The 288,358-nt window shown below is 43.9% G+C and overlaps 3 protein-coding genes, 1 long non-coding RNA gene and 2 other non-coding genes across 8 annotated transcripts; 3 read left to right on the forward strand and 3 right to left on the reverse strand.

Moving 5' to 3' along the window:
* Window positions 1-25,437: 25,437 nt before the first annotated feature.
* MPV17L (MPV17 mitochondrial inner membrane protein like) lies at window positions 25,438-45,450 on the forward strand. Of its 2 annotated transcripts, XM_040256784.1 has the most exons (5): window positions 25,476-25,832; window positions 29,457-29,527; window positions 31,137-31,166; window positions 31,248-31,470; window positions 45,415-45,450. In XM_040256784.1, the coding sequence occupies exons 1-4, from the start codon at window positions 25,523-25,525 to the stop codon at window positions 31,425-31,427; spliced, it is 591 nt and encodes a 196-aa protein (XP_040112718.1). In that variant the 5' UTR covers window positions 25,476-25,522; the 3' UTR covers window positions 31,428-31,470; window positions 45,415-45,450. The 2 variants fall into 2 exon arrangements, with proteins under 2 accessions (XP_040112713.1, XP_040112718.1); XM_040256779.1 differs by lacking the exon at window positions 45,415-45,450 and having other exon boundaries at window positions 25,438-25,832; window positions 31,248-32,125.
* Window positions 45,451-76,667: 31,217 nt separating this feature from the next.
* Window positions 76,668-80,097, reverse strand: LOC120875116. Its single transcript, XR_005723820.1, has 2 exons — window positions 79,955-80,097; window positions 76,668-77,712 (listed from the first exon to the last, which is right to left on the reverse strand). It is a non-coding gene; the product is annotated as an uncharacterized LOC120875116 (long non-coding RNA).
* Window positions 80,098-80,148: 51 nt separating this feature from the next.
* On the forward strand, window positions 80,149-227,504 carry BMERB1 (bMERB domain containing 1). The gene is made up of 6 exons (XM_040256804.1): window positions 80,149-80,408; window positions 165,925-166,048; window positions 213,942-214,015; window positions 221,821-221,935; window positions 223,251-223,333; window positions 225,887-227,504. Exons 1-6 carry the CDS (start codon window positions 80,303-80,305, stop codon window positions 225,997-225,999), a joined length of 615 nt encoding a protein of 204 aa, XP_040112738.1. The 5' UTR covers window positions 80,149-80,302; the 3' UTR covers window positions 226,000-227,504.
* Window positions 94,246-94,318, forward strand: TRNAG-UCC. The gene has a single exon. It is a non-coding gene; the product is annotated as a tRNA-Gly (tRNA).
* TRNAG-CCC lies at window positions 127,471-127,543 on the reverse strand. The gene has a single exon. It is a non-coding gene; the product is annotated as a tRNA-Gly (tRNA).
* Window positions 227,505-247,317: 19,813 nt separating the features above from the next.
* MARF1 (meiosis regulator and mRNA stability factor 1) lies at window positions 247,318-286,089 on the reverse strand. 2 transcript variants are annotated; one of them, XM_040256816.1, is made up of 27 exons: window positions 285,959-286,068; window positions 280,849-281,050; window positions 278,014-278,697; window positions 277,073-277,247; window positions 275,965-276,191; window positions 275,056-275,173; window positions 274,314-274,486; window positions 271,982-272,407; window positions 271,613-271,770; window positions 271,366-271,524; window positions 269,887-270,049; window positions 269,004-269,182; window positions 267,510-267,590; window positions 265,091-265,327; window positions 264,841-264,960; window positions 263,967-264,145; window positions 262,340-262,560; window positions 261,481-261,623; window positions 261,177-261,310; window positions 259,892-260,094; window positions 259,174-259,401; window positions 255,661-255,891; window positions 253,532-253,744; window positions 252,514-252,574; window positions 252,304-252,429; window positions 250,811-250,981; window positions 247,318-249,906 (listed from the first exon to the last, which is right to left on the reverse strand). In XM_040256816.1, exons 2-27 carry the CDS (start codon window positions 280,990-280,992, stop codon window positions 249,662-249,664), a joined length of 5,199 nt encoding a protein of 1,732 aa, XP_040112750.1. In that variant the 5' UTR covers window positions 280,993-281,050; window positions 285,959-286,068; the 3' UTR covers window positions 247,318-249,661. The 2 variants fall into 2 exon arrangements, with proteins under 2 accessions (XP_040112750.1, XP_040112757.1); XM_040256823.1 differs by having other exon boundaries at window positions 247,326-249,906; window positions 278,548-278,697; window positions 285,959-286,089.
* Between the last annotated feature and the right edge of the window lie 2,269 nt (window positions 286,090-288,358).

Here is a 288,358-nt window from a genome sequence, read left to right on the forward strand (position 1 = left end):
GCTTGGAAGGGCGGGGGCTGCGTGGGGGCGGGGCCCTCCAGGCTTCCGTTCCTGGCCGTCTCGCCGGCTAGTCCAAATGGTCCCCCGTGAAGAGACTGTGGCGCCGTTCCAAACGCTCCTCAAAAAGCCTGTCGCGGGCGTCAGGGTAGAAGTGTGATAATTACAAGATATCAGTCATGTAGTAAAATGCTGGAGATGCTAGTAAACTCACCGGCACTTCCGGGCTTAGTCTCCCAAGCTCCCCCACTATCAACATCCCTCAGGAATGGAACAGGCCATTCCACCACGGAATGGCGCAGCATCGGTGGTTTCCTAGGTGCTAAGGGCTTCCGCGGGTTTCAAGTATCTGACTCCATCGAGAGTACCGGCTGCTCTGAAAAGGCCCTGGTCAGAGCTGTGGTGGGCTGCCGTCTATGGGGTCGCACAGAGTCGGACATGACTGAAGTGACTTAGCAGCAGAGCTGTGGAATTTGTCTCAGATCTTCCCGCAGAATTTTAGACGTTCTGAGACAACCGGCACAGTCTCTTTCTTCATGTCGGGGCACAATTATGACTTGTTAGATAATAATGATAATAATAGATCAGCGGCTGCTCTTCCATTTTATGCTACAGCAGCCCTGTGATGTAGAGATCATCGTTATCCTGGTTTCACAGTGCCAATCTAGGTAGGATCCCAGCGCCTGTATGCTACACGTACTGCCTCTATAACCACTCCCACCCCTGCTGTATAATCATAAGGTATTTCCAGGGAATGAGGGAGGACATAAATGTCCTTATTTTTCCCTGTAAACGAGAGAAACTGAAATGAACTAGTCTATCGCTGTTGCAGTCCGTAAAACAATTCACCACTAGAACACCGATGATATTACAACCACAGAAACATTCATTTTCTCTCGTTTTGTGCACCTCTTCTGAAACGTGTAAATGACTGGGTCGCATTTCAGTGTAGTAATTACATTGTTTGAGCTCTCTAACTTGCATCAGATAAATTGGCCAGTTATGTTAATAAAATTATATTCTACCAAAAGAAGCCTTGTGTGTAGATTTAGAGTGTACAGTGGGAACCATTAAGGTTCTCTAGACAGCTCTGCAAACAAAAAATGATAGATTTCTGCAAGAGTTAAAAGTGGAATGTACCTCTGCTTGAGCTAAACAACTCTCCTTTTCAAACGTGTTATCAAACAGAAAAGTTGTTATACCATGAACACCTATATGCCTATTCTGCAGTGAACATTTACCTATTTTGCTTTAATATTGTATTTACATCAGTATCCATCTATCTGGGACTTCTCCAGTGCCTCAGTGGTAAAGAATCTGCCTGCAGTGTTGGAGACACAGGAGATGGAAGTGATCCCTGGGTTGGGAAGTTCCCCTGGAGGAGAGCATGGCAACCCACTCCAGTATTCTTGCCTGGAGAATCCCATGGACAGATGAGCCTGGCTGGATTGCTTACTCGGTCTCAAGCAGTCTTGAAGTAAGCAAACAGACTGAGTAAGCAATCCATCTTTCTATCCATCAGTATACCTTATGTTTTGATACATTCCAAAGTTGCAGACCTCAATACATTTCACCCTTTAACACCTCATCCTTTGGATATCATTAAAAACTCCTAATTTTTAAAGCCACCTCCAAGTATCTGGATTATATTAAAAAGTAGAGTCTACAAAACAAAATAATAGAAATGTGAAATTTATTGATACATTATCTATTTTAAAACTAGACTTTAAAACTCAACATGAAATAGTGGGAATAATTGGTTCATTCAATATTTACCCAAATACTTATTGACTACCATCTTGGACAGTCAGGGGCTAGACATACAAGAATAAGGCAAGATTCTGCTGTTAAGAAAATACTAAAGCAGAGATTTTTACTTTGGGACCTAGGAGGAGGTCTGAAACTCCTGAAACTATGCCCCAAATTTTGCACGAGTGCATTTTTCTGAAGAGAATAAGCATAGCTTTCATTTTATACTCAAGTCACACACACATACATACACCTGGAAAAACAAAACCATTTAGCCTATAGATAGACAGCTAAATTATCATACAGCATTCTATGGGCTAGTATGAAGAGAGGGTCCAATGAGAAAAATATTGTAGGAAGTCAGAACATGAAACCACTCACTGTGTGGAAAACTGAGCTTATACGTTCTGATATAGACTTTTCCTGATTAACAGACAAAAAGCAAACCAAATAAAGGAAGTTTGTGGTTATTTTTCCCTTTGGGTCCATTCACATGGTTTTTGTTACACCCTGAATATTTACATACCCACAACATGGGCTTCCCTGGTGGCTCAGATGGTAAAGCATCTGCCTGCAACACAGGAGACCTGGGTTCAGTCCCTGGGTTGGGAAGATCCCCTGGAGAAGGGGATGGCAACCCACTCCAGTATTATTACCTGGAGAATTCCATGGACAGAAGAGCCTGACAGGTCCATGACGACGTCAATAAAGTCCATGACTATTTACAAAGGGTTGCAAATAGAAACGACTGAGCAACTAACACATACACATTATACTGTAGTTTTTAAGTCTTTAAGTTTTAAAATCAACCAAGTTTCATATATGGAATATATATTTATTATTCATCATTGTTGTTCAGTTGCTCAGTCATGTCTGACTCTTTGTGACCCCATGGACTGCAGCACTCCAAACTTCCCTGTCCTTCACCATCTCCTGGAGTTTGCTCAAACTCATGTCCATTGAGTCATTGATGCCATCCAACCATATCATCCTCTGTTACCCTCTTCTTCTTCTGCCCTCAGTCTTGCCCAGCATCAGGGTCTTTTCCAGTGAGTCGGCTTTTTGCATCAGGTGTCCAAAGTATTGGAGCTTCAGCTTCAGCATCAGTCCTTCCAATAAACATTCAGAGTTGATTTTGTTTAGGATTGACTGGTTTGGTCTCCTTGCAATCCAAAGATTGCAATCCAAGGGACTCTCAAGAGTCTTTTCCAGTACCACATTTCGAAAGCATCAATTCTTCAGAGCTTAGCCTTCTTTATGGTCCAACTCTCACATCCATATATGACTACTGGAAAAACCATAGCTTTGACTCTGTCAAAAGTCATAGACCTTTGTCTACAGACTTTGTCTTTGGACCTTTGTTGGAAAAATGACATCTCTGCTTTTTAACATGCTGTCTAGGTTGGTCATAGCTTTTCTTCCAAGGAGCAAGCGTCTTTTAATTTCATGGCTGCAGTCACCATATGCAGTGATTTTGGAGCCCCAAAAAATAAAGTCTGACACTGTTTCCACTGTTTCCCCATCCATTTGCCATGAAATGACGGGACTGGATGCCATGATCTTAGTTTTCTGAATGTTGAGTTTTAAGCCAACTTTTTCACTCTCCTCTTTCACCTTCATCAAGAGGCTCTTTAGTTTCTCTTTGCTTTCTGCCATTAGGGTGGTGTCATCTGCATATCTGAGGTTATTGATATTTCTCCTAGCAATTCCAGCTGTGCTTCATCCAGCCTGGCATTTTGCATGATGTACTCTGCATATAAGTTAAATAATCAGGGTGACAATATACAGCCTTGACGGACTCCTTTCCCAATTTGGAACCAGTCTGTTGTTCCATATCCAGTTCCAACTGTTGCTTCTTGACTTGCATACAGGTTTCTCAGGAGATGGGTAAGATGGTCTGGTGTTCCCATCTCTTGAAGAATTTTCCACAGCTTATTGTGATCCACACAGTCAAAGGCTTCAGTCTAGGCAGTGAAGCAGATGTAGATGTTTTTCTAGATTTCCCTTGCTTTTTCTGTGATCCAGCGGATGTTGGCAATTTGATCTCTGGTTCTTCTGCCTTTTCTAAAACCAGCTTGTACATCTGGAAGTTCTCGGTTGACGTATGGTTGAAGCCTAGCTTAAAGGATCTTGAGCATTACCTTTCTAGCATATGAAATGAGTGCAATTTTATAGTAATTTGAACATTCTTTGGCATTGTCCTTCTTTGGGATTGAAATGAAAACTGATCTTTTCCTTTGGCCACTGCTAAGTTTTCCAAATTTGCCGACATATTGAGTGCAGCACTTTAACAGCATCATCTTTTAGGATTTGAAAGCTCAGCTGGAATTCCATCACCTCCACTAGCTTTGTTCATAGTGATACTTCCTAAGGCCCACTTGACTTCATACTCTAGGGTGTCTGGCTCTATGTGAGTGATCACACCATCATGGTTATTCAGGTCATTAAGACCTTTTTTGTATAGTTCTTCTGTGTATTCTTGTTACCTCTTAATATCTTCTACTTCTGTTAGGTCCATACGGTTTCTATCCTTTATTGTGCCCATCTTTGCATGAAATATTCCCTTGGTATCTCTAATTTTCTCGAAGAGATCTCTAGTCTTTTCTATGCTATTGTCTTCCTCTACTTCTTTGCACTGTTCACTTATGAAGACTTTCTTATCTCTCGTTATTCTTTGGAACTCTGCATTCGGATGAGTATATCTTTCCTTTTCTCCTTTTCCTTTAGCTTCTCTTTTCTCAGCTATTGGTGAGGCCTCCTCAGACAACCATTTTGCCTTGTTGCATTTTTTTTTCTTGGGGATGGTTTTGGTCACTGCCTCCTATACATATTACAAACCTCCATCCATAGTTCTTTAGACATTCTGTCTTTCAGATCTAATCCCTTGAATCTACTTGTCACTTCCAATGTATAATCATAAGGGATTTGACTTAGGTCATACCTGAATGGCCTAGGAATTGAAGGCAGGAGGAGAAGGGGATGACAAAGGGTGAGAGATGGTTGGATGGCACCAGCGACTTGATGGACATGAGTTTGAGTAGGCTCCAGGAGTTGGTGATGGACAGGGAAGCCCAGCATGCAGCAATCCATGGGGTCGCAGAGTCAGAGACGACTGAGTGACTGAACTGAACTGAACTGAAATTGCCTCTAAAAGAATAGATTTGAATCATTTTTACTACTTTAAAAATTTGAGAGAGAAGTCTGCAGTCCCTAAAGGCGACTTGAGGTGGCGACCCTGAGACTATTTGATTCCTAACTTACTTCATTGGTTACATCAAGTTCACTAAGAAAGTTTTTCTTTAAAAAATCTTATTGTTCAAATATAGAAAACAACTTAAAATAAATGAATTGTCATTGACTAATACCCTGTAAGCTTCACCCCCAATGAAAGGAGCCTTCTCAGACACCCTATAAACAATCACACCTTCTCAAACAATCCTAGTTCCCTCCCAAGAAAAAATAGCCATTTCTCATATTTATAGTAATCATTCATTTACATTTTCTTTGCAGTTTTATCACCCAAAGATGCACCCCTAACCATTACAGTTTAGCTTCATCTTTAAAAACAAAAACACCTATTCATATCTGTATCTTTTAATCTCTTTTAATCTACAGGTTTTCCTATATATTTTTCTTCCTTTGCAATTTAATTGTTGAAGACACCAGATTATTGTTCCAGATTTTCCTTAGTCTGGATTTTCCTCTGTTCAGTATATTTCCTGCAGCTTGGCTGTTGAATCTACGTTTAATCAGATTCAGATTTGAGGTCTGCAGAAAAGAATTCAAAGATGGTGTTGTTCTCTTCACCAAGAGGCACTCAGTATCTGGTTTTCTGTCTTTTTGTGTTGTTAGAAGGCAGTAAGTAGTCTAGTCTCTCAGTCATGTCCAACTCTTTGCGACCCAATAGACTGTAGCCTTCGAGGCTCCTCCATCCATGGAATTTTCCAGGCAAGAGTATTGGAATGGGTTGCCATTTCCTTCTCCAGGGGATCGTCCTGACCCAGAGATCAAACCTGAATCTCCTGCATTGCAGGCAGATGCTTTTACCGGCTGACCCACGACTCTTTAACTTACATTAATTCTAAACTCAATGGAAGAGCTGTGAATTTTTAAAATACCATATACATCTGAGGAAGGTTTTTCAAGAGTATAAATCCAAGCTATGATTTCATGTCACCATACTTTCCATTTTTAAGATTCTTGTGTTTTTGTTTTATTTCTAAATTTTATTTAAGTTTTTGGCTGCACTGGGTCTTCATTGCTGCATGTGGGCTTTCTGTAGTTGCGGCAAACTGGGACTACTCTAGTTGTCGGGTGAGGACTTGCTTGCTAGAGGACTTCTCCAGCTCTAGAGTGCAGGCTCAGGACTTGTGATGCCTGAGTTTAGTTGCCCTGAGAAATGTGGGATCTTCCCGGACCAGGGATCGAACCTGTGTCCCCTGCATTGGCAGGTGAATTCTTAACCTCTGGACCACCAGGAAAGTCTGTCATGTTTGTTTTAACATAACTTCAGACTTATGTACAAGAAAAGTACAAAGAATTTTTGAAAACTCTCCACCCAAATTCCTCAAATGTTAACATTTTACCATACTTGCTTCATTGTTCTCTCTTTCTTAAGTAAACCCACACATTTTTTTTCCTGAATCATTTCATAGTTGCAGATGCTACCCTTGGTTTCTCAACAATTTAACGTATATTTGTGAAGGACATCCTCCTTTACAACCACAATACAAGCACCAAAATTATGAAATTAACATTGATACTACAATATTTTCTAATCAATAAACTCTATTCAGATCTTGACAATTGTCCCAGTAAAGTCCAGGAAGGCAGAAGTCTAGAATAATGGATTCTGGAATAGTTCCTCCGACTTTGTGTTTCACAACAGCGAACAGGCCAGATACTTTGCAGAATGTCCATCAATGTGAGGTTTCCATCTACTTTTAGAAGATCCTTATGTTGATATTTCAAATGCGTAGTGACTTTCTTCATACAAATGTCCAGAGCCTCACCTGATATAAAAATAGATTAATGTCTTATTATTCACAAATCTCAGGTAGTGAATAATCATGTTTTCTTCCCCCAGAAGCTTGCAAAAGATTACAAACTATTCTTTCAGTGGTAGACTTTTAAATCAAAGGTATAAATATTGACTTATGCCCAGACCAGCTTTTCCTTGATTAGTTCTGTAACATATTTTCACAGCTCAGATTCTAGACCCAAGTCAATCTGGGGTCTTAAAGCTGTGCAAGTGAAAGCTCCTTGGACAAGTTGCTTAAGCTCATGATGTTTGGTTTACTGATCTGTAAAATCCAGGTTATAATTAACCTTTCAGTGTGCTTTAGCATACGTTTGTATGCTTTTTTTTTTTTCTCATCCAAGAAGCACATCAACAAGAACTTCTCCTTGGACCCCCATCCCTTCCAGTTACTCTCATGGTCTGAGTTTTCGTGACACAAGCACCACCAACTCATTTCATTTTTTGTTTGTTTGTTTATTTATGTTTGGCTGCGTGGGATCTTATGTTGCTGCGTGAGGGCCTTAGTCGCAGTGCGGTGGCTTCTCTTGTTGTGGCTTGTGGGCTCTAGAGCATGGACTCGATAGTTGTGGCCCGCGGGCTTACTTGCCCTGCAGCATGTGGAATCTTCCTGCACCAGGAATGGAACCCATGTCACCTGCATTGGCAGGTGGATTCTTAAACACTGGACTACCAGGGAGGTCCAACCAACTCATTTCAATCTAGTTGCAGCTGCCTTCACCGAAGCGAATCTCATCCACCCATAGAATCTTCTCAATCCATTTTACCTCATGTCTCAGCTACATCGGATCCAGATAATCACCCTCCTTTTGCAACTGAGACTTTTCTTGCTTCCTAAAGTATCAAACTCTCTTGGTTGTCCTCTCCTCTCTGCCCTTTCTCAGTCCTTCTTCCTCTACCTAACATATAATCATTGGATTTCCTGAGCACTCATCCCTAAAGTCCTTTTCTTACTCTATACGTTCTCATCCTCCATTATTCACTCAACATCTCAACATCTTGTTTTTCAAACTGAGAGTCACCTCATTAATGGGTTGTGAAATCAGTTTACTGGGTCATATCTAGCAATTTTTAAAAAAATCAAATGGAATAAAAAACATCAGAACACATGGTATATGGAATAAGAATAGTAAGGAGAAACACCAAATGTCCATCAACAGAAATAAATTGTGGTTTGGCCATACAATGGAATGGAATATTATACAACAGTATAAAGGAATAAAGCACTGATATATGGAATAGCACAAAGTAGGGATTAGCAAACTTTTCTGTCAAGCGCCAGACAGAAAGTTTTTAGGCTTTGTAGACCATTTGTCTCTGTTGCAGCTACTCAACTCTGTGTAGCATGAATGTAGCCATAGATAATACATAAAGAAATGAGTCATGATAGTATCCCAATAAAACTTTATTTATAGGCACTGAATTTTGAATTTAATTATTCTGATTTGTTAAAGTTGTTTGAAAATATAAAGCCATTCTTAGCTCTTGGGTCTTTAAATAAACAGGCAGTAGGCAAGATTTGGCCCATAGGCTACAGTTTGCTGATCACTGCCATAGATGAATCTCAAAAACATGAAGCTGAGTGAAAGAAGCCAACCCCAAATTAATACAGATACTAAATATGTCCTTTGTGATTTCATTTATATGAAATTCTAGACAATGCAAACTCATCTATAATGACAGAAAGCCTGGGGCCAGGGGTCAAAGGGTTTCCCCAGCGGCTCAGGGGTAAAAGAATCTGCCTGCCAGTGCAGGAGACTCAGATTTGATCCTTGGATCAGGAATATCCTCTGGAGAAGGAAATGGCAACCCACTCCAGTATTCTTGCCTGGGAAAGCCCATGGACAGAGGAACCTGGGGGGTTAAGTCCATGGGGTCACAAAAGAGTCAGACATGACTGAGCAACTAAATACAACAAGGGGTCAAAGGGAATTGAATGTATGGGGGCATTAGGGGACTTTTGAGGGTGATAGAAATGTTCTGTATTTTAAAAATATTTATTTATTTGGCTATGCTAGGTCTTAGTTGCAGCACTCCAAATATTTTCACTTGCCTCATGCTGAATATTTTTACTTGCAGCTTGCAGGATCGTTAGTGTGGCATTCAGGATCTAGTTCTCTGACCAGAGATCAAACCCTGGGCCCCTGAATTGGTAGTGAGGCGTCTTAGCCTATGGGCCACCAGAGAAGTCCTCAGTTTGCCTTTAAAAAGGCTTTACTGAGGGATTTTCCTGTTGGTCTAGTGGTTAGGACTCCACACTTTCACTGCTGAGGGCCAGGGTTCAATCCTTGATCTGGAAACTAAGATCCTGCAAGCTGAATGGTGTTGGATGGGGTGGGGTGGGGTGGATGGGGTAGGTGAGGGGGGTGAGGGGAATAGGGGTGGGGGCTTCCCTGAACCCTTTGGGGAACTCAGGTTTTGAGGGAGGACATGAGCCCCTGTCTCCAAGCTTGGCCCTGCAATAGACTTTTCTCTGATCTAAACTCTGAAGTTGATGTTTGTTTGGCCTCACCGTGCAGCAGGTATTCAAACTTGCCATCAATAACAAGTTCTCTGTTAACAATTCTGTTCTCTGTTAAACAGAGAAACTGGATCCTCTGCTTATAAGCCTTCCTTGCTGCTAGAATAAAGCGTATGTCCTTCACATGGCCCAAAGGTGTGGTATTACCCTTTTCAGCCTCTTTGGTCTCAGCTGTCATTCTTTGAGCAATGTCGTCAGTACTTATAGGCACCTATGTGTCTCCTTCAATGTACTTAGCATAACTGTAATTAATTAGTTATTTAATGCCTCTCTCCCCTGATAGACTACGAATGCAATTTCTGTAAAGATGGAGTCTGTCTTAATCTTATTTTGTCCTTAAGGACTAGCGGGTAAGCTCTAAAAAAAGTTGTGTAATAATGGATGAATGAATGAATGATGAATCTATATGGCATGATGTGTGGATTTTATTTCTAGACATTTCCATTATTTTCAATCTGGTTTTAATGGGTTTATTTATTGCTCAGTTTCTAAGTTGTGTCCAACTCTTTGCACCCCATGTACTGCAGCTTGCCAGGCTTCCCTGTCTTTCACTGTCCCCTGGAGCTTAAATACACTTCATCTTCCAAGTGGCGATTTTTACCTCCCAAGTCTGGGCAGGCCAATGTCTAGGACGGAGTGGGTGTTCAATGAGTAGTTACTGAATGCTTTGATTCAACAAATATTTTCTGAGAGTCCACTATATGCCAGGCAGTATTCCAGGAATCAGGAATACAATGATTGAAGGAGATTTTTAAAAATATATTTATTTATTTTTGGTTACACTCGGTCTTCATTGCTGTGAGTGGGCTTTCTCTAGTTGCAGCAAGAGGGGCCTCTCTTGTGGAGCACAGGCTGCAGGCACGGGGGCTTCAGTAGTTGCACCTCTTGGGCTTTGTGGTTGTGGAGCATGGGTGGTGTTTTTCTGGGGCATGTGGAATCTTCCTGGACCAGGGATCAAACCTCTGTCCCCTGCACTGGTGGGTAGATTCTTATCCACTGTACCACCAGGAAGTCCTTAAAGGAGATTCAGTTCAGTTCAGTTCAGTTCAGTCACTCAGTCGTGTCCGACTCTTTGCGACCCCATGAATTGCAGCAGGCCAGGCCTCCTTGTCCATCACCAACTCCCAGAGTTCACTCAAACTCATGTCCATCGAATCGGTGACATCCAGCCATCTCATCCTGTCATCTCCTTCTCCTCCTGCCCCCAATCCCTCCCAGCATCAGAGTCTTTTCCAATGAATCAACTCTTCACATGAGGTGGCCAAAGTCCTGGAGTTTCAGCTTTAGCATCATTCCTTCCAAAGAAATCCCAGGGCTGATCTCCTTCAGAATGGACTGGTTGGATCTCTTTGCAGTCCAAGAGATTAAGCCTCTGCGTTTGTGGATCTTAACATTCTTTAGGAATGGGATAATAACAAATGGCTCTATAATATATTTGTTTTAGGTATCATAAAAGAAAGTAAATTATGAATGAATTCATGCCTCAGGCTGTAAATTTGAAATCTTTGTTCTAAAACATTGGAAATATCTATTCAGTGATAACTAGCTGGAAATAGAAGAAAACTAAGCAAAACCAACTTGTTACTACCAACAGTTTACTGATAGTTAAGACCATGAGGAAGACATTTCCAAGCGTTTCTGTTACTTAAAGGACTTTTCTTTGATGTTTGATCATCTCTGGAAATTCACATTTGACCATCAGCTAATTATCACTGGAGAAGCATTGGGCATGAAGTCTTAGAAAATTTGAAGCAGATATTTTAACATTGATGCAGCCATATGAAAAAAAAATTACTAACATTGTATTTAATCTTTTTTAAAAAATATTTATTTATTTATTTTGACTATGCTGGGTCTTGATTGCAGCACTTGGGATCTTCAATTGCAGCATACAAACTCTTTAACTGCAGCATATGGGGGTCTAGTTCCCTGATCAGGGATCCAACGTGGGTCCCCTGCATTGGGAGCATGGAATTTTAGCCACTGGACCACCAGGGAAGTCCCTTTACTAAGATTTTAAACTACGTTAAAAGAACATTTAAGATGTTCTTTTCGTTTTGTTTAAGATGTTCTAAGCAGGATTTTAGAGTATATTGAAGTTTTAGGTGATATTGTAAAAAGGTGAAATAGTATAAAATGGTGATTTTACCTTTCATGTGTCTCAGATTTATATTTTATGAAAGAATCCAGTCTTCTCTAACATTTGTTACTGTTGTTCAGTCACTAAGTCATGTCCGACTCTTTCGTTGTATACCCAAAAGAATAATGAACAATGACATTAACAGACTATAAAAAAAGAAAAACGTGTGTAGATGATGATACACATGAAAAAGAGTCAACATTACTAGTGATTACAAAGTGCAAAAATCAAGTGAGATTTTTGCCTGTCAAATTAACTGGTTTTTTTTTTTTTGCTAATACTGTTAATCTGCTGTTACTTAGAGTAGAAGAAATACTCTCATGCATTGCTGCTTGAATTTCAAATTGTTATGACACCTTTTATAGATTTCAGTTACATTCAAAACTGAGTGCAGTTTGCAATTCAGTAATAAGAACAGAATAACCTAAAATATACATATCTTCTGTCCCGCAAATTCTGCTCCCAGAAATTTAAACTAAAAAATCATTAAGTTAAAGGTTTAGCTATAAGAATGTCATATCCGCTTTGTTTATAATGATGAAATATTTTAAACAATCTATATATTCGATAATATAATGAAAAATTGGTCATTATGGTAAACTTGGTCGAAACACACCTTTCCAAACAATGATGTAGATAACCTACTTATTGACGTGGAGAGATGATATGTTGCCTCAAAAAGATATCTAAGAAAATATCATGTATATTATAAACCTATTTTTTTAAGGAAAAGTATATGAATACATGGGATTCCCTGGTGGCTCAGTGGTAGAAAACCCACTTGCCAATGCAGGAGACATAAGAGATGTGGGTTTGATCCCTGGGTTGTGCAGATCCCCTGGAGAAGGAAATGGCAACCCACTCCAGGATTCTTGCCTGGGAAATCCCATGGACCAAGGAGCCTGGTGGTCTACAGTCCATGGGGTTGAAAAAGACTTGGACACGACTTAGCAACTAAACAACAGCAGCAATGTATGAATACATGGAAAAGGTTATTAAAATTAAAATCGGAAACTGCTTAGCTGTAGAATGTTAATTTTCTTAATTTGATTTGTTTTCCACACATGTAGAGTCACTTAAAAGGAGAACATTAAATAGTACTTGTGGTGGTGGTGGTGGTTTAGTCGCCAAGTTGTGTCCGACCCTTTCGTTCTCATGGACTGTAGCCCGCCAGGCTCCTCTGTCCGTGGAATTCTTCAGGCAAGACTACAGGATTGGGTTGCCATTTCCTTCTCCAGAGGATCTTCCTGACCCAGGAATCAAACCCTGGTCTCCTGCATTGAAGGCAGATTCCTTACCCACTGAGCTATGAGGGAAGCCCAGATATTTGTGCTATTTGTTAATTTATAATCTTGCTCCAAATCCATTCATTTTGCCTGGTTTGCAAAGATGGATCTGGGCCCTTTACAAATATGTCTCCTTTGACAGCTTGGCACAATGTTATGTTACATTTTGTCAGTAGAGGGCGCTGGAAAGACATTACAGGAGGAAAGAGTTTTGCTTCTAGGTTCTTACTGGTGGCCTCTCTAGTGCTGGGAGCAGGTTTCCTTAGATATAGGGAAAAACTCACTCCTATGTCTCCTCTACTCTCGACACTTTACTGTTGATACAACACGACTCCACTTCTACCAGATGTAAGGGTTTGCCACTCACCTAGCGGTTCTGTGACATGAGCTGGGTGTGATGTCCAATAATTTAATTCTGACACTACCTGTCGAGTATCAGATCCCGTAGCTTAAGGCCTCAGCCCCACAAGACTTCCTCCCACTTCAGACGCCAACCACGAACGCAGATTGTTTCCCTATGTTCCTGACCAACCGGATATAAATCGGAGTTTCTCACAACCTCCTCCTTGGATCTGATTAATTTGCTAGAGTGACTTATAGAACTCAGAGAAACATTTTACTTACTAGGTTACCAGTTTATTATAAAAGGATATAATTCAGGAATCAGTTCAGTTCAGTCGCTCAGTCGCATCCAACTCTTTGCAACCCCATGGACTGCAACATGTCAGGCTTCCCTGTCCATCACCAATTCCTGGAGCCTACTCAAATTCATGTCCACCGAGTCGGTGATGTCATCCAACCATCTTATCCTCTGTCGTCCCCTTCTCCACCTGCCTTCAGTTTTGCCCAGCGTCAGGGTCTTTTCCAATGAGTCAGTTCTTCGCGGCAGGTGGACAAAGGATTGGAGCTTCAGTTTCAGCATCAGTCCTTCCAATGAATATTCAGGGTGGATTTCCTTTAGGATTGACTGGTTGGATCTCCTTACTGTCCAAGGGACTCTCAAGAGTCTTCTCCAACACCACAGTTCAAAAGCATCAATTCTTCAGTGCTCAGCTTTCTTTATGGTCCAACTCTCACATCCATACATGACTACTGGAAAAACCATAGGTTTGAGTAGATGGACCTTGGTCAGCAAAGTAATGTCTCTGCTTTTTAATATGCCATCTAGGTTTGTCATAGCTCAGGAATAGCCAGATGGAAAAGGTTCATAGGGCAGGGTTTGTGGGACAGAGCTTGAAGCTTCCATGCCCTGGGAGGGGAGGCATCTCTTCCCTAGATCGCCACATGTCCACCAGCCCAAAAGCTCTCTGAATCTCATCCTCTCGGGGTTTTATGGAAGCATCATTACAAAGGCACAGTTGATTAAATCACTGGTGATTGCTTCAATCTCCAGTCCTCAGCCCCCCTCCCTGGAGGTGGGAGCAGGACTAGAAGTCCCAACCCTTTAATGTTGCAATTGATTTCCCCTGGCAACAAGTCTGGCCTTAAAGGCAGCCCAAAAGTTGCCTCATTAACATAAACTCAGTTGTAGTTGAAAGGGGCTTGTTGCAAGGAAGTGGCAACCCACTCCAGTATCCTTGCCTGGAAAATCTCATGGACAGAGGAGCCTGGTGGGCTGCAGTCCATGGGGTGGCAGAGTCAGGCACGACTGAGCGACTAACACTTAAACTTGTTGCAAATAACTAGACACTCCTCCTTTCAGTTTGAGGACTCGGAAGCTATTTCAGGCAGAATACAAAACTGTAGACCAAATATTATAACAAAGTGATGCTCCCATTGCTCTTATCGCTCAGAAAATCCAAGCATTTTAGGAGCTCTGTGCCAGAAATGGGACACAGAGCAAATAAATATTTCTTATAAATCACTATATCATTGGGACTTCCCTGGAGGTCTGTGATTAAGACGCCACTCATCCAATGAAGGGGGTGGGGTTCAATCTCTGGTTGGGGAACTAAGATCCCATATGCTGCACAGCCAAATTACATAAATAACTTTTTTTAATGCTCAGCCCACTCCAGAGTTCTTACCTGGAGAATCCCAGGGACGGAGGAGCCTGATAGGCTGCCGTCTATGGGGTCGCACACAGTCGGACATGACTGAAGTGACTTAGCAGTAGCAAGAAAATCACTTTATCACACCCTTGTACTCACTCTGGTGGTTTTCCTGGTGGCTCAGTAGTAAAGAATCTGCCTGCAGTGCAGGAGACATGGGTTCCATCCCTGGGTCAGGAAGATCCTCTGGAGAAGGGAAATGGCAACCCACTCCAATATTCTCGCCTGGAAAATTTTGTGGACAGAGGAGCCTGGCAGTCTACAGTCCATGGGGTTGCAAAGATTCAGACACGACTGAGCAGCTAAACAGCAAACCTCCAATGAGGTCCCACAACAGTTTACCCTAGAAGGCAGATCTCCAGCAAATTCCACTGGCTGGCAGGTCCTTAGAGCAGTTGACTTCTCTGCCATGTGCCCTCCCAATAAGATCAGGATTTCAGCCCTAAAGGGTAGAGAGGGTTCTTCTTGAGTGTTTTATCTCAGTCCTAGGAGTAGTGTCTGGCCTTATATCTGCTATTTCTATATCTTTAGGGTTCTTTTGTATTCAATCCCTCATCATTTGAATTTACCATGAACAGTTCTTTATACAGTCGATAGTCATTATTTGGTGATTCTATATTTGCAAATTCACCTACTTGCTAAAATTTGTTTGGAAGCCCCACAACCAATACTCTTGATGCTTTTGCTATCATTTGAAGACATGCACGTGCTCAGAGAAGCAAAAACTTTGAATCTTCTAACTTGCATGTTCCCAGCTACAGTCAAACAAGGCGATGCTTGACCTTTTTGTTGTCTCTCCTACTGCAAATGTCCTTTTCACAGTGATTCCTACATTTTTATGCTTTTTTTAGGACTTTCACTGTTTTAAATGGCTGAGCTTAGTTCTACAGTGCTGTCTAGTATTCCTAAATGCAAAAAGGCCGTGATGTGCCCTCTGTAGAGAAAACCTAGTTTTGTTCAGGCAGGAGTTATAAAGCTGTTGGGTTGAGAGTTCAGGGTTAACACATCCACAATGCATATTCAATAAAGTGTCCTTTGTGTTTCAACAGAAACACAAAGCAAGGCTTTGTATTGATCAATTGATGAAATGTGACCAGAGGCTGAAAGGAACCTAACCCTGTAATTCCTCTAGGAAGAAGGGTTAGCATTTGCTAGTTTAGTGCTTATAGCAACTTTATAGACTGTAACTAATTCGAGTAATAAAAATCGACTGTATCAAACTTTCCCTGTTCTAATTACAGTGTGATTTCTCTCTCCTGATTGGATCATTCAGAACACTAACATCATGTTTAAACCATTATTCCACTAATTAATTATTTCTTTCACATATTAGTAGAGTCATACCTTTTTTTGAAAGTAATTGAAGTTTCAGAGGTTCAAAAAAAGCATAATTGGAGAAGAGAACTCTCTGAAATGAATTCCACCTTTTATATGGAAATTCTTAATTGCATATTTGAATATGCACTATCATTAAAGCTGCCTCTAGTGTTGGATTTTTCATAATTTCAGATTTTAAAAAATCTCTTCTTGACATATTTTAGGAGAACTAAAAAGGTATTTCTTTCCCCAAAGCTTAAAAATGAAAAATTAATGATATAAATTTAATTGGCTGCCCTATTATTCCACACCAATGTGGGCAGAATAGTCACTAAAAACAAAGCTGGTGAAAACAGTTCCTGTGCCAGAGAAACCCTCTATTTCAAATATTTCTTTCAAATAGCACAAAGTACCAAGTCTCAGGTGAACTCTCTGATGTCCACCATCCCTATTAAGAAATCCATGGCCCCATTTTCGTATTCTCTTGAGGGCAGGATGGAGAGTGGAAAGTGTTCCAAACTTCTCAACAAGAGCAAGGGATGGATACATCTCTCACCTTAGCACTTTGTTTTACTTCCAGCCCAAACTAAGCCACCAGCTTCCCTGGTGGCTCAGTGGTAAAGAATCCCCCTGCCAATGCAGGAGACATGGGTTCGATTCCTGGGTCAGGATGATTCCCTGGAGAAGGAAATGGCAACCCACTCTAGTATTCTTGTGTGGAGAATTCTATGGACAGAGGAGCCTGGCAGGCTACCGTCCATGGGGACGCAAAAGAGTTAGACACGACTGAGCACCTGAATAACAGCAACGTTCAGTTCAGTCGCTCAGTCACGTCCGACTCTTTGCAATCCCACGGGCTGCAGCACACCAGGCCTCCCTGTCCATCACCCTGTTCACTCGGACTCATGTCCATTGAGTCGATGATGCCATCCAACCATCTCATCCTCTGTCCTTCTCTTGCCTTCAGTCTTTCCCAGCATCAGGGTCTTTTCAAATGAGGCAGTTCTTTGCATCAGGTGGCCAAAGTATTGGAGCTTCAGCTTCAGCATCCATCCTTCCAGTGAATGTTCAGGATTGATTTCCTTTAGGATGGACTGGCTGGATCGCCTTGCAATCCAAGGGACTCTCAAGACTCTTCTCCAACACCACAGTTCAAAAGCATCAATTCTCAGGCACTCAGTTTTCTTTTTAGTCCAACTCTCATATCCATCCATACAACAACGTTAAGAGGGTCTGAAAACGATCGTATGGAACCCAGCACTTTCAAATAACTGGTGCCAATGTTAAGGGAGTAAGAGTTGCCTAGGTCGTAGAGATGGAATTCTTTTTATGCATATATGAATTTATTTATTTTTGGCCGTTTTGGGTCTTCGTTGCTGCATATGGGGTTTCTCTAGTTGCGGCAAGCAGGGGCAACTCTCCTTTGCAGTACATGGGCTTCTCATTGCAGTGGCCTCTCTTGTTGTGGGGCATAGACTTTAGAATGCATGGGTTTCAGTAGTTGCAGTGCATGGGCTCAGTAGTTGTGGAGCACTGGGCTTAGTTGCCCCGAGGCATGTGGACTTTTCCCAGACCAGGTATTGAACCCACATCCCCTGCATTGGTAGGCGGATTCTTAACCCCTGGACCACTAGGGAAGTCCGAAACAGATTTCTTAGGTGTGGTTTTTCCACATTAGAGCTGACATGCAACGATTTTATGATGGGATTGCTTCATATCATTTCTGCTAAGAGGAGAAATTAAGGCTCTGGTTGGAACTAGGCTTGCATCTTCTTCCTTCTAACCTCCTCTCTGGAACTTTTTCAGCTAGAGTACCCATTCTTTCTCTCCTATGGACATTCCTGTAGTGAAACAGAGCAGGACTCTATGATCCTTGCCCCCCACCATGTCTTCTGTCTGCCTTTTGCCTGTAGAAAACTTGAATCAAAGAACAAGTTTAATTCGAGAAGTGAGAAATGCTGAAACAAAAACAGTCAAAGGAGACTAAGTAATAATAATGTTGTCATTAAGTATAGTCAAGGACCTTCAGTTCTTTCTCAAGGGCTATAGATAATATTCTGAGCCATATCCTGTGAGCTGTCTTATAGATACGAGAACACCAGGTGGAGAAGGTAACTATGTGGTAACCAGACTGTACCCAGGACTTGAGCTGCACAATTCTGAGAGCTGGCCGAAAAGAAATGGGAACAAGTGCACCCTGAAACTGACGATTAACTGTACCTAAAGCAACCAAGATGATGCTAGTCAGGCCACTGATGACCAGTTGAACATGACTGCTAGAGATGACTGTGCTGTTTCTGCATATAATCTCCGCCCCACCCATCAAATCTGTCTATGAAAGCTCTTACCCTCTGCTTGTGGGGGTTGCAGGGGGAATCAGCCTTTGGACATGTGTCTGCCACCCTCCCCCTCCTCCTCTTCCACCCCAATTGCCAGCATCTGAAATAAAACAAAAATTTCCTTTCCATCAACCTGGCCTGTTTACTGGCTTTTGAGTGGTCAGCAACCAGACCCCCATGCATACCTTTCGGTAATAGTAGGGTGTCAGCAGTGGTGGTACCTCCTACCCCCACCTCCATCATTTCAACCCCACCCACTGGAACCCATCCAAAGAAAAGTAATTTTTAGAAAAGAAAATGATATTAACATTTACATGAAGCATAGCTCTTTTTATTCATCTGTAACCACACTAAACAAAAACCTTGTGTTTACTGAGCATACCCAGCTTCAAATCAAAGCACCCCCTTCCATTCAGATCAAGGCTGGAGAAATTCCATTAAGAAAGAAGGCCTCTGGGGGTACTTCCCTGGTGGTCCAGTGGCTAAGACTCTGTGCTCCCAATGCAGGGGGCCTGGGTTCAATGCCTGGTCGGGGAACTAGACCCTACATGCCTCAGCTAAAAGATCCCATGTGACACAAGGAAGATTGATGATCCCGTGTGCTGCAACTAAGACTTGTTGCAGTTAAATAAATAAAGAAAGAAAAATAAAAAAAAAAAGAATGGACTTCTCTGGTGGTTCAGTAGTTAAGAACTTACCTGCCAATGTAGGGGACATGGGCTCCATCCCTGATCTGGGGAGATGCCACGTGCCTCCAGCAACTAACCCCTTGAGCCACAACTACTGAAGCCCACCCACCCTAGACCCCTTGCACCGCAGCAGAAGTCACCGTAAGGAGAAGAGCATGGCAACTGGAGCGTATCCCCTGCTTGCCACGACTGGAGAAAGCCTGAAGCAATGAAGACCCAGTGCAGCCAAAAATAGATAAATAATAATTTTTAAGAATGAAGGGGTCTGGGCTGAAGGGGTGAGTGGGTGAGAAAATGTTGCGAGAAAGAGGATTATATTGGAGCTTTTGTTGCCAACCTCATTTCGGGTGACAAGGAGTCGGTCTCTGGCTTAGTACCCACACCCTCAGAAACAAAAGACGTCTCAGAGGTGATATTGAAGGGACAAGAGGAGCTTCCATGACCTTTTCTGAAGGTCATGGGTTGTTTTTTTTTTGAAGCTGATTGCTTCCTTGTTCGTTGGAAAACAGACCTGTTGGTCTTGGAGCCTATTCAGCACAGTAAACTTTTGTCAGTAGAAATTTCCAGATTAGCGAAAGAAGACAGAAGATTTTAGACATTGCAGCCCACTTGATGGTTCTTATTAAGTCCCCATTCATTTAAATAAAATGAAATAATAATGGTTACAATGAGCTTCCCTGTAATCATCTTAATGTGTGTTTAATGTGATCCTTAGTTGTAAACTGAAGCTCAGTTCCCACATTAGTACTTTACTCCCTGCTGAAAGAACTCCTAACAAAACTCTTTTCCATTTTAACTCAGCACTACATTCCCTGGTTATCCTCCATTGTTCAGGGATATTAATGTCCTGTAAAACTGTTAATTCATTATTGCCAGAGGGCTCGGAATCACAGCTTGCACAAATGATGAAGCGTCAATGGAATGAATTAATTTATCTCACAGCATCTCTTCTCCTTTGAAGGCCAGGCAGGTTCTTTAGCATTTTTACTGAATTAGATTGTCTTTAACTGCTGCATTTTTTTTTTAATTGCTTTTAAGAAGAGACAAGTATATACCACTCTACCTAAAACCATCTCAACTTTCAAGATATTAATTGCTCTTCCTTTCAACTCCCATTAAGTAAATATGTTGAGCTCTTTCATAAACATCACCATAGATTTTGGAGGATATTTGCCTCTGTATAGGTTGTTACCAATCCTCAGCCTCACTGCCTTTCTGTGAGGAGAAAAAGAATTCCTGTATTAAAGTGGTTAGAAGAAAATTGCCACATGCAGCGAGCTCTCCAAGAATGTCAATCCCAATAGTTGTATTATAAAAATACAGGATACCTGGACTTCCCTGCTGATCCGATGGCTAAGACGCTGCACTCCCAGTGCAGGGGCCCCACATTCAATCCCTTGTCAGGGAACTGGATCCCACATACCACGACTAAGCACAGTCAAATAAATAAATATTTAAAAAAACAAAGCAGGATGCCCTTGGGAGTTCCCAGTGGCTAGGTCTCAGTGGGAGGTCCAGTGGTTAGGACTCAGCACTTTCACTTTCCAGGCCTGGGTTCAATCCCTGGGCAGGGAACTAAGATCCCATAAGCGACAGGGTGTGGGCAAAAAAAAAAAAAAAATTAAAAATAAAGGTACAGGCTGCTCAATTCACTTCAAATTTCAGATGAACAGTTAAAATTTTTTAGTGTAAGCATGCCTAAATACTGCACCAGGGTATACGTACACTAAAAATTATTCATTGTTCATATGAAATTCAAAATTAAATGGGCATCCTTCACAGAAGAACTGTACAAAAAAAGATCTTCACGACCAAGATAATTACGATGGTGTGATCACTCACCTAGAGCCAGATATCCTAGAATATGAAGTCAAGTGGGCCTTAGAAAGCATCACTATGAACAAAGCTAGTGGAGATGATGGAATTCCAGTTGAGCTATTTCAAATCCTGAAAGATGATGCTGTGAAAGTGCTGCACTCAACATGGCAGCAAATTTGGAAAACTCAGCAGTGGCCACAGGACTGGAAAAGGTTGGTTTTCATTTCAATCCCAAAGAAAGGCAATGCCAAAGAATGCTCAAACTACCGCACAGTTGCACTCATCTCACATGCTAGTAAAGTAATGCTCAAAATTCTCCAAGCCAGGCTTAAGCAATACATGAACCGTGAACTTCCTGATGTTCAAGCTGGTTTTAGAAAAGGCAGAAGAACCAGAGATCAAATTGCCAACATCTGCTGGATCATCGAAAAAGCAAGAAAGTTCCAGAAAAACATCTATTTCTGCTTTATTGACTATGCCAAAGCCTTTGACTGTGTGGATCACAATAAACTGTGGAAAATTCTGAAAGAGATGAGAATACCAGACCACCTGACCTGCCTCTTGAGAAACCTATATGCAGATCAGGAAGCAACAGTTAGAACTGGACATGGAACAACATACTGGTTCCAGATAGGAAAAGGAGTACATCAAGGCTGTATATTGTCACCCTGCTTATTTAACTTCTATGCAGAGTACATCATGAGAAATGCTGGGCTGGAAGAAGCACAAGCTGGAATCAAGATTGCCAGGAGAAATATCAATAACCTCAGATATGCAGATGACACCACCCTTATTGCAGAAAGTGAAGAGGAACTCAAAAGCCTCTTGAAAGTGAAAGAGGAGAGTGAAAAAGTTGGCTTAAAACTCAACATTCAGAAAACGAAGATCATGGCATCTAGTCCCATCACTTCATGGGAAATAGATGGGAAACAGTGGAAACAGTGTCAGACTTTATTTTGGGGGGCTCCAAAATCACTGCAGATGGTGATTGCAGCCATGAAATTAAAAGACGCTTACTCCTTGGAAGGAAAGTTGTGACCAACCTAGATAGCATATTCAAAAGCAGAGACATTACTTTGCCAACAAAGGTCCATCTAGTCAAGGCTATGGTTTTTCCTGTGGTCATGTATGGACGTGAGAGTTGGACTGTGAAGAAAGCTGAGTGCTGAAGAATTGATGCTTTTGAACTGTGGTGTTGGAGAAGACTCTTGAGAGTCCCTTGGACTGCAAGGAGATCCAACCAGTCCATTCTAAAGGAGATCAGTCCTGGGTGTTCTTTGGAAGGACTGATGCTAAAGCTGAAACTCCAGTACTTTGGCCACTTCATGCAAAGAGTTGACTGACTCATTGGAAAAGACCCTGAGGGATTAGGAGCTGGGAGGGATTAGGGGCAGGAGAAGGAGACGACAGAGGATGAGATGGCTGTATAGCATCACCAACTCGATGGACAAGAGTTTGTGTGAACTCTGGGAGTTGGTGATGGACCGGGAGGCCTGGTGTGCTGCAGTTCATGGGGTTGCAAAGAGTCACGACTGAGCAACTGAACTGAACTGAACATTTTACCCGGAAACCCTAATCCCTACTCTACCCTACTTTTCAGAAAATTTCCCCAATTTTACTCTATTTTTCTCTCTAACAAATTTGGTTAAGGGAATTGTGTAGGAGGCATTAGGATGATTTCCTTTTTTTTCTTAATGAAGACCACAATTTCCTCTAATTTAGACAGGAATTAGATTGGTGTGTGGTTTTTTTTTTTTTTTTTTAGAAAAACATCATTTTGAACGCAAATCCATGCCACAAGCCCACAGTTTAGTGCCTGGCCCATAACTGTGCCCAGTAAATACTGATCAACTGAATGAATGACTGAAAGATTGCCTGGGTTAACAGCTGGCCCTTTCGCAGTTTGTTGAGATATGGGTCCTTTTATTTCAGCTGATGTGATCAATTGCAGTTAGCCCATGAAAGGATTACAGAGAAGTAAGACAGACAAAGTGCACTGAGTCGTGTCTGACTCTTGCAACCCCATGGACTGCAGCCCCCCAGGCTCCTCAGTCCATGGCATTCTCCAGGCAAGAATACTGGAGTGGGTTGCCATTTCCTTCTCCAGGGAATCTTTCCAACCCAGGAATCGAACCCAGGTCGTCAGCATTGCAGGCAGATTCTTTACCGACTGAGCTACACAGGAAGCCCCATAGCCCTGCAAAGACGTCCCAGGTGTTGCAGTGATAAAGCATCTGCCTGCCAATTCAGGACAAAAGAGACAAGGGTTTGATCCCTGGATCAGTAAGATCCCCTGGAGTAGGAAATGGCAGTTTATTATTCTTGCCTGGGAAATCCCATGGACAGAGGAGCCTGGCAGGCTACTGTCCCTAAGGTTGCAAAGAGTCAAACAGGTAAGATCTCAAGACGTGGAGGTTAAACTGCGTTATCCAGGTAGGATGAATGTGATCACAAGGGTCCTTCTAAGAGGAAGAATAGATGGGTTGGAGTCAGAAAAGACTATGTGATGATAGAATGACAGAGAGAGACTGGAAGATGCTATGAAACCGACTTTGAAGACAGCTGAAGGAGCCATCCAGGGATGGAGAGGGCCTCTAGAAGCTGGAAAGGGAAAGGAGGTGGATCCTCTTCTAGGGCCTTTGAAGGGAAGGCAGTCCGTGGGTCCATTTTAGACTTCTGACCTCCAAACCTCTAAGACAACAGATTTGTGGTAACTTGTCAGAACAATAGGAAAAGAATAATACAAGGGAAATTTAAGTAATAAACAAACAAAAGTGTGTGCCAGGAACCTGCCTAGTGGAGACAAGTCTGACAGAAGATTTACTTGGAACCAGTAACAAGGACAAGGAGCACGAAGGGATGAAGATCAGTACATGAGCAGATAGCAAAGGTCAAAGGACATGGAAATTGGCAGAATCCCCAAAACTGAAGAGAATGGGTGGATTAGTCGGCTAGGGCTGCCAGAAGAAAATACCACAGGCTAGGTGGGTTAAACAATTTATTTTCTCACAGTTCAGGAGGCTGGAAGTCCAAGGTCATCAGCTGTCTTATTTTTTTCTGAAGCCTGTCTCCTTTGCTTGTAGGTGGCCCCCTTCTCACCCCGTCCTTGCATGACCTTTCCTCTGTGCATTCACTGCTCATGCCTCTTCCTGTGTCCACATTTCCTCCTCTTATTAGGACACCAGTCGGATTGGATTGGGGCCTAGCCTAAGGGCCTCATTTGAACTTAACCACCTCTTTTAAAGCCCTTTCTCCAAAGACAGCCACATTCTGAGGTACTAGGGGTTAGAGCCTCAACCTATGAATTTTGTGGGGACACAGTTCAGCCCATAAAGCAGGGCTGACAAATTGAGGAACAAACTGTAAAATAACTGGTTAATGCTCCTACTTGGCGACTAAGGTGCTCTGTAACAATTCAATGCAATGCAAAGTGACCCAGGATTGAATGCTAGTCCTTGTAAAAGGACTTTGGTGGGACAATTGGCAGTAATTTGAATATGGTCTCTAGGCAGGTTGTTACATCAGTGCCTGTTTCCTTGTTCTGAGGATTGTACTATGGTTATGTAAGATGTCAATATCTGGGAAAGCTTGGGTGAAGAGTATAGGGGAACTCTGTACTACTTTTGCAACATTTCAAAAAGTCTGGCATTATTTCAAAATGAAAAGTTAAAAATCAATAATTAATAATTAACCAAATAGGGTAAACAGAAGAGGGAAAGAGAGAAAATGAGAATGGAATTGGATGTGACCACGGAGGAAGGAAAAATGGAGAAAAAGAAGCAAAGAGAAAGTGACTTCCATGAGGTCAGAGGTTACACCTGCTGTTTGGGTTTCCAATGACCCCTGCTTCTGGAAACTCAGCATATTGTTTTGGGAGGTAATATTCATTGAGGCATAGCCTCTGAAGAGGATTGAATCCCACCTCACATTCAGAAAAGACCTCAGAGGTTAATTTCTGACATTGTCTCCAAAGACTGGTACATAGTGCACTGTATGTGTTGAAACTGTGAATCTCTTGCATGTAAAAACATTTAAAATACACCGCCACCTTGGTAATAGAGTTTTGGTATGCCCACTTTTCCCCAAGTTTTTCCTTTTTTAACTTTTTTTTGGGGGTTGTTTTTGAGGTATAATTTACATACCACACAGTTCACGATTCATTCAATGGTTTTCGTTACCATGCAATCGCTACCATTACCTAATTACTAGATATTTCATCACGCCACAAAAGAACCCCACACCCGGTAGGCAGTCACTTCGCACCCCCACCCGCCCCCACGCCATCGCCCAGCCCCTGACTAGTCTACTGTCCGAATGGATTTGCCTGTTCTGGGTATTTCTTGCAAGGGGATCAAGCATTTGTGGACCCACCGCACATCAAAAGCTCTGCCCCAGGATCGCCAGGGGCCACGGGATTGGCCGGCGGGGGTGTGCGCGGGGCGCCCAATCGCCTTCGAGCATCGGAAGGAGGTAGGTGCAAGTGGCTGGAGGCGGCGCGCCGGCTGCCGGGGCGGAGGGCGAAGGGGGAAGGCCCGGGAGCCAGCGGCCTGCGTTCGTGGGGCGCCTTGGGAACCGGCATGGTGAGCTGGTGGCAGGCTCTCACGCGCGCCGCCGGGCGTTACCCTTGGCCAGCGAACGTACTGCTTTACGCCGGGTTCTTCTCGGGCGGCGACGCGCTGCAGCAGCTGCTGCGGGGCGGCCCGGCCGACTGGCAACATACGCGGCACGTGGCTACCGTGGCCGTGGCCTTCCACGCGAACTTAAACTATGTGTGGCTGAGCCTGCTGGAGCGCGCGCTGCCTGGGCGCGCGCCGCGCACCATCCTGGCCAAGGTGCTGTGCGACCAGGCTCTGGGCGGGCCGGTGTACGTCTCTACCTTCTACGCCGGTGAGGAGCCGGGAGGGGGACCTAGAGGCGGAGCTGGGGAACGGGGTCGGATCAGGAATTGGGGGACTGGAGGCAGGGGCTTCCTGGGGCTGGGGCGGAGCAGAAGCCTGGGGCTCTGTGGGAACGGGGCCCAGGCTGGAAACCCTCCCGTGGGGGCCAAGGGTTAGGAGACTGGGAGGGTCGGGGCGAGAGCGGGAGATCGAGGTGTGAGGACCGGAAAGTCTGGGGACCGTGGGTTAAGGGGGTTGAGGGGAAAGCAATTGAGGCGTGGTTGCCGGAGAGGCCTGGGATTAGGGCGCGAGGGGCACGTTTGGGACGCTGGGGTTGCAAACAGCCTGGGGCTGGAAGTTTCAGGGGGCCCTGGGGTGTACGCAGGCCGGAACTGGGGGAGACAGGAAAGGAGATACATTTTTCCCCTGAAAAAAAAGATCCACGGGAATATCAAGGAGACCCCCAGCTCGCTACCATAGCCGCTGCGACCCTTGTGACTAGGTTGTGGGACGGTCCGGGGTGGGGTGGGGGGAGGCGGTCCCGCTCCTGGGAAAATTCACACCTGGGCCTGGGGGCCTCGTTTCCACTGGAGGGATAAGCCTTTCCAACACGAAAACAAAATGTGAGGGGATTCAGGATGGTCGGGGCAGAGACAGGGGAATCTGAGGTCCCGCCTAAGTGTTCAAGAGTTAGTCGCTCAGTCGTGTCCTGACTCTTTGTGACCCCATGGACTGTAGCCTCCCCAGACTCCTCTGTCCATGGGATTCTCCAGGCAAGAATACTGGGGTGGGTTGCCAATTCCTTCTCCAGGGGATCTGCCCGAACGCCGGGGTCGAACCCAGGTCTCCTGCATTGCAGGCAGATTCTATACCATCTGAGCCTCCGGGTCCCACCTGTTTCCCCCCAGAATGTGTGCTTAGGGCCATTTTCCTGCTTTTGTAAAGGTTTACCTGAAGGGAGTCCCATCCCCACATCAAAACCCACAGAAAAATGTGAGAAGACCTTGGACCCCTGTTATGAGAGGACTCTGTACCCGTGAGGGTGCAGGGAGCCGCGCTCTTCAGAAAGTGCACCGGGAAGCCTGAGGGCCTACATTTGGGAACCTTCCTTAGCACCCTAAAATTCTAAAACAGTGGAGAGGGCTCTGTGGCCTTCATCTTCATGGCGTTTTCTATCACCTGGAAAGGAGTGACCAGGGGAGGGGCACCCATCCATTAAGAAAATTCAAGGATTCTGGGCCAGGCCTTGGCATTGGGGATCACAGATTCCCCCCAGGGGGTCATGTCAGTGCCTGTTGGTGCTTTCTTCTAAATGGGTCGAACTGATCAAGTTACCACTTTGAAGGAACCTACACTGCCCCATGGATCTCATTTTGAGAACAAGCTGCTACTGCTAAGTCACTTCAGTCGTGTCCACCTCTGTGGAATCCCATAGATGGCAGCCCACCAGGCTCCCCTGTCCCTGGGATTCTCCAGGCAAGAACACTGGAGTGGGTTGCCATTGCCTTCTCCAATGCATGAAAGTGAAAAGTGAAAGTGAAGGTGTGCAGTCGTGCCCGACTCTTAGTGACCCCATGGACTGCAGCCTCCAGGCTCCTCTGTCCACGAGATTTTCCAGGCAAGAGTACTGGAGTGGGATGCCATCGCCTTCTCCTGGAGGACCAGAGTTGCTCACAAATTGCACAGGAATCATGCCTGATACAGTGCTAGCCACAAAGTTGACAGGGTCCATGAGGTCAGGGCCTAGAGGACCTGAGAGCAGGAGCTGCCTGGTTTATCAGAAATCTGTGCCTTATCCCCGGGAGTGACGTCCAGGCCAGGTTTGTGAAGCTTCCTCGTGCCTGCTGCAGCAGTGGCCTTGTACTATGGTGATGGGGTGGAGGGTGGTGGTGTTGGCTTTTGGGAATCAGATTCCTGTTTAATTCTCAAAATTAAACAGCAAGGCAGGTACCATTATTCCCATGTTACATATGAAGAAGGGGCTTCCCTGGTGGCTCAGACAGTATAGAACCTGCCTGCAATGCAGGAGTCCTGGGTTTGATCCCTGGGTTGGGAAGATCCCTGGAGGAGGGAATGGCAACCCACTCCAGTATTTTTGCCTGGAGAATTCTATGGACAGAAGAGCCTGGCGAGCTACAGTCTATGTGGTCACAAAGTCAGATACCAATGAGTGACTCACACACACACACACACACACACACACACAAGGAAACTGAGGTTCATAGGAGAAAAAATGATTTGCCCGAAACAAACACAATTCATGGCATGGTTTTCATCTCCCTGGGGAATGTCAGTATACCTGAAACCAGAAAGATGCTACAGTCACAGGGCTGCTGGGGCTTGTGAGTCAAGCCCAACGACCCTGAAACAGATTCCTGCCCACAGGGCTTGTTTTCCTTTTCACATTTCTGGACCCTGCTCCCCTCTCCCCCTGTAAAAATGAAGTTGGGGAGGTAGGAGGTGGGTAGGTTGGATGTCTGTTCAAGGCTCTTTAGACTTGGAAACTGCCTGTCTTAGATGATCCTTTGTGCTGGGCATCCCTTGGAAGCTAGAATAGCTGTGATTATGAGACCTGGTTCAGAATCCACACCTGGGTTGCTCTTGGATCACTATCAGCCTCCCTGAGCGCTTTTCTTCCTTTGTAACCTGACCATCCTTAGCCCAGGGTTATGAAAGAAAGCACAGAAAATGCTTAGCCCTTAGTTACTGCTGTGTAAGTTGATACAGTATTACCAATATTGGGCTCAGTTTTCTTTTAAGTCCTGTTCTAAGAATCCCCTGCAATTGACTTGAAATATTTTATTTCCCCTTCCTCCTAATCAGAGTTGGGGGAAAAATTTTAAAGCACTCTTATGGTAGGCTGTGGTCTTTTAGGGTCGCTGAGGGTCGGACACAACTGAGCAACTTCACTTTCACTTTTCACTTTCATGCATTGGAGAAGGAAATGGCAACCCACTCCAGTGTTCTTGCCTGGAGAATCCCAGGGATGGGGGCACCTGGTGGGCTGCTGTCTATGGGGTTGCACAGAGTCGGACACAACTGAAGTGACTTAGCAGCATGTTTACACACCTTTCCTAAAATAAGAGGGTTTTATTCTTTTCCCCTAACTTCCTTTTCAGGGTTGTTGAACATCAAAGTTTTCCACATGTTTTTAGGAGCATTGAATTGATGTTCCGCTTTCAAATTCCAATTTGAAAAGCCTCTTTAGATGGGAAATCTGAAGTTGCTAGAACATCCAGGGTCTGGCAGCCTTTCTGTAAAAGGAGGAAATTAATTTTTAAAAATTTAAGAATTTCAAAAAATCTTTTGAAAGGAGAGGAAAAATGTCACCAATAGTCCCACTGTGATTATATTGAGGTTTTTGTGAATTTTCTTACAGTTTTTTTTTAAATAATTCTGCTATAACCTCATACCCTGCTATTGTCACTTCATATTAATCATCACTTTAAAATGTACCCAGTTTTAGAATGCAGATTGTCTTGTTTTCACTGTTGGGTCAGATGGAACATACTGAGTGAGTGATAGTGGTGGTCACCTTGCATATTGGAATAGAAAACTTGAACGTGAACTGTTACACAGTATTCTTCCTATTGAATCTTATTAAAATTCTTTTGGTATGTGTTTTTGCAAATAGGTATGAGTATTCTCCAGGGAAAGGATGACATATTTTTGGACATGAGACAGAAATTCTGGAATACATATAAGGTAAGACAGACTTGAAAAATACAACCATGATCTTTCTGTATCTTTTTTTATTTTTTTTTATTTATTTTTTTTTTTTTTATAATTTTATTATTTATTTGGCTGCTCTGGGTCTTAATTGTAGCATGTGGGATCTAGCTCCCTGACCAGGGATCGAACCTGGGCCCCCTGCACTGGGAGCTCAGAGTCTCAGCCACTGGACCACCAGGGAAGTCCCCTCTGTATCTTTTTTTAAAAAAATATTTATTTATTTGGCTGTGTCGGGTCTTAGTTTCTGCACGAGATCTTTCATTGTGGTGTGCAGGCTTAGTTGCCTCAAGGCATGTGAGATTTTAGTTCCCCATTAGGGATTGAAACTTTGTCCCTGAACTGGAAGGCAGATTCTTAACTACTGGACCACCAGGGAAGTCCTTTTTTGTACCTTTTTAACATAAAATACATTTAAATAAAAATATTCTTAAATTAGGGCTCCAGATGGTTGACACAAGGGTACAATGTTTTGACAGATCTTAAATTTGTTTTAATGGTTAAAGGAGAAGATTTAAGAATGTCTATATGTGTCTCTGAATTTTATTCAACGTTCACAATGATTTCTGACATTCTTGTATTTATTCTTGTAAGTGATTACAGTGATTTTTGGAGTCAAAGAGGTTATTGCAAAATAGGAATTGTAGAATGTGAGTGGCTTAATGGAATCATTGCCACGTTTAGAGCTGATGTTTCCAGGTATGCATTCTGCTGAGTCCCCGTGAAATGAACCTTCTTAACATCAGGGTTATTCCAGGGCTTGAAACAAGTCACCTCTTGTACTGTATACTCAGTTGTTGTTTAATCGCTAAGTCATGTCTGACTCTTTTGCCACTCCGTGGACTGTAGCCTGCTGGCTTCCTCTGTCCATTGGATTTCCAGGCAAGAATACTGGAGTGGGTTGCCTTTTCCTTCTCCAGGGAATCTTCCCAACTCAGGGATCGAACCTGTCTCTCCTGCGTTGGAAGGTGAATTCTTTACCACTATTACCTGGGAAACCCAAAGCAACAGGTTAAAGCCTGTTAAAATAAATCCATCTTAAAAGCTAAACTTATTCTCTAGTATGAAGTAGCTAGAATACATTATTAGAAAATCACCATAAAGTGGGTTTGGTCTATAGTTTCAAAAATTCATTGACAATCCTGTGTTTTATTGGTATTTCTCTGAATCATTTGCATGAGCAAACAGGGAAACTGCAATATATAAATATATGTTGTTAACAATGATTTGAAAGTAGTTGTCTTCCAGAATTGGTCCTCATTCAGGTAGACTTTTCTATTGTCTAGATCTATGACTACAACTAATAAAAATCTTTATTCCTGTGCCTAACAGCTTTCTATACAACTTCCCACCCTCTTCCACTTGAGAGACCATAAGTAGTCTAATTTAATCTGCTTAGTCTGAAATATACTCCCACCTCCACATTCTTCCTGTCTGGTATTTCTTTTTTAAACCATTGTTTCATCTTTGTTTTTATTTATTTATTTTGTTGTCTTTTTTTTTTTTTTTAACGCTTTATAGAACAAACTGTCTGATTACTTTTTGCTATTTAAAAGCATCCTAATAAAGTTTTCCTTTATTCCAGAGTGGTCTGATGTACTGGCCTTTTGTACAGGTGAGTTTCAAACTACTGAGAATGCTAATTCGTGGGTTTGGTTTATACGGAGCCCTCACAGATGTGTTCTCTCTGTTACAGCTGACCAACTTTAGCCTCATTCCCATTCGCTGGCGAACAGCTTACACTGGACTCTGTGGTTTTCTGTGGGCCACCTTCCTCTGTTTTTCTCAACAGGAAGGTGATGGCACCTTCAAATCAGCTTTTACTTTCCGTCGTGTCGAGGGGACAAATGAAGTTGAAAAGCCCCCAGAGAAATGACAAGTCAAGAACTCCCTGAAAGGGACTCATTTCTTCCCCTTAAGTAAGCACAGTGAATTGCCTGCAGATAAAATACTCTGCTTACCAGTTATGTGCTCCGTTTTGAAGATTTACTTTCCTATAGACCTGACTGCTTTTTAATTAGCAATGATAACTTTCAATTTTATCCAAATATCCTTCTCCCACCCCCCCTGCCTTCTAATCTGGAGCTATTAATTCTCTAATGTTTTCACCTCTCTAATGCTGGTGCTCAGCTGTGTCCGGCTCTTTGCGACCCCATGGACAGTAGCCTGCCAGGCTCCTCTCTTTGCGGAAGTTTCCAGGCAAGAATACTGGAGTGGGTTGCCATTTCCTACCCTACTGTGACTGCTCTACTACCTTGGTTAATATCAATGATAGTGCCAAAGTGGCATTTTATAATCATTACTATTTCTGGTCTAATATTTTATTGCCAGTTGATGTAGAAAACCCCCATTTTGATGGTATACATCTCTTCTAAACTCTCAAGTTGTCTCCTAAACACTTCAGATTATTTTTTATACCAAAAATAGTCCTTACAGTAAATGTTTGTTTACACCACTCAATCAGAAAGTTTGAATAAACAGATTACCCCCCAAATATTGTATAATAATTTATTGTTATGCTAACATGAAAGCTCTGCAAGTACATTTTATATATTAAAAAACAGTGTATCATCAGTGGTCCTGAATAGAGTATATTTTACTGATGTTTTCTATTTTTACAGTTTTTAAGGTTTCGGTTTTTTTTTTTTTTGGTTACTGTTTTTTAGTTTTTAGTATATTTACTTGGTTAAATATCCCATTTCCTAGATATATGAAAGGTACAAAATATTTGGTTTTAAAAAGAAATATATTGAATGAAGTTCCTAAAAAAAAAAAACAAAACTTTTCTTCTGGAAGAAAGAACTCAATTCCATAAAGTTCAGGGAAAATATTTATCCTGAAATTCACACTGATGATATATTTTTTTTAATTACTGCTTTAATGTAAGTCTTTATACGTAATTTTTAAGGTTGACATGAGAAACTCAATCCAATTTTTCATTTCTATCTTCAAAGTCAGTGGATTTTAAAAAAGTGATTATTTTAAGAAGTTTTAGCAATTTTCACCCAAGAATTGCATCACTATTCAGTTGTTTCCAATGGAGTGTTTCATAAATTTAAAGATGTTAAACATTGCGATGTTAATATATTTATCTTGAGACTTTATATTTAAGATTCATTTAAGCTTGTTTGCCTAAATATTTAAGCATATATTTTATGTAACTTGTAATTTAAATTTATATGTCTTAAGTTATTTGAATCTAATAGATATTAATATATTTTACGTTATTGGGGCAAGAGTAAGGTAGAGTTTAATTCTAAAGTAATTGGTTTTTTGTATAGTTTTAAAAGTAGTTCATATAACAGAAGAGCTAATTCACAACATGTAAGACATGTTTTATCATTTAAAAAATATATCCAGGACTGCCCTGGTGGTCTAGTAGTTAAGAATCCACCTGCCAATGCAGGGGACATAGGTTCAGTCCCCGGTCTGGGAAGATGCCACATGCTGAGGGGCAACTAAGGCCTACCTTGTGCTGCAATTACTGAGCCCATGCTCTGGAGCCCATACGCCACAACTAGAGATCAATCAATCAATTTATCTATCAAAAAGAAAAGCATATCCCGAGTAACTATAGTAAGGACTGCTTGACACTGTTCTAGCTCAGTTTCAGCACTACTTATGGTGGAAGAGTAGTGTTTGAGAAAACAAACCTTGGGGGAAGGGTGAAAAGTTTATTATTCATAAAAGTTTGATAATCTTGACTCAATAATGTGTTACTCTGTACTCCAGAGACATGTAGCATGTATTCTCGGAAATTTTGCAAATGATACCATTTTAATTTTTCTCAAGAGTCTTTTTGTGCTTTAGTGTGAGAAATGGAACTCATTTGAAATAATGCAATGTTTGTTTTAAAATGCTGCCATCCTTGGTAAAACACGCTCTTGACCTTCCAGGGTTTAGAACAGACCAGATGGATGCTATTCTTCTTCCAAATTTCTCCATTCCATAAGGCTTCTTCTTGTCTGTCTTTTTTTTCAATCATTATTTTTGGCTGTGCCTCACCGCGTGCAGACTCTTAGTTCTCCAGCCAGGGTCCTCTGCTCTGGAAGTGTGGAGTCCCAACCACTGGACCGTCAGGGAAGTCCTCCATAAGGTTTGTGCTTGTGTGTTGCCCCCGGCCCTCTTTTCTGGCCCCCTGTCGCTCAGGCAAAGGCAACGTTTCATTCGTTTCCCATGACAGAGCTGAAGAAGACTGGATTTTCAAAACAACTTCACCTAATACATGTAGAAAACAAAATGGAAATTTGGAGGATGTCAAAACATTTGTTTTCAAAGCTTACAGACTACTGCTTCCTGATCCTGGGTCCATTTGCCCTGTAGCTGTGATGGCACTTAGCCAGTTTTCCTCCTTTTCTGGCTCTTTAATAGATCACCTTGTAATGATGCCATTGGCCACCACCCCCAGGGAGCTGTCTTCCTGGCCCTGCTACCATTAAAATCAAGGGTGCCCAGTCTTGACTTTCCTGGTTTCCGTTTCCAGTTTCAGATATAGGCCTTTTACTCAAATAACTAAAAAATGAATTCTCAATTCAGGAGAGATCTTTTCCTTCTACACGAGTGAATGGAACCCATCTTATAGTCCACTGGGATAACTGTAGTAGATAAAATTTCATAACCCTCATGTAAATAGTAAAGGTTATTAAATGGCCACTGTAGGGATGTGAAGAGGATAAATGGCATGTGACGACTGTTAAAAGAAGTCCATGGTCTTGGGGACTTCCCTGGTGGTCCAGTGGTTAAGAATTTGCCTACCAATTTAGGAGACTTGGGTTCAGTCCCTGGCTGGGGAACTAAAGATCCCACAAGCCACAGAGCAACTAAGCCAGAGCACTGCAACTACTGAGTCTGCGTGCCACAACTAGAGAGTCCGTGCACCACAACAAAAAATCCCTCATGATGCTACAAAGATCCCACATGCCAAAGCTAAGACGAATGCAGCCAAGTAAATAAATATTTTTTAAAAATTAAAAAAGAAGTCCTTGATCTAGTTGCAACTATAAGTATTAAAAAAATGACAATCAGGTTCTCAGGAGATCTAATCCAGTTCACCATTCAGTACCTGAACAGCATCCATGACAAGTGGTCAATAGAAAGCTTGACTGTTAATGTAATAATGCCACCCAGACATAGGCTGGTGACATAAGCATTGAAAAATGAAAATGAAGTTGCTCAGTCATGTCCGACTCTTTGCAACCCCTCGGACTGTAGCCCGCCAGGCTCCTCTGTCCACAGGATTCTCCAGGCAAGAATACCGCAGTAGATTGCCATTTCCTTCTCCAGGGGGTCTTTCTGACCCAGGGATCGAACCCAGGTCTCCGGCATTGCAGGCAGACTCTACTGTTTGAACTACCAGGGAAGCACATAAGCTTTTAAAATCATGGTGCCTGAGCAATCTGGGGAGGCTCCATGGAGGAGATGCCACAGCTGGATGTTGAAAGATGGATTCAAAAGACTGAGGGTCTGTGAACTGGAGTGGTGATGGTAGGATCAGATGAGATCTTTTTTTTTTTTTTTTTTTAATATTTTTTATTTGACTGCACTTGTCTTAGTTGTAGCACTTGGGTTGTTTAGTTGAGGCATATGGAATCCTTAGTTTCAGCATGCAAACTCTTAGTTGCAGCATGTGGGATCTGGTTCCCTGCCCAGGGATTGAACTTGGGCCCCCTGCATTGGGTGCATGGAGTCCTAGTCCCTGGACCACCAGGGAAGTCCCAGGATGAGATGCGATCTTGAAGGAGAGAGCAAAGGAAAAAAAAAAAAAAAAAGGCATGTAGCTTCTAACATAGAGAGAAATATCCATAACCATTCCTCAACTTTGAATAATGTAGATACTTCTGTCTAGCTTACTTGTAATTGAAAATCATACATAATTTGCAACCTATCACTCTTTCATTTGTAGGAAAATTAATGACAGTTACTCCATTTTATCTATATCATAGTTGGTTTGGTGAGAAAGAATTAGGCAATGTGAGAGTTTGCACATTTTTAAAATTTTCTGCTGACAAAAGTCCATCTAGTCAAAGCTATGGTTTTTCCAGTAGTCATGTATAGATGTGAGAGTTGGACCATAAAGAAAGCTGAACGCCAAAGAATTGATGCTTTTGAACTGTGGTGTTGGAGAAGACTCTTGAGAGTCCCTTGGATAGCAAGGAGATCCAACCAGTCAATCCTAAAGGAAATCGGTCCTGAATATTCATTGGAAGGACCGACGCTGAAGCTGAAGCTCCAATCCTTTGTCCACCTGCTTCGAGGAACTGACTCATTGGAAAAGACCCTGATGCTGGGCAAGATTGAAGGCAGGAGGAGAAGGGGACGATGGAAGATGAGATGGTTGGATGGCGTCACTGACTGAATTAACATGAGTTTGAGCAAGCTCCAGGAGATGGTGATGGACAGGGAAGCCTGGCGTGCTGCAGTCTTGGGGTCACAAAGAGTCAGACATGACTGAGCAACTGAACTGAATGTGTTGTGATTTAAATGGTTAAATACCACTCAATGTCATTGAGTGGTCATGCTTTTGAACTGTGGTGTTGGAGAAGACTCTTGAGAGTCCCTTGGACTGCAAGGAGATCCAACCAGTCCATTCTAAAGGAGATCAGCCCTGGGATTTCTTTGGAAGGAATGATGCTGAGGCTGAAACTCCAGTACTTTGGCCATCTCATGTGAAGAGTTGACTCATTGGAAAAGATTCTGATGCTGGGAGGGATTGGGGGCAGGAGGAGAAGGGGATGACAGAGGATGAAATGGCTGGATGGCATCACTGACTCGATGGACGTGAGTCTGAGTGAACTCCAGGAGTTGGTGATGGACAGGGAGACCTGGCGTGCTGCGATTCATGGGATCGCAGAGTAAGACACGACTGAGCGACTGAACTGAACTGAAGCTTTTCTCTCTTCCTCCAAGGTTTGTTTTCTCAAATATTTTCCCAAACACTATTTTTTCACCGTAAGTAATATTGAAGCTCATCTAGAAGACCGCTGAGTAGCCCTTACTATTGTTACTCTGGTAGCCCTTACTATAGTTACTCTAAAACTATAGTTTTAAATGACAAAACTTGTGTTACATGTTGTGAAATAGCTCTTCTGTTGTATGAACTACTTTAAAACTATGCAAACCAATTATTTTAGAGTTAAACTGTCTAGAAATTTCCTTACTCTTGCCCCAGTAATGTAAGATACATTAATATCTATTAAATTCAAGTAAATCATATACTTAAAAGTCATATACTTAAGACATGATTGAGTGCACTGAGTTGAAAATTTTCTGAAGCCATGTGTGAGAGTGGCATGAGAAAATGTTTTCCTCAAAATCTATGACTAAGGAGATTCAATAGACAAAGTAATCGATTTGCCCAGTATACAGTGAGTGAAATTTGGCACTTAGCGGTTCATAAAAATGAAGAGTGCTTTAGGAAAACTTTATTTTATTGGCACTGATTTTTTTTGTGATCCAGAATAAGAAAACTGTCCAGTGGAGGAAAGGAATTAGAGCTACTAAGTGAAGTGAAGTCGCTTAGTCATGTCCGACTCTTTGCGACCCCATGGACAGTAGCCTACCAGGCTCCACCGTCCATGGGATTTTCCAGGCAAGAGTACTGGAGTGGGTTGCCATTTCCTTCTCCAGGGGATCTTCCCAAACCACGGATCAAACCTGTGTCTCCTGCATTACAGACAGACACTTTACTGTCTGAGCCACCAGGGAAACCCAGAGCTACTAAAAGATAACTCAAAGTAGAAAACATTTTTTCACATTCTAATACTTCATTAATAATTGAAATTTGGATTTATTAATACTTTTAAGAAAATTTTGTTGTTTCTTTCACTATAAAACATGTAGATGTAGAAATTTAACTTTGCTATTTCAGGTTGTATCTAAGTGCAGGAGACGCAGGTTCAATCCCTGGATTGGGAAGATACCCTGGAGAAGGAAATGGCAACCCACTCCAGTATTCTTGCCTGGAGAATCTTGTGGACAGAGGAGCCTGATGGGCTATAGTCCATGGGCTCACAAAAGAGTTGGACATGACTTAGCAACTAAATAACAGCCCAGAACTACAATTTCTAACTCATCCATGTTTTATTTCTCCTCCAAGGATTGTCATCCTTTAGAATTCTTTTGAAGCTATTGAAAATTTATTTTTTTCTAGGTGGGCACTTTACTGTTAGTTCAGTAGAGTTTCATATGAATTTCTACACTGTTTGCCAAAACAAATTATACCCAGAACATACTTAACCATATATTCTGGAGGCAGCTTTCATCTGAAATTGGGTTAATCTTCTGAAAGTATTAGAACATTAATGGATTTTTTGTGCCTGAAGATCTTGACCTTGCATTGGCTATACTTAATCTAGTTTTGCCTACAATGCTTAGAATCTGAAGAAACCAAGTCATAGAAAATGCAATTTTAAACCTATTGAAAAATTTTCTTTTAATATTGTCCATGGGAATAAGTGAAATGGGAAATCTGGTTTAACAACAAATGATGTACTTGGGATTTCAAGCTATTATAAACTGTAGTCAACCAAGTGTATAGTTAATAACTGATTAACATTATGGGCATATATCAGAAGCTTATCTTTTTTTAGTTTGCTTCCCTGTTGTAAGTCTGTCTTTCTTTAAATCTTTATTTATCCATACCTTCCTTTCTCTGTTAAATGGCCATAACAAGCCCTCTTCTGTCCTTCATTCCTCCACAAACCTGACCACTCAGACACTCCTAGGGGACGGAAACTGTGATGAAGTTAGAGCCCACACAGTTCAGTGACAAGACAGCCATGATTCAGAGATGGAAGCAGAGCTTGCTCTGTGGGTCTCTTTTTCCTTCTGGAGAAAGAAAAAGGAGGAACTTCAGCCCTTGGGAGAATTTTGAAGTGAGTAAATAGTCCATTCTAAAGGAGATCAGTCCTGGGATTTCTTTGGAAGGACTGATGCTAAAGCTGAAACTCCAGTACTCTGGCCACCTCATGCGAAGAGTTGACTCATTGGAAAAGACTCTGATGCTGGGAGGGATTGGGGGCAAGAGGAGAAGGGGATGACAGAGGATGAGATGGCTGGATGGCATCACCAACTCGATGGACATGAGTTTGGGTGAACTCCGGGAGATGGTGATGGACAGGGAGGCCTGGCGTGCTGCAGTTCATGGGGTCACAAAGAGTCAGACACGACTGAGCGACTGAACTAAACTGAAACATTTTGGAGGCAGGTTCCATCCGAAATTAGATTCATCTTCTGAAAGTATTAGAAACTTAATAGGTTCTTGTGCCCAAAGACTTCGACCTTGCAGCATCCCCTTTCTTTTCCGAAATCCTGTTCTATCTCTGGATGCCTGTTCTCTGCATTCTCTCTGTGCATGTGTGCTGTTGATTCAGTCATGCCCAGCTCTTTGTGACGCTATAGACTGTAGCCCTCTAGCATCCTCTGTTCATGGGATTCTCCAGGCAAGAATACTGGAGTGGGTTGCCATGCCGTTCTCCAGGGGATCTTCCTGATCCAAGGATTGATTCCACATCTCCTGTGGTTCCCGCATTGCAGGAGGATTCTTTATCGCTGAGCCACCGGGGAAGCCCACATTCTCTCTGGCTTATTGCTGTATCTTCCAAATCAGTTCTCATTTCTTTTTCTCATTTCTCAAATCTCCCATTCTCTTCATGTGACTGATTTCAGCTACATTTAGAAGAGTAGGTTTATTAAACTAATTTACTAAGATGTGGATGACAGCCTTTCTAGTTGAGTTTTGCTTTGCTTTTTAAATTACTAATGCAAGCGAGTCTCTGGATGGAGTATTAGGGAACTATTGCTGGGTGGGTGGGGGTGGAGAGAAGGTATGTTTTGGGAGAAGATTTCTGATATACTTTACATTACATGGTCTACTTCCCATTTAATTAAAACCAGCTGGGCAGAGATCATTGCAATTTATTATGAACTTTCCACAATGTATGATCATTATCTGTTTGCATATTTATAATCCCTACTGAAATGAACTTCTGAAAGGGAGAATATAGTTCTTATTTATACTTGTTTCTGAAATGTCTAGCACAGTGTCTGGCATGGAGCAGGAGCTCTGTAACACTATTAAATGAATGAATGTAATATGTGGATTTCTCCTGCTTTTTTGCCTCTAGACTGCTGCTGAGTGGTCTGGATGGATGACCCTTTCATTTTCATCCCTGTGTGCAGGTAGCTGTCCTGTCTTAAGCTGGATACAGCTCAGACCTTCACTTACTTTGGTCCCAGGCCCAGAAAATTGTGTTTTCTTAGAGATGGTGAGGACTTGAAGGCTTTGATGCCCCTGGTCCAACTTGCACACACCCTCTGAAAATCATCTCTTTATACCTCTCTCTAACTCTCTAAAGATTGGATTGTTTGTCTTTAAGAAACGCGTAGGACTTCCCTGGTGGTCCAGCAGTTAAGAATCCACCTGCCAGGGCGGGAGATATGGATTCAGTTCCTGATCTGGGAAGATTCCGCATGCCCTGGAGTAACTAAGCCCATGTGCCCCAACTCCTGAGCCCATGCCCTAGTGCCCATGCTCCACAAGAGAAGCCACCACAATGAGAAACCCGTGCACAGCAACTAGAGAGTAGCCTTCACTTACTGCAACTAGAGAAAGCCTGCACAGCAACAAAGCCCCAACACAGCCAGAAAGAAAGAAAGAAAGAAAAAGAAAAAGAACTGGGTAGAATCAAGGTAGTTGGGCCTCCTTCAAACCAGTAAACTACCATTGAAAGAAAGTGAAAGTCACTCAGTTGTGTCCAGCTCTTTGCAACTCCATGGTTATACGTTCCATGGAATTCTCTAGGCCAGAATACTGGAGTGGATAGCCCTTCGTTTCTCCAAGGGATCTTCCCAACCCAAGGACTGAACCCAGGTCTCTCGCATTGCAGGCAGATTCTTCACCAGCAGAGCCACAAGGGAAGCCCAAGAATACTAGAATGGGTCGCCTATCCCTTCTCCAGTCGATCTTCTCAATCCAGGAATTGAATCAGGGTCTCCTGCATTGCAGGTGGATTCTTTACCAGCTGAGCTATGAGGGAAACCCTTTTGTGATGATTAATTTTATGTGTCAACTTGACTGGGCCATGAGGTGCCCAGATATTTGGTCAAATATTATTCTAGGTGTTTCTCTGAAGGTGTTTTTGGATGAGAGTGACATGTATATTATAGACTAAGTCAAGTAGATTGCCCTCCCTAATCTGGGTGGGCCTCGTCCACTCAGTTGAAGGCCTGAATAGGACAAAAAGCCTGGCTTCATCCTAAGTAACAGCATTCTTACTGCCTGACTGCCTTCAGACTGGGACATTGACCTTTTTGCTACCTTTGGACTCAAAACATTGGCTCTTCCTGTGTCTGGTGCCTGTCAGCCTTCAGATGAGAGCTTCTCATCGGCTTGCCTTGTTTTCAGGCCTTCAGACTCAGGCTGGAACTAAAGTGTGGCCTCTCCTGGGTTTCCAGCTTGCTCACTCACCCTGCAGTCTGAGACCTGTCTCCATCATCATGTGAGCCGATTCCTTTCCATAAATCTCCTTTTCTTGCTCTATACACAATCCTATTGGTTCTGTCTCTCTGGAGGACCCTGCATAACGCCTCCTGTTTATGGATATGAATATTTATGTGAATATTTCATAGTTCGTGGCTCATGCAGTGTGCTTGTCTGGGCTGACACCCGGCTCACAACTGTTACGGGTTTACTCTGGACATTAATTTCTGGGGCCCCTGAAATCATAATATCTAGGTGGTTATATAGGGCCTTCGGAGAAGGCAATGGCACCCCACTCCAGTACTCTTACCTGGAAAATCCCATGGACGGAGGAGCCTGGTAGGCTGCAGTCCATGGGGTTGCTAAGAGTCGGACATGACTGAGCGACTTCACTTTCATGCATTGGAGAAGGAAATGGCACCCCACTCCAGTGTTCTTGCCTGGAGAATCCCGGGGACTGGGGAGCCTGGTGGGCTTCCGTCTATGGGGTCGCACAGAGTCGGACACGACTGAAGTGACTTAGCAGCAGCAGCAGCATATAGGGGCTTCCCTGGTAGCTCAGCTGGTAAAGAATCCGCCTGCAATGTGGGAGACCCCGGTCAACCTCTGAGTTGGGAAGATCCCCTGGAGAAGGGACAGGCTACCCACTCCAGTATTCTTGGACTTCCCTAATGGCTCCGTTGGTAAAGAATCTGCCTGCAATGTGGGAGACCTAGGTTTGATCCCTGGGTTGGGAAGATCCCCTGGAGGAGGGCATGGCAACCCACTCCAGTATTCTTACCTGGAGAATCCCATGGACAGAGGAGCCTGGCGGGCTGCAGTCCATGGGGTTGCAGAGAGTCCGACATGACTGAGTGACTAAGCATAGACAGGTGGTTATACACGCCTATTCCCCAGCCTCCGTATATGACCTGGAAATGGAAATTCAGTCAGGTCACCAAATAATTGCCAAAGAGCAGAACTGACTACATTTTCAGTTAGGTTGGCAGTGGATGGAGTAGGTATGTTGTGAATTCTGTGAATTTGGGGGACTGAGAATTGATTGCTGTTGGATTAAAAGCCATTTCAGAGTTGAGTATCACAGTGTCTGATGATGCTTCCTAGTGAAGGACTCGGTCAGTATGATGGATAACCTACCTCAGTACTGAGGTCAGACAGTGGGGCAGACACCTGCTGCGTCTGAATATTGCCTTTTTACTATTCATAAGGAAGAACTATTTGTTCATCTTCTCACACCTGTCAGTGTCTTACCCCTCTGAACCATGGAGCCAGAGTACTCTTCATTTTTTGTGTGGAACGGGTTGCAAAAACAACACCGGTTGCTTCATTTCTAAATTTAAATTTTATGTATATTAAATTTTTAGGGTAATGTGATTTAATGTATATGAAAAATAAATGAATTTTAGTTAAATACAGAAAATTACTGTTTTGTGTTATTGTTATATGAATATTCTGGGAAATATGTATAGGAAATGAGATTTATGTCCTGTAAACTTTCCTAATCGTCTTTTTTGCAAATATAAGATTTATGTCTTTACTCTGGATTGAGATACAGGTTGTCCTTATCTAACGTGTGCTCTTTGTCACTTACTGAATTCTTCCAAATGTTTGGTCTACATCCTATTAATGTATGTACTCTGATAGAGCTGAAAATTTAGAATTGGTGTCGTTCCCAACTGACTTCTCAAGAGCTATTCTTTTTGAGTATTAAATAGGGGGAAATGCGTTATTAAGATTCCTTTTATTAATACTACGGCGGCCAACTTGAGCTTCAGCTGGAAAATTACTGAAACTGCTTTTTCCACCATCCCATGTTCTTGTGGCTCCTTTGGCCTGGAGTCCACTCATTCCTTTTTTTCTTTTTTCCCCACTCATTTCTTTTTTCCTGATTTAAACCCTTTCCTATTGTGTTGACTGAAATAGATTTCCCTGAACACAGTCCATGAAGGAACTGCAAGTATGTATCTGAAAAATATGTTGCTTTGTTCTGGAGTTGACTTCAGCAAATGTACACATTTATGCTATTTGTGAATGTGTGTATGCCTTGGGGTCACATTAGATTTTTCCATGGCTCCCTTTCTGTATCACTGCATCTTCCTTTCAGGTCCCTTTCTTTACCTTACTGTTTTATTTTTAAACTTTATTCTTTATCGAAACTTTTTTTATTGAAGTATAGTTGATTTACAATGCTGTATTAGTTTCTGGTGTACAGAAAAATGATTCAGTTTATATACATATACACACATTTTTTTTCATATTCTTTCCATTATGGTTTATTACGGAATATTGAACATAGTTCCCTGTGCTATGTTGTAGGTCCTTATTTTCCAATTTCCCCATCTCTCATTTTTTTCTTTCTCAAGATTTTATCATACATAAATAGCACATATAAGAGAATATATATTTCAGAAAATTTATGAATTTTTGCCTAGCTAAAACATTTATGACATTTTGGTTCCACTTGTTTGAGTAAATATGGATAGAATGCTAGATTTCTAGTTTATATTCACTCAAAACTTTGATATAGTTCCATTTATTCTGGTATCTAGTATTATTGCTACAAGTCTAGAAAGATTATTATCTTAAAGATTTTTAAAGATTTTGAATGAGGCATGAAACTTCTGATCCAATTCTGAGAATATAAAGAAATGGCTATGTTGTTAAAAAAAAACAAACAAACCAGGAAATTAACATGGTATAGTATTATAACTAAAGTACAGATTTTGTTCAAATTTCACAGAATTTTATGCTAGTATCCATTATTTGTTTTCATACCTCATTCAAGATTCCACATTGTATTTAGCAGCATTGAGCAGCTTCAGCCATATACAACAAATTCTGATAAATGCTCTTTTCATATTTATTCTGTTACAAATATTTTTTAATTTTCCTTGTTATGGCTTCTTAGATACAACCACCATTTAAAAGTGGACATTTAATTTCCAAATATGTGGGGTTTTTAAAGTGTCTTTGCTATTAATTTCTCATTTAAATGCTTTCTTCTCTGCAATCACCCTCTGTATTTCCAGTCTTAACTTTACTGAGGCTTTCCATGGCTAAGCTACAGAGTTTCCTGGTAGCTCAGATGGTAAAGAATCTTCCTGCAGTGCAGGAGACCTGGGTTTGATGTCTGTATCAGGAAGATCCACTGGAGAAGGGAATGACAACCCACTGCAGTATTCTCGCCTGGAGAACCCCGTGGACAGAGGATCCTGGCGGGTTACAGTCTGTGGGGTTGCAAAGAGCTGAACATGACTAAGTGACTAACAGTTCTACTAAGGCTAAGTCAAAGATCTCTCTTGGTAAATGTCACATTGCACTTGAAAATAGGTAGGTTATTTTACCTTATCTTTTGATATTGATTTCTAACATAATTCCACATGGATAAAAGAACATATTCTATATGATTTCAATACCTTTAGGCCAAGAAATTTTTGCACCTTGTTTTATGTCCCTGGATATGTTTCAGTGTCTCTTGGTTTATAATCTATGGGAATGTGAACAGAATTTGTATCCTGCTTTTGTTTTAAAACATATATTTTTTTCATTGAAGTACAGTTGATTTACAACGCTGTGTTAGTTTCTCATGTACAGCAAAGTGATTGCATTTATATACATATATATACACACATATATGTATGTTCTTTTTCATATTCTTTCCATTATGATTTATTACAGAATATTGAATATAGTTTCCTGTGCTATGTGGTCAGTGTGATGTGGTAGCTCCTTGTTGGTTATCTATTTTATATATAGTAGCGTGTATCTCTGCAATGTGGGAGACCTGGGTTCGACCCCTGGGTTGGGAAGATCTCCTGGAGGAGAGCATGGCAACCCACTGCAGTATTCTTGCCTGGAGAATCCCCATGGACAGAGGAACCTGGTGGGCTGCAGTCCAGTGGGTCAAAAAGCACTGGATGTGACTGAGCGACTAAGCACACTCTGTGTGCATCTTAGTATGCATCTGCTAATGTCAAACTCCTAATTTATCCCTCCCACCCCTTCCCCTTTGGTAACCATAAGTTTGTTTTCTATGTCTGTGAGCCTATTTCTGTTTTGTAAATACATTCATTTGTGTTATATTTTAGATTCCACATATAAGTGATATGATGTGATGTTTTTCTCTATCTGACTTATTTCACTTAGTAGGACAATATCTAGGTCCATCCATGTTGCTGAAAATGGTATTATTTAATTCTTTTTTTATGCCTGAGTGGTATCCCATACACAATGGAATGGACGTGAATTTAAATGGCAATCCACTCCAGTACTATTGCCTGGAAAATCCCATGGACAGAGGAGCCTGGTAGGCTATAGTCTATGGGGCTGCAAAGAGTCGGACACGACTGAGCGACTTCACTTTCTTTCTTCTCTGGTGGCTTAGATGGTAAAGAATCTGTCTGCAATGGAAGAGACCTCAGTTCGATCCCGGTGTCAAGAAGATCCCCTGGAGAAGGGAACGGCTACTCACTCCAGTATTCAGTCCATGGAGGCCACAAAGAGTCAGACACGACTTAGCAACTGAGCAACAAAAACAAAAATATATATATACCACATCTTCTTTATCCTTTCCTCTGTGGATGGGCACTTGGTTTGCTTCCATGTCTTGGCTGTTGGAAACAGTCCTGCTGTGAACACTGGGGTGCATGTATCATTTCAAATTGAATTTTCTCCAGATATATGTCCAGGAGTGGGATTGCTAGATCATATAGTAACTCTATTTTTAGTTTTTTTTTTTTAAGGAACTTCGTACTGTTGTCCACAGTGACTGTACTGATTTACATTCCCATCAAATCCCTTTAGGTTTTTCAAAATTATAATCAAACTGTTGTGAATATAATGGGAATTATATTATATATAATATTATAAATTAATTTTATATAAAAATTAATATAAATATATTTGATTATATTATATATTTTAGATTCCTAAAATATAGGAAGGTAACTTGGAGGGTAGGAGATGGAATTCCCTTCCTTGCACCCAGCACTTAGCTTTTAGTTCTAGAATTTGAATAGCTATAGAACATGTAAAGTTCAGGTTTGTTAAATTTTCACAGGTCATTCTTTCTGAATGTCTTCTGTGTAAGGGTTATATTAATAAATTGGAAAGTTGAAACGGAAACTACTGAACCAAAGTAAAAATATTCCCTGTTCACTTGACTTCTTCAGTCACAGGTCTCTAAATGGAAGATTAGAAGAATGTTCTTAGGAGGGGGAATGGTGTGTCATTAAAGGTTCTTGCACATTTTGGCCAATTTTACTTTAATTTTTGCTACTAAAGGGAAGTGGGGAAAAGTCAGTTTATACATGGGTTGAATGCCAGAAAAAATGCTTTATAATATTTAGAGGACTTAATAAAGGGACAAGAAGTATTAATATACTGAACAATAAGATATAAACCCACTAGGCAAAAATGGTAACATACCAAGTTTTTGCAGACTGTTTTTGCTCTATAATGATAAGTATTACTAAAGTGAACTGCGATTTCCAGGCTTTTGGCCAATAATGAATCTGTGAGAAGACTATTAGAGAATCTCCTGCAGGTGATGTGTGAAATCTCTGAAAAGAGTTAATGAACAAAAGTAATTTATTTTACCCTCTGGAAGAAATTTTAAGGAGCAATATATACATCTAGAGTAATTTCTCAACAGTTTGGAGCAATTATGCTTTTCTCTGAAGAAATGAAAATGATTTCACTCTGTAAAAAATAAAAAGAAGGAAAAAGGTGTATAAAATAGTTCACTGTAAAGCAAAAGCTAGAGGAAGCAAATTTTATTTATATTTATTTATTTGGCTGCACTGAGTCTTAGCTGCAGCATGCAGGATCTTTAGTTGTAGCATGTGAAGAGATCTAGTTCCCCAACCAGGGATTGAACCTGGGCCCCCTGCATTGTAGGCCTTTCGTCTTGGCCAGTGGACTACCAGAGAAGTCCCAAATGCAAATGTGTAGAAAGAATGATGAGCAATACAGACAAATGGTAAAAGCGAAAAGCAATTTATCTGTTACTCCCCACTGTGCTTTTCCTGCTACAGACTGGTTTTTATGTTGTCCCGTTTGCTTGTGTGTCATATCACAGGATGCTGTGTCCTTGCCTTCTTTTTATCCAAATTCTACTTGTTAATCAAAGTTGAAAAAAAGTATTTTTTCCTATTTCCTAGGTTCATATTTATCCCCATCCTGGCTTCAATCAGAATGGCAAGGCTTTCCCTTCCGTTCTCTACCCAGGATTAAGGAAAACAGGCTTATGCACACAGAACAATTCATTTACTTATTTTGGCCATGCTGGTGTGTTGTGGGATCCTAGGTCCCCAGCCAGGGGTCGAACCCCTGACCTCTACAGTGAAGCGTGGAGTCCTAACCACTGGATTGCCAAGGAATTCCTACACACAGGATAATTTAAAGGGCTGGATTCCATCTGAGCCAAGATGAGTCTGTCTGGCTGGAAAATGGACATGCAGGCATTGGGGAGGGTTACCACAGAGCTCCTGGGTATGGACCCAGGCTGGACTTGGCTTAGGGAGTAACTTGGGCGATTTGTGAGCCTTGACCTGGGGCCTCTTTGCCGATGAGGTCCAGTGCCTACCCCAGAGAGGCTGGAGGCCTTTCCATGCTGACTCAACCCTCCAAGCCCTCTCTCCAACCTGAGGGACTCCTCTCCTAGGGCCCCCTGTTAAGGAATCTATCTCCCAGGGCAAGGTCATATGACTCTTCATTTGTTCTTCACAAATCTATCAATCATTGCAGAAACTATGCTGTGAGCCCTTAGGGACTTGACTTTTGATACTCAGAAGTTAGTTTTTGGACTGTAAGAGCTTTTGAAAATCCTTCTATGATTGGTTTCCAAAGACTGTTTTGAAATCCAAAAGCTAATAATTGACTGACTTCTGGATTATCAGCAGTTTTTAAAAAACTGTATTTTACTTCCTCAGAGCTGCTGGCACAGGGTAGAGCCATGGATACAATAAATGGCGGTAGGGGACTAAAAATTCACGATAGTACTTACTGCTCATTCATTCATTTATCCATTTATTCAACAATTGTTGAACTGAGCACCTACTCTATTTTAAAGCTGGTTTTCAAAGCCCCACCCCAGACACCTTGCCATAAAGCCATCTCTTCCAGTTCTGGCTTTTATTATGCTTTTTTTTCTCCCTGACTCTCAGAAGATTTATAGTCAGTATCATACACCTTAGGGCTTCTCAGATGGCTCAGTGGTAAAGAATCTGCCTACTAATGCAGGAGATGTAGATTCGATCCCTGGGTTGGAAAGATTCCCTGGAGGAAGGCATGGCGACCCCCTCTAATATAAGGAGAAAATCCCATGGACAAAGGAGCCTGGCAGGCTGTAGTCCAGAGGGTTGCAAAGAGTTGGACACGACTGAAGTATGACTTAGCATGCACGCACGCGCACACACACACACACACACACACACACACACACACACACACAGCAGTTAGGGTCTTTGACCTTTAAGGGTCTATAAAGATCTTTGAAACGTGTGTGTGTATGTATACATATAAACATGCATGTATATATACATATATGTCTATAAATACATAGATAAGGCTTCAAAATACAAAAAAGATTCTTAGTAAATCAAAATGAATAAGTTTAAATGTCTTTAGAAAGGAATATAATGTTGGTCAGTCATTTGCAACTCAGTTTTCCTAAGTAGATCATTTATATTAAATGTGGGATGTGGGTGCATTCCAATATGTTTGATACACTGTAGGGTAATCCTCTAAAAGAAAGAGTGTCTGGGTTTTACAAAGGTTTAAAAATAGCTCTGCTGATGTCAGGCAGGATCCAAAATATTGTTTCTGGATGCGTGCCTGAAGGGAGAAGGATGCGGTTTCCAGACATGGAGGATGCTAGAATGTAAGACCGACTTGAAAAATCCAAGGAAGACCTGAGTGAAAACACAGCACTGACAGGATAATCAAGGTCGGAAATTGGAGGCAAGGGAGAAAAAAAGAAGAGTTTTCCTGAATTATCATGAATATGAAATAATTTATTATACAGTGCTAAAAAAAAGAATCGTACCTTCTTTTTCAGTGGTCAAACCAGTTAGTCATCTCATGTCACTCCTCTGAGAATGACCCTGTCAGTGGCTTTCCATCCCACTCTGGGGAACAATCAGGATTCTTACAGAAGCCTGGAGATCCTACCAGACCTTGACCTTGACTTTGACCTTCTGTGCTCAGTTCCCGCCCCTTCCCTCTGCCTCACATTCTCCAGGCAGAGTCTTGCTTTAGGGTCTACATTACTCAGTTGCTGCTGTGTAACATATTACCCCAAAGTGTAATTAAAACAAAAACCATACATTATCTCACAGAGTTTCCATGGCTCAGGAACCTGCGGGTGACTTAGCTGAGTAGTGGGGGCTCCATATCTCTCACGAGATTACAGTCGAGATGGCAGCTGGGGCTGCCATCAGCAAAGAAAGCTTGATGGGCTGGAGGACCTGCTTCCAAACTCACTCAGCTGGCTGTTGGCTGGGGGCCTCGGTTCATCACCACATAAACCCCTCCGTTGGGAAGCTCCCAACATGGCTTTCCCTCAAGTGAGATCCATCGCAGAGAAAGAACACTCGAGAAAACCCCAACACAGGCCTTTTGTAACTTAGTTTTCAAGTAGCACACTTTTACTTCCGCCACACTCTCTTCTCCTCTCTTCTAAATCCAGCCCTCAAGGGCATGAACCCCAGGAGGCAGGCATCACCCTAATGGAGGCTGGAGACTGCAGGACGCTTGCACTGGCTCGTCTCTATGATACTCTCATGGCCAACTCCCTTAACTCCTTCAATTCTTTGCTTAAATGCATCTTCTCAATAAGGTTTACCCCTACCACTCTGGTTAAAAAATCCCAGGGCTGATCTCCTTCAGAATGGACTGGTTGGATCTCCTTGCAGTCCAAGGGACTCTCAACAGTCTTCTCCAACACCACAGTTCAAAAGCATCAGTTCTTCGGCACTCAGCCTTCTTCACAGTCCAACTCTCACATCCATACATGACCACAGGAAAAACCATAGCCTTGACTAGACGGACCTTAGTCGGCAAAGTAATGTCTCTGCTTTTGAATATGCTGTCTAGGTTGGTCATAACTTTTCTTCCAAGGAGTAAGTGTCTTTTAATTTCATGGCTGCAATCACCATCTGCAGTGATTTTGGAGCCCCCAAAAATAACAGTGAGGAGCCCCCTCACTGTTTCCACTCTTTCCCCATCTATTTCCCATGAAGTGATGGGACCGGATGCCATGATCTTCGTTTTCTGAATGTTGAGTTTTAAGCCAACTTTTTCACTCTCCACTTTTACTTTCATCAAGAGGCTTTTTAGTTCCTCTTCACTTTCTGCCATGGGTACTAAATAGATACTGTGATTGAGTAATAAATGAAGACCATAAACAGAAATACTTTATTTTAAAATTGCATTATTTACAATAGGCAAGATATGGAAGTAACCTAAGTGCCCATCAACAGATGGATGAAGACGGTGTGGTATGCAATGCAAAACTACTCAGCCAGAAAAAAGAATGAAATTTTGACATTTGCAGCAACATGGATGGACTTGGAAGGCATTGTGCCTGCACAGTCGCTTCAGTCATGTTCCAAATCTTTGTGACCTCGTGGACTGTAGCCCACCAGGTTCCTCTGTCCCTGGGATTCTCCAGGCAGGAATACTGGAATGGGTTGCCATGCCCTCCTCCAGGGGATCTTCCTGACTCAGGCATTGAACCTGTGTCTCTTATGTCTCCTGCATTGGCAGGTGGGGGTTCTTTACCACTAGGGCCACCTGGGAAGCCCTTGGAAGGCATTATGCTAAGGGAAATCAGTCAGATAGAGAAAGGCAAATACTGTATGCTGTCACTCATATGTGGAGTCTAAACACTACAACAAACTAGTGAATATAACAAAAAAGAAGCAGACTCAGAGATACAGAGAACAAACTAGTGGTTACCGGGGTGGGGAGTGTGCAACATAGGACCTGGGTACTGGGAGGTACAAAGTATTGGATGTAAGGAAGAGTAAAAGGATACCTTATACAAAATGGGGACTATGGTCAATATTTTGTAATAACTGTAAATTAAGTGTAACCTTTAATATTGTATAAAAATAATATAAAATGAATTGATTTAATTTCTCAATGTCTCAGTTCAGTTGCTTGGTCGTATCCAACTCTTGGCAACCCCATGGACTGCAGCATGCCAGATTTCCCTGTCCATCACCAAATCCCAGAGCTTACTCAAACTCATGTTTGGTGATGCCATCTAACCGTCTCATCCTCTATCAACCCCTTCTCCTCCGGCCCTCAATCTTTCCCAGCATCAGGGTCTTTTACAATGAGTCAACTCTTTGCATCAGGTAGACAAAGTATTGCAGTTTCAGCTTCAGTATCAGTCCTTCTAATGAACACCAAGGACTGATCTCCTTTAGGATGGACTGGTTGGATCTCCTTGCAGTCCAAGGGACTCTCAAGAGTCTTCTCCAACACCACACTTCAAATGCATCAGTTCTTCAGCGCTCAGCTTTCTTCACAGTCCAACTCTCACATCCATACACGACCACTAGAAAAACCATAGCCTTGACTAGACAGACCTTTGTTGGCAAAGTAATGTCTCTGCTTTTCAATATGCTATCTAGGTTGGTCATAACTTTTCTTCCAAGGAGTAAGCGTCTTTTAATTTCATGGCTGCAGTCACCATCTGCAGTGATTTTGGAGCCCCCCCCAAAATAAAGTCTGACACTGTTTCCACTGTTTCCCCATCTATTTCCCATGAAGTGATGGGATCAGATGCCATGATCTTCGTTTTCTGAATGCTGAGTTTTAAGCCAACTTTTTCATTCTCCTCTTTCACTTTCATCAAGAGGATTTTTAGTTCCTCTTTCCTTTCTGCCACAAGGGTGCTGTCATCTGCATATCTGAGGTTATTGATATTTCTCCCGGCAATCCTGGTTCCAGCTTGTGCTTCCTCCAGCCCAGCATTTCTCATGATGTACTCTGCATAGAAGTTAAATAAGCAGGGTGACAATATACAGCCTTGATGTACTTCTTTTCCTATTTGGAACCAGTCTGTTGTTCCATGTCCAGTGCTAACTGTTGCTTCCTGATCTGCATATAGGTTTCTCAAGAGGCAGGTCAGGTGGTCTGGTATTCCCATCTCTTTCAGAATTTTCCACAGTTCATTGTGATCCACACAGTCAAAGGCTTTGGCATAGTCAATAAAGCAGAAATAAAAGGTTTTCTGGAACTCTCTTGCTTTTTCCATGATCCTCTTATCTCAAAAAGAAAACTGGGGACTTTCCTGGGGGTCCAGTGGTTAAGAATCCATCTACCAGCACAGGGGACATGGGTTTGATCCCTCTTGCAGGAAGATCCCGTGTGCTGCAGGGCAACTAAACCCGGGAGTCACAACTACTGAAGCCCGTGATTTACACCAAGAAGCCACTGCAATGAGATGCCCACCTGCAGCAACAAAGACCCAGTGGAGGCAACAAATAATAAGTAAATACATAACAACTGGGACCCAAGCAAGTTCAGCTTTCCACAAGATAGAAGAAATGAGAGGTGAACTAGAAGTCTTTTAACAGAGGCATGCAGCAGAGAATGGACAGATCTGGTCCACAAGAGTGCTTTTTACGGCAATCACAGGGTTTGGAGACTTTGGAACTTTCACGTTAAAAATCTGGGTCTCTGGCATCTCCTGGAAGATGTGGTCCTCTGATTGCTATAGTCCTCTATTGAGCACTGTATACAGTATCTGCTTCCATTAGATAGTTCACTATAGACTTCATTCTCTACTCTCTTACAACCTGCCCAATACAGGCCCTTGTAGGCCCTGAGTTTGCAATCCTTTTTTTAGATGGTACACCACACTGGTGATGTTGACCAATGTGCTGTGTGTGCTAAGTCGCTTCAGTCGTGTCTGACTCTTTGTGACCTCATGGACTGTAGCCCACCAGACTCCTCTGTCCATGGGATTCTCCAGGCAAGAATACTGGAGTGGGTTGTTGCCATGCCCTCCTCCAGGGGATCTTCCTGACCTAGGGATCGAACCAGACTGAATTACAGTCTGGGATTAAAATTGGAATATATTCCAGTACGTATTTTGTGTAGAAATGCTCAATTGCTCAGCATGTTATGTCTCCTGCATTGGCAGGCAGACAGGACATAACTAGCACCACCTGGAAAGCCCTGTTGACCAGATAACCACACACTAATAATTAGCTTAGTTGATAGAGAACATAATACAACATAGGGACATAGGACCGTGACGTTTCTTGGATCTGTCTCCTGGTAGAAGGATGAACCTGTTGGTCAGAGATGGTCTGATTCCGTCTTGCTCACTGCTCAGCACATGTTATATTAATAGTGGTAACATTTTCTGTGGTACACTGTGATTCAGCTTTTCCACTTCTCATGGCAACAACAAATGTGTCCCTTCTGAGTCAGCATTACCTAGATGCTACCACTGACCAAAATTAGACTGTGTATTTGCATCACATAAATATGAACAATTAAAACTGCTTTTAATATTGATTGCGTTTGTGGGTCATGGAATTAGCCTATGCTCAGGGGTCCTGTGATCTACGTATGGCTGGGACAGAGCCACAGGCAGAAATACAACAGCATTCTCTGTTATGCAAACATCATTGCATTCTAATGAATAGGTAATATTAAACTGGGCTGATGAGTCACATTGCTGTAATCCAGTATTTCCTTTGTAAAGTCCCTGAGGTCTATACAAGGAAATCTTTTCTGGTAATGAGTAGAGTGATTTTTGAGGCATGTGCCTCTCAGCACCTGGGTCTTTTTTACTAGTTATGTGATCCTGGGTTAGGAGATTACCTTTCACCGCCTCAATTTACTCAGGATTAAATGAGATCACATTTGTGAAAGGTTGAAGGATAGCTCCTGGCACATAACGGGATTAATCAATGTTAGTATCTGTTTAATTGACATTGATTCTGAAGATCTTCAAAATAATAAAATAGATCAGCCATCCTCTTGAAACTTGTTTTCGTGTAAGCAGATAATGACCCTTTACTTAGCATTTCTTTTCTGAATTGACTAAAAATTATAGCAGGCCCCTAAAATATGTACCAGTTCTCCAGGTGGCTCAGTGGTAAAAGGGAAATGGCAACCCACCCAGTATTCTTGCCTGGGAAGTCCCATGGACAGAGAAGCTTGGCGGGCTACAGTCCATAGGGTCACAAAAGATTTGGACATGGCTGAGTGATTGAGCATGCATACACAAAATATGTACTGGAAATATTCCAGTTTTAACTCTAGTCTGTAATTCAACTATATCCAGCTTGGTTATCTTATTAATGCTGTGGAACAACAAGAGTGTGTGTTTTCATATTTCCTGAAGTCATGCAATCCTTTTTCCCTTGTTGAAATCATTTCTATAATTTCTATAATCTCTATAATTTATCACTTTGTATTTTCCCATTCCAACCATTAACGTTAATTTAACAAATATTTATGCTATGTCCCAGGTGCTGTGCTAGGTATGAGGGATGCTTGAGGTGAGAGAAGGTCATTTGCAGCTTGCTTATGGCCCAATAGACAGACTTATAAGCGAATTACAGCTATCACTTACTGTGTGCCCACAAACTGCAGACATGGGTCTGTGCCATGTCCTTTATATAATGTACTAATGGGCGTGGTGTAGTGAATAGTTTGGCGGCCTCTCCAGCATCCATTCTCCACCCTCCTTCCCCATAGCTCCCAACTTCCGAGTGGAGAGCCTCAGGGAAAGTGGTTCCACTCTCAGCCCAAAGGGTGGAGCACCTGATCAAGGGGAAGCCAATCAGCACATTTCCTGCCTCTGATTACAGTGATTGGTTCAGGGGTGGTCATGTGACCTGCAGTGGCCCAATTCGGTGTTAGGAGAGTGATACTGCTCACTTAGCTGGAAAAGGCAAACAAAGGCATTGTCTCATTTTCCAATTGGGATATTAATACAGATGTGAACCCTAGAACTGCTCTAACCGTTTTTACTAGCTTGAAGGGTGCAGGAAGAGGCGTGTATCATTGAAAGAATCTCAGGAAAACCTGGATGATTTCTTAATCTTTACACCAGCCTGTTTCAAAGCCTGCTTTACCTCTGGTCTTTTCTGTTTCAATAAGTGATAGATTCTCTTTATTATTCAAACCATGGTGAGTTAGATCTATTATTCGAAAGAAAGCATCTTAAAGGATACAACGTGACCTCACAGTAGATAGCGCCTCTATTTTTTACAAAAACTATTTATTTGGCCACATGGGATCTTTAATTGCGTTATACAGGGTCTTTTAGTTGCAGAATGTGGGATCTAGTTCCCTGACCAGGGATCAAACCCCAGGCCCCCTGCTTTGGGAGCACGGAATCTCAGCGACTGCACCACCATGGAAATCCCCGGGACTCCCATTTTTATAGCTGAGGAAACGAAGGGACTTGTCTTCATCATCAACCCAATACATGGCAGAGCTATAATTTGAATTGTGAAGTGAAAATTGCTCAGTTGTGTCCGACTCTTTGTGACTCATGGACTGTACAGTCCAGGGGATTCTGCAGGGCGGAATACTGGGGTAGGTAGTCTTTTTCTTCTCCAGGGGATCTTCCCAACCCAGGGATCGAACCCTGGTCTCCAGCATTGCGGACGGACTCTTTACCAGCTGAGCCACCAAGGAAGCCCAATTTGAACTGTAGTTTGATTCATTTCAAAACCCACACTTTTTCTAGGATTGTATGAATAGAATTGCCCTCAGCAGTGTGATAAGAAGTATATTAAAGATAAGACGGTGACACAAAGGAAGAAATGGTCAGTGCACGTGATGTGGGCATGGAGATATTTCAGGAGAGGGAATAACACGCAGAGGCATGCAGGGACTGGCTCATAGTATATGCTGAGGAAATGCTTTGTATTTCGCTTTACTTTGTGCTTCAGAAAAATTTGTATTGCCAGAGAATCTTAACTGGGGGGTTCCGATATCTCCATGGATCTTCTTAAAGATAAGGGTTAGTTATCTGGGAGTTATTTTCAAAAAGCTATCATTCTAAAGCAAAGTTGCACCGATTAATTCAAACATTCCTTCTGCACCATTCTCAGGAGCTATGTCAACTCAGCGTGGCTGCCTCATGCTCAAGTTGCTTCGGTAGCTCAGTCAACAAGTCCTGTCTCTTTAATATCTCTCTTTAATGTCTTCCTATTGATTCTGCTGCTATTGTTTCAAGCCCTCATTATCTCTCATGTAAAGTCTTGCTCCTCAAAGTGTGGTCCCAGGACCTTGACATCACTTGGGAACATCTAAGACTCTCAGACCCTCACCCTGGACCGTCTGGATTTTACACACATTAAAATTTGGGAAGTATTTATGTATTTTACAATTAGACTTTCCCAACTGATATCTCTACCTCTAATTTTATGCCACCTCCACTCCTCTCTGGTGGCTCACACAGTAAAGAATCTCCCTGCAGTGCAGGAGACCCAGTTTGATCCCTTGGTTGGGAAGATCCCTTGGTTGAGAAGGGAATGGCTACCCACTCCAGTATTCTTTCCCGGAGAATTCCATGGACAGAGGAGCCTGGCAGGCTATGGTCCATAGGGTTGCAAAGAGTTGGACACAACTGAGTGACTAACACTTTCACTTTCCACTCCTCTGTTCCATTCTCCCCAGGACCATCAAATGGCCTTTTAGGAGTAATACTGTTTCTCAACCTGCTAAAAATCAGTGTGAAAATAATTGTCCAAGGGTAGCAATCATTTGAGTCCAAATTAGTTCAATGGGAGTAGAAGTAGAGAGGAAGGGATAGTCTAGGTTAATAAATTTAGATATTCCTAGGTAATATCAGCGAGATCTATAGGACACAATACACATTTTCTGGTTTGGCTGACTGGCTGGAACAAAACTGTAACCACCCGTGGAAGGGATTTAAATTGAGGTGCTTTGGAGACATTTATTCTAGTGGAGCTATATAACAGAGGAATGCATCCCACGCTGCCTGTGTGTCCAGTGGCTTCAGTCGTGTCCGACTCTTTGTGACCCTGTAGATTGTAGCCTTCCAGGCTTCTCTGTCCAGGGGATTCTCCAGCCAAGAATACTGGAGTGGGTTGCCATTCCCTTCTCCAGAGGATCTTCCTGAACCAGGGATCAAACCCATGTTTCTGGTGTCTCCTGCATTGGCAGTCTGGTTCTTTACCATTAGCACCACCTGGGAAGCCCCATCCCTCACTATCCCTGGGCTATTGGTTCTAGGACGCCCTGGATACCAACATCTGCAGATGCTCAAGTCCTCTATAAAAAATGGTGCAGGATTTCCTTATAACCTATGCACATCCTCCTGTATACTTTAAATAATCTCTAGATTACTTTTAATACCTAACACAATATAAATAATATGGAAATAGCTGTAAATACAGTGTAAATAGTTGCCACTGAGCAGCAAGTATACATTTTGCTCTTTGGGAACCTGGGGAACTTTTCCCGCCAAGTATATTTATTCTGCGGTTGGTTGAATCTGCAGAACCCACAAGTACAGAGGTTTGAGTGTACCCATCTGGAAATACAAATTTGTGAAATTTTGTTTGTTGTTTAGTTGCTAAGTCGGGTCTGACTCCTTTATAACCCTATGGGCTATAGCCTGCCAGGCTCCACTGTCCATGGGATTTCCCAGGCAAGAATGCTGGAGTGGGTTGCCATTCCCTTCTCCACAGAATCTTCCGACCCAGGGATCAAACCCGAGTCTCCTGCATTGGCAGGTGGATTCTTTACCACTGAGCCACCAAGGATGCCCCTGTGAACTTTTAGCATCCTTTTAACTCATTTTACCATTTAGGGTAACTCCTTTCCAGATAGCATCTAACCTGCATAGGTGATGATGGAAAATTGAAGAAATAAAGATCGAGTCTGGATATATGCAGTGTATATGAATAGGATGGAAGGATTTGTTCCTTGGATGAAGTACAATTGTGGAGCATCCCATAAATATCAGTCCCATGTGCACAGGGATGCTACTGGATCAACCCTACATGAAACAGGTTTAGATAGTATCTAGCAGTTGTGATATATTTAGTTTAAACTAGACATACATTGGGGAGCATTTAATGGACTTTTCTGTTTATTCAGTTCATTCATTCATTCAGCAAACATTTGCTGAGTACCATGTGCCATTCAGTATTCCAGCTCTGATGATCTGAAAATGAACAGAACACATTTCTACTCTGTGAAAACATGTGAATTCTAGTAAGTTGTATACACACTTCTGGTGAGTATAACTTAAGTATGACATTTCTGGAGCGCAGCTTAATGACAGGCATCAAATGCCTTTGACAATGTGCATATCCTCTGATTTGGCAGTTTCACTTTAAGGAATTCGTCCTAAGGGAATAAATGACATCTACAGAGGATGGGATGGTTGGATGGCATCACCGACTCAGTGGACATGAGTTTGTGCAAACTCCAGGAGATGGTGAAGGACAGGGAAGCCTGATATGCTACAGTCCATGGGGTAGCAAAGAGTCGGACACATCTGAGCGACTGATCAACAACACAGAACTGTAACTCCAAGTATCTCCTCACAGTTTTCTTCATAATCTCAGGAAGTTGGGAATGCCCTGATTGTCCTCAAAACCAAGGAGATTGCTATGTAAATTACTCTGCAGGAAGCAGAAATCCAGTAGAGGTTTTTAAGCATAAGAGTGGTATTGTGTGTGTGCGTGTTTTAAAGATAATTTTAGAAGCAATATGGATAATGATCTCCAGTGGGGAAAAACCCAGAAAAGATGGTTTTTTTGCAATAGTCTAGGAAAAAGGCAATGCAGCCTAGAGCTAGAGCAAGGCAGTGAGGATGAAGGGGAAATTGGATTTAGTTTGGGAGGGATTTCCAGGGTAGAATCTTCAGGATTTGTTGATTGACTATGTGTGAAAGAGTGTGGAGTACTCAAGAGTAAGGTGTATGTGTTAGTCGCTCAGTCATTTCTGAGTCTTTTCGATCCATAGTGGACTATAGCCCGCCAGGCTCCTCTGTCCATGGGATTTCCCAGGCAAGAATACAGGAGTGGGTTGCCATTCCCTTCTGCAGCGGATTTTCCTGACGCAGGGATTGAATCCAGGTCTCTTGCACTGCTGACAGATTCTTTACTGTCTAAGCCACCAGGAAAACCCTCAAGAGTAAGGTATGGAGGCTAAATCTGAGATTTATAATTGAGGTGGGGGTTTGGGGGGAAATACAGCGAGTCTGGTTTTGAACCTCTTTGGTTGGAGGTTATAAATCCCCTCTCCCAGCTATTGCTATGGTGATTCCTGGAGAAGAAAGGAAGGCTTTGAGAGGGGATGTGGAATTGTGGTTAAGTGCTTGGACTCTGACTGGCCGACTGAGATTGAATGCAGGATCCACCACTTACTAGCAAGCTACAACCTCTCTGTAGCTGCAAGCTCTGATCTCACAGGACACTGTTCAGAGTATAAAGTTAAGAAGGGTGAGTCTTTTAAAGTACTTGGTACATCAGTTCAGTTCAGTTCAGTCGCTCAGTCGTGTCTGACTCTTTGCAACACCATGGACTGCAGCATGCCAGGCTTCCCTGTCCATCAACAACTCCCGGAGCTTACTCAAACTCATGTCCATTGAGTCAGTGATGTCATCCAACCATCTCATCCTCTGTTGTCCCCTTCTCCTCCTGCCTTAATCTTTCCCAGCATCAGGGTCTTGTCCAATGAGTCAGTTCTTCGCATCAGGTGACCAAAGGATTGGAGTTTCAGCTTGAGCATCAGTCCTTCCAATGAATATTCAGGACTGATTTCCTTTGGGATTGATTGGTTTGATTTCCTTGCAGTCCAAGAGATTGTCAAGAGTCTTCTCTAACATCACAGTTCAAAAGCATCAATTCTTTGGTGCTCAGCTTTCTTTATAGTCCAACTCTCACATCCATACATGACTACAGGAAAAACCACAGCTTTGACTAGACGGACTTTTGTCAGCAAAGTAATATGTCTGCTTTTTAGTATGCTCTCTAGGTTGGTCATAGCTTTTCTTCCAAGGAGCAAGTGTCTTTTAATTTCATACATAATACCACTCAATAAATGTCTGCTCTCAAAACAGAAGTGGAGAGGGACTTCCAACACACTTCAGTGAATTTTTTTTCAGACTCCTCCTTTCCCCAGTACAGCTTTGCTAGTGGCTCAGTAGTAAAGAATCCACCTGCCAACGCAGGAGATGTGGGTTTGACCCCTGGGATGGGAAGATCCCTTGGAGAAGGAACTGGCAACCCACTCTAGTATTCTTTCCTGGGAAATCCCATGGACAGAAGAGCCCAGTGGGCTACAGTCCATGGGGTTGCAAAGGATTCGGACAGGACTTATCAACTAAACAACAACAGCAAACCTCCTTTAAAAGGAATACACAGCATACTTTCTGGAACTCTCTTGAACTCTATTTTCTCTTCCAAATCCATTTCACTCTTTCATCTATTTTCCCAAGACCACTTGGTATTTCCAAGAGGAGGGTAGAAATATAAGGGAGAAGTTCGGGGGCTGGAGATGGAGACTGAACAAAAGACAGTTTTAACTGGGAAGAGGTGAAGAGTGAGATTCAAAGGAATAAATATTGGGAACCGTAACTAAGGGAGCTCGGGATGGGGAAACAGCCTGTAAAGGAGACCAGAAGTAGGGGCTGGAACAGCAGGAATGGGAACCAGAGAGACCCTCAGGGAGCAGGTCCTGGAAGCTGGGTGGGGAGAGAGTTTGAGTAGGGTCTGCTCCACAACGTTATATATTTTTGGAGAGATTAAACAGGGTGACAACTAGAAAGAAGTTATTGGATATGACCGAAAAAAGGCTGTCGGGAATCTTAGAGCATTTCCAGCAGAATAAAGAGGGAATAAGTGGCTCTAGTGGTAAAGAACCTGCCTGTCGATGCAGGAGACGCAAGAGACGTGGATTCAGTCCCTGGGCTGGGAAGATCCCCTGATGGTGGGCATGGCAACCCACTCCAGTATTCTTGCCTGGAGAATCCCATGGACAGAGGAGCCTGGCAGGCTACAGTCCATGGGGTCCAAAGAGTTGCATACCACTGAAGTGACTTAGCAGCACTTGCCCTAGGTCATGTAGCTACTAAGTGGTGGAGCTAGGATGACAGCACTCAAGTTTCTTATTACTCTGTTGCTGTTCAGTTACCCCATCATGTCTAACTCTTTGTGACCCCATGGACTGTACGCCAGGCCACCGTGTCCCACACTGTCTCCCAGGGTTTGCGCAAGTTCATGTTCATTGCATTGGTGTTGCCATTCAGCCATTTCATCCTCTGATGCCCTCTTCTCCTTCTGCCTTCAATCTTTCCCAGCATCAGGGACTTTTCCAAGAAGTCGTCTGTTTGCATAAAATGACCAAAATCCTGGAGCTTCAGCTTCAGCATCAGTCCTTCCAGTGAAAATTCAGGGTTGATCTCCCTTAAAATTGACTGGGGTTTGATCTCCTAGCTGTCCAAGGGACTTTCAGGAGTCTTCGCCAGCACCACAGTTTGAAGACATCAGTTCTTTGGTGCTCTGCCTTCTTTATGGTCTGGCTCTCGCAACCATATGTGACCCCTGGGAAGACCATAGCCTTGACCATATGGACTTTTGTTGGCAGAATAATGTCTCTGCTTTTCAACACCCTGTCTAGGTTTGTCATTGCTTTTCTGCCAAGAAGCAATCCTCTTCTGATTTCATGGCTGCAGTCACTGTCCACAGTGATTTTGGAGCTCAAGAAGAGGAAATCTGTCACTACTTACATCTTTTTCCTTTTATTTGCCATGAAGTATTGGGGCCAGATGCCATGATCTTAGTTTTTTAATATTTAGTCTTAAGCCGGCTCTTTCACTTTGCTCCTTCACCCTCATCAAGAGGCTTTTTACTTCCTCTTCACTTTCTGCCATTAGAGTGGTATCATCTGAATATCTGAGGTTGTTGATGTTTCTCATCACTCTACCCTACAGGTAATATTCTTTACATGCCCACTGACATGTCCCAAGTGTGTCTTGTGTTTTTGTGTATTAGAAATTCATGACATAATTTTGTTATAGAAATGAAACACTAAAATCCCAGATTTGCTTTATGAAAGTGACATCCTCTATTTAAAAAACATAACTAGTTAATTTATTTAGCTGCATTGGCTCTTAGTTGCAACATGTGGGGTCTTTGACCTTTGTTGTGGCATGTAGGATCTTCAGTCGCATCATGTGGGGTCCAGGTCCCCAACCAGGGATTAAACCTGGGCCCCCAGCTTGGGAGCACAGAGTCTCAGACCACCAGGGAAGTCCCAATGATGCCATCTTAAGATACTGATCACAGACGTTACAAATGGAACAAATCAAAAAGAAAAGAAATATACAAATGGAACAAGCCAATAAAATACCCCAGTTTTGATGAGAGAAGGAGCGGTGCTAATCCCAGCTCTGCTTGATGAGGTGTCTGATTCTGCCTGGGAATCTGCCTTGCTTGTGTAAGTGACAGCTGCTTTGCCAAACAGCTGGCATGGGGTAGCTCCTGCACTGTGCAGGAGTTGTGCAATGTGGTCTAACTGTTGCATTTTCCAGCTCTTCTTTGTGAATTTCTTTTAGTGCTTTCTGAGACTCCTCATCTGTGGAACTCCAAGATATTTGCTGACCATCAATTTGTGTGTATGTGTGTTTGTGTGGGTGTGTGCTCAGTTGCTTAGTCATGTCTAACTCTTAGTCGTGTGACCCTATGGATGGACTATAGCCCACCAGGCTCCTCTGTCCATGGGATTTTCCCAGTAAGAATACTGGAGTAGGTTGCCATTTTCTTCTCCAGGAGATCTTCTCGAGCCAGAGATCAAACCCACGTCTCTTGCATTGGCTGGCGGATTCTTTACCTCTGAGTGCTGGGGAAGCCCCAGCCATCAGCGTAGGAAAGTGTTAATACTGATTAACACTGATATCCCTGGAAGGAGTCTGTAAACTTAGGAATATTATTATGACAAATGTAATGACTACCTAGAGCTGCATATTCTATTTATGTAAGGATGATCTTGATATTTTAATGAAAACAGCACCACATGGAAGCCAACTTTTAACTTCGAGTAATGACAACAATAACGTTAATAGTAATAAATGACATTTATTGAATATTTATTCCATGCCATGTGCTGTGCTAAGCATGTTTCATAATTAACCCTATTTTATAGGAAAGCAAACAGTCTCTTGGAGAGCTTCTGTAGTTGGTTTAATGTAAATAGCTACCAAACCTGGAGTCAGGATCTTCACTCAGGCAGCCTGACTTCCAGCTATGGCCTTAACTTCTAGAACTTTCTTTTCTTTTCTTAAAAAAGAATAATTAATTTTCGTCTGTGCTGGGTCTTTGTTACAGTGCACGGGCTTTTCACTGCGGTGGCTTCTCTCGTTGCGGTGCGTGGGCTCTAGACACTCGGCTTCAGTGGTTGCAGAGTGTGGGCTTCAGTAGTTGGGGTTCATAGGCTGAGTTGCCCTGTGGCATGTGGAATCTTTCTGGATCAAGGATCAAACCTGTATCCCTTGCATTGGCAGGTAGATTCTTAGCCACTAGACCACCAGGAAAGCCCTCTAGAACTTTCTTTTCTGAATCTTATTTCTTCTCATGCAAATCACAGTTTCTAGAATTCTCACATTCTAGAAGCAACTCTTTTATTTCTTTGAGACCCTGGGAGATTTTCTTTTCCCTCTGCATTGGGCTTTTCTCTGGAACACAGATCAATTCCTCTCTGGCTCTTCCGCTGATTCTATAATCACAGTGTGTGACCAACAGGATATGATTCAGCCAGAATACAAGGCATAGCACCATACCGGTTATGGTAAATGGCTAGTAATTTCTTTCCTTGAAGTATTTCTGATTTTCTGAATGTTTTCCAGGAATCCAAGAGAGACAAGGCTGATAAATGATATGCTTTAATAAAGGCTGATCCATTAGGAGAAATTGGGGCGATTGGGGGGGAAACCATTTTTGTGAATAAAAAGAGCTTAAACAATATGAAAGCATCTCCATGTCCATGTCTTCCCACTTTCTCCATGATTTAAAATGGAATGAAAGACATATCATGGGAACAGGAAATGATCCTCCTGCTGTTCTTTCATATATTCATTTGTACAATTGAATCTTTTATTCTCTCTGCCAGATGCAGAAGTATAGCTGTTGTCCTCCTGACATATAACTTATATGCTAGTAGCAAAACGGCTAATTCACTAAAACTCCAGAATAATGCTGGCCAAAGTAGAGAGTAAGTGGGACACAGAAGTGTTGAAGGGGTGGGATGCTGAGGGTGGGAAGGTGTTCACCCAGCCTTTCTGAATCAGGCGCATGTAATTAAGCCACTAACTGGGGGAATCACTGTCTTGGAATCACTGTCATTGTTTTGGAAATTCCAGTTGCCAAAGGATCTCAAGTGATGCCCATCAGGACTCAAGCTGATAGGGAATGGATGGAGTGGGAGCTGGCATCTGGGAGCAGCAGATGCAAACTATTAAACATGATGGATAAACAACAAGGTCATGCTGTACAGCACAGAACTATAATCACGATCCTGTAACATCATGGAAAAGAATATGAAGAAAACCCAGACAGGCTGGAAAGGGCAAACACTGTCAGGTAAGGCCAAATCCCAGGTAGGACCAGGGCAGATCTGGATCGTGTGGCCAAATCCCCGGAATTCTCCACCAGTTGGCTACACAGGCTGGCCTTAGTCATTTCATTAACCTCATGACAATGTGTGTGTTCATGGCGAATAGATGCAGAAACAAGGAAAACAGTGACAGGCTTTATTTTCTTGGGCTCCAAAATACTGCAGCCATGAAATTAAAAGACGCTTTCTCCTTGGAAGAAAAGCTGTGACCAGCCTAGAGAGCATGTCAAAAAGCAGAGACATTACTTTGCCAACAAAGTTCCGTCTAGTCAAACCTGTGGTTTTTCCAGTTGTCATGTATGGATGTTAGAGTTGGACTATAAAGAAAGCTGAGCGCCAAAGGATTGATGCTTTTGAACTGTGATGTTGGAGAAGACTCTTGAGAGTCTCTTGGACTGTAAGGAAATCAAACCAATCAATCCCAAAGGAAATCAGTCCTGAATATTCATTGGAAGGACTGATGCTCAAGCTGAAACTCCAATCCTTTGGCCACCTGATGCAAAGAACTGACTCACTGGAAAAGACCCTGATGCTGGGCAAGATTGAAGGCAGGAGGAGAAGGGAACGACAGAGGATGAGATAGTTGGATGGCATCACCAACTCAATGGACATGAGTTTGAGCAAGCTCTGGGAGTTGTTGATGGACAGGGAAGCCTGGCATGCTGCAGTCCATGGGGTTGCAAAGAGTCAGACACAACTGAGTGACGGAACTGAACTGAATGTGTTGTGATTTAAATGGTTAAATCCCGCTCAATGTCATTTCTTTGGATAATAGCTTACACTATTCAATGGTTTTTAGTATATTCTTAGAGTTATGCAACCATTGTAACAATTTTATTATTATTGTTATTGTTTGGTTTGCATAAAAATTAAAAGGGTATTATTTGCAAATATTCAGAGAATACATGCTGTATATTCTCTACAGTACAGATTAACACATTATTAAGTAAAGATTATCAAACTTTTATGAATAATGAGCTTTTCTCTCTTCCTTCAAGGTTTGTTTTCTCAAATATTTTCTCAAACACTATTATTCCACCATAAGTGTTATGAAACTCATCTAGAAGACTGCCGAGTAGCCCTTACTGTAGTTACTCTGGATACATTTTAAAATGACAAAACATGTCTTACATGTGAAATAGCTCTTCAGTTGTAGAACTACTTTAAAACTGTGCAAAAAAACAATTATTGTAGAATTAAACTGTCTGGAAATTTCCTTACCCTTGCCCCAGTTCAATTCAGCTCAGTTCAGCTGCTCAGTCATGTCTGACTCTTTGCGACCCCATGAACTGCAGCACACCATGCCTCCCTGTCCATCACCAACTCCTGGAGTTCACACAAACTCACACCCATCGAGTTGGTGATGCCATTCAGCCATCTCATCCTCTTTCATCCCCTTTTCCTCCTGCCCCAATCCCTCCCAGCATCAGAGGTATTTTCCAATGAGTCACCTCTTCGCATGAGGTGGCCAAAGTAGTGGAGTTTCAGCTTTAGCATCATTCCTTCCAAAGAACACCCAGGACCGATCTCCTTTAGAATGGACTGGTTGGATCTCCTTGCAGTCCAAGGGACTCTCAAGAGTCTTCTCCAACACCACAGTTCAAAAGCATCAATTCTTCAGCACTCAGCTTTCTTCACAGTCCAACTCTCACATCCATACATGACCACAGGAAAAACCATAGCCTTGACTAGATGGACCTTTGTTGGCAAAGTGATGTCTCTGCTTTTGAATATGCTGTCTAGGTTGGTCATAACTTTTCTTCCAAAGAGTAAGCGTCTTTTAATTTCATGGCTGCAATCACCATATGCAGTGATTCTGGAGCCCCCCAAAATAAGTCTGACACTGTTTCCACTGTTTTCCCATCTATTTCCAATGAAGTGATGGGACTGGATGCCATGATCTTCGTTTTCTGAATGTTGAGTTTTAAGCCAACTTTTTCACTCTCCTCTTTCACTTTCATCAGGAGGCTCTTTAGTTCCTCTTCACTTTCTGCAATAAGGGTGGTGTAATCTGCATATCTGAGGTTATTGATATTTCTCCCGGCAATCTTGATTCCAGCTTGTGTTTCTTCCAGTCCAGCATTTCTCATGATGTACTCTGCATATAAGTTAAATAAGCAGGGTGACAATATACAGCCTTGACGTACTCCTTTTCCTATTTGGAACCAGTCTGTTGTTCTATGTCTAGTTCTAACTGTTGCTTCCTGATCTGCATATAGGTTTCTCAAGAGGCAGGTCAGGTGGTCTGGTATTCTCATCTCTTTCAGAATTTTCCACAGTTTATTGTGATCTACACAGTCAAAGGCTTTGGCATAGTCAATAAAGCAGAAATAGATGTTTTTCTGGAACTCTCTTGCTTTTTCGATGATCCCGCAGATATTGGCAATTTGATCTCTGGTTCCTCTGCCTTTTCTAAAACCAGCTTGAACATCTGAAAGTTTACGGTTCACATACTGCTGAAGCCTGGTTTGGAGAATTTTGAGCATTGCTTTACTAGCATGTGAGATGAGTGCAAGTGTGTGGTAGTTTGAGCATTCTTTGGCATTGCCTTTCTTTGGGATTGGAATGAAAACTGACCTTTTCCAGTCCTGTGGCCACTGCTGAGTTTTCCAAATTTGCTGCCATATTGAGTGCAGCACTTTCACAGCATCATCTTTCAGGATTTGAAATAGCTCAACTGGGATTCCATCACCTCCACTAGCTTTGTTCGTAGCGATGCTTTCTAAGGCCCACTTGACTTCACATTCCAGGGTGTCTGGCTCTAGGTGAGTGATCACACCATTGTGACTATCTTTGTCATGAAGATCTTTTTTGTACAGTTCTTCCATGTATTCTTGCCACTTCTTAATATCTTCTGCTTCTGTTAGGTCCACACCATTTCTGTCCTTTTATCGAACTCATCTTTGCATGAAATGTTCCCTTGGTATCTCTAATTTTCTTGAAGAGATCTCTAGTCTTTCCCACTCTGTTGTTTTCCTCTATTTCTTTGCATTGATCGCTGAGGAAGGCTTTCTTATCTCTTCTTGCTATTCCTTGGAACTCTGCATTCAAATGCTTATATCTTTCCTTTTCTCCTTTGCTTTTCACTTCTCTTCTTTTCACAGCTATTTGTAAGGCCTCCCTAGACAGCCATGTTGCTTTTTTGCGTTTCTTTTCCATGGGGATGGTCTTGATCCCTGTCTCCTGTACAATGTCACGAATCTCATTCCATAGTTCATCAGGCACTCTATCTATCAGATCTAGTCCCTTAAATCTATTTCTCACTTCCACTGTATAATCATAAGGGATTTGATTTAGGTCATACCTGAATAGTCTAGTGGTTTTCCCTACTTTCTTCAATTTAAGTCTGAATTTGGCAATAAGGAGTTCATGATCTGAGCCACAGTCAGCTCCTGGTCTTGTTTTTGCTGACTGTATAGAGCTTCTCTATCTTTGGCTGCAAAGAATATAATCAGTCTGATTTCGGTGTTGACCATCTGGTGATGTCCATGTGTAGAGTCTTCTCTTGTGTTGTTGGAAGAGGGTGTTTGCTATGACCAGTGCATTCTCTTGGCAAAACTCTATTAGCCTGTGCCCTGCTTCATTCCATATTCCAAGGCCAAATTTGCCTGTTATTCCAGGTGTTTCTTGATGTCTTACTTTTGCATTCCAATCCCCTATAATAAAAGGACATCTTTTTTGGGTGTTAGTTCTAAAAGGTCTTGTAGGTCTTCATAGAACCATTCAACTTCAGCTTCTTCAGCGTTACTGGTTGGGGCATTGACTTGGATACTGTGATATTGAATGGTTTGCCTTGGAAATGAACACAGATCATTCTATCGTTTTTGAGATTGCATTCAAGTACTGCATTTTGGACTCTTTTGTTGAGCATGATGGCTACTCCATTTCTTCTAAGGGATTCCTGCCTGGAGTAATAGTGGTCATCTGAGTTAAATTCACCCATTCCAGTCCATTTTAGTTCACTAACTCCTAGAATGTCAATCTTCACTCTTGTCATCTCCAGTTTGACCACTTCCAATTTGCCTTGATTCATGGACCTGACATTCCAGGTTCCTATGCAATATTGCTCTTTACAGCATCAGACCTTGCTTCTATCATCAGTCACATCCACAGCTGGTTATTCTTCTTGCTTTGGCTCCATCCCTCCATTCTTTCTGGAGTTATTTCTCCACTGATCTCCAGTAGCAGATTGGGCACCTACCGACCTGGGGAGTTCCTCTTTCAGTATCCTATCATTTTGCCTTTTCATACTGTTCATGGGATTCTCAAGGCAAGAATCCTGAAGTGGTTTGCCATTCCCTTCTCCAGTGGACCACATTCTGTCAGACCTCTCCACCATGACCCGCCCGTCTTGAGTGGTCCCACACGGCATGGCTTAGTTTCATTGAGTTAGACAAAGCTGTGGTCCGTGTGATTAGATTGACTAGTTTTCTGTGAGTATGGTTTCTGCCCTCTGATGCCCTCTCACAACACCTACCATCTTACTTGGGTTTCTCTTACCTTGGACGTGGGGTATCTCTTCATGGCTGCTCCAGCAAAGTGCAGCTGCTGCTCCTTACCTTGGATGAGGGGTATCTCCTCACTGCTGCCCCTCTTGACCTTGAACGTGGAGTAACTCCTCTTGGCCCTCCTGCACCCACATAGCTTTAAATTCAAATAAATCATATACTCACAAGTTATATACTTATGACATGTAAATTTGTATTATAAATTATATGAAATATGTAGCATGTATTCTCTGAATTCTTGCAAATAATACCCTTCTAATTTTTATGCAAATGTACTTTTGTGTTTTAGTGTGAGAAATGGAGGGCTTCCCAGGTGGGGCTAGTGGTAAAGACCCCTGCCTCCCAATGCAGGAGACTAAGATGTGTGGGTTCGATCCCTGAGTGGGGAAGACCCCCTGGAGGAGGGCATGGCAACCCACTGGTGTTCTGGCCTGGAGAATCCCTATGGACAGAGATGCTTGGTGGGCTACAGTCCATAGGCCTGCAAAGAGTTGGACACAACTGAAGCAACTTAGCACACTAGAACACAGTGAAAGATGGAACTTCTTTGAAATAATGCAATGTTTGTTTTAAAATGCTGCCATCCTTGGTAAAACACGCTCTTGACCTTCCAGGGCTTAGAAAAGACCAGATGGCTCCTATTCTTCTTCCAGATTTCCCCATCCCATAAGGTTTATTAAAAAAAATGTTTTTAAATTATTTTTGGCAACATGTGGAATCATGGTTTCCTGACCCTTAAGAGTTGAACTCTTGCCCCCTGCATTGGAAGCTTGGAATCTTAACCACTGGACTGCTAGGAAAGTCCTGTCAACATCACAGTTTTAGAATATTTTCACCTACAAAGGAACCCTGTACTCTTCAGCAGTCATTATCTTTACCTATTCTCCCTCACCCCCAGCCTTAAGCAACCACAAACCTACTTTATTTCCCTATAGATTTGCTACGGATAGTCTGTAGATATAGATTCTAGACAACTTATATAGATGGCATTATATAATTTATGGTGTATTATGGCTGCTTTCTTTCACTTAGCATAATGTTTTCAAGATTTATCCATGTTGCAGCACGTTTCAGTGCTTCATCCCTTTTTATTGCCAAATATCATTCCACCTGCAGGAATACACCACATTTTATTTATCATTCATCAGTTGATGGACATTTGGGTTGTTTTCACTGTTTTGGGCTATTGTAAATAATGCTGCCGTGAACATTTGTTCAAACAAGTTTTTTTTTTTTTAATTTTATTCACTCATTCACTTTTGGCTGTGCTGGGTCTTCATTGCTGCGCAGGCTTTTTCTAGTTGCGGCAAGTGGGGGTTACTCTCCAGTTGCGGTGCATGGGCTTCTCGTAGCGGGGGCTTCTCTCGTTGAGAAGCTCGGGCTCTAGGTGCATCAGCTTCAGTAGTTGTGACACATGGGCTGAGTTGTGGCTCCTGGGCTCTACAGCTCAGGCTCAATTGTTGCAGCTCATGGGCTTAGCTTTTGGGAGATCTTCCCTAATCAGGGATCGAACCTGTGTCTCCTACATTGACAGATGAATTCTTTACCACTGGACCACCAGGAAAGCCCTCAAACAAGTTTGTGTGGATGTCTCTTTCCCTTATCATGGGTCTATACCCAGGAGTGAAATTGCTGGGTCATGTGATAACTGTGTTCATCCTTTTGAGAAACTGCCAGACTGTCTTCCAAAGTGGCTGCACCATTGTACATATCCACCAACAACGTATGAGGGTTCCAGTTTCTCAACTCAAGTGTCGTTTTGATAAGTTTCTACTTTGGGCTTGGACACTTCATTTGGTAAATACCCAAGATAACAGGGCTCAAAACATCAGCCAGCACAATGCAATAATAATAACAATAATAACAACGTTGTACTGTCATCACAACAACATCATGGGTTTGATAATGTCATTAGAATTTTAAAGATGAAGAAAGTGAAGCTTAGAGAGATTGTGGCATGTCACACAGGGTCGGACAGCTGGCAGGTGGCTAAGCTAGGGCTTGAACTGAGATCCTCCAGATTTCAAAGCCTGTATTTTTGAAAACCATAAGCTCAGTGTCTTGAACATTTGAAACTGTCAACATGCTGGATAAAGTATCAAATTATCGAGATGATATTGCATTATTTTCTCTTTCAATCAACCTAAATGACAGTTGTAAAAGTATGCTGCATTGGCCCCTGCTGCCCTGGCTCTTTGTAATCATCTAGCATCCCTCTGAGTCTTTGGCATTCCCAGCAGAGCAAGGCACAGAGCCAGGATGAGAAGCCAGGGCTGGAATAGCCACTTAATTCCATGCAGATGGTTACTTCAGCCAGTTATTGAACTTGAAGCATTATCACCCTGAACTAATGCAAACAGACAGGCTTCTAGGCACCATTGTGGCACGGATGGTTTTTGTCCTCTAAGATTACAGAATTGCATTACTCACACAGTCTTAGGAAAGAAATTTATTCCTTTTTGAATGATAAAATGCACAATATGAGTTTTCTGAGTTTTCCAACCCCCTATACACTAACTAAGTGTATGGTGGTTGGAAAATTCAGAAAATTAAGAAGAAAGACATCTCCCACAAATCTCAAATCTTCGAAACAACCCTTGTTAACATTTTCATGCATTTATTCCTTGTCTTTTTATTTTTCATGAATTAGAAACATATTGATTTCCCCCCCTGATTATAAAAGTAATACATATATCTTGTAGGGGTATTGGAGAATTCAAAGAAAACATTATTTATTACCTGGATGTTCATAGGTAGTATCAATAATTTGGTATATGTCATTTCAGTGTTTTATTAGATATGTGTATATATGTGTATATATGAACACATTAAAAAATTGGGATCAAATTATTTGTTTCATTTTATTTATACCACTTTTATGAAATACTAGTATGATCAAGACCACAGTATACACTTAGCCTTAACCAAAGATCAAGAATAACAGTACATCCTTTCTATTACAATTTGTATTCTAATTTTCCTCTGATGCTCTGATTAACATTGTGTTATAATGGCTTTTTGCCATGACATTTCAAACTCTCTGTGAATATCATTTTTTTAAAGTATACCATATTCCATTGCATGCATTCCATAATTTATTTAGCCATGTCTTTTTGTAGGATATTAGACTTGTCCTAGTTTTCCCACATTTTACATAAATTGTCAGAAATATCTTACTGGTAAGTATTTTTTGTTGCTGTCGTTGTTCAGTCACTCAGTCATTTCATACTCTTTGTGACCCCATGGACTGCAGCATGCCAGGCTTCCCTGTCCTTCATCACCTCCCAGAGCTTGCTCAAACTCATGTCCATTGAGTTGGTGATGCCATCCAACCATCTCATTCTCTGTCATCTCCTTCTCCTCCTGCCTTCAATCTTTCCCAGCATCAGGGTCTTTTCCAAAGAGCTGGCTCTTTGCATCAGTTGGCCAAAGTATTGGAGCTTCAACTTCAGCATCAGTCCTTCCAATGAGGATTCAGGGTTGATTTCCTTTAGGATTGACTGGTTTGATCTCCTTTCAGTCCAAGAGACTCTCAAGAGTCTTCTCCAACACCACAGTTCAAAAGCATCCATCCTTCAGTACTCAGCCTTCTTTATGGTCCAACTCTCATGACCATACATGACTACTGGAAAAATCATATATTTCTTAGGTTAAATTCTCAGGGGTTGAATTATTGAGTCCAATAGGTCTGGCTAGCTTTTCTTTTCTTCTTGTTGTTTTATAAAAAATCATGAACTATTTCAACCTACAGAAGAGTAAAGAGCATAACACGACAAAGTTCCCCAAAACTTTTATTTAGTTTTTTGTATTGTTATAATTTTCACACAGTAAAGGACATATATCTTAAATGTCATTTCTTCCTCCCCCTCCCCCAAGCCTATGTATTCGTACACACATCACAGAACATCATCGACCAGATGATACATTTCTAACATTTCAATAAGCTCCCCTTCATTTAGTTTCCCATTCAGTACCACCCCAAAAGTAAGCACTATTGTGACATTTATCACTGAAGATAAGTTTCACCTGTTTCTGAACTTTATATGAATGGAATCATTTCGTATGAATTCTTCTGCATCTGACTTCTTTTGTTTAATGTTAAGCCTGTAAGATTCATCCATTTTGTTGGTAGCATTTTGACTTTCCCACTGTTGTGGCTATAATCTCAAAAACAAAATATAAAAGTGTTAGTGAGAATGTGGAGATGTAGGATCCCTCATACATTGCTGGTGGGAATGTAAAATAGTTCAACCACCATGGCAAACTGTTTGGAGGGTACTTAACAAGTTAAACATACAATTTATTGCATGGCACAGTAATTCCACTCTTCAGTATATACCCCAAAGAATTGAAAACAGATATCCAAACAGATACTTGTATACAAGTGTTCATATGGATACTGTTCACAGTAGCCAAAAGGTAGAGAAACCCAAACATCCATCAATGGCTGAATGGATAAACAAATTAAGATATATTCATACAATGATATATTATTCTGCCATGAAAAAGAGTGAAGCACTGATACTGGCTACAACTTGGATGAACCTCAAAAGTAGCAGGCTAAGTAAAAGAAGCCAGATACAAAAGGTCACACGTATGATGCTATGTGAAATACCCAGAAAAAGTAAGTTCATGCAAAAAGAAAGGACTGGTACTTTCCAGAGACTGAAGGGAGTGGGAAAAGTGGGGTAACTGCTTAAAGGACATGGCGGTTTTCTTAAAGGTCATGTGCTGTTTTATAACTAGATAGAGGTGGTGGTTATACCACATTGTGAAGGTAAAATACCTTGACTTGGTTGCTTTAAAATGATTAATTTTATGTTTTGTGAATTTCACCTCAAAAACTTTTAACATAGTCAAATTATTATTTTTCTTTAAGGTTTGTGTTTTTTTGGGGGGGAGTCTTAATATATTCTTCCATTGCAAAATAATCAATGTATTCTACGTTATAAATTTAAAAAATTTTGCTTTTCTCATTTAGGTCCTTAATCAACCTGGAATTTCTGTGTGTGTATGTGTGATGGGAAATATAAAAGTGAAAGTGTTAATTGCTCAGACGTGTTTGACTCTTTGTGACCCCATGGACAGTATCCCATCAGGCTCCTCTGTCCATGGGACTCCCCATGCCAGAATACTGGAGTGGGCTGCCATTTCCTTCTCCAGGGGATCTTCCCCACCCAGGGATCCTCCCCACATCTCCTGCATTGCAGGCAGGTTCTTTACAATCTGAGCCACCTGGGAAGAAATGTGATAGGAAACATAAAGGTGTGATATTTCTTTTAGTTTTCCATTTGCGTAGGCAAATATCTTAGCACCATTTATTCATCGTTTTTGTACTGATTTGTAATGCCTCCTCTGTCATATATCAACTTTCCAAATATGTGCAGGTCAAAATGGGGGCTCTCAATTTTCTTCTTAGGCCTTAAGACAATAATTTAAATTTAACTGGGACTTCCCTGATGGTCCACTGGTTAAGAATCTGCCTGCCAATGCAGGGAACATGGGTTCAATCACTGGTCTGGGAAGATCCCACATGACATGGGGCAGCTAAGCCTGTGCACCACAACTACCTAGCCCATGTTCCACAACAAGAGCAGCCCACACACTGCTATTAGAGAGTAGCCCCCGCTCACTGCAACTAGAGCAAGCCCGAGTGCAGCAAAGGAGGCCCAGCATAGCCAAATAAGTAAATGATTTTTTTATAAAAAGGTTTAACTACCTGGGAATTAAATGCTCCCTGTCCTACGTTCTTTGTCATTGCCTTGCCTATTCTTTGCCCTTCATTTTTTTCACATAATTTTAGGGTCAGCTTGTCAAAGTTTATGTTTTATTTTATTTTTTACATTGTGATATTTATTAACAAAGATGGCCAGAAAAGGATGGGGCCAAAATTACGAAGTGATAAGGATTAAAATAAAAGTTGCTTTCTATTATATTGTTCCTAAGGCCCTGTAGCCAATCTAGAAGTTGAAGTTTATTTTAAAATCCTATTTCCTATTGAGATTTCAATCGAATGGCACGGAAGAGAATTGTCATCTCTTTGATACCTAATCTTTTGTAACCTTGAACGTGGCATACCTATCTCTATTTATTTTCAGTTCATTTTTATTTTGCCTAACAGTACCAGATAAAAAAACTTAATTGTCTCTGGTTACATGAAATAGTAATTTTCTTCTCAATGATGTTTTTGGTATTATGATTATATTTTAAGTTTGATTAATAATTACAGAAAACGACTATGCTTTCCTTTTTGTCTTGTGTCCCCTAAACCGGCTGTTATTCATTTTAATAGCTTCTTTGTGGATTTGCTTGCATTTTTATATAGATAATTATACTGTCTGAAAAAGCAGCTTTGTTTCATGTTTCAGTTCTTATACCTCATTTATTTTCTTATTTTGTGCCAAGCTAGGACCTCTCAGAAGTGGGGATTATGAGCATCCTTCTTTTGTCCCTGACCTTAATAAGGATGCTATTAGAGGTTCAACAGTAATTGTGATGGTTGCTGTTGATTTATGATAGTTACTTTTTAGAAAGTTAAGGAAATGGTCTTCTATTCTTCATTTGCTAAGCACAAGAACAAGCATGTGACTGCTAATTTTTCAGATGCTTTTTCTATATTCATTCAGATGATCAAACAGCTTTCTTCTTTGATCTGTTAATATGATATATCATATCCATAGATTTTTTCTATCAGGTCATTACTCCATTTTGGGAATAAACTCTATTTGTTCACGATGTATTTTTATTTAGAATTCTTATAGCTAGGTGAGGTCACTTTGGGATTTTTTAGCATAGCACTTTAATCTGGCTTTAATATCAAGGTCATACTGTCCTCATAAGATGAGCTCTGAAACAATTTTTATAAAATAAGGATGATCTGTTATTTAGTAAAACTCACCAGTAGATGATATGACCCTGTTGCCTTTGTGGGACTGAGGAGAAAAATTAGTTTCTACATTAACAATTCAGGTTTTACAGTGGTTATTGGTTTGTGTTTACATTTCTTAACTGCACTTTGATGGTTTACTTTTTGAGAGAGACTTTATTGGACTGTGTTGGGCCTTTGTTGTCTCATGTGGATTTTTCGTTGCCATGCATGGACTCTCTAGCTGTGGCGCCCAGGCTTCAGTGGCACATGGGCTGAGTTGCCCCATGGAATGTGGGGTCTTAGTTCCCTGAACAGGGGTTGAAGCCCAGCCCTCAGCAGTGAATCCATGGAGTCCTAACCACTGGACTGCTGGGGAATACCTGAGAATCACCCATTTCCACTAAGGTTTCAAAATCTCCCTGTATTCGTATTACACCTCTCTTTTCTTATTACTCATGAATGCTTTGTTTGATGAGTCTCAGATGGTTTACCTTCTTTAATAGTTCTTTCCCCCAAAGGAATCAGCTTTTCAGTTATACATCCTCTCTACCACTCCTTGATTTTCTACTAGGTTGGTATAAAACTAACTGTGGTTTTGGATGGTGAATTTTAAATTATTATAACTAGGCTCAAACACATCTTTATTAATCAAAATGAATACCATTACAATCAACACATATTTGCCAATGAGAAATAAATGTGTCTATTCCTGTAGCATAGAAATCTGTGCTTTGGGATTCAAAGAGCTCTTGGAAGACATTTTCTTCCTCTGGTTGGTTGTGGAAGCATTTTCCTTGCTAAAAGTTGTTGAGATGGTTGAGGAAGTTGCAGTTGGTTTGCAAGAGCTCAGGTGAATACGACGGATGAGGCAACACTTTATAGTCCAATTCGTTCAATTTTTGAGGTGTTGGTAGTGCGATGTGTGGTCAGGCATTGTCATGGAGAAGATCTGGGCCCTTTCTGTTGACCGATGCCAGCTGCAGATGTTGCAGTTTGGGGTGCATCTCATCGATTTGCTGAGCATACTCCTCACATGTAATCGTTTCACTGGGATTCAGAAAGCTGTAGTGGATCAGATGGGCAGCAGACCACCAAACAGTGACCACGACCTTTTTTTTTGGAGTGTTTGGGTTTGAGAAGTGCTTTGGCGCTTCTTCTTGGTCCAACCACTGAGCTGGTCATTGCTGGTTGTTGTATAAAATCCACTTTTTGCTGCACATCCAATCTGATCAAGAAATGGTTTATTGTTGTTATGTAGAATAAGACAAGACAACACTTCAAAATGACTTTTTTAAAATTTGAGGTCAGCTCATGAGGCACCCACTCGAGTTTTTTCACCTTTCCAATTTGCTCCAAATGCCAAAAGACCATAGAATGGTCCATGTTGAGTTCTTCAGCAATTTTTCTTGTAGTTGTAAAAGAATGAGCTTTGATGATCCTCTCAATCGGTCACTGCAACTTCCAAGGGCTTCTTCAAGCCTTCAACTTCTTCAAGGCTCTTGTCTCTTTTGCAAAACTTGAACCACCATAGCACTGTACGTTAGCCATTCCTGGGCCAAATGTGTTACTGATGTTGCGACTTGTCTCCATTGCTTTACATATGACCAATTTTGATCTTGAATAAGAAAATTGCTCCAGTTTGCTTTGTGTCTAACATCATTTCCCTAGTCTAAAGTAAATAAAAAATAGACAGGTAATAAGTCATTAGCAAAAAAAATAAAGCTAGAAATGCACATTAGAAGAATGTATAATATAACCACATTTATTTAAGAATCTTTTCCAATATCAAACACTGAAATTCAACAATGCAAAACTACAATTACTTTCACACCAAAGTAATATTTCCTTAATTTATGGTTTTATCATTATTATTTTTTCTACTCCACTTAGGTTTTATCTGTTCTTTTTTCTTACAGTCTTTTCAGTTTAACATTTAAACACTTAAAAATTTTATTTTTTTATTGAAAGATAATTGCTTTACAGAATTTTGTTTTCTGTCAAACCTCATCATGAATCAGCCATAGGTATACATATATCCCCTCCCTTTTGAACCTCTCTCCCACCTCCCTCCCCATCCCACCCCTCTAGGTTGATTCAGAGCCCCTGTTTGAGTTTCCTGAGCCATACAGCAAATTCCTGTTGGCTATCTATTTTACATACGGTAATACAAGTTTCCATGTTACTGTTTCCATACATCTCACCCTCTCGTCCCTTCTCCCCATATCCATGTCTATTCCCTATGTCTGTTTCTCCATTGCTGCCCTGTAAATAAATTCTTCAGTACCATTTTTCTGGATTCCATATATATGCTTTAGAATATGATATTTATCTTTCTCTTTCTGACTCACTTCACTCTGTATTAGGTTTTAGGTTCATCCACATCATTAGAACTGATTCAAATGCATTCCTTTTTATGGCTGAGTAATATTCCATTGTGTATATGTACCACAACTTCTTTATCCATTCATCTGTCGATGGACATCTAACATTTAACCATTTTTTAAAACCAGTTCAACCAGTTTTAAACATATAAACTCAGTGGTATTAACAACTATTTTCACATTGTTGTGCATCACCCCCATTCTTTTTTATTTAATTCAGAACTCTTTTCATCTGTAATACTGCAAACCTATACCCAATAAATAAAACTCCCCATTCTTTCCTCCTCCCAGCCTCTGGCAACTTCTATTCTACTTTCTGTTCCAGTGATTTAGACTACCCTAGGCACGTCACATAAATGGAATTATACATTGCTTTTCTTTCTTTGACTGGCTTATTTCATTTAGCATTATATCCTCAAGTTTCATCCATGTTGTAGCCTATTACAGAATTCTTTTCCTTTTTAAAGGCTGACTAGTATTCCAGTGTATGGAAAGGCCATGTTTTGCTTACCTATTCATCCTAACCCACTTAGTTTTAGTTTTACATTTTTAAATGCATGCATTTAAGACTATACATTTACTTACATCAAAACTTGCAAGTTTTGATATGTGATACTCTCATGCTTATTCAGGTCTAAATATTTTATGATTTTTATTATTTCCTTTTTCTCTCATGAGATATTTAGAAGTTTTTTCATTGATTATAAATTTTTAATGACTCTTGTTACCAGTTGATAAATCATTTTCTTAAAAGGCTGGGCCTTTTCATTCCTCCATGAGCCATGTGGATCCCCAAAATCACCCCCGATTATATCTTAAAAATAAGAACAAACAACAGATAATCAACTTGTGTCCTATAGGTCCTCCCCCTTCCCATACAAAGCTAGATACCTGTGCAGTTAAGAAGGTCAAGACAATAAAGGGGCTAAGTCTAGATTCGAGTGCTGACCAGACCACTTGGTAAGTGTGGGAATTTGGGCAAATAAATTAATCTTTCTGCATCTCAGTTTCATCCTCTATAAAACGAAGCTAACAAAACAGTATCTGTTTCACAGAGTTATTGGGGAGTGTTTAGCACCTAGCCATCATTCAATAAATATTACTATTTTAAAAATCCATCTAGCTGTGGATTTTACTTTGTACTTTTAATGCTGCCATGCTAATATCAACCCCTGGGTTTCTGGGCAGTAAAGACTCATGTTCTAAATAGTTTTGTTATACCGATGTCCAAAATATTTTTATGCTTCTCAAGTTCATGCAAACACCTACAGGGTGGACACAGGCACTGGGAGAGAAGACTGTCCCATTTTACATTCAAATTCAAAATACACATAAATGCAAACTACAGAGGTTCTCACAGGCACAGCACACACAGATCTAGATCCACACTCACGCTTCCGCGCACTCGCCACAAAGATGGATCCATCGCCCACAGATAGAAATGCTCTCACAAATCCCACTCAAAGCCTAGCAGCACGCTGACATATCACAAGTCACTCGCAGCGCCAGCCCCATGCAAAGCATCGCCACCTGCTCCAGTAGGGGGCTGCTGCCTTGTTTTTACTTCCTTTAGGTTGGTTCTATTTTAGTTGTTGTTTTTGTTGTTCTTCGAGTTATTATCTGCCCCCTTTTCTGTCTACCCAGCCCCCAAGCTCCCCTCCCAAGCCCCCACTGCGCATGCGCCCTCATCCTTTCCACGCCCCCTCCCCGCCCCGGGTACCAGTCTGCGCTCCCCGGCTCTGGCGGCGGAAGAGGTGGAACCACGTCACGAGCGCCCGGCCCCTTAAAACGCTGCTGGCTGGAGCCGCCTCCCTCCCTGCAGCCCGCGGCAGGGATGGAGTAGAGGGAGACCGGTCGACCTGCCCGCGGGGATCAGCGATGGAGTTGAAGCAATCTTTGTCCATCCATCTGGAAGCGGAGAAGCCTCTGAGGCGCTATGGGGCGGTGGAGGAGACGGCGTGGAAAACGGAGGGACTGGGGAGAAGTGAGTACTCGGGCGGGGTGGGTGGGACACTTGGGGATCGGTGCGCCGGAGCCGGTGGTCGCGGGAGCGCCGGGTTGGTAGGGAGCGGACCGAGGGGAGCGCCCCCGCAGCGGGGCTTTAATCGCTGGAGGGGGAATGCGCAGCGCTGCGACGCGCTCTCCCGCGAACAAAAGGGGGACCCTCCGGACTGGGTTTCTCCGGGAGGCTCGGAAACCTCCAGGCAGCTGAGCCGGGAGCGTGGGGTGGACCTGGAGTCACCGGATCCAAGCTCGCAGCTGGTTTTGGAAAGTAGGGTCTTTCCTACCAGCCGAGCGAGGAAGGTCTTTTCTCCGCCCGGGATGCGCTAGGGCGGGCTGGAGCCTTGGACCATCCTGGAAAGCGCCCACGGACCCGGAGAGGGGGGAGTGTCCGCTGGGTTTCTGCTTTTGCTTCTCCGTCGGCGCGAGGTTCAGGGCACACCTGAAATTCCCGGCGTTTCTTTCCTCCGCTTTCTCCAGGGTCGCGAGTGGGAGGGAAAGGGTTAGGGGAGGTTTAACCCTGTGCACGCCCTTCCCCTTTATCTCTGGACTCAGAATCTTTCTGCTTTGGGTACAATCCTAGAAGGCAGTTCGGAAACGGACCGATTGTAAATATTTGCTGCTTTTCTCTACGGTATTTTAGGGTCAACAGCATTAACAGATAAACTAAGGATTTTTGTGTTTAGTGAATGGGATGCTGTAGTTGAAACTCTTGCCCTTAAAGTATAGAGGCAGCTGCAGGGGCCCTAGGGGCACTAGCCCTCCCTGCAAATCCGGGGCGCTTCATGGTGTCCCTGCCCTTGTACTTCATCCTTTGGGCTGGGAAAGGCCCTCTCGCCCTTCTCAAGGACCCTCGGCTTGCTGCCGTGGCGCTGAGCAGTGTTGGATCAAAATATTGTGAATATGCTCTTTTCCTGTCTTCACCTGGTAGAAGACTCTGTGTGTGTGTTTGTGTGTGTGCTTTCTCCATAGCTGTAATTACAGATTTAGAAGATCTTTTTAGAATGGCCCAACTGTACTCTGGTTTTCACGGGTTCAAATAGAAATCACAACCAATGTCATAGTTCTCCACCTGAAACTGGGAGAGTGTCCAGCCTCTCTCCTTTTCTCTCTCCTTTTAAAAAATCTGGGTTCTTCCTCTGGTTTCATCCTTTCAAAACGCTGTGGCTTTGGTACTTTAGCATAACAGCAGAGTGCAGGGTCTCTGGTCTCCCTGCAAGCTCCACATAATACCCACAATGGCTGCCTTTTGTTGATGGATTGCCATGTATTAGGTCTTGCCTATGCTAAGAACTTTAAATCCATACTCTCATTCAATCCCTATAACAGCCTCCTTAAGAGGAATATTATGACTTATAACTCCCCTTGCACAGAGGGAAAAACTGGGGCTTGCTTAGGTAATGGGATTTAAGTGGCAGAGTCAGGATTTGAACTCAGGTTTGTTGGGCCCCTGAGCCCCTCTCTGCTTTTTACATGAAGGTATTTTGCTATCAGGTTTCCTGGAAGCTTTGTAAATCTTTTGAGAGTCTCAGAACACATTCGGTGATTTTTTTTTTTTTTTTTTTTTTTTTGCTCTCCACCCCCACCCTAGCCTGGCCCAGTGGCATGCAGATTCTTAGTTCCCAGACCTGGGATCAAACCTATGTCCCCTGCATTGGGAGCTTAGAGTCTTAACCACTGGACCACCAGGGAAGTCCTACATTTGGTGCTTTTATAAGTATGTGGCAGCCTGTTGGTTATGGTGGCCTTGAAAGAAAGCTGGATCTGTGCAGAAAAGAAGCTCTGGGTTTGCATCCTGGCTCTGCCCCTTTGCTGGCTATATGACTGAATTTGTGAATAGTCACATCTTTTAAGCCTTTCTCTGCCTCCCTTTTCTGAAATGGAGATGCGAAATAGAACCTACCTTGTAGCTTAATGGTGAACATTCAGTAAGATGATGTACATAAGAGTTCAAGGTAAGTGTGAAATATATTAGCTGCTTCCATTATTTTATTACTACATCTGTGGAAAGAACCTGCTTCTATCCTTTGCAAAGAATTATATAAAGCAACACTGTGGAATAAAATTGCAATGTTGGCCAGGTCCCTGATAATTCTCTTATGGTTTTTTACTTTCTCACCATTTTATTAGGAAAAGTTTCAAGCATACAGGAAAATTACAATGGAAACTCAGTTGGTAGCATTTTCAGTCCTGAAATTTTTGTACTTCTCAGTCTTAGACTGCAAACTGTTAAAGGCTTGGCCAAAAGGCTTTCTCATCCTTTCTCTTCCAAATCATTGAAGATTCTGACTCTTTTCTCATTCAAATACAGGACCACAATTTCTGATCTGCTTTTGGTATTGATCCCCAAATCATTTTTTTCCATTCTTACTTAGTCACATCCAAAAGCTTCTTAAAGCACTGATCCAGATTTTCACTTTTGAATCTTAAATTTGGGATTGTTTGCAGATTTTGATCTCTAGACTCTCATCTGTGGCCTGATTTTTTTTTATTATTATTATTAAAGTGGCTTTCTAATTTTTTTTGATGCTATCTCAACTCCTAGGGAATCTATGCATCCATCTCATAACATCTGAGGCCTCCATTAATTTATTAATGAAGTGTGAAAATTAGTAAAATTGATTCTGTGGCATAACAATTGCCAAGTCAACATTTTTATGCACAAAATACTGGAGAAAAAAGAGAGGCCCATTAAAAAGACATATATTACACATATTTAAATACTTTATGTTAAAAACAGAGTGCGTGCGTTCCAAGTTGCTTCAGTCCTGTCCGACTCTTTGCGACCCTGTGGACTCTAGCCCTCTAGCATCCTCTGTCCATGCGATTCTCTAGGCAAGAATACTGGAGTGGATTGCCATGCATGCCCTACTCCAGGGGATCTTCCTGACCCAGGGATCGAACCTGTGTCTTTTACGTCTCCTGCACTGGTATAGGTGTTACTTAAAAAAACTTGAAAAAGGGTGGAAAAAATTGCAAGACTGGTCATTTTCAGTTAGGGCTGTATTAATTGCTGTCTTTACTGTTGGTGGTGGTTGTTGTTTAGTCGCTAAGTCATGTCCAACTCTTTGCGACCCCATGGACTGTAGCCCTCCAGGCCCCTCTGTCCATGTGATTTCCCAGGCAAGAATATTGAAGTAGGTTGCCATGCCCTCCTCCAGGAGATCTTCCTGATTCAAGGATCCAACCCCACGTCCCCTGCGTTGGCAGGTGGGTTCTTTACCGCTGAGCCATAGAGGAAGCCCATTGTTACTGTTAGCTATAGTTTTTTGGTAGAAGATATGTATAGTACAGTAAGCAAGAGTCAAGTGACATGGATCCAAACCAGCTCTGACACTTTGTCCCTTTGTCACCCAGGGACAATTGCTGAACCATTCTGTGAGTCATCTGTCTCAACTATAAAATGGAAATGTGTTGGTTTGAACCCTTGGGAACTTCCTGGGTGAAATCTGAAACTGGCCCTTTACACAAGAGGGCAAGTGGAGGCCAAAGAAAGAGGCGGTCATTCCAGATTGGTAGGGGGCAGGTTTAATAACAAGGGAACTTATACATGAGATTTGTCTTGGTTGCTGCAAAACAGTAGATCATTGTACCCACCTTCTGGATTCTTAAGAGTTTATATAGAAGCCTTAATGGGGTTCAGTCGTGTGTCCAGATGGTGCCAACAACACCCTACTGTCTCCTTGAATGAGAACTGGCTCCTCGAATGAGAAGAGTGGGCAGAGTGTACATTTTTAGGCTAGAAGAGGACTGAGTAATATTCCATTGTACATATGTACTGCGTCTTTATACATTCATCTGTCGATAGACAGTTAGGTTGCTTCCATGTCCTGGCTATTGTAAATAGTACTGCATAAGATAAGATATAGTACATATCTACAATGGAATATTACTCAGCCATAACAAAGGAATGAAATTGTGTCATTTGTAGTGATGTGGACAGACCTAGAGTCTGTCGTACAGAGCAAAACCAGCTAGAAAGACAAAAATATATTCACGTATGTATGAAATCTAGTAAAAGGGTACAGATGAACCTATTTGCAGGGCAGGTTGACACGGAGGAGACATGTAGACATGGGGGAGAAGGGGGATGGGATGAATTGGGAGATTGGAATTGACATTTACACTCATGCTCAGTTGCTTCAGTCATGTCTGACTCTTTGCAACCCCGTGGACTGCAGTCCACCAAGCTCCTGTGTCTGTGGAATTTTCCAGGCAGGCACACTATAGTGGATTGCCATTTCCTTCTCCAGGGGATCTTCCCAACCCAGGGATTGAATGTATGTCTCTTGCATTGGCAGGTGGATTCTTTGCTACTGGGCCATCACCAAAGTCATATATTTACACTTGTTCAGTTGTTAAGTCATGTCCAACTCTTTTCGACCCCAAGAACTGCAATACCTCAGGCTTCCCTGTCCTTCACTATCTCTTGGAGTTTGCTTAAACTCATGTCCATTGAGTCAGTGATGCCATCCAACCTTCTCATCCTCTGTTGTCCCTTCTCATGCCCTCAATCTTTCCCAGCATCGGGGTCTTTTCCAGTAAGTCAGCTCTTCACATCAGGTGGCCAAAGTTTTGGATCTTCAACTTCAGCATCAGTCCCTCCAATGAATATTCAGGATTGATTTCCTTTAGGATTGACTGGTTTGATCTTGCTGTCCAAGGGACTGTCAAGAGTCTTCTGCAGCACCACAGTTGGAAAGTATCCATTCTTTGGTGCTTAGCCTTCTTTATGGTCTAAGTCTCACATCCATGCATTACTACTGGAAAAACCACAGCTTTGACTAGACGGACTTTTGTCAGCAAAGTGATGTCTCTGCTTTTTAATATGCTGTCTACATGTCTATGTTGGTCATAGCTTTTCTTCCAAAGAGCAAGTTTCTTTTAATTTTGTGGCTGCAGTCAGAGTCTGCAGTGGTTTTGGAGCCCAAGAAAATAAAGTCTGTCACTGTTTTCATTTTTTTCCATTTGCCACGAAGTGATGGGACCAGATGCCTTTTGAATGTTGAGTGTTAAGCCAGCTTTTTCACTCTTCTCTTCCACCTTCATCAAGAGACTCTAGTTCCTCTTTGCTTTCTGCCATAAGGATGGTGTCATCTACATATATGAGGTTGTTGTTGTTTTTTTAAGGACAGGAGATGGATGAGGATTCTCCGGTTACTCTCTCTAGCTAGAGTCACCTCCTGATAGTCACATACTCTGAATGACTTCATCCAACAGGATAATAGGGCCCACTTCAAGCTGTTGGGAGGATTAAATGAGATACTGTGTGTAATGCAGTTAACACAGTGCTTGGCACACAGTCAGCAGCCAGTCTGTCATAATGGGATTTCAGTGATTGGCACCCAGCAGCACTGGTGGAGATGATTCTGGCCTGCTGGTCCGTTTTTCCTTGGGTCCTTTTCTTTGTAAATTCTAGGTGATGGTTGTGTAGACACCACTGTCTTCCTCACTGGAAGATGTAGGAAATGGCTTTCCCCCCCTTGGAAATCACCTAGTATTTTCTCCTTTGAGAAAGACTCTAAATTGCTCCTATCCACCTTTGACAGCATTTTCCCACTAGAAGTGAGTAGTTTTTTTTTTTTTTTTACTCAGTTGGAAAATGCATAGTGACATGTCAGTGTGGTTAGATACAGAAAAATATTGCTTTCAACCAACTGTAATTAATTGAGGGAGACACAAGGACAAGATGCCTTTTGACAAAGCCTAGTGCTTTTTAAAAGCACGGTTGTGGCCAATTCTTGAAAGATTTGAGTGTGCCTTAAAGGACGATCAAGATTTTGAACAGGGGAATTGGGGGGGAGGGTGGCACCACGGGTAGGAGATGCCAGGAGAGATAACAGAATTGGCAGAGGCATAGAGGTGGAAATAAATGTGCTGTGAGGAGGAGATTGGACTGAAGTGGAAAGCTCAAATGGTAATCTTTCTATAAACCCAGGAGAGATGACAGTTATTTAAAAATCCAAGGGTGTGTGCTGACTGGCAAACAGATCATTAAACTGGCCAATGTTTTAGGTTTAATAAACTGCGAGGAGACCGAATGCTATGAATTGCTGGCAATCTATGTCATATATTCTTGGGGAAGAGTCCGTGTTTCATCTGTTTGAGTAAATATGCTAATTGCAGTCTTTCAACTTTATTTTGCTTTAGCCTTATTTCTGTTTTCTTGTTACAGAAGTAGTACATGCACTTTATAAAAATTCAAATTCATCTGAAATATAAAAATAAAAGGTGAAAAATAACCATAACCTTCTCTCCCATCTTCATTTATTTATTCGATAGATAAGTGTTAACTGCTTTATAAGTCCCAGGTAGTGTTCTGGGGGCTGCGAGTATGGTATGGAGCAAGACAGGCAAGGTTCCTGCCTGCATGGAGCTTCTATTCTAGGGGCAACCTGGAAATGGGCTGGTGGTGAAGATGTCAGATCCAGGTGATGTTATGTTACATGAGAATTAATAGGGGAGGGGCTTCCCTGGTGGTCTAGTGGTTAAGAATCTGCCTTGCAATGCCGGGGGATGTGAGTTCGATTCCTGGTCAGGGAACTAGGATCCCACATGCCATGGGGCAACTAAGCCCCCACTTGCAACTACTGAACCTGCAAGCACAGAGAACCTGCACACCACAATGAAGATCCCGCCTGCAACCAAATAAATAAATATTGAGAAAAAGAGGATTAGTAGAGGAGGGATATTTCCCATCCAGTGGTCAGGAAATGCTTTTCTAAGGAGGTGACATTTTGCCATGTAAATGTCAGGGATCCAGGAAGCAAATGGAAAGGCCCTTGATATATTAGCGGAAGAGTCAGAAGGCCAGGGTGGCTGGAACCCAGAGAGTCCGGGAAGAGAGTAGAGATAAATCAGAGACGAGCCAGATTGGGTAGAAGCTTGTAGGTTGTGGTTAAAAAAAAAAAAAATTACAGGTTTTATGCCCATTGCAGGAGAAGCTGCTGCTGATTATTAAGCTTGAGGTTAACATGAACTGGCTCATTTTTTTCATAATATTTTTTTTTTATGTGGACCATTTTTTTAAAGTCTTTATTGAAGTTGTTACAATATTGCTTCTGTTTTATGTTTTAGTTTCTTGGCTACAAAGCGTGGGGGATTTTAGCCCTGCCACCAGGGATCAAACCTGCACCCACGCCCTGGAAAGCAAAGTCTTAACCCTTGGACCACCAGGGAAGTCCCTGGTTTTTGTTTGTAAAAGGTCACGTAGGCTACTGGCTGGAGTATAAGACCATAGGGGGCAAGTGGTGATTGATGTAATTATCCTTTGTGGTAGTCCCAGGTTCCTTCTTGATCAATCCCATTTTGGATAAGTTGTGGGAATTTCCTTAGTGTGGAAGGTGTGACCAGGGTACAGGGAGCATGGACTGCCTTTTGGGAGACTGAGCACTAGGTTCTTCCCCCGTGGAGCTAGTGGTCAAGAACCCATCCACCAGTGCAGGAGACATAAGAGATGAGGGCTTGATCCCTGGGTCAGAAAGATCCCCTGGAGGAAGAAACGGCAACCCACTCCAGTATTCTTGCCTGGAAAATTCCACGGACAGAGTAGTCCATGGGGTTGCAAAGAGTCAGGCACGACTGAAGCGACTTGGCACGCATGTACTGGCTTAAGTTCTCAGAGGTGTGCCAGCTTCTGCTTTCTGACTGTGTAACTTATTGCTGCTGCTGCTGCTAAGTCGCTTCATTCGTGTCCGACTCTGTGCGACCCCATAGACGGCAGCCCACCCCCTGGATTCTCCAGGCAAGAACACTGGAGTGGGTTGCCATTTCCTTCTCCAGTGCATGAAAGTGAAGACTGTCCGACTCTTCGTGACCCCATGGATTGCAGCCTACCAGGCTCTTCCGTCCATGGGATTTTCCAGGCAAGAGTACTGGAATGAGGTGCCATTGCCTTCTCCGTAACTTATTGCAGGAAACATGAATAGCAGGATATGAAGATTATGAATATGATACTAGCTAATATGTACTCTGAACAAAGTCACTTATTTACATTGCTCTGTTTATTCTCTTAAGTTTCATTTTTACATTTCCTTCTTATGTGTCCATTGGAGGAAAGATCCATTATGTCTATTCTTGGTCTTGATTAATTATTAAATACTTATTAATAATAATAGTAGTTAATGAGCCTTAGCTATGAACTCGAGCTTCTTAGATTCTATTAGGTCAGTTGATTGTAACTTCCCTTTTATAGGTGGGGAAACTGAGGCTTAAGGAAGTTAAGGAAACTAAAGGTCACAAAGCCAGTGAGTGGCAGAGCTGGAGCCTGATTCTAGCTCTGTCTGACTCTAAACGTTCCTAGCCAGTGTCTGTTATTCGTGGCCCCGTGCTCAAAATTGCAGAGATCAGAGAAGAAATACAGCTCCCAGTCATAAAAAGCTTACAGATTTGGGGGTGTCACAGATGTGAAGAACACCACGATTTATGTGTATCAGGTCAGTCACTGCGACTCTTTGCGACCCCATGGATGCAGCACGCAGGCCTCCCTGTCCATCACCAACTCCTGGAGCTTGCTCAAACTCATGTCCGAGTCAGTGATGCCATCCAACCATCTCATCCTCTGTCGTCCCCTTCTCCTCCTGCCTTCAATCTTTCCCAGCGTCAGGGTCTTTTTCAGAAGTCAGTTCTTCGAGCCAGGTGGCCAAAGTATTGGAGCTTCAGCTACACAATAATACACGTGTTATTTCTGTGTATAAACAGTATGAAACAGATGCTAAATGAAGGTACAGGTAGAAAGCAAACAGAAGAAGAGCTTGGCTCTTCCTGGGGCTCCAGTATGACAGCAAGGAGGAGTGTCTGCACTGGGCCTGAAGGCTGAGCAGGGTTTCAGTGGGTGAAGAGAGAGAAGGGCATTTCGGGTGAACTGCCAGCCAGGGAGGTGGAGATCCCAAAGGCCAGAGTCCATGTATGGATGCCAGCTTTTTTTTTTCCTATTTCTTTCCCCGTGGAAAGAAATCTCAGGATCTGTCTGGTTCACTTGAATGAATCACCTGCTGCCTGAGTGGGCCTGGGAGCTGGAGATCAGCACAGGTGGAGGCTGCCTTTTAGTGTAGTCCTTCAGAATGTCACTCACCAAGCTCCCCCAAAGATGCTTACCATACAGTCCCTTCATTCCTTCACTGTTCACTCACCCAGTGGGCTTGAGCCCCTACTATGTGTCAGTTAACGAAGACCACCCAGACCTCACCATTAAGGAGTTCGTAGGTTGGCTATATTCCAACACTGTAATCTTGGGCAAGTTGCCTAACATCCGTGGACCTCAGTCTCTTCATCCATAAAATGGGAATGTACTTAATACCACTGAACACTTAGAAATGATTAAGATGGGAATTCCCTGGTGGTCCAGTGGTTAGAACTCAGCGTTCTCACTGTCAGGTGCTGGGTTCGATCCCTGGTCAGGAAACTAAGATCCCCCAAAGTGTGTGGCATGGCCAAAAAACCAATTTTAAAAAATGGGAAAAAAAGAATTCCGATTATACAGAGTGAAGTAAGCCAGAAAGAAAAACACCAATACAGTATATGAACACATATATAGGGAATTTAGAAAGATGGTAATGATGACCCTGTATGCAAAACAGCAAGAGACACAGATGTGTAGAGCGGACTTTTGGACTCTGAGGGAGAGCGAGAGGGTGGGATGATTTGGGAGAATGGCATTGAAACATGTATACTATCATGTAAGAAACGAATCGCCAGTCTATGTTTGATGCAGGATGCAGGATGCTTGGGGCTGGTGCACGGGGATGATCCAGAGAGATGATATGGGTGGGAGGTGGGAGGGGGGTTCATGTTTGGGAACTCATGTACACCCGTGGTGGATTCATGTCAATGTATGGCAAAACCAACACAGTATTGTAAAGTAAAATAAAGTAAAAATAAAAATTTAAAAAATAAATAAATACAGGTATAGGTTAAGGCAATGGCACCCCACTCCAGTACTCTTGCCTGGAAAATCCCATGGACGGAGGAGCCTGGAAGGCTGCAGTCCACGGGGTCGCTGAGGGTTGGACACGACTGAGCGACTTCACTTCACTTTTCACTTTTATGCATTGGAGAAGGAAATGGCAACCCACTCCAGCGTTCTTGCCTGGAGTATCCCAGGGACGGGGGAGCCTGGTGGGCTGCCAGCTATGGGGTCGCACAGAGTCGGACACGAATGAAGCGACTTAGCAGCAGCAGCATAGGTTATATAGTATAGCAACAAATATATGATAGGTCCAAGTGGTCAAACCAAGAGATGGTTCTGGGGTCTGGAAAAGAAAAGGATATTTGAAGTAGGCTGAAAGGTGAAGAGTATTTAATCACTGACTGGAGGGGACAGCATTCCAGGCAGAGTGAATAGCCCATGTGTAGACAGACATGAAACAGCGCATTGACCCAGGAATTGCAGATGGATCCGTCATGCTTGAGAGAGACAAGACAGGTGGAGGACTTTTCCGGTGGTCCAGTGGCTAAGACTCTGAACCCCCAATGTAGGGAGCCCAGTTCCATCCCTGGTCAAGGAACTAGATCCCACATGCTGCACTGAAAGATTCTACCTACCACAGTGATGTTGAAAGATCCAGCGTGCCGTAAATTTCAGAGGCCTGAGTAAGGAAATCAACTCTGATATTCATTAGAAGAACTGATGCTGAAACTGAAGCTGCAATACTTTGGCCATTGGATTCGAAGAGCCAGCTCATTGGAAAAGACCCTGATGCTGGGAAAGATTGAAGGCAGGAGGAGAAGGGGACAAAGGATGAAATGGTTGGATGGCATCATCAACTCAATGGACATGAGTTTGAGCAAACTCTAGGAGATAGTGAAGGACAGGGAGCCTGGCATGCTGCCGTCCATGGGGTCGCACAGAGTCGGACACGACTGAAGTGACTTGGCGGCAGCAGCAGGTTTGAGCAGATTAAAACTGCCAGGCTCTATGGAGCCACTGCAGCACAGGGGGCAGAGGTAAAGAAAGTGGCAACTTAGGAAGACTTATCTGGCAGTTGTGGACTGGATGAAAGAACAGGAACCCTGGGGCGGCAGGAGACCAACCGGGTGTGTTTTGGACTCATCTGATGAAACGGCAACCCGCTCCAGTATTCTTGCCTGGGAAACCCTGTGGACGGAGGAACCTGGCAGGCTGCAGTCCATGGATTGCAAAGAACTGGACATGACTAAGCCGCTGAGCACGCACGCATGCACGGTCATGACGTCACAGGGACTGGGCAATGGGTTGGGAGGAAGGGGCTAACCAGACATCTGGAAGGGAAAAAACATTGGTGATTGATTGCAGAGAGGAAAGAAAAAGGCTCTTCTAAGCATAGACAGTGACAGGTGGGAAATAACTGCTGTTAGCCTGAGGTCTTAGGAATTTACATAAGCATCAGTGCTGGTTACTCTCGCTCTCAATAGGGTTTAAAAAGGTGTGGACTATGGGTTTTGGGAAAAGTAACAGTAATGGCCTCTTACCTTTACAGCACTTTGCAATTTATACTTTCCCCGTGTTTTCTAACTTATTCTTTACAAAAAGGACAAAGAGCAGGAGGTGTCGTGACCCTTTGAAAGTGGGAAACAAGTTAAGGACTCACCCCAGGGAAGGAAAGCAGCCCGTACAGGCTGAGCGAGAACATCACAGCCCAGGTCGTTTGCACCGGACCAGGGTGTCCGGGGGCATATTTGTTTGGAAGACACACGAACAACAGCTGCATCACAAGATGTTGACAGGTATGACTGGATTTCATAAAATCCAAAGTGGAAAATAACTAAACGCATGACACCAATCTCTCAGTTCATTTAAAAATCTCCAAACCCGGGACTTCCCTGATGGTCCCGTGTTTAAGAATCCACCTTCCGGTGCAAGGGATGCAGGTTTGATCCCTGGTCAGGGAACTAAGATCCTACATATCACAGGGCAATTAAGCCCATGAGCCACAACTAAGACCCAAGGCAGCAAATAAGTAAATAACATATTTTTTAAAATTCCCAAACAGGTAATGGTCCGTTCATGTATTTTTCATTCATCTATTCATTTCCTCATTCTTTGAATATGTATTTAATGGTAACCTCATATGCCAGATGATTGTGCTAAGCCCTTGAAAGTATAGTAGCACTTGGAGTAAGGCATATATTGTCTTTGCCTTCAGATAACTTAAGGTCTTCTGGTAAAATAGAACTACCCTATGATCCAGCCATCTCACTTCTGGATATACCTGAAGGAGATGAAAACAGTATATCAAAGGGTCCTCTGCACCTCCATGCTTGTAACAGCTTTATTCACAGTAGCCAAGACATGCAAACAACCTAAGTGTCTATCAGTGGATGAATGGATAAAGATGGAAAATTCTGCAAGAGATGGGAATACCAGACCACCTTATCCGTCTCCTGAGAAACCTGTTTGCAGGTCAAGAAGCTACAGTTAGAACTGGACATGGAACAACAGACTGGTTCCAAATTGGGAAAGGAGTATGACAAGGCTGTACATTGTCACCCTGATTATTTAACTTATATGCAGAGTACATCATGTGAAATGCCAGGCTGGATAAATCACAAGCTGAAATCAAGATTGCCAGGAGAAATATCAACAGCCTCAGATATGCAGATGATACCACTCTGATGGCAGAAAGTAAAGAGGAACTAAAGAGCCTGTTGATGAGGCTGAAAGATGAGAGTGAAAAAGCTGGCTTGAAACTCAACATTAAAAAAACTTAAGATCATGACATCCAGTCTCATCACTTCATGGCAAAGAGAAAGGGATAAGTGGAAGCAGTGAGAGATTTTATTTTCTTGGGCTCCAAAATCACTGTAGATGGTGTCTGCAGTCATGAAATTAAAAGCCAGTTGCTCCTGGGAAGGAAAGATGTTTGCTGCTGACAAACCTAGACAGCATATTAAAAAGCAGAAAACATTACTTTGCTGACAACAGTCCGTCTAGTCAAAGCTATGGTTTTTCCAGTGGTCATGTATGGATTCAAGAGTTGAACCATAAAGAAGGCTGAGCACCAAAGAATTAATGCTTTCCAATTGTGGTGTTGGAGAAGACTCTTGAGAGTCCCTTGGACAGCAAGGAGTATCAAACCAGTCAATCCTAAAGGAAACCAGCCCTGAATATTCACTGGAAGAACTGATGCTGAAGTTGAAGCTCCAATACTTTGGCCACCTGATTCAAAGAGCTGACTCATTGGAAAAGGCCCTGATGCTGGGAAAGACTGAAGTCAGGAGGAGAAGGGGCGACAGAGGATGAGATGGATGGATGGCATCACTGACTCAATGGACATGAATTTGAGCAAACTCTGGCAGATAGTGAAGGACAGGGAAGCCCAGCATGCTACAGTCCGTGGGGTTGTAGAGTCGGACATGACTCAGCAACTGAGCAATAACAACAAAAATTATTCAGCCATGAGAAAGAAGGGTATCCTGACATTTGTGACAGCAAGGATGGAACTTGAGGGCATTTTGCTAATTGATGAGTTAGATATCACTTATATGTGGAATCTTTAAAAAACAATCAAACTCGTAGAAATGGAAAGTGGTAAAGTGGTTGTCAGGGGCTAAGGGAGGAGGGAAATGGGAAGAGGTTGGTAAAAGGGTGCTAGCTTTCAAGTATGAAATGAATCAAGTCTGAGGATCCAATATGAAACATGATGACTGGAGTTGATTATTCTGAATTATGTATTTGAAATTTGCTGAGAGATTAGGACTTAAATGTCCTCACCAAAAAATTAACAAATAAATACTTGAGGTGACAGATGTGTTAACTTACTAGATAGTGAGACTCTTTTCACAGTGTTTACCTGTTTTGAATCACTACAATATATACGTTGAATATCTTAAATTTGATGACTTCCCTGGTGGTCCAGTGGTTAAGACTCTGTACTTCCAATGCAGGGAGCACAGGTTTGATCCCTGGTCAGGGAACTAAGATCCCATATGCTGAGTGTTGTGACCAAATTGAAAAAAAAAACCATATTTTTGTCAAGTATAGCTCAATAAAGTTGAAAAAAGTCTTCAGGAACAGTTTCTATTTCCAAAGATGCAGAACCAAAGGACCAAACCTTGCAAAACCAAGGCTCCTAGTCCTTCAGAAACAGAATTCTTCAGCTTGCTGACTGGATGCCCTTGTAGCTAAATGTTGTCAAGAGATTAATTTCATTGTTTTGCCACAGGCGAGTTTTGCAGGCCCTTCAGAAGTTGAGTCCTAATAGGGTCAAACCAAGTTTTATGGGCTAACCCGAGTGCAATTACTTGATTCTGTCTTCCGGCAAGTGCCATGACCACAGACACTCTGTGTGTCAGATTCTCTGCTGAATGCTCCCTCAGTGTCTACCACATTGCCCAGCACTTGGAAGCCTCACATTAAAAGAAATCAACAGTTGCTGAATCGGGCAGCTGTTAATCCACAAAGACTGAGAAGCAAATGATTTAATCCTGTTTTGTAAACATTCAAAATCATCAAACTAAAAAATAAAGTTAGCTGGAGCCTTGGTCTGTCACCTGCCTATCTCTTGGTTCCTGGGGCTGCTGGTGGTTGAGCCTTCTTGCTTTCCTGCATTGAAGGAAAGATGCAAGATTTTCAGATCAGATACAGAACAGTAGGAACAGGTACCATTATAGTGAACTGGCAGTGCGCAGTGAATGCTACGATAAGTGTAGGCTGGGTGAGGTGATTGACATATATACCATATCTCCTTGATCTTGTGTGCATGCTAAGTCGACTCAGTCATTTCCGACTCTTTGCAACCCCATGGACTGTAGACCACCAGGCTCTTCTGTTTACGGAATTCTCTAGACAGGAATACTAGAGTGGGTTGCTATGCTCTCCTCCAGGGGATCTTCCCAACCCAGGGGTTGAAATTAAGTCTCCTGCATTGCAGGCAGATTCTTTCACCCTCTGAGCCACCTGGGAAGCCCCTCCTTGATTCTTAGATGTCAGCAAAGGTGGGATGCACCATTCATAGTCAGTCCCATCTTTCAGGAAAAACGGAAACAAAACCCAGCATGGCAGCATTAAATTCACTGGTCCATTAAACGTTCTTTTAATTTCATACAGAGAGCAGAGTCATCTTGGACACTGTTGGTAAAACTGTTGAGTGTTCCAGCCTTTGGGGAAAGCAGTCGGATGTGTTTGCGTGTTAATGTGCTCAGTCGTGTCCTACTCTCTGCGACCCCATGGACTGTAGCCCACCAGGCTCCTCTGTCCATGGAATTTTCCAGGCAAGAACACTGGAGTGAGTTGCCATTTCCTGCTCCAGGACATCTTCCGTACCCAGGGATCGAACCTGCATCTTTTGTGTCTCCTGTATTGGCAGGTAGATTCTTTACCACTGCACCACCTGGGAAGCAAGCAATTGGATAACATCTATTAAAGTTTAAAATGCTCATATGCTTTGACTCAGCAGTCTGACTGCTGGGACGCTACCCAGTAGAAACAGAAGCACCAGTATATAAGGGCATATACACAAAAAAACAGAAACCAAAACACTGAACACAGTGAAGGCCCAAGAGTAGAAGAATGGTTGAATAAATGATTGTTCATCCACTGTGAAATGTAGGGAGCTATTTAAAAGGAATAAATTAGAGCAATAATACTTGTCTTAGAGGCATTATTAAGGGAGAAAAATGACTTCAAAAAAAATGAATGTAAGAGGATCTCATTTTTGTAAAACAAAATCTGTCTCTCTATATAGCACACATATAATGTATGCATCCGTGTGTGTGTGTGTGTGTGTATGTGTGATTTTTTTCTTATTTTGGCCACACTAGGTGGCTTGTAAGATTACTGGACTAGGATTGAACCCGCGGCCTCGGTACCGAAAGCCAGGAATCCTAGTCATTAGGCCACCAGGGAACTCCCGTGTGTGTGGTTTTATTTGTATGGAGAACACATGGGAAGATGCAGAACATGTTGTTACTGGGGGCTACCTTCAGAAAGGGGGCTGCTGTGAGGGGCAGAGAGAGGAGGGGCCAATAGAGAGTCAAACACGAAGGAAAATGAGAAAAAACAAAAAAATTCACTTGCAATATTATCAAATGTATACATTGATGTTAAATTATGTGTTTGTGGAATGAGAAAGGGGCATCTTAACCTCAGAAATGCTAAAATAGGGCCTTCCCTGGTGGTCCAGTGGCTGAGACTCTCAGCTTCTGCAGGGGGCCCAGGTTTGATCCCTGGGTCAGAGAACTAGATCCCACATGCCGCACCCAAGAGTTCGCATGTCGCAACTAAAGATCCTGCATGCCACAACCAAGACCCGGTGTGCCAAATAAATAAGTATTTTTAAAAAGAATTGAGAGTCTAGAAATAACCCTCACTTTAAAGAAAATAAAGATCCCAGCATGCTGGTATGAAGATCCTGTATGCTGCAACTAAGACCCAGCACAGCCAAATAAATATTTTTAAAAATGCTAAAATGTGGGAGCAGAAAGTGGGCCACAGAATTGAAGAGATACAGTTTTATCTGACTTAATCCTCACTACAAGATAAAGCATTGTGTGTGTCTGTATATACGCCTGGGTTTTTCAGGTGGTGCCAGGGGTAAAGAACCCGCCCGCCAGTGCAGGAGACATAAGAGACTCAGCCTCGATCCTTGGGTCAGGAAGAAACCCTGGAAGAGGGCATGGAAATCCACCCTAGTATTCTTGCTGGAGGATATCCTGGACAGAGGAGCCTGGTGGGCAACAGTCCACAGGGTCACAAAGAGTGACACAACTGAGCGACTGAACAAAAGGGAAAGTAACGGACATTTTATGGTCCTAGATTCAAATCCCTTCTCCATTCATTAATGGGCCAAGATTTTTATTTCTCTCTGTGTGTGTATATATATATATATATACACACACACAGAAATATACATGTATATCTGTGCATATGTGCTAAGTCACTTCAGTCGTGTCCGACTCTTTGTGCCCCCATGGACTGCAGCATGCCAGGCTTCCCTGTCCTTCACCATCTCCTGGAGTTTGGTCAAACCCATGTCCATTGAGTCAGTGATCCCATCCGACCATCTCATACTCTGTTGTCCCCTTTTCCTCCTGCTCTCAGTCTTTCCCAGCATCATGGTCTTTTCCAATGAGTTTCCCTTTAGTTACTTATAAATGTTTAACCATATTAAATTACTCTGGCTTTCTGTATTTTTAAAGGGAAAGGCACCCGAAATAGTGCATGGAAACCTATTTTAAAGATCTGGGTGGTCACTGTGCTGGCCATTCCCCCTTAGTCCTTCTCCCATTGCAGTTCCCATGTGCCATCTTTCTCCAGGCTGAAAAAAAGAAATAACCCTCTCCATAATCCTGGTCCCAGAGAGGAATTTGGGAAACAGGCCACGATAAGCAGAGGAAGGGATGAAGCAGTCATTGCTTCCTTCATGCCTTTCTTCCTGTGTTTATGCCCCTCTGTCTTGGTCCATTCCTGCTGCTGTGACAGAAGACCAGAGATTGGGAACTTACAAACACCAGCAGTTTCTCTCTCACATCCTGGAGGCTAGGAAGTGCAAGATCAAGGCCCTTGCAGATAGTGCCTGGGAGGGGCTTCCTGGTTCAGAGATGACTGTCCTTACACAGAGAAAGGGGGTGAATGGGCTCCTCGGGGTCTCTGATATAAGATCACTAATCCCATTCATGAGGGCTCCACCCGCATGACACAGTCACCTCCTAAAGGCCCCATCTCCTAACACCATCACATTGGGGATTAGATTTTCATATGTGGATTGGAGCAAGACAAACATTCAGTCTTCAGCACTCTCCTCAGTCCAGGAATTAAGGCAGTTCAGAGCTAGAAATTTGTCCAGGCCCTGCTCCAGGGATAAATGATTTTAGCAGGTGGCTCTTAAAAGTGGCTATCATTGTGTCAAGGAGCAGACGTGCTTCAATTATTTTCGTTTAGGTTCCATTTGGTTCTTCCACACCCAGCACTCCCGATGAGACCATTTCACCCACTCTGAGTGTGTGGTGCACTGTGAATGCTGGAGACCCACCGTCCACTGCTACACAATCCGTCCATCCTCAACCTGTTTGATAGATGCAGGGAAGGTGTCCCCCGAGCACATTGAAAACCAGTGCGAGTGACACTGAAAGAGCACCCTAGCAGGGGCACAGGCGGCCGGGCTGGGATCCAGGCGCTTGGAGGTCTGCTCTTGTAAGGATCAGCTCTGCCTTGCGGCAGGGCTTACTTTTCTCAGATGCTTATCCAAAGCCAGGACTAAGTTGGCTTTGTGTGTTTCTTCTCTACTGAGATGGATATTTCATTTACTAAGGTCAATTTCACATACCATAAAATTAACCCTTAACCATCTTCAAGCGTACAGTTCAGTGGCACTTAGGATATTCCTGGGCTTCCCTGGTGGCCCAATGGTAAAAGAATCTGCCTGCAACGCAGGAGACGTGCGCTCGATCCCTGGGTCGGGAAGATCCCCTGGGGGAGGAAATGGCAACCCACTCTAGTATTTTTGTCTGGGAAATCCATGGACAGAGGAGCCTGGTGGGCTACAGTCCATGGGGTCTCAAAGAGTCAGACACGACTGAGCCTGAGTACAAGCGTGAGCAGTACATTCACAGTAGCGGGCAGCCTTCACTCTGTCTAATTCCGAAACATTTCTTCGCCCTCAAAGGAGACTCCATACCCATGAAACAGTCCCTCCCCCCATACCCTTTCTCCTACTGTTTTCTGTGTCATTGGATTTACCTATTCTGGATGTTCAGCATACATGGACCCATGCGATGTGCTAATTCTTTCACTTAGCATCATATTTTCAGGTTTCATCCACGTTGTAGCAGGTGTCAGCATGTCACTCCTTTTTATAAATATTTCACTTATGAATACACTACACTTTTCATTCATTCATTAGTTGATGGGTATTTGGGTCACTTCCACCTTTTGGACATGTGAATAATGCTGTTATAGACATTTGTGAATGAGTATTTGTTTGATTACCTGTTTTAAATTCTTTGGCACAGGGACTTCCCTGGCAGGCAATGTGGGTTTGATCCCTGGTTGGGGATCTAAGATCCCACATGCCACGGGGCAGCTAACTAGAGAGAAGCCTTCATGCTTCAATGAAAGATCCTGCATGCTGCAACTAAGACCTGATACAGACAAATAGATAAAGATTTAAAAAGTTCCTTGGGGTATATACCCAGGAGTGGAGTTGCTGGGCCATTGGTAATGCTATGTTTGACTTTTTGAAGAAGATACAGAGATTTTTTTTGATTCCCACATTTTCTGGCAGTTTCACCCTCTCCTGACTCTTTTCTGGATCCTGCCTTCCTTTGAACTTTATAATTTCAAGTAAATAAGACAGTCAATTTAGGAAATCAGTATTTTGTGATCATTAAGTACATGAATTCTTATCCAGGGGTCAGGGTACATAGCTCCTCTCTCCCATTTACTAACTGGTTGACCTGAGGCTAGTTACAAAGCCTCTGAGCCTTCGTTCACTCATCCGCAGTTATTGTTGTTCAGTTGCTCAGTCGTGTCCAACTCTGCGACCCCATGGACTGCAGCACGCCAGGCTCCCCTGTCCTTCACTATCTTCCAGAGTTTGCTCAAATTCATGTCCATTGAGTCTGTGATGCCATCCAACCATCTCATCCTCTGTCATCCCCTTTTCCTTTTTGCCCTCAATCTTTCCCAGTATCAGGGTCTTTTCCAGTGAGTCAGCTTTTTGCATCAGGTGGCCAAAGTATGGGAGCTTCAGCTTCAGTATCAGTCCTTTCAATGAATATTCAGGGTTGATTTCCTTTAGGATTGACTGGTTTGATTTCCTTGCAGTTCAAGGGACTCTCAAGAGTCTTATCCAGTACCACAGTTTGAAATCATCAATTCTTTGGCACTCAGCCTTCTTCATGGCCCAACTCTCACATCTGTACATAACTACTGGGGAAACCATAGCTTTGACTACATGGACCCTAGTTGGCAAAATGATGTCTCTGATTTTTAATACACTGTCTAGGTAGTTCTATTTTTAACTTCTTAAGGAGCTTCTATTCTGTTTTCCGTAATGGCTGCACCAGTTTACATTCCCACCAACAGTGCATGAGCATTCCCTTTTCTCTGTACTCTCACCAACACTTGTTATTTCTTGTCTGTTCAACGATAGCTGTTCTGAGAGGTGTGAGAGAACTTCACTAGTGATACTGACATTTGGGGCTGGGTAGCTCCTTGTTGAGGGAGCTGTTCTGCTTATTTTTGGATGCTTAGCAGCATTCTGGTTTCTACCCACTCGATGCCAAAGGCACCTCCCCCACCGTCTCCAACTGTGACAGCGAAAATGTCTCCAGACATTGCCAGATGTCCCCAAGAGGGGCAGAACTTCCCCAGCTGAGAACCACTTATCAGGTCTAATTCTTTTCTGATGCTGATGCTCTAGTTTTATAATGTCGAGTTGAAGAGTCCAAAGAATTTTCCTAGCTCATCTCTTCATCTTGACTCCTAGATTTCTTTCCTCTTTCCCTCCAGATGTCTCTTGGTTCATGCACACAAAGCGCTGACAATAAAAACTGTGTTGTGTGTGCTCAGGGGTAAGCTAGGAGAAACATGCTTATGAGCTTCCTGAAGCATCCCTCTCCCTGTGTAGGATGGATTTGATTTTCCTCAGGCATTCTTTCCCGGGAAGATTTCCACTTCCTACAAATTGGAGTGAAGGAGAAATTGTCACTTTCACTTACAAAAGAAAATGCTTCAGGTAGATGACTAGAAATACCCTTCAAATAATAGCCCTTAACTCTGCTACTAGAAAGAGAGGGATTTCTGCCAGCCCGGAGAACAGTGACACTCTGTTTCTCTGGACCATTATCTGTGTGCAGGGACTGACCATTTCTTGTTTATTACCACCCCAAAGAGTGCCCAGTCAATTATGAAAGGGACCAGGAAAGTAGAACACGCCAGGTGACAGATGACATCTCAGTTTTTGCAAACTGAAATGAGCACTTCTCTGGGTTGGGTGCGGGAGGAAAAAGAATGCCTGATTCTCCTATGAATGTTTTTAGATGCAGGTTTTTTTTTTTTCTTAATTTTAAAAATTTATTTTATTGAAGCTTAATTGATTTACAATGTGTTAATTTCTGCTATACACCAAAGTGATGGTTATACTTATATATACACACACATTCTTTTCCATTATGGTATCACAGGATATTGAATGTAGTTCCCTCTGCTATACAGTAGGACCTTGTTGTTTATCCATTCTGTTTAGTACTTTGCATCTGCTAATCCCCAAACTCCCAGTCCATCCTACCACCCTCCCCTCCCCTTCTTGGCAACCACAAGTGTGCTCTCTATGTCTGAGTCTGTTTCTGTTTCATAGATAAGTTCATTTATGTCATATATTAGATCCCGCATAGATGTGATACTTGGATGAAGTTCTTAGCGTAGAGGTGTACTCAGAAATAAGATGTCCCTGGTGACTCAAGTGTCTCTTCCTCCTCTTAAGAAGGCCAGTGTGGGGACTTCCCCAGTGGTCCAGTGGCTAAAAATCTCCTTGCCAGTGCAGGGGACGCGGGTTTGATCCCTGGTTGGGGACTGAGATCCCATATGCAACGGGGCAGCTAAGGCCTCACACCACAACTAGAGAAGCCATTGCAGCTCAATGAAGACTCAGCATGCCAAAATAAATAAATATTAAAATATAGTTTAGAAAGGACAGTGTATGTTTATGTCTCTATTCATACCCCGTTGCTTCCATGGTGTCTTAAAGGGCACAGAATGAGAATTGTTATTACTGGGGAGAGGCTAGTTCCCATGTGATCCCCAACTCTGGCTGTAGATTAGAAACCACCCCCCAAACCCCGAAAGTAGCTTTTAGTATGATTAGCCCACCCCGCCTCCTTTGTGCGTGGATTGGAAACCCCTCACCCAAAAGGAAGATCATTTTCCCAAGTACTCAAGCTAGGCAGTAGCAGAAGTAGAACTTGAACCCACTTATTCTGTGTAATCAAAACCAGCTCATAAGCAAGAGTTCCCTCCCTTTCTCTCCTAGACCATGATGGCCGACACCTGAAAGCTCGCAGTAAAATAAATGATTCACTCCTAAATTGTGACTCCGTCATTGCTCTTGGGAAAACAGTTTATCCCCTCTGTCCTGTTGTCCTGGATCAGTCATCCATTTCCAAACACAAAAGATGTTCTTGCTATTATTATTAGCAACTGTTACTCAAAAATTCGTCAGAGATGGAGAGAGACATAACCTGTGTGTGGTGGACCCATTGCTCTATTAATTTAGCTCCTTTTCTGAAGAAGGAAACACAATACCCTGCATTTAGAAAAGATAATTATCCATTAGCTAATGCATTTCCCAAAGACGCAGCCTGCTACCCTATGGTAACGTGTCAGCTGCAGCAGAAATTCGCTTGTAGTTCTGCTGGGGCAGGGGAATGCAGAAAAACAGTGTTACTATTCAAGGATAATTTTCAGAACAAGGTAAAATCATGATTATCCCAAAGATATAAAAATGAACATGTGTTAAAGATTTTATTCTGGCCGCTCTCGCCTTCTGCGATGGCCCACACTCTTGTCTATGGAATGTGTTTCTCTCCCAGTAAATCCATGTCTTACCTATTTTTTAAAAAAGATTGCATTCTACTCAATCAGTGAAGGAAACCTTGTAGATGTTATAGCCGATTCCAAAGAATCTAAAAGATGGACCTACTTATGGGTCAGAAATATTGAAATGAAGGTGCAAAGTTTTTCGTGAAGGAGAGGGAAGTCATTTGGATGTGCATGAGAATTATTTTTGAGTTTTTACCAGTTACCTGCTACTCATGGTGTTGTAAAATAGCTCAGAGACAAGGAAAGACTAGAATCAGAGAGCCTGGCCAAGGTGACCTGTAGACCGCTTGGAGTGTTTCACTGGAACACTTCTGGGCTTCAATCTTATCTACACGCTTTCTGCAGAGAGGTGATGTGAATTCAGATTCTTCATTAATCAGCATTTACAAACACAAAGAAAGCTACTAGTTTTCAAGAGTTACAGTAAAGTATCTTTTATTGCAGAAAATGATTTCAAATGAAATCTGATCCAGTGAAAGCCTGGACTTGAAAACATGGAGTCAGGAGGGACACTGAAAAATGCCTTAAAATTCAGTCTATTAATTACCTAGATGTTCATTTCTTGATGCCAAATGGTGGGTGTTTTATTGACTTTTTAAAATATTATCAGACGTACAGCTTGATTGAAGCTCTGAGTAGGTAAATCCAGCCCTTGCTTTTTAACCATTTAGCTTCTCTGCCAACTAATATTATCCACTACCTACCTACATATATGTATGTGTGTGTGTATAAGGGGCTTACCTGGTGGCTCAGGAGTAAAGAATCCATCTGGCAAGCAGGAGACGTGGGTTTGATCCCTGGTTCAGAAGATCCCTGGGAGAAGAAGATGGCAACCCACACCAGTATTCTTGCCTGGAAAAGCCCATGCACAGAGGAACCTGGTGGGCTGTAGTCCTTGGGGTCACAAAGAGTCAGACACTACTGAAGTGACTGAGCACACACACACACACATATGTATACATAATAAATGTGTATATTATACATATATTATACATGTTATACATGTACATGTATGTGTACATTATATTATACATTATACATATATAATTATGTATATAATATGTATATATGTATGAATATATATGTATACATTATACATAATGTATATGTATAATACATAAAATATGTATCCAGTGAATTTATGTAAAACACACACATACATATATATATATATTTTAAATTCAGGATCATTACTATATCATCCCTTGATTGATAACTGCCAACCTGCCTTTCAAAGAAAAGGCTGTTAACACAGAGGGCACACACTGGGAATTCCACACATCAAGGTATTTGATTCCTTAGCAACTGAGAAAAGATACTTCGCTTCCTAGGGAAGTAGGGATCTTAGGCGAGCAGCTAATCAGCTTCTAAAAATAGCCTTGAAAGAGAAATTACTTTGTCTTCTGTGGGACCAGGATCAGATATCTAGTTTTTCAATATTTACTCAGCTGCCATTTCTATTGTCTAAAAATAAAGTAGTTTGAACCTGGCCAGTGAGTCTAAACCCCTTGGTGTGTGATGGCTTACCAGCTGGGCACAGGCTGCTGCTCGGTGTATAAAGCTCTGGCCTCTTCACTAAGGAACTTAGCAGCAGCCCGATTTAAAGAAAGAAATCATGTCACCCTTTCGTCTTTTTGCCACACTTATAAAGTCAGACATCTGGATGCCCACTGCCTAATACAGTGGTTTCTTATATGACTGTAGGTCTTTGCTTGAAGGCAGCATTTTCTGAGCTGTGTTCTGAATAGCAGCTGTTGATAGGTTTTCTAAGAAAAAGGAAGTTGGCTCAGCTGGTAAAGCATCTGCCTGCCATGCAGAAGACCCGAGTTCGATCTCTGGCTTGGGAAGATCCCCTGGAGAAGGAAATGGCAACCCACTCCAGTATTCTTGCCTGGAGAACCCCATGGACAGAGAAGCCTGGTGGCGTACAGTCCATAGTGTCGCAAAGAATCAGACACGACTGAGCAACTAAACACGGGACGTGGTCAGTAAGTTTGGAAACTGCTGGGTGAAAGGTTGTGCTGTAGATTTTTTGACTGTCGGAGTCCTTACTAGCCTGATGCCTGGAGCAGATCTCCATGGATACAGGAAGTCTCCTGCCTTAGCTCTGGCCTCTGGTCTCAGATCTGCCTGCTCTGATGTTGACCAGTGTGTTCATCGCTTCTTCAGCCCATCTCTCCCTTTCACAAAAACTTCCCATTGCCTCCAATGCCAATAAGATGCTCCTCTGCTGTATTTTGTCGGTTCTTTGTTTTCACTTTTTAATTGGTTTTAAGACATTCTCCCTGGTTTTCTGAAGCCTCCATAATCTCCACCTACCCTCTGACTGCAGCCATGAAATTAAAAGATGCTTGCTGCTTGGAAGAAAAGCTATGACAAACCTAGACAGCGTATTAAAAAGGAGAAACATTATTTTGCCAACAAAAGTCCATGTAGTCAAAGCTATGATTTTTGCAGTAGTCATGTAGGATGTGAGAGTTGGACCATAAAGATGGCTGAGTGCCACAGAATTGATGCTTTCAAACTGTGGTGCTAAAGAAGACTCTTGAGAGACCCTTGGACTGCAAGGAGATCAAACCAGTCAATCCTAAAGGAAATCAACCCTGAATATTCATTGGAAGGACGATGCTGAAGCTGAAACTTCAATACTTTGGCCACCTGATGCAAAGAGCTGATTCATTGGAAAAGACCCTGATTCTGGGAAAGATTGAGGACAGAGGAGAAGGGAATGACAGAGGATGAGATGGTTGGATGGCATCACCAACTCAGTGGACATGAATTTGAGCACACTCTGGGAGACAGTGAAGTTACAGGGAAGCCAGACATGCTGTAGTCCACGGCGTTGCAAGTCAGGCATGACTTAGTGACTGAACACCACCACCACCACCTTCCCTCCCAAATGAGCCTTATTCCTTCCCAAGACTCTAAAACGCCCTCCTGCTCTGGTTAGATTGGTTTCCTTCACATCTCATCTGTGAAATTGGGTGATCTGTCTCCCGCTCACACACTTAGGGTGAGCATGCAGTGAGTGAACACCTTCAGGCTTTGAACGCAGTGCCCAGCACAGGATAAAGCCTGGATTGTCATTATGGTGGCTCTTCCATTCTTGGGCCACTCCACCTTCCTTCTCCTTTCTGCTTAGACTTGATTTTTTTTAAAAATTTATCTGGCTGCACCGATTCTTAGTTGGTGGCTTGCGAACTCTTCAGTTGCGGCATGTGGGATCTAGTTCCCCCCCCGGGAATCGAACCCGGGCCCCCTGCACTGGGAGTCTTAGCCACTGGAACACCAGGGAATGCCCCCTGAGACTTCATCTTACCTTTCCTCATGGCAGGTCCTTTTGCCTCCCTGCTTCACTCACACCCTTCACTTGATTTACACAATAGACACTTCCCTCCTGTAGGAATGTGTGTGCTCCGTCACTTCAGTAGTGTCTGATTCTTTGTGACCCCACAAACTGTAGCCCGCCAGCCTCCTCTGTCCACGGGATTCTCTAGGCAAGAATACTGGGGTAGATTGCCATTTCCTCCTCCAGGGGATCTTCCCAACCCAGAGATCAAACCCACATCTCCTGTGTCTCCAGCATTGGCAGGCGGATTCTTTACCACCAGCGCCACCTCCAAGCCCTTCTGGTGTAGAAATTCAGAAATCATCCAAAGTTCCAGCCTCACCTTCTCTGGAAGCCCCTACGCCTTCCACATTGCCTCTTCGTTTGAAGAATTCCTTCCATTTGACCTCCTGGTGTGCTTTCTCCATTCATGGTGTGCAATATGATGTTTGGTGCCGCTGCTACCAAGTCGCTTAAGTTGTGTCCAACTCTGTGCGACCCCATGGACTGCAGCCCACCAGGCTCCCCCGTCCCTGGGATTCTCCAGGCAAGAACACTGGAGTGGGTTGCCATTGCCTTCTCCAATATGATGTTTAGTTGTCCTTGATTTGCCGCAAAGGTTCTCATCTTTAGAGCAGGAACCATGCCTTAACTTCATTCTCAATCTCCCTGTAGTGCTTAGATCAAGTGTCTGCAAATTTTTTCTGTACGGGAGTAGATAGATAGTAAATGTTTTAGACTTTGTGGGTCATATATAGTTTCTGTTTACTGTTCTGGCCCCAAAGCTGCCATAGATGAATGAATGAATGACTGTAACGCTTGTTTACAGTCACTGAAATGTGAATTTCACATAATTTTTATGTGTCATGGAATACTATTCTTTTGCTTCCCCCCTACCCCGCCCCAATCATTTAAAAATGTGGAGGCCTTTCCTTAACTCAGGTCCAGGTGTGGCCTACAGGGTTGTGGCTCCCTGGTCTAGACAATCAACAGGCATGTAAAAGGAGGTAGGGTCACACCTGACTTCTTGATTGCTGCTGGAGGAGAAAGTTCTGGCTGTGCTTAATTCTGTTCTTCAAAACCAGCACTTGCTGGCTTTTTGTTTCCAGAGCTGGTCCTGTAGCTAGAGAGAGTTCACTGCCTGAGAGAAAAATTTCTATGGATCAGCGTTCCTTTTAATTTGCTCATTTTTTTGTTTGTTTGTTTGTTTCACACACAAGAGATGGGATTATTTGCAAATGAGAAATTGACTGGGAAATTCTGAGGCTTTCCAAGTGTGGGAGCAACCCATTAGTCAGTTCAAGAGGTGTCAACTAGAATTTCAGAAATGCAATAGAGGAGACCAGAAAATATAAGAATGCCTCTAAAGTACTAAAGGTAAATATTATTTTGTGCCATTTTTATCTCATTTACGCATATGTGTGATTGTAGATTCCGGGTTACTCTATATGCCTTTACTGTGGATTAAATAAATTTGAAAAGCACAAGAACTCAAGGAGGAAGGGAGAACTTACTCAACGCATGTCAAAATCCTTCCAGAATCAAAAGAGCTAAATAGCCAGGCCTTCCTTAAAAGAAGAGGAACTCTGATGACTATTAAGTTTCAAGTGGCAGATAATTCAGGGCACTGTCATCAGGCTGAATCAGATCCAGTGTTTTGCATCCCTGGGACATTGTGCTTGAAACTCAAATACCCAGGAGAGGACAAAGAGAAAACCTCTGAGTTAACCAGTCAGTTCTGCTGCTTGAAAATAGTCCTACTGCCTGTGTGTGAAAACCCTCCCGGTGAGAACCTATAAAGACACGCTAACCTATAATCTTTTCCCGCATCCTAGTGGCTTCTGCAAATATAGACGCTAGCAACTACTGCTCTCAGGGCAGTGCATCCATCCTATCCCAAGACAAGCTCTGGGACCAGTGTGTGGCTGAATGTCAGTTGGAAGAGCCAGGTTCGATCCCGGGTCAGGGAACTAGATCCTACGTGCTTCCACTAAGGAGTTCATGTGCTGCAACTAAAGAACTCATGTCCCACAACTAAGACCTGGCACAGAGAAATAAATAAAAATTAAAAAAAAATCAAAGCCCAATGCAGCCAGAACATGGCATGTGTATGTCGGCCTAGCTAGATCAAGACCCAGCCCTTGGTTGAGAAGGGCGCCATCTTGATTGCCAATCCCACTGGACAGCATTCCATGGGTGAGGCATGTTCTCCCGTGGAAATGCGATGGAGGCCCTATGAGCAGAGAAAGACAATGCAGCTTGCAGAGCAAAATCCCCCTGGAAATAAATCCCTCTCCAACAAAAATAACTAGTTTCTTTTTATTCTGATAATTAGAGGGATACTGCTCACAAGTCTCTTTTGTTTTTGAATTTTTATTTATTTTTGGCTGTGCTGGGTCTTCGTTGCTGCAAAGGCTTTCTCTAGTTGCAGAGAGCGGGGGCTGCTCTCTAGTTGCAGTGTGCGGGCTTCTCATTGTGGTGGCTTCTCTTGTTGCAGAGCACAGGCTCTAGGGCCTGCGGGCTCAGTAGTTGCAGCTCCTGGGCTCTTGAGCACAAGCTCAGTAGTTGAGATGGCTGGACTTAGTTGCTCCTTGACATGTCGGATCTTCCTGGATCAGAGATCAAGCCGTGTCTCCTGCATTGGTAGGCAGATTCTTTACCACTGAGCCACTGGGGAAGGCCTGCTCATAAGTTTTGAAGTTAAAAAACACTTAAGATTATAAGAGAGAGACAATGTCATTTAAAATAATCCTGCTGGGACTTCCCTCATGGTCCAGTGACCAAGATTCCACACTTCAAATGTAGGGGCCTGGGTTCAACCCCTGCTCGGGGAAGTAGATTCCACGTGCCACAACCAAAGATTCTGCCCACTGCAACTAAAAATGCCACCAGATAAGACATGGCTGAGCCAAATAAAAAAAATAATCCTGCCAACCTCAGAGAGCCACTGAGAGCATCTTTCAGAGGCCCCTTTGCTCTTCCTCTCTTTTCTCCTTCCCCTTTCTCTTTCCCTCTTCCTCTGAATCATGCTTCTCAATAAACAAATCACGTTTTAGAATCTGGTTCCTCTCCCCACACATCTCTATTGTCTTGGGGGTACACCCCCTCCCTGTGGAGGAAGAGAGTTCTTTTCTATGTAATGTTTGAAAGTTCAGAGCAAGTGAGAAGTGAAAGTTTTAGAGAAAATAGTGCTTGACAAAGGACAGGAGGAGAAGAGGGTGACAGAGGATGAGATGACTGGATGGCATCACTGACTCAGTGGACTCGAGTGTGAACAAACTCCAGGGAGCCTGGTGTGTTGCAGTCCACGGGGTCTCAAAAAAGGTGGACACAATTTAACCACTGAACAACACACAGTTTGGAGCAAAAGTAAAGAGAATAGACTGGAACGGGGAGTCTAATCTGGTTCAACAAACACACATTTTGATCCTTTGTGTGCAATGGCTCTGCTTGGCGCTGAGAATGGGGAAGGAAACAGAGAGGAGCAAGGCAGAGATGCTTCTTTCAAGGAGCTCCCTGCTAGAGAGATGATGGCCCCAACCAGCTTGTGGTAAAACATGAACCTCGTGCTGTAGGGACACAGAGGAAAAAGCAGTAAGCACGCAGTTGTCAGTTGCAGCCTTCGTTTTGTAAATAACAGGGCGTCTCCTCTGTCTTCCGTCCCAGCCTCACCTGAGTCTTCTTGTGTGTGTTTTTCTGTCATGTGTGTTTACCTTCAGATGGGGAAGCTATTGTTCCCCTGGATTCTCTGCTTTCTCTTCTGGTGAACTTTTCTTTCTCACGCTTTTAGATCTCAAATATCAATGCTTCAAGCAGGCTTTCCCTGACCTTACCCCCAGCTCATCATCCTTCTCTCTTGGCACAGTTTGCTTTCCCATCACATCATTACTGTCTATTTTCCCTCAATTCTGTTAGCAGAGGGATCATACCTGCTTTATTTGCCCAGCACTTGGCAAGGGCTCCATTAATATCTGTTGAATGAACAAAGAATAGATAAACGTGTTCAGTGCGAGAATACACTCATTAAAATTCAACTGAGTAAATTTTAAAGGTCTTATTGGTTTTATTCAACCATTCATGAATCGGGCAACATCCAATCTAGCAAATAGAAAGGAGCACCAAAGGACTGTCCAAGGCAAGAGATTTTGTCTGCAAAAGGGAGCAGGAACAAGACAGTGCCCTGGGCCAAAGAGCATATTGGTTATTATTGCAAAGTTGCTTGTCTTATGAGGGTAGCAGGGGTCTAACAGGCAGATTACAAATAAATGCCAATCAGGGGATTCCTGATCGACTGGTTTAAGATTCCATTTCTAGGAGAGCCAAATTTGTAATGAAGTCAGGTCTTGGAAACGTGGAGCTTAACGAAAGCAACTCCATTTGGACCCTGTTGTCTTATTTTTAACACACTCCAATGAAGAAATGGAGCTGAGGCTGGTTGTCCTCATGACAATAAGGTAGGCTCTGGCTACTTAACAAAGAATGATGCTAAAAGCAATGTGGAGGATTTCCCTGGTGGTCCAATGGCTAAGACTCCACTCTCCCAATGCAGGGGGCCCAGGTTCGACCCTTGGTCAGGGACCTAGATCCCATAAGTAAGAATTCAGATGCTGCAACTAAGAATTTGCATGCTGCAACAAAAAAGATGTGGCATGCCGCAGTGAAGATTGAAGATCCCAAGTGCCGCAACTAAGACCCAGCACAGCCAAGGAAAGAAAGAAATAGTTTAAAAAAAAAAAAGACAGTGTGGTAATCGAAAAAGACAGGTACCCCAGTGTTCATAGCAGCATTGTTTTCAATAGCCAGGACGTGGAAGCAACCTAGGTGTCCGTCAACAGATGAATAGATAAAGGAGAGGTGGTACTTACATACAATGGAATATTATGCAGCCATAAAAGAGTGAATTTGAGTCAGTTCTAGTGAGGTGGATGAACCTAGAGCTTGTTATACAGAGTGAAGTAAGTTAGAGAAAAACAAATATAGTATTTTAAGGCATATATGTGGAATCTAGAAAAATGATATTGATGAACCTATTTGAAGGGAAGGAGTGGAGACGCCGATGCAGGGAATGGACTTGTGGACATCGGGGGGAGGAGTGAGACACATGGAGAAAGTAGCATCAGCATATATACACTATCAGGTGTAAGATGGATAGTTGGTGAGAAGTTGCTGTGTAGCGTAGGGAGCCCAGTCTGGAGTTCTGTGATGACCTGGAAGGATGGGATGAGTGGAGGGGACAGAGGCTAAAGACGGAGGGGATGTATGTATAATTATGGCTGATTTGTCTTGTTATATGGCAGAAACCAATACAACATTTAAAAAACATTTTTTTTAAATATATTTTTTTAAAAGGCAGTGTGGGATACTGGATTGGATCCTGGAACAGAAAAAAAAAAAGATATTAGTAGAAAAACTATGTGGACTCTAAAAAAATAAAGCAAACTGGTAAGTATAACAAAAAGGAAACAGACACACAGATACAGGGAACAAACTAGTGGTTACCACTGGGGAGAGAGAATCAAAGAGGGGCAAGACACGGATAGAGGATTAAGAGGTACAAACTCTTATGCATAAAACAAAGACGCTGCAAGGATATATTGTACAGCACAGGGAATCGAGTCAGTATTTTGTAATGACTGTAAATGGAGTTTACAGTTCTACTCCATAGAAAGAGTAGAAAAGTTCTGCTTTTAATTTTTAAAAGTTCTTTAAAAATTATGAATCACCATGTGGTACACCTTTAACATATAATATTGCACATTGGATATACCTAATTTAAAAACAGGCTAGTGAATTCAGATCAAGTCTGTGGTTTAGTGAATAGTAATGTACCCATGGACTGATGCTAAAGCTGAAGCTCCAATGCTTTGGCCACCTGATACAAAGAGCCGACTCCGAAAAGGCCTGAGGCTGGGAAAGATTGAGGATAGGAAGAGAAGTAGGCGAAAGAGGATGAGATGGTTGGATGGCATCATCAACTCAATGAACATGAGTTTGAGCAAGCTCTGGGAGATAGTGAAGGACAGGAAAGCCTGGTGTGCTGCAGTCCATGGGGTCACAGAGAGTCAGACACAACTTAGTGATGGAGTAACAACAGCAATGTTCCCATGTTAAATTCTTAATTTTGACAAACATACCATCGTTTGGCAAGATGTTAACAGTGAGGGAAAGTGAGTTAAAGGTACTTGGAAACTCTGCATTATTGCAACTTTTCTGTAAATCTAAGATTATTCCAAAATGAAAACTTCATTTAAACAAGGGAGCGAAAAGAGGCAAAGAACTCGGCCAGTGAACCTGGTCAATGTGTGACTGTTAACATTTTCTCCCAATAGTTTAGAGTTCCTTATAGAATGCCGTTATAAGTTGTGGCTTTTTTTTTTTTTTAAGCTCTGTGATATCTAATCCAGAAAGGTTTTTCTGTCGATAGTTTATATGTAAAATTAAAATATATATATATATATATGTATATATAGGCTGTGCTGGGTTACTGCAGGGGCTTTTGTCTAGTTGCGGTGGACGGGGCTACTGTCTAGTCTCCATTCATGGGCTTCTCCTTGTGGTGGCTTCTTTTGCTGTGGAGCCCAGGCTCTAAGGTGCCTGGGCGTCAGTAGTTCAAGTGCAGCCGCTCAGGAGTTTCGGTGCCTGAGCTCTAGAGCAAAGGCTCAGTGTTACAGTGCATAAGCTTAGTTGCTCTGCAGCATGTGGGATCTTCCCAACCCAGGGATCAAACCCGTGTCGTCTGCATTGGCAGGCAGATTCCTTACCACTGAGCCACCAGGGAAGCCCCTCATTCTTGTTTTGTGGGAATGAGTAAAAGCCAGAGATATAGCACTAAGCTTTCTCTTCCTTCCCAGGGGTCAAATATGAACTGTCACTCACTTTCAAGACTGGAATGTATGAAAAAGTTAACTGCCTTGAAAAATGAGGGGAAAAATACTAAAAGAGTTTTCCTTCCCATGTGCTAAGTTCTATGACTTGATTAAATTCAAGTGTATTTTTCATTTTTAAGAGAAATAGTAGGTCCCTCCACTTTAAAATATGTATTTTATTTATTTATTTGGCTGTACCAGTCTTAGTTGTGGCATGTGGGATCTAGTTCCTGGACCAGGGATTGAATCTGGGTCCCTTGGATTGGAAGCTGAAGAGTCTTAGCCACTGGACCACCAAGGAAATCCCAGGTCCCTCCATTTTTAAAACAGAAATATGAAATTTCCTAACTCCTAAAGCCTGACTTGGTATTAATTGAATAATAATAACAACAGTCTCAGAGCACTTCAACTCAGTCTAGAATATTTATTAAGGACATAACTAATTGTGTGGTACCATTCACACAGCAGCAGAGGAAACCTACAATATGTAAAATCTTTACATGGCATCTTGGATCAAAAAATTTTCAGTCTCATAGAAGAGAGTGATTGCAAGGTGTTTTTAAAGTCTCAAAAGAAAATGAGCTTGCAAAGTGAATTTCCATTCCTTTATGTGAAAATAATAAATGCATGTAGTATATAATACCCTGGGAGATAGTGAAGAACAGGGAAGCCTGCGTGCTGCGGCCCCTGGGGTCACAAAGAGTCGAACGTGACTGAACAACTGAACAACAGCATAATACATTTAAACATATTATGCAAAGTCAAGCTTTACTAAAATCAGGCCCCTGCTTCAAAATTTAGCATCATTCTGCTAATACTTAACTGACTTTTTTTCCTTCTAACTTGTAATCATGATAAGCCTAGCCATGACATATGTATGATTAACTCCTTTGGTGCAGAGCACTGAAGCCTGAGAGTTTTAACAAGTTCATCTCAAACTGTAAGGACCAAGAACAGTCAAGTTTCCAACCCTACCTGTCTTCCATTGGGTCAGTTTTTCTTCCCCTACCACATAATAAAATCACCTGTGCCTGGACACCACCCCCATCCAGTTAAAGATTCTACTCTGGAGATATGCATGGGGCTAATGACTATAAATGACTTTGCGTTAAGCTATAAGGTCGAGATCACTATTCTGTTTTCCTGTGAACTTGCTGAAGGACTAAGCAGGGAAAATGGAGAGCAGCACTCAGGAAATCCCATTTGAAAGGCCATCTTTGAACATAGCAATGATTCATTTGATGGAATTTGGCTATAAAGAGTATTTTGTGGGAAATCACTCACATGGGCCCTGTAGCATCCACAATGTCTTATAATGAAGAAGTCTTGAGTAGAAAAATGCTGTCTGAAAAAATACCCAACAATGGGCACTACTAGGGTATTCCCCTGCCAGGGTATTCAACACCCTGGTTTGCCTGGGAGTGTCCCAATTTTAGTGCTGCAAAGTCCTGCATACTGGGAAACCATTGCTCCCAAGTAAGTCAGAGTGGTTTGTCACTCTTCTACTACTGCTGGTTTTATGGAGATTCCAAGGGTTGAGAAGGCAATTGCTTCCCACTGGTGAACAATAGAACTGGTCATCCCCTCCTTATCCATAGCATTAAAAGTCAGTGATCCATGGCAGATTCATGTTGATGTATGGCAAAACCAATATAATATTGTAAAGTAATTAGCCTCCAATTAAAATGAATAAATTTATATTTAAAAAAAGTCAGGTGCTGTGGGGGACTTCTCTGATGGTCCCAGTAGCTAAAAGTCTGAGCTCCCAATATGGGGGGGGCACCCAGGTTCGATCCCCAGTTGGGGAACTAGATCCCATTGGCTGCAACTAAAAGAACCTGTATACCACAACAGAGACGGAAGATCCTGTGTACCTGGAAGATCCTGTGTACCTCAACTGAGAGCCGGCACAGTCAAATAAAAATAAATTCAAAAAACCAGGTACTGTGATACTGAGAGTGACTGTTGCAGGAACATGGCCCCAGAAAAGAAAACTATAGGACTTCCCTGATGGTCCAGTAGTTAAGAATCCACCTGTCACAGGGTGCATGGATTTGATCTCTGCTCAGGGAAGATCCCACACGTCATGGGCAACTAAGCTCATGTACCACAACTATTGAGCCCATGCTCTACAGTCCGTGCTCCGCAGCAAGAGAAACCACTGCAATGAGACACCCATGCTCTGCAACTAAAGAGTAGCCCCTACTTGCCACAATTAGAGAAAGCCTGCATGAAGCAACGAAGACCCAGTTTGGTCAAAAATAAAAATACATAGAATTTTTAAAAAAAGAAAAATATTGAATGAAGTAGGCATATTGAATGCAAATCAACAAAGCAGTGCTAGTGTTAACTAGATATTAAGATAGCAAACAGCTTTGTTTTAAGACGTTTACTTTGGAATGGTATTCACCAACAAAATATTTAGCCTGTGAAGCCAGAAAGCCGAAGCCTCTGGCCAAACTTTGCCACAGTGTTCTCGAAAAGGGCCGTAGTTGAACATCTGACTATTTTTTTAAAAAAAACAACTTTAAATTTTGTATTGGGGTATGTTGTGATAGTTTCAGGTATACAGGGAAGGGACTCAGCCATATATATACATGTAGCCATTCTCTCCCAAACTCCCCTCCCATCCAGGCTGCCACATAACATTGAGCAGTCCTTGTTGGCTATCCATTTTAAATACAGCAGTGTGTACATGTCCATTCCAAACTCCCTATCGCTTCCCCTCATCCCTCCCACCTCTGGCAACCAGAAGTTCGTTCTCTAAGTCTGTGAGTTGTGTTTCTGTTTTGTATGTTCATTTGTATTATTTTTTTTAGATTCCACATAGAAGTGATGTGATATGATATTTCTCTTTCTCTGTCTGACTTACTTCACTGACTGTTCTTTATTGCAATTTCTGGCTAATCAAGTTTGACATTTTTCTTTCTCTTCGGCTGGCTGAGATGTAAGAAACTGAAGGAAGTGAGTGGCCATTTATAGCAGGGTTTGCATAGATACTGTCAATAAGCTTTTAAAAAGTCTTTTTAAAGGCATATCTGCTCATTACGAAAACTCAGGCAGACGTGTAAAAAGTAGAAAGCAAAAGCCATATCCCACCCTCAAACTACCATCAGATTTGGCATCTGTCTTTTCAGTCTGTTATTTGACACATATATTAACATATGTATTTTATAATGAAGGAAATCATATTGTAGGTACTAAACATACCCTAGTTCTTTCTCAGTGTATCATAGCCATCTTCCTATGTCAATAATACAGAATTATCTCATCCTTTCTGATGATTGGATATCTTACCAATGTCTAGGTAAATCCAACCATTCCCAATTAATGGACATTTAAGCTACTTTATACTTTTACTGTTATAAACAATCAATATCTTTCATTTTTACATATGAATAAAAATATTTCAAGTGGCATTGCTGAGTTAAAGGCATTCAGTTTTGGGGGGATGTCAAAAACATTCATGAGATTATATGAGACTGAAAGACCCTCTTATATGAGACTGAAAATTCTTTGATCCGAGATGCTGGATTTTATGTATTTTAGTTTGCCTCTACTGCTGTTTGAATGATCCCATATGCTCAGTATGTCCTGAATAAATATTGTAGATTGAATTGAAGTGCTCTGAGAAATTGTGCTCTGAGTGTTGGAGAAATAGTCATTATTCAATTAATATCAAGTCAGTCTTTAGGAGTTAGGAAATTTCATATTTCTGTTTTTAAATTGTTATTAAAAATGGAGGGGCCTGATATTTCTCTTGAAAATAAAAAATATACTTGAGTTTAATCAAGTCATGGGAAGAAAAACTCTTTTAGCATTTTTCCTCTCATTTTTGAATGTGGTTAACTTATGTGAGAGATACGAAAGTCTGAATTCATTTTATGGAGTTTATTTTGGGACTAAATTAAAATTTCTTAACTTGAGGCAGAAAGGAAACATCATTATTTGAAGGCAACATGATGTAGTGGAAAAAGCAGATTACCTTGGGAATCAGATTACCTTGGTTCTTGTTTCTTTTCACCCTTAAAGGAAAATCATCCCTGAATATTCATTGGAAGGACTGATGCTCAAGCTGAAACTCTAATACTTTAGCCACCTGATATGAAGAACTGACTCATTTGAAAAGACCCTGATGCAGGGAAAGATTGAAGGCAGGAGGAGAAGGGGATGACAGAGGATGAGATGGTTGGATGGCATCACTGACTCAATGGGTATAAGTTCGAGTAAACTCTGGGAGTTGGTAATGGACAGGAAGGTCTGGCATGCTGCAGTCCATGGGGTCACAGAGTTGAGGATGCAACTGAGCAACTGAACTGAACTGAAACTATTTCCTCAGCAGTCCCCGTTACCTTCCTGATTCTTGCCTCTGGTTGTATCTTGTTTCATGGGTCTTCCAAATAATCGACAGTCATTTTCCAGAATGCAAGAATGATCCATTGCTTAAATCCATCTGGAATTCACCACTGCCTTTAGGATGAAGCTAAATTCCTTTTTTGACAGTGTAGCTGTCTGTCTTTCTAGCTTTTCTCCCTCTGCAGGCCCAGCTAGGATCTTATCTAGCTGCCCTCACCTCCCTGCATTACTTTCAAGGCTCACAGTCTGTCATGCCTCCAGGCTTTGGTTCAGGTTATTCCTTCCTTCTGGAAGCCCTGGTTCTCACTTCTCTGACCAGATAACTCCTACTCATTCTTCAATAAATAGCTCAGGCTTCTTGCTTTCTTGGAAGCATTTTCTGACTCCTACAGATTGAATGGACTTGCCTCCTTTTGGTGCTTGTGGACATAACCTATTACCCCATGCATTCTCTGTAGTGTTGCTCTAATCACACTGCATCATAACAGCTGGCTTTTCTTGTCTCATCTCTTTCGAGGACAGAAGCCATGACCTGTTCATCTCTGAGTCCCCTGTGTCTGCCACAGGGTCTGACATATGTAGATGTTTGATAAACCTTCATGAAATAAAACAGTGTGTGTTTATGTGTGTCATTCGCTCAGTGCTCCATCGTGTCCGACTCTTTGTGACCCCATGGACTGTAACCCACCAGGCTCCTCTGTCCATGGAACTCTCCAGGCAAGAATACTGGAGAGGATTGCCATTCCCTTCTCCAGGGGATCTTCCCAATCCAGGGATCAAACCCAGGTCTCCTGCGTTGCAGGTGGATACTTTACCATCTGAGCCACCAGGGAAGCCCCCAAAATCCTGTAGCTGTCCTCTGAGTCCCTTACGTCTATAACAGGGTCTGACACATGTAGATGTTTGATAAACCATGGAATAAAACAACTGATGTCTCAAATAGGTGATAAGAGTCACTGATACAAAATTCTAGGATTTTTATGAGAATTAAAAGTTGAAAGGAACTCCAGAGCAACCACTAAAGATATAACTCAAAATAATGTAGTAGAAAGAAAAAGGAGACAAAATAATTAAATTGTTAACTATAAAATATCTATTTAACATAGAGGTCAATAAAAGAGGAACAGAGAAACAAGAAAGACATAGGGCATATAGAAAACAAATAAAATGACAGGAGTAAATACAACCATATCAACAATTACATTAAGTGTAAATGGATTAAACACTCCATTCAAAAAGCAGAGATTATCAGACTGGATTTTAGAAGAATAGGATCCAACTATGTGCTGCCTAAAAGAGACACCTTTTAGACTCAAAGGCACAAATAGGTTGAAAATAAAAAGATATAAAAAGATATACCATGTGAGCATAGAGATCAGGAATGTTTATACTAATGATGAACAAAATAGATTTTAAGACAAAAAATGTTACTGGAGACAAAGAGGGACATTTATAATGATGAAAGGGTCAATACAGCAGGAAGCTACAAAAATTATACATATATGCCTCTAACACCAGAAGTAGAAGGGAATAATAGAATGAGAATGTGTGTTTTCAGAAGTATTCCTTGGAAGTGCTCCAGGTTCTTTACCTGATGGCCTCCTATCTACTCTATTAGGGTGTCATCAGGCTCAATTGCCCCATACAGAAAAGAAATCCCAAGAGCCCTGGCAGGAAATATCCTAAGAGAGGAGGCACCGTCATTTTTAGGTAAAGGAGAGATGTTTAAGAGCCTGTTCTAAACATCAGAACTTCTGGACTTCAGAATCTCATCAGTTTCCTCTCAGGTCCCCTTTCCTGCTACTGGTTTCCCTCTCGTCACATCTCATTTCTTAGTAGTTCTGTTCTTGACTCTGGAAAGCTTACATTCTCTGCATTGAATCAGTGTGATTTTCTACTTTAACCCCAGTCCTATTCTGTGATTGAACGTGCCATCTTCTGGTGTGACAGGAAGCCATAATTAAATTACTGATTTAAAATTCCCCTGTCCTTCTCTAGCTTCTAAGGAAGTTGGTTCCCAAGAATAATTCTCTCAGTGGGTTGAGGATTCTCTGAGTGGGATGCAAATTGAAAAAGTCCAGAGAGGACTAAACAGCCGTACTTAAGCGAAAGAACCCACAAACTACAGGTAATGGGGTGGGGTAGGTATGTGGGGACCCTGGAGCCAGTATTGGCCACACAAAGGGAGAAGAAATAAAAGATTCAGGGAGGAGTAAAGGGTATATAAGGAGAAAAGATGCAAATAAAGAGAACATTTAGAAATCTGGGATGAGCAAAATAGCTAGCTCTCAATAAAACCTTCAGTTAAAAATAAAAGGACATTACTTACTATTAGGGATGGGTTTGCTGGTTTTGTTTCTCATTCTCTTTTTGTTAATTTGTTTTTGATGTGAAGATGTGCCAGGACCAGCCTGAAGGTGGCCAAGGGTAGAAGCAGGGGTTGTTACTCGTGGCTACATTAAGACTAGGCAGTCAGCTTGATATCTCAACATGTCAGTGAACACTGGTTGGATATTTATCAGCTTTGCCTAGTTACATGGTTTCCAAGATGAATGAGACATCATGCCTGTCCTCAAGGAATTTATGGGCTGGTGAGAGAGACAGATATATTAGCAGATAATTATATAACGTGGTAAATGCTTCATCAGAGGGAAGATCAGGATTTATTGGGAGTGCAGAGGTTCTGACCCAGTCCAGGGACCCCAGACCCTGGGTTCATTAACCAGATGAGGAAGGGAGCAGGCAAAGTTTCAGAAGTATAAAGAAGTATGGTGCTTCCCAAGACCTAACAGCAGTTCATTAACAACAGAACATACTCTGCATGGGTTCCATTCCTACCTAGCTATTCTTTTCTCTCTTCTTCCCTCCTTCTTTTGCATGCTTATCTATTCACCTATCAGAGTTCATCCCAGGCTCTCTATGCTCAAAGCTTGGTGCTCAGAGCCGAAATAAAACAGGGGAGAAATAAATAAATAATATTTTAATTTTAATAAATTATATACATAATAATTTACATATTTAATAATAAATAAATAACAAATAAAACAAACCTGTTCATTGCCTTCATGGAGCTAATCACACAAAGAAAAATATAATTTCCACCTGTGGTAAGTGCTTCACAGGAGAAGTCCATGTAGGATTACTAGATAAAATGCTGGTTAACTTTGAATTTCAGATAAACAATAAATGATTTTTTTAAGTATAAGTTTGTCCTGTGCAATATTGAGGATTGCTTATACTAAAATTTTTGCTTATTTGTTTGAAATCAGCATTACCTGAGCACCCTGTATTTTTGTTTGCTAAACCTGGCAACCCCAAGTCCGAGATGCCATGAGGTTACATGGCTGGATGGCCTGGGAGAGGAACTGGGGAAAGGGAGTCTGTTTCCAGAGGAAGAAACAGCATGGATAGAAGTAGAAGCAGCCTAGGGACTTCCCTAATGGTCCAGTGGTTAAGACTCCAGCTTGCAGCGCAGGGGCTGCAGGTTCGATCCCTGGTCAAGGGATCCCATTTGATCCCACATGCAGCGCAACCAAAATAAATAAGTAGATTCTCACTGTAGCCACATATGTATATATGCAGCCTGGATAGAGCATTTGAGAGAAGGTCGCTGGGGCTTGAGCATAGATGTTTAATTCACTGGGAGATGGAAAGAGAAGAAGCAACTGGAAAATGGATAAATAAATCACGTTTTTAAGGAGGGTACTGTACAAGTAAATGTCAGGTACTAAGTGACTCAGTATATTGATTCTAAAAGATTAGTCAGGAGTGATGTGCTCTGGACTTGCTCAGCCCTTCTGTTGCCAGATGTCAGATAACTCAGACGCGGAGGCCGGTCCCCAGGCAGCACAAGATTCTTAAACCATGTAGCGTCATCCCCAAATGAGTCTGGCTTTGCCTGTAAACATGCAACCGCAGAGAGTTTCAAAAACTGGAAATGGTTCTGGAAGGCCAGCGTATTTCCTTTTAAATATAAGGTGCAGCATAACGGATCTGTGAGAGAGAAACTACTGGGGAACCTTTCAGTAAATGAGGCAGGTTTTGTCTGCCGTGGTGAAGAAGATGTCTGAGCGTCCTGCACACGACCAAGCTCACTAACCTGCGTCCTAGTGACTGTGCATCGGACCAGTCTTGGGAGCAATGGTTCTCAACCAGGGGTGATTTGGTGCCCCAGGGGACATCTGGCAACATCTGGAGACATTCATTTTTAAAAAATATTTATCAGTTTAATTAATTTATTTGGCTGCCCCAGATCTTAGTTGCAGCCTGTGGGATCTAGTTCTCTGACCAGGAACTGAACCCAGGTCCCCTGTATTGGGAGCACAGAGTCTTAGCTAGTTGGTGTGTGCGTGCTCAGTCGCTGCAGACTCTGTGTGACCCCACAGTCTTGGCCCACCAGGCTCCTCTGTCCATGGGATTCTCCAGGCAAGAATACTGGAGTGGGTTGCCGTGCCCTCCTCCAGGGAAACTTCCCAACCCAGGGATCGAACCTGCGGCATCTCCTGTGTCTTCTGCATCGCAGGCAGTTCTTCACTGCTGAGCCACCCGGGAAGCTCCTTAGCTACTGATATGTATGTATGTATATTTAGTCACTCAGTCATATGTATGTATGTGTTAGTCTCTCAGTCATATGTATGTATGTGTTAGTCTCTCAGTCATATGTATGTATGTGTTAGTCACTCAGTTGTGTCCGACTCTTTGAGACCCCATGGGCTGTAGCTCACCAGGTTTCTCTGTCTATGGGATTCCTTAGGCAAGAATACTAGAGTGGGTTGCCATTTCCTTCTCCAGGGAATCTTCCTGACCCAGGAAGCGAACCCAGGTCTCCTGCATTGCAGGCAGATTCTTTTCCATCTGAGCCTCCGGGGAAGCTACTGGATCACCAAGGAAATCCAACAGAGACATTCTTCACTGTCATAACTGGGATGGTGAGGGTGTGTTTGGCATCTAGTAGAAGAGAACAGGGATGCTGCTGAATCTCCTTCAGTGCACAGGACAGCTCCTTTCTCCCCAGTGAAGATCGATTTGGTCCCAAATGTCACCAGTGCTCAGGACGAGAAATCCTGAAGACAAGACACTGATGTGGGGAAGAGGGACAATGTTATCCTGATTCCAGTGATAGGAATGATGTCCTGTGCTTCCAAGAGTGCAACGGCCCCTTAGCATCCCTGGGGATTTGTTCCAGGGCCCCTACAGTTACCCACATCTGAGTGTGCTCAAGTCCTTATGCCAGCCTTCTAGATCTGCAGATGCCGAACCCGAGGACAGTGAGGACAGCTGTGTTATGAAAGTCAGCACCTCTGAAATAGCCTAAAAGGTATCCATTTAGCAGCTGTTACAGCAGAAATGTGGTGGTCGTGGTTTACTCGCCAAGTCATGTCTGACTCTTGCGGCCCTGTGGACTGTAGCCCGCCAGGCTCCTCTGTCCGTGGGATTTCCAGGCAAGAATACTGGAGTGGGTTGCCGTTTCCTTCTCCAGGGGATCTTCCTGACCCAGGGATCGATCCCGCGTCTCCTGTGTCTCTTGCATCACAGGCAGGTTCTTTACCACTGCGCCACCAGAGAAGCCCCCACAGCAGAAGTGTAGCCAGATCCTAACATGAAGGGTGAACAGCCTGGAAACCAGCAGGAGGATGAAGAGGTATTCTCTTTAACCACCTACTCCTGTCTCATCACTGAAGCACAGACAGCCTGAGCTATGCTTTCTCACAGCCTCCTTGAATATATGTCATCGCAGCCTTAACAGCGTTTATAGTAACATCACCTGAAATTTTCTTAAAGAGGTGCTACTTAAGGGGACTATAAACAGGGAAAGCCACTCCTCCTCCTTCTCCTCTGAGCCCCTACCCCACTCCTGCTGCTGCTTCTCATGATGCAACTGCCTTAGCAGTGAGACTGATTCATCCTGGAGCCGGGTCTTCCGAGTATGGGTGTGCCCCAACATCACGGAGCATGCTTGGGTTCTTTCTGTGTGTGCTTGAATTTCGGGCATAAAGCTAACACAGAAAAAAGGCTAACACTTTTGTATCCACCTTCCAGGATTGACCAGTGCTAAGATCTTTACTTAAGTCCATTTTAAAGCAAGCAAACGAAAGAACAACACGTAAAGATTCAGCTGAAAATCCTTCTTTAGTTCTCTTCCTTTCCAGGAGTGACCTCATTGTGAAATAATTTGAGTCCCTCTTATCCACGTATTTGAGTTTTTACTTTCTCATATGTGTATACACACACAGGATGTGGTATTACCCTGTACATGTGCATTTATTACTTGTTTTTACCACTAAGCATTATGTTTTCAGGACTTATGCATGCTGATACGTGTAGACCAATTCTTTTATTTTTTGAACTGTTCAAAGTATTTGTAATATAGGAACATACCACAGATTCTTCAACCAGTGTCCTATTGATAACATATAGGATGTTTTCTATTTGTCGCTATTACCAAACACTGCTATTGTGGCCACTCTGGTATAAATAGCTTTCTGAGCTCAGGAGCAAGAGTTTATACTGGGTAGTTATCTAGAAGTAGAAGCATGAAGCAAACAGTATGCATGCTTTCGATTTTAATAAACATTGTCAAATTGTTGTCCAACTGTGATCGTATAAATTTACACCCTTCCTAGCAGGGTATGAGTTGCCATTTCCTTGCATCCATACCAAACACCCATAAACTATCAAGACTGTTAGAGGTTTGCCAATCTGGTGAGTGTGAAATGAGCTTTGTTATTTTATTTTTGCCTTTTCCTGATTATCAATGAAGTTAAACATCTTTTCATCTGTCTATTGGATATATGAGTTTCCTTTTCTGTGAATTCTTAATTCATATCCTTTTGCATTTTTTTCTTTTTTTTACTATTGTGTTGTCATTTTCATGGGCATTCTTTACATTTGGTTCCTGATCTTTTGTATATGATAAACATCACATCTTAAGTCTATGGTCTGTCTTCTTTTTTAACACTGTATATTGAGATAATTGTAGATTGCATACAGTTACAAGAAATATTAGAGGGATATCTGTCTACTTCTCACCTGTTTTCCCTCAGCAGTAACATTTTGCGTAGTTCAGTATCACAAGCAGAAAATTGGCATTGATGCAACCCATTGACATTACTCAGATTTCCCCAGGTTTGTGTGCATTGTGTGTGTGCGTATTTAGTTCTGTATCGTTTTATCACATGCATAGATTTGTGCAGCTACACCATAGTTGAGATACAGAATAGCTCCATCATAGGGACCCCTTGCTCCATTACTTTAATGACAACAGTTACTTCCCCCCACTCAATCCCTGACACCTGCTGCTGCTGCTGCTGCTGCTAAGTCACTTCAGTCGTGTCCGACTCTGTGCGACCCCAGAGACAGCAGCCCACCAGGCTCCCCTGTCCCTGGGATTCTCCAGGCAAGAACACTGGAGTGGGTTGCCATTTCCTTCTCCAGACACCTGCTAATCATTTTCTATTTCCATTTTATCATTTCAAGAATGTTATATAAGTGGAATCATATAGTATATAAGTATCCGAGTTTATCTTTTTTTCAGTCACCATATTTCTCCTGAGATCTATCCAAGTTGTTGCATGTATCAGCCATTCATTCTTTTTGCTGGCTGAGTAGTATTTCATAGATGGATGTACCACAGTTTGGTTCATCTATTGAAGGATAATCTGCATGGTTTCCAGTTTGGGGCTATTATGAATAAAGCTGCTATGAACACTTGTATAATTTTTTAGTGTGAATATTAGTTTTCATTTCTCTGAGATAAATTCTCAAGGGTACAATTTTCAAGTCACATGGAAATGCATATTTAGCTTTGTAAGATGTTGTTGTTCAGTTGTTAAATAATATCTGACTCTTTGCAACTCCATGGACTGCAGCACACCAGGCTTCCCTGTCATTCACTGTCTCCTGATATAGATATCAGTTTGCTTAAACTCATATCCGTTGAATCAGTGATGCCAACCAACCATCTCATCCTCTGTCGTCCCCTTCTTTTCCTGCCCTCAATCTTTTCCAGCATCAGGGTCTTTGTCAATGAGTCAGCTCTTTGCATCAGGCGGCCAAAGTATTGGAGTGCTGAACTATTTTATGCTTCTTCTAAGTGGTCAAAGTTCTAAATACGAAGTTGTTTGTAGTATTCCCTTATTATCTCTTTAATGGCTACAGAGTGTGTAGAGCTATCCCATTTCATTTGAAATTGGTGATTTGTGTTTTCTCTCATGTTTGTCAGTCTCCTAAAAGTTTATCATTTTTGTTGATCTTAGGGGATAAGAATTAGAGTTTTGCTTCATTGTTGTTCTCTATTATTTTTGCTAGTTTTGGTTTCACTGATTTCTTTATTATTTCCTTCCTTCTGCATTCCCTGTGTTTATTTTACTATTATTTTAGTTTCTTGACATGGGAACTTCGGTTATTGATTTGAGATCTTTCTTCTTTTCTAATGTGAGTATTTACAATTATAAATTTCCCTCTCAGTAGTACTTTAGCTTCATTTCATTTATTTTAGTAAGTCATATTTTCATTTTCATTTGATTCTTTAAAAAAATTTTCCTTTGAGATTTCTTTGACTGAAAGACTTTATATGTATGTTGTTTAGTCTCCAAGTTTTGGGAGATTTTTGTTATATTCTGTCACTGATTCCTGGTTTGATTCCATTATGGTCAGAGAACATAATTTGTGTGATTTTAGTTCTTTTAAATTTAATATTTGTTTAGGGGACCAGGATATGTTCTGTCTTACCATTCCTTCAGTTCAGTTCAGTCGCTCAGTTGTGTCCAACTCTGCGACCCCCGTGGACTGCAGCACGCCAGGCTTCCCTGTCCAACACCAACTCCCAGAGCCTGCTCAAAGGATTCCTTGGGCATGTGGAAAGAAATGTGTGTTCTCCAGTTGTTCGGTGACGTGTTCCTTAGATATCAGTTGAATCAGTTAGTAGTGCTAGTCAATTATTTTATATCCTTGCTGATTTTCCGTCTAGTAGTTCTATCAGTTTCTGGCAGTGGAGTGTTGAAGTAATCAATTATAATTGTGAATTTTTAAAAATTGTGTATTTGTCTATTTATTCCTTCAGTTCTATCAGTCTGCTTCTGATTGGTGCATAAACGTGATAGCAGTGTGTTCTTGGTGGAGCAATCCTTTTATATTTATATAATGTCCCTCTTACAATGTTCTTTGTTCTGAAATCTACTTTATCTGGTATTAGTATAGCCACTCCTTCTTTTGTTAATGTTTGTATATCTTTTTCTGTGTACTTTCAGTCTACCAATATTATTATATTTGAAGTGAGTTTCTTATAGATAGGACTTCCCTGGTGGTTCAGGCGGTAAAGAATCCACCTGCCATGCAGGAGACAATCCCTGGTTTGGGAAGATCCCCTGGAGAAGGGAATGGCTACCCAGTCTAGTATTCTTGCCTGGAAAATTCCGTGGACAGAGGAGCCTGGTGGGCTACAGTCCATGGGGTCGCAAAGAGTCAGACACAATTAAGCGACTATCACTTTCACTTTTTCTTTTAGATCTCGTACCATTGGATCGTTATTTTCTATCCACTCTGCCAAGCTTTGTCCTTTAGTTGATATATTTAGACTGTTTACATTTAAGTTAATTATGGATGTGTTAGGGCTTAAATCTGCACCCAGTTCTACTGGTAATCATTATATACTTCACTATCATGCACTGGTAAGTTAAAAACAGGCACCAGTTATACTTAAGAATGTTTGATGAAGCAATAAGAATTATTAATTTTATCTGCTCTTGACTCTTGTGTACGTCTTTTACTTTTATTTTTTCATTTTTAGTTTCTTTATTAGTTATTTAAAATATTCATGTGTTTGCAAAGTCAAAACCTCAATCAAAGTACAGCAGAAAAGTTTAGCTTTCATTCCTGTCTCTTCTCCTCCATTTCCTCTCCCATCAGTACATTTTTAGAAAATATTATTTCCTTGTTTATTTGGCTGTGCTGGGTCTTAGTTGTGGCATATGAGATCTAGTTCCCTGACCGGGGAATGAACCCGGGCCCCCTGCATTGGGAATGCAAAGTCTTAGCCACTGGACCACCAGAGAAGTCCCAGTAAATACTTAAAACTGGATTTTGACTTCTTCTTTTTTTTCTTTTTAAAAAGCAAATATATATATTCTAGTATTTCCCATTTAAAAAATATTCTGGATTACAGAATGGGAAGTACACAGAAGCCTTTTTTTCTCATAGAACATAATTTTTACTTGAAAGAATAAATGTGTTTTCTACTGTCATTTTTTCAGGCTTGAGTGTTTGTCAGATTCTCAAAAATGAGTGAAGAGAGCCTGTCACTTCAAAGAAAACAACTGACAGTATCTGTTGCCAGTGATACAACTTGAGCTTTCAGTAGATGATTAGGATTTTGGAAAACTTGCATCTGTTACCATGAATTTGACAACTTCCCAATATAACACTTTTCTGGTGACATTGGTAGTAATGTAAATTAATGTAATTTTTGTGATAAAACATGCCAGCATTTGGAAGATTAGCCTAACTCAATGAACCCGTATTTTCTAAATGACCAATATATGATATTACAAAATCATGTTTGGTTAAAAGATCTTTTCAAATGTTAGCCCAATGGATTTTTAATGAAACAGTATAAAAAGTTCACTGATAAAGTTTTAGGCTCCATATTGCAACATTATGGCTTACCTTGAAAAATCTACTCCATCTTGAGTTTGGGTATAGTTAAAAATAAGAAATTCACAATAATAATCTGAAAAGGCTATTCAAATCCTCCTCTTTTTGCTAACCATGTATCTGTGTGAGGCTGGATCTTCTTTCTATACTCCAACCAAAAGAATATATCATAATAGACTGAATGTAGACCCAGATATAAAAATCCAGCCAGATATTAGATTTGCAAAAATATAAAACAATGGCACTGACTGATGGTATTTTTTTGGAAAAGAGTTTTTTCATTGAAAATATGTTATTTATGTTATGTATAGCAATTATAGAATTGCTATAAATTATAGAATTTATAGCAATTATTTTTAAATGAAATAGTAAATATTTCTGAAATTTCTCAGGTTTAATTTATTATACAGTAAATATTGATAGGTACAGTATAAACAGAAGCTATATGGATTCCCAATAATTTTCAGAAAATTCGCAAGAACTGTTGATATATAGGGGCTTTTCAGGTGGCCCTAGTGGTAAAGAACCTGCTTGTCAATTCAGGAGACACAAGAGACCCAGGTTTGATCCCTGGGTTGGGAAGATCTCCTAGAGGAGGGCATGGCAATCCACTCCAGTGTTCTTTCCTGGAGAATCCCATGGACAGAGGAGTCTGGTGGGCTGCTTACAGTCCATGGGTCACAAGCAATGGGACATGACCGAAGTGACTTAATGTGCACACACATTGATACATAGCATGAAATAGCTATCTAATTTTACTTTTTCCACATGACAAGTTTCCCCAGTACTAGGGAATAGTCTCCCCTGTCTCCGCAGATTTGTAATGTAACCTCCTGCCTGTAGCGCATTTCCATATACATACAGATCTGTTCCTAGACTTCCTTTTTCTGTTACAGCTTTCTATTTGTCCATCCTTATGTCAATTCCACTCTGTCTTAATTACTACTGCACAATATTATTTTGCTATCCGGGGAGAATTGACATTTATGATACAAGTCTTCCCATCCATAGTCATGGTATGTATTCCCATTTATTTGGATCTTCTCTTTATGTCCTTCAATAAAGTTTTATTATTTTCTCTGCAAAAACTTCATATGTTTGTTAAAGTCATTCCTATATTTTGTTTTATTGGCTATTATAATTTTCAATTAATTTTATTGTAGTATAGAAATCTTACTGATTTTGAATGTTAATCTTGTAGCCAGAAGCTTTAACTTAAGTAGTTTATAGATACTCTTGAATTTTCTGTGTGGACAATCACAGAATCTGCAAATTAATACTGTTTGATTCTATTTCTTATTTTTCCTTGTCTTATTGCAGTGGCTCACTCCGTAGGTATACTGGTAACAGTGGTGATGTTGCATTTTGTTAAATGCCATGACCTACTGAATTAGGATTTCTGGTGATGGAGAAGAGTGCTTGTTATAGGTTAAGGTTATCTAATATGGTGGATAAGTAGTCTGTATGTGGCTAAGAGCATGGCTTTTAGAGTCGAATGATCTGAGTTCATGTTGTTGTTCTTTTTCTAACTGGGACCTTGGCAGTCACTTAACTTCTTACAGTCTTAATTACTTCATCTGTAAAATCAAAATAAAAATAGGGACTTATCATATTACTCTACAGATTATATGAAACAAACATTAGTTTGTGCTTTGAAATCATATATGATTGGACCACAACCTGCTTCTTACTTGGGCGGTGGTAGAGTTTTGTCAAGGCTATGCAGTGCTTTTCACTGCGCTTTCCTTCAGGTCAACCACACAGGTATCTCTTCTGTCTTACGTTGAAGTTCAAGATAGAGAGCATGCCCATTCTATAAATATTAATCTCTTTGTAGAGGCCCCTTGAAAGGAAGAAAAGTATCAGGATTAAAGCAAACTTAAAATACCTTTCCCCAATCACCTACTACAATTATTTGTTAAATCTTAAAAAGTCAGCCCCAACATGAAAGGCCGAACTTGGAAATTCATTTGACCTTTTGAAAAGGCACGTTGGCAATATTTAGCAATAGCTTAAATACCCAGTCCTTTGATCTGGGTATTTCACTTTTAGAAATCTGTGTTATGCAAATATTTGCACAAATGCATGAAGTTCTCTGTAACAGAATTTCATTACAGCATTGTGTCTAGTAATGAAAATTTATATCTATTCCCAGTGGTTGGTTACCTCTGGAGAGAGAGGTGGGGCTGAAGGAGAGGTGTTGGAGAAACTTTTTGCTTTTTTTTTAACATAGTTCTAGATTATTTGAATTTTCTACAGTGAGTATTAATTCGCATATTGCTTGTGTAATTATGCAATATCATCAAGACCCTGAAACAGATCTTCTGTGAAAGTCAGAAACATTTCTTTGCAGGATACAATGCAGCACCATTAGTTTGGCAAGATGCCTGCAATTCCCCAGTCTGCACCAAGGGCAGAGTGATCTTGAGTAAGAACCAGTCTTAAGAGAAGGAGAAAAGGAACTCAGGTCCCAATCATAGGGACCATCCAGAGGTGTGGGATGGTGCTAAGGCAGCATCTTCTGTCTCTAAGGGAAAAAGTCTCTACCTAGCATATAGGTTAACTTGGGAGCCTTGATATGAATGCCTGAAATAGGACCCCAAGAGGTGAGCAGAGATGCTGTTCCTGCTGCCAGGGCTGGGAGTAGAGAGAAAGAAAACATTTTTGAATCTCATCAACCTCTATTGATTGGTTGGTAGCCTCTGGAAGAGGAGCCGGGTGGGGAAGGCTGAACCTGGTGTGTTAAGAAGCTGCTTACATAATTTGAAAGGATGCATGCTTTGTTGTGTTCGTTGCAGCACTGTTTACAATAGCCAAGACAGGAAAGCAACCTAAATGCCCATCGACAGATAAATGAATAAAGAAGATGTGGTACATATGCACAATGGAATATTACTCAGCCATAAAAAGAATGAAATAATGCCATTTGCAGCAACATGGATGGCCCTAGACATTATCAAGTTAAGTGAAGTAAATCAAGGACAAATATATGATATTACTTATATGTGGAATCTAAAAAAAATAATACAAATGAACTTGTTTATAAAGTAGAAACTGATTCATAGACTTCAAAAGCAAATTTATAGTTACCAAAGGAGAAAGGTTGGGTAGAGGGATAAATTGGGAGATTGGGATTGACATATGCACACTGCTCTATGTAAAACAGATAACTGACAAAGATCTACTGTATAGCACACGGAACTCTACTCAATATTCTACAATAACCGATATGGGAAAATAATGGATATGTGTTTACGTATAGATGAATCACTCTGCTGTACACCTGAAACTAACACAGTGTTAAGAAAGAGAGAGAAAGAAGCTGGTTACTTTCCACGAAGAGCAGCATGGATCGGAGGCCAGCTCATATTTCAAGGGCAGCAGAGGAAACAGCCCATGACTCACCACTCCCTCCAGTTTCACACCTGGAGGAGGATACCGCTGACAGGGAGCGAAGGGAGACAACTCCCAGGGGCTGTGATGTAGGAGTCCCCTATGTTTTGAAAAAACTAAAAAAAAAAACCCAAACAAAAAACAGGTTCTGCAGGCTTTAAAAATAGCCTGCATTTCTAGTTACAAAATTAATACATGTACATCATAATAATAATAATTTTACTGAGCATTTGTCCCATACCAGATAACATGCTTTAAGATTTATATGCAATATCTCACTTGGTATTTATAACAAATTGAGAAGAGAGGTCCTCAAATTATTTTTTTCATTTTATAGACATGGAAAAATTATCATCACTGGCTCAGTGGGCATGAGTTTGAGCAAGCTCTTGGAGATGGTGAAGGACAGGGAGGCCTATTGTACTGCAGTCCATGGGGTCACAAAGAGTCTGACACGACTGAGCAACTTAACAAACAAACAAATACACACACATATATGTGTATATATGCATACATATATGGGCTTCCTTAGTGGCTCAGATGGTAAAGAATCTGCCTGCCATGCAGGACACCTGGGTTTGATCCCTGGGTGAGGAAGATCCCCTGGAGAAGGGAATGGCTACCTACTCCAGTATTGTTGCCTGGAGAATTCCACAGACAGAGGAGCCTGGCTGGCTACAGTCCATGGGGTCCCACAGAGTTGGACATGGCTGAGCCACTAACACTTTGACTTCACTTTCACATACATATATAGGTAGGAAAAACTCATACACGTTACTACCTTTCAAAGAAAATCAACAGTGTGATGCATGTTTTTCTAGTAAGTTTTCCATATATTTTTTCCAATGCAACTGATACCTATTTATTTTTTCATTTCTTTCCTTTTTAGCATTATACTGTGTTTGCATCCTCGACTTATCAAATGTTCTTCAATAACTTAATTTTAACCAGCCCCTACAGAGCTGAACATCTGACATTGCCAATATTTCACTGTTATAAGAATGTTGTCATGAGTATATATCCTAGTGGGCTAACATCTGACTATTCTTTTGTGAAGACCATAGAAGGTCTTTATTTAAAAACTGTGATACACCTGAAATATATGAGTTTCAGGTGTTCAACACAGTGGGTTGATATTTGTATATATTGATTGCTAAATGATCACTACCAGAAATCTAGTTAACTTCTATCACCACACTGTTATACATTTTTTCCTTACAAGTGAGAACTTGTAAGATATATGCTCTTCAGTTCAGTTCAGTTCAGTCGCTCAGTCGTGTCCGACTCTTTGTGACCCATGAATCACAGCACGCCAGGCCTCTCTGTCCATCACCAACTCCCAGAGTTCACTCAAACTCATGTCCATCGAGTCGGTGATGCCATCCAGCCATCTCATCCTCCGTCATCCCCTTCTCTTCCTGCCCCCCATCCCTCCCAGCATCAGAGTCTTTTCCAATGAGTCAACCCTTCGCAAGAGGTGGCCAAAGTATTGGAGTTTCAGCTTCAGCATCAGTCCTTCCAAAGAACACCCAGGACTGATCTCCTTCAGAATGGACTGGTTGGATCTCCTTGCAGTCTAAGGGACTCTCAAGAGTCTTCTCCAACACCACAGTTCAAAAGCATCAATTCTTCGGTGCTCAGCTTTCTTCACAGTCCACCTCTCATATCCATACATGACCACTGGAAAAACCATAGCCTTGACTAAATGGACCTTAGTTGGCAAAGTAATGTCTCTGCTTTTGAATATGCTGTCTAGGTTGGTCCTAGACACTTCCAAGGAGTAAGTGTCTTTTAATTTCATGGCTGCGATCACCATCTGCAGTGATTTATGCTCTTGGCAACTTTCAAGTATGCAATCCAGCACTATTAGCAATGTTCACTATGTGGTACATTGCATCCCCAGGACTTATTTATTTTCTAAGTGGAAGTTTGTACTTTTGACCACTTTCACTCATTTTATCCTCCTCCCACCCAAATTTTTCTAATTTATTTGAGAGTCTATGCTCTTCCCTCTTCTAGAGACACTTTAGCAGGGTTAAGAGCAGACTAATACAAGTTTGATTCCCAGCTCTCTGCTACTTACCACCTTTGCCTCCTTGAACAAGTCACTTCCTCTTTCTGAGCCTGGCTTTCCCGTCTGTGAGCAGGGCTGATGTAACATTTGCTGACAATTTAATGATCCAGTAGCCTTTTACTAGACCTCGAAAATCTCCTTCACCTTCTTCTGCCTCCCAGTCTCCACAGGACAAGACCCACCCCATCCTTCATGGTCTAGTTCCAAAGCCACCCCTGCTGTGAAGTCTTTGGTATCTTTTGGGCTAGAATTATGTTCTTGATTTTTTAAATTGACATAAAATTCACATAAAATTAGCCATTTAAAAAACTGAAGTATGGTTGATTTACAGTGTTGATTTCTGCTATACAGCAAAGTAGTTCAGAAAATTAACCATCTTATTTATTTAAGATGTGTTTTTATTTTTTAGTTTATTTATTTTTATGTTTTAGTTTATTAAATTAATATTAAATATAAAATTACTTAATTTATATATTTATATTTATTTAATTTATATATTTAGTGTATTTATTAAATGTGTAAAATAAGTTAAGATTTATTTAAGATGTGGCACACTTTTGACTGTGCCACTCAGCCTGTGAAATCTTAGTTCCCCAACCAGGGATGAGCCAGCAACCCCTGCATTGGCAGCACAGAGTCTTAACCACTGGACCACTGGAGAAGTCCCAGAAAATTAACCATTTAAAAATGTTTATCCCACTGCTGGGCATACACACCAAGGAAACCAGAAATGAAAAAGACACTTGTACCCCAATGTTCATCGAAGCACTGTTTACAATAGCCAGGACATGGAAGCAACCTAGATGTCCATCGGCAGACAATTGGATAAGAAATCTGTAGTACATATACACAATAGAATACTACTCAGCTATTAAAAAGAATGCATTTGAATCAGTTCTAATGAGGTAGATTAAACTGGAGCCTGCTATACAGAGTGAAGTAAGTCAGAAACAAAAACACCAATACAGTATATTAGTGCATGGCTTAAAGCTCAACATTCAGAAAATGAAAATCATAGCATCTGGTCCCATTACTTCATGGGAAATAGATGGGGAAACAGTGGAAACTGTCAGACTTTATCTTTTTGGGGCTCCAAAATCACTGCAGATGGTGACTGCAGCCATGAAATTAAAAGACGCTTACTCCTTGGAAGAAAAGTTATGACCAGCCTAGATAGCATATTCAAAAGCAGAGACATTACTTTGCCAACTAAGGTCCATTTAGTCAAGGCTATGGTTTTTCCAGGGGTCATGTATGGATGCAAGAGTTAGACTATGAAGAAAGCTGAGCACTGAAGAATTGATGCTTTTGAACTGTGGTGTTGGAGAAGACTCTTGAGAGTCCTTTGAACTGCAAGGAGATCCAACCAGTCCATTCTAAAGGAGATCAGCCCTGGGTGTTCATTGGAAGGACTGATGCTGAAGCTGAAACTCCAGTACTTTGGCCACCTCATGTGAAGGGTTGACTCATTGGAAAAGACTGTGATGCTGGGAGGGATTGGGGGCAGGAGGAGAAGGTGACAACAGAGGATGAGATGGCTGGATGGCATCACCGACTCGATGGACGTGAGTTTGAGTGAATTCCAGGAGATGGTGATGGACAGGGAGGCCTGGCGTGCTGCAATTCATGGGGTCGCAAAGAGTCGGACATGACTGAGTGACTGAACTGAACTGAACTGATGGAATTTAGAAAGATGGTGACCCTATATGCGAGACAGCAAAAGAGACACAGATGTAAAGAACAGACTTTTGGACTCTGTGGGAGAAGGTGAGGGTGGGATGATTTGAGAGAATAGCATTGAAATTGTATATTATCATATGTGAAATACATTGCCAGTCCAGGTTCATTTGATGCATGAGACAGGATGCTCAGGGCCGATGCACTGGGATGATCCTGAGGGATGGGATGGGGAGGGAGGGAGGAGGGGGGCCCAGGATGGTAAACACATGTACACCCATGGCTGATTCATGTGAATCATGAATGTATGGCAATGTATGGCAAAAACCACTACAATATTGTAAAGTAGCCTCCAATTAAAATAAATTATTAAAAAAATAAAATGTATTATTCAGTGGTATTTAGTATATTCATAATGTCTGCAACCGTTGCCTCTAATTAGTTCCAAAACATTTTTGTCACCTGAAACCCACACCCATTCAGCAGTCACCCACCCCTCCCCCAACCCCTAGAATAATCTTTCTGTCTCTGTGGATTTACGTGTTCTCTATATTTCATATGAATGGAGCCATACGCTATGTGGCCTCTGTGTCTAGCTTCTTTCACCATGTTTACTTTTAGACGACTAAAATATTTTTTCTACATGCGTTCTCTCTCTTGTCTCATAAATTTCTCCCTCTCCCATGGGCTTCAAAGCCCCTCTACTCCAGGACACTCTCTTGTTTATTCTGCAGTCCTCCCACATCCAGCAGTGGCCTTGCCCAAAGGAAGCCCTGAACACACTTTGGCTGAACTGAATGGAAACTGTAGCCCTGAGTGTGTTCCCCTGGCCCACCTGCTGAAGAATCCAAGAACCGAGACTTCCCTGGCAATCTAATGGTTAAGACTCCATGCTTCCACTGCAGGGGGCACATCCATCCCTGGTCTGGAAACTGAGATCCCTCCTGCCACGAGGCCAACAATTAAATCAAGGAAAAGAATTGAAGGAATGCCGGGGTCCAGCCCCGGTGGATCTAGGGAATTCAAAGGGGAGACGGAGTTGGCAACGAAAAACTTATTTGTTTAGAAATATAAAGAAAGATTAGGAAAGAATAATGTAGTAGGAAAATTAGTGAAGAAAAGATGCTGAATAACTTGGTTTACGTGGAAAACTAATAAAGTTCCAAGACAAGGAACTTGTACCGTCTACGTTAGGCCGCTGGCGCCTGCTTGAATAGTGGAGGGTGCCCCGCCTTGGGCTCCCTCTCGCGTGGGTCTTAGAAGCCAGGGCAAGTAAGTAGACATGGTGAGCCTCCACACTCCAGATGGGCATTCAGCCAGAAAAGAAGAGAAGGAGAAAAGACCACACAAGGGAAACCAGTCTTTCCAGTGACTGGTCCATCCTTTATTGTTTGGGAAAGCTTTTTATACTTTTGGTTGTACATAGAGATCAATGGATAATACAAAGTTATGCAGCGTCAGCAGCCCTGTTATTGAAACCAGGCTTTCTCTCTGCATACCTAGCTGTATACACAAGTATTAGGTGATTTACATCATCTTCTGGCCAGGAGGCCTATTAGCATTTTACAGCCCTTTTCTGATAAGGGTCTGTCAACCAGAAAAACTTATTTGCCTTAAAAGTGTGTTCTTTCTAAAGTCTGGTAACACTCTCAGAAAGCACTAATTAAGGTTACATTCTTACATAGCAAGGACGCAACAATTTATAACAAGGAAAGAGGAGTACAGTGATTTATAACAAAGAGAAAGTTCACTAACTCAAAAGTCTAGTGTTGCTAACATCAACACTACTATATTCCTTTTTCTATATCCCAATTACATTGATTAATATCCTCCAGGTGCCTAAAAGATAAAGAATATGGAGGCCTGGCAGCAGTCATTGACTCAACAGTGAAACCCATCACCAATATAATTTTTAGCTCTTTAGAAAAGGCTTTGCATCTTTAAGATGCTTTAAGCTTCATGCCTCTCACGGTTGAGGGGCTGTAAACAATCACAAGTTGTAAAAGTCTCCAACTGTCAGGCAAGTTAGAGAGCCATCAGAGGGGTTTGAGCTGAAACACTCCTTTTATATGCAGGAGACTGTCAATTGGACCTCTAAGTTAACTTTTTCCAGAGAAAGATGGTGAGGAATAGCCCCCTGTTAATGTCAGAGGAGTTGGTAAGAGCATAATGCAGTAAGGCAGGCAGACTCTGGTTTTGGAGGTAGATGTTCGAGAAAAATTCAGCGAGGTTCCCTCAAGGCCCGACTCGCCTTTGCCTGTCGGACCCATTAACCTCATGATCTTTGCCACGGGCGGGACTTCTCATGCTGGCTCCCAGCATCAGACACAGGCAAAGGACAAATCGTCATTCCCTGAAGTTAATCCTGAGTGACCTGGGCGGCTTTGCCAACCCCTGCACAATCCCGCTGGAGTACTCTTAGAACAAACACCCAGAAAATAACTTCAGTATCCCAGCTGAGACATAGTTAAAGATGATCTGTGGGCAAGGTAGAGATCCTTGTCCTAACAGGCTTCCCCTTTCTGGCTCGTGTTCTTTCTATGGCTCCCAATTGCCTTCACCTTGGTTACTGCATGAAGAGTGGATTGTTGGGGGTTACGAGTGAAACCATGGTGGCTCTAGAAATTGTTCAGATGATGGGCTGCAGCTGAGTCATGAGATGGCAGGCAGTGGATGGTTTTGGAATATGATTTAGAAGTACAGGCACACCTTGGAGATACTGCAGTTTGGGCTCCAGACCAATAAAGTGAGTTTTTTGTTTCCCAGTGCATATCAAGATTATGTTGACATTATACTCTAGCCTGTGAGGGCTTCTTCAGTGGCCCAGATGGTAAAGAGCCCGCCTGCAATGTCAGCGACCTGGGTTCAATCCCTGGGTTAGGAAGATCCCCTGGAGGAGAACATGGCAACCCACTCCAGTATTCTTGCCTGGAGAATCCCCACGGACAGAGGAGCCTGGGCTACAGTCGATAGGGTTGCAAAGAGTCAGACATGACTGAGCGACTGAGCACACAACGGCAGGCATAGTCTGTGCACTGTGCAGTAGCATTACGTCTAAGAAGCAATACCCGTGTCATTGTTCAGAAGCCCAGTTGTGTCCAACTCTTTGCAACCTCATGGACTGCAGCAGGCTAGGCCTCCCTCACCATCCCCTGAAGTTTGCCCAAGTTCATGTCCATTGCATTAGTGATGCCATCCAGCCATCTTATCCTCTGATGCCCTCGTCTCCTGCCTTCAGTCTTTCTCGATATCAGGGACTTTTCCAATGAGTTGGCTGTTGGCATCAGACGAGCAAAATACTGGACCTTCAGCTTTAGCATCAATCCTTCCAATGAGTATTGAGGGTTGATTTTAATCTCATGATTCCAACTTGGCTAATTTGCCCAGAACTGAATGATTACTATGGCAGGAGAGAGGGTAAGGGGTGTAGGTGGAATATTGTGGTTGGCCAGGTTCTGGATCACATGCCCAGTCCCCCAGATGGAAATCAAAACACAGATGCTGGCTGGGGAAGGAACAGACGTAATTCAGAGGCCACTGAATTCAAGGTCAGAGGCTTAATTTTGACCTTGCCATCGGTTAGCAAATCTCATGTTGCCCATCTATAAAGGGAATCATCACACCCATTCAAATACCAATTACTACCATCCTAGGAAGCCATCACTTTCATTTTTATCTCACTTGCTTAATCTTCTCAGAGAAGCATTTGGATTTTCTCCGAACCACTTCTACCTTCAGAAATGTGACTTATGAGGAAATTAGGCAACTGCCTTTTACTTTCACCCCAGTCATTGGCACAATGGTAAAGAATCCTCCTGCCAGTCCAGGAAGCTGAAAGAGAAGTGGGTTCAATCCCTAGGTCCGGAAGATCCCCTGGAGGAGGAAATGGCAGCCCACTCCGGTAACCTTGTCTGGAGAATTCCATGGACACAGGAGCCTGGCGGGCTACAGTCCATAGGGTCACAAAGAGTAGGACACAACTGAGTGAGCATGATGAAGATGAGTCATTTCAGCAACTGGTTTTGAGACACTGTTTATCTCCCTCCTGCAGCTTAATCCCAGGTAAAACTGCCATTTCAAGCAGTTTCATTGGAGGGAGATGGAGAAGAGTACATCTTTTCAGAGAAAAAAAAGAAGACACAGAAAATAAGAAAAAGTAAACTGAAGCCCCAAACCAATTTGTTGACTCCCCGCCTGTCCAATATAGCATTTTAGGCATCTTCAGCTAGTCCTTCCGCCTACAAAGCAGTGATTCCTGGGAGCTGGCCTAGTTAGTGCACAACTAAGGAAATAATTAGAAATCTAGCAAACCCATTATTTCAGAGGCCCATGCTGATGATTCAGAGAATATGAAAACTGGAAGAGTGTTTTTCCCTTCATTGGGGTACGTTTGAGGATTCTTTTGGTTGTAGGTAATTGAAACTCATTCAGTTAGCCAAAGGGGAATATTATTTAAGGATCCTGGGTTAGGATTCTGGTATTAGGATTCTCCAGAGGAACTCATTAGGAAATATATGTTAAAAAAAAAAAAAAGGGAGTTGTAAAGAATTGGTTCGTGTGATTATGGAAGCTGAGAATTCTCACGATCTGCCATCTGCAAGCTGGAGACTCAAGAAAGCCAGTCTGAGTGTGGAGGAAACCTCAGAACCTAGGAAGCCGATGATACAAATACCAGTCAGAGGACAGGAGACTATGCGAGGAGACGTCCCAGCTCAATCAGTGAAGCAGGGAAAAAAGAGGTGAGCTCGTCTTTTCTTCTGCCTTTTCTTCTATTCAGGTCTTTCAGGAGCTGAATCCTGCCAGTCCTCATGGGGAAGGCAATCTACTTTACTGAGTCCACCCATTCAAATGCTAATCTCATCCAGAAACACCCTCACAGACACACCCAGAAATAATGTTTAATCAGGGCACAGTGGCCCACTCAAGTTGACACTAAAATTAACCATCACGGGGGTGCCTCACAAAACCCAGGGTGGAGAAGTGCTGGAATTCAGGAAGGGACTGGATTGTGTTGTGAATCAGGGAGCTCCCTTCCTCCATGTCCGTTTTTCTTTATGTCTCTCTCATTTGTCTCACACTGCAGAGGGGCTTTTTCTGGGTTTCGGAACTTGTGGCAAAAAACTTATGTTGTTGTTGTTTTAATATTTATTTATTTGGCTGCTCTGTTTCTTAGTTGTGGCCTATGGGATGGGAGCTCGGAGTCTTAGCCACTGGACCACCAGGGAAATCCCTACCAGGCTTCTGTTTTAAGACAGCAGTTAGATTGAGGCTGGAATCATAATCTCAGTACTAAAGTCTCACAGAAGGAGCCTATTGGTCCATGTGGGTCAGATGTCCACACCTGGGCCAATCAGATGTGGGAAAGTGGAGAGGGGCGGGCCTTACATTCTTTGAACATGACCATGTGGACGGCTCAGAGAAAAGACATTTTTCAGATAAGCTGGAATTCTAAGAAGTTAAGAAAGAAAAGTGTGTGCTGCATTGTGCTACTAATTAAACTTCAGACTGTAGTGTGTTGAAAAATTAATCAATAGTCAATCTAAGAAAAGGTGGGAAGTTTTACTGGAGCCAACCTGAGGGTGATAACCTGAGAGACAGTCTTTTAGAAAGCTTTGAGGACACTTTACTGACGGTTTACACAATCCAGATCTACATGAGCAAAGTGAGCAGCAGGTCGTGGGTCATCAGGGCCCTTACAAGATAAAGAAGGGAGTTTGTCTCCCAAGGAGGTCTGATTAGTGCAGATGGACAACAAACACTAAAGCGTAGGGAGCAGGCCCAAATGGGCAGAGAATAATTTTATGTTTAAATTTTCTTATCTTTCCATAAAATGTGACTTTTGTCTCATCAGGTGAAATTTTAGTTCCCCATTCCCCAATCAAGAGATTGAACCTGGGCACCAGCAGTGAAAGCGCTGAGTCCTAAGCACTGCAGGGCCCGGGAAATCCCCACCTCATCTCTTTTAAATAAAGCTGAGATTGGGACTTCCCTGTCCAGTGGTTAAAAAATCTGCCTTGCAGTGCAGGGGACATGGGTTTGATTCCCGGTTGGGGAACTAAGATCCCACATGCTGCAGAGCCACTAAGCCTGCGCCCTGCAACTACTGAAGCCTTTGAGCTCTGGAACCTGTGCTCTGCAAGAAGAGAGCCAGCATTGTGAGGGATCTCACAACGAAAGACCCCTCACAATGAAAATGGAGACGCTGCATGCTGCAACTAAGACCGAACGCAGCCAAATAAATCAATATTTTTAAATGTGTCTTTAAATAAAGCTGAGATAGTCTACCCCACAGTGTAGTCCAATTTAGGGGACCAGTTTATAGCGGTTTGAATCCTGGCCCCAGTATTTGTTGGCTGTGTGACTGTAGGCAAATTACTCAACTTGCCTCTGTGGCTTGGTTTATTTATCTGCCAAATAGGTAGAATAATAGTATCTACCCTGTACAGTGGTTGGGACCATTAACTGTGTGAATGTAAGTAAAATGTTCAGACTCTGCCTGGAAAATAGTAAAGGTTTAATAAATAATAGCTATTGTTCTTACTCTAAAGTTCATTTCAGTTATGGCTTATATTAGTTCTTGGATTATTCAAAAAAATCAAAGTTGCTAGAAATAGATTTTTCACAGTTATGGGAAAATAATCATTACTGAAATTGAATATATATTGCCTTTGGGATTATTTTTTGAGTTCTGAATAGTACTTCTGGTTTATAACCTTAACATGGAGTTTCTTCTAAACAAGTTTCTGTAAATAATTAGCAATTCTTTTCCTCATTTTTTTACTTGGCAAGAAAAGCCAATCTTTTGAACATGTTTCTCTGCATAAGTTTGAAACTTAAACCTCTTTCTTAATAGCCTAGTTTATAAAAGGCAAGTTACAGAATCTCTTTTGTCTAAAGGATCTTTTAGGACAGAGGTCTGCAAACCTTCTCTTAACAGGCTAGTAGTAAATATTTTTGTCTTTGAAGCCAGATGGTCTCTATTCCAACCATTCAGCTCTGTTGTAGTGTGAAAGCAGCCGTAGATAATACATAAACAAATGGAAATGGCTTCATTCCAATAAAGCTTTATTTAGGGACACTGAAATGTGAATTTTGTGTAATTTTCATGTCACAAACTATTTGTTTTCTTTTGATTTTTTTTCCTCATATTAAAAAAAAAATGTAAAAACCATCCTTAGCTCACAGGCTGTACAAATACAGTGGTGGGCTGGATTTGGTCCTTAGGCTGTAGTTTGCGACCCCTGACCTAGGAAACAGTTGTGTTGGCATTTTTTACTATGGACAAGGGGAAACATAAGGACTGCCCTGGATCCACAGCCCTTTTACTACTGCAGTATTTTCACCCTCTGCTGCTCCTTCTTACACATTTCTCTTAGAAGATGTGGAGTATTTGTGTGACTGTCTTGGTTATATGCAACAGAAAACTCAAACTGCTTAAGCAAAAAGAGGATGCACCGGGTTCTGTTCCTCCAGGAGAAGCTGATCCAGGGCTCCTCTGTCTCTCTCCATCTCTTGGCTCTTCTTCCTTCCGTGAAGATTTGCTCTCAGGATCCATGTGATGACTGGGCCGTGGCCAGCAGAAACCACATCGAGTTTCTCCTCCTTCAAGAGTTCACACAAAAGCTTGGGACCTGATTACTGTGATTTGTTATGAAGCTTTGTGTCCATCTGAACCAGCGCCATGCCTGGGGGAACAGATCACCACCCCCAGGCAGGGTCAGCCCCAAGAATCCCCAAGACCCAGGATTATTACCTGCATCAGATTCCCAACTGAAATGGGAGTCCACTTACCAAGGAAAGGTGACTGGGTGCTGGGAGGCAAAAATCAACAAATGTCCACTTCCCACTGGGGATATCACAATATGACATTTAGAATTGAAACGCCTTGAACAAAGTGTGTGGGCAAGCTGTGCGGAGCAGGAAATTGCTCCTCACACCCCGTCTTTTGAAAAGGATGCCTGCCTTTCCTTTGGCAGATTCTCTCTGCAGGTTCCAGCTAATCCTGGAACAGACTTTCTAGGCTTGACAAACCCAAAGCTACTGAATGCTTTAGATTTCATTTTCTGTGCAATCAGGTGGTCTAGACTCTCAGCACTTAGTTGATTGAGATTCTGTTTCGGGGAAGCAGTGATATGAATATCTAATGTCCTGGCTTAGCCACTCACTCGTCTCAGTAAAAGCAGACAGTGCCACACTCTCTAACCAAGCTCAAAATAGCTGTTTCCTGACGTGGGCTCTTGGTGACTCACGGTGGAGTTTTCCAGTCTTGGGGGTATTGATGACTGTTTCCTCTGCTCCTTTCCACACCACAGAGTCTAATTTTTCCTACCTTTCCCCAAATATCATTTGTCACATCCAGGTTATCCCTTGGGACAACTTCATTCTGATCTTGTTTTTCTTTTTCCCTCAGCAACCCACTCCAGATTCAGCATCTTTTTTCCCTCTCTATTGCCAGACAAGTGTGTGGCCCTCAGTTACTTGCACCCAATTTGGAGGTGCCAACAAGTGTTGGAAAGGGAAAAAAATCGTTTGCCTCTGCCCATCTCAGACTCCCTGGCTGCAGCCCTGTAAATGAAACTGACAAAACAGAAAAACAGCCAAGTTTATTAACATGTGCTGTCACACATACACCTGGGAGCACTCAATGATGAGTAGCTCATCAGGGTGGTTAGAACTCGGGCTGATACAGAATCTTCACAGAAGATCGCTACATTTTTAGGGAAGTGACAAGACAAGAAAAGGGACTTTGAGTTTCTAATGGGGAGGTAGGTAGATGGGGGAAAGTAATGGAGGATAAGGATTGGTTAGTCTTTAAGTTTGTCGTATAGATTCCTCTGGAGACATCGCCAGGCTGATGAAGGTCTAGAGTTGTTTCCACTGATTAATTTCTCTCCCCCTGGTACAGAAGGGAGATTTATAATTTTATAAATCTATAACCTTTATTATAATTTATAATAAATTTAAATGTATTACTTCTATACAACTTATAAAGGTATATATAATATATACCATTATATATATTCAGTTCAGTTCAGTTCAGTCGCTCAGTCGTGTCCGACTCTTTGTGACCCCATGAATCACAGCACGCCAGGCCTCCCTGTCCATCACCAACTCCCGGAGTTCACTCAGACTCACATCCATTGAGTCAGTGTTGCCATCCAGCCATCTCATCCTCTGTCATCCCCTTCTCCTCCTGCCCTCAATCCCTCCCAGCATCAGAGTCTTTTCCAATGAGTCAACTCTTCACATGAGGTGGCCAAAGTACTGGAGTTTCAGCTTTAGCATCATTCCTTCCAAAGAATTCCCAGGGCTGATCTCCTTCAGAATGGACTGGTTGGATCTCCTTGCAGTCCAAGGGACTCTCAAGAGTCTTCTCCAAAACCACAGTTTCAAAAGCATCAGTTCTTCGGTGCTCAGCTTTCTTCACAGTCCAACTCTCACATCCATACATGACCACTGGAAAAACCATAGCCTTGACTAGACGGACCTTTGTTGGCAAAGTAATGTCTCTGCTTTTCAATATGCTGTCTGCTGCTGCTAAGTCACTGCAGTTGTGTCCGACTCTGTGTGACCCCATAGACGGCAGCCCACCAGGCTCCCCTGTCCCTAGGATTCTCCAGGCAAGAACACTGGAGTGGGTTGCCATTTCCTTCTCCAGTGCATGAAAGTGAAAAGTGAAAGTGAAGTCACTCAGTTGTGTCCGACTCTTAGCAACCCCATGGGCTGCAGCCTACCAGGCTCCTCCATCCATGGGATTTTCCAGGCAAGAGTACTGGAGTGGGGTGCCATTGCCTTCTCCGCAATATGCTGTCTAGATTGGTCATAACTTTTCTTCCAAGGAGTAAGCGTCTTTTAATTTCATGGCTGCAGTCGTCATCTGCAGTGATTTTGGAGCCCTAAAAGATAAAGTCTGACACTGTTTCCACTGTTTCTCCATCTATCTGCCATGAAATGATGGGACCAGATGCCATGATCTTCGTTTTCTGAATGTTGAGCTTTAAGCCAACTTTTTCACTCTCCTCTTTCACTTTCATCAAGAGGATTTTTAGTTCCTCTTCACTTTCTGCCATAAGGGTGGTGTCATCTGCATATCTGAAATTACTGATATTTCTCCCGGCAATCTTGATTCCAGCTTGTGCTTCTTCCAGCCCAGCGTTTCTCATGATGTACTCTGCATATAAGTTAAATAAGCAGGGTGATATATATACATATATCTAATATGTATATTAGATATATATCTCTGATATATATTCAGTTCAGTTGCTCAGTCGTGTCCGACTCTTTGTGACCCCAAGAATCACAGCATGCTAGGCCTCCCTGTCCATCACCAACTCCCGGAGTTCACTCAGACTCACGTCCATCGAGTCAGTGATGCCATCCAGCCATCTCATCCTCTGTCGGCCCCTTCTCCTCCTGCCCCCAATCCCTCCCAGCATCAGAGTCTTTTCCAATGAGTCAACTCTTCGCATGAGGTGGCCAAAGTACTGGAGTTTCTGCTTTAGCATTATTCCTTCCAAAGAAATCCCAGGGCTGATCTCCTTCAGAATGGACTGGTTGGATCTCCCTGCAGTCCAAGGGACTCTCAAGAGTCTTCTCCAACACCACAGTTCAAAAGCATCAATTCTTTGACGCTCAGCCTTCTTCACAGTCCAACTCTCACATCCATACATGACTACTGGAGAAACCCTATATATATATATATATATATAAAGTTACACAATTTATGACCTTTATTATAAATTGATATCCTGCTTTTAGGCAAATTGAAAAAGGTAGGGAGCTTTTCCTGTACCTTTTTTTCACCCCTCAATTGCTTTCAGCTAATAATCCTTATGGGAAAGGGACATGTTTTTGGGTGACATATTTTGTTATCCTTCACACAGAACCCTCAGAACACACTCCAGTCCTAACTGGGGCCTGGGCCAATGTTTCAGTCCCCTTCTTATGTGCCTGGGTGTGTGTGTGTGCCCCCAAAATGCTCAACCTCCCTGCCACCTGTCTGCCACACCCCAGATCAGACAGCCCTATCTGTGGGAACAGGACGGCCAGCAACTGTAGGGCTGAATCACCTTCTGCAAAAGTCCACAGAGAATGGGAGCTACAGAGGTGACTGTGGCTGAGCCGGAAGAAACAGCTGGCATCTGCATAACAGCAGTTGTGTGCTTATTGATTGAATTTATTTTATTTTATTGTGTTTATCGATCTCTTGTTATGACCGAGCCCTCGAATAAGCACTTTGCATACATTATGCTGCATTTAATCCTCCAACTCTCTGAGGCAGTTGCAAGAAGCTGATCTTCCTACCTCCCTGCCTGCTCCCTACCTTTACACCCTCTCTCACAGAAGACAGCAATCTTATTTCTCCTCTGCTTAGAATTCTTCTGTAGGTCAGTCACTGAGAATAAAATCCAGCTTTCCACCAGCCTTGCATTATCTGGCCCCTTTCTGTCTCACCATCATGTCACACCCTCCCCTGTTCTCATTTTGTTCCACCCACACTGACCTTCTCTCTGTTCATGAACTTCAAGCTTGTTCCCATCTCATGGCTCCTGCACTTGCTGTTCCATCTGACGGTAACATCATTTCCTTCTGTCTTCCCAGGTCAACTCCTCTTGATCATTTTATGTCAGCTCAAATGGCACTTTCTCAAAGAGGTCTTCCCCAGCCACACTGTTTGAAGGAGCCTCCATCAATTGCTTACCGGCCCATAACCACATTTTACTCTTCACCTAGTCCAGTCGACTTAAAGGCTGTTTATCTTTTTTACTTGCAACCCATCTTCTCCACTGGGATGAATGCTGCGTGTCTCTGTGCCTAGAGCCTAGAACATTGTTTGGCTTAGGGTAGGTATGGTGAATATATGGAGAGCGCCCCAGACTTTTTGAGGCTAGGTCATTTGCCCAGGGTCCCACAAAAGAATGACCCCCTTCATGGGGGTTGAGCCTTGCATGTTCAAAAGGGATGCCAGAGAGAATGGAAACTGTGCTTATGAAATAAATCCCAGCTGGCTGAAGTCTTGGCTAGCTTTTGTGTCCAGTTTTTTGGCATCTTCAGCTTTTTTGAAGCCACACTGATGCTTGAACTCGAATGCTCTGATTTTGAATCTCTTGCAGGGTTGCTGGCCCTACCCATACCCCCAGTTCTGGCTGGGACATGCAAGAAGTTCTGGGTTTGTGATCTATCCACTGGCTTGTTATCCTCTTCATCTTCCAATGTAGGAATTTTTTTTCTATTTATAAAAATAATACCATACTCTGCCCTCAAGGAAGTGGGCATAACTCCCCATCCTGTAAATGTGGGCTGTGCTTATTGACGTCCTTCCAAAGAGGATGGTATGGAAAGGAGTAGGGGGAGAAACCTAATAAACATGACCTCAGCTGTGAGATCGGGGCCAGGATCAAGAGTGACCTGGATCGACAGTAACCTTTAGAGTATGTGTCCTTGATAGAAGGCAAGGAGAATGGCACTCTAGCTCTATGATCTTCCTCCAGAAACCCATAACCCCAGTCTAGTCATCAGAGGAACATCAGGCAGATCTCAGTGGAGGGACATTCAGCAAAACACCTGACAAGTACTCCTTAAAATTGTCAAGGTCATCATCAAAAGCAAGGACATTCTGGGACTTTCCTGGTGATCCACGTGCTAAGACTTAGCACTCCAGAGTCTCTTGTTCAATACCTGGTCAGGGAACTAGATCCTACATGCTGCAATTAAGATCCAGTACAGCCAGATAAATAAATACATATTATTAAACAAACAAACAAACAGACAAAAAAAAACGAGGACACTCTTGAGAAACTGTCTCAACCAAGAGAAACCTAAGGAGACATGATGACTAAATGTCACGGAGTGTCCTGGATGAGATCCTGAAACAAAAATGACGACAATAGGTAAAAACCAAGGAAATGTGGACAAAGTGTGAACTTTCATAAAAAAAAAATAAATAAATAAAACTGAGTATTTCCGGCCCTGATGTTTTTGCCTGTGGCCTTTCTGTTTAGGGTTTTATCTTGCCTCTCACACTGGATGTTCGATCTGGCAAGTCCATTTCAACGTTTGTGTCTTTGCTTCTGCTGCCATAATCTGCCTCTCCCTCTGGTTTCCCAGTTTACACTCTTGTTGGTGAACACTGAACTTGACCCACTCATGCTCCCACAAAGCCCATAATAGGCTTCCTTGGCTGGTTTCCTTTGACCCTCGAGCATCCTGAATCCCAGCCCAAACCACTGAGATAAGAATTTATCCTAGGCTGTTCCTCATTCTCAAACTTTCTGAGTTAAAATTATGTGTCTCCAAGCAGTTTATGTCTCCAGTTAAGTTTCCAGGCAGTGAGAGATGAAATGAGCCACATGATTTTAAGGCTAAGCAATTTTTAAAAACTGAAATATTACTTTAGACAGTCTCAATTTATAGTCCTCTAGATTCCAATCATCTTAGCCTACCAAGTGGGCTTTTAAGCAGCACCATCTGGTTCTCTACCCACCCTTGTATGACCCGGGCCCTCCGCTTACTTCTGAATTGGTTTGAAAATTGGAAGTGTGAGAGAGCCTTACAAATGTGCGTGATTCACAGCTCAGGGTAGATTCGTAATTGTCTATATCCATGAAGTTGTTCTGAGATTTCAGGGCTGGAGGATATTAAAAAAAAAAAAAAAGAATTTTTAATAATAGGATGAACCTACAGAAGTGCCAAAAAGCATTAGTTGTTTTTATGCAGTTTTAATTGGACAGTTACCTTATTGTTACTATAGGGCTATCGATTTCCATGGTTTTAACTCAGCATTCCTAACAGTTCCCTCTGAATTAGAATACATTGTTCTCTGGTAGGGTCTCAGAGGACCTCAGAAACCAAGCTGAGCCCTTCTGCTTGGGGTTGGAGAAATATGACAGAGCCACTTGGTGACTCATTGAGGGTCACTTAGAAGGGCAAATATAACATTCAGTTCAGTTCAGTTCAATCGCTCAGTCGTGTCCGACTTTTTGCGACCCCATGAATTGCAGCACTCCAGGCCTCCCTGTCCATCACCAACTCCCGGAGTTCACTCAGACTCACGTCCATTGAGTCGTTGATGCCATCCAGCCATCTCATCCTCGGTCGTCCCCTTCTCCTCCTGCCCGCAATCTCTCCCAGCATCAGAGTCTCTTCCAATGAGTCAACTCTTCGCATGAGGTGGCCAAAGTACTGGAGTTTCAGCTTTAGCATCATTCCTTCCAAAGAACACCCAGGGCTGATCTCCTTTAGAATGGACTGGTTGGATCTCCTCGCAGTCCAAGGGACTCTCGAGTCTTCTCCAACACCACAGTTCAAAAGCATCAATTCTTTGGCGCTCAGCTTTGTTCACAGTCCAACTCTCACATCCATACATGACCACTGGAAAAACCATAGCCTTGACTAGACGGACCTTTGTTGGCTTAAATAACCTGCCAGAACTCACGAGTCACCCTCCTTCAAAGCCCCACTCTGGAAGTATTGCACACACATCATTCAAATGGAAACCTCTCTTGGGGACCACAATCCCAATCCATGTTGAGGTCTTGTGAGCACCCTTAATGGTGATAAGCAACTTTTGTCTTGGAGAGGGAGTTTCATTTTTGGAAAAGTCATTCTGAGCCAGGTGGTGCAGATAAAGTAAGTAACCAGATATTGTGACTATAAAAAAGTGAATATAGGTGTGTTTAACTGTTTTTTCTGGAATGGCTTATAAATTTATTTGAAAGCAGTGATCAAAGAAGAGTTTACTTCTTGATCCCTCTCCTTATTCCAGAAAAGATTGAATCATCATATAGGAATCTAATAAAAGTTTTAAAAAGCTTGAGGAATGTTAGGATTATTAGAAGCATTCTGAGGTAATTCCTTAAAGGATAATATTTATGACCCCATGGACTGTAGCCTGCCAAGCTCCTCTGTCCATGGGATTCTCCAGCAAGAATCCTGGAGTAGGTTGCTATTTCCTTCTCCAGGAGATCTTCCCAACCCAGGGATTGAACTTGGGTCTCCTGCACTGCAGGAAGAGTCTTTACCATTTGAGCTACCAGGGAAGCCCTTATTCTAGAATAGTTATTTAAAAATTTTTTTTCCCGTTACCTTAATATCACTTCCCATTCCCTTCCCTCCAGACCTAAGGCTAGTTTTGTGGACGATGCTGGTGGGACATAGTGCTTCTCGTTGTCCTTAGGTAGGCATGGAATAGGATGGTGTAAAAGGTAGGGCATTCCCATTAAAGGGAGTTGTGGGGAGGGAGGTAACGTTGGGGCAGGAGCTCCTGGGGCTAATCTCTTCTGCCCTTCCCTGTCTCCAGCTTCAGCGGTGGTGTCGGTCTGAGATTGTCTGGTTTCTCTTTTGATGTTGGTGATGCTGCTGCCGCTCCTGACGGTGATGGTGGTGATGATGATGGGAGAGACGGCAGGGATGGTGATGATCACAATGGTGCAGAAGATGATAATGCTGGTAATGATGATGAGGGTGGGGATGTTGATGGTGATAGTAATTGTGGTCATTGACAACCTCGCTCTCCTTATGATGTACCAGGTGCCACATGAAGAGCCTTGCACACAACCTATCATTCAACCATCACCATAACCAATGAGTAATCTATATTATTATCCTCATATCACTAATGATGGACCTTAACAGGGGGAAGGTCACATGACCAGCTTACCAGCCTTGCAGGTAGTTATTATGGGATGAATGAATATTGCAAGCTAGGGTTGTTAGACATACTTTACAAGTGAAAAAGCAAAATCTCAGAGAATGTAAGTATCTTGTCCAGGGGCACAAGCCAGTAAGGGGCAGAACCGGCATTTCTACTTGAGTCATGCTATCAACTGAGGGTGTTTGTTGTGTGATGGCTGCTGGCACTGAGCTGGGTGGGGTGGATGCTCCCCAGTGAGCAGGAGGGCAGTCTTACTGCTTGGTTGCCCTACTTCCTTCAATGGGTCTGGGTCCCTTTCTACAGACCACAGATTTTGCCTGGGAGGATGATCATGACCCCACTCTGGGACTCTCCACAGTTGGTTTATCTGGTCTCCTCTATTATATAGACCGTGATTTACTGAATAATGGTCCCTGAAAGATGCCTACACTCCTATCCTCAGAACCTATGAATATGTTACCTCATACAGCAAACAGGAATTATTGTTGCAGGTGGAATTAAGGTACAGACTTTGAGAAGAAGAGATTATAATGAATTACCACGGTGGACCCAATCTAATCACATGAGCCCTTAAGATGAGAGAGCCTTTCTTGACTGAGTCAGAGAGAGATGGGAAGAACTAAGAAGGATCGGAGAGATGTTCTATCAAAAGGACTCCTCCTGTCATGGCTGGCTTTGAAAATGGAGGAGGTGGCTGCTAGCCAAGGGGTGTAGGCGACTGCCAGAAGCCAGAACAAGTGAGACTCATGTCAAACCTCTGACTCCAGAAAAATAAAGGCGTATATTTCCATTTTTTTAAGCCAATACATTTGTGGTCATTTTCAGAGGCAGCAATGAACAACTGATACTCAGACTGATTTTTTTTTTTTTTTTTTTACTTTTTCACCTCTTGCCTTTTATTGACAGTGAGTTGTTTTAGTTGGGGAGGCGGTTGAGCATGAAGTCAATGTGAGAAGTGATTATCTGCAGAGTACAGCCCCTCTGTGGCTTGCATGGTCTCCCCTGTGTCACCTGTAACTTATTAGTTACAGTTCTCAGCTGGCATTTGAACAGAGTGGCCCATTACCACTGCCCATGTTTTCCCTGTTCTTCCCCCAAGTCTGGAGTCCTCCATGTTCCTCTTTGTCCAGACCAGTGCCTCTGTGATGAAAGAGCTAACATTTATTGAGTACACTGTGTTACGGGCTCTATGGATCCCCTCAGTTAATCTTCATAATGACCCTTTGCTGGGGATTCCACCACTCTCTCCTCATTTCAGGAAACAAAGAAATGAATGAAGAAATTGCCTTAATGACATACAGATTGTGGGGGCCTCTTCCAGAGAGCTTCTGATTCAGTAGACTCCGGAGAGGTCTAGGGAAATGGATTTAAAAAAAAAATCTTTTGGCTGAGCCACGATGTGGCATGTGGAATCTTAGTTCCCTGATGAGGAATCAAACCTGCACCCTCTCCGTTGGAAGCATGGAGTCTTAACCATTGGACCACCAGTTAAGCCCCAGGAAATGAACTTTGAATCACACCCACATGGGTCTCTGGGCTTCCCAGTTAGTGCTAGTGGTAAAGAAGCTGCCTGCCAATGCAGGAGACATAAGAGATGCGGGTTTGATCCTTGGGTTGGGAAGATCCGCTGGAGAAGGAAATGGTAACCTACTCCAGTATTCTTGCCTGGGGATTCCCATGGACAGAAGAATCTGGTGGGCTCCAGTCCATGGAGTCACAAAGAATCAGACTCGACTGAAGCAACTTAGCAGCAGCAGCACGTGGGTCTCATATCTGTGCTCCCAAGAGCACTGTTGAAAGAGTGTGTCTCCATCACTAGTTTTCCGGGAGAGGGGAGTGAGTTTGTTTCCTATGTTGACATTCACAAATGTGTGAAGATGCTTTGGGTGGGTGGGAGGATGCTGCTGGCTTCTAGCGTGTAGAGGCAAAGGATGCTGCTGAACATCCTACAATGCACAGGACGGCCCCCAACTAAGAATGATCCGGCCCCACATGTCAGTAGTGCTGATGATAAAGAAACTCAGGTCCCAACAAAGTTCAGAGGCTGTGGAGCAGAGAGGGGGTAAAACCCTTGCTTTCCCTTTGGTTTCTGAGCTTTCAGAATGAGCCTTCAGAGGTTCCCACATTCTATTTCCTTCAGTTCAGTTCAGTCTCTCAGCTGTGTCTGACTCTTTGTGACCCCACGACTGTAGCATCCCAGAGCTTGCTCAAACTCCATCGAGTCAGTGATGCCATCCAACCATCTCACTCTCTGTCATCCCCTTCTCCTCCCACCTTCAATCTTTCCCAGCATAGGGGTCTTTTCCCGTGAGTCAGTTCTTTGCATCAGGTGGCCAAAGGATTGGAGTTTCAGCTTCAGCATCAGTCCTTCCAATGAATATTCAGGACTAATTTCCTTTTAGGATTGACTGATTTGATCTCCTTGCAATGCAATGGTCTCTCAGGAGTCTTCTCCAACACCACAGTTCAAAAGCATCAGTTCTTTGGTGCTCAGCTTTCTTTATAGTCCAAATCTCATATCCACACATGACTACTGGAAAAACCATAGCTTTGACTAGATGGACCTTTGTCGGCAAAGTAATGCCTCTGCTTTTTAATATGTCATCTAGGTTGGTCATAGCTTTTCTTCCAAGGAGCAAACATCTTTTAATTTCATGGCTATGTCCTTACCCCCAATTTATAGATAAGAAAACTGAGGCTTTAGGACTTCCCTGGTGGTCCATTGGTTAAGAATCTGCCTTCCAACACAGGGCATGTGAGTTTGATTCCTGGTCCGAGCAGATCTCACGTGCCTCAAAGCAACTAAGCCTGGCACCGCAACAAGAGAAGCCACAGAGAGCCATGGGAACCCTGCTCTCTGCAACTAGAGAAAGTCCGAGCACAGTATCGAAGCCCCGGCACAGCCAAAAGTAAACATTAAGAAAAGAGAAACTGAGGCCGAGAGTTGAAGTCATTTGCCCAAGGGCAGCAGCTAGAAGGAGGCAGAGCCAGAACTTAAACCCAAGTCGACTTGAGTCCAGAGCCTGTTTCTTAACCCTGTTGCTGATCAGACCTTCTCCCTAACTCCTTTCATGACCTCGGACAAGGCAGATGTGGCTGAGAAAATAGAAACCCAGAGAAGCCAAAAAAAAAAAACCCAAAGTCTCATTCGAGAATAATAACCATGGTCACGATTTGAAGGCAAATCAGTTTCTTCAGCTGCAAAACCTTCCTTGTGGAGTGATTGTGATTATAAAGAGGCATTCCATATGAGAAGGCAGCGTGCAGAGGGAGGTATGATTACTCGCAGGACCCAGAGGCATCCTTATTCACAAGGCAGAGGGGGAGGATACGGAGTGTCTGAATTAAAAGCAGTTACTTCATCTTCTTGGGAAATGGTGACTCATTAAGAGCAACCGACTGTTTCCCATTATATTCACTTCATTGCGAGAAGGCGAGTTGCTTGATACATCCCATACTAGGATGTCTGAGGGGTTGAAATGAGCTTCTATCCTCCATGAATGATTGATGACAGTAAAAGACTGGGGTATCACCAGGAGCCTTTGAAATGCATCAGGATATCTGTTCCCCAGTAATGGGGCTCAGATATCTTTCCTTGGTATTTAAGACTCTCCCTCGGGTCGATACCAGGAAGATGTGCCTGTGGGCACCCAGGGTGGTGAGCTAAAGGACCTGCCTCCTTGGCAGAGGGCTAGCAGGGCCATTCTTAGACCCTTCACTCAGGGTGACGTGTGTGTGCCTGCGTGCTCAGTTGCTTCAGTTGTGTCTGACTATTTGCGACTGTAGGGACTGTAGCTCACCAGGCTCCTCTGTCCATGGGACTTCCCAGGCAAGAGTGCTGGAGTGGGGTGCCATGCCTGCCTCCAGGGGATCTTCCTGACCTGGGGATTGAACATGCATCTCCTGCACTGCAGGCAGATTCTTTACCGCTGAGCCACTGGGGAGCAGGCGTGGGTCTAAGTGATCAGCAGGCCCTCGTTCTCCAGATTTGATGATCCTGATCTTGTCTCCTCCCCCACATTGGTCTGGCTTTTCCAGGGAAAGGACAGGTGCGAGTAGTTGGAATGATACTGACCACCCTTTATCACACCCAGGCACTGCACCAAGCATTGGACGTGCCATCTTACTTCACCTCCAGAGCAGCAACTCTTTGAGGTAGGAGTTACTGTCCCATTTTACAGAGGAGGAAACTGAGTCTTGGGAAGAATCAGTAACATGGTCCGGATCACACAGTGACTGGTAGAGCCAGGACTTGAACTGGAATCTGTCCAAACCTACCATCAGGGGAAAGCTGTGAGCTAATGTCTTTTCTCCCTGACACATAAGCCCCTTCTTAGAAGGTCAGCTTGATGAGAACAAGGCTTTTGTCTGTTTTGTTTCATCCCCATTACTTAGAGCAGGATCTGGCATGAAGCAGGTTTTCATTGATATTTATTAAATAAATAATAAGAGCAAATATTCCAGAGAAGTTTCTGTATGCCTGGCACGAAGATCAGCTGAGAGATGAGTGATTGTCCCCATGCGGCAGATGAAGAAACTGAGGCCCAGACTCATCAGCTGATGGGACCAAGGTCAGCCTGGGAGGTGGTCGTGACACCTGAAAAGTTCATGCCCATAATGGCTGCTCTCATAGGCCGTCGTTGAGGGCTCACTTGGCTCTCACAGTACCTGGACCCAAAAGCTTCTTCTTTTTCTTTAACATTTTCAGGAGATGACACCTGCATGGTAAGCGTTCAGACAACACAGTCAACAGTGAATTGGGCTTCTGTGGACACTCAGTGGTGAAGGATCTGCCTACCTATGCAGGAGACACGGGATATGATCTTGGGTAGCCTCGGCCTGCAGTGGCTGGGGTTCCCAGCAGCGAATGAGGCTGGGTTGCGTCGGTGAAAGCACCAAATCCTAGTCACTAGATCAGTGGTCAGTGACAAGGGCCCTGGCGCTTCAGCTTTGCAGAAAAGAATTCCCACAAAGAAGAGAAGTAGTGAAATAGGTAAAGTGTTTATTGAGAAGAAAAATAGTACAGTATGTGTGGATAGACACACGGGCAGTCTCAGGGAGAAAGAGTTGCTGAGTTGCACCCTTGTGGCAGCTTGAATCACTTTTATGAGGCATTTCTTCTGGGTTTCCTTTGGCCAACCATTTGAATTTCTCTGGTTCACTGTCCATATTTGGTATATCGCAGGATCCTCCCATGTGTGCGCCCGCATCTCTTAGCCAAGATGGATTTTACTGAAAAGGTGTCTGGGTAGAACATCCCTTAACATAACTCCCCTTTGGTCTCCAAGGAGCCTTTCTGTGTGCACGTGTGGTCAAGGAGGTCTTCTGACTTCGGGAATGAGAAATACGTGGTCTGGGCGGGGCCCTTAATTGTCCTGCTATTTTCTTCTTGGAGTTTTAATCCACAGGGACTAAATCTCCAATAGCTTTACCCTGGTGGAGGGGCGCTCACCTGCCTCCTGCCTCAGTTCAGTCCTTGGATAGGGAACATTCCCTGGAGAAGGAAGTGGCAACCCACTCCAGTATTCTTGCTGGGAAATCCCATGGACAGAGGAGCCTGGTGGGCTACAGTCCATGGAGTCGCAAAAGAGTCGGATACAACTTAGCGACTAAACAACAACAACAAATACAGTAAGTCACCCGCATCAGCCATATTAACAGTGGTGGGCACTAGGGAAGGGCAGATAGGCATTCTCTGTAGCGTCTTTGCAACTTACCTATAAATAAAAATTTATTCCAAAAATTTTAAAAAGTTTGTTAAAAAATTCAAATAGTTACTCTCCTGGCGTTAGGTTCTTCCCTGGTGTCCCAGTGATTAAGACTTTGCCTTCCAATGTGGAGAGTGCAGATTTGATCCCTGGGTGGGGAAGCTAAGATCCTAATGCCTCGTGGCCAAAAAACCAAAACATAAAACAAAACTAATATTGTAACAAATTCAATAAAGACTTAAAAAAAAAAGTTCCACATCTATTCACATGATAGAAAAGGACATATTAGGTTGAAGGTGATTGTCCTCTGAGGCTTACTCCCAGGCTCCCCTGTTCTCCAAAGGCCCTTCTCTCATGTGTCCTTTTGAGGATGTTCTAAGGACGCTGGGCGCCTAGTAAGTGTTTGTGGGACTGAAATGAATACGTTCACCATCATTAAATTGCTTCTATGATACAAGCCGGGTTGAAATAATGACTCAAAATGGCTGATTCATCTTTGGGTGAAAAATCTGACACCCTCGCCTTCAAGCCTCAATTCTCATTTAATTGCCAATGAGAACTCAAGAGATTGAGTGAGCCCACTGCTGTTTGTTGAGGGAGCAAATTGTGCCATGTCCTTCCACATCCTGTCAGACATGGAGGTGAGGCCTCAAAGTCCCTTCCAACCAAAGGAACTGGAATTCGATTCTACAGAAGCTTTCCCGGGGGTAGGAAGGGTGACCCTGATACCCAGATGCTCTTTGCCTCAAACTGAAATGCTACGGCCCTTGTCCCCTATGTCCTCAGCCTGCCTTTTGTCTGTGGAAAAGCTTTAGTGAAAGAATAAGTTCAATTGGAAAAGTGAGAAAACACAGAAGCAAAGGAAACCAAATAATAATGTAGCCATTAAGCACGTCAGGACCTTTATTTCCTTCTCATGGGCTGTAGATCATGTTCTAAGCCATGTCCTGTGAGCTTTCTTATAGATACTGAAACCACCACCCACTGCGAGAAGCTAACTACGTGATGACCAGACTCTAGCCATGCGTAAGCTGTCACAGTTTTGAGAACTGGCCGCAGGGACATGGAAACAAACCAGCCCTGGAACTGAAGGAATTGTACCTAAAAGAATCAAAATGATGCTGGTCAGACCACTGATGACCCATTTCAAGATGACTGTCAGAGCTGACTGTGCTATTTCTGCATGGAGCCCCCTCCCTCTGTCTACAGAAGCTGTTGCCCACTGACTGTTGGGTGAAGGGGCAGGTGTGGAGTCAGCCTTTGGACAGGTGTCTGCCCTCCCCCCTGGTTGCCGGCATCCAAAATAAAGCAAACTTTCCTTTCACCAACCTGGCCTCTTTAACGGCTTTTAAGTGCCGAGCAGCTAGATCTGAGTTCGGTAACAAAACCACAATGAACTGGTTGCAGGAAAACTACAGGCATCCCTCAGTTTATTGTGCTTCCCAGATATTGTGTTCTTTACAAACTGAAGTTTTATGGCATCTCTGTGTCAAACAAGTCTGTCTTGCCACTTTTCCAATAGCATTTGCTCACTTCGTGTCTCTGTGACACATCTTGGTAATTCTCACTTTCCAAACCCTCTGCCAGCAGAAAGATTATGACTCACTGAAGGCTCAGATGATGGTTAGCATTTTTTAGCCATCAAGTATTTTTAAATTAAGGTGCAGACATTGTTTTCTTTTTTTTTTTTAAGACAAAATGCTCTTGCACATTTGATTACAGTGAAGTGCACACGAAATTCTTATGTGCACTGAGAAACCAAAAACCTTGTGTGACTTGCTTTATTGAGATACTTTATTGCAGTCAGTGGTCTGGAACTGAGCCCATAGTATCTCCTGTACTCTTTTTTTTTTTTTTTTCCAATTATCAACCTTTACAATCGTCAAAGAAGAAAGCCTCAGTTTGGTGGTTTGTCTTTAACACCTCTCCAGTACTTGCTAACTATGTAGTACTTAACTTGTCTACATGGTTAAGAAAGAAAAGTTAGGCTTTCAATCTGAGCTCTAAGCAGGCTAAGGTGTTTAATCAGAATTTAGTCAGAAACATCACTTTATTTCCGTTGGACTTATTGTTATGATTATTTTCTAACTGTACTAAGTGATATTGACATTGTTTATGGATATGATAAGGCAATTTCCTTTAAGGAGTTTATATGAGTGAAAAAGTCAACGTAAAGAATATTGAACACATGCTGGTATAGTTAGTGTCTTAGCTCAGGCTGCTGTAACAAAGTATCATAGACTGAGTGACTTAAACAACAGTTATTTCTCACAGTTCTAAAGGCTGGGAAGTCCAAGATCAAGGCACTGGCAGATCTGGAGTTTGGTAAGGACCCTCTTTCTGGTTTGTAGACGACTATCTTCTTGTGTTCTTACATGGTGAACAACAGAGAGACAGGAAGCAAGCTCTGATGCTTCATATAAGGGCACTAATCCATTATGGGGGCCCCACCCTTGTGACCTCCTTTAACCCTGATTACCTCTCAAATACTCCACGTCCAAACACCATCACACTAAGAGTTAGGGTGTCAACATAGGACACTGGCAGGGTGAGGGGAGGACACAAGCATTCAGTCCCTAACACAGTGTGTGTGTGTTCAGTCACTTAGTCATGTCCGACTCTGTGGCCCCGTGGACTGTAGCCTGCCAGGCTCCTCTCTCCATGGAATTTTCCAGGCAAGAATACTGTAGTGGGTTGTCATTTCCTCCTCCAGAGGATCTTCCCAACCCAGGGATTGCACCTGAGTCTCCTGCACTGGCAGGCAGATTCTTTACCATTAGTGGCACCTGGACAGCCTGACAGATAGTACATGATTGTGGTGAATTCTGTGCAGTGATTGAGGTTTTGGAAATGCTATCTTGTAGCCCTTTGACCTACAGCCTGGGCTTTGGAATCAGTCAGACCTGGGTCTGTGCCATTCACTGGTTGAATGACTTTGGCCAATCACTTATGTTCTTTCTGAGCCTCATCTTATTAACCTATAAAGAGAGGGTGATAATGAGTGTACCTACCTGCCAAGGTATTTAGGAGCAGGATGAGTTAGTGCTGGACTCCTAGTGATGCTTTATATGTGAGAGCTCTGGGTACATGAAATGAGGAAGCAGAAATAAAACTGGGTATTGCCCAGGGGACCCTAGACTTAGATTCATGCTGTGACCCATGGCTGGAGACGACTGACCGGGGAAGATTTCTCTTTTGGTCCCCAGCAGTTTCCTTTCTCTCTAAATTTAAATTATAAATGTCTAGGAGACTGTCAGCCCTCACTTGCCATGCCCACCATCACCACCCTGTCCCCAGGTAGCTTTACATTTTCAAGATAAATGATTAAACCTGCAGGAACATCCCAGTCCTGTCCGGTGCTCAGTGCTCAGCTCTTGTTTGCCAGTGCTGCTGTGCTCATGAGGCGTGAGTCTTGCTGGTGTGGCATTTGGGGATAAAAAAGATGGATTTAGCTGCTTCATCCCCCAGAAGTGACTCAGCTGCTCTAAGCTGAGTGGCAGCCGTGGCAGTAGGAGCCCCGAGGACTTCTGTGCCTCAGTGTGCTCCACTCATTCTAGACATCCATGCTTTGCTCTCTCTTAGACCCTTGTAGCAACTGTCTTCTCTAGCTGCCCTGAAATGCTGATCCATCTCCTTCTAGGATTTGTCCTCGTGGACCCATCCAGCTGTTGGTCGCCATCCTTCTAGCTGGAGAATGTTGCCGAGGTTTCACACAAGGTCAGGCTGAAAGAAACTGACCATGCCTGATATTCACTTACTGACATCTTGTACCCGCATTTCTCAGGGTCTGGTCTGAAGACCTCCTGCATGAAGGTCCTTGGACATGACCCCTGCCCCTCAACCCAGATGTGTCCTAATTCCTGGGGCAGAGCTCCCCAGATAATCACGTGCTAAATCTTTAAAACAGCTCCTCTTCATTGACACATATACACCACCATGTGTGTAATAGCTAGCTATTGGGAACTTGCTATAAAGCACAGGGAGCTCAGCTCAGTGCTCTGTAATGACCTAGAGGGGTGGGGAGAGGGTGAGGGGTGGGACGGAGGGGATATATGTATACCTATAGCTAAGTCACTTTGTTGTACACCAGAAGCTAACACAACGCTGTAAAGCAATTATACTCCAATAATTTTAAAAATGCAATTAAAAAATAGCTACTCTCCATATACCTAAGGCAATAAAATAGACTCAGTTTTCTGATTGCTAACCTGATAATGATATTTCTTAAGTGGGACGGTAGTTCTTAACTGAATAGAATTGATGGCAACAAAGACTTTGGCGTAGGGCAGGTCTGGTTTTAAATCTTGACCCCCACCACTTTCTCCTTTTCTTGAGCCTTGACTTGCTCATCTGTAAAAGGGGGATACAAACAGTTTTTATCACCCAGGGCTATTTGGGGAGTTAAATAAGGTGATTTGACCCTAGCATGTAATAAGTGCTGAATAAATGTTAGTTATTATTGTTACTGTCTAAATTTTTTTTTAACCTAATTTAAATTAGGGGAATGATAGCATCTACCATCTAGGGCAGGGGTTGGCAAACATTTTCTGTAAATATTTGCGGTTATATGGGCCATGCAATCTCTGTTACAGCTATTCATCCTACTGGTGTAATGCAGAAGCAGCCATAAGCAATACATAGATGAATGAGCATGGCCAGTGTTCCAATAAAACTTTATTTGCAACATCAGGGAGGGGACTGGCTTTGGCCCATAGTCATAGCTGGTTAACCCCTCACCTAAGGTGTTGTGAAGATTAAATGAGATGAGGCTTGTAAAGAGCCTAGCAAGACTTTGCCAACAAAAGTCTGTATAGTCAGAGCTATGTTTTTTCCAGTAGTCATGTATGGATGTGAAAGTTGGACCATAAAGAAGGTTGAGTGGCAAAGAATTGATGCTTTCAAATTGTGGTGCTGGAGAAGACTCTTAAGAGTCTCTTGGATAGGAAGGAGATGAAACCAGTCAATCCTAAAGGAAATCAGCCCTGAATATTCATCGGAAGGACTGATGCTGAAGCTGAAGCTCCAATCCTTTGACCACCTGATGTGAAGAACTGACTTATTAGAAAAGATCTGATGCTGGGAAAGATTGAAGGCAGAAGGAGAAGGGGATGACAGAGGATGAGATGGTTGGATGACATCACCGACTCAATGGACATGATTTTGAGCAAGCTCCGGGAGAGAGTGAAGGAGAGGGCTGCCTGGTGTGCTGCAGTCCATGGGGTCGCAAAGAGTGGGACACAACAACTGAACAACAACAACAGTGCCTGGCACAGAGAAAGCATTTGAATTGTTCCGTCCTGATTTGAACTCCAGGCTTTGCTCTTTTCTCCAGGGAAAAGAAAGCATCTATGAGCAGGACTTTTCAACAGAAGGATCAGTGCCATCCTCTGCCCCAAGTCAAAGCTAAATGTTCATCTCAGCACCTGGAGCCTGGCAGTGCCACCACCTCCATCCTCCCCCGAGGATGGAGGTAAAATGCCAATCCATGGGGTGTGATTAATCTTCTCTGTCCCACGCTTCACCCCAGGGTGTGTTGCCATTTTCAGCGTGTGTCCTGTGGAAATCAGGTTGCCCGTCTGAACCGCGATGGTTGAGAAATAAGGATACTCACATCTTTGGAATGGTTAACTATGCGTCTTTGCATCCATAGATTCATTTAGCTCTCACCCAGAGGCTGTATAATGTGGTGAAGGCATGTGGTTAGGGAGAAGAGAGAGAGGCTAGATTTGAATTCTGTCTGTAACATATTGGTTGCGTGATGTTGGCCAAGTCACTTTCCTTCTCTAAGCTTCAGATACATCCTCTATGAAATAGAGATTAAATGAGATTGTACATATAAAGCCTCCAGCACAGCTTAGCATATGATAGCTATTAAATCCCATTTTGTAAAGGAAGAACATGATACTAAGAAGTAAATAGGCTCACCGATGATCATGAACTGGTGATTGGCCTCAGTTCAAAGATCTTTAACTCTGGGCCCTGGTGGTCCAGTGGCTAAGACAAGGGGTCCAGGTTCAATCCCTTGTCAGGGAACTGGATCCCACATGCCGCAACCAAGAGTTCGAATGCTGCAAGTAAAGATTCGCATCCTGCAACTAAAAAAGAGAGAGAGAGAGATGGTGTGGCAAAGCGTGGGGATAACAAAGGTAATTGTAACTGTGCATCAAGCATAGCGTGTCTCTGTTAATTCAATCATCACAACAGCCAGGTTGGAAGGAGTTAGCAGATGCAGGGACTGTGATGTTGGCCTCAGAGTAAAGCAAGAACATTCCCTCCCCTGTGTCTCCTCTACCCATGAAGGGTCGTCAGACTATGGCATCCATTAAAACCCAGCCATTCACTCTGGAGATGTGGCCTAAGGCACCTCTTGGATGCACGCAGAGATTTATCTCTGAGAATGCTCATCCCAGCGCTGCTTCTAGTGGGGGAAATGGCAAACAACCTGAGTGTCTGGGGGTTGGTGAAGTGATTCATGACACAGCCACAAATAGCAAACCACACAGCCTTTCACACTGCTGCTGGGGAAGAGCATCCAAGGACGTGTGGAAACGCTCATGGAATGTTCAGTGAAGTGAGCAGGTAATAAAATGGTGAGACCCTAACTTTATATTACAAAACCAGACCTCCCTGATGGTATGTTTGTGTGTATACATATATATATATATATAGGGCTTCTCAGGTGATTCTAGTGGTAAAGAACCCACCTGCCAATGCAGGAGACATAAAATGAGATGCGGGTTCAATCCCTGGGTTGGAAAGATTCCTGGAGGAGAGCATGGCAACCCACTCCAGTATTCTTGCCTGGAGAATCCCATGGACAGAAGAGCCTGGAGGGAGACAGTCCAGAGGGTCGCAAAGAGTCAGACACAACTGAATGACTTAGTTTGTGCATGTGTGCATATGGATATACGCACATAACATCTTGAACTACTCACATCTTGATATGTGTTTTTGCACTCTTAAAAAAAATAATGCATGTGTTTATATATAACATTATACATATGAAATGCACATATATAAAACCATATGTGTCACCCTATATTTGCATACTACATGTATAATATATATAATCATGTAAATTACCATATGTATGCATTGGAAGAATGTACATAAAAAATTTAACATCAGTATATGAAGAGATATGTATATACATAGATCCACATACATGCATAATGTTATGGATTGAATGTTTATATCCCCCACAAATTCATATGTTGGAGCGCTAATCCCCAGTGAGGCTGATTTGGAGATGGGAAAGCTGTTGCTGTTGAATTGCTAAGTCCTATTCAACTCTTCACAACCCCATGGACTGCAGCACATCAGACTTCCCTGTACTTCACCATCTCCCGGAGCTTGCTCAAACTCATGTCTGTTGAGTCAGTGATGCCATCCAACCATCTCGTCCTCTGTCTCCTGCTTCTTCTTCTACCTTCAATCTTTCCCAGCATCAGGGTCTTTTCCAATGAGTCAGCTCTCTGCATCAGGTGGCCAAAGTATTGGAGCTTCTGCTTCAGCATCAATCCTTCCAAAGAATGTTCAAGGTTGATTTCCTTTAGGATTGACTGGTTTGATTGCCTTGCTGTCCAAGGGACCCTCAAGAGTCTTCTCCAGCACCACAGTTTAAAAGCATCAATTCTTTGGTGCTCAGAACTGAGATTAAATGAGGTCATTAAAAGTGGAGCCCTGGTCTCATAGGGTTAGTGTCTTTCTAAGAAGAGACACCAAAGAGTTCTCTCTGCATGCACACGAAGAGGCCATGTGAGTACAGTGAGAAGGTGGCCATTTACAAGCCAGGAAGAGAGTTTTCACCAGAAGCTCACCCTGCCAGACCTTGATCTGGAACTTCTAGCCTCCAAAACCATGAGAAAATAAATATCTATAGTTTAAGCTACACAGCTTCTGTTGTTTTGTTATGGTAGCCCTAGTGACCTAGTATACATGTATATATACATCGTTGTTCAGTCGCTAAGTTTTGTCTGACTCATTGCAACCCCAGGCTCCTCTGTCCTCCACTCTCTCCCAGAATTTTGCTCAAATTCATGTAGTAATTTCCTCCCGCTCTTCCCAGTAGCATTTTGGATACCTTCTTGACCTGGGGGCGCTCATCTTCCAGCATCATATCATTTTGCCTTTTCATACTTTTCATACCCCATGTCCATGGGGTTCTTCAGGCAAGAATACCACGTGCTCCAGTGGACCACATTTTGTCAGAACTCTTCACTATGACCCATCCATTTTGGGTGGCTCTGCACAGCATGGCTCGTAGCCTCCTTGAGTTACACAAGCCCCTTTGCCACAACAAGGGTGTGATCCATGAAGGGGGCGTGTTTACATAGGTACATGCAGATATATTTATATACAGGCATATATATGTAAGGGTTTCCCATCTGGTGCAGTTGGTAAAGAATCTGCCTGGCAATATAGGAGACATGAGTTTGATCCCTGAGTCGGGAAAATCCCCTGGAGCAGGAAATGGCAACCCACTCCAATAATCTTGCCTGGAAAATCCCATGAACAGAGGAGTCTGGCAAGTTACAGTCCATGGGGTCACAAAGAGTTGAACACAACTGAGAGCACAGACACATACACATATATAGTGTCTTTCTATATATTTGCTAATTATATGGTTCTATGTGTGTGTGGCCTATATGGTCTTATATTTTTTTGATATATGGCTTTACTTATATGACAATATGCATATATATAAACAATATAAGGTCAGAAGAATGTCCATCAAAATGTGGTTCCCTCTGAGCAGAGAGTTTGTAGGTGACTTTTTACCTCGTTCTTCTTTACTTATCTCTATTATCTGAATTTTCTACAACAAACTTGTATCATTTCATGTTACTATTACTTATATTACTTAGTATTCCTATAAGATAATTATTAATGGTATTGCTAAAAGTAATTATCACACCCGTTTTTCTGCCTAAAAACGCTGGTCTTGGAGACTGGGACAGGATGAATGGTCATAGTCAAAGGGACTCAGAAGCTGGGACCAGGCAGGAACTGCCAAGGGCACGTTATAACCTTGAACAGGTTTGGGTGACCCCCGCCTGAGCCTCCTCCTGCCTTGTAACAGGGTTCCCATGGAAACGTGCTTTCTAGTTTCTAAAGGGCCCATTCACAAATACAGACTTGCAACACTGGCAAAGATCCTTGTGCCTTCTTGGGGTGTGAAGGCCGCTGGAGCAAGGCGGGGACTGTCCCAAAGGGGATTCTTGAAAACCCATAGAGCCCTCGGGGTCTTGACGTCTGCATTTTGTATCTCCTGCACAGATCAGCTGGACATCATCTCCATGGCAGAGACAACCATGAGGCCAGAGGAGATCGAGCTGGAGATGGCGAAAATCCAGCGTCTCCGGGAAGTCTTGGTCCGACGGGAATCTGAGCTCAGGTTTATGTAAGTGCTTGAGGAAAGTGGCCAAGAAAAGGAAGGAGTGAGGAGGGGGAGGATGCCCAGGAACCTGACATTTACTGCATATAACTGTGTGCCAGGCACATTCTCACTGCTGCCTCGAGGAGTGGGTATCTATTCCTCTATGTCTTATTCCTGTGGGCTCAGTTGCTCAGTAGTGTCCTGCTCTTTGCAACCCCATGGACTGCAACCTGCTAGGCTCCTCTGTCCATGGAATTTTACAGGCAAGAAATACTGGACTGGCATTTTTTCCTCCAGAGGATCTTCCTAACCCAGGGGTTGAACCTGCATCCCTTTCATCTCCTGCATTGGCAGGTGGATTCTTTACCTCTCGTGCCCTCTGGGATGCCCTGTTTCTTAGTATATAACTGGTAGTCAATATAAAGCCCTATAAAAGATGATTAAATTACTGTCTGGGTCTTGCTTTTTTTTAAATTTTTCTATTTTTATTGTTTACATTCTCAAAGAGCATAAAACTTATATTTGGTTCTAAAATTATAATTAAGCTTCAGTTCTTATCTACAGATTTTTTTCCTAACATTAAAAACATATCACTAAGGGTGGGATGAATCGAGAGATTAGAATGGCATACATATACTGCCATGTGTAAAACAGATAGCTAGTTACTTTCACTTTTCACTTTCATGCACTGGAGAAGGAAATGGCAACCCACTCCAGTATTCTTGCCTGGAGAATCCCAGGGATGGGGGAGCCTGGTGGGCTGCCGTCTATGGGGTTGCGCGGAGTCGGACACGACTAGGGCAACTTAGCAGCAGCAGTGGGAACCTGCAGCATAGCAGGGGGCTCATCTCAGTGCTCTGTGGTGACCTAGTGGAGTGGGCTTAGGGGGAGGGAGGTCCACAAAGGAGGGGATATATGTCTACATATAACTGATTCATGCTGTTGTACAGCAGAAACTAACACAACATTGTAAAGCAACTATGCTGCTGCTGCTGCTAAGGCACTTCAGTCGTGTCTGACTCTGTGCGACCCCATAGATGGCAGCCCACCAGGCTCCACCATCCCTGGGATTCTCCAGGCAAGAACGCTGGAGTGGGTTGCCATTTCCTTCTCCAGTGCATGAAAGTGAAAAGTGAAAGTGAAGTCACTCAGTCCAACTCCTAGCAACCCCATGGACTGCAGCCTACCAGGCTCCTCCATCCATGGGATTTGCCCTCTGTATTAAAAAGACATAACCCAGTTTAAAAATGGGGAAAGTATCTGAAGCAATATCTCTCCAAAGAAGATACATGAATGGCTAACAAACACATGAACAGATGTTCATTTAGCCATCAGGCTATGCAAACCAAAACTACAGTGCAATACCACTTCACACCCACTAGAATGATTATAATAAAAAAGACAGATAATAAGAAGTGTTGGCAAGGATGTGGAGAGCAATTGGAACCCTCATACACTGCAGTAGAAATGTAAAGTGATGCACTGCTTTAGAAAACAATCTGGTGATTCTTCAAAAAGTTAAAGAATCACCCTACAACCCAGAAACTCCACTCTAAGTTTATACCCAAGAGAAATGAAAAGATATGTTCACACAAAAACTTACACACAAGAATGTTTATAGCAGCATTGTGTTTACAAATCCATGCAATGGGACATTATTTAGCAATAAAAAGAGAAGAAATATTGATTCATGATACAACATGGCAACTATACCCCAATTAGAAAAAAAATTACTAGCGTTGACAATATACTCCGCATGTTTTAAACGGAAAGGAGACAGAGAACGTGAGCTCGGCTTTAAAGTACTGAAGGGCTCTCTTCAGCCTGCAGGTGCTCAGAGGGGCCAAGGTTGCTTTTGCAACAATGGCTCTCACTGAGCATTTCCTGACCTTTGCATGTGTGTGTGTGTGCATGTTATCCCCACTTCTGGCACACACATGCCGAGTGCTCAGAGACATGATAGACCAACATGCAAGTTCCAGCCCTGGGCCAGGCCGGCATAAGCTCTTGACTTGTGACCTCACTAAATTTCCCCATCATGCTCATGAGTCTGATTGCTTAGAGACAAATGTCAACAGTAGACACTTGGATAAATCAAATTATCCAAAAGATACAGAAGGATGTCAGTGCTGTCAGGATATATTTCGGAGGCTCAGTGACATACTCCCAGGGAGGGGCTGGCTTCTTGGCCCCCAGAAGTCTTACTAGCAGCCTACAGACAGCGGTGGATAACAATGAGGGTTCTCCCCCCAAGCCCCGCCTTTAGAGTATGTAGCCTTGCCTGGAGGCACAGAATTTTATCGATCTCAGAGATGCACAGCAGACTCCAAGATGGCCAGGTAGAGATCATGGCCCACTCAGACCTGGACAAACACCTCATCCATCATCTGTGGCCTCCTGGGCTAAGAGGCTGGGTGTGGACCCTTCTGGAATTTGGTTTCCTGGTTCTTTCTCAAAGCCAGGCCTTCACACTGCTATAGGGTTTAAGGTGCAGGTGGGTCCTAGTCTTGTCTCCATTTTAGAGAAAGAATATGGAGGTCAGGAAGCAACAGTTAGCACTGGACATGGAGCAACAGACTGGTTCCAAATAGGAAAAGGAGTACATTAAGCCTGTATATTGTCACCCTGCTTATTTAACTTATATGCAGAGTACATCATGAGAAACGCTGGGCTGGAGGAAGCACAAGTTGGAATCAAGATTGCCAGGAGAAATATCAATAACCTCAGATATGCAGATGATACCACCCTTATGGCAGAAAGTGAAGAAGAACTAAATAGCCTGTTGATGAAAGTGAAAGAGGAGAGTGAAAAAGTTGGCTTAAAGCTCAACATTCAGAAAATGAAGATCATGGCATCCAGTCCCATCACTTCATGGCAAATAGATAGGGAAACAGTAGAAACAGTGCCTGACTTTATTTTTCTGGGCTCCAAAAATCACTGCAGATGGTGATTGCAGCCATGAAATTAAAAGACGCTTACTCCTTGGAAGAAAAGTTATGACCAACCTAGACAGCATATTAAAGAGCAGAGACATTACTTTGCCAACAAAGGTCCGTCTAGTCAAGGCTATGGTTTTTCCTGTGGTCATGTATGGATGTGAGATTTGGACTATAAAGAAAGCTGAGCGCCAAAGAATTGATGCTTTTGAACTGTGGTGTTGGAGAAGACTGTTGCGAGTCCCTTGGACTGCAAGGAGATCCAATCAGTCCATCCTAAAGATCAGTCCTGGGTGTTCATTGGAAGGACTGATGTTGAAGCTGAAACTCCAATACTTTGGCCACCTGATGCAAAGAGCTGACTCATTTGAAAAGACCCTGATGCTAGGAAAGATTGAGGGCAGGAGGAGAAGGGAACGACAGAGGATGAGATGATTGGATGGCATCACTGACTCGATGGACGTGAGTCTGAGTGAACTCCGGGAGTTGGTGATGGACAGGGAAGCCTGGTGTGCTGCGGTTCATGGGATCGCAAAGAGTTGGACACGACTGAGTGACTGAACTGAAATGAGCTGCAGGTTAAGAACCTGACCCAAGGTTGCTTTAGTTAATAAGTAGCTAAGGTAGGATGCAGTCTGAGTCCAGAGTTTTTATTAAGTGAGTGGATGAGTGAAGGAAGGAGGGAAAGAAGGAAGGAAGGAAAGAATGAAGGGAGAAAGGAAGCTCTGAATGTATTTCCCAAGATGATGCCTTAAAGAGTGTAAGCTCTTGAGGGCAGAGATCTGATCCATCTTCTCTGTTGAATTCTCCCAGAATCTTGAACAGTGCCCAGCACTTATTAGGCCAATTAGTATTCGATGAATGTGCAAAAATTGTTCTTTCTTTCACACTCCATCCTTACCCCAATAGCTTCCCTTCAAAACATACACACACACACACACACACACACAAGACCCCTTTGGATAGGATGTGGGGGAAGTAGAATTTTAGACCATACTAAGCATTTACAGGCTCAGGTGGGAAGCTCCAAGAGAGAGGAATATAACAGCCCTTGACTGAAATGGCCCCAATAACTGTAGCTGTAATAACCAGGACAAGATTGGTTTTGTCACACCTGCTCAGAAGTAATCAAGTTACTACCCTCCGCTCCCCTGGAGTCTGTGTGAGTCAAATCCTATTTCATGGCGGAGGGTGTCTTCTCACCTTACTGTCTCCCGCTGTGCTGACTCTCTCTAAAGGTCTAAAGGCTGCTGTCCAACACCCCTGAGGAAGAGCATTGTCCCTTCATGGGTTTCCGTTTTCTCTCCGCGTCTTGCCCTCTCCTCTGGGACTCACAGCTTCTGCCAGTTCTGCCTCCGTGTCCCTCCCCGGGAACTAGCATGAATTCACAGGAAGTGGGCTCGGGATCATACTGGCTCTCTCCTGTCCTTGTCTGTGTCCCTGGGCACACGACAGTTTTCAAAAGAGCTGCTGTTTACCTCGGGTACTGATATACTGCACACGTGCTATGTACATTGTACACATTTGCTCACTTATTTCAACTTTTTGAATCATAAACCCACCCTGAGGGAGTGGATTCTATTCCTTCTGCTTCACTGATGAGAAAACGGCAATTATAGAGGTGAAATAAATTTTTCAAGGTCACCAGCTTGTAGAGGTGGAACTGGGATTTGAACTCAAGGGGACAGAGCCCTGAACCCTAAGTTAGCCTCTTACTTATTCCCAGCAGAAGGACACCTTTTCTCTTCTCCTCACTCGTCTAGAATGCAAAGACAGACTCCTGCTGGGAGGTCCCCAATCCCACAGTCCCACATTGGGTGTCACCTTGTTCTGCCGTCTTGAATGCAATTGGGTAAAAACAGAAATGTTTCTGATGCATCAGGCTTTGGACTTTTTCATAGCCTTTCTCTGGAGAGAAGTGATTTATTTGAAACCTAAAATGAGCTCCAACTTAGTCAAGGTTTTCAAGCCAACCTGCTGGGAATTTGCAGTAGTGCCCTGTTCCTCTAAGGGTCCTCGGGGACCACAAGAATCAACATTTAAAGAACCCTCACTGAGGGTAAGGCCTTTGTGGAGCTCTATGCACACATTATAATACAACCTATAAGAGTGCTTGCTAGTGGAAGGACCAGTCAGGTGCGCCCCCAGCATACCTGCTCACCCTAAATAAGGCTCACGAGGTCAGGTTCAGAGAAGGGCTTTGAGTGACCAGCAGGCACGTGTCTCCACCACACACCGGGTGTAGCTGCTCTGAATCTTTTTCCTTTCACTGGTCTCCTGCTTCCCAAGTTTAGAGATCCCCCTCTTGAAATCTGGCAATTTTATGAGCTTCATTTGAAAGAGGCAATAAACGCCTCAGTATCACAAAAACGCCTCTTTAATTGGTGGCAAATGTCCAGGAGGTGAAACTTGAAGCCTCCTTTGTTCCACTTTTGACCCCCGATGCCACCCACCTGCCATTCCCTCCCGCTGCGGCCCCATCCCATGCTTCTCCCCATCCTGGCCTGCGGAGGCTGTCGACAACCCCAGACTCATTTTCTCACCCTTCATTCCAGCACTGACTCACACCATTAGCTTTGCATAACTCCTCCTGCAGCCCCTGCCGGCCCGCCTCAGCCCTTCTGCATCACCTCTGCAAGCCTGGTCCTGCTGTTTATCTGGGTTTCAGATAATCAAGTATCTTCGGAGGTGAGGGAGGGGGCGGTTATCTTCATTTTACACTGTGCTCTGGGCAGCAGTATCTTCTAATTAATAAGAGTCAGAGCTGCAGCGGGCAGCAGAGATGGGTGTGTGAAGGATAGATTTCAGGAGCACAGTCCTTGAGTTCCAGTATCTCCAGACTCTGGGCTTGGACCCCAGTAACTTTGTTTTAGTAGGGACTGAGCAGAAATAGAGACACAGACGTAGAGAACAAATGTGTGGATACCAGGGGGAAAAGGAGGGGGCGGGATGAATTGGGAGATTGAGATTGACATATATATGTTATTGATACTATGTATAAAATAGACAATGAGAACCTATTTATTGCACAGGGAATTCTACTCAGTGCTCTATGGTGATCTAAATGGGAAGAAAGTCCAAAAAAGAGGGGATGTACGTATAGGTGTAGCTGATTCACTTTACTGTATGGTAGAAATTAACACAACGTTGTAAAGCAACTGTTGCTGTTGTTCAATCGTTCACTTGTGTCCAACTCTTTGCAACCCCATGGACTACAGCATGCCAGGCTTCCCTGTCCTTCACTAACTCCTGGGATTTGCTTAAACTCATGTCCATTAAGTTGGTGATGCTATCTAACCATCTCATCCTCTGCCACCCTCTTCTCCTTTTGCCCTCAATCTTTCCCAGCATCAGGGTCTTTTCCAGTGAGCTGGCTCTTCACGTCAGGTGGCCAAAGGACTGGAGCTTCAACGTCAGCATCAGTCCTTCCAGCAAATATTCAGGGTCCATTTCCTGTGAAGCAACTATACTCCAATAAAAGTTAAAAAAAAAATAATAGAAGAGCCAAGTGTGGTTAAGCAGTCGGGCCCTAGAACCTGGAAGAGATTCAGGGTATGGTGGTAGAGGGTTCATGAGTTGTAAACAGCAGGTTTTCAAACACTTGCTGTGTTGGGCAGTGCTTTCCTCACTACAGCTTAATCGACATACAGCATCCTTCCTGCCCTTCTTATAGATGAGGAAACTAATGCACAGAGAGGTCAAGTATTGCCCAGGGTTGTTCAGCGTCCATGAAACAGCAGTGATATAACCCAGCACTCTGAGTCCAGAGTCCATGATTTCAACCATCAAGCTGTAGGGTCTCTCAGATGGTTTTGAACCCCAGGTCTATTTCTTGTTGACTCTGGGGACTGGAGCAAATCTTGCCCTATTCCAGCCTCAGTTTTCCCCTCTGGTCAATGGCGTGTTGATGCTTCCCTGACAGCATTGTCACAAGGGATGGAAAGAGAGGACACGTGAAAGTAGGTGACTCTTCCTAGGTTACAAGCAAACCAACATTCCCTTCCCTCCTCTAACTGTTAATACCATGCCTTGAGGGAAAAGGATCAAGGCTGCTTAGTTATCTCCAGAGAAGACCCAGAAAACCACCTCTCTCCCCTAAGATCTGGGAATGGCTCTTACGCATCAAGTCCAACTCTGCTCTGGGGATTTGACTTTATTATTGTTGTTATTTTTAAAAATTTTGATACACCTGCCTCCTTTTTACCTTTAATGAGCTGATAATTCTGAAGCCTGTTAGGAAAAGCTTCAAGCCAAAGGCAAAATGAAGCATGTGCGTTTATGTAACTTGACACTTCTCAGCCACGTTTGGCAGTTCTGCGTCACTCTGGTTGCACCCTGGGTTTTAAATAGCATCTCCTAAGAACAGGTCACCGTTGCTGGAGCCACTGTACATATCAGGTGGTGGGAAGAGATGCCTTTAATTGCAGAAGATCTAAAAAGCAATTTGACTTGGACAAAATATACCAGACTGTGAGGAGCTGGGGAAGGAAAAAGGCAGGAGGCCTTAAGGGAAGATGAAAAAAGATGAGGAAAGAGGATGGAGGGTGAGTGTTCCAGGTGAGACCTCTGAACAGAAGGACCCTCCTGAATTCCTAATTGTAGGGGAGGTAGGGATGAGGGTAGGGACCTGGCTGATCAAATAGAGAAAAAATATCCCCCATTGGACAGGCGTCTGCTGCTTCTTGTTGCCTCTCAAAGTCAGAACAATCTTTGGGAAAGGAAGATCTCTCTGGGTGCTTTGATTGTCTTACCATAAAGGGTTTCATGCCCTTGGCCCCGAGGATCTCCCCTGGGCTCTGCTGAGCTGGGAAGGGGAACCCTGTATTAGGTTCTTATGCTGGTTACTTTTATGTGTCAACTTGACAGGGCTCTGAGGCACCCAGATACTTGTTTAGACATAATTTGGGGTGTGCCTGTGAGGATATTTCTGGATGAAATTAACATTTGAACCCACAGACTAGACTCAATAGAAAATACCCTGATGCTGGGAAAGGCAGGAGGAGGAGGATGACAGAGGAAGAGATGGTTGGATGGCATCACTGACTCGATGGACATGAGTTTGAGCAAACTCTGGGAGTTGGTGATGGACAGGGAAGCCTGGTGTGCTGCAGTCCATGGGGTCACAAAGAGCTCTATCCAGCCTAGAGCTGTTGTGTATAATTGGGTATGCACGAGCCCCGTGTGACTATTTCAATTTAAATTACTGTGTGCTGTGCTGTGCTTAGTCGTGTCCGATATTTTGCGACCCTACGGACTGCAGCCCACCAGACTCCTTTGCCCATGGGATTCTCCAGGCAAGAATACTGGAGTGGGTTGCCATGCCCTCCTCCAGGGGGTCTTCCCAACCCAGGAATCGAACCCAGGTCTCCTGAGCCACCAGGGAAGCCCCAACTAAATTAGTTACAATTAAATAAAACTCAAAACACAGTCCTTCAGTGGTGTTAGCTACATTTCAAACGCTCCTTAGTCAATTCTGGCTAACGGCTATCCTAGTAGAAAGCTGTTCATCACCCTCGTCACGTCTCAACACGTAAGCATCAGGAAGCATATTCCAGAATGTTCACATCAGTCTGCTCCCACCCCATCTCCCCACTTCTCATCTTCATCAATTCTCCCCCTGTGGCCCCCACTTCTGCTCTCCACGGACCTCCTTTCAGTCCCTCCTCTTCCATGGCCACCTTCATCCAGGCTGTTCCTTCTATCTAGACACCCCCTCCTTCCCGCTCCTGCCTGGTTAACTCTCCCCCTTTCCCCATGGCTCAGATTCAGGGTCATTTCCTAGGGGAAGCCTTCCCAGCACTTTCCAGTCTGGGTCCCATCCTGTCCCAGTCACCAAGGTCTTTTTTCCTCCATTTATAAATCTGTGCTTATCAATGCAAGTCTGTGTTCCCCATCTCTCTCCTGCTCACCTCAGCCTTGATGAGGATACAGGCTGAGCCATTTAGACTCCTCACAGTGTAGGCAGCACCCAACACGTGGCCCATCTCAGGGCAGGTGCTCCGTGAGTATATACCTAATAAATGAGCAAGGGCTTGACTTGCCTTCTTTTTTAGTGCCTGCCTCATTTCCAGTGGTTCCATGCACAGTATTCCTACAGAGGGAGACCTTGGTGCAGCAGCTTGCAGTGTACTTTATGAAGTGTATGAGTTTCCTGTGGCTGCTGTAACAAGCTATACAAAGTTGGTGACTTAGCACCCGGGGGACTTCCTGGTGGGCCAGTGGTCAGGGCTTTGCACTTTCACAGCCCAGGGCCTGGGTTCCATCCCTGATCAGGTAGTTAAGACCCTGCAAGCCATATGGCGAGGCAAAAGAAACAAACACCTCCACACCTATTCTCTTGTTATTCTAGAGACCAGAAGTTGGCAGTGGGTTTCTGCCATCAAAGTGTTGGTGGGGCCAAGCTTCTCCTGGAGATTCATTTTCCAAGGGGAGGATCCTTTTCCAAGCTCTTTCCCACTTCCAGAGCCTCATGTCTTACGCTCCCTTCTTGTTGTCCCTTCCTCCATCTTCAAAGACCACAAGTGGTACCGTCCAATCTCTGCTGGCATCAGCCTACCTGTATAATCCAAGATAACCTACCCCTCCCAAGATCCCTAATTGAATCACACCTGCAGAGTCCCACTTGCCATCTAGGGTAACGTGTTAAGTCCTGGGAGTTAGGGAGGGACATTGTTCAGCTGACTAGCTTAAGAGACTGTGGCAATTCATTTAAGGGCCAAGTGCAGAGCTGGCCCCCCAGGGTGGCAGCAACAGTGACAAGGGATGTCCATGGCAAGGTCGAGCTGAGGGGAAGACAGCATACACCACATGGAGAACCTGTGTTGCTTCATCTGATGCTGAGTGTTCATCATTCTTTGAAATCTCCCAAGGAAAAAGCATCTTATGAGACAGAGCAAGCGTACAGGCTCCGTCACGCGTGCCTGACAGCGCAGGGTTTTCCCCGCTCTTTGCTTGTCTCTGGAAAACTGCTGATGTGAGTGGCAACTGGGGTTGAGAGGTGGTTGTCCGTATTACTTGATGATCTCAATTGAGGACTCGGCTCTTTGCTCTGCACTTAGCCCCAAATCAGATAATGCTTGCCTGCGCCTCATTTCTCTTCAGATAAGGACCAGCCCCCTGTTGACATCTTCAGGACAGGCTGCTCAAAAGAGAAACAGGAAGCAAAAAAATGCAGACCCCTTAGTAGATTTGCCTTCGTGTGTTGGGTCTACACAGCATAGCCACTCATTTTGTGTATGTCTTTTATTGAGTTTGTTACAGTATTGCTTCTGTTTTGTGTTTTGGCTTTTTAGCCAGGAGGCATGTGGGATCTTAGCTACCCGATTGAACCTACATCCCCTGCAATGGAAGGTGAGGTCTTAACCACTGGTCCGCTAGGGACGTCGCCATCAGTTCAGTTCAGTTCAGTTCAGTCGCTCAGTCGTGTCCGACTCTTTGCAACCCCATGAATCGCAGCACGCCAGGCCTCCCTGTCCATCACCAACTCCCGGAGTTCACTCAGACTCACGTCCATCGAGTCTGTGATGCCATCCAGCCATCTCATCCTCGGTTGTCCCCTTCTCCTCCTGCCCCCAATCCCTCCCAGCCTCAGAGTCTCTTCCAATGAGTCAACTCTTCACATGAGGTGGCCAAAGTACTGGAGTTACAGCTTTAGCATCGTTCCTTCCAAAGAAATCCCAGGGTTGATCTCCTACTGGTTGGATCTCCTTGCAGTCCAAGGGACTGAACCGTGAACTCCCTGATGTTCAAGCTGGTTTTAGAAAAGGCAGAGGAACCAGAGATCAAATTGCCAACATCCGCTGGATCATCAAAAAAGCAAGAGAGTTCCAGAAAAACATCTATTTCTGCTTTTTTGACTATGCCAAAGCCTTTGACTGTGTGGGTCACAATAAACTGTGGAAAATTCTTCAAGAGATGGGAATACCAGACCACTTGACCTGCTTCTTGAGAAATCTGTATGCACCTCAGGAAGCAACAGTTAGAACTGGACATGGAACAACAGACTGGTTCCAAATAGGAAAAGGAGTACGTCAAGGCTGTATATTGTCACCCTGCTTATTTAACTTCTATGCAGAGTACATCATGAGAAGTGCTGGGCTGGAAGAAACACAAGCTGGAATCAAGATTGCCGAGAGAAATATCCATAACCTCAGATATGCAGATGACACCACCCTTATGGCAGAAATTGAAGAGGAGCTAAAAAGCCTCTTGATGAAAGTGAAACAGGAGAGTGAAAAAGTTGGCTTAAAGCTCAACATTCAGAAAACGAAGATCCATAGCTACTCATTAAGACAGTATCCTGATTTATATCTTTTGTTTTGTTTAATTGGCTGCTAGTCATTGAGTGATCAGTTACATAGATCTTTCCTCTTGGAATTCTGGCCTGGAACTCTTGTCCTTCTGTCCTCAGCCCCCTAAACTCCTCAGGGGTTTCAAACTGCAGCCATGAAATTAAAAGACGCTTACTCCTTGGAAGGAAAGTTATGACCAACCTAGATAGCATATTGAAAAGCAGAGACATTACTTTGCCAACAAAGATCTGTCTAGTCAAGGCTATGGTTTTTCCAGTGGTCATGTATGGATTTGAGAGTTGGACTGTGAAGAAAGCTGAGCGCCAAAGAATTGATGCTTTTGAACTGTGGTGTTGGAGAAGACTGTTGAGAGTCCCTTGGACTGCAAGGAGATCCAACAAATCCATTCTAAAGGAGATTAGCCCTGGGTGTTCTTTGGAAGGAATGATGCTGAGGCTGAAACTCCAGTACTTTGGCCACCTCATGTGAAGAGTTGACTCATTGGAAAAGACTCTGATGCTGGGAGGGATTGGGGGCAGGAGGAGAAGGGGACGACAGAGGATGAGATGGCTGGATGGCATCACCGACTCGATGGACATAAGTTTGAGTGAACTCCGGGAGTTGGTGATGGACAAGGAGGCCTGGCGTGCTGCGGTTCATGGGGTCACAAAGAGTTGGACACGACTGAGCAACTAAACTGAAATGAACTAAGACCCTCCCAGTTTGGGTCTTGCCAGAGGAGAGGCAGCCTGTTTGATTGTTTGTTTTCATTACCAAATGTCTTGCTTCTTTGACAGTTATTTTCTGATAAAAGGAAAGGCGTGTAATTTTCTCTAGATGATATTACACCTACATTTGAATTCTAACTGCCATTTGTATGCTGTGCAATCTTGAACAGATCCCTTAACCTCTCTGAGCCTTGGCTAACTCATTCATCAAATGGAGATGCAGCTAACCTCTCCTAGGGTGATTTTGAGGAGTAAAAGCGATCATGTTATTAAGTGTCCCCCCACAATATACATGCTCATTAAATGTTACTTTCCTTTCCTTCAGGAAGAAAGTGAGTTTGGAAATGAACAGATGCTTGGTAAGAGCAGTCATCCGGCTCATGTGCTTGGCTTTTAGTAGTAGCCTATTTATTTTGAAGAGGGGGCACAGGAGAAGGGAGGAGATTGGAGGGTGGAATGAAGGTCTCTTCCTTGATAGGAAGGTACATACAGACTGGAGAGGAGTTGATGCAGGGCATCTGAGATCCATTTTGAAACATCTGAAGGACTGTCACGTGGAGGAGCGAGTTGGTTTCTTCTTTGTGGAACTAGAATCACAAATGCTGCAGAGAATCCAGTTAACCATCCCAGCATAAGAGGGGCCTTAGCAAATACTTGGAATTACAAACGTTGGAACCTTGGGAGGTCATGAGTTTCCATACATAGGGATATCCAAGCACTTATTTATTCCTTCCTTTATTCAGTAAGCACATGCAGTGAATAATACATATGAGGACTTGCCCTAACAGTCCAGGGGAGGAGAGACGATCTGGAGATGTCCAGAGTAAAAGATGGAAGCTTTAGATGGTTGAAGGGGTGGAGTAGCAGGTGCTGAGATGCTGTGACCAATTCTCAATGCTGTCATTACTAATTCATCTTAATGAAGCTTGAGCATATACATGTGCCAGGCACAATGTTAAATTTTTTCAATGGATCACTGGTTTTCATTTTCATAGCAACCTGATGAGGCAGGTACTAATGAGTCACATTTTACAAATGAGGAGATTAAGCTAAGAATGAGGAGGGTTGAGATTCTAGCTTAACTCAGAGCTGGCTGTTCAGGAAGCACCAGTGGTTGCCTCCCAGCCCCACTGCCCCTCCTTAGAGAATCAGCTCTGCATGTGGGAGGTTCTGGCCTCTCCCTACTCCCCTCCTCCAGGCCAGAGCTAATTGATCCAGATTGGCTTAGCCTGGGCCAATCAGAGTCTCTCTCCTGGAATACAGAGACTGGACCAGTTAGGTGATGAAAGTGAACAAAAGTGCTAGTCATTCTGTGTCCGACTCTTTGTGACCCCATGGACTCTAGTCCTCCACGCTCCTCTGTCCATGGGATTCTCCAACAAGAATACTGGAGTGGGTTGCCATTCCCTTCTCCAGGGGATCTTCCCGACCCAGGGATCGAACCCAGCTCTTCTGAGTGGCAGGGAGATTCTTTACTGTCTGAGCCACTGGGGAAGCCTTTTTGTGGTTAGGTGATGGGAGATTTGCAAACCAAAGACTGTGGATGAGTAGAGAAAACCATACTTTGGTGGGAAAGACAGCACCACTGCCTTATTAAGAGCAGCAAACAAGGGAGACTAGGGTCCCCAAAAGCAGAGAATGAACTTGGCCATGACATTCCCATTCTGCTCTTCAGGCTGCCCTGCTGAACTGGATCTGCGTAAGATGCCACATCTACCCTGGGTACCTAATCTCCAGACCCTTGGAGAAGTACCTCCCACCCATGATGCCACAGCCTGGGGAAAACCAAAATCCATGACAGTGGTCTCTGAATCCCTAGCAGGTTCCCTCTTCTATCCTCTCTGCCCCTGGGCTTGGTTCTACACCACCATCTGTGTAGATGTGCAATGCAGATGCTTCAGTTTCCATAGCAACAAATCAAAACAAAGCCCTGTGATACTCCCACAGGTCATCAGAGGAGTTGTAGAGCTAAGGCTCACAGAAGGGGTGGCACCGAGCTCTTTACAAACTATTTAAAAATCCACATTTTATATTCCTGGCTAATAAGGTATTTTTCATCAGCCTGCCCGAGGCAGTTCTTTTTCTTGAGCCAGTCTCATCTCCTCCCTCCATCCCAAGTAAGACACATGCCTCTTCCTGCCCCACGAAGAGCAATTTCGTGCTCTTCTGAGAAGCCATGGCACCAAAAGGTGCCTGGGCTCTTGGGAACACTACCCCAAGAGTTTGTCAAACTATGATTCCCAGAAAAAACATTTCCTCCCTAAGAGGAATTTGGGTACCAGCTATTAAGGTGTTAACATTCCCCTAATTTCTGACACCTTTACTGAACTATCTTTATGGAAAATGTAACTATGCTAAGACCTCTACTTCAGAATCGCTTTTCCTGTATGGTTCCAAGTAAAAGGTGGGAGACAAAATAGATAATTGATGAGAACTGACTGTAGAGCACAGGGAACTCTACTCAGCGCTCTCTGGTGACCCAAAATGGGAAGGAAGTCCAAGGAAGAGTAGCTATGTGTATGCGCATGGCTGATTCACTTTGCTCTACGGCAGAAAATAACACAGCACTGTAAAGCAACTATACTCCAGAAAAAAAAAAGAATTACAGTAATCATTATGATTAATATTGTGATACTAAATAAAAAAGTTGTGCATTATAAAGAAAAAAGAAACTAAATCTAAAAGCACTTAGAACAGTACTCTCCAGACTTGGTATAAAGTTTGCAATGAATGTTAGCTATAATCATGAAAAACTAAAAATAAAAATGCAAGATTCCGGGAGGCAGAAGGGAAGCAGCAGTGTTGACCCTTTGAGGGTGGCCATGGTTAGAGCGTGAAGGTAGTTCCGGCTCAACCTCACTGTCCACTGCTTCCTGTCTAGCTTGTCTTCCGGGCTGCCTGACCTGCTGGCCAAACATGGCCCCATGTCTTCTAGACACCGGACATACAAGGCGACAGACGGTGCATAGACCTGCCCCTCTCTGCAGCCCTACCGTAACCAGACGCATGCGCCTGACCTCTCAGAAGGGCAGCCCTGCGTCTCCTCTGGTCCTCACCTTCCCTCCCCTGACCTCCACCTCACCGGCTGCTCCCAGGATTGTGGCCAATCTAATTCCTATAATCATCCCTTGCCCCGCAACTCATGGTGGTTCTGCTTCCCCAGTTGAGCGTTGATGCCCATCAAGAGGGCTTCCCTGCTGGCTTAGTGGTAAAGAATTCGCCTGCCCATGCAGGAGACACAAGTTCGATCCCTGATCCAGGAAGATTCCATGTGCCGTGGCACACCTACGCCCCTGTGCCGCAACTGTTGAACGTGCTCTCTGGAGCCCGGGAACAGAAACGACTGAGCCCACGTGCTGCAACTCCTGAAGCCTGCCAGCTACATACCCCTTGCTCTGCAGCCAGGGGAGCCACCGCAACGAGAAGCCCACGCTCCACAACCAGAGAGCAGCCCCCACTTGCCGCAGCTAGAGAAAGCCTGTGCGCAGCAACACAGACTCAGCCCAGCCAAAAACAAATAAATAAAATCGTTTTCTAAGAAAAGAGACACATCAAGAAGCTTTACAGAAGCAGCCAGCGGCCAGAGGCCGTGAAACTTGTCTTGCTCTAGGCTGGCGATTCTCCTCAAAATCACTGGCTCAACCTTGACTCACCCAGAGCCAAGGAATCCCTTGGAGAGCTTTAGAGAAGATGCTGATACCTGGGTCTTACTTCCAGATTCGGAGTTAATCAGTCCAGAGTGTGGCTTGGCCATTGAAAGTTTGAAAACACTTTGGATGGTTCTCCCCATACCTTCCATATATGTTCCTCACCTCTTCCCTGAATGAAATAGAACCCAAGTGTCTGTCAGCTGCTTGCAGATGACTCATTTTGCTTTCTTGCCAATTTTTTAATGATGAAATTGAGTGAAGGTATAAAATGTGCCTGTGTTGGCACAGCAATAAGTACCTCTCTCTCCTGTAGCTTAGCTCATGATCAGAATCAAAATGAAATGTATGTTTGTGGTCTCCCAGGGTGTCCGAGAATTCCGATGCCATCTGTTGTCCTCATCATCACATCCACTATAGAAGTTCATTGATTAAGACTTTAATTGAAAGCGGTACTGTGTTTATCAAGAAATTTACATTTATAAGCTTTCTAAAGGCACATAAGCAGAAGCAGAATTTATAATCACTCAGTAATGATCACTTTCAATTCATTCCATTGACCACCTGTCTTCAACCACTAAAAACCAACACAGGGTCTCTTTTTTAATTTTAAGAAATCACATGAGTAATCCGAGAGTTTTCTGAACTTCTTTACTGAACTGTGAGGGATTCTGGGATTTAAGGGTATTAACTGTTTAAGAGAAGGGGGCAACAGAGGATGAGATGGTTGGATGGCATCGCTGACTCAATGAACATGAGTTTGAGCAAACTGCAGGAGATGGTGAAGGACAGGAAAGCCTGGTGTGCTGCAGTCTGTAGGGTTGCAAAGAGTCGGACACGACTGATTGGCTGAGCACAGGCACAAAGTGAGATCTATGTTTCACTTTGAAAGCAACACTTTAGAAAAGCCTGAATAGACAAGCATTTTAGCCTGATTTGAACTATGCCAGCTGATAGCAAGGGACGTCTGCATCGTCCTTCCCCCTTAAAGTTGGTGATTATCTGTGGCTGTCCCACTGTCTCTGAGTACTAACACTGCCCCTTAGGCCACTATAAATGGCCTTGAACTGTTCTGGAGGAAAAACTCCATCTGCTCCTAGAACGATTTAGAGTAGGTCTGCTTGGTGCTCTGGTGATTAAATCCAGGGATCCTTGCCCATGGTTTCATTAACTGCCTGGAGGAGTAAGCCTTCTGGCCATCTGTCGTCTGCCTTGACTCTGTTATCTCTGCTTGCTCCCCCGACAAAGTTAACCTGAGCCAGGGCATTCTCAAGCGATCAGCAGCACTGGATTTGGAGATGGAAGCTGGGTTGAGATCTTGGCTGTGGGACTTTGATTCATTTGGTCCAGTTTTTCCCTAGGTAGGGTACCTGTTGGAATGACTTTAGGTAATATTTAAGAAAGCTTTAAGAATTTATTGTCATGTCTTTTAAAAAGGAAAAATATTGGTTCTTCTGTTTATGGTGCTGTAAAAATTTTATACTAAAGTTTTCTAATGTTAAAAATTAAAAAATGATACCAATGAACCTGGGCTTCCCAAGTGGCTCAGGTGGTAAAGAATGCCTGCAATGCAGGAGATGCGAATTCGATCCCTGGTTGGGAAGATCCTCTGGAGGAAGAAATGGCAACCCACCCCAGTATTCTTGCCTGGAGAATCCCCATGGACAGAGGAGCCTAGCAGGCTACAGTCTATAGACTCAAAGAATCGGACACGACTGAAATGACTGAGCTCACACACACACACACACACACACACACACTGTAGCTGCGTTGGAGGATTACCATTGGTGTGTGTTAGGATTCTTCAACAACGGGACCCCGTAAATACAGACTGACTTAGGTCTGGATGTGTGATTTGGGCCCAGCCGCTGGGCCAGCCTCTATTTTGTGGATTCTGATATAGGAATTAACTTTATCACTCTTTCTGACACCTAATATGTGTCAGTCTTACACATCAGTTTTCCAGTTCTCTTAACACCAACTGGATATCCAATAATCCAATTACATGCTGACCTGGAGTTCAGATCTGATCCCACCACTGAAAGGGCTCCGTCGCACATGACAGCCTTTAGATGCCTGTCACAAGTCCCAGGCCAGCCACACTTCTGCCCAGCCAACTACAGATTTGGGGGTTTCTATGACCCTCCCACACATACACACAAGGTTTGATCATTTGCTGGAATGATTCATGGAACTCAGGAAAACATTTTACTTCTATTTACAGGTTTATTATAAAAGCTACAAAAAAATAAGAAAATAAAGGCTACAATTTTAGAAGAGCCAAATGAAGGAGCTCCATTTGGGCAACGTGTAGGGGGAGGGGTGAGCATGAAGAACTTCCACTCCCTTGTGGGCACACTTTCGCAGCAGATCACTGTGTCCCCTAAACCAGAACCCCCACAAATCTCACTGTTTAAGAGTTTTTTAAAAATTTATTCTTATTCGGAGGCTAATTGCTTTACAATATTGTGTTGGTTTCTGCCATACAACGTGAATCAGGCGTAAGTGTACATGTGCCAGAGTTTCTATAACTCAATCTGCATCCCACCTCTTCTCTCCAGAGATGGGGGGCGTGGGGATGGAAGCACCCACCTTCTAATCCTGTGTTTGGTCTTCCTGGTTGTTACCTGAAAAACTGAGTTCTCCTCTTGGTGGGTGTCAGGCTGAAACTGTGTGGCTCAGATGAAAAGACCAGAAACTCATGGTCTTTTAATTGAGATTAGACACCTGGTTTCAGGACTTAATGAAACTCAGGTTCTTAATATCTCATTGCAGAAAGAATTCAGTGAGAGACAAAATGGTAGGTAAGAAGTGGATTTATTTAGAGAGAAATGAACTTCACAGAGTGTGGGACCTCTTGGAAGGCTAGAGGCATCAGGGTACGGGGTTGTCAGTTTTTTTAGGAGTGGGTAAAGTCCGTGAACTTCCAGATGTTCAAGCTGGTTTTAGAAAAGGCAGAGGAACCAGAGATCAAATTGCCAACATCTACTGGATCATGGAAAAGGCAAGAGAATTCCAGAAAAACATCTATTTCTGCTTTTTTGACTATGCCAAAGCCTTTGACTAGGTGGATCACAATAAACTGTGGAAAATTCTGAAAGAGATGGGAATACCAGACCACCTGACCTGCCTCTTGAGAAACCTATATGCAGGTCAGGAAGCAGCAGTTAGAACTGGATGTGGAACAACAGACTGGTTCCAAATAGGAAAAGGAGTATGTCAAGGCTGTATATTGTCACCCTGCTTATTTAACTTCTATGCATCATGAAAAACGCTGGACTGGAAGAAATACAAGCTGGAATCAAGACTGCCGGGAGAAACATCAATAACCTCAGATATGCAGATGACACCACCCTTATGGCAGAAAGTGAAGAGGTACTCAAAAGCCTCTTGATGAAAGTGAAAGAGAAGAGTGAAAAAGTTGGCTTAAAGCTCAACATTCAGAAAACGAAGATCATGGCATCTGGTCCCATCACTTCATGGGAAATAGATGGGGAAACAGGGGAAACAGTGTCAGACTTTATTTTTGGGGGTCCAAAATCACTACAGATGGTGATTGCAGCCATGAAATTAAAAGATGCTTACTCCTTGGAAGGAAAGTTATGACCAACCTAGATAGCATATTGAAAAGCAGAGACATTACTTTGCCAACAAAGGTCTTCTAGTCAAGGCTATGGTTTTACCAGTAGTTATGTATGGATGTGAGAGTTGGACTTTGAAGAAAGGTGAGCGTTGAAGAATTGATGCTTTTGAAGTGTGGTGTTGGAGAAGACTCTTGAGAGTCCCTTGGACTGCAAGGAGATCCAACCAGTCCATTCTGAAGGAGATCAGCCCTGGGATTTCTTTGGAAGGAATGATGCTGAGGTTGAAACTCCCGTACTTTGGCCACCTCATGCGAAGAGTTGACTCACTAGAAAAAGACTCTGATGCTGGGAGGGATTGGGGGCAGGAGGAGAAGGGGCCGACAGAGGATGAGATGGCTGGATGGCATCACTGACTCGATGGACAAGAGTTTGTGTGAACTCCGGGAGTTGGCGATGGACAGGGAGGCTTGGTGTGCTACTGTTCATGGGGTCGCAAAGACTTGGACACGACTGAGTGACTGAACTGAACTGAACTGTACTGAACTGAAAGTCCTAGAGCAAATCAACCCTGAATATTCACTGGAAGGACTGATGCTGAAACTGAAACTCCAATACTTGGGTCACCTGATGCGAAGAGCTGACTCATTGGAAAAGACCCTGATGCTGGGAAAGATTGAAGGCAGGAGGAGAAGGGGATGACAGAGGATGAGATGGTTGAAACTCATCACCGAGTCAATGGACCTGAGTTTGAGCAAACTCTGGGAGATAGTGAAGGACAGGGAAGCCTGATGTGCTGCAGTCCATAGGGTGGCAAAGAGTCTGACATGACTTAGTGATTAAACAGCAACAACTTCATAGACTAATTAGTGGGAGGGGTACTCCAGCTATTTGGGGGAAGGTGTGGGGATTTCCAGGAACTGGGCCACTGCCCACTTTCTGTTCAGCCTTGGAACTGTCATGGCACCTGCGGGAATGTCATTTATAAAATAGCTTGCTGATGTGTTACAATGAGTATGTACTGAGGCTCAAGGACTGGTAGAAGTTGAATTTTTTCTGCCATCTTGGATCCAATTAATTCTATCCACTTATTGTCATGTCCAATGGCTATGTCATTCTTTTAAATGTTGTGTCCAGTCCCCTTCCCTCCTGTTTCAAAGCCAAAAAAAAAAAAAAAATACACAACCAAGCCAAAGATTGGGAGACGGAAGGATTTATTACTTGCAGCAAGTAAGGAGAGCATTGGGGATCATTCCCAAAGCATTGTCTCCCTGAACAGCAAAACTGGGGACATTTTAAGCTAAGGGCACATGCATATTTCATGAAAGGGAGAGTCCAAGCTTTAGTTGATACTGAAGTCATGAGGATCCGAAAAGATCAACATCATTATCCCCTTAGGTTCCAGTAGCTGTGGTGGTTGGTTGTATCAGGCTAATCTTTACCACTGAAACAGAACTGGGTGTCTTTTCTCTTGCCTGATAACAGCCATTTGTGTCCACGTTCTTTTGTTCCCTTAAGATCATTAATTGCTGAGACCTGTTTAAGGACAAGCATTGTGGCCAGGCTTAGATCACGAAATGGCTTTAGTCAAAAATGGCTTCTCTTCTGTCAAGAAAACCATGCTTGGTTCTCTTTTTCCAGGGCGCCCCCTACCCTATCTGCTTACGTTGTGACTAGCCCCAACCTGAAGCTACCGAGGGGCCCCACCTGAGTCATGCTGGCAGAAACTCAGAAACTCAGGTGTTTATGCCAGCATAATAATCAGAGGAGATTATTATGAATATTATTATGAATAACACATCACTCAGGAAATTCAGAGATTTTAGGAGTCCTGTGCCAGAAAGCAGGAACAAGAACCAAATATATAATTTTTATTATACCACACTTGTTTTCCTCAGAATGAATTACCTCCTAGGGGTTTTTTGGTGAAAAGTATATGAGCTAAGCCATATAGAGTAGTTATCATGGGAATTCTCTGGCAGTCCAGTGGTAAGGACTTGGCATTTCACTGTCCTGTCCCAGGTTTGATCCCTGGTCAGGGAACTAAGATCCCACAAGCCACTCAGCATGGCCAAAAAAAGTAAAAAAAAAAAAAAAAAATTAAGAAATTGTCATAGTGCCTAATGTGTAGTAATTATTCAGTGAATATTAGCCATGATACCACTGCAAATACGAAGTAGTGGGGAAAAAAAGTCAGCTGAATGTGTTCCTAAGAAGCCATGAGTCTTTTATTATGCTTTTAAAATAAAAATTAACTAAAAATTGGAAATAAATGAAGGGGGTAGAGCAAGCGTGTTCTTTCCATGTCGTCCTGGGACACTGTTTAACAATGTGCCCAAGTATTAATATTATTTAATCATCTGGGAGGGTGTCTGTACTTGACTGGGTTATTATTTACTATTTGATTAGAGCACTGACATGAAATTACATGTTGACATGTAGATTTTGTCCATTCCAAAGGGTAACCTTAAAGGTGATGGTTTCATTGCCCTAGAGGCTGTTAACCAACTGTCTGTCTAACCTAGCAATCTTATTCTAAGATTTTTATTAAAGAGTACCTGTAAGTCCAGTTCCTTAAGGGCTCTGGGAATGAGCTTTACCATCTTACTGGTTCCCTCTTTAATGAGTTAAATACATTTTTGAAAAGTGTTCATTCTGTATGTGTATGAGTCTTGGGCTTCCCAGGCTTCCCAGGCACTATTGGTAAAGGACCTGCCTGCCAGTACAGGAGACATAAGGGACACTGGTTTGATGGTTGGGTCGGGAAGATCCCCTGGAGAGGGCATGGCAACCCACTCCAGTGTTCGTGCCTGGAGAACCCCATGGACAGGGGAGCCTGGCTGGCTGCAGTCCATAGGGTTGCAAAGAGTTGACACAACTGAAGCGACTTAGCCCGCATGCATGCATGAGTCACATGTTTACATTGAAACCATATTTATATGGAAACCATATTTCAGCATGGTCCTCATCGAGCCAGGACCTGAGTTCCCTGGGCCTATACTGAGTTCAGCCAGCATTCAGAGAGAACATCCTTTTTTTCTTTTTTTTAAATTTATTTATTTGGCTCTGTGGGGTCTTAGTTGTGGCATAGGGGATCTTTACGTCATGAGGAATTTTTTGACATGGCAGACCGACTCTAACTGTGGCACCTGGGCTCAGTTGCTCCGCGGTCACAGCGGACATTCTATGTGCCAGGCACCGTGCTGAGCACCGCAGGGAAGACAAAAGTGGGTAGGACTGGTCCCTGGCGTCAAGGATTTCATACGTTCATATATGTTAGCTGCTCCCTAAGCCAGGACATTGCGTTGAATGTAAACAGTTTTGCAGCTCGCCAGTATCAGATGAGGCCGTTTTAAGACTAAGACAGTTCAAGACCAAAACAAGACAACTTGGCAAGTGCGTCTGAAAATGAATAGGACGGGAACATTGTCCAAACTATAAAAAAAATGGCCAAGCATCTCCATAACCTGGGCTCATCTCAGTGACTGCAGCTGCTTCTTTACCAACTGAAGCTTTAGTCTCACGGTTCTTCTCACTTTGGTATAAGGATTGTTAAGATACCCTATCAAGATATAGGAATTCCCCCACTTGCTGATGACATCCAATCCTGAGTAAATGCCACTTCCTTTAAACCAGCCTCCAAAGCACCTAACACAAGCCCAAATCTTATCCTAAGTCATTCCTAACACCTCTTACTGGTATCTTTTTGTCCAGAACTCAATTAAGGGGCAAACTATCCAGGTATCCACAGAAGGTGTTACAGACTCACTAAAGTGACCTAAGATGAGAAAGTTGTCCCCATCAGCACTTCCCTCAGAGGCAGGAGCCACTTCGGAGAGAAGCTTGTTGCAGTTTCAGCTCTTGGTTGCAAACTCAAGCACAGAAAAGGATTTACTGGAATGCTTAGGGTGGCTTAGGGTGGGCAAGGGGCTCATAGAACCAAAGGGAATCTAGAAAATGGGTCGGAACCCAGAGTTCCAGAGGCTGGCCACAGGACCAGTCTGGCCAGAATGCCACCACCACTGTTGCTGGATATCACAGATCCAGCCACGCCGTCCTTTCTTCTCTGCGTCATTTGTCCAGTGGTCTTGGGCAGCATCTTCTGGTTGGCTGAGTGTGAAGAAGGAGTGCTTCCTTTTTTAATTTCTCCAGTGAGCACTAACACAATGATGAGTTCCCCTAAAACTAGAGTTTGGATATTGAACACCCCAAAATTCCAGCTTTTGTCCATTGTAAGAGTGAGACTCCCCGCCCATGGATGGTAAACCCGGTCTACTGACACAGGCCATGGTGAAGGAAGGTAGCATTTATTGCAGGCACCAAGCAAGGTGTCCAGCAGCTAGTGCTTAAAAGACCTGAATGCCCCAAGGGCTTTCTGGAAAAGGTTATTAAAGACAGGGTGAGGGAAGGCAGTTTTAGGGTATGTGCTCAGCTTGTGGACATTCTTCTGATTGGTTGGTGGTGAGGTAATCAGGAGTCAACATCATCAACTTTCTGGTTTTGACTGGTCTGAGAAATCTACATGCTTGTGGGCAGCAAGCAGTTAACTTCTTCCATCTGGTGGAGGATCCAATATCTGCAAAACATCTCAAGGGTATGGCTCAGAATATTATCTGTATATAGTTCAAGAGAAGGAACTAAAGCTTCTTGACTTTGTTTAATGGTTAAACTATTATTTTGTCTTGCTTGTTTTCCTTTGTTTTTGCATTTTCACACTTATCTGATTAAATTTATTCTTTGGGATTTGTGGAAGGTCTAGGGGGCTAAAGTTTTACTTTATCCAAGAGTCAGGTGGAGGGGCTTCCCTGCGAGTCCACTGGTTAAGAATCTGCCTTTCAATGCAGGGGATGTGGGTTCAGTCCCTGGTTGCGGAACTAAGATCCCATATCCTGCAGGGCAACTAAGCCTGTGAGGCACAGTGAAGACCCAGCACAGCCAAAAAGAAAAAAGAAAAGAAAGAAAAGAGTCAGGTGGCCTGTTTTGGAATGGCTCCTTAGGGTCCTGCTCAGTTACAACCCAAAGAGTCATCTGTGAGTCAAGTAGATGGTCTGTAAACAACCTTCAAAATAGTGAATCATGCTGTCTATAGGATTTTGTATTTTTGGAGAGGGTTGTGCTGTATTTCTTAGGGCTTCCCTTGTGGCTCAGCTGGTAGAGAATCTGCCTGCAATGCGGGAGACCCCAGTTCATTTCCTGGGTTGGGAAGATCCCCTGGAGAAGGGAAAGGCTACCCACTCCAGTATTCTGGCCTAGAGAATTCTATGGACTGTATTAGTCTATGGAGTCACACACCACTGAGCGACTTTCACTTCAGTTCAGTTCAGTTCAGTCGCTCAGTCGTGTCCAACTATTTGCTACCCCATGAACCGCAGCACACCAGGCCTTCCTGTCCATCACCAACTCCCGGAGTTCACCCAAACTCATGTCCATTGAGTCGGTGATGCCATCCCACCATCTCATCCTCTGTCGTCCCCTTCTCCTCTGCCCTCAATCTTTCCCAGCATCAGAGTCTTTTTAGATGAGTCAGCTCTTCGCATTAGGTGGCCAAAATATTGGAGTTTCAGCTTCAACATCAGTCCCTCCAATGAACACCCAGTATTGATTTCTTTTAGGATGGACTGGTTGGATCCCCTTGCAGTCCAAGGGACTCTCAAGAGTCTTCTCCAACACCGCAGTTCAAAAGCATCAATTCTTCTGCCCTCAGCTTTCTTTATAGTCCAACTCTCACATCCATACATGACTACTGGAAAAACCATAGCCTTGACGACTTTCACTTAATAAGTTAATAACATGCTGAATTTCTTAGAACAATAAAGGACAGGCTTCTCACTGCCTTAACATGAGCACCCAGGTGGCACTACTTACACTGGCACCCTGGCTTCACCATTTAACTGGCTGTGTGATTCTGGTAGAAGCACTTTAAACTCTAGAAGCTACAGGATCTCCATGTATAAGAGAGATGGTCTCATGGTATCCACCTTGAAGAGTTATTATAACCCATCTAAGAATTAACTGAGTTAACTCTAATACTTTGGCCACCTGATGCGAAGAGCTGACTCATTTGAAAAGACGCTGATGCTGGGAAATACTGAGGGCAGAAGGAAAAGGGGACGACAGAGGATGAGATAGTTGGATGGCATCACCGACTCAATGGACATAGGTTTGGGTGAACTCCGGGAGTTGGTGATAGACAGGGAGGCCTGGAGTGCTGAGGTTCCTGAGGTCGAAATGAGTCGGACACAACTGAGCGACTGAACTGAACCGAACTGAATTTGTATAAAGCATTTAACACACTCCCATCACACAGTAAATTCTGAATAAATGGTAGCTAAAATCATCATTGGCTTCCCTGGTGGCTCAGGGAATCCATCTGCCAATGCAGGAGACCCAGGTTCGATCCCTGGGTTGGGAACACCCCCTGGAGAAGAGCATGGCAGCCCACTCCAGTATTCTAGAATTTCATGGTCAGAGGAACCTGGCGGGCTACAGTCCAGGGGATTGCAAAGATTCATGCTTGACTGAGCGCCTGAGCACCAGCTAATTATACTCCCACTCTGTCCTGGCTTTGAAGGATCCAGCAGAGGAAACCTGCAGTTTCTTTGTTTTTTTTTTTTAATTTATTTATTTTAATTGGAGGCTAATTACTTTACAGTATTTTAGTGGTTTTGCCATACATCAACATGAATCAGCCATGGGTGTACATATGTTCCCCATCCTGAACCCCCCTCCCACCTCCCTCCCTATCCCACCCCTCTGGGTCATCCCAGTGCACCAGCCCTGAGTACCCTCTCATGCATCAAACCTGGACTGGCGATCTGTTTCACATATGATAATATACATGTTTCAATGCTATTCTCTCAAATCATCCCACCCTCGCCTTCTCCCACAGAATCCAAAAGATTGTTCTTTACATCTGTGTCTCTTTTGCTGTCTCGCACACCGGGTTATCATTACCATCTTTCTAAATTCCATATATATGCTTTAGTATACTGTATTGGTGTTTTTCTTTCTGACTTACTGCACTCTGTATAATAGGTTCCAGTTTCAAACCCTGGGATCCTGCTTCCATAGAAAGGAGGCCACTAATCACTGGTGCTGAACAAAAGTGAGAGTCATTTAAATGTTAATTTGCCTACCCTCAAAAGCAGATCTCTTCTGATAGTGCTAAGTATCCAAGGGTGGTGGTTGTAGCTAACCCAGGGCTTATAGAGGGGTGCTGGCTGTTAAGCTAAGAGGATGGACAGCATGGCCAAAGCCATAGGCTACCTTTCAGGCAGGGAGACTTTCCTGGGGCTTGGGGTTAACAAATTGTGTTTCTAAGCTTTTCTTCCTTCAGTTGTTAGATACTCAGAGGAAAGGAATGACAGCTTTAGAACTCCTATATAGGAGGGGCTTCAAGCCAGTGATCACAAGGAAGAATCAGGGGATTTATCTGAAGGTTGCATTTGCAACAGCAGGCCCACAGTTTTTTATTGATTGGTGTTAGAGCTTAGTGGGGCTTCCCAGGTGGCCCCATGGTGAAGAATCTGCCTGCCACACAGGAGATGCAGGTTCGTTGGTCGGGAAGATCCCCTGGAGAAGAAAATGGCAACCCCCTCCACTGTTCTTGCCTGGGAAATCCCATGGACAGAGGAGCCTGGTGGCCTACAGTCCATGGGATTGCAAAGAGTCAGACACAACTTAGGAACCAAACAGCAACAAGAGATCAGTAAAAAGTGCATGATTTTCTCCCAAGTTGTTTTTTTTTTTTAACTTGGACTTTATACAAAACTGGGGAAAAGGTTGATTGCCCATCTCAAAAACATTTTGATGTTTATTTATTTTGGTTTGTTTTTTCAAAAACATTTTAAAATATTGAAGTGGATTTGAGGGCTAATGGAAATTATGGGGTGGGGCTAAAGCTATTCCCCAAGAAAATCCACATCTTGGAACAGACAGTGGTTAAATGTATTTTTAAAGGCTCCTGACAGCAAGGCTGGGGCAGAGGATGGGGGTACCGGGGTAGAAGGGGCAACCTGGTTTATCGGGGTCACATGTCTAGCCAGCTTGTGATAGTGCGATTGTCAGGGCTCTGGAGTCAGATTGTCTTTTTTCAAACCTCGCCTTCATCCCTTGCCAGCTGTGTGATCTTGGGTGATGTAGGTGACCTCTCTGAGCCTCCTGTAAAGTTGAGAATGATCATACCCGCCCTATAGATGGTGAGGATTTAAAGAGATGGGTCTAGACCCTGTTGCTGACTCCTGGGAAGTGCTCAAATGTACGTTCGCTTTTGTCAGCGTGAGCAAGAGGGACAGATGAACTTGGAAGCTGGGAGGGAAGGTTTAGGGGAGAAGACGTGGTCGCTTCTGGCAGGAACTCAGCAGCGATCAGACAATGGAAGGCACAGGAGGCCCAAATGCGGAGAGCTCAGAATAGAAACTGTATTGATAGCAGAATGCAAAGCAAGATCACTTGAAATCCGGATGTTTAATTGGATTTCTCTGGAGAGTGACTCACTGCCATTGATAGATGCTCTCGCTCTCGTGGGGTCTCTGTCACAGGATTTGAGAGTTTTCCATCTGCACTGGCAGTCCTAAGGCCCTGCTTCAATAGAGATCCAGGACGGTGTGTACTCCTCCATGTCCGCCCACTAGCTTGCCTTCCTCTCTTCATCACGGATTTAATGCGATGTGTCAGGCACGTGTAATGTACTGGAATCACAGAGGGAAGAGGCAAGCCCTTTAAAGGGTGCACAGTCTCTTTAGGGAGAAACACAAGTGCCCACGTGATTATCAGGGGAGTGACAGGCTGTGGAACTGAAGGAAGAGGACGTGATGCCACATGGGAGCGTCTTGAAGACTCTGGAAGGAGATGCTGGGGCTGCCCTGAAGGCTGCATAGGAGTTAGAGACAGAGGGGTGTTCTGAGTGGGGGACACCTTGAAAGGAGCAAAGGCTTGAGGATGCACACAATCACACAGGCCAGCAGGCGGGCCGCTAGGAATACCGGCTCTGTGGCCAGAAATGAGACTCAAAAGATAAGGGCACAGAGCGGTTTCTGCCATGGCTGCAGGGACCTGAGACTGGCCCATGGGAATTTAAAACAAAAAACAAAACCCTTTAAAAATCATCCAGATAATGCATGCATATTGTAAAAACAAATACAAATTTAAAATACAAAGCAAATGAAGGAAATAAAAAATCCTCCAGGGAAATTCCCTGGTTGTCCCCTGGTTAGGACTCCACACTTTCACTGCCAAGGGCATGGATTCAGTCCCTGATCAGGGAGCTAGGAACCTGCAAGCCTGTGCCGCAGTCAAAAAAGAAAATCCCTCAAAATAATCACTGTAACATTTTGAATGGAGTATTCCTGTCTTTTATCTAAGCATCTGTACTTTGCAAAATTGGGTCCTAACGTTTCTTAACTGCTCTTTGGTATGGTTCATTCTCTTGTATCAATAACATCTCTTCTGAGCATCATGTTTAATACCCGGGGAGAATTCCAATCTGCCCCTGTCCCTTCCTTTATTTAAGCAGCCCTCTATTGTTGTCAACAGTTATGTTGCTTCCAGTGTTTTATTGTTGCAAACAAGACTCTATTGCACATAATCATAGCTACATTTTTATGGCGCCCTTAATTATCTCCCTAAGATGAAATCCTAGAAATGGAAATCACTAGAGTTTAAATATTTCCAAGGCCATTGACACATGTTTCCATATCATATGCAGTTTTCTCCTCCCATCAGTCCATTTGCTGTCTTTGCTATTTCTTCTTGTGTCTTCTCAAACTCCCACATCACTAGGAGCCTGTCCGGGGGGAATGGAGAGGCATCAGACTGAGATGCAGCCCCTCTTCTAACTATTGTGGCTGCAGAAGGTGTCCCATCAGTCCTGCACGCAGCAGGCCTTCTGGACTAAGGATGGCTTAGATGATGGGGCTGAAATCCAAACTCTGGCCTCCTTCTTCTTGTAGGATTGCAGAGAAAGTGAAGGACACCCAGTTAGATCTGAATTTCAGATCAATTACATCATATTGAGTATTGTTGTTCAGTTGCTCAGATGTGTCCGACTCTTTGCAACCCCATGAACTGCAGCATGCCAGGCTTCCCTGTCCTCACCGTCTCCCAGAATTTGCTCACACTGATGTCCATTGAGTAGGTGATACCATCCAACCGTCCCATCCTCCGTTGCCCCCTTCTCCTCCTGCCTTCAATTTTCCCAGCATCAGTGTCTTTTCCAATGAGTTGACTCTTCACATCAAGTGACCCATGTATTGGAGCTTCAGCTTCAGCATCAGTCTTTACAGTGAATATTCAGGGTTGATTTCCTTTGCGATTGACTGGTTTGATCTCCTTACTGTCCAGGGGACTCTCCAGAGTCTTCTCCCTAGCACCACAATTCAAAAGCATCAGTTCTGTGGTGCTCAGCCTTCCTGATGGTCCAGCTCTCACGTCCCTACATGACTACCGGAAAAACCATAGCTTTGACTAGATGGACCTTTGTTGGCAAAGTGATATCTCTGCTTTTTAATATGCTGTCTAGGTTTGCGATAGCTTTTCTTCCAAGGAACAAGCATCTTTTAATTTAATGGCTGCAGTCACTGTTCACAGTGATTTTGGAGCCCAAGAAAATACAATCTGTCACTGTTTCCACTTTTTCCCCATCTATTTGCCGTGAAATGGTGGGACCGGATGCCACAATCTTAGTTTTTTGAATGTTGAGTTTCAAGCCAGCTTTTTCACTTTTCTCTTTCCCCCTCATCAGGAGGGTTTTTAGTTCCTCCTCACTTTCTACCATTAGAGAGGTATCATCTGCATATCTGAGGTTGTTGATATTTCTCCCAGCAACCATGATTCTGGATTGTGAGAGCCCGCTGTTTCACATTATGTACTCTCCATATCAACCTTCCCTGGTGGCTCAGATGGTAAAGAATCTACATGCAATGCAGGAGATGCAAGTTTGATCCCTGGGTCAGGAAGACCCCTGGAGAAGGGAATCCCTACCCACTCCAGTATTCTTGCCTGGAGAATTCCATGGGCAGAGGAGCCTGGTGGGCTACTGTCCATGGGGTCACAAAGAGTCAGACAAGACTGAGTGACTGACACACACACACACACACACACACACACACACACACACACACACACTTTGTGTATAGGTTAAATGGGCAGAGTAACACTATACAGCCATGACATACTCCTTTCCCAATTTTGAACCAATCCATTGTTCCATGTCCAGTTCTGACTGTTGCTTCTTGACCTGCATAGAGGCTTCTCAGCAGACTGGTAAGATGGTCTGGTGTTCCCATCTCTTTAAGGATTTTTCAGTTTGTTGTGATCCACACAGTCAAAGGCTTTAGCTCAGTCAGTGAAGCAGATGTTTTTCTGGAATTCTCTTGCTTTTTCTGTGATCCAGTGGATGTTGGCAATTTGATCTCTGGTACCTCTGCCTTTTCTAAATCCAGCTTGTACATCTGGAAGTTCTCAGTTCATATACTGTTAAAGCCTAGCTTAAAGAATTTTGAGTGTTACGTTGCTAGCATGTGAAATGAGTACAATTGTATGGTAGTTTGAACATTCTTTGGCATTGCCTTTCTTTGGGATTGGAATGAAAATTGGCCTTTTCCAGTCTTGTGGCCACTGCTGAGCTTTCCAAATTTGTTGGCATATTGAGTGCAGCACTTTTACAGCCTCATCTTTTAGGATTTTAAATAGCTCATTTTTGAGTATAGGTATGTTCCAAAGATTGCACAGGGCATCCTTATACTAAAAATGATTCCTTATTTATCTGAAATTCAAATGTAACTGGCACCCTATGTTGTTATTTGCTGAATCTGGGAACCCTCCATGACTTACCACATCCATTGTGTGTTGGTTGTATTTTCTCCAGAGGATTTCTGCAGGCTAGCCAGCAATAACTTTTAAATGGTTGCAGAGTTCTTCCTTGTATTGTTGAAAAGTAATATGTGTAACCGATGCTCTATTGTTGGACATTCATGGTGTTTCCTTTTCTCTCCTCTCCTCTTTCCTCCCCCTCCCACCTCCATCCTTTTCCTCCCCTTTCTCCCCCACTTCCCCTCCTCCTTTTTCTCCTCCTCCTTCTAACTTTCCCTTCCGTCTCTCTAACTTAACTATTTGGAGTTTAATCTTTGTCCACATCTTTAATTCTTTCTTTCTTTTCTTTTCATATTTTTGTCAAATGGGTGGCACAGCACAGCACATTGGATTTTAGTCTCCCAACCAGAGATAGAATAAAGCCCATGTCCCCTACATTGAAATCATGGCATCTTAACCACTGGATCACCAGGAATGTCCCAGCATCTTTAATTCTTCATGGACCACTCAGCCGAGGCCCTCAGAGCTAGGATTAGGGAAATCCAGGACCAGAACCTTCACAGCTTGCTGAGCCATCCAGGGGGACGACTCCCATGTTTCCACATAGGCACTCTCTAGGTGTTACTGAGTCCAAGCTTGCTCTGCTCACTGCACAACAGGCCAATTAACCAAGAGACAGGGTGTTGAGGCAAAGAATATGATTTTATTTGGAAAGCAGACAGACTGAGAAGGTGGTAATGTCTCAAAATTACCACCTTTTGGGGTCTGGATGACAGGTTCTTTTATAGAATAGAGAAGGGAGAGGTGAGGCAGTAAAGTAAAAAGACCATTAATCTCACAAATATCTCCTGGAATGGCCAACCTTGGGAGGAGATATGTTAATTTCTTCCTTCCTGTAGCCATCCACAGGTGTTCAGGGTCCTGAACAAAGGGGTTTTGGCTTAAACTTCAGGCAGAGGGGGAAGGTTCCCCAAGGGAGGCCGTTATGTATGGACAGTGTCCTTCTAGTGAACAGAAAAAATGGGAAGCAAAGGTTGAAGTAAAAGAAACAGGTCTAACATGGAGTCAGTTCCTCTCTGTAACACAGGCAAGAGATTGGGGGAATAAAAGTAAAAAATAAAAAGTCGCAAAACTTAGTGTTGCCTTCAGTGAAGGGAAGGGTGTGAAGGATGAATGGCGTTGCAGAAACTGCCAAATTACATTAGCTGGTGCTGCAGGAAAGCTGTTGGCCAACCTCGTGCGCACTCGGTGCAGCCCAGTTCCTCGCTGGAGTCCAGAGGAGAAAGCGGGCTGGGTCCTGAATCAAGGCGGCAGGTGGATGAGAGCCTGGGGGCCCCCCTTATAGCCAGGAATCTTAGCTGGCTTGATTTCTGGTGTTTTTCCAAAATGTAAATTGAGTTGGGAGGCCTGCATACAGTAGGCTTTCATCTAAGTTGTCTAGACCAGTGGTTGCCAACCTTTTTGGCACCAGGGACCAGTTTTCATGGAAGAGTTTTTCCATGGAAGGGGGGAGAGGGGTTGGATGATGTAAGTGCATTACATTTATTGTGTACTCTGTTTCTAACCTAAAGCTGCCACTTATCTGACAGGAGGTACCAGTCCAAGGCCCAGAGGTTGGGGACCCCCTGGTGTAAATGATTGATTTGTTACACAAGTCAGTAAATCAATGACTCAATGATCAATATTCTCCTCCCTGGGCATTTAGTTCTTCATCTATTTAAGGTTGAGAGCTCTTTCAGCTCCAAGAACAAGGTTAATCTCTGATTCCTTTCCATGTTTTTTTTTTTCTTTTTTCCAAAGATTATGATCAGGACAAAATTTTTCTTCTTTCTTTTTTTAAGCTTATTTTTAATTGGAGGATAATTGCTTTACAATGTTTTGTTGGTTTTTTCAGTACAACATGAATCAGCCATAAGTATACATATATCCCCTCCTCTTGAACCTCCCTCCCACCTCACCCACCCCTAAGTTTTTATATAAAGGACCAGCTAGTAAAAATTTTCAATTTGGAGCCATATGGTCTCTGCCACAACTACTCAGCTAGGCTTTTATAGGGTGAAAGTAGTCACAGATAGTAGGTGGGCACAGCTGTGTTCCAATAAAACATTTTTAATATTAGCTTGGTACAAAAGTAATTGTGGTTTCAGACCATGAATTTTAAATCATTATAACTAGGCTCAAACATATCTTTATTAATCAAAATAAGAACCATTACCATCAACACATTTTTGCCAACGAGAAATGTTTGTTTATCCCTGCAGCATAAAAATGTATACTTCACGATTCAACTAACTCTTGGAAAGCATTTTCTGCATCCTGCTAGTCGTGGAAGCATTTTCCCTGCAAAAAGTTGTTGAGATGCTTGAAAACGTGGTAGTCGGTTGGTGAGAGGTGAGGTGCATTTGGTGGATGAGGAAAACTTTGTAACCCAATTCACTCAGCTTTTGAAGTGTTGGTTGCGTGATGTGCAGTTGGTTGTTGTCATGGAGAGGAATCGGCCCTTTCTGTTGACCAGTGCTGGTGGCAAGTGTTATTTTCAGTGCATCTCATCTATTTGCTGAGCATACTCTCAGAGGTAATGGTTTTGCCAGGATTCAGAAAGCTGTAGTGGATCAGACAGGCAGCAGACCACCAAACAGAGACCATGACTTTTTTGGGTGCAAATTTGGCTTTGGGAAGTGCTTTGGAGCTTCTTCTCAATCCAGCCACCGAGGTGGTTGTTGCCTGTTGTTGTATAAAGTCCACTTTTTATTGTACATCACAGTCTGATTGAGAAATGGTTCACTGCTGTTGCACAGAATAAGAGAAGACACTTCAAAATGACGATTTTTTTTTGATTTGCAGTCAGCTCTTAAAGCACCCACTTATCGAGCTTTTTCACCTTTCCAATTTGCTTCAAATGCCAAACAACCGTAGAATGGTCCATGTTGAGTTCTTTGGCAACTTCTCATATAGTTGTAAGAGGATCAGCTTTGACAATGACTGTCAATTGTCATTCTCAACTATCGATGGCTGGCCACTGTGCTCCTCGTCTTCAAGGCTCTCGTCGCCTTTGCAAAACTTCTTGAACCACTGCTACACTGTGTGTTTGTTAGCAGTTCCTGGGCTAAATGCGTTGTTGATGTTGCGCGTTGTCTCTGCTGCTTTACGACCCATTTTTAACTCCAATAAGAAAATCGCTCGAATTTGCTTTTTGTCTAACATTGTTTCCATAGTCTAAAATATAAAATAAACAGCAAGTAATAAATCATTAGCAAAAAAAACCACACACATTAAAATGGTGTATAACATAACCACATTTGTTAAGAATGTATTCTAATATCAAACAGCAAATTTCAACAGTGCAAAACCACAATTACTTTTGCGCTATTAGGTAGTTAGAAGAGGGAAAAGGAGTCCAGAATGGCGGTGGCTAATAGTTAAGGAAGAGAAAAGCCTGCAAAAATAGAACAAAGGAAGGTCCAAGGACCAGAGTGAGGACCTCAGGTAAAACAAACAACACTCCTGGCTGGCCCAATTTATATAGAACAGGCCCAGGGAGAGAAAAACATAAAAAGAGGAGCCAAAGCTAGCTCTCTCTCTCCCGCTCTCCTGTGTGCTGGGGCGCTCTTCTCTTGGCGTCTTTGAATCGACGTGCCCTCATGCCTCGAAGATGGATTTTCCTGCTATCTTCTAAATACAATAGAGCTGTAACACTGATTTGTCTAAGAGCTATAACATGGTCCATTCGAGACCTGAGAGCTGTTACATGGTCTGTCCAAGACCCGAGAGCTGTGACATGCCCAGGGGGCTTTAGTGTCCGTCACTCCAAATCTTTGTTGTGACGAGACAAAAACCCAGGAACATACACTCGCCTGACAGCACCAAGCTAACAGACACTGAACCCTGAATTTCATATAATGTTCATGTGTCCAGATGTGCTCTTCTTCTTTTTTTCTATTTAAAAGTAAAATCTATTCTTATTCATGGATTCCAACAAAGCAGGCAGGTTTGGCCCATGGGTCATAGTTGGTCGACCCTGCTGGAGATTCAAGAGCACACATATCTTCCAGGAAGTTTCTTGAGTGCCTTAAACAGGACATTCAGATTGAGGATGCTGTTCCTGCTTGGAGTGTACACACTGATCACCATGTCGGCCACACTGGCTTTCATCGACACATAACCAACCTCAGATGGCTTCCATGTCAAATCCTTCATAACCCGGATCAATATGTCAGCAGTGTGTCCTATTTTGGTGGATTCTTTCTTGTCACATAACACAGACACCACACTCCTTTCTACAGTCAATGTTTGAGCTTCGCCCTTTGCCTGAGTGCCTGGCACTCTTCTCTGTGACCGGCCAGGTTGTACCCCTCCCGTAAGTGGCAGCCTCTGCTGAGGAACCTCCCCCCAAACTACTCTGGTCTCTGTCTTCCCTGAACTCCAGCCACCGTATGGCATGGGACTTCCAACATTCCCACCTGAGAGGTCAGTCTGCCCAGGTTCAGGTTCCTGTTACTCACTCTGTGGCCTTGAGCAAGTCCCAACAGCGTCTAAAGGATGCTGATAATAATGCTCACCTCTGTAGACTTAAAAAAATAGTCACAACCTAAAAGTTGCATTATGTTTCATTCGGTGGGAATTTTTAGGACTTCAGGCCCAGGAGGCAGCATCTTAAGTGGCCCTGAGAGAACTGCTCTGAGGAGGTGAGCAAGGGGAGCCAAATTATATAGAAGTTTTGCAAAGGAGAGCAGGTAGTCTGATTGTCAAAAGCTTACTGTGAATCAAAGAAAACCAGACATCCCAAGTTAAGGAATGTGTTGCTTTTCTATGTATGGGAAGATGTAAGAATCTGGGTCACTGAAATCATTCCTTTGATATGTACCTCAGCTATCTGGGGCAGTTTTCTGTGTTTCCGCATTCTGAGTTCCTCAGGGCTCACCATCCGGAGTGGCTGCAGTCTGATGGCAGCTAGATGGCAGGTATTCTTTCCTTCCTGAGTTCCCTCAGGGCTCATCTGCTCACCATCCATGGCAGCTACAACTGCTGATGACTGTGACATCGCTTGTTTACTGATATGGCAGGAAGTATTCCATTCTACACCTCATAGGGCTGCTGTGAGAGTTAATTGAGATGATTTCTATAAAATGCTTACACCAGAACCTGGCCCCAATAGAATGAAAACATTAATAAATGCCGGCTACAGTTATACTTCTATGTTGTTTGACATTTTTCCAGGAGGCTGTATTTCTATGATATGTATATGATTTTTGAAAGACCAAAAGTACCCTTTTAGGTCTAAAACAAAAGTACAAAAATATTGTTGGTAATTTTTTCATAGAAACTTGTAATTGACATGTGGCACTGTTGACTTAAAAAAATATTCACAACCTAAAGACAGTTGTTTTATTCAGTGGGAATCTTTCGGACATCAAGCCCAGGAGACAACATCTCAAGTAACCCTGAGAGCTCTGAGGAGGTGAGGGGATGGAGCCAGGTTATAAAGGGCAGGTAGTCTGAACGTGAAAAAATTATATTGTTAATTAAGAAAACCAGATATCTCAAATCAAGGAACTGAGCGCTTCCCTTTGTACAGGAAGATGCTAGAGTCTAGACTTACTGAAATTATCCCTTTGATATGCACCTCAGCTCTCTGGGCCCCGTGTCCTTTGTTTTCACATCCTGAGCTTCCTTCCCTCAGGGCTTACCCTGGGGAGTGGCTGTAGTCTGATGGTTGCTGATATTCTTTTCCTTCCTTAGTTTCCTTAGGGCTCACCGGCTCACACTGGCGGGGTGCAATCACTGATGACGATGACTTCCTTGTTTACTGATATGTCAGGAAATATTCCATTTCTCAGCACAGACCCCAAGAGTTCAGCTCAATGAGTTTTTCAGTATTAGTAAATTTTCTGAATCAAAGCAGAGAACATCTGGAAAACCCCTGGGGGAGAGAAGAGTAATTCATGCTTGAGGGAGGTGACATTCTTTTAGGAACAGCGTCATCTCCCAAATGAGGGTCTGATTACAATCAAGGAAGAAGCCGGTTAACATGCAGACCATAAATGTGCCGCAAGGAGAAAACAGGCCTTCAGTGACTGTCCTAAAGGCTTCTGTTTGATGGATGTGTCGCCTGAGCCTACGGTGGCAGGCACCTCGCTGGTCCTTGGTCCCCAGCTTACGTGATGCTGAGAGAGGGCTGAGACCGCGGTTTCCCTGGAGAGGTCTCAACACTTATTCTCCCCCAGGGACAGCGTTTAAACTCATTAATCCAAGATTGCCAAACAGACACACACATTCATCATCTCAATGCCATTAGGTTGGAGGAAACTGAAATAGCACAGAAAGTGAGACTCATTCTTTGACGCAGGAATGTTGGCTGAGAGTTTTCAGGAGTGTCTGAGCGAATGGCAGCCTAGCGGTTCACCACCTTACCCAGGGCAGAGGGGTGGACAGAAGTAACGTTTCCTCTGTACCTACTACAGATGTGCTGAGCACAGGGCTGCCTGCTCTACACCCATAAGCTGATCTCATTCTTCATAGGAGAATGAAAGATAAAGGTAAGATTCCTCTTCCACAATGAGAGCACTCACACCCTGAGCAGTGGCAGGGCTCACACAAGTCATGTAGCTGGTCAGCGGGGGAGTTGATCCCGGTCCAGCTGGGTCTAAAGTGTGTTATCACCTCTACGTGCTAGAAGAACAGGGCTCCCTGGATCTTGTGTCAACTTAAAAAATAGAATTTTTTTTTTTAATTTAAAAATAGAAATTAAAAAAAAAATAGAAATTAAGTTATATTTTATTTGGTGGGAATTTTTAGGACTTCAGGCCTGGGAGGCAGCATCTCAAGTGACCGTGGAAGAACTGTTCTGAGAAGGTGAGGGGAGGAGTCAGGTTATATAGAAGTTTGCAGCAAGGGGCAGGTAGTCTGAACATCAAAAGATTATTGTTAATTAAGGAAAGTCAGATAGCTCAAATTAAGGAGTTTGGTGCTTTTCTAATCGTGGGAAGATACAAGAGTCTGGGCTTGCTAAAAATCATTCCTTTCACATGTGTCAGGCAAGTGCACAGAAAAAGAGAGCTCTTTTTAAATATAAATAAATATTTTAATAAAATATTTTATTTAATAATTAAAATAATCAAATATTTAAATAAAAATATTTTATTTAATAAATGAAATATTTTAATAAATAAAAACATGCAACCTTAGCTATCTGGGGCCAGCAACTTGTCTTCTAAGATCCTCCTCCCCCAGCTCCTCAGTGGTCACATAGTGTTCACCATGGCAGCAGCTCAATAGCTGTCAGATTGCATGTATTCTCCTTCCTGAATTCTCTTAGGGCTCACCAGCACACCACAGGGCTGCCATTGCTGGTGACCGGGCACTCTTGTTTATTTATGGCAGGAGATACTCCGTTTCACACTTTAAGCCCCTCATCCTCTATGTGAGGAAGCAGAAGTATGGGGAGCTGAATGATTTGCCCAGAGTCATTATGGTTTAATAATATGTCTGGTGTTGGTGGTGGTGTTGTGCAGTTGCTAAGTCACGTCTGACTCTTTGCAGCCCCATGAACTGAAGCACGCCAGGCTTCCCTGTCCTATCTCTTGAGGTTTGCTCATACTTGTGTCCATTGAGTCAGTGATACCATCCAACCATCTCATCCTCTGTCACCCCCTTCTCCTCCTGCCTTCAATCTTTCCCATCATCAGGGTCTTTTCCAGTGAGTCTTGCATCCGGTGGCCAAAGTATGGGAGCTTCAGCTTCAGCATCAGTCCTTCCAATGAATATTTAGGGTTGATTTCCTTTAGGACTGACCAGTTTGATCTCCTTGCTGCCCAAGGGACTCTGAAGAGTCTTCAGCACCACAGATCAAAAGCATCAATTCTTCAGCACTTGGCCTTATTTATAGTCCAGTTCTCATATCTGTACATGACTACTGGAAAAACCATAGTTTTGACTATACAGACTTTTGTCAGCAAAGTGATGTTTATGCTTTTTAATATGCCATCTGGGTTTGTCATAGCTTTTCTTCCAAGGAACAAGCATCTTTTAATTTCATGGCGGCAGTCACCATCCACAGTGATTTTGGAACCCAAGAAAATAGAAAGTCTGTCACTGTTTCCATTGTTTCCCCATCTATTTGCCATGAAGCGATGAGCCTAGATGCCATGATCTTAGTTTTCTGAATGTTAAGTTTCAAGCCAGCTTTTTCACTCTCCTTACCTTTATCAAGAGGTAAGATAATCTCCTTACCTTTATCAAGAGGTCCTTTAATTCCTCTTCCATATCCTGGTGTTTGCTACCAGTTCCTGACGGAGCTCCTGAAATTCTAGTTACTTCCTGAGTGACAGGGATGCTGGAAGCGAGCATCTTTTGGGGAGCATTTGTTCCTTGACACAAGAGCTTTGTAGGCCCTGGGAATTTCCCAAGTAATGAGTGTTGTTTCACATCCTAATGAGATGCCTCAGTGGCTTTGGGTTGGGAGCTGGTCCATAGAAAGACCAAGGCTTGCTTAGAAGCTTGAAACTTGCGGCACAATCCCTGAATTCTCTGGGGAGATTGTGGAGCCTGATCTCCACAATCATTGATCATTAATAATTGATCATGCCTACATGATGAAGCCTTATAAACCCCCTTGTGATGTTTGGAGGGCTTCCAGGTTGGTGAACACATGGAGTTGATGGGCGAGTGACCCGCCCTGGGGAGGGCCTGGAAACTCCCACACTCTTCACCATACCTTGCCCTGTGTATCTCTTCATTTGGCTATTCATCTGTACCTTTAAAAATATCATTTCTAATAAGCTAGCAAGTGTACGTACACGTAATTCTGAGTTTTGAACGGTTCTGGCAAATTATCAAGCCTGGGGAAGGGGATCATGGGAGCCCCCAGTTCATAGCCAGCTGGTCAGAAGTAGAAGTGGTTCCAAATTGCAGTTGGTCTCTGAGTCTGACGGGACTGAGCCCTTGACCTGTGAGGTCTGTGCTTACTCCAGGTAGTGAGTATCAAAATTGAGTTCGATGACGGGACACCTGGTTGGTGTCCACCAAGAACTGGAGAATTGCTTTGTGTGAGAAAACCCATGCATTTGGAGTCACAAGGGTAGCGTGTATAGAAAACCAGAGTTTTTGCTTTAGTCGTGGAGGAGGTTAATGGTAGGGCTCCCGTCCCAGATGTTATTTCTCCTTACCCATCCCAAGGTGTCCACTGCATCCACAGCTTACAGAGTGTTGTGAGTTGCTCACTCATGTCCAACTCTTTGCGATCCCATAGACCGTAGCCTGCCAGGCTTCTCTGTCCATGTGATTCTCCGGGGAAGAATAGTGAAGTGGATAGCCTTCTCCAGGGGATCTTCCTGACGCAGGGATCGAACCCAGGTCTCCCATATTGTAGGCAGATTCTTTCCCATCTGAGCCACTACTGAAGCCCCAGGAAGAAGCCAAGTGAGTACTCCCTTAAAAAGTCAACCCTTTCCTCTGTCAGTCTGCCTCTGCCTTCACATCTTGCTCTCTGCTGGGTTTCCATCAGGCTCCAGACCATGTCATTTGCAGAGAGATTTTGTAAAGCAGCAGCACTATTTTTCTGACAGAGCCTATTCACCTCTCCACCCCCAGAGCTGGTAAAATGACCAATTTTCTCCATTGTCCCAACATGAAAGGTTGAAATGCGTGATGACACGGGCTGACTTTCTTTTCCTTCCTCCATCAGTCAGGTTCTCAGAAATGACATCTCTCTCTCCAGAACGAGCAGAGTTCCATTTCCAGGGTTCAGCACTATTCCGGCAGAGAATTGGACAAATGGGGCTTATTCAAAGTTCCAGCCAAGCTTCAAAAGTGCTTTGCAAGAACTGGTTAAATGTTTTTTGAATAATATTATTTGATGGCATTGGACAATCGATATGATGTAATGCCCACAATGAGCAGGGTATATGCATGTTTATTTTGGTCCTACTTTAATTAAAAATGCACATGTCCACGTATATGTATTGGTGATGGTGTCTTCAGCTACAAGTAATCAGAACATCTGATTAATAGTGCCCTCAATTAATCAGGTGTTGGCCGGGTGGCTCAAGGATGTCATCAAGGATCCGTCTCTTTCCTTGCTTCCCCCGTGCCACCCTCACCACAGTGGCTGTAGCAGCTTCAGGAGTATGAGGGGTTAGCACTCAAGACTCACATTGTTTTAGGAAGAGGGACCCCTTCTAGGGCCAGAAAGTGGGTCTTGTCTGACGCTTGGAAATGAATTGCGTGAGGAGACACTGTGCCATGCTTTGTCACTCAGTCGTGCCCGCCTCTTTGCGACCCCATGGACTGTAGCCCGCCAGGCTCCTCAGCCCATGGGATTCTCCAGGAAAGAATACTGGAGTGAGTTGCCATGCCCTCCTCCAGGGGATCTTCCCAACCCAGAGATCAAACCCAGGTGTCCCACATTGCAGTCAGATTCTTGACCGTCTGAGCCACCAGGAAAGACTTCACTGGGAAGGGGCACCCAGGCAGAAACAGCAGGGTAAGGGAACCCAGGAGAACTCCTCTGCCATGTGGCTCACAGTCTTGGGTTTTATGGTGATGGAGTTAGCTTCTGGGTTGTCTCTGAAACTGACTTGGTGTCCTTGCTGGTGGTGCATGCATTGTTCACCCAAGTTGGATTCCAGAGAGGAGGATTCTGGGAAGTTGGTAGGACATATGGACTGGTGTCTCCGCTTTCCTTTTGACCTTTCCCAAATGCTTCTGGTTGGTGGTAGCTTGTCAGTTCTGCACTCCTTACCAGGACTCCCTGTTGTTAAGATAACTCGTGCAAGTGGCTACTGTCATATAGGGAACCCAATTCGCCTGCATTGGCTGGCAGATTCTTTACCACTGAGTCACCAGAGAAGTACCACCTCAGGTATCTATTTTATACATAGCATCAATAGTGTGTATGTGTCAATTTCAGTCTTCCAGTTCATCCCACCCCTCCCTGTTTGGCATCCATACTTTTGTTCTCTATGTCTATGTCTGTTTCTGCTTTGAAATGAGATCGTGCTTAGTCACTTCAGTCGTGTCTGACTCTCTGCGACCCTATGGACCATGGCCTGCCAGGCTCCTCTGTCCATGGGATTCTCAGGCAAGAATACTGGAGTGGGTTGCCATTTCCTCTCCTTCATGGGGTTCTGATGCATGTCTGCCTGTGAGAGCTTCCCAAGAATTTCACCTTGTTTGTTAAGGTGTTGGGGATTTGGATAGACTCAGGAGGACTCAAAACTATGCTAAGTGTAGGTTCGAGATGGATGAAGGGTGAAGGGCACCCCCCAGCGCAAATCCCCCAGACCTGGGTTATGTGAAGGCAAAAGGCTGGCGTGAAGCCCACCGCAACACTCAGGGTGGAACAGTGGCCTCTGTGCGTGTGGATCGAGGTTATGTGTAAGTTTAGTTTCCTTATTTGTCCTTGTTTATATTTTTCAAAATTTCTACAGTGATCAGGAATCTGCCCAGCAACCAGATAAGAATTCTATTTAAAAAAATATTTTCCTCCTCTTCTTCTTTTTTTTTCCACTGTATTTATTTTTTAATTAAAGGATACTTGCTTAACAGAATTTTGTTGTTTTCTGTCAAACATCAACAAGAATTTTATTTTAAAAATTTTTATAGAGAGGAATATAATCAAAATAGGTTTGTTTTTTAAGAAGTTTGAAGATGTGGGCTCCATTTGTCAAATAACTGCTTGTCCAGCATCATTTTCTCTTTCTTTTCCCTCTTGCCTCTTTCTAACAGCTATTAATAGTGACAGATACCATTTACTGAGCATTGTACTATGTACAGCCCAGGCACATGCTCGATGCCTGACCTGCATAGTAATCCTGGACAGCTGTACTATTATAATTCGTATTTCAAAGATGAGGAAAGTGAGAAAAACCTCTGGCACTCAGCCCCTTTGAGCTAGAGATGTCTGGTGCCAATGCTCTTGCTTCTAACATTGTTGTTGCTAATGGCTAATTCATGTCCGACTCTTGTGCAACCCCATGGACTGTAGGTTCCTTTGTCCATGGGATTTCCCAGGCAAGAATACTGAAGCAGATGGCTAACAAACACATGAAAAGATGCTCAACATCGCTCATTATTAGAGAAATGCAAATCAAAACCACAATGAGATATCACCTCACATTGGTCAGAATGGCCATCATCAAAAAGTCTACAAACAATAAATGCTGGAGAGGGTGTGGAGACAGGGAACGCTCTTGCGTTGCTGGTGGGAATGTAAACTGATACAGCTACTATGGAAGATGGTATGGAGACTCCTTAAAAAACTAGCAATAAAACAACAATATGACCCAGCAATCTCACTTCTAGGCATATACCCTGAGGAAAACAGGGCTGAAAAAAGACACCTGTATCCCATTGTTCATTGCAGCACTGTTTACAATAGCTAGAACACGGAAGTGAAAGAGGAGAGTGAAAAAGTTGGCTTAAAGCTCAACATTCAGAAAACAAAGATGGCATCCAGTCCCATCACTCCATGGGAAATGGATGGGGAAACAGTGGAAACAGTGTCAGACTTTATTTTTTGGGCTCCAAAATCACTGCAGATGGTGATTGTAACCATGAAATTAAAAGACACTCCTTGGAAGAAAAGTTATGACCAACCTAAATAGCACATTCAAAAGCAGAGACATCACTTTGCCCACTAAGATCCGTCTAGTCAAGGCTATGGTTTTTCCAGTAGTCATGTATGGATGTGAGAGTTGACTGTGAAGAAGGCTGAGTGTCGAAGAATTGATGCTTTTGAAGTGTGGTGTTGGAGAAGACTCTTGAGAGTCCCTTGGACTGCAAGGAGATCCAACCAGTCCATTCTGAAGGAGATCAGCCCTGGGATTTCTTTGGAAGGAATGATGCTAAAGTGGAAACTCCAGTACTTTGGCCACCTCATGCGAAGTGTTGACTCATTGGAAAAGACTCTGATGCTGGGAGGGGTTGGGGGCAGGAGGAGAAGGGGACGACCGAGGATGAGATGGCTGGATGGCATCACTGACTCGATGAATGCGAGTCTGAGTGAACTCCGGGAGTTGGTGATGGACAGGGAGGCCTGGCTTGCTGTGATTCTTAAGGTCGCAAAGAGTCGGACACAACTGAGCGACTGAACTGAACTGAACTGAGAACACAGAGGCAACCTAGACGCCCATCAACAGGTGGATGGATAAAGAAGCTGTGGTCCATATACACGATGGAATATTACTCAGCCATGAAAGGAATGCATGTGAGTCAGTTCTGATGAGGTGAGTGAACCTAGAACCTATTATACAGACCGAAGTGAGTCAGAAAGAGATAAATATCATATTTTAACACACATATATGGAATATAGAAAAATGGTACTGAAGAATTTATTTACAGGGCAGCAATGGAGAAACAGACATAGAGAGTAGACTTATGGACATGGGGAGAGGGGAGAGGAGGGTGAGATGTATGGGAAGAGTAACATGGAAACTTACATTCAGTTCAGTTCAGTTCAGTTCAGTCGCTCAGTTGTGTCCGACTCTTTGCGACCCAGGACTGATCTCCTTTAGGATGGACTGATTGGATCTCCTTGCAGTCCAAGGGACTCGCAACAGTCTTCTCCAACACCACAGTTCAAAAGCATCAATTCTTCAGCACTCAGCTTTCTTCACAGTACAACTCTCACATCCATACATGACCACTGGAAAAACCATAGCCTTGACTAGACAGACCTTTGTTGGCAAAGTAATATCTCTGCTTTTTAATATGCCATCTAGGTTGGTCATAAGTTTCCTTCCAAGGAGTAAGCATCTTTCAATTTCATTACATTACCATATGTAAAATAGATAGCCAACAGGAATTTGCTGTATGGCTCAGGAAACTTAAAACAGGGGCTCTATACCAACCTAGAGGGGTGGGATAGGAAGGGAGATGGGAGGGAGGTTCAAGAGGGAGGAGATATATGTATACCTATGGCTGATTCATGTGGAGGTTTGACAGAAAACAAAATTCTGTGAGGCAATTATTCTTCAATTAAAAAGAGAACAGATTGCCTTTTCCTTCTCTGGGGGATCTTCCTGACCCAGGGGTCAAATCTGCATCTCCTACAATAGCAGGCAGGTTCTTTATTATGGCTGAGCCACCAGGGAAACCCTGCTTCTATCATTACCTGTTGCTCTTGGTTCCTTTCACCATCTGTCCTTCTCTCGTCTTTCAAAAATTATCCATCAGATACCTAGGTCAATTCTATGGTTACAACCCAAGATTTCTCAACTTCATGATTGGCATTTTGAACCAGATAATTCTCTACTGAGGCAGCGGGATGTTTCACAACATCCCTGGATTCTACCCGCTAGACCCAGTAGCAGTCTCCACGCACACCCAGTGATAACAGCAAGTAAGTCTCCAGACATTGCCAGATGCCCCTAGAGACCAAAATCGTCCCCATTAAGAACCATTGATATACACAATGGCATATTGCTCAGTTATAAAAAGGAACGCATTTGAGTCAGTTCTAATGAGGTGGATGAACCTGGAGCTTATTATACAGAGATCAGAAAGAGAAAGACAAATACTGTATATTAATGCATATGTGTGGAATTTAGAAAGACAGTACCAATAATCCTTTGTGCAGGGCAGCAAAGGAGACACAGATGTAAAGGACAGACTTTTGGACTCAGTTGGAGAAGGCAAGGGTGGGATGATTTGAGAGAATAGCATTGAAATGTGTATATTACCATATGTAAAATAGATGACCATTGTGAGTTCAATACATGAAGCCCAGCATGCAGAGCCAGTGCTCTGGGACAACCCAGAGGGATGGGGTGGAGAGGGAGGTGGGAGAGGGGTTCAGGATGGGGGGGACACATGTAATCCTGTGGCAAATTCATGTTGATGTATGGCAAAAAACATCACAATTTAGTAATTATCCTCCAATTAAGATAAATTAATCAAACAAAAATCTGATCAGACCACATTCGGACTCCAAAGACAAAAAAAAAAAAAAGTCATACCTGGGCTTATTGCCATAGACAAGGAACAGAAAATTGTCATCAGAATCCACTGTCAGATGTCTATGCTGCCCATGCCCCTTCTTAGTAGACAATAAACACCTGTGAACTGTTCCCCTTAAAAAAATAAATAAATAAACGAGTGATTTAGCCCGATTGCCATGCTCCATGTAAAGAAGGATTCTGGAGTACCTCTGGTTGGAACATCACAGATAGGAACCCAGGGAAACAGCTTGTATCCTTCTGGCGAAGCCCCCATGCTCTTTTGTGGCAGCTGCCACCTGCTAGGACATTCCAGGGCAGGATTTGACAGTCGCTTGGAGTGCCTCTGGCAACAGGAGCAGGAGATGGAGGCTAAAGTGAGACATTTCCTGCCACTTGTCCTGAAAGCTGGGATCGTGCAGTTGGAATGGGTCATTTGGGCCATTCTTGGCCAGCAAAGGGCAGGGGGCCCCCAAGCTGGTCTGAGGATGGTGCTTCTGAAGGGAGATCAAGTTCTTGACAAAGATATCCCAGAAGGAAGCTGAAAGATCAGTGAACTTGGACAAGTCGATTTATACTTCTGGTCCCACCTACACTTGCTGTGTAAACTCAGATGAACCCTTTGAGAATATTCATGCTTCTCTCTATCTCTTCCTGGGACAGAAGGTTGATGTGGCCAAACCAGTCCACTCCATCCCTCCACCTGCTTCACTCTTATTTGGAGCATCTGATGTTTTATTGTATTTTTGTGTTTACCCTCTGTCTCCCCAGATTAAATTTCAGTAATGAAGGCAAGGGAGGCTGGTACATCCTTGAAGCCCATGACAGTGGTGAACACAGTAAAAGCTCAATAAAGACATGCAGAATGAAGGCACATAACCCACCCAGTGGGGAAGCTGCTTGAGAATATGTCTCGGGTCATAGACATGTCATACCCTTTGGATTCAGTGTTCTACTTCTGAGAATCAGTAGCTCCCACCCCAAATAATCCAACCTGAAAGAAAAGCCTTAGGTTAATCCTACAGTGGCTGAAATATAAGCAACTTGAAAAAAAATCTAAGTAATCAAGATTAAGGGCATAATTGAAACTACCCTGATAAATCTACTTGGTAGAATTCCAGGTAGCCATTACAAACATCATTTACAGTAAGATGAGCTAATACTGCAATACACAGACAGGAAACTAGACTCCATAATGCAAAATTGTGTGTGCAGCCCAATTGCTGAGGTTATAGGGGTGATCTTCTTTTTACACTAAATCCCTATCAAAATGCAAGGGTTCATGTCACTTAACCATCCAACTGCATTTCTAGAAATTAATTTGCTAGGAATTCCTTTATTTCTAGTAATCTATCCTAGAATATATCTGGAAATAAGTCTAATGTCTGTGAATGGGGGACAATGGTTAAATAAATTACTGTTTATCAATGTATCAGAATACTATACAGTCATTAAAAATGAGGAGCTATGCATGTCCTGACACAGTAATATGTGCAACACAAAAATAGTTAATTGCAAAATGCTTTTGTACATGAACAATGTTGTATTTGGTAATAAAAGAGTAAACATTTTTTTAATCTAGAGGAATAGATAAGAAACCCTTGACGATGGCTTTCTCCAAAGGACAGGGGAAGATTTTCTGTCTGTGCTGTTGATTTCTGCGATGTTTAAAAGCTTTCCACATAGCTGAAAAAGGAAAACACTGACCCCATGACATGAAGTCGCTCACGTAAGCCAACAAAACCAGGCAAGCGAAGACTGGAAGGAGCTCTATCAAGGTGTTATTAACTGTGATCATTCCTGAGTCGTGGGAGAACAGGCAGTTTTTGTCTTGTTATCTTTGATGGAAGACTTCTAAATAGCCTGTGTGATCTTTACAGAGGACAAAGCCCTACCACCAGTCCTCTTTGTTTGAAGCTGGGGTGGTGCTCAGGATGTAGAATGTTCTGTCGATGTAACCTGTGGTCGTGCGGTGTCCTCTCTCCCCAGGATGGATGACATCCAACTCTGCAACGACATCATGGACTTGAAGCAGGAGCTGCAGAACTTGGTCGCCATCCCAGGTAACCATGGGGACCCCACCTCCGCCAGACAGCTGCTCAGAGTCCCTGTCTGGAAGGCCCTAGCGCAGCCTCATTCTTGCAACTCAGGGCTCCCGATCGCGTGGCTCAACCAACTCCACATGAGGCAGACCGCACTCAAGTCTTCATTCGGCCCACCTCCTTGACCTCGGGCAAGTCATATTATCTCTCTGAGACTCAGTCTCTCCTCCTCTGAAAATGGGGTAGGAATAGTAATAGTACCTAATTCACTGGGTATAAATCTCATTGTGATGAATGAGACGATGCAAACCACGTGCTTAGCTTGATGGCTGGTCCAAAGAGTCCAGCAAATATTAGCAATGATTACTCTTATTATCCTGTTTGGGAATAGGTAGAGTATGGTGGTTACAAGCTCTGATTTTGGAGTCAAACCTACATCTGTCACTTATTAATCATGTGTCCTTGGGCAAGTTATTTCACTACAATGCAGTTTCTTCATCTCTAATCTGGGACAATCATACTGTCTGTCTCAGAGGATTGTTGTCAGACTGACAAAGGGGATAAAACATGTAAAGTGCTTAGCAGGCATCCAAGGTGGTAAAGAATATGTCTGCCAAGCAGGAGACTTGGGTTCGATCCATGGGTCAGGAAGATCCCCTGGAGAAGGAAATGGCAACCCATTCCAATATTCTTGACTAGAAAATCCCACTGACAGAGGACCTAGCAGGCTACAGTCCATGGGGTCTCAAGGAGTCAGACATGACTTAGCGACTAAACAACAACAACATCCTATTTAAGTGCTTAACAAATTAGCACTATTGTTATTGGGCTTCCCACATGGCGCTAGTGGTAAAGAATCCACCTGTCAATGCAGAAGACCCAAGAGATGCAGGTTCGATCCCTGGGCCGGGAAGGTCCCCTGGAGGAGGGCACAGCCACCCACTCAAGTATTTTTGCCTGGAGAATCCCATGAACAGAGGAACCCGGCAGGCTGCAGTCTATAGAGCTGCACCTGATTTGGACACAACTGAAGCAATTTAGCACACACATATTATTATTATTGTTGTTGTTATCATTAATCTGAGCTTCCTGGTGGCTCAGATGGTAAACAATCTGCCTGCGGTGTGAGAGACCTGGGTTCAATCCCTGGATTGGGAAGATCCCCTGGAAGAGGGCATGGCAACCCCACTCCAGTATTCTTGCCTGGAGAATCTCCATGGATAAAGGGGCCTGGTAGGCTACAATCCCTGGGGTCACAAAGAGCTGGACAGTACTGAGTGCCTAAGCACAGCACAGCATGTCATCAGCCTAACACATCCTTCTCATCCTTAAGGTCATAGCTTCTCTGACCCATTTCCCAAAGAACGCCTTCCTTGCCCATCCAAGCTGGGTTAGATGCCTCTGGGGGCATTTACACTTCTCAACATACAGATAATCCCCAACTTACAGTTTGATCTAACAATTTTTGGATTTTATAATGCTGTAAAGTCTCTCAAAATGTCTCTAGATGTTGCCAGATATCCCCTGGCCAGGGAAGTGGGCAAATTGCACCCTGAGAAACACTTTAAAATCCAGAGATTTGGGTTTGAAGCCAGGATTGCCAGCTAAATGACCTTCACTGAGCACCTTGATTTCCTGAGCCTTAAATTCTTTGTCCGCAAAATGAAACAAACCATGAGGCATGCACACAGTTGTTGTGGATATGCCCTGAGATGACATAAGATAGCAAATATACTTTATTCTAAGAGGAGTGTGTGCAATGATTATAGAATCTTCTGGCATCATTGCTTTAATGAGCACCTACTAGTTGCTTTAATGAGCACCTACTAAGGCTTCCCTGGTGGCTCAGAAGGTAAAGAGTCTGCCTACAATGCGAGATCCCCTGGAGGAGGGCATGGCAACCCACTCCAGTATTCTTGCCTGGAGAAGCCCATGGACAAAGGAGCCTGACGGGCTGCAGTCCACAGTGTTGCAAAGAATCGGACGTGACTGAGTGACTACCACTTTCACTGGATGCCAGGCAGTGTGCAGGCCCTGAGAGGACACAAGTGAATAGCCAGCCCTAATTGAAAGGGAGCGACAGGATTTCCTTGGTGGCCCAGTGATTAAGACTCCTGGCATCCAGTGCACGGGGTGTGAGTTTGATCTCTGGTTGGAAAACTAAGATCCCACATGCTATGTGGCACGGCCCCCCAAAATAAATAATGATAATAAATAAATAGAATTTAAGAAAAGGGGAAGTGACAGCTCTGGCTGTGGGGCTTCTTCTTGAGGCAATTAAAATGTTCTAAAATCAATTGTTAGGATGACATGGAGTCCAAGTTCACTCTACTTGCCGCACGATAGGCCAGTAAATCCGAGACAAGGTGTTAAGACACGGAAGGGACTTTATTTGGTAGCCAGCTGACGGAGAAGATGGCAGGCTAGCGTCTCAAAATAACCATTGTGTGGGGCCTGGATGTCAGGTTCTTTTATGGATCAGAGATGGGGGGGGAGGTGAGGAAACAAAAAGACCATTTAATTCCTGCAACTATCTCCTAGAATGGCAAACCTCAGGCAGGGTGCGGTGTGTTAATTTCTTTCTTTCTGCCATCTACAGGTGGACAGGGTTATTTTAGTTTAACAGTTCGGCAGAGGCAGCAGGGTTCCCTGAGGCAAGCCATTATGTATGCTGATAATAAAAAAAGCGGCTAAGAACAGATTGAGCAGGGAGTCATAGTTCACCCTTCCTGGTTACTTCAAAACAATAGAACTTTAGGACCAGGATCCTGCCGCTGGGGGCTGGAGAAGAGAGTCCCTTTTTCGCGTCTTCCAGCTTCTGATGGTTTCCATCAATCCTCGCTCCTTGGCTTGTAGCTGCCTTATTCCAGTCTATGCCTCTGTCATGGCCCTCCTCTCTTTGTGTATCTCTGTGTCATCTCCTCTTAAAAAAAAAAAAATTATTTTGGCTGCACCAGGACTTCGATGTGGCACGCAGGACCTTCCAATCTTTGTTGTGGCATGTGGGACCTAGTTCCCCAACCAGGGATGGAAACTGGGCCCCCTGCACTGGAAGGGCAGAGTCTTAGCCACTGGCCCACCAGGAAAGTCCCCATCTCTTCTCATAAGAACACTAATTATTGGATTAAGGGCTCATCTGAATGATATGACCTCATCTTAACTAACTACATCCACAAAAACCCTATTCCCAAGTAGGGTATTTTCCAATAAAATTAGGGGTGGCCAAAAGGAGAAGAGGGCTTCAGAGGATGAGATGGCTGGACGGCGTCACCGATGCAATGGGCATGAACTTGGGCAAACTTTGGGAGATGATGAGGGACAGAGAGGCCTGGCATGCTGCAGCCCATGGGGTTGCAAAGAACTGGATACGACTGGAAGACTGGACAACAGCAGGAGTACTGTTTATCCTAATACAGGCAGAAGGCTCAGCCCAACCTCACAGGGTTCAGAACGAGGATCAGGAGAGCCGTGGAATATTTTGGGCCCCTGCTGTCTCTCACTGTCCATTTTGGAGCTTGTTCCATGTCTTCCCTCTAGCACATGAGCCAAGCAAGGCCACTGTTACCAAACCACACATGGGTCCCACTTGCCCCTGTGCAGTAAAGCCAGCCTGCTGACACCCGGTGGTGGGGAAGGAAAGTGCAGTGTTTATTGCAGGGACAAGCAAGGAGTCCAGGACAGCTAGTGCTCAGAATACCAGAGCTCCTCGATGGGTTTCAGCAAAGCATTCTTGAAGCCCAGGTGAGGGAGGGGCATCCCAGGGTCTGTGATCTGCTTGTGCACAATTCTCTGATTGGCTGATGGTGAGGTCACTGGGCAGTGTCCCAGAGGTTATCACTGTCAATCTTTAGGCTCCAGGAGGCCTGGGGGCTACAGGCTCATGTCCATCAAGTAGTTAACATGTCCCGTTTGGTAGGGGAGGGTGGTGGTGGTTAGCCTCTGTAAAACAACTCAGGAAATGTGCATCAGATACTGTTATCTAGGGGATTTCAGATAGGAGCTGAAGCAAAGGATGTGGGTTGATGGGGCGGGTGGTGTCTGTCCCAAGAAGGCCTCAGAGGGTCCCTGCTCGGTTACAACTTCATCTCCCTTCCACGATTTTCCCACCCAAGAGCCCGACTCTATATCCCAATTTTCAGCTTCCCAGGGGATTATGATGGGCTCAGCATGGGTTGATGTCTCTCTCTTGAGAAGGAGAATTCCCAGAGCCCACTCTTAGCAGGACACATGGGTGGCACTGGGGCAAAGGAGACACAAGGGTGTGGCCAGCCAAGGCCTCCCCAGGCCAGAGGGGCTTCACTGGGGGCCTTGGCAGCCTCTAGAGCATGGGTGGGAAATGGGTGGAAGTTGGGAGTCTTTGGTGGACACAATACCTAGGCTGTATCACTGACCAGGACTGGGATTAGGGTAAGAAGAAAAAGGTGCTTAGCTGAAACATGAGAAATTCAGCAATCATATTTTCATGCAATATTTAGAATACCAAAATTCACTCAAAAAAAGTTTAAATAAACATGAGATCAGTCCTGACACTCAATGGGCAGAAACCTGGAATGTTAAACCTGCACGGAAGGGACAGTCCCCGCTGAAGGACGTGTTCTGCTTAAAATGCCATTGGCGGTCCTGCAGAGAAACACACAAGGTCAATGGGTCACTTAGCAACAGAGCCCAGGTCCTCCTCCGACCCCCACTGATTCTCCTAGGAAACCGCATCTCCCCAGTCACTTCTCTGAAGAAATGCAGATAGTAAAGTTCCCTCTCCTGCCTTGCCGTTCACCTCTCCCCACTGTGTCCTCTGACTCCTTGTTGCGAAGAGCATTTCTGTGTATTCCCTGAACCAGTGCCAGATTTCTAGATGGACTTAGGTGGGTTTAGGAGGAAATAACCCAATGCTCCCAGCAATACAGCAATAAAAATAACAAGTAAAGAGAGGACTCAAAGGCCAAGAAAATCATGCTGCTTCTGCCAGGGTCAGAAAACAATTCAGCAGACTATGATGAGACAAAGTTGCTCAATCATATCTGACTCTTTGTGACCCAGGGACTGTTGCCCACCCGGTTCCTTGGTCCAAGGGATTCTCCAGGCAAGAATACTGGAGTGGGTTGCCATTTCCTTCCCCAGGAAATCTCTGGACCCAGAGATCAAACTGCATTTCAGGCAGATTCTTTGCTGTCTGAGCTACCAGGCAGGTGGCGCTAGTGGGAAAGAACCCACCTGCCAGTCGAGTTCGATTCCTGGGTCGGGAAGATCCCTGGAGAAGGAAATAGCATCCCACTCCAGTACTCTTGCCTGGAGAATCCTATGGACAGAGGAGCCTGGCGGGCTACAGTCCATAGGGTCGCAAAGAGTCGGACACGACTGAAGTGACTTCACACACACATGATGAGAGAGAACACCTGGGGCCCTCCACACCCTCAGGGCTTCTCAGGGACAAGCTAAGACGTCTCACCCACCTCCCCTGCCACCACCAGCCCCTCTGGGCTGGGGATCCTTAGACTTGGCTGTAGAGGCCATGGTACCATCCCCTTGGACATAAAAACAGTGTAAAAAAAACCAGAATAAAAATGGTGTCTCCCTCATAGAGTTGTTGGAAAGAATTCAACTAGTAATTCTTAACCATCAACCAGGGTGATTTGCCCTGCAGGACATTGGCCTTGTCAGGAGACCCAGTTGGTGGTCACCACTAGGAGAGGGAGCTGCTCCTGGCATCTAGTGGGCAGAGGTCAGGGGTGCTGCTCAACATCCTAGAGTGCTCCGGACAGCCCCCATGACAGAGAATGGTCCAGCCTCAAATGTCACTAGTGCCAAGGTTGAGAAACCCAGATTAAATGAAAATATAATACATGGTAATGCAATGATAATTGTTGCCATTTATTAAGCACTTACTTTTGCCTGCTTCTTATGCCATGAGACTTGCTTTTCCTTCAGTAAGTATTTATTTCTTTTGTACCTGGTTTGGTAAATGTGTAATCTAGAGAGCCTTTAATCATGAAAGCAAAAGTGATGATGTAAAATAAGAGCCTATGATAATAGTAGCTGATTGTTCATGAACCCTAACTGTGTGCCAGGCAGTGAGCCTGGTGTTTTGACTTCTCTCTCTTAAAACTTGCAACAACTTTATGACTGTCTCTGTTGAGAGACTGGATGCTCAGAGAGGTTGAGGAATGTGCCTAGAGGCACCCAGCTAAGAAGAGGAGGAGCTGGGGCATCAAGCCAGGATTGTGATCCTATGGCAAGGTCTCCCAGTTGTGATAAGGTCTACCGACCACCTTAGTCTACAGTTAGGAGGCCACAGCATGGTCCAGGGAGAGACGATGGTGGCCTGGGCTAAGGAGGTGTGCTGGAGGAGATGAGAAGCGAGTTGGAGGGTCACATCGGCAAGCCCATGGAGATACTAGGAATCAGATGTGTGATGCCAACAGGGGATAAAGTTGGCAAGTAGGTGGGTGATGCTGGGAAACAGAAGTAGTGGTAGACACAAAAATAGCACAAAAGTACCAGTAGATAGGTGAGTGGTGCCTGGAAGCAGACGGGTGATGCCTGCAGGCAGGTGAGTGATACCAGCAGGTAAATGGGTGATGCCTACAGGTAGGTGGGTGGAGCTGCAGGTAGGTAGGTGGCGCTTAAGGCAGGTAGGTAGTACCTGGAGGCAAGTGAGAGATGCTGGCCAGAAGGGTACATCATACACACAAGCTGGTGAATAGCACTGGCTGGTGGTATGGAGACCTGGGTCAGTAACTGGTTTGCAAGCTGGGATAGACCCCTTTGAGTAGGTGGCCTCTCCTGTGAGTTTATAGAGGGGCTGAGGGCTCTGAGCAGAGGGCTGCATCTGAGTATCTGGGGAGACTAGGAGATGCCTGAACTGGCAAAAGATAGTGGGGATGAATAGCTTGAAGAGGGAGGTTTGTGAGTTCCTGGGGACTCTACTCATAGCCACGTGACTGGTGTAAGATTTGGGGCTTGGCAGAGGACAGGGGAGTATTGGAAGGCTGCTGCTGGTAACTTGGAAAGGACAGTGACATCACTCCTTGAGTCCAAGGGCGCTGTGGTTAATCCACCTGCAGAGGGCAAGGAGGCTCTATGATGCTGACGAGTGAGCTGCAGAATCAGACTTCAGGACCCACTACCATCGTCAGCACAGCGATGAGCAGGAATACAAGGGCTGCTAGATCCCAATTCCTTGCTCCCCTCTGATTAGTGAAAGAAACTGATTTTCTCTCTAACCTAAATATTATATTCTCCTTGTCTCTGGTTCTGCCTCCAGATCTAGAGGAAATAGTCAGTGACAGTTTGAACTGGCAGAGGGACAAGCTGCCCCTTGAGTTTTATCTTCTGAAGGGGTCTGAGCAGAGGGAGCCAATGCAGGGTTAAGTTTCTGCCCTCCTGGTCGTCTCAGTCTTCATGTCCAGCCCTCGTTGTTTTGTCTCTGCTAAGATGCTCTAGCCCTTGGTATTTGGAACAGGTTGGGAAAGCGAGGGGTGCTTTTCGTCTGACGGGTTAGGTAAGCCTCACTACAGAGTAGTCACCTCCTGCACCCTGCCTGTGCCCTTCTCCCCTCGGCCTTCTTCAGGACCCCCTTGCAGCATCAATATCATTTAGCAAGCATCCACCATGGGCCAGCTCTGTGCCAAGTCGTTTACTAAGATCCTCGCATTCTTGCATTCAAGCCTTACTGTGTATTTTACAGAGGAGGAAACATAAGCTTGAACTAATCCAGTTGCCTTCCCAGGTTCATCCAGCAAGTTAAATGGTCAAGCCAGGATTCCAACCCTGGCCCCTCGGACTCAGTTACACTCAAACTGTCTCTGCTAATGTGTTCTTCTTCCCAGAAAAAGAAAAAACTAAGTTGCAGAAGCAGAGAGAAGATGAGCTCATCCAGAAGATCCACAAACTGGTGCAGAAGAGAGACTTCCTGGTGGACGACGCCGAGGTTGAGCGGTTAAGGTAAGTGGGCAATGTGTCCCCTGGGCAGCGCTGGAGCTGTTAGAATGCAGCTCAGCTTCATTCCAAAGCCCGTCATCTGCTCCCAGACTCACAGCTTTGCAACAGGTGTGTCCTGGCCAAATGCTTCCCAAACACTAGATCCAGATGAATCCTTCTGGCCCAAGGCCCCATGGCCTATTCAAGAGAAATTTAAATCCAGCTTCAAAAAGTTTTGCAAAGGCCTGTGGATCTTAAGTGAATGTCATCTGAGAAGGTGACCAGGGAGGAATTACATCACAGAGCACATGGAAGAGCTTCCTACACCTTCTTTTTATTGACCTTTCTCCCAACTCGTCAAGGCACCTTTTCCAGAAACTTCAATTCGTTTCTACAGAAACTCTACCCTCCGTCCTAACTTGCTTCCTCACCCACCCTCCCCACTTCCCAGCTCTGTTCTCTCCCTTCCTGTTTCCTGGGGGCCTCTGATGCCCCTCCCTAGCCTTCGGGTTCTCCTATTTTCAGATGTCCCTGCCCTGTTGATCTGGTCAACCATGGGCCCTGGAGCCACAGTGTTCCTGAAGTCTCTGCAGGGGACCAGAGGGCAGGAAAGATGCCAGTGTTGATTCTTGAATTTTTTTGTGCTGGAGCAAAATCTTGGGAGTCATCCACAGGGAAGAGGCTCAACGGGCCTCTTCCAAACCAGAAGACAACTTCCCTTTAATTCTCTGTGACCTCCCGAGTCCTCCGAGGCTACTAGGATGCACCTTGCCCAGCTCAGCCAGGCTCGGACCATTGGCTTTGCTTCTGGTGACCCTTGGGAGAGCTGAGGCAGCTTGCCTTTGAGACCTGCCGCATTCTTTGTCTAAGGTAACTTAAAGGTGCAGGATCAGGAGAGGGATTGCCCAGCTCACTAAATCTCTGGTAGGGAGGCTGGGTCCTCTCACACCCCTGCCTCTGCCCTAGGGTCTCACACCAGCGGGCGTGGGCATTTACTCCATCACTGATATGTGTTTCTGCTTCAGAATAGATTCAGCAAACAACACACACCCACCCACCCACTGTACACACATAACAACATGTGCCCACCACCTCCACACAAAATAACACATATACCACCCACATGTAACACATATGTACCATCCACACATAACACGTGCACCAGTCACACACAGTACACATCAGCATATGTGCACCACCCACAGATAACACCCAGCAACATACACGCACCATCCATAAAGTCTGATACATGATCCCACACTCTTGCCTCATTTTATCAGTTCCTTGACGCTTTCCTGGCTTACTGTTCTTTCCTGTCTTTACACGTCTGTCTCCACAGGGAGCAAGAAGAAGATAAGGAAATGGCCGATTTTCTGAGAATCAAGTTAAAACCTCTAGACAAAGTAACCAAATCTTCAGCCAGTGAGTGCATACACTATTCCTTCTGCTCCTGCATCCGAGAGAAAAGGAAATTTAAATGAGGTCTGGAAGCCAAGGGGACACAACGTAAATGCTTTCTAGAGATCAAACTTGAGCACAGGATGGCAGCAGGCAGGGCCAGCTCCACGACGAGGAAGCCCAGGGCCCCACACCTAGAAGGGCACCGTGCTTGCTTCCATGTCCTACTATTGCTGTCTGGGAAGTCTTAAGAATTTTCAAGCAAGAGGCCCTGCCTTTTCATTTTGCACTGAGTCCTGCAAACTGTGTGGCTAGTGCTGGCAGCTAGTTCTTGCTCGTATGATTTGGTACAGTTCATAGAAGGAGTTGGGTGGCCACTGAGGCCAGAAGGTGGGAACTAAGGCTCGGGAAGCTCTGGCCTCTGTGGGAGTTGGAATCCCTGGAGGAACAAAGGCAGAAGTTTGCTTTTCAGAATACCAGCCTCACGAGATACTCAAAGCAAAAAGGGTTCTGGGTGAAATAAGTTTGGGAAATGCTTACTCTTTGTAGGCTTTGTAGGCTTCCAATACCCATTAGCATATTAAAGTGATAACCAGTCCTGCTGGATAGGTAGGAACTGCCTTCTCCTTGTTGGCCCAGTGAGACCACTTTGAGTTATAAGAAATGGGTGCCCAATTCAAACTGGCCCTAGCAATAAAAGATGACTTGCTGGAAAAAGAGCAGTGGGGGCCAGGGCTCCAGGGACTGGACACCCTTGCTTTCCTTCTGGTTATCCACTTGGCACCTCTTGTCATGCTAGCTTCATTTCCTCCTCCTACACAGGCCTTCCTGGGGCTAGAAATCCAGGACCATAACTTAGCAGAAGCAAGGCAACAACTGGTATTTAAATGTGTAAGATTCTGACCAGCCTTTCTTGGATCATATTCCCACCTGCTAGGCCCATCGAAGGGGCTGGGGAATTGTGATTTTCTGGATCTGGGTCACATGCCCGCCCCTGTAGCCACAAGGGCATGAACTGTTATCAGAGGAAGAGCGATGGACAGTCTTATTAGGAAGACAAAACCCCGAAGTTGCCACTACCAACTGAAGCCACAAACCCGGTTTTTCCTTAACTATCCATTGATAGTATTCCATGAAAACACACTTGTACTGTGTGAAGGAATAAAGAAAGAGAAGGGCCCTGGTCCTTCTGCAGGCCCCTAAAGTCACAAGGCACATGGTTTTTGCCTAAATCCAGCGTCTTCAATAGACTGTCTCTTCCATGAAAGGCAAATTAGAAAAACTCCACTTAACAGTGTGGAAAAGGAAACAAGCAAGGAAACTTGTCTTCTGTGTAAGATTATGGATAGAAAAAAGGATTCCAGCCAGAATTCAAAACACCAAGCCTGTACCACATGCAAGTGTTGGGTCCAAATATACATCATCCATGTGGGCTGGAATCCCAAGTTGAAAAATTAAAACTAATCTAAAACCAGTGAAATCTCTGGAACCCCAGCAAAGCAAATGTAAAGTTGCTCAACAGAGACCCCTCAGCTCCCATAACAGCCCAAAGATTAAAAACAACTCCCATGCAGATGATCTCTCAATAAAAAATTTAAAACCAATGAATGGAAACACCATGAAAGGAGTCCATAGATGCAACAAAAGAAAATGTCTGTCCTCCCATGAACCAGAAATAAGAGAGTATCTAAGAAATAATAAGTGTGTTTACAATGACTAAAGAGATAAAAGAAGGAATAATACTCAAAATGAAATAGTAAGATGCTATGAAAAAAAGAAGAGGTAAATTAGCAAAGAATTAGCCTTCTAAAAAATTACTGTCTGAGGAATTCCCTGATGGTCCAGGGGTTAGGACTTTGTGTTGTCATTGCCAAGGGCCCAGCTTCAATCACTGACTGCAGAACTGAAATTCCACAAGCTGCATGGCAAAAAAAAAAAAAAAACTATTGTCACTGAAGTGAAACTTAATGGATTAAACACAAAGACATAGCTGAAGGGAGGATTCATATAATTGGAAGACAGAGCTGAGAAAATTACCCCAGAATTCAGCACCAAGAGACAGACAGATGGGAAATGTGAAAGGGAAGTTATGAAACATGAAATAATAAGAAAAATAAGGTTAAACGTACATCTAGGAGGCATTCCAGAAGGAGCAAGAACGGAGCATGACAGGCAAGGGTATCTGAAGCGATAATGCATGAGCATTTTCCAGAACTGAAAGGTAGCCCTTTGGTTGAAGTGACTTCTTATTTCTCAGTCAAATACTTCTTGGATGACAGACCCAGTGCTGGGCTTGGCAGATAACAATGGTGAGGAGAACAGAACAGGAGAAGGGCTAAAAGCTGTAGTTAGAAGCCAAGGCCTGAAAGCCGCTGGACCTCCAGGGAGGTGGGAACAGTCACCAGGACCGTATAAAATGCATGTCAGCTCCCCAGACTTGACCTGTGTGGCCTTGGGGCGGGGCCTGCTGGGGTTGGGGGGGGACCTGGGGCTGCAGACCATCAGGGCTCTCCTCACTTCACCTCTGCCTCTCTCCTGTTTCCCCGCCCTGCCCCCCACTCTCCTACCTTGCTGCAGGCTCCGGAGCAGAGAAGAAAGCAGACCCCCCGCCTAGCAAGCCCACGGTGGCCAAGACGGGGCTGGCGCTCATCAAGGATTGCTGTGGGGCCGCCCAGTGCAGCATCATGTAGCCCCCATGCGGGGTGCCCCCGGGGCCACGGGGACCCCCTCCCACCCTCTTGTCTTCAGAGCCCCCATTTCACCGGGGCCCAAGAGCTCTCCAAGGCAGAAGGGATTGAAGGCAAGCCCGTGACCGCCGCCAAGGGCCCAGCTGCCCTGTACAGAGTGTAGCAATAGGGAGTCCCTCACCGTCGCATGGCCCTCCCCAGAGCATGCCAAACCCAGGAGTCTGTCTCCCTGTTTATCCAACCACCAGGAAAGGTCCTCCCTTGAAAAAAGTATTATCTCCACTTCTAGCTAGCTGTATCTCACCCACCGTGCGAATGAACTGGGAGAGGGGCATGATCCCCAGGTGTGTACAGTTGTGACTTTCAGCAGTCCAGCGCCATGCTGGACGCTTCCCCTAGCTGCTCTCCTAGCTCTGCTATCAGGCTGCCCCAGGCGGTCCTGTCCCCCCTGTTCTTTCCTCTCCCAGGGGTTTGGGCCCTGGAGGGCTCCGCAGAGCCCGTGTGTCTGTGGAGACACAGAGGGCCCATCTGGAAAGACTGAGCTTGTGTGTGGTCGTCGTCACGTCTCCCGCTTCCTCCCCTCTGGTGTCTGGGCGCGGCTCACGTCAGGACTGTGTCTGTCCGCTCTTGGTTCTTCCTTTGTGACATCTGTTCCAGGTGTGTGGGGATCCGCTCCCCTGGCTGGAGCGCACCCAGCGCTTGGAAGAGGTAGCAGAGAGCTGGGAGCTCCAACCCAAGGCCAGGGAAGATGAGAACAGACCCAGAGCAGACTTACTTACTCTCCACCCTCCGGGGCCCGCTGGCTGGCTGGTGTGCCAGCAGGACGCCACTCACCGGCCTAACACACAGACCTCTGCAAACATCAGTGGCAGGCGGGAGAGGCGGCCTGACCCAACCGTGTCCAATCATTTGGTGGTGTATTTTAACCAGCCTGAAAAATTCCACCTGTGTAACTTGATGTACATTTGCTACAGCCAGCCCGGCACAGCCCATGTGACCTCTCTGTACGTGTGTGTGTCGTGACTGGCCTAAGTAGTTAGCGTAACTCAAGATTCGCTGATGTGCAATCATCCATTGGAGAAAATAAAACTGGAAACCACGTACACAGCATTTTTAAAGTTTTTACTTTATTCTTGACTATAGAAGTAACCCATGTACATAGTTGGTTAATCATTTACAAAGTACCAAAAGTATAAAAAAGGTGTTTTTTTTTGTTTGTTCTTTTAAATTCCCAATAATATTTCTCTACCTACTCTGACATTTTGGCATATGTCTTCTCTGTCTTTTTTTATGCATTTTTTTTCATGATTGGCATTCTCTTGTACCATTCTATAACAGTTTTCTTTTTCCACCTACCATAGGATCACTATCGTTCTGCCACGTCATTAAAAGCTCTTTGTAAACATTAAACACTTCATAAATATTTACAATGGCTGCTTAGTAATCCATCTTGTGGATATACTGTAATTTATCTAGCCAGACCCTCCATATTAAACATTTAAGCTGTTTCTAGTTTTTCAGTTTTATAAGTAATGTCAGGATAAACATCCTGGGGGGTGGAGAAGGAGGGGCGGTGTTGGGTAAAGCTTCATCTGAATTTCTGATTTTTTCTTAGCACAGACTCCTAGAAGTGAGGTTCTAATTTACATGGGTCACAGTTTTTCAAAATATTTGTAAATCAAAAAAAGAAAAAAAAAAGTGAAGATCTCTCTAGTCACAGCAGCTTTGGAATTGACACAAAATATCTTTGAGTGTGATGGTCCCTCCTGGCTGGGAGCATGCTGCCAACCTCTCCCACTCTGTCACTGATGTGTTTCTGCTTCAGTCCAAGCTTCAGCCTGCTCACCACTTCCTGTCTATTCTGAAGATGAAGAGGCTCCCTCAGGTCGCTGCCAGTACCGTCACCTGGCCTCAGGGGATACTGCCCTAGACCAAGCCTGAAGCCAGTCTTCCTCAGGTTGCCATAATGCATTCCCTCCACCAGCGTGGTTTAAACAACAGAAACTGATAGTCTCACAGTTCTGGAGGCCAGAAGCCAGTGTCCTCAGGACTGTGCTCTCTCTGAAGGCTCTTGGGAAGAATGCTTCCTTGCCTCTTCCAGCTCCTGGTGGACCTGGTAATCCTTGACTTTATGGCTCCAGTCTCTACCTCTTCTATAGTCCCCCTCTGTCTGTGTCTCTGGACCTCTCTTCTTGTGAGGACACCAGTCATTGGATTTAGGGACCCTCCCAGGTAGCGCTAGTGATAAAGACCTACCCGCCAATGAAGGAGACCTAAGAGACCCAGGTTCGGTCCCTGGGTGGGGAAGATCCGCTGGAGGAGGACATGGCAACCCACTCCAGTATTCTTGCCTGGAGAATCCCATGGACAGAGGAGCCTGGCAAGCTGCAGTCCATGGGGTCGCATAGAGTCGGACACGACTGAGTGACTGAGCACGTGCACAGTTACATTAGAGGCGCACAGAGAGTTGACGGCTCAACCATTTGCCTGCATGACACTAAATCTGGGATGATCGCATCACAGTCCTTACCTTAGCAACTTCTCATAAGACCCTGTTCCCAAATAAGTTCAGATTCTGAGATGGCAAGTGGCCATGAATTTGCGGCAGGGGTGATGCTGAAAACTCAGCCTCTGGGCAGTGGTGTTGAATCAAATCTCAGAGCAGAGTTTTGGGTGCAATAGAAAAGAATAGCTTTATTGCTTTGCCAGGCAAAGGGGGACACAGTGGGCTCCTGCCTTCAAAAAGTGTGTTTTATAGCACTGATTCAAGGGCAGGGCTGGTGATTAGGGTGTGTGCAGGGCCTACACTCTTAATCTCAGGTAATCTCTTGATGAACTTCTCTGGTTCCTTTAACCTGGCCTCAGGTGGTCTTTCTTCTCTGGAATGAAGAATGCCAACATATTCCATTTTGGAGGAGTTTTAGTTCTGTAAAGAGCTCAAAGATACTATTAGGTGTACCCCTTGTGTACCCCAGAACCAGGACCCTGTCCCCAAGGCTGTGTTATTGTTTCAGGGCTGCTCTTCTCTTGTCTCTGCGTCCCCTCCCTTCCCTGGTTAGCAACAGTTCCAATCTGCCCTTTGGAACTCAGGGAAGGTCATGGAAGCTGGGATCTAGTCCCTACAAACAAGAAATGGGACAGAAAGTCTTCCATGCCCAGGAGGTGCACAGGGTCCTGCTCAGTTTCAGGGGGACACTATTTAACCCACTACACAGGTGCTCCCCACTCTTGCAATAAACACTCAGGCTGAAAAGGGTCTACCTCTCTCCCTTCCTGGTAGAAAATGTGTGTCTGGAAGGCCTGACCTCAGACCAATTAGACAGCAGTCACTCACTGCTCCAACAAGCCAAAAAAGATCGAAACCCTCATAAAAATCCTGCTTCTGGTTTACCCGCTGAGCTCTGGGGTACATCTAACTTATGTTCCTGTCATTGCTATTGATTTTTTTAAGCAAAAAAAAAAAAAAAAAAAACCATACCATTTATTGAGGTTTTCACAGAAGAGCAGAAGAAAGTAATTGTTCAATATGCTCCCAGATCCCCAGGGCTGCCTGCAAAGCTGGGAAAACTTGCAGGTCTCAGTGTCCCATAACCTAGACTCACTCCTTTTGGGGGTCAATTGGGGAAAGGGGACAATGATAGCTGGAGACACATTTATTGAAAGTCTGTCACTGTGCACTGAGCATGTATGCACATTTTCTCACTTGCCTTTCACATCAACACCATGAGGCAGATCCTATTATTGGCACAGTAAGTCTTCATATATACTTCATTGGTACATATGAATAAGTTCAGTTCCAAGAGCGTGCTCATAAGTCCAATTTTTTGTGTCCAACAAAGTAAACCTAGGTACCCAACTAATAAAATTGGCTATCATTCTGCGTTTGGGTCCTGTACCACAAAGAAAGAAAATCTTGCCATTTTCTGCATCATGAATCTCTTTGGTTCTTCAGTTACTTCCTTTCCCTCTTGTCTTTGTCCTTTCTCTGGGCCTCCAATTCCATCAGGTCTTCATTAGTAGGCTCCACATTCACATCTTTGAAAGTTTGCAACTTGATCTTTTGTATGCAGGTGACTTAACTGTATCTGAAAACTGGGTTCTCTTCTTGGTGGATGTTGAGTCAATAGACACAACCAAGCCAAAGATTAGAAGAAAAGATTTATTACTTGCAACAAATAAGGAGATGCTGTTAAAGTGCTGCACTCAATAAGTCAGTGAATTTGGAAAACTTAGCAGTGGCCACAGGACTGGAAAACGTCATTTTTCATTCCAATCCCAAAGAAAGGCGATGCCAAAGAATGGTCTAACTACCATACAGTTGTGCTCATTTCATCTGCTAACAAGGTAATGCTCAAACTCCTTCAAGCTAGGCTTCAGCAGTACCTGAACCAAGAACTTCCAGATGTACAAGCTGGATTTAGAAAAGGCAGATGAACCAAAGATCAAATTGCTAACATCCATTGGATCATAGAAAAAGCAAGAGAATTCCAGAAACACATCTGCTTCATTGACTATGCTAAAACATTTCTGTGGATCACAACAAACTGTGGAAAATTCTTAAAGAGATGGGAATACCAGAGCACCTTATGTCTCCTGAGAAACCTGTATGCAGGTCAAGACTTAGTAACAGTTAGAACTAGACATGGAGCAATAGACTGGTTCAGAATTGGGAAAGGAGTACGTCAAGGCTGTATACTGTCACCCTGCTTATTTAATTCCTAGGAGCTAAAAAGCCTCTTGATGAAAGTGAAAGAGGAGAGCGAAAAAGTTGGCTTAAAGCTCAACATTCAGAAAACGAAGATCATGGCATCTGGTCCCATCACTTCATGGGAAATAGATGGGGAAACAGTGGAAACAGTGTCAGACTTTATTTTTTGGGGCTCCAAAATCACTACAGATGGTGATTGCAGCCATGAAATTAAAAGACGCTTACTCCTTGGAAGAAAAGTTATGACCAACCTAGATAGCATATTCAAAAGCAGAGACATTACTTTGCTGACTAAGGTCCGTCTAGTCAAGGCTGTGGTTTTTCCTGTGGTCATGTATGGATGTGAGAGTTGGACTGTGAAGAAGGCTGATCACTGAAGAATTGATGCTTTTGAAGTGTGGTGTTGGAGAAGACTCTTGAGAGTCCCTTGGACTGCAAGGAGATCCAACCAATCCATTCTGAAGGAGATCAACCCTGGGATTTCTTTGGAAGGAATGATGCTAAAGCTGAAACTCCAATACTTTGGCCACCTCGTGCGAAGAGTGAGTCATTGGAAAAGACTCTGATGCTGGGAGGGATTGGGGGCAGCAGGAGAAAGGGACAACCGTGGATGAGATGGCTGGATGGCATCATGGACTCGATGGACATGAGTCTGAGCGAACTCTGGGAGATGGTGATGAACAGGGAGGCCTGGCGTGCTGCGATTCATGGGGTCGCAAAGAGTCGGACACGACTGAGCGACTGAACTGAACTGAAGAGTACATCATGTGAAATGCTGGGCTGGATGAGTCACAAGCTGGAACCAAAATGGCCAGGAGAAATATCAACGACCTCAGATATGCAGATGACACCACTTTAATGGCAGAAAGTGAAGAGGAACTTAAGAGCCTCTTGATGAGAGTGAAAGAAGAGAGTGGAAAAGCTGGCTTAAAACTCAGCATTCAAAAAATTAAGATCATGGCATCTAGTACCATACTTCATTGCAAGTAGAAGGGGAAACAGTGGAAACAGTGACAGGTTTTATTTTCTTGGGCTCCAAAACCACTGCTGATGGCAACGATAGCCATGAAATTAAAAAATGCTTTCTCCTTGGAGGAAAAGCTATTACAAACCTAGACAGTGTATTAAAAAGTGAAGACATCCCTTTGCCAACAAAAGTCTATACAGTCAAAGATATGGTTTTGTTTTTTCCAGCAGTTATGTACAAACGTGAGAATTGGATCTTCAAGAAGGCTGAGTGCTGAAGAATTGATGCTTTCAAATCATGATGCTGGAGAAGACTGTTGAGAGTCCCTTGGACGGCAAAGAGATCAAACCAGTCAATTCTAAATGAAATTCACCCTGAATATTCATTGGTAGGACTGATATTGAAGCTGAAACTCCAATAGTTTGAACACATGATGTGAAAAGCCGACTCATTGGAATAGACCCTGATGCTGGCAGGAGGAGAAGGGGTGACAGAGGCTGAGGTGGTTGGATAGCATCACCAACTCAATTGACAAGAATTTGAGCAAACTCCTGGAGATGGTGAAGGACAGGGAAGCCTGGTGTGCTGGGGAGGCTTTAAGCTAAGGGTACATGCATATTTATGAAGGGGTTTTAGGAGAGAAGAATTCACCATTGAATTGTGGCCAAGGTCAAGAGAGTCCAAGCCTTAGCTGACTGAAATCTGGAATTATAGTCAACTTCATAATTCCATCCTCCACCTCGGTGGGGGCCTTAGGTCCTGCAGAACTCAGGGACCATATCAGATTATGCACATCCCTTGAGGAGGAACTAGGATTCTGCTTTATCACTGTACCATTGTTTGACTGCCTTTCCTCTGTTTCTATCTTCTTTTGTCCCCTTAAGAGCACTGATTCCTGGGACCTGTTCATGGGCAAGCATTGTAGCCAGGCTTAGATCACAAAATGGCTTAAGCCAGAATGAGCTCTCCTATGTCAAGGAAGCCGTGCCTGGTTCTCTTTCTCCAAGGAGCCCCCACCCTATCTGCTTTCGTGATTACTTCTGCTCTGTAGATGAGGAAGTGGTCCTAGGTGCCACGAGCAGTTAATGGCAGGATGGCCATTCATCCCCTCATCCCCTCTTGTAGCCTCAGTCATCCTTTCTCTCCCCATCAACATTTAAGCAAATTTTTCCCATTAACAAACAAAAAACCCTCTATTCCATCTTTCCTGGCAGTTCACACATTTCTATTCACCTTCACAGCCCTGACTTGTTGAGAATTGTCCATCATCTTGCTGTCTCTGCTTTCCTCATGTCAGGCAAGTGTATGCTCCTCGGTTCTGTCTCGTCACAACAAAGATTTGGAGCGACGGACATTAAAGCCCTTGGCGCGTCACAGCTTTTGGGTCTTGGACAAATCGTGTTATAGCTCTTAGACAAATCAGTGTTACAGCTCTTATTTTATTTAGATAATAGCAGGAGAATCCATCCTTGAAGCGTAAGGGCATGCCAACCCCAAGACATGAAGAGAAGAGAGTGGAGGAGTGTGCCAGCACACTGGAGAGAGAGAGAGCCCTTTGGCTCCTCTTTTTATATGTTTTTCCCTCCCCCTGGGCCTGCCCTATGTAAATTGGGTGAGCCAGGAGTGCTGTTTGTTCTACCTGAAGTCCTCACTCCAGTCCTCGGACCTTCCTTTGACCTTCTTTTGTTCTATTTTCCGGGCTTTTCCCTTCCTTGTCTTTTAGCCATCGCGATTTTGGACTCCTGTTTCCTATTCTAACTACCTAACACTCATCTGCAGCTCCCTCCTCAAACTATTCTCATCTGGCTTCTGTCACTCTTGTCACTGACCCCTCTTGCTGAAATGCAACCATTTGGTTACATAGGGGAGAGAAATATCTACCTTTAATCTTTTATTTCTCTATCTTTCATCTGTCTGTCTACCGTCTATCTATCTAATCTTTTGACTGTGCCACGAGGCATGCAGTTTCTCATTTTCCAACCAGGGATTGAACCCATGGCCCCTGCATGGGACTGTGGAGTCCAAACCACTGAACCATCAGGGAAGTCCCATTCCTTTAACCATTTTAGGTTCTGCAATGGGGACCCTGTCAATGAGACTGGCCAAAGACAGATTAACAAGAGAAAAACAAGTTTATTAACACGTGCATCGTGCATAACCCAGCAATGAGTAGTGCCAGGAGGTGGTTAGAACATGGGTTTATGTACCATCTTAGGCTAAAACCTAGACCTTAAGCTAAAATAAGGAAGTCTGGTGAATTTCAGTTCATGGGGTCACCAAGAGTTGGACACAGCTTAGAAACTGAACAACAATAACAAGGTTAAAACCAAAGGAAAGGGGTTTGGGGCTTCTGGGCAGAGGAGACAACTTATGGGAAGATGACCAGGAAAAGTATGGTAAACAAGTGTTGTTTATTATGCAGATTAAAGTTCTGCCTTCTCCGTGGAATCCTCCTCTTCTTGGGCTGGAAGAGGACCTTTCTCAAATGGGAATTTCCTTATAAATGGAGGGCTTCCCTGGTGGCTCAGCTGGTAAAGAATCTGCCTGCCATGTGGGAGACCTGGGTTAGATCACTGGGTTGGGGAGATCCCCTGGAGAAGGGAACAGCTATCCACTCCAGTTTTCTGGCCTGGAGAATTCCATGGACTGTATAGTCCATGGGGTCACAAAGAGCTGGACACGACTGGAGTGACTTTCACTTTCACTTTATAAATAGAGATTTGTTTTATAAAAGGAAAATTTGTGCCTTATATTTAGAGCTTTTTGTGCATCTGCTGTTTCTCAATAGCCTTTAGCTTGAAATAATCCTTATGCTGAAGGGGCAAGTTTTGAGTGGCATATTCTGACACCCCTCATCTGAATCCAATTGGCACATCAGCCCTCCTGCTAGCTGTCTGCCTGTCTTGACTGCCAACACACCCCACTGTCTAGGTGTACCTCCCACCTCTCTCCAGTCTCCTTTATCACTTCCTGTCCTCAGGGCCTGGCCCTCACCATTCTCTCCCCACCACAGCCCCAGCCACCTGCTCTTAGATGGCACTCTGACCACTCCTGAATTCTCTTATGCACCTAGACCTTTCTCCTACACTCAGACCCCTTGTTCCTGAGGGTCTTCATTCAGATCTAGAACAGGCACACCGAAAAAGACATGTCCTAAACAGGGGTGGCAAACCAGCCCACCCTTAATTAACCACCCTTAATTTTTGTAAATTAAGTTGTATTGGAACATAACCAACTGCTTTTGTGTATCGTCTATGGCTGCTTTTGTGCTGCAGCAGTAAAGTCTTAAGTGGTTGTGGCAAGAGAAAGAAATTTTAAAAATAAGAGAAAAAAAGAAATTTAAAAAAAAAGAAATTTAAAAAGAGGAACAAAAGAAAGAAAGAAAAAGAGAAAGCCATAAAGAAAGCTGAGCACTGAAGAATTGATGCTTTTGAACTGTGGTGTTGGAGAAGACTCTTGAAACTCCTTGGACTGCAAGGAGATTAAACCAGTCATCCTAAAGGAAATCAGTCCTGAATATTCATTGGAAGGACTGATGCTGAAGCTGAAGCTCCAATCCTTTGACCACCTGATGTGAAGAACTGACTCATTGGAAAAGACCCTGATGCTAGGAAAGATTGAAGGCAGGAGGGGAAGGGGACGACAGAGGGTGAGATGGTTGGACAGCATCACTGACTCAATGGACATGAGTCTGAGTAAACTCCGGCAGTTGGTGATGGATGGGGACCGCATGCTGCAGTCCACGGAGTCGCAATGAATTGGACACGACTGAGAGACTGAACTGAACTGAACTGTGGTAAGAGACCAAATGGCCTGCAAATCCTAAAACATTTGCTCTCTGGTCGTTTAAGAAAATGTCAGCCAACCCCTATCCTAAAGTGCCTCAGCTTACTCTGTTTTTCCATCTCAGAAAAGGGCACCACCAAATAGCCAAGATTATCCTAGAACTTGTCCTTGACTCTTCTCTTCCTCCTCACATCCATGCAATTGTCTTTAGCTTGTTGTTTAGTCACTAAGTTATTTCTGACTCTTTTGCAACCCCAGGGACTGTAACCCACCAGGCTCCTCTGTCCCTGGGGTTCTTCAGGAAAGAATACTGGAGTGGGTTGCTATTTCCTTCTCCAGGGGATTGTCCCAACCAGGGATCGAACCCAGGTCTCTTGCATTGCAGGCAGATTCTTTATTGTCTGAGCTACCAGGGAAGACCCAAGTCTTTAACTTCAAACTCCTAAACTTCTCTAGAATCTGTCCACACTCCCATCTTCCCACCACCCAGTGTTGCCCCTTTAGCTTGTCTTGGTCAACTGCAGTGGTTTCGTAACTAGCCTCCTTAGCACTGGCTGTTCTCCGCGCAGTGGCCAGGTGATTTTCTGAATAATGCAAACCTAATTGTCATTTCCCTCTTAAAACCATTTCCAAGGCCTTGAGGACAACATCCATGTTCTTTCACATGGTTTCAAAAGCCCAATCAGATCTGGCCCCTTCCCACATTCCTGGCTTCATCCCACCTGCTTGCTGGGGTCACTCTTTGCACTGGGGCTGCAGAAAGATCCTTTGCTGTTTTTTGGTTCTTGCCATGCTCTCTGTTGGCATCTCTCCTGGACCTTCTCGCATTCTTCTTGTGCCAAGAATGTCTCAGATCTACCAGCCTTTCTCTGGTCTACATGTGCGCCACTCTCTGAAGTCACAATGACCTCCTCAAAGAGCAAATCTAACCAGGCGTGCTGCTTCCAAGTGTAAAACTCTCCTGCAACTTCCCCTCCATCCTCACAGTCTCAGGGCTTGGACCTGGATTTCAAAGGCTCACTCCATCCAGCCCCTGTGTATCCCTCCCACTTCCCTTCTCACCGCTCCTCCAGCTTTAGACCCTTGCTCACACCAATACTTGAACAAACTGAGTAGGAGCAGCTGGAAACACTATGCAGTGTCAAGGAGGGCACGGGACACAGCATCCAGCTTGACCCAGAGGTTGTGAGACCTTAAGAACTTTGTGAAAAGTGCCCACATGACTTTGCAACAGGATGGGATCGCTGTGAGCATTTTAGCAAGGTGCTGGTGTGGAAGCCCAACGCATCAGGCAGGGGAGTGCTCCCTTACACTCTTTCCCATCAGATGGAGGGTTCATCACCTGTATTTGGCAGATGGGGAACTGAGGCTCAGAGAGGGGAAGTGACTAGCACAAAGTCACACAGCATGTAAGTGTAGAGCCAGGGCTTGAGTCTGAGAGCTGGATGAGACTCAAGCACAGGATGTTTATTTCTCATTTCTAATCCCAGTGTCATCATCACTCCGCTCCCTGTTGAGCTGTACTGAGAGGTGACTCATGGCCACGCCAGCAAGTCGCTGAGCCCCTTACAAACCTTTCCATTCCATGCTGGCTGGACAGCCCTGGGCTGCAGGGGCTCAATGACTGAGCTCATCTGCAGCTCGAGGAGAAGCAGTTAGAACATGTCCAAGGCCACCTGCTGAGACTCGGGACAGCTGAGTGGGCACCAGGGGCTGGGGTGAGACACTCAGGAAAGCTGGTTTGAGGAGCAAATGTCCTGTCACCTTTCTGTTCATGTGTTCGTGAATTCCACCTGTGAATGCAGCCCTGGGCAGGTACCAGGGAACACAGCGATGAACAGGGGGAGTCCTGTGTTCAGGTATCTGACGTTTTAGGGAGGGAGACTGGTGTCTAACAGGAGGGTGGAGGAGGCCCCCTATCCGATGTTAAGTCTGAACAAAACCCACTGCCCAGCAGGATTAACCACAGAGAAGTGTCTCCGTCAGAGACACTGATGGAGAGCTCCAGCCTGCCAGGTTAAGATCCCCACTCAACACTCCCTATGTGAGCTGGGGTGGTTCCTTCACCTTTCTGGGCCTCAGTGTCCAGATCTGTGAAATGGAGAGAACCATGGAGGGTTAAACGAGATGGTGCATGGGAAGGGGTTGGAGCAAACCATGCAGTGAAGTGGATGAGTACTGCCCACATCTGCACATAGGAAGCAAGCCCAACATGGGTCCTGCCCTCATGAAGCTGATGGTGAGCAGAGCCATGGCTACACTGCCAAGTGACAAAAGCTGCTGTGACCTAAATGTCCACTGAGCTCGGTTCCACGTGCTTCCCCAGTGTCCACATTGTCTTGGGCGTGTAGTCACACCTGACCGACTATACCCCACCTCGCTCTACACACCCTCACGTCCTCCCTGCACCTGTCCCCTCCCTCTACTTCTGCCAAGCCCATGTGGATTCAGCCCCGGAAAGTGATGCTGAATCGAATCCCAGCAGTTTGAGTTAAGTAGAAAAGAATAGCCTTATTGCTTTGCCAGGCGAAGGGGGAAACAGTGGGCTCGTGCCTTTCAAAATTGTGTCCCAACCTGGCAGGAGTCTTATAGCAATAGTTCAAGGGTGGGGTTGCTGACAAGATTTATGTGTGCACAAGTCTCCTCCTTTCAAATTCTGGTGCTGGAGAAGACTCTTGGGAGTCCTTTGGACAGCAACAAGATCTGATCAGTCAATCCTATTGGAAGGACTGATGGTGAAGCTCCAATACTTTGGCCACCTAATGTGCAGAGCCAACTCATTGGAAAAGACCCTGATGCTGGGAATGATTGAGGGCAGAAGGAGAAGAGGGCAGCAGAGGATGAGATGGTTGGATGGCATCACTGACTCAATAGACATGAATTTGAGCAAGCTCCAGGAGATAGTGAAGGACAGGGAGGCCTGGCGTGCTGCAGTCCATGGGGTCACAAAGGGTCAGACACAACTGAGAGACTGAACAACGACCCTGGGAACAGGGAGAGGTTATAGAGTCAGGCAGAGGTATGCGATAAGGATGAAAGCACTAACGGTCTTGCACTCTTCTTTCTTCTGCAAAGTTTCAAAAGGTGGGGGGGTGGGACGGGGGGGTTGCTCACAAGATTGGGCTTCCCTGCTGGCTCAGACATAAAGAATCTGCCTGCAATGCGGGAGACCTGGGTTCGATCCCTGGGTTGGGAAGATCCCCTGGAGGAGGGCATGGCAACTCACTCCAGTATTCTTGCCTGGAGAATCCCATGGACAGAGGAGCCTGGCGGGCTACAGTCAGGGGCCACAAAGAGTTGGACATGAATGAGCGACTAAGCACAGCTCAGAGTCTCAGGTGGTCAGGTCTTCTAATCTTCTCTGGTCGCTTTAAACTTGCCACAGGTGGTTTCTCGGCTGCTCCTCTCTTGATTAACAGCTGTTTGAATCTGCCCTTTAGAACTCAGGGAAGGTCACAGAGGCTGATGAAAGCTCTTTCCAATCAAAGAGGACACTAATATATGGAGAAATATACCATGTTCATGGATGAGAAGAATCAATATAGTGAAAATGAGTATACTACCCAAAGCAATCTATAGATTCAATGCAATCCCTATCAAGCTACCAATGGTATTTTTCACAGAGCTAGAACAAATAATTTCACAATTTGTATGGAAATACAAAAAACCAAGGAATAGCCAAAGCAATCTTGAGAAAGAAGAATGGAACTGGAGGAATCAACCTGCCTGACTTTAGGATCTACTACAAAGCCACAGTCATCAAGACAGTATGGTACTGGCACAAAGACAGAAATATAGATCAATGGAACAAAATAGAAAGCCCAGAGATAAATTCACGCACCTATGGACACCTTATCTTTGACAAAGGAGGCAAGAATATACAATGGAGAAAAGACAATCTCTTTAACAAGTGGTGCTTGGAAAACTGGTCAACTTTCTAACACCATACACAAAAATAAACTCAAAATGGATTAAAGATCTAAACATAAGACCAGAAATTATAAAACTCTTAGAGGAGAACATAGGCAAAACACTCTCTGACATAAATCACAGCAGGATCCTCTATGACCCACCTCCCAGAATACTGGAAATAAAAGCAAAAATAAACAAATGGGACCTAATTAAAATTAAAAGCTTCTGCACAACAAAGGAAACTATAAGCAAGGTGAAAAGACAGACTTCAGAATGGGAGAAAATAATAGTAAATGAAGCAACCAACAAAGAACTAATCTCAAAAATATACAGGCAACTCCTGCAGCTCAATTCCAGAAAAATAAATGACCCAATCAAAAAATGGGCCAAAGAACTAAACAGACATTTAGATGGCTAACAAACACATGAAAAGATGCTCAACATCACTCATTATCAGAGAAATGCAAGTCAAAACCACAATGAGGTACCATTTCATGCCAGTCAGAATGGCTGCTATCCAAAAGTCTACAAGAAATAAATGCTAGAGAGGGTGTGGAGAAAAGGGAACCCTCTTACACTGTTGGTGGGAATGCAAACTAGTACAGCCACTATGGAGAACAGTGTGGAGATTCCTTAAAAACCTGGAAATAGAACTGCCTTATGACCCAGCAATCTTACTGCTGGGCATACACACCGAGGAAACCAGAATTGAACGAGACACCTGTACCCCAATGTTCATCACAGCACTGTTTATAATAGCCAGGACATGGAAGTGACCTAGATGTCCATCAGCAGATGAATGGATAAGAAAGCTGTGGTACATATACACAATGGAGTATTACTCAGCCATTAAAAAGAATACATTTGATTCAGTTCTAATGAGGTGGATGAAACTGGAGCCTATTATACAGAGTGAAGTAAGTCAGAAAGAAAAACACCAATACAGTATACTAATGCATATATATGGAATTCAGAAAGATGGTAATGATAACCCTGTATGCGAGACAACAAAAGAGACATAGATGTATAGAACAGTCTTTTGGACTCTGTGGGAGAGGGAGAGGGTGGGATGATTTGGGAGAATGGCATTGAAACATGTATAATATCATATAAGAAACGAATTGCCAGTCCAGGTTTGATGCAGGATACAGGATGCTTGGGGCTGGTGCACTGGGATGACCCAGAGGGATGGTACGGGGAGGGAGATGAGAGGGCAGTTCAGGATGGGGAACAGGTGTACACCCATGGCGGATTCATGTTGATGTATGGCAAAACCAATACAAAGTAATTAGCCTCCAATTAAATTAAATTAAAAAAAAAAAACGGGGGACACAAGCCTTTGTGCCCAGGAGCCCCACAGGGCCCTGCTTGGCATCAAGGTGACAATTCCTGATCAACCAGTTTTTTATTTCAAGACTTGTTTTGGTGACACTGGGCTTGGTGTAAGTATTCCATTTAGGGCCTGCTTTGTTTTTTGTTTTTAATTTGTATTTTGGCTACACTGGGTCTTCACTGCTGTATGCGTGCTTTCTTTAGTTGCAGTGAGGGGGGTTTACTCTCGAGTTGTGGTGCTCCGGCTTCTCTTGTTGCAGAGCACTGGTTCTAGGCACGTGAGCTTCAGTAGTTGTGGCTCAGGGCCTTTAGAGTGTGGGCTCAGTTGTTGAGGCCCGCAGGCTTAGTTGCTCCAAGGCATGTGGGATCTTCCTGGGTCAGGGCTTGAACCGGAGTCCCCTGCATTGGCAGGCAGATTCCTGTCCACTGCACCACCAGAGAAGTCCCTGTTGTCTTGTTTTTAACAGTTCTTTTTGGTTGTAGAAGACCAAAATTGAAGCCAAGCTTGCAAAACATAAGGGTGCTTCCTGGCTCCTGGGACATCCTGAAATGTCCCCAAATCTAAGGTACCAGCAGGTCCAGGGATTCAAAGGATATCACCTGGACCTGTTTTCCATGTTTTGCTACCTCTCCATGCTGTCTTTGTCCAGCTATAAAGCTCCCAGCTTTCATTCCCCGAGCCTCCTGGAGGAAAAATCCAGCGATTTCAGTCTGGGTCACATGCCCAGTCCTGAATCACTTGCTGGAGCAGGGGCTGCCGATCAATCTCAGCAGAGCTGGGGTCCAAAGGCTGATCTGGAGAGGGGGTGGTGATGTCATCCCAGTTGTGCCAGGAGAGAAGAGATGCTGGGAAGTTAAAAACACATGTCTGCAGCATTTTAGAGAATAAGAAACAAGACTTCCCTGGCAGTCCTGTGGTTAAGACTCTGAGCTTCCACTGTATGGGGTGCAGGTTCGATCCTTGGTTGGAGAACTAAGATCCTGTATCTCACACACCACACAACAAGAGCCACCACCCACTTGCCCCCACCCCCCACCAAAAAAATAAAAAACAGGCTTTCAGAGTAGGGCAGAGATTTGTTAAGGTCATTAGAGAGCTCACTGAAGCCTGGACAGAACTCAGAGCCCTTGGTCTGACTCAGTGCCCCTACCTGGCTCTTGACTTGATTTACCCACAAGCTGTTTGTTTGTTCAGGTTTGAACAGCAACTGTCTACCCACGGATACCACAGTCTATGGATTTGGAGGGAAGAAACCCCTAAGAAAGCATTTCTGTGGCCTCAGGCTCCAAGCACAGTGTGGCCCTGGGCCAGTCAGCTCTGAGTTAACTGCCCCACTTGGAGACCTCAGCCCCCAGAAAGGCTGCAGAGCCTGTTTAGCCATGTTAGGATGAATTTTTTTTATTTTGAAATCTTCTTTTGTGGCTGTATCTTGTAGCCAACAAAGGTCCGTCTAGTCAAAGCTATGGTTTTTCCAGTAGTCATGTATGGATGTGAGAGTCGGACTATAAAGAAAGCTGAGCGCCAAATTGATGCTTTTCAACTGTGGTGTTGGAGAAGGCTCTTGAGAGTCCCTTGGACTGCAAGGAGTTCCAACCAGTCCCTCCTAAAGGAAATCAGTCCTGAATATTCATTGGAAGGACTAATGCTGAAGCTGAAGCTCCTATACTTTGGCTACATGATGCAAAGAACTGAGTCATTGAAAAAGCCCCTGATGCTGGGAAAGGTTGAAGGCAGGAGGAGAAAGCAGAAGGATGAGATGGTTGGATGGCATCACTGACTCAATGGACATGGGTTTGAGTAAACTCCAGGAGTTAGTGATGGACAGGGAGGCCTGGTGTGCTGCAGTCCATGGGGTCGCAAAGAGTCGGACACAACTGAGCAACTGAACGGAACTGAGCTTGCAGCTTGTGGGATCTCAGTTCCCCACCAGGGATTGAACGCAGGACCCAGCAGTGAAAACCTGGAATCCTAACCACTGAGCCACCAAGTGGTGATTTAGTCACTAAGTTGTATCTGACTCTTGTGACCCTATGGGCTGTAGCCCACCAGGCTCCTCTGTCCATGGGATTTCCCAGGCAAGAATACTGGAGTGGGCTGCCCTTGCCTTCTCCAGAGGATCTTCCCAACCCAGGGATCAGACCTGGGTCTGCTGCATTGCAGGTGGATTCTTTACTGACTGGACCACCAGGGAAGCCCTTGGGCCTCCAGAGAAGCCCTCTGTTTTGAAATAATTTTGAACTTACAGAAGCTGTCTTTAAAACAGTGCAAAGAATCCCTATACACCATATGATGCAGTCACTAGTTGCTAGCATTTTGCTACATCCTCATCACTTTATTTCTAAGAGTGACTTTAGTTGCAGACATGATGTTGCTTCACCCTCAAATTCTTCAGCCTGTATTAAAAAACAAGGGTGCTCTTTCCTATTATAGCACAATTCTCAAAATCCAGAGGCACAAGACTGTTATCTAGTATATCCATTTTATCGATGGTCCCAGTCATTCTCACAATGGCGATTCTCCTCCACTCTATGGGATCTGGTCCAGGAACAAACTTGCTTTTTGTTGCCCTCTTTAACCTCCTTCAGTCTTTTCATCTCTCATGACCCTGCGAGCTTTGCAGCACCTAGGCCAGTGGTTTTATAACTAACCTGGTCCGTTGGACACTTTAATCAATAGAAATTGATGAGAGTCCAGATGAGGAATTCAGGGAAGGGTTAATGGGGACTTCTATGGCAGCAGCGGGGAGGGGAACAAGAAACAGGTGCCCAAAAGCTGGAGGGCTGGTTCCTTAAATACAGTGAAGGTGGGAGCAAATCTGCGGATGGAGCTGGAGGGGTGTCTTAAGTGGTCTGCCCACCCCTTTGGTGGTGCTGTATGTGGGAATCACGTGCTTTTGCTCCTGGCACCTCAGAAGCGACAGTTTGTGGCCTTGAAGATGTGCTGTGTGCTCATTCGTGTCTGACGCTCTGTGACCCCACGGACTGTAGCCTACCAGGCTCCTCTGTCCATGGGGCTTTCCAGGCAAGAATACTGGAGTGGGTTGCCATTTCCTCCTCCAGGGGATCTTCCCGACCCAGGGATGGAACCCACATTCTTGCATCTCCTTCACTGATAGGCAGTTTCTTTACCACTAGTGCCACCTGGAAAGTACCAATAATGAGTGAGTGAGTGAGTGCCTCAGTCATACCTGACTCTTTTCGACCCCATGGACTGTAGCCTGCCAGTCTCCTTTTTCCATGGCATTCTCTAGGCAAGAATGCTGGAATGGAAAGCTGCTCCTTTCTCCAGGGGACCTTCCCAACCCAGGGACTGAACCCAGGTCTCTCACACTGCAGGCAGGTTCTTCACCATCTGAGCCAGCAGGGACGCCCACGTGGCCTTTCTATGCCTTATTGTTCACCATTACCCTGACTGCGCTTCGTCCCTTATTGTTGCTTGCTGTTTAGTCGCTAAGTCATGTCTGACTCTTTGCAATCGCATGGACTGCAGCATGCCAGGCTTCCCTGTCCTTCATCATTTCCGGGAGCTTACTTACTCATGTCCATCAAGCTGGTGATGCCCTCCAACCATCCCATCCTCTGTTGCCCACTTCTCCTCCTGCTCTCAATCTTTTCCAGCATCAGGGTCTTTTCCAATGAGTCAATGCTTCCCATTAGGTGGCCAAAGTATTAGTCCCTTACAGTTTCTTTGTATTCTGTTGCTCAAGGAGACAGTTTTCCAGGGGCACTTGCAAGCACTCTGGTGGGGGTCGGGGTGGTCTCAGGTCCTGACCTGTCTCAGTTTTAGCTGACAGCCTACATTTTAAACATGTTTCCCTGGTGATTCTAATGCCCTCTCTGATCTGAGAACCACCACCCAGAAAGGTCTTCCTGTTTGAGCCCAGAGTCCTGCTGCTGTCAAGGAGGCAGGAAAATGTGACTGGGCCTGCCTCCTACTCACCAGGGTCCCCACACCTGGCTTAGTGCCTGGGACCCAGTAGGGCTCAGTAAAGATGAGACCTGGGAGGTGTGCAGACCAGGGGCTCCAGCCCAGCTATGCCATGGAGTGGCTGGGGCAACGGCCCAGCCTTTCCAGCCTCACTCTCCCCATCTGTAACCTCAGCGTGGGGGTGAAGGCTTGCAGCTTCAAAGCTTGTTGACCCTTGGAAGGTTGAGCCCGGGCACCCCTTTCCTCCCTCACTGGGAGCTGGACCTCCAATGTCAGTCAGTCACTCGAATTCATCAAACGTAAACAAATTGTTTATGTAAATTCATTGACGGGGACTATGACTTGCTTCTGACTGATGGAATTTGGCAAAGATGATGGGAAGTCATTTCCTTGATTAGGTTACATCATACAAGGGTCCCTCTTAGAGGACTGGAAATTCTCCTTGCTGGCTTGAACTGAGCTGCCATGCTGGGGAGGCCCATGTGGCCAGCCTCTGGGGTCTGCAGATGGCTTCCAGCTGACAGCCCACAGAATCTGGGGCCCTCAGTTGGGGCGGGAGGGCAAGGAGGAGGGTCAGCAGGCACCAGGCCCCAGAATCCATGTGTAAAACAGCATTGGTCTCCCCACATACAGACGTGAAACAGGTTCTATTTTAGAACACAGATATATTTTCTGAAACATCTTTCTTGATTCCATGTCTGACCCAGACACACCAGACTCAGCCAACACCGAGGGCGGGGCCTCTGCAGCCTGTGGATGGGTCTGTCTGCACTCACTGCGACTAAGGTCTGCAGGGAGAAAGGGGGGACGGGGGGGGGGGGCAGTTCTCTCACACCAGGCCCTGCGTCAGGAAGACTTTCAGCAGAGGTGGAAGGGCCACCCTGACCTCTGCAGCGCCCCCAGCTGGTTCACCAGCATGGGATGAGGGGCCCAGTAGCTGAGTCCTTAGCCTCAACTATGGATGTTTCTTCCCCTTTCCTCCTCTGGACCCTGAACTCCCCATTTCCAAATCCTTCCTTTCCAGGACCTGTGGATCGTTCTCTTCATCTCGCTGAGGGAAGGTCTGGCCCTCAAACTCTGATCTTGTCCCACACGCCTGAAAATTGAGGGGCTTGCTTTCCCACCAGTTCTATAATTTGCCGACTGCATCCCAAAGGCAGCCAAAGTGTGAGGTGCTGATTGCTGTTATGTCTGAGTCTTGCGACCCCATGGACTGTAGCCCACCAGGTGCCTCTGTCCACGGGATTCTCCAGGTAAGAAAACTGGAGGGGGTAGCCATTCCATCTCCGGGTGAACTTCCCAATCCAGGGATCGAACCTAGTTCTCCTGCATTGCAGGCAGATTCTTTGCTGTTTGAGCCACCAGGGAAGCCCAAAGGAAACCAGGTCTGCTCCTATTTCCACCTAAGCTTTGCTCCAGGGCTGCCTACCTCCAGGGAGGGACTAGAACTCTGCTGGGAAAGAGCCACCACACTCGGGCCTTGCGACGGCTGATCCAAACAAGCACACTGGATCCGTCTCCACTCCATCTCTCCCCCAAGAGTGAGACCAAGCTGCTGCTGTCCCCACACATGCAGCTGGGAGACTGGCCGCGACTGTAGGAGCCGAAGTTCAGCTGCCCAGGAGGGTGTGAGGTCAAGTAACACAGTCATGGAGAGCCCGCTGACTGCTGGTTTACAGGGCAGAGTTGGGTTCCTGCTTCTCCCAAGTGCTAGAGCAACTGTGACCTGTCCCCAGCGCAGACGGGAGCCATGGCAGGTCACTGCTGTGGGCGGTGGGGGTGGGGGCTGGGATGCTTCTGATGGTTTGCTGACTCGGACCCTGCCTGGGCAGCTAGAAACCAGAGAAGCGAAGTCTCAGAGCACGAGGCTCCTCACGGAAAAGGCAACACACAGGTCGGCTGCACTTCGCAGTCAGTCCTGGAAGGTCACGGCCTCTCCCACGTGGACAGGTCTGCTCCCACTGACCGTGTCTGCTCAGCTGCCGTCTCCAGGTGGCAAATACAACCAAGATGAACGTGACGCCCTGTTTCAACCACCAGTCGAGACGTTCCACATTCCCCTGCCCCAACTAAAGGGGCACAGTGGCCTCTCAAGTTTTCTGGCTAAAACTGGCTACAGTGAAAGGTGTTTTGAAAGGACTGCCAAAGGTTTTAGAGAGACTGTTAGTGTTGAACTTTAAAAAGTTGCCCTTCATCAAGAATCAGTTTACCTAGAAGTTCAAGTCTCTTCTGTGTCCTTTGCAAAATCCTGAGCTGGGGGGGAGTGAGGGGGGATTAACAGTGGTCTCAGGAAAAGGGCTTCGCAATGGTGAAAGAAATCTTTTCTAAATAGGCTTATTCAAAAAGCAAGCCTGGCAGTGACCAAAACAACTACCGTCTGCAAAATGGATTTCTTTCCCAGGGAGAGAGTTCCCAGGTTTTATAACCAGAGGGTATTTTGTGATTATTGTATTTTCCTCACATGATTATAAGCTGGAGCAAGGCTGGAAACCCTGGAGGGTCCTGACCACAAAGTGCCAATAGTCCAGTCACCTGTTGGGGCCAGATGCCAAATTCAAAGGGGCTCCACGACGCCAGACCCATCTACTTCCCACCTCACAGATTCCCAGAAGGGATGAGAAGCCGACAGACCTGGGGGACAATCCCTCCCCACCCAAACGAACAGAACACTCACTTGGGGAACTCAAGTGTGATGCTTGCTTTTAAAGTTTATTGACAACTGTTTGGTCCCAACACACAAAACAGCACTTGAACCACAAAAGAAGTGTTCAAACAAAGTAGACAGTTGAGAAAAACATCTCTTCCCCCAAAATCAATTCAAAACAAACAGTGCAAGATGGGAAAGGGGGTTTTGGTGATAACTTCTTTTTTTTTTTTTAAACAGATAAATTTGATATATTCTTTCCACCCAGAAATAAAGTATTTCATTGTCTTAATTCTCATACGTCATTTTGTCACATCAATTAAGCCTCTAGATAAAAAAATAGATAGCAACTGGACTGGCCATTGCGGAGTACATTACAGACACCATGAGCTTTGCACATCTTCGAACGGTGACTGTTAAGAGTCATGCACACGTCCCAGGCTCCTGGCGACTTCAGTGAACGGTTCGACCACACCCTCACGACAGCGCACAACTCCAGTCTCTTCTTTGTCTGGTGCCCAAAGAAGCTGCTCTTTGAGGCTGTTCCAAGTGACTTGTAATGGTGCCTCGGGCATTTTTTAAAGTCCACTTTCTCTACCTTCAAGCAAAACTAAAGTCCACATGTGCAAATTCAGCCTTACGAAATCTTAGAATAAGGCCACTGATGTTCTCAACACCATCTTTATCATTATGTTTAAAAGCTTTCTAAAAAAAAGTGCACCTCTGGATTTTACTGACTGTCACACTATGTCTGTAGAGGACACGCCTTCGGGAAGACTGAGTGCCACGATGCCTACAAGGCTTTCCCAGGGCTGCTCCACCTTGGTCGGGGCTGTGTGCTGAGAACTGGGAATCGTTGGCTTCATTGAAAAGATTTGGGGAACAAAAAATCTTACTTGTAAAAAATCTCTCAAGAGCCCTTATTTTGTGGCATTTTATCAAAATGCTGGCTATGAAATCAGAGCCCATTTTCTGGCTTTCTAGAAGTTACAAAATAGAATCTTTTCCCCAAAAGAAACCATCTAACTAGTGGAAGACCTTATGCCCACAGGTTTTTTCCTGCTCTATGAATGAATCCGCCTTTTTGCCCAACAAATACAATCCATTGTAAATGTCAGGTTTCTCCAGGAGGCGTAAGAGGCCGCCAGTCACCGGATGCCTCAGCCACCTCAAGGCGAAGGTCACTCCACAGGGCAGTGCTCCCTCAAAGGCTGGCTTTCCATAAATGCCAACATCAGACACCAAAATAAACCCAAACAAACCCAAACATGCTTCCAACAGCGAGAAGTAACAGTAAAAGCAGACGCTATTAAAAGACGCTGAGTTAACAGACACAAACACGCGCATACAAAGCTTCCCAGCTATCAAAACAAGCTTTAAAATTACGAATACAAGGTTAAGTTGATCAACCTTGGCCTTCCTATGTATAGATAGAATTTCTGCCTCTTCCTAGTGGAAAGAGCATCGATACCGTTCCTGTCAAAAGCACCTCCCTCCTCACCTCTGATTTGTAATTTATGCATTTGATGCATATTCTAGAAAATCAGACTCTCTTCCCAACGCTGCCTTTTGACACACAATAATGTGTGTTGGAATTCAAATGCTGACTTTAAATTCATGACACCAAGACCATCTTCTTTTCCTTAACCTAATCCATGTCAAACTGGAACTTAACATAAAAGGGAAGCTTAAAACATCTTTGACTTTCTAGAAAGCTCAATGGAACCCCAAAGTGGAAACATTTTAAAAAATTTGAGATGAAGCCACATTTGTCAACTACAGACATAGTTAAATAAAAAAACAAGGCACGCTTACAAGTCACATGGAAGCCAGGAGCCTTCACATCCAACCAGGACATACACTCCTCCTGCCTTGCCCACCCTTCTTCAGTAAGTGATCGCGCAGGATCACTGAACAGACTTTTGCTTCATCATCATCTCATGCATTTGATTAATACTGTCTGAACACATCAGTAAACACAGGCTTAGAGACTACGTTATGCTACATGTAAGATTTTACCACTGGCGTGGCTTGATGGAAGTAAGACCACTTCCTGCGAGCTGAGTTCTCCCTGCTGTCTTCTTACGGAACACCATTCATTATACTTCATAATAATTAAGGAAAATTTGTTAAAATATATTAAGGATTCTTTAACAAATGCCAAGATATTTTTTTTTCCCCAAACAAGTCGGGGAGAAAAAGAAAAGAAAGAAAAACTTCAGCTTAAAGCTGCATTCAATGTAAAAGAAACAAAACATATGGAACATGTCTAAAAATGAAATAACTGGCTTCTAGGGGGAAAACAGAAAAGGTTGTGTTTTTTCAACCTGCTTTTGTGTGCAGAATCAGACAGTGTTTTCCCATCCTAATTCTATGTTCAAACGAGACTCAAAGCTTGGTTATAGGTGCAAAGGAAAAGTTGGCTGCCAATTTTACTCTATTTTTGGGTTGCTTTTTGGCTGGGCTTTCCATTGGGTCCTTGCTGAGCAGTGACTCTGGGGTTTCTGAGGAGGGGCTGGGAGGCGCTGGGACAGCTGCTGAGACACCAGGTGAGCTGGGATCAGGGGGCAGATTTTCGTTCTTTATTGGTACTGGAATTTCAATTTTCTCTTCTTGGTTTAAAATCATAATTTCTGTAAACACAGGAAAGCAAAACATATTCAGTTCTAGGACCTGCCAGCAGTGTTGGTTTTCAGTTCCTCTCATTTCTCAAAAAATTAATCCCCGATCATCACACACATGGTCTAATTTACACGTTAGCTCTGCGGCCAATACCAGGCATCACATAAGTCAGGTATTTAAAAATTGCGTCTCTGCTCTTCCTTGAATTACAAAACTTCAGAGACCATCATTTTCGGCTACAAATCAATGGGCCATCCGTGGTTTAAAAACCCTTTTTTTTCTGCTTTCTCTGCCCATTCATTCTCTGTCAGGTAGTGAAGGACCCAGAAAGCCACATGTGACCTAAAGACTTTCAGACCAGAAGGGGCCTGGTACCAGGGAGCCCTGGCTCATTCCCCTGCTCCAAAGGGATCTAAGGCGGGGGAGGCAGGCACACAGGCAGGCAGAGGTAGGGGAGAGCCATCCAGGCCACCCCTGCCTGCGCCACAAGCTGGGGTCAAGGGCAGATGCCCCCTCCCTCCCCTACTCACAGCCCCCTGGAGCCCCAGGGCCTTCCTGGGGCTCTGGTGACGGGCAGGGGCTGCCCCTGGAGTGGCTGCTCTTTACAAAGCGGGGAGCACAGCCAAGGAGGCCCCCACGTGCTGCTCCGTGGGCTCCCCGCCCGAGCCCAGTTGCAGTGCCCTCAACACCACTGTCGTGCCCTGGCCTGCTGCTTCGCCAGCACCTCAGGCTGTGAGCCCAGTCCTGCAGGAAAGCTGACAGAAGGGTCTGGAGTAACCCTCAGAAGGATTTTTGTGCCTGCAAAGGTAGAGTGGCTCCCTACTTCCATCACACAGTTAACGTCTTGGCGGGAAGTGTCTGCTGTCTGACTGGGGCCACGAGAACCCGCTCCCCAAGGGACGCAGTGTCTCCCACCTGAAGGCTCCGGAGGGTGCTCCTCAAACCAGATGAGATCGGCAGCCTGGAGAACGACGGGATCCGGCCTCAGCTGCGGGGACGGCAGGCAGGAGGGGACGGGCGCGCACAGAAGGTCCACCGGGGAGTCGTCGGTCAGGCGCAGCAGCTCCTGCTCCACAGGGTGGGGCCCTGGGGGAGGCGGGCGGGGGCAGGGGAGGTCTGCTCAGGACCAGGCGGCTGTGGGCCATGCCCGAGGTGCGCCTTCTCCCTGACTCCCCGAGTTCAGGACGCACTCAAGAACGCCAGGTTTTTTTTAAAAAAAACAACAACCCATTAACAGAAAGGTCTGAGTCCTCTCTCTAGTACGTGAAAATGCTGCAGCCAGGATCGCCCGATTTGTGTTCTTATGAATAGCAAAGGACAATTTAAAAGCCCACAGCAAGTCCTTGGAAGGAGCAAATGTTCAGGATTGGAGGACTCGGGTCCCAGTTCTGTCGCTGCCTCGCTGCATGCTCTCAGGTAAGCTGCCATTTCTGGAATTTCAGTTCTTGGTTAGGATGGAGGTGACTGCTGGAGGCTGTGCTAACAGCCTGAGAGGATGAGCACATCCGGGTGCTTTGTAGAACTGTAAAATGCTAGAGCCGATCACCCGATCAACACAGAGCACAGCAGCGCTTGTAACTATTTAAAACGACTTGCAGAGCCCTAACATAAAATGGCAATGGGCGCAGAAGTCAAGTGAGCTGATCCCTATCTTGTACACAGAGAGGGCACATAAAGTCGGGGCGCCTCGATGACGTGCTTCAGTTAACACTAGTGCATTCCTGTCAACTCTTTCCCAGGAAAGTCCTGCGATTAAGACCCCCCGACACAACTTCAGTCAGGGGTCGGGCTCCACAGCCCCCTTCCCCACCAGCCCTTGACTGTAGCTTTCTGTGTCCTTGCCCTGGCCACTCTTGGCAAGAACCTTGGGAAGTGAGTTTAGAGGAATCCCCTCATCCCTGATATCTCATCAAGCTCCTCATCCCACCCCACCCCCAACCTCTGAGATCTAAGAACCCTCCCAGGTCAGCCGGAATCCTCCAAGCCAGACATCTTCTCTTGAGTTTCCCAGTCACCAACACCCTGGCTCTGCTCCTTGACTGTAAGCCTCACTTGTCCTTGCCTGCAGAGCTAAGCTCCATCTCCCTTTCCGAGGGCAGCAGAGTTGATCCCACTCCAACTGTCTTAAAGTATTTTAACAAGCATCAGAATTGCTTTTAACATCTGAACAAGGCTGCCATACTGTCCTAACAGGGGCTACCAACAGCCTTCAAGAGCCTTAACTGGTCAACCATCAAACACAAGCCAGTTTTTTCTCTGTTATTAACCAAACACCAGACTCCTTTGGAAAATGTACCAACACTTCCCTTTGAAGAATGAAGATGACCCTGCTGTTGTCCTTTCCCGACCCACTCCAACTCTACCCAAGCCACATCCTGGAGACGTCACCAGAGTTTTCCCTCTCTCACCGTCGCCACCCACTCCGAGTCTGAGTTCCGAGGCCGGGGGAGACTCGGGCACCTCCAGGATGCGCTCGGGAGCTGAGGGCTGGGTCTCATGACTGGCAGGGGAAAGACCGAGTGAACTCATGCGACCTGGAGGACAGAAAACACCCGTCAGAGGGGGAGCAGGTGACAGACCCGGGGCTTGTGAGGGGGGTAAGGATGGGGCATACTTACTTTTCATGTCATTTTTTAATACTACAATTCTCTTATGACCATGTCCTTTTATCCAGACCACCTGCACACAAGACATACTACTGGTTAGGAAGTGGAAAGGGGAAATAAACCCTAAAATTATGTGTCTGGTAACATACTTAAACATACTAGGATTTAAAAAGTAAATTAATGTCACAAAAAATTTTTCGACACTTTGTTTTAAAGCAACAGAGGATGGAGACACACGCCCCTTATAAAAAGCTGTGTAGTCTCAGAAATCATGAGACTTGGTCTTACTCCTTATGGCTCTTAAAGACATCACCTCCCAAATACCAGCTCTGGTATATAAATGAAGTTGGTTCTCACGTGGGAGCTCTTACCAGCTTTTCCAGATACTATGTTCACCTTAAAAAGAATGAATGGCTCCCTCATGCCTCTCAAGCTAAAGCTCACTAAACCTAAAACAAAGACCCCTACCTAACCATGCTGCCACCGCCTCTGCCAAGAAAGGGCCAGCAGTGGCCCGTGGGACCCAGCACCCTTCTCACATGCTTCTGTCACCAAGCCCCCCACCTCGCTCTCCAGCTGTCCCAGCCTCGCGTCCTTTCCCACTTCAAATGCCAGGCTCCTCCTCCCCTCCTGGTTCTCTCCACTCCTCCACGGACAGCACCCCTAGGCTCCTTTGCTCTCCCCACGGAGTCCCTGCCCCCGTAACCGAGCTCTTACTCTGCGGTGAGGCACCCACTGGCCCCCCCACTTCTCACTGCCCTGCGCCTGCTCACAATGCCCGCCGCTCCTCTCTTCATCACGTGGTTAATCAGCTTCTGCACATCGTGAGGACTCTGCTCTGGGATCCCCATGCCTGGTCTTCCTCCAATGAATTTAACAAAGGTTTGCAGAATGAAGAAGAAACACTAAAAGCATTTTTTTGGGGGGGGGGGCCAACAGTATGTATGTTTTGAAAGGACTGGTTCAAAACGCCTGCCTTTTCAATCTGTCCAACAGAGGACACCCTTCAAGAAACTCAGAAAACACCCACCTGCGGGATGGCTCCCAGCAGCTCCTCCACACTACTGAAGCCATATGTCTTGGGCTGCAGTGCTTCTCCAACATACTTGGTATAGGCCATGGAAAATTCATGAAGGAAAAGCTGCTGGTAGTGGTAAGTATGAAGCAAAGACCGAACGTTCTTGGCAAACAAATACAGACTTGTGAGCTTCACACACTCCTCTGTCTTGTCATTAGTAAAAACCTGGTCCAGGAGAAAACAGCAGTATGAGAAACTTCCAGAGTGACAGGTCCTGCCTCCTGGGAGAGAGGGTCTCTGAGAGTGAAGAGAGATGCCAAGTCAAACTTGAAAATGGGTCATAAGCCAGGGAGGAGGGGAGCCTGCTCCAAGGATCTCCTCCAAGAGAGGACTACAGCCTTGAGCAACTCTGATTCTGTCTGCAGGTCTCCGGCAGCAGACATCTGAAGAAATGGTGTGTCAGAAAGCAAGGAAACTGGTAAACTCAGTGAAAGGAGGCAGTGAAGAGGGAGAGCTGACCCACAGGTGGACAGAGCAGCAGCAGACAGTGGGGACTGAGGCCACCGACACTCATCTCCCCAGGACACTGGGATGCGGGCGACGACTTCAGTGTCCTTTCAACAACAAAAGCACAAAACTCTTCTGTCCTCAAGAAACAAAATAAATCTCTTTACATAAGACTTAGTCTTTAACATGCCCTCCCTGGAGATCTCTGAGAGAAGGGATCTTTCCCAGCCTTAGCTGGCCATGGGAAGCCTTTTGTCCTGAAATGTCGTACAACTAGCGGTCATATATTCATACTTGTTCTGATGTGTGCGCTCAGTGTCCAACTCTTTTGTGACCCCTTGGACTGTAGCCCACCAGGCTCCTCTGTCCACGGAATTCTGCAGGCAAGAGCGGGTTGCCATTTCCTACTCTCGGGGATCTTCCTGACCCAGGAATTGAACCCACCTCTCTCGCCCTTCCTGAACTAGAAGGCTGGTTCTTTACCACAAGCGCCACCTGGGAAGCCCTAGGTGTCCTTTCCAGATAGGAAATTCACAAGAGTGTGGGTTTGTAGCCATGGGGGCTGAGGAGAGGGACACCCAGAGCAGGGGAATTCTTGTTAAACTGATCTAACAGAAATCTTGCAGAAGGCAGGCTGGCTAGGATGATCAAATAACAATGGCAGGGAAGTTCTCTCCAAACTGAGCGAGGGGGCCCATCAAGGAAGAATACCAAGGACAAGGTATGGTCTAGAAGGTGGTCAAGGGAGCTTGATTAATGTTTGCTCAAGGAGAGAGCTTTTAAATTATTTAATTATCAATCACGTGGCTATATGGTAACAATCATTTTCTTACATTGCTGTTTTAGTTAACATCCTAACTAGAATCAATTTCTTTGGGGGGACTATATTAGGTTTCTGGTATTAAAATTACTTTAGGTTCATAAAAGTAGTGGTGTGCTTCCTATCTTTTTTTTTTCCAGGTGACCCAGAAGAGGTTTTTAAAAGGTTGGAGTTATTTGTTCTTTAGGTGAGCTGAAACTCAGTTCTTAACCCATCTAGTTCTGGTGCCTTTGGGGTTTTTTTTTTGGCCGTACGGTGGGGCATGCAAGGATCATACTTGACCACGCCCCCTGCAGTGGAAGAGCAGAGCCCTAACCACTGGACTGCCGGGGAAGTCCCCCTGGTGCCTTTTGTCAGTAGTAAAATTTCAGTGATCTTCAGTCTCAAAAATTTGTGTTAATTGGTCTAAGTTTTAACTTCTTAAAAATCTGGAGTCAATTTGATCTTTTTATTGGGATCTTACTTATTTCTCCTAGGAAGTAAGTGACCACCTGGTGACCATCCAGTCAACCTTCCTTTCTGACCTGCATCTGACTGGTAAGTGACCTGAAGCCATCATATAAGCCACCTAATTCAGAAAGTGGTGGCAGCAGCAGCATCCAGCCCAGCACAGGAAAAGGCACCTCAGTTCAAGGGGCCAGAGGCTGGGGCTCTCGTCCCCGCTTATCACTTGCTTGGGCAGGATGCCTGCCCCTGCCAGGGCCTCTGCTCATCTGTAAAACGACCAATCAGCCTAATCTGGACCATTCCGTGACCGAGAGATACCCGATAGTCATTTTCATTGCGGCAGTTCCAGAATCATTACCATTCATACCTCAACTAGGTAAGGCAGACTCTTCAGAAGTTCGGTCAAGGTCATGAAACCGTATTCACAGGGGTTGAGAGGAGTGTTGTGGGTGCTTTCATAGTGTCTCTTGAGCTCATCGACAGAAAGGTGGGTGGCTCCCTCCCAAGACATCAACAACACCAGCAGCTGGGCAGTGAGAGCACGCAGAGACTTGCGGTTGATCAGCTGAATCTGTTTGCCAGATTCCATATCAGCAACCTGGGGGAAACAAGAATGCACCCTCTTCAGGACTCGAGAGATGGCCTGAGTCACAGCCTCTTCATCTAGTTTCAGACTGGCAAGTGAGACCATCAGAGGAAGATCCGTTTTTCTGCAAAACTGAAGTACAGTGAATGGGTTTGCTGCACATTCTTGGGGACCCCAGACCAACACTATGGACCAACTGCAGAAGTTGTTCTCTCCTGCCCTGCTAGTCCATAATCAGAAACACCCGTGGACTCCACCACTCCTCCAAGAAGAGACCGGCCCGCTGACATCCACTGGCACAAGCTTATGGATTAAGGGTTGGTGTTCTCAGGGAGCAGCGGGTGGTGAGACTGCAGTGACCCTCCACAGAGCTGCTCTGCACTTGACTCGCCCCCAAGGGTGTGTCCTAGGGACCGGACACAGGAGGTGACATAAGGCCTTCTCTGCCCAAAGGCAAGCAGCATTCCTCTAGTCCATCAGGAATGAAAAAACAGCTGGTGCTTTCACATCTGACTGTATGTCTACTTCACAATTTTTTTTTCAGATTCGCAAGGAGATAAGGGGTTTAACTGATTCACTGCACAGGGAGGGAAACCTGGTGAAAGAGACACAGGTTATCGTTTGGGGACCAAACAGCATGTGAAGAAACAAGCATTTGGTGACTGAGACCTGCAGACCTTGGTCAGGGGTGAGTCTGGGATGTGAGTCACGCCTGGAGTGAAAACAGGCAGAGCTCCAGGACGCACCCTGCTCAGGCACGGGCAGGCAAACCACTGCCCACCACGCTGGCTGTTTTCCCCTTTAGCTGATTTCCAGCCAGCACCACGGTCAAGATCAGAGGCATTGGTCCCTCAGAGGCAGAGCATGGGGGCAGCACTTGACGAGTCAGTCCAATAGTAGTGCGCCTCTGATGCCAACTCCCACCCGGAGATGGGACAGGAGGCTGGTGGGTGGACTCTGACTCCACTACGGTGGTTACGGACTCAGATTCAGAACTGCAGATTGCCTCCGCAGACCTGGGGTTTAATCAATCAACAGATCCAAGTCTAGGGGACTCTGAGGCATCTTCCTAGATTATCTGGTCAGATCATTATTAAGGATTCCTGACATAAGCTCACTAGGTGATTCCAGGATATAGCCTATCAAAAATGCCAAGGCTCAAAACATACCTGGCCTTATTCTCTAAGAATCGTAGAGGGCTTGGCATTTCTCAGAAGCCCCCAGGACACCACCGAGTGCAGCTGGGGCGGCATGAGCTGCTGCCGTCTTTCCTGGCTTCACCACTCCACCCCAACGCCCCAGCTGCTGGCCCTCCTTCATCACGGTTGGTGGTCATGGCGTAGGGTCTTCGGTCCACTGAAGACCACCACTGCCATCATCCTGAGCAAACGAACACTTGGGGGCCTGTCTCACACCAAGGCTTTCAGTTTCTCCATGCTCTCATCTCCAAAGACATACTCTTCTACTCTGTTCCACTCCAGACCCCAACCCAGGCCACACTGGGGACCTTATCACTGCCCACTTCCAGAATCACTCATTCAACCACCCCCGCCCACCCCCCACACACACATCCTGCATCCAAGGGCAGGGAGGCTGGAGCCGACACGGGAGTGGGAGATGGGAAGGCAATGTGAATGCTGAACTCTGATGCTTCTTCAGCTCTGCCAGCACAGACTCCTATTTCGTCCTGGTTCAGGAGCCCTCACCTTGCTTCACTTTGCTCTTTTATCCATCTTGGCACTGATGGGCCATTACCTCATTAACATTCTTGTCAATACTCAACACTCCTCTGTCCCTAGGCCTTTTCATTGCACCCCTCTGGCAAGATCCCACCTTGAACCTTCTCTCCCTCTCTAAGCGGCTGCGCTCACCTTGCACGTAACAGAGAACAGCTCTCAGAAGGGAACTCCCTCCTTGGCCTGGTGACACACACCAAACTTGCCCACATCTGCAGCTGCCCCACCCCTCTTCCCTTCGGTCAAAATACTAACCTCAGAGCTATGCCTCCCTCCATGGAAAGCCAACGCCCACAATTCCGGCCTCCTTGGGACCCTCAGCCCGTCACCCCTTCTCTCCTAAGTCAGTCTCTCTCAGGCAGCTCCTCCATGGCAGTTCTCAAACACGCCAAGCCTTCCAGACTGGAAAGAAGACTGGCCTCTGAGTTCTCACTGGCTCACTCAGTACCGCGGTCTTGCACTCTTCTCCATCACAGGCAAACACACCAAAAAGCTGTCAGTTACCTGCTGCCGATTTCGTGCCTCCTCACTGCTCAGCCCATTCTGCGTGGCTTCTGTCTCATGTCACCCTGACGCTGCCCCTGCTCTGGCCGGTGGCACGTCGACCTGCCTGCACTCAGGCTGACCCCAAGCTCGTGGCAGTCCTGCCGCACCCGCCCTCTCTCGGGAGCACGTGGAGGTGCTGCCGGCCGTCCCTCCTCCTTGGCCTTGGCCATTCCCCCCTCCAGACTCCTTTCTGTTCTCAGCTGCTGCCTCCCTGCCTCCCGTGAAGAGTCTTCCTCCTCTCACTGCCCGGCACAGAAACAGACTCCTCCCACAGCTGTGACTGGGGCGGCCTCTACTCCGCACATTTCCTTCCATTTCTTCCTCCCTGCAGTGAGTTTTCTTGGTTCTGTGACAAGGGCAGCCTGCAAACCGTCTGGCCGCTCTGCCCGGGGCGGAAGGGTTGACACAGCGCAGGCTGGGGAGGAAGAGGCAGCCACCCTCTCCAATTCAGCCTCACCAGCACCCAGGCAACTCTGAGCCCTAGACTGCTCCTAAATCTACTCCGTAAGTTCAGAAGGAAGTGCTGTAGAACAGAAAGTAACACACATTGGAAAGCAAAACTATACTCCCAATAAAAATTAAAAAGAAAAAAAAAAAAGCCTACCAGGGAGATGGATCTTAAAAAAAAAAGAACCTGGAAAGGAGAAGAGAGCTGTGATTTCAGTCTCCCCAAAACTTTGTAGACAAAGATCTGTGTAGAAGGATCCAACTTCAGGTCAGCAGGACCGAGACACCTGAAAACACCCTGGGATACACGGGCGACTGCATCGGTTCACAGATGTTACTTTGGGGAGGCTGCTAATAGACTCACTAAGCCAATCCCAAAAATCCAACCCACCAAACCTAAGTTATGTCTTATGACCCAATAAGGTATTAACAACACAGAACGTGTTGCAAAACAGTAGTAAGCAGCACAAGGTGTAAATACCGAAACACTAAATCACATGCAACTATCCCAATGAGGATTATACCACCACAAATCTCACTCTGTGAAAGAAAATAATCCTGTTACCTTTACGACATGGCAGAGTTTCTGTGTTAAAGCTGAAACTGAACTGACATCGTAGTCTTGGAGACGAAATGTGTAACCAAAAGTCTTAGCATATTCCTTAAGCAGATCTGTCATCATAAGGCAGTTATCTTTTTGGGACCGAAGGAGTTTAACGAACTGGGCAGCTAGTGCTTTGAATCGTTCAACTTCTGTCAAAGTGAGGATCTTCTCTTCTCCACATTCCAATACCTTGGAAAACACAGGAGGAAAGGGAGAATGTTCATGGGATAAACTGGCAAGAAAATATATACAATCAAGAACTAAGAAGCACTTCTGTCCAGTTTCAGTTTTGCAAGGTTAGAAAGTTCTGGAAATTGGTTGCACAACATGAGGATATCTAACACTGCTGAACTGTACTCTTAAAAACAGACAGGTAATGTGTATTTTATCACACACACAAATTTTTTAAGCACTGTGTGGGTCAAAAATGGTTGCCAGCAGGGACTTCCTCAGTGGTCCAGAGGTTAAGACACCACACTTTCCAAGCAGGGAATGCGAATGTGATCCCTGGCTGGGGAATTAAGATCCCACACGCTGCACGTTGCAGCCAAAACAAGTGTGCATGCTCAGTTGTGCAAATTTTCGTCCTATTTTATAACTCCCACTTCCAAGGCAAAAAGGCCTGGATTTTCCTCTATTCTCCCCATATTGTTCTGAAAGATAGAGTTTCTTCACTTACTTGTAAAATATCAGGTATGGCTTCAAAAAGTTCAAGTAGTTTGGTAAAACCATAGTATGCAAGTTTGCACTGCCGGCCAAAGTGGTGATGGTAAGAGGGGATGAACTTATTAAAAGGCATCCGGAAATGGGGTTGGTGCCGCAGCAAATCCACAACATCTTTGGAGAACTGTTTTGTCCTTTCTATTTCATCCTGAGTACGTTCTTAAAAAACAATCCAAACAAAAAACCCATAAACCACAATTATCTCTGACACATTTGTATTCTTATTATTAGTGTAGTTAGTCCTATGCACTAGACTATAGAGATATCATCTTTGCCTTCCAAATACAACCTAAAACACTCTTCTCTCTTTCCAGATGGTTTTCAAATTAGATCTAGGGCAGAACACCAGGAAGCCATGATACACACACACTCACATACACAGCTATGTGACTTCATCTCACAAGCTAGAAATAACTTCTCTGGCCCCTCCGCCTCCCCACACCCACTCCATATATAGGAACATGACGCACAAACTTCTCTCTGTACTTTTGTAATCTAGAAATTATTTTATTAAATCACACTTCCAAATATTCACGTGCTTTTTTATTCACCTGCTCTTCAGTTAAAACTGCTAGCAGCAACAGGTACCAAAAATTTGATAAAAATACAGGGGAGAAATGTTTCGATGTATGTTTCTATTAAATTTTAAATGAGGATTCTAGAAACACTGACCACAGTCACTTTAGCTTTGGAACACTAGGACTTCATGGACTTCAGTGTCCTGCAAGAGCAGTTTAAGAATGTTCCACAGATCAACATGTGTGGAAGAACATGACTGTACATAGATTTAATTTTTCTTAGTTCCCATCTCAGACCTTAGCTGAACTAGCAAAATGTGAAAGATGAAACTTTCATTTGTGTCTTTTTCCCTTCTCAGGTGTGCAGAGGAAACATCTTAAGAGTGAAAAATCAGAAGCGACAGCCAGGTAGCTGACTCAGGTGGGTAATTATAGCAGAAGCAGCCACAGACAGGCTAAAGGAGACATTTTTTTAAAGTGCTGGTTATGCTCCCCTTCTCCCTTAGAGTGAATTCTGAAAAAACAGCCTGCTTTCCTTCTCAACAAGTGCCTTCCCCTCCTCTGAAGAAGCTGGGATCCACTGGCTGGCAGTGCAGAGTTCATGCTGCACTTTCCATGGCATCTCCAGGAACCACAAGGAGGGGGTGAGAGCATCCCTGTGTGATTCCGTCACAGTAACCACTGAGACGCACAACCTCCTTCCAGCAAATGTAAGGCACGTACCTCTTCTGGGGATACAAATCACTGCTTCGCTATCTTGTTGGGACAAGCAGATGGTGGTGTCTGGGATCTCTGATATGATATCAATCAACTCACAAACACCATATTCAGTGACATCCCAGTCCTTTGAGAAACACCTAGGTTTTAATCATGGAGATGGGTGAAGAATGAGAAGCAGTACTTGCCAAAATCACTTTTTAAGTTTTTCCCAAAGAATGCTAAATGAAAAACTTAGATCATTATTCTTAAATTCGGAAGAACAGTGTCTTAAAATATTTGCTTTTATTTTTTTCTTTTCTCAACTCACCAGTGATAAGCCTGTGCAAATTCTTTCACAATGACTTGTTTGCTGGCTTGGGATTTGAGAAGTTTGAGTAGATCCTGAGTAAAGCGCTTCACCTGGGCCCTGTGGGTAAGGGTCAGCAGACGTTTGGAGCCCATTCCAAGAATCTGCAAACCAGATGCTTGGGTTATTTACACTCCTAAGACCTTGGCAGAGCCTGACTCTCTTTTTGATGGCTCGCGCTCTCTCTCCTGTTACTGCCCTCAGGGTACAAATCCTTCTGTACGATATCTGCACTTTGAAACACAGGTAGATAAATGAAGTGTGGGTGTCAGAATGAACAACTGCTCACATGCCTGGATCCCTTTTTTTTCCTTGCACACTCTTTCCTAAACAGTCACATGTTATCAGCCTGGGCAACTGATTTTGTCTCTAAAAGCTCAAATTTTGCAGGCCTTGTTTACAAGTGGGAAGCTATTATCACACTGTAGGTTAATAGGCAAAGACTCCTTAGGAAGCACTGGCAGGCTCCAGTCCAGTAACTGGTCTTGAACTCCTTCATGAGAAAAGTAAGCCCGTGTTACAGCAGCTCCTATGGAAGAGTTAGAGAGGACTGTGCTAGGAGGAAGGAAGGCAGTCTATAGAGGTGAGAAGGAAAGTACTCCTCAGTGCACTTAAGAGTTCCTTTTAGTTGGAAACTCACAGCTTTCTAAACAACTGAGAAGACACACACGTGTATAAAGAAAGTTTTTACGGGATGCTCTGCTCTGAGCTGACTTCTTAGGAATTAAGTTACCAGCTACCCTGTTTCTTTGGCAGAGAGAGTCAAAGCCACGGAGGGACATTTCCACTGCTAAACAAACGCACTTTCAGCACTCCTTACCTGCAACACGTGAGGCACTGCTTCTAACAACTCGATCAGCTTGGAATAGCCATAGTCCGACACCCGGCACTGCTTTGCAAAATGATGATGGTAAGATGGGATGAAGTTACTGATCGGTATGACACAGGATGGCTGGTTCTTCAACAGATCGATCACTTCTCTACTGAACTGGATCAGCTGGGGGTTACCCACAGGACTTTTAGAACGCAGAAGCCAAGGGTCTAATACATATTTGGGGAGAAAATAGGAACATGCAAAAGACATAAAGCATGACTGCAGCACCAGAAAGAGAAATAACCTCGCGTCCCCTGTGTGAACTCAGTAATGACAGTGCCCAAGACCAAAGAGCCGTGTCACTTCCCCACTGCTGAACTCAGGGCCTGTATAACCAACAGGACAGCCCAGCTTCTTTACAGACTGGCAAATGCTTTCCCACTGCTTCTGGAAGTCAAGTCGCCAAAGTGAAGCATACTTCAACGCAGTGAGAACTTAAAAGAGAGAAGAGTAGTATGGCAAAGGCCAACACAACACTGTGAAGCAATTTTCCTTCAGTTAAAAATAAATTTAGTTTCGGAAAAAAAATTGGGATTCCAAATAAATTAATTTCAGTTAAAAAAAGGGAAGAGTAGATAGAGAGGAAGTTTTTAGCTTAAATGGTTGTATGTCAAAGAACCATTTGTGACGTTGTCACTAACATACTTTCCCACAGAAACAAAGTTATAAATGGTCGTTAAGCAGGTAGCCCGGAAGGGCCTAATTAACCCAGACAGGGGCTGCAAATGTTGCCCAGATAACCATGGAAAGCAATGATGCAGAACTAGCATGAGATAAAACTAAGAAACAGGTTTTCGAATTTATCTTGAATGTTCATGTAATTAAGACACTGATTATTTTATTTACAAAAGTATAAATAATCAGACGGAAGCCCTTATAAGGGACTAGGGGGCTAATGACACAGGAGAATGGAGGAAGGAACCAGCACAACACCTGGACCCGGAGGGTGTATGCCTGAGGGGAAAGGCTGGGAGAGGCTCCAGTACAAACAGCTCCCTCATTATCCTGACCTTTCTTCCTACAGGGAAGGGGCAGGGGAAGGTGGGAGCTGCCGAGGAGGCAGTTTTAGGGGCTGAGGTAACAGAGCTGTGCTCAGGTAACAGTATCAGACACCTGCAGCTCAGGGGTCGCTGAAGCCCAGGATCTCATGCATCTCCCAGATCAAAGGTCCTGGTCCTTGACACTTAAGAGTCAAATCTATTTTTGCATTGATCAAAGTCAAAAACGTCGCTCAGACTAAATTGCTGGAGTAAATATTCAGATATAATTCCTTCAAAGATCTGAAACGATTTCTAAAAGGCAAGCCAAACAAGCTTTACAAAATTAGATAACTAGAGAAGATTTGTAACTGTGGAATCTGGGTTTAAGAAAACGTTTTTTAAAAAATAATTTATGCTGGTACTTTCCAAAGTCTAGTTCTGACAAACCGTCAGCACTTTGGAGTTTTTAAAAGATCAAAGGAGACAACCATGCTGCTTTATGATGGGCAAACAGTCCTGCTATTTGAGAGAAAGGCCAGCAGCCTAAACTGCAGTAGACCATGGCTTCAAAGGACCAAATACCTGAAACCTACCTGTGTTTGGAGGCGGGGGCTTGTTGTGAATCCACTTAACTACTTTGACGCCATTCTGTGCGGTGGCGATGTTCACACCTGGCACACAGGTGATGAGGTGTTCCAAGGGGACGCCCCCACCTCGGTTTTCCTGAACTACTTCCAGTTCACCAAACTCTGCAGCGTAACAATCTGGAAAACTGAAGTGGGGCAGGGGAAAAGGTTAATTAAAACAATGAAAAAACAGAGGCCCTGGCAAACAGACTGCTGCTTTTAACACACCCATTAATAAATAATTTCTGCTAAGATGCCCATGGTCTGGCTTTGAAAGTTCAAATGAAGTCCTAGAGAAGTGATCACTGTCTCCCTTTGATGCATTCTGATGGTACCAAAAATTCCATGCAGTTTTCTAGCAGAGGGGGTTAAAAGTAAGGTAACCAGATTCCAAGTTCAAGCTCCTCTAAACATACTGGTTCAGTGGCTTTACAGCAACTTGCTACCATGTTGGCCCCTCTCTTAAGCCTACCATGTGGCCCATGATGCGGTTAAACAAACTAGTGAAGAATACTTTTCTCCCTTAAATGTTGAAATCTACAACTATTTGAGACTGTGCACTCTCACAGTACTTGTGCACAGCACTTCCAACCTTTTCTTTTCTGTGGAGGAGAATCTGCCCCACGCATGCTGATGTTTCTAAAATTCAGCACAAACATGAAATGTTTTTGTTGAAATATCAAGTGAATGAATCCCATGTTAGATACACTTTGACTATAAGTGGTAGCTAAAAACACTAGGCTGAAGCCTGGTACAGTGCGTGCTCTGGGAGAGGCACAGGCAGAGAGTAGACTTTCTAGAAAGAGGAGAAGGAAGGCATCACAATGGCTTTGACAGTCACCTTAATAAAGGCACGGTCCCCTCATGTGTCTGCAGAAGACTATGGACCTGGGGTGCAAACGTCTTCAGGGAGAGAATCACAAAAGGAATCTTGTAAGAGTCTGGATCGAATTCATGCTCACTGAGGAAAAGAGAACAGAAACAGAGAGCTGACATTTCTCAGTGGCCTAAGATGTTCCCAAGGTAACTCTAACAGAGGCTCCACGACCTTTTCCAGAATGATTGTTTCTCAAAGGAAATGGGTAACATACCTGAAATCCTTGTTGGGACAGTGCTGCCTGCAGACAGGCTCGTGATATTCTAACTCTTCAAATATAATTGGGCTGCAGTTTGTTGAGGAGCCGTCGTGAGACTGGGAAGACCCCAAGGGGCTCTGGCGGGCCTGACTGCTGGGTAAGAGACACACCAGCCTGCCATTTCCTTGTTCACGGACTGCAACCGTGTCTGTTAGTTTATACAGATCTGACACATTCAACCTGTGTCCAAACCTAGAAACAAGGAAAAAGAAAGATGCTGACTTAAAGAGAATATTTTTCTTCCAATTGTAGAGAAATGCCTGACCTATTTAGATAAAGCTCTGTAACCAAGAATGGATCCCTGTCTCTTCGAAAAGTAAAACTGGGATAATTCTACTATAAAGTCATTCACCATCAAACCAGTAACACTCAGCATTCCTTGCAATCATCCTGGGCCCACTGCCCATTAGAGTGATTATATGTATTATTTGGTACATACTCTCCGACCCCCCAGTCTCTGTAAATGCCTCACCGAAATTTCTGAGATGGAAAACTATCTGCTATAACCCCTGTCAACTTGGCCTCCGCTTCAGTTCCAATTACCTCTCACTATCTCTGCCCCCCTCCCTCAGAGGTATTCCCCTTTCCAGCTACTGCGCACGTCCACGATGCTTCAGTCTCCTGATCTACACTAGACTGGACTCGCCAGTCACCACTCTGACTTGTGCCTTTCATACCTGGAACACAAAGGCGCGGGATCTGAAGGCAGACAGATGTGAGTTCAAATCCTGATTCTACCTGTAAGACCTTAGTCAAGTTATACAACCAACCTACACCTCAGTTTGCCCGTCTGTAAAACGGGGCGACAATCCCTACATCATGAAGTTGATATGGGGATGACACATGGTATATATGCAGAGAGCTTAGCACACAGTATGTGCTTGTTCAATGTTACCTGCTCTAATGGTCTCCTCCCAGTGTCCTGTCTACATGCTCAGATCTCCCTGTAAACATCAGTCTTAAGTCTGGTCCCCACCCCTCCACACTGCCCCGCTCCACAGAAGCCCAGTCTCCTCGGTGCTCTCAGTCTGCAGCGCTTGCATCTCCTCTGAAATGGAAACAGCTGGTCTCTCAAGAGCCGCCGCTGCTGTTTCACCATCCAGTCTGCCACCCTGTTCCCTCCAGGATCTTCTCCACAGGACTCTTTGGTGTCAGCTTCCAAGTCACCACAGGCTGCCTCCTCCTTCACTTCAAACCTTGCACCACTTTCTCAGGCTGTCCCCACTCCCGTGAGAGCACTCTGGCCTCTGGGTTCCCGCTGGCTTCCAGGCCCTAGTGGCATTCCACCCAGTTCTGCCCTCTCTCTGGCTCTCCTCCCATTCCTCTGAACTGATCTGCCCCCAGGTCTTCCAAGATGGTCTTTAGGCAAACAACTGCCGTATCTTCAGAGCTGAATTCTTTCTTGAAGGAGACTCTACATGTGTAGAAGACCCCCTGAACTCTTCCCAGACATTCCAATTGCTCCCTAAATCTCGGATACCCAAAGCCAAGATTAAAAACTTACTATACCTCCTAAACAAGCTTTATTTCTTTTCTATTCCAGCTTAACCATATAACCTTTCCCTCAGTCAACTGGGGCAAAAAACTCAGAATCAAACTGACCTCTACTTTTTACCTTGCCTGCTACGTAAAACTAGTTACTAAGCCCTATTTCACCGGCACCTGAAACTTCTGTGGTGTCTAGTTCCTCTGTTCTGACAGTGCCTGCTTAGAGCCGGGACTGGTCCCCACATTCCATGTCCCCCTCTCCCCCAGTTCCGTTCATTCCAGCTCAGACACCATCCCTGCCTGAAGCCTTCCCACACCTCCCCTCCCGCTCCTTTCTCTGACATTTCAGTGGTTCCCACTACCCATGCGATCGATCATGGCCAAGCTCCTGGTTCCTTGCACCCTCTGTAACTTCAAGGCATTTTCTCCTTTGTAAGGACAGTCTTCTTTGTTCTATACAATAAATGGTGACTGTCTTTTGCCCTTCCAGACACACACCCCCTGCCCCCAAAAATGGGCTGTCCTCCCAGCTCTGCACCCTCCAGAGCCTTTTGTTCCACTGGGATTTGCTGTGTGTCTGCTGAGCACTGAGCATCGAAGACTCAGTATTACGTATGATCCAGTGCCTACTGTCCCAGAACTTACAGTCAAGAAGGTGCCTGAAAATGTTCACTCAATGAATAACAGAACAAATCAGCCAAGTGGAAAAAATACAAGTACAGCTTTAGGGACTGAGGTCTAAATTTACTAAAAATAAAAGACGTTTTTAAAACTGGACTTTCAATCTCAACACCACTGTCTTGGTCTTACTTCCTCCCCTGGCTCCCCCAGTGTAAATCGCCCATTAGCACTGGCTGGATCAATGAAAACAACAACCCTCACTTACTTTTTTTCATAGATATCTGTAAATTTAAAAAGAGGCAGACAACAGGCGGGAGCATCTTGAAGAATGGACATTGTTTCTGCGCTGCAAGAAAAACGGTTGGCCCATTAGAAAACAGATGTTTTCCTCTCTGTTCCAAATTGTTTTTAAAAATAAGAGTTCATTAACACAATGTATACACAAAATAAATACACTCATTTATTCTCAGAGTTTGAGCTTCCAGAAAAACTTAAAAGAATGGACTTTAGGAACACGGCAATTAAAGAATATTTAATCATACACTGGGACTTTTATCAGACTCAAGCAGAGCTTTCCACACCTGTGTATCAGAAAGCAAGGGGCAGATGAGACTGTCTCCTGCCACAGTGTAGTTCTCTCAGAGAGACGGGGGAGGACTCCCCACAGCTGAAGATATGCAACTGAATACACTTAAGAGCGACTGGCTCTGAGCCATAGGATTATGGATGATTCTTCTGTCCCCAGCTTCTTTTATGTTCCTAAAATTTCCAAATTTTCTTCAATGAGGATTATTTTTATTCGACAAAATAAAAAAATAACTTAAAATAATGGTGAAGTTTTGACTTGTATACTTTGTGAAATGATTACCACATTCAGTTAAGTGAACATCCATCATCTCATCCAGATACAAAATAAAAGAATGTTCCCCCTTGTGATGAGAACTCTTTTGATATACTCTCCTAACAACTTTCATGCATGACAGCAGTGTTAACAGTATTAATCATGTTGTACATTACATTCCTAGTACTTGGGTTATCTTATAACTGGAAGTTTGTACCTTTTGATCACCTTCATTCAATTACTCCCCACCCCCCACCTTTAGTAACTACAAAGCTAATCACTTTTTTCTGTGAGTTTGCTTGTTTTTTTGAAGTATAATTGACTGACAACGGTATATTAGTTACTGGTGCAGAAATCATTATGCCGTACACCTAAAACATAAATAGTGCTCTACGTCAAAAGCATATCATGAATAAAACCATCACCAGACTCCTAAGATTAATCTAATTATAATGTAGATGTATGGGGCTGGGTATCTATTTGACATTGAAGATGTACCTGCCAGTTGAAAGCATAGAACTTTGTAGATTTACCCCTTATAGATAAATCTACCTTCTATTAAAATTGGGAGGTAGTATTCCAGACTTTCTAGGCTTATAAACTTTTGCTGTAGAGGTCCACTATTTTTAGAACCTGTTCTGGATATGTGGCATATTATTTTACTCTTAAACGCCGGCCAAGATTAAGCTGAGATTCATCTTTGATTAATGACTTGAACAAGAATAAATTATTCTAGTTAGCTTATTACTAACTTCTACCTTATTTCTAACTCTATCAAGAGGCGGGGGCCGGGGGAGCATTACTGCATATGTGAGCATCACAAGAGGGTTGGGGATGGGATAAAATCTATTTTTATTATTTCTAAAATTGTTTCTGGGCCAAAAATAACATTTTTGAAACAAACGGCTAGTTCTTTACCTCAGTAAAGAGAGTGATTTATTAGCAGCTCCTGTGGCAAGTGAGACCAGGATTTTCTTGCTGCCAATTTTGTATCTGTGGAGGCTATTCACCGCACCAATAGCTTCTTGTAAGTTCTCCATCTGAACCACAGCTTTGAGCTGATAATCTGTGTGTGGGCTGAGTTCAACACTCTTCACCTGCAGTAGTAAAAAGAAAACAGAATGCCGATCTGCCAGAACCGTGTCCGCTTGAAACTGAAGGTCAACCACTAAGGAATTCGCTTGTGGACTTCAGTGCTGCCGTGAGGGAACCTGTCTGAACACCGCACTTCCGCCGACCACAACGGAAGCAAGCTAGGATGGGTGACCTTCAGGGATGTGACACCAGCCTGGCCGGCCTGTGCTCTGGCACACAGAGCTCTCCAAGGCAGGCTCAGGGGCCAAGACACACTGGGTCTTCTCCAGATCCTGCCAAAACTGAGGCAGAGCCAGTTTAAGAACCAGCAAAAGGTGCATTTTTTAGCAACCTGCAACTAAAAACTGAATCAGACACTGTAAGATGAACAAACAAAAACAGCCAACGTCATTTTAGAATCCTGTTTCTGTATTTTAGCAGCTGGAGCTAACTAAAATCCATCAGTGTTTTATTTCCCAAAGACCCACTAAATCCCTGCCAGGGACCACAAGTTCGTCTCTGCCAGGCTTCTCGCTCCCTGGGGCTGCGTCCTAAAAACTGAACATACAGCACCAGTATGAGGAGACCCGAGTCAAAAAAGAAGGTGTTCAAACTCGTGAAGCAGCACTTACAGCCTGCCTGTGGTTATGTGCGCTGCGTCAAGTGCGCTCATCTTGAAATGCAGCAAGGGGTGGAACAAAGGCAAGAGAGAGAGTGAAAAGGTTACCTTGCCGTGCCTAGAAAATGCTTCCTGCATGAGCTGCTGCAGCTCCTTCCGGGACAACCTGTAGTCCAGGTTGCTGATCTGGACGTCAACACCATGAGCGAATGGGTCTGGGCAGTCGGCACCAACGCTCGAATGTGCAGCGTTGAAAGCAAGCGGGGATGCTCTGTTTAAGAGGTTTGGAGACAGACTCCTGCTTAAAACGTTATCTAGTGAGGCTTAACAACTGTTTAGAAATGTTTTAAAACTGTTATTCTATTTAGATGTCTTTATGTCATTTAGATTTTGCTTGAAACTACATTAGAAACTGTTTTCCAAAATACAGTTTGGTTCTCAAATGTGCTTTTTCTTAAAACATCACACTGATTGGACTCATTGTCAGAAGTACTATCTGTTGACACGCTGATTAACAACAACAACAAAAATTTTACTTATCATCAAACATTCTTTTGTTGGATTATTTAAAGCTAAAGGCAGAAATTACAGGCAAGGCTGATGAATCCATTTTCCACTTTGGGTATTTATTCTTAGGAAATCAGCCTGTGATACTAATGTCGGCCATTTACCCTCTCCCCAGCTCTGAAAAAGCCAGATATTCTTGCTCATATGTTGTGGCCTTTCTCCCTGGGAGGAAAACTTTTACATCAATTTGTAGACACCATTTTACAGGTTCAAAGTCACTTTCAACAGTGAGTTTTCACCAACCCAGCAGAATAAATACAACGCCAGTAAGAGCTCATGAGACCTAACATGGCCTTACGGCTCCTTCTGTTTTCTGAGCTTCCAGAATTACTCAGAGTAAATTCAGAAAGCTTAAATAAGGAGTTACACAGATGGTTACAGTGGTTTACAGAGACCTTCGTTTCCCAAACAGCTTCCAATAACTACCCTACGAATAAAAAGAACGAATGCATGTCAGTTTGGGCCTCTTTCTCAGTCCGATGAAGTGATAAGGGCGTAGTAAAGACATCTTGATGTGCCCCCATCACTGGCCAAGGACTCCAGGACAGGCTTCTCTGACCTTGGCTTAGCAAGCCTCCCACATGGAGGATGGAGAAAGGCAAGAAGCAATGGCCCCAAATGTTACCTGAGGAAAGGGAAGTGGTAGAGTAGTGGAAGCCTTCTCTTTTATTTTTATTACTATTCATAGTTCAAATATTTTCAATTTTTAAAATTTTTACTATAAATTTTTACTGGAGAAGTAAGCTTGCTTTACAATGTCGTGTTAAGTTTCTACCGTACAGCAAGGTCAGCTATCCCTTCTTATTTTGGATTCCTTCCCATTTGGGTCACACCAAGAGCATCGAGTAGAGTTCCTTGTGCTGTACAGCAGGCTCTCATTAGTTGCCTATTTTATACGTAGTACTAAGGTTTCTCTTTTAATTATGCACTTCTGTATTGCTTGAATTCTGTTGAATAAACAGATTACTTCATAAGCCCTTCTACTGCATACAACCACTCCACGGATCAAGACCCACTCACCGAGAAGACCAAGGCTGAGCCGTGAGCAGGGGACTCCCTTGCCTGGATGCGATCAGCTTGCTAAAAGCAGACGGATAACTCACTTGGAACAGAGTCTCCTCTTTCTCTTTCTTCTCCACCGGAGAACTGGTGACACTGCGGGTGCTGAGGCTCTCCTTCCTGGTGGAGGGAGACATTGCAGGCAGGAGGTCATGTGTTTCCCTTCACAGCAAAACAAGCAGCTACGAGGGAGAGTAACGGGACCTACTTGGGATTGGTTTTGTAAACAGATTCTGCCAACCCTGGGGCTTTAGGTGCGGGCGCTGCGGCACTTGAGCTTCTGTGAGGAGGCACCCCTGGCCGCAAGTGGCCTTGCTGGGGCTCACTGCTTCGAGTGCCAGTCTTCGACTCCAGGCGGCACAGCTCCTTAAAAGAGACAAGAGCAAGGAAGTTTAACAGTAGAAGTCTCCAAGATGTGTCAGACCTTGTACAGGAACACCTGACTTCAAACAGCCTTGAAAATATAGGATAACAAAAAAAGTACAGACACACCAAAAGCAGGTGAGCATGATCAAACAGAGAGCTCACGAAAGCAAACCTAGCATAAACTTCAGAAAGCAAGAGGTGTCACAGTTACCTGTAAACTTTTCACATTGGTGTTTTTGGTAGCAGATCCAGAATTTGCCTGCAACCCTTTTCCAGGTGTGGCTTTGGCACTGGAAGGTGACTCACTTATATCTTTGATGAGGCACAGTTTTGGATTCTTAAGTTTCTTGGGAGACTTCACTTTATCAGCAGTTGCGTTTGAACTCTTGGTTTCACAGAGCTCGCTGCTTTTTGGAGTAAATGACACGATGATCCTGTTACCAAAGACATCTTCATTTTCCATTCGCTTCAGAGCCCGTTCCGCGCTGTCTCGGTTGATGAAGCGGAGGATGGCGCTGCAGCCTGTGATGTTTAGCACTTTCCCACCACAGTTATCGGACAGGCGTCTGAGCCTGTTGCTGATGCTCTTGCCGTCTTTGTTGGCTGGTAGGTTATAAACGTAGAGCAGAGTGTGGCACTGTGGACACAGACAAAGTGTTAAAACAGGTGGACTCAGGGACCCACGCTCAATTACAAAGAACAATGATCTCCAAACTACAGTGACCTCGGGGGAGGGAGAACAGAGATTTCCATGGGAAAGGATACACGTACTTAGACTGAAAAACACAGGGGGAGAAAAAGAAGAAATGTATCTAAAATTATCACTCTGGTGAATTAGAAAAAATATGTGGCAAGATTTAATGTTCTGAATAATCAGGTTTTTTTTTTTTTTAATCATAAGGAATAAGGATCTCTACAATGGGTAACCTCTCACCTAAGATACTACATTTGACTTAAAGGCCTTCCAGATGAAAACAGGGAGTGCCAAACAGAAGCAGAGGGAGGAAATGTACCTATAGCCAGAAGACATAAGGAATAACAACAAAAGTGAATTAGTGCAGCTCCAAAGCTTGAAACAGGTATTGCCAACTGCAGACCATCCTAAGCACGTGTTTCATCTCGGGCCACGCTCTGATCTCACTGGGTATCACGGGGTGCAGAGGGACCAGCACTGCAAGCGCCTGAATCTGGAGGCAATCACGGGGGGACCTCCAGCGGCTTGAATTTTTTTCGACTTCCTCCTCACTAAAATGAGGAGGTTGGGTGAGATCATTCCTAAAGTGCTTCTGTAACTCTCAAGTTATTGAAGTATGTTAAAACTGCATTTCACGAATGGGACTGCCCACCCTTCTGGACCATCCACGCTACAGCGCCTTTCTATTATTATTAACGTGTGTTAGTCACTCAGTCATGACCAACTGTGACCCCAGGGACTGCAGCCCACCAGGCTCCTCTGTCCATGGGATTCTCCAGGCGAGAGTACTGGAGTGGGTTGCCATTCCCTTCTCCAGGGGATCTTCCTGACCTGGGGATGGAACTTGAGTCTCCCGCAATGCAGGCGGATTCTATACCATCTGATCCACCAGGGAAGCCATATATATTCTCCAAACAGCTTAAACACAAGTTCAGTGTCCCAGTAAACATCTTATCCTAAATCAAGACTGTGAGAAATGCTCGTACTGCTGGAAACACGTGCACATTCCCCTATTAAGTGGCTTATCAGGGTGACAGGTGTAGTGCCCACTGCTCCTGGCTGTGCTCGTGCATGGCAGGGTCTGCAACCAGAGAAGACAGGCTCAGAGACCAGCTGGAGCTTCAGGATTAAGTGCCGCAACTGTACGATCATTCTGCTTATTTGACTCCAACCACACCAAGATATGCAAACCATCATCATATTCTTTACCCTTAAAACTTCGGCAAAAATAGTAGTAACTCTCATTCCATTACTGCCATACACCTCACACAAAACATGCTAACTGGCAAGTGGTTGTCAATAAGGTGAATCTAAAAGTCAGTTTCCTATATTTTGAAAAATATAAAAGCAAAATTCACTCACTGGGTTTCCCTGGTGGTACAATGGATAGGTATCTGCCTGCCAATGCAGGGGATATGAGTTTAACGCCTGGTCCAGGAAGATTTCACATTCCATGGAGCAACTAGGCCTGCGTGCCGCAACTACTGAGCCTGAGTGCTGCAACTACTGAAAACTGAGTGCCTAGAGCCTGTGCTCCACAAGAGAAGCCACCACGATGAGAAGCCCGTGCACTGCAACAAAGAGAAGCCCCCGCTCACTGCAACTAGAAAAAGCCCATGAGCAGCAACAAAGACTCAGCACACACACAAAAATTAAAACAAAAAAATTCACACCTATCAGTTCTCTGTATATTTATAAGAGAATGGAAAGTTTCTAGGCCTATTTCAAAATCTAGCCAGCCTACTATAAAGAACACCCTCACCTGGGCTTGGACACCCATAACGGAGGACTGCCTTGAGCCTCCACAATCTTTACTAGACTACAGCAGAAAGAACACAAACCCACTTACTGGCATTTTTAGTGGTAACCTGGGGGGCAGGTCAGAAATGAACTCTTCAAATCTGATCAGCTCGTTGGCGTGATGCAGCAGTGCTTCTGAGGCCTGGTTTTTATGGACCAAAATTATATGGAAACCATGCCTGTGTCTCAGGTCACTAAGTTCCAATGCGAAATTGACGTCAGCTGAAAGACAGGGTAAAGCCCACCCCCATCTCCACAGATTAGAAACACTTGACAGACAGGCACCTCTAATAACACCCACTGAGAAGAAAGGAACAGCAGGACTGTGTTCAAAGTGGCCCCTCAACCCCCTTTTAGAATAGGAACAAATTTCATATCAGAAGAATTAACATGGTAAGACAATTTTACCAAAGACTCATGCTGAACTCCCAAGACACATTATTTTTAGTAGTAAAAAGGAACAAATATTAATGTTCTGGGGAGCCCCAACTTCATCTTGGATTTTTCTTTTAAATAAGCAAAATGGAGCCCAGGACTAAAACAAACAAACAAAAATTACATTTTCTTTAATAAACTTGGCCCTGCAAGAATCCCTACTCAAATTCCCCAGAGAAAAATAGAAATCCATGTAGTTGCTTTTTTTTTTTTTAAACAGTTTTCAAAGGTAAGCATAAACACATCCCATGATCTCAGCATCTTTGGGGGCACATTTTATTTTAACATATTCTGGCTTCTATGATAGTGCACACAGAGAGAGTTTAGCTGAAATTAGCAGATGTTTCTACACTTACTTGACACAAGAACCACAGTGGCAGGAGCGGTGTGAGTATTTGCAAACCTTCGGAGGCTCTGGCGGAGCTTGTCGTCAGCAGCGTTCTTTGCAGTAGCATTGATGTGGGCAACGGTTACCTGCATTAATTTATAATAAGGACAAATGAGAAAGAGCTGAGGTCAGAAAATCGCTACACATTCTGCCCACATCTTAACAGACAGTTCTTGAGGAACCTTTGATTTCTATTGCCACTCAGGGATGGAAAAAAAAAAATTACAATCAAATCTCAATAATTTCACATTCAGTTCTCCAGACAAATTAACTATATTCATTATTATCCCTACTTTCATCTCTAATCTTCTGCTTTTGCACTTCATCCATCCCCCTTTCAGAATAGAAAGTGAAATTTGTAGTTAAATTAGCTTTCACTACCATCTTTTGCCAACAATGTGTGGGTGGCAGAGATCTGATATATGACTGAGGTAAGACTCGGGGCTGTGTTTGATGTTATTAGCTTCCAGCTTAAGAGAACAGAGTTTGGGGTCAATCTGGAGTTAAATCCAAGTTCATCCACTTACTGGCCATGTGATCTTAAAAAGTTGCTTAACCACTTGGGCCCTTTCATTTGTAAATTCCAAATAATAAATCCTATGAGCATCGACAGAGCAGTTATGAAAATCAAAGGGAATGAGGCATATGGAATCACTATACCAGGAAAGCACTAATCGCACGTAACCAGACTTGCTAGGAAATCAGGCATGATTAGATGATTTCAGGTACTTAAATCATATTTTCCTAGTTTCTTTTATTTACAAACTTAGCACAAACACATATTATTAATAACAAATTTTCAACTGGAGTTCTTAAAAAAAAAGTGCTTATTCTTCTACTAAGATAAAATAAAAAAGAAAAAAGAATTTTTATCTACCTGGCAATTATTCAGCTCTTGAATAACTTCTTTATTTTCTTTACTGATGTCACATACACAAATGAATTCTGCTTCTCTGTGGCCTTTAAAAAACTTTTCCCGGATTCTCTGTACAACTGCAGTAGCTGAGCGGCCAGAAGGGACTGAGCAGTTTTCAATGTCCCAGAAAACCCCAATGGGGGGCAAGTTCTCTAGCATCTGTCCGGCCAGCGCAACTTCTGGTGATCCTTGAAAAACGTGAACATGTTTGATTACACACAGCAAAAAACAGGTTAAGATATTGAAGTTAACAGGTAGCTACCTGTCCTTCCCAGGGGCAGGAAAATGAAATTATAGAGATGTTAAATTTAAGGATGCCAACCTCACTGGCTGGCCCAGTAGACAACCTCAAGTTGCCAAAGTATCTAAGCATTAATTCCCTTTTCAAGAGAGAACAAATCCAAAGGTCAGTTTACTTTAGGCCCACGATCAATCCATCATAAAGTGTAAGCCATCCTCATGCTGACTGGGTACGCTCCTCAACACTGACACACAGGTGACTGAACACTGCCCTCTGGAGCCTGTCCTCATGCTGGGCCCACACCTCATTCAGTGTGGGAGAACAACGGAAACGAACGGTGAAGGGGTTATAGCCCTTGACTTTTAATGACTTTTAACACCGCAATAACATCTGATCCAACTTTTGAAAAAATGTTTTTAAAAGATAAAATATCATAACAGCTACTTTTGGGGGAAATGATCTTACGTTTTCAAATACTGTTTTTTTGTCAGCCATTTCTAAATACTAATTATGTCTGGGCAACATACAACAAACAAGTGTGATTATGAACCTAAGTTGACACCAAGTCCCTTCCAGCACTCATTTCTCCTCATATACTTCCCATTTCTCTATACACAGCTTCTGATCTCAAATAGCCCCAGGTTAACATAAATGGCAACTGACCTACTGGTCTATGAGGGTAAGAAGATTTTTACCAACAGATGGAAATGGAGACACACATACACGAGTTTTAGAACCACAAGGAATCTTTTAAAGGCAGTTATATGCAGTGTTAGTATCAAATATTGAAAACTTTAAATATGCATTTTATATAATACTGTCATTTACCAAATTTCGAAGAAGCTTTGCCTAGACTGGTCGCCAATAACAACGTGGTCTCCTTTCCTGTTCCTTTGGTTCCACAGCCATTACACAGAGGAACAGTAACAGGTGCAGTCTGAGTATTTGGAGGTGGTATATTTGGCCAGACTTTAGCAGCATCAATTATACTATTTCTTGCCGGCTGTTTTAAAATTTTTTGAAAAGAGGAGGAAGTTTCAGATACATTATTTCAGAACTTAAAGAGTTACACATAACAACTGAAAATACATTCTAAGTGTTTCTCCTTTCCACCTGCTAACCTCTGATAAAATGTATTTTCAAATCACCTTTCCCAGAACTACCAAAGCATAAACTCACTTCAAAGTGACCTAAAATGTTCAGGGAAGATATTCACACAATTAGACCTTAACATTCCAGGGCATGTGTCTGTTACAGTAGAAACCCTCAGACACGCTTCACAAAAAAAGGAAGTTAAAAGTCTTTACTTGAGCCCCAGGTGTGATCGAGGCCAAATTTCAAGTTCCCCCAATTACTACAAAAGGACGACAAGCAGCCATCTATGTTACATGAATGGACCCATGTATCAGGTGAGCATTAGTCTTAAAGAAATTCCAGTTGTGCTCCAGCCTTTAAAAACAAGAGAGCACAAGTCTTTGCCAAGCTGGGCTTTCATTTAGGAAACAGATTTATTACATGAGACTCTAAAAGCATGAACTGAATAATTGCACTACACTTTTCTGAACAGTCCCTCCCACTGTACCCTTTGCTTTCTTTCTGAACCACAAGAAGTTATGCTGATGGGGAGAAAGCCACATCATGAAAGAGTCTCCAACCCCCCACACAAAACCAAGATTGTTCTTCTTTTAAAGATAAAAGTCATTTTATTTTTAAAAAGTCATTCCTCAAACCTTAGCTGCACCCAACGTAACAAATAAAAAGATACAAACCTTGTTGAGACAGTCTTCGCAGTAAAGTGAGCCCTTTAAACAAACTGGAGGTACCACATTTAGGTGCAAAGAGTTGGTGCATAAGTGAGGCGTGAGCTCCGACTGTGAAATGTGTTCTTCCAAGTGCCCGGGAGCCCCACTTGTGAAATCAGAACAGGGGAAATAGCCCGCAGAGGAAGAACAGCCCTGGAGAGCCGGAAACTGATGCAGCTTGTGCACGTTACCATGACACGACTGGAAATGGAGCTTCCCACAACAGGGCAGGTGCTTGCAGGAAGAGAGGTTACTTTCTAGACACATGCTGGGAAAGTCGCTTGCAACGCCGGCCAAGGTGTTCCTAGCTGAGGCATTCTGGAGTGGAGGTGCAGACTGGAAAGCAAGCCCTGACCCTACCTGACACGTGATTGTCCTGGTGCTCTGCGAGTCTAACAGGGCGCCCGGGGGAACCAAGCTACCAGCCCCTCCGCCACTGCCACCACCAAAACGCACTGGCGAAGTGGAAGGGTCATTAGTGCAATGGGCACAGCAGCTTACTTTGGGGACAGCTGAAAGCTGTACTTTAGGTTGCTGAAGAGAGTGGATATCTGGAAGTGGGACTGCTGGGAAAAGTTTAGAGCCAGCATGAAGGGGAGATGGTACATCCTTTAGTTCCGCAGCAACTTTCTTGTTCTCCATGTAATCTCTCTGAGGAGAGAAAAGCAGAACACAAGTTAATTTTATGAGGCCGGTGACTTGGGGTTACTCACAACTGACTGCATTAAAAACGAACACTGTTCAAACCTTATTTACATCACTCGATCATCACCACACAAACGGAATGGCAGCCAAAACCAGGAGCGTTCTTCAGTGGGAGGTGAACATTGAAACAGACAACTAAAATTAAGACTGTGTCCTTCCTGAATTTTAAGAGACTGGGGGAGGAGGTCTGTTCACATATTTAACACGCCTGGTTAACCATCCACGTCTCACTGGCTTCCCTTTGATAACTTCCCCTTGCCTCTCAGTGTCTTCTGTAGACAAAACAGGTGGTATGAAAAGCAACATAGTCACAACAGTATTCACTAAAGACAGCTTACGAGCAAAGCGCTTTAAGGAAAATACTAAATAGTTCTTGCAGTCAGATCATAGGTGGTTTTATTAAGTCCTCCAGGGGAGAAGATATCAAACACTATGGATGAGATCAGCCATCTGCCCAAGTGGCCCATCCATGAATAGATCTTAAACATGTTACTAATGACATTTAGCAAACCATGGGACATCACGACCTAAAGCCATAACGCCAACAACTATTTTGTAGCCAGTGGAAAGAATCTGAGTAATAAGGAAACCACCTGGGAAACAGACATAGGAGAAATAGTTTATCATACGTCTCCAACATAGACACTTGAGGCTGGTCCATTTATTAAGATTATAGCATAGCCCTGGTGTTAGAGACCTGAGTTTGAATGTGATACAAAATAGTTTTATGATCTTGGGTAAGTGACTTAACCTAATCTCTCCATGCTTCAATCCTGTCATCCTTCAACTGGGAACAGAATATACCTACTACATTTGTGAGAAGGATAAAATGAAATAGTGCACCTCAAGTGCTCAACAGAGTACCTGGCCACTGAAAGGTGGTGCAGTGGGGTGGGGTGGGGGGGGTGTCCAACCAATCAACAGCTTTTATTGGCTGAGTGCAGACACAATTAAGATGAACAGGACGCCCTGATACAGTGACTGACACATACTCATCCCTTAGGGCATAGAAGGGTCCATCTGGCTGCTAAGATTTCACTCCTTTTGCTGATTTTACACTCCCCTGGGATGGTATATTCATATGGGAGAAATCTGGACTTTTAAGATTTTTCCTAAAAGGGAGGTAATAGCGATGGTCTGACAAGTCAAAAAGTAGTGTGTTCTACCCTTGTGGTAACTACAATTCAGGCTGGAAATGAACTCACTGGCATTCTGATGGATTTAGATCTGGCTCTCGTGGGCAAGGTTACTCTGAGTTGGTCTTCCTGAATGTATTCAATCTGGGTGCCACTGACAAAATGGAGATTCTGCATTTGGAAAGGTGACTGCACTTCTGGGTCAAGTGACTCCTTTAGGCCCCAGATCTGCCACCCTGGACCCCTGCCTGAAGCTGCCAGCCCTCAGTGCAGACTGTCCCTGAACTAAAATACTTCTGAAATAACTCCAGTTACTGATGCCATGCAACAAAGGGAGCTATGTAATGAAAATGTGGAGATGACAGGGAACTGATTTTTTTTTTTAAGTATGTTATCAATACTCTCATATAAATTCACAGTAAAGACTCATTTAATTCCCAAGTACCAGAGGAAAAAAAAGGGTGATAACATGATACAGCAAATGAAGTCAGATAAAGTCAACATCATTATGAAAAGACAAAAAAGGAAGTCCCAGATATATTTAAATATTCAAGAGAAATCCTGAACAGAAAAAGATCAACAAGGTCATACAATCTTCTGTGATTTTAGGACACAAAATTCAGAAGGCTACAGTAAAATAAAATCTATTTTGTACTTTCCTCCCATTTTATCCTAAAATGTGGATTGTCATCTTTGGAATCTGTGACTTTAATGAGAAATCTTTCCCAAATTTCAACATCGCACCTTTAAAGCATCTAATGTTACTCATTACTACAGGATTTAAAAAACTGTACCCTCACTGAGTCAGGAATTACAATAATGTGCTACAAGAAGTAATACAAGCAGGACACAAGGGAAAACTCAGCACAGACTCCAGGGCGAGAGACTGCCCCAGACCAAACGGATCACTCATCTATTTGCATAAGGAATTTGCTGTGTCCTTAGTCTTGCACATAGTTACCGTTTGGGGACTAAGTGGCAAAGTTTGCTCAGGACGAGAAAAGCAGTTAGAGAATTTCCAAAGCCATGGCTTAGCATCATTATCTTGTTGAAGCCATCCAACTGTTCTACTGCAGGGGTTCTCAGCTCCGCTTCCTTCCATCATACAGCCATGCGGAGTGGTTCAACATTCTTTCATCTTTCTTTTCTTTCATTCTTCCACCCTGTTAAGAATGAGGTTTCAACGTTATTCATTTGTGTAAGCACAGATTTTATTACTGAAATGTAAGACAACAACTATATTTACGGTGCACTGTTTCCGTTTAGTCACTAAGCTGTGTCTGACTTTTGCGAACCCACAGACTGTAGCCCACCGGGCTCCACTGTTCCTGGGATTTCCTAGGTAAGAATACTGGAGTGGGTTGCCTTTTCCTTCTCCAGGGGATCTTTCTGACCCAGGAATTGCACCTGTGTCTCCTGCATTGCAGGTGGAATCTTTACTTCTGGGCCACAAGGGAAGCACATTTATGGTGCACAGGTCATTTCAAACAGGGCTGATGCAACCAAATCTGAGTGCTTTTAACACTGGGACCAAAGACTGAGTCTTCCATAGGATGCAACAGCCATTCAGTAGTGCTACACTTTCCTGATGGAGATACAAGATTTAGCCACTCATATCCATGATTAGGGAGAAGGCAATGGCACCCCACTCCAGTACTCTTGCCTGGAGAATCCCATGGACGGAGGAGCCTGGAAGGCTGCAGTCCATAGGGTCGCTGAGGGTCAGACACGACTGAGCGACTTCACTTTCACTTTTTACTTTCATGCACTGGAGAAGGAATGGCAACCCACTCCAGTGTTCTTTCCTGGAGAATCCCAGGGATGGGGGAGCCTGGTGGGCTGCCGTCTATGGGGTCGCACAGAGTCGGACACAACTAAAGCGACTTAGCAGCAGCAGCAGCAGCAGCATCCATGATTAGCGATGTGGGAAAGTAAAAATCAATGTAATTGTCTTCCAAGTTTAAAAAAAATTATGGTGCAATGGCTCCCAACAAGTCAGATCTTAAGGAACAAATGTAGAACGGCTATCAAAGGATACTGCAAAAGTGAAAGTGTCAGTCCCTCAGTCCAGCTGGCTCTTTGCAACCCCATGGACTGTAACCTGCCAGACTCCTCAGTCCATGGGATTTTTCCAGGCAAGAATACTGGAGTGGGTTGCCATATCCTTCTCCAGGGGATCTTCCCGACACAGGGATCAAATCTGGGTCTCCTACATTGGCAGGCAGATGCTTTACCGTCTGAGCCACCAGGAAACCTGGCATCAATGCATATTACAGCTTACTAAAACTGGTAAACTTGGTTGACTATTTATACTTGAACTCTATCAATTTGACTTCTTTTAAAAAACTTTATCATCTTCCATTCCTTGTTTCATAGCTCTTCAAACAAAAATGAACTCTAGATGAGCCCTCTTTCCGGCCATGCTTGAGAGAGGTCACCACATCTTGGACACTTGCATACTCCCTCCTTTTCACTGAGATGGAGCCAAGGTCCTCCAGCACTGAGTAGACTTTTTCTACATAGTATTTCTTAATTCTTCTTGACTATCCCTCCCTAAAGACACTACCTGGGAGAGTAAAAAAGTTAACAGGAGAGAGCACATAATTTGAGTAAAAGAACCACTACATGTCCTCATTCTCAATTATGTAAGATTGTGAAACAGATTTCAGAGCAACTTATCTCACTGTGTCTTTGATATTGAGTATGGACGGTCCAAATTAAGTGACCTCTGTGGACTCTGAATTTGATCTGGCTACAGAACAAATCGAACCAACCTCTCAGTTTGCTTATTATGAAAGTAGAATCTGCTATGCCACCAAAAATCTAACAGACACATCTCAAGTCCCAGATGTGCTGTATCTACTCCAGAGCAACACTCTACAAGTCTTTAAACAGTACAATAAAAGCAGATGCAATCAATAGCAGCCACTGGGCGTGGAGGCAGCCTGCCAGTGATAAGGACGACTGAACCTCATTTCCAAGCTCTCGTCACCAAACCCCAACCACCACCCCCTCCTCTTATGGACAATGGCCATTTTGAGGTCATTAACTTATCTTTCAGAAATTTCTGGGCATATAGAAAAGAATTTCCTTTAGCTCTATCTCTGATAAGATTTTCTTATCAAGAGACTGGAACATCTACATAGTAGGGTGAGGGAAGAGAAGTCACTTCTATAGTCACTATAAGCACTCTGTCCGTGTAAGCACTATGTCTAAGCTATAGGAAAACCGATCACATAAAACAGGGGGGGAGGCAAACTACGGCCTAAAATTATAGCCCAAACCAGCCCACTGCTTGTATTTAAATGGCCTGCCAACTAAGAATATAGTTCACATTTTTTAATCCTTGGGGAAAAATCAAGAGAAAACAATTATATTTTGTGACAAAGTTATATGAAATTCAGATTTCGGCGTCTATGAATAGTTTTGAGACAGAGCCATGTTTATTTAAGTTCTATGGCTGTGTTTGCACTACAACTGTGGAGCTGATTCTCTGCAATAGAGACTACACAGCCCACAGAGCCAAAAATATTTACAATTTGGCCCTTATGTGGAAACTACAAAACTTCTTCAGTTTTATTTTCTTCCTCTGTCAAATCTGCCATAATTTCTCCCCTGTCCACCTCACGGCATTACTGTGGAATAAAGAAAACCAGATAAAGGACCCCACCATCTGTTTGTCTTCATTACCATATGGCCTGTGCCAAGCACAGCCTTCTACATAGTATATACTAAGTAAATGTTTATTGAATGAGGGAATGAATAAAGCAGATATTCATCTACAAAACCCAGAGCTAATCTGGAGACAGAGATGAAGTTACTGCAACAATGGTAATAAACTAAGGTACTTGTCCTTTCTATCAAATACAGATCTCATATCCCCTAACAATCTCCTCTCTGCTGCTGCTGCTGCTAAGTCACTTTAGTCGTGTCCGACTCTGTGTGACCCCATAGACGGCAGCCCACCAGGCTCCAGTGTCCCTGAGATTCTCCAGGCAAGAACACTGGAGTGGGTTGCCATTTCCTTCTCCAATGCATAAAAGTGAAAAGTGAAAGTAAAGTTGCTCAGTCCTGTCTGACTCTTTGCAACCCCATGGACTGCAGCCCACCAGGCTCCTCCATCCATGGGATTTTCCAGGCAAGAGTACTGGAGTGGGTTGCCATTGCCTTCTCCAACAATCTCCTCTCTAGGGCCTAAGAATTTGGGATATTCGTGATACACACAACTTCGACATGCTCTCTCAAGTTTCTTCAAGGCGAATTCTGAGAGGAAGCTAACTAAAGCATTTTTCTTAAGATCATTTATTTCCTCATTCAGCCAACATTTACTTAATATCTGCTATGTAGTAGGCCTGTGCTTGACACAAGGGATACAATGATGGAAACAACCAGAAAATACAATCCATTTATGTCATCTTTTTTCCCACAGTAAATGTGTGTGAAAGCCAAGGGAGAAATCAGCCACATTTTTAATGAGGAGGAAAAAGAGGCTTGCTTTCCTGGTGGCTCAGCAGTAAAGAATCTGCATGCCAATGTAGGAGACACTGGTTCGATACCTGGGTCAGGAAGATCCCCTGAAGAAGGAAACGGCAACCCACTGCTGTGTTCTTGCCTGGGAAATACCATGGGGAGAGAAGCCTGGCTATAGTCCATGAGGTCACAAAAGAGTCAGACACAACTTACTGTCTGAACAACAACAAACAGAGGCTTAATGAAGTTTTGGAATTTGCCCCAAATCACATAATTATTCATAGAAAACAGAGAGAACCAGGCTTATCTACTTCTTCCCACACAACCAAGGTACCTTTGGTATCATCCAACGCAAGCAACAGAAAGTAAAATATATTAGTACAAATGTGCACCCAGAAACTTTCCTAAATGCTCCTGGGAATGATAAGTAATTTGGTCATAGCAACTTGGGGGTCAAAGCAACTTCTGTTTCGTCATTTGAGTGAGCATCTCACTGCCGCCATTCTCTCTCAGTCTTCAAGGAATTCAGATAGTGCTTGAGAGCAGACTGTGACATCAGGCTGTCCTCGTATTATCCCCAATTCTGTTGCTTCCCATCTGTGCAGATCCGGACAACGCACAAGTTCTCTGAACCTCAGATCCCAGGTGTAAAATAGGTCTGATAACAGCAGCACCTTCATATGATTAAACGACACTAACGAAGCAGAAAACTTAGCAATGGCCTTCTCTCCACACCTAGTCTAGTCCTCAACACCCAGTATTACCCATCCCATCCCTGAGTTTTTCTGTTGCTTTTCACAGCTCTTCTTTCTAAAATTATCTTATTTGCTTGCTTCTATTATGTCTCCCTCACTTAAATATAAACTCCAGGATAGTATTTTTTTTTTAATTCATTATTGTATCTCCTGCACCTAGGACACTGTCTGGCACACATCAGTAATTCATGAATGAAGAGTTTAATAAACGTCTAGGACGACAATTTGCGTTTCAACTTCCCTGTATGCAAAACAGAATATTTATACTCAGAGATGTTGGAAAGTGCAAACGATGTAACTGGAAAGCTCTAGGTAGTATCAGAAAGGTGCCACGGAAACTAAAAAGTGTGTCACAGTGCCACAATACAATCTGCGGGAGTGACTCAACCCTAAGACAACTCAGTGCTCTAGGTCAAGCCAAAGGCTGCACTCTAGGGAGTGTTGATAGACCGAGGAGGGTGCAAAACGTTTGAGGTGGTTGCAAAAACACTAGCCCTTCTCTTCCTCTCTTAAACTTCCAACAGTACACACTCCTCTAGAAAGGCTGCTCTCCACACCTGGAAGGGCCCTCAAGGGAGAAATGAGACAAGTGTAGTCAGGGAGCCAAACACTCTCAAAAGGCAGCAGCAACGCTACAATGACAGTCGTGAACTGACCAGAAAGGAAGGCAACTCGAACCTCTGGCGGGGGCCTGACGGGTGGGTCCCATGGCTTCTCCCCAGTCTAGCCAACCTCCCCCACCCCCGCCGGCAATAGGCAGGAGGGGACACACTCCCGCGTTCCAGCCTGGTGCCCAGAGCATGAAGCGGGTCGGGGGCAAGTTCCCAGGGTTGCCAGCAAACTCACCTCAGCCGCCGGCCCCACCTCCGCTCACATTCCGGCCCCGCCGCCTTCCCCCCGCCCCCCCCAGGCCCTTTGTTTTGATTCCCGACTCCGCAGCTCCCGCCGCCGCCGCCAAGCGCACCCTCCACTTCCGCTTCCGCACCGCGCCTCCCCTGTCGCAAAACCGACGCCCTTCTCTCCTCATGGCTCCGCCCCTTCCTCCGCCCCTCCCCCGCCGCCGCGTCCTCCCCGCGCGGGGCGTGCTGGGAACCCCGGGGGGGGCGGGGCCTCGCGGCCCTGCAGCCTCGTCAGGCTCAGTCCCCTCCCGATAAACCTCTAAATAGGGACCTTCCCGGGGGGCTACCTCGGCTTTTTTGGCGAAAACCCCCAGTTTATGGAGGCTTTGATCCTGGCTTATCGTTGTGGCGTGGAACGGAACCTCAAAGAGGAGAATTAGGGTGCTTGTGAGGCGGAACCCAGGGAAAAAAAGCTGCCAACCGGGATTTGATACCATTGAGCCCTTTGGGTCTTTTGAGGGAAGGCGATTTAAGAGGGATTTCGAAGAAAAACCCGATGGTTTGGCATTTTTCCTCTTACTTGCTCTTGTCACGTGATGGTCCTATTTAAAAAAAGAAAAACTAAACTAAATGACTCCTGTTTGTTATAGCATCCTTCATCTAGTGCAACCTAGTGGCGAGCAGAAAAAAATAAAAATAACTGCCAACTGGGCTTCCCGCGAGGTCCTTCGGGCCGCCAGGGCTCCTCGGGAAATTGTGATCCGGCTGGCAAAAATAAAGCCTGTACGAAGACTAGGCTGGATTGTGTCACCAACAATTAAGAGGTCCTCGTGACTTAAGTAAAAAAAAAAAAAAAAAAAAAAAAGATTTTTTAAAGTCCTTGTCCAAAGCTCGTTACAAATGAATACTTTTCCAGGGATCGGTTGGGCGAGCAAAAGGAGATTTATAATTGCAAAATCCTTGTGAAGCCAGGAACCGCTTATGTTTTAGTGGCTAGATTTGCCATGTTTGGGGTGTTTTGGGTGGGGGGCGGTGTTTTGGGTTTTGGCTGCACATTCTTTACTTTTATTTGAAATTGTAAGTTTTTTTTTTTACGTAGGCAAAACAGACTTTTTTGCAACTGTCAGCTGTTCACTATTTCCTGTTGCAAATTAGGAGAAAAACAAAGCACATATTTAAATCTAGACATAGTTTAGGATGAAGTAGTCGAATGCAGTGTAAAAGTTTATTTCTGAAGTTTGCTAAGAAACAGGTTAACCTTGCAAAGGGATCACTAGGTAAAAATGGCCCAAAGAGAACTTTTTTCTCTCTTTAGTATGCAATGTGAGGCAACCTCATTAGGCAATCCACATTAAGTAGGGGAGATTTCAGGGAAGCTAATACATCCTTGTAGACTTTTTTTTGTAGACAGGCATTGTGGAGGGCAAGATCAAACACGTAGCTGAAGAACCCTTTGTACTGGTAGTCCATTTTCCAGAAGGCTGATGACAAGTTCACACATCATCTGCCTGCTCAGGTATTTATTATTGCTGAGTAAATCTTCATTGTGTCTGTGTGTGGGGAGCATTCCCCAAGTGGGAATTAAGACAGATGAAAAACAACTCTGTTTCTAGCATTTTTTTCAGAGTACCAAAAATTCGCTTCTCAACGAGGTATTTTTTCCCTCCTTTTCATTCTTTCTAGTATCTCTGAATACAGATAGTATTAACTAAAAACATAAAAGGAAGCAAAATAATTATGAAATTTTTAATTGCTTAAAAAAAAAAAGGTTTAGCCATAAAATAAAGAGCAGACACATGTCTGACATTGCCAGAGCTGTGCCTGCTGTTAACAGGTAAATAAAATACAGTAAATAAAAACAAACCAATCATACTAAATGGAAGGCTAATGAAAAGTTTGAATTACAAATAGTTTTTAAAGATATGATTCTTTATTATTTCCTGTAGAAAACTAGCCTAAACTACACTCGCCCTTGGAAACACAATTATGCATCAACATGTAATTTGATGCTTGTGAAAGGGTGTGTTTTTTTTTAACATTTTTCTTAAGATATGTTTTCTCGAGCATAGCCTCTGTGAATCTATTTCTTTGCTGGGCAAATTCTTGAGTACCTCTCAGTTACCTGCCCTGTCCATATTATAATCTTTATGAAACCAAGACTAAGATTCATTTTTGTGCAACTTAAATGGCTGTTACATTCAATCCAGCTCCTAAATTAATCTAGCTGCCACAAAAGGCGTTTCTCCTCCAGCTACTTCTACCTTATGGTTAGTGCTTTGAAATGATAAATTATGATGAAAGGATTTAAGCAAGAGAAACCCAGCTTTTCTGCTCATTAATATCTGAACGCTCCAAGGAAAACAAATTGAACAAAGAGAACAAAGTTTTTAAGTACACCAAAATTTCC

The sequence above is a fragment of the Oryx dammah genome, unplaced genomic scaffold (genome assembly GCF_014754425.2).
Source record: "Oryx dammah isolate SB20612 unplaced genomic scaffold, SCBI_Odam_1.1 HiC_scaffold_2, whole genome shotgun sequence".
NCBI lineage: Eukaryota > Metazoa > Chordata > Mammalia > Artiodactyla > Bovidae > Oryx > Oryx dammah.

Excerpts from the sequence above, each read along its gene's own strand:
- MPV17L (XM_040256779.1), top strand. The coding sequence starts at position 25,523 with ATGGTGAGCTGGTGGCAGGCTCTCACGCGCGCCGCCGGGCGTTACCCT. Across the intron at positions 25,833-29,456 it reads CGTCTCTACCTTCTACGCCG|GTATGAGTATTCTCCAGGGA; the intron begins GTGAGGAGCCGG and ends TTTTGCAAATAG. Across the intron at positions 29,528-31,136 it reads AATTCTGGAATACATATAAG|AGTGGTCTGATGTACTGGCC; the intron begins GTAAGACAGACT and ends CCTTTATTCCAG.
- MARF1 (XM_040256816.1), bottom strand. The coding sequence starts at position 280,992 with ATGATGGAAGGAAGCGGAGCTGAGAACCCCTGCAGTAGAACAGTTGGA. Across the intron at positions 271,771-271,981 it reads CCAATGTGAAAAGTTTACAG|GAGCTGTGCCGCCTGGAGTC; the intron begins GTAACTGTGACA and ends GTCTCTTTTAAG. Across the intron at positions 271,525-271,612 it reads GTTTACAAAACCAATCCCAA|GAAGGAGAGCCTCAGCACCC; the intron begins GTAGGTCCCGTT and ends TCCCTCCACCAG.
- BMERB1 (XM_040256804.1), top strand. The coding sequence starts at position 80,303 with ATGGAGTTGAAGCAATCTTTGTCCATCCATCTGGAAGCGGAGAAGCCT. Across the intron at positions 214,016-221,820 it reads GAACTTGGTCGCCATCCCAG|AAAAAGAAAAAACTAAGTTG; the intron begins GTAACCATGGGG and ends TCTTCTTCCCAG. Across the intron at positions 221,936-223,250 it reads GCCGAGGTTGAGCGGTTAAG|GGAGCAAGAAGAAGATAAGG; the intron begins GTAAGTGGGCAA and ends CTGTCTCCACAG.